Here is a 288,358-nt window from a genome sequence, read left to right as displayed (position 1 = left end):
CCTTCTAAACTCCATCGAGTCCTCAACCGTTCCTCATATGTTAAACCTTTCATTCCTGGGATCATTCTCGTGAACCTCCTCTGGACCCTCTCCAGGGCCAGCACATCCTTCCTGAGATACGGGGCCCAAAATTGCTCACAATATTCTAAATGTGATCTGACCAGAGCCTTATAAAGCCTCAGCAGCACATCCCTGCTTTTATATTCTAGTCCTCTCAAAATAAATGCCAACATTGCATTTGCCTTCCTAACTACCGACTCAACCTGCAAGTTAACCTTAAGAGAATCCTGGACTAGGACTCCCAAGTCCCTTTGCACTCCAGATTTCTGAATTCTCTCCCCATTTAGAAAATAGTCTATGCCTCTATTCTTCCTACCAAAGTGCATGACCTCACACTTCCCCACATTGTATTCCATCTGCCACTTCTTTGCCCATTCTCCTAACCTGTCTAAATCCTTCTGCAGCCTCCCCGCCTCCTGAATACTACCTGTCCCTCCACCTATCTTTGTATCATCTGCAACTTAGCCAGAATACCCTCAGTTCCTTCATCTAGATCATTAATGTATAAAGTGAAAAGTTGAGGTCCCAACACTGACCCCTGCGGAACCCACTAGTCACCGGCCGCCATCCTGAGAAGGACCCCCTTATCCCCACTCCCTGCCTCCTACCAGACAGTCAATCTTCTATCCATGCTAGTACCTTGCCTCTAACACCATGGACTCTTATCTTACTGAGCAGCCTCCTGTGCGGCACCTTGTCAAAGGCCTTCTGGAAGTCCAAGTAGATAACATCCATTGGCTCTCCTTTGTCCAACCTGCTCGTTACCTCCTCAAAGAATTCTAACAGATTTGTCAGGCATGACCTCCCCTTGATGAAACAATGCTGACTTTGCCCTGTTTTACCATGCACTTCCAAGTATTCTGAAATCTCATCCTTAATAATGGACTCTAAAATCTTACCAACGACCGAGGTCAGACTAATCAGCCTGTAATTTCCCATCTTTTGCCTCACTCCCTTCTTAAACTAAGACGTTGGCAGGGTTAGCCAAATGGCTAGAATTGTTAGACCTGCTGGAGTGGAGTACCATGTGTGGTTTTGGGCACTCTATTGTAAGAAAGGCAACAAAACTATAGAGAGCACATGCCGTTGATTCACAAGGATATTATACCAGGGAGGAAAAATAGCTATGAGAATAGACCAGATATTGAGACTACACTGAAGCAGAGAAAGCCAAGAGAAGATTTTAGAATTTTTTTAAAATTATGAAAAGTTTTGATGGAGTGAAGAGGAAAATATTATTCCCTCTAGTTGTGGAGCTAATGGTGATGGGTCATTACTTTAAAGTCACTAAGGGAGTAAGGAGAAAGGTTAGGAGAAATTCCTTTACCTGGAGAATTGATATAGCTCTTTACCATTGTGGGCAGTTGAGACAGAAACTATCAAAATATTTGCTGCTCTCATCCTGAAAGTCGGGTTGCCAACTGTGATTAAATGTAGTCATGGAGGTTTTATCACATGACTTGTCCCCACACTCCAGACATTAGTCGGCCAGGACATCCATCCTTGTGGTGCACTTCCTTCCTACACCAATTGGAAAGCAAAAAGACTCATTGCCCAATTAGATGATGTTTAATAGTCAGCCAAACATTCTTTTTTAAAAATGTTTAATATTTCTATATCCGTTAAAGAGAAACAGTCAAAGGAAATTACAAAATAAAACAATCTTTTTTAACATCCTGATGATTTTTCTCCAGGATTGCACACAGCAGTGTCTTGGAGATTGACCTTCAATTCCCGGAGACTCCAGGCCAGTCCTGGAGGGTTGGCAACCCTGCTTAGAATGAAAGGAAGATACAAGGCTGTGGAGGAGAGCAGAATAGTTGGATTATTTTTGTAATGCTTCAGGACCTCAAACAGCTAGCTCAATGGCTTCTTGTTCTCTATTCTTAATGTCGAGAAAAATAAAGTCGCTGTTTGTTCAGCTGTCTAAATCAAGATTGAAAGAAGTGTTTCACTAAAGTGCAATATCGCTAGACTAACATGACATTGTTCTGATACTCATCAAACTCCAAATTTTGCACCTTAGTGGAATCTCAATCAACTTGGAATTGTTATTAAATGTATAAAATAGATATGCAACCCAAAACCTGAGTAAACACTGTTCAGAATGTAGAGTTGTGGTAATGCAAATAAATTAATGCTAGAAATAAGCAATTTGTGCTAAGAGTAAGCACACAATACATATCGCTCAATGCAATCTACACACATACCAGATGGTCAACTTGGAATCTTTGACTCAAGCCGATCCAGTGCAATTTTATTTAAATGGCTTGTACACAGAAATTCTCCATTAATAACTTCCTTAAATGTATTTTCTGAATTGGATATCAATAATTACAACACTCAAGGATAAGAAAAGCCAAGCAAAAGTGCAAATGAAGAAGGAATTTAAGATAAAATAAGGAACAGACGCACTCCATATGGCAACATAGAAGGAGAAATTGACATACAAGCCTGTAATGATCCAATACCTGAGGCAAGATTCAGGCAGCCAACAGTATTGTTTAAAGATGATATAAAATAAAAGTACAGGAGTGAGGCTGGGAAAAATATGAGAAATCTGTTCAGATGTACTAATGACAGGAATGGTTTGGATCACTACTCTAAGCTGTGCAAAGTACACTGGGAAGCGTCATGGATATGCATCTTAGGGCTCTGAAGTGTAATTACCCTTTTTAATATCATAAAGGCATTTATTACAACTTATACCAGAACTTGATCTTTATGACACAAAGGCTACAAAATATAATGCAGCAAGTAACAATACTGAAACACTGTGTATAGTTAAAGCTGTGTGAGTCTGTAATTTGTACTTCAGGTGTATAATTGCTTAAAATGGTGAGTCCTGGAAAACTAATCTAAAGTATGTTTAGCTAGTCTCTCTATGACACTGAAATGCAATTTCATTTTAATTACAGGTATGTTAATTTTGCTCAGTTTTGAGCAAACCCATGTGGGACAAAGACAAAAGAGGTGACAGTGGAGAACCGTTTTTGTGTTGAGTCATGTTTCAGCATATAATAGACACTCCCCAATCCATTTTCAATTTCTGGGTCCTGGAATAAAATTAAGCAATTTTACATTTGGCCGAGGCTGATTTGGCGCATAAGTGAAATATTTCAAAAGAGTGTGCCTTCATAACTACTATTTAAAGGCTTAATTGTTTTGAGAAGTGTTGCTGACACCGACTTTAAGCCTGAGGTAATATAAGTTCTAAAAGTGCTTTTTGTTTTTTTGCTCAATTTTTTTTTTCTCCTGTTTTTTGACAGACTGAAATGCTTTAAAAGTGGTTGCCCTGGTTCATTTGGCAATTTTCCATAATACCAATTTAAGTTGTGACTAGTTTTGTTTCCAAGAAAATTATTTCTTCCTTAATAGGGAAAGACGGTGATATAACCAAACAGCTGAAAATCTGGAGTTATCAACATTAATATGTTAGGGTAATATCACTTTTCAGTGATCCACAACTTTAAAAGAACAATCCTTGTACCAGAATATGCCTATTACCCGGCAGCTGACATGAAGATCCTTACATTGTCAATTTTACTAGCATTTTACTTGCACTGCACCCCTCTATCAGACATGTTTACTACGCGGCAGTAAGAAAAGTCAAATTTGACATTGTTATGTAAATTGGTGTGAACAACCAAGAATAAGAGAATGCACATTTTTATATGGGAGTAGACAGCCAGATTGTGTTTAATCTGGCCTGCATTTAAAGACACATGGTCCAATTGGTTCAGAACCAAGCAGCTCCTGAGATCAGTTACAGACACATTCTGTGATCACTTGGATCCTAATTTTAATTTTCTTTCTCTTTATTTCCTTTTATAAATAAGAGTATTTAGTTATAATTTGTAGGTGTTTTACACAAGGTGTGATGCCTGAAGAGCGATGTATTTGTTTCAAAACCTTTTTTAATGGATAATTAATTCATATAGTTAATTGATGACTGACCTGTTAGATTTGTAATGATGTATCTTTTTAGCAGAATATATCAGTTATTATATATATCATCCACTATCTATATTTTACATGTACTGAATAATCAGTAGAACCAGTAAGTCCTTATCTTTAATATCCTTATATCCTTCACTAAAGTAAATGGTGACTTGCATGAAAATGTGTTTTCCCACCAGATTTACTGTGCTACATGTACATTTGATCATCTTGTGTTGCACTACACCTTCTGACATTTTTATGATTTTACATATCATTAACACTGGAAGAAAGTTGGATGTGGGAAGTGCATTTCCTCTTGCATCTTTCTCATCCTCCTGCTACTGAGGATGTTTTGATAATTTGGCAGTTTTAAATGCAATCTTTCGCAATAATGCTGAGAATCCAGTAACTTGTTTGGACGCTTGCAGTAAGAAAAGCTGAGATTCTGATGTACAGACCTAGTGGTGACACATTCTGATTGATAGTGATTACATCTTTATGAACTCTGGCTGAAGGTCCTAACTTCCTGATGGGTCAACTATTCCACAGGGCTACTTCCTGAGATTGCCTGCTGGGCTCAGCATATCCATTTAAAGGCTACAGCACTGCCCCTGGATTTTGATCTGGTTTTTTTTTCTAGCACTGTGCGTTAGAACAACAAGTGTTTATCATTTTTTTTTAATTAATGCAAATTATGGTTAAGTATTTACAGTAGCAAAGTAAAATCGTTAACTGTTGAAATTATTTGCATTATCTCCTAATTTTAAAACATTCAGATGAATGCAATGATGAATGTTATCATATTTTCACTCCCTTAGTCCCTAAATATATTTGTTTTGTGCACTGAAAGAATAAAGTGCATCATTTTACATTGTTTTCTTTTTCATTTTCTCCACCGTCTCAGCTGTCAGTAACTCCTTTACAAAGCTGATAGTACAGTTCCTTGCAGGAGTGTGTCGTAAACATGCAAGCCATTGCCTTTTGTTTTCTCACTCCCTCTCTCATGTGGACAACGCTACAACATTGCCATACTAGTTTGCAGTCTTCACAGAATTCCTGTGGTTGCAATTGTTGTCATTTGGCACAATCTCCCAATAGTTGTGAAGTGACAGTCCCTCAGACGCAGATTACTATACCCTCAGGCAAAAAGCGCACAGACCATTCAGTTTCTTGGTGTACTAGCTGCACTAGAGAGGAGTGAAATTGTTTCCAGGAAATTCAGTCCAATGAGCAATACCACATACTGCAACATGACACAAGAACCTACCCTAAACATTGCGGTGTGGACACTTCAACTTCAAAGTAATACTATCTGGCATACGTTGGTAGCCACTGGGATCTTACACTGGGTGAAGCACAGGAGAGATTCGGTTTTCTTTGTTGGGCTTGAGGGAAATAACTGGTGTGGAAGCTATAAATCCTCCTGCTTTTGAAGGAGGTGGGACTTTTGATCTAACATAAGACACTTTGAGTTCCTGCCATCGCTTGGTGCATCAGTGGTGTGACTGGCTGTTGATCAGCCTGCTGGTTCTGTGTGACTAACCATGTTGCCATCCCATGGTCAGACTCCTGGCAATGTTGGTCTTTATTGTTCCTGCTTGGATCCTCCATGTATGGCCCTCTGGTGTGAAGTTGATGTGCCATTCTCAATAACTTTAAGTAAACTGTAACTGTCCTGCAAATAAGCCCCAAAGATTTTTCATAAATGTCCCATTGCTTGGGTCCATGAATAGGGCTCTCTTATCTTGATGAAAAACCCATATCCCATTATTCTGAGTGAACCCATGGATTAAATTTTAAGTGCTTATGTTGACTTGCAGTCAAGTACTCAAAGTTTTATTCTAGAGGCTCCACATGGGAAAACAAACACCAACATGGCCATGAGTTTCACTTGGCAGCATTAGATGTCAAAAGCATTGTTTGCCCAGGCACACTATAGATATTAGCAATGCCACAAAATGTATCAGTAGATTTTCATTTTTACAAAATTTTATTCTTCAAGTTCCAAATATTTGCGTGAAAAAATTAGAGCCTGGTTTAATTAATGCAGCCAGGTTATGCTGTATTCCAGTTGTGTTCTTCGTGCAATCTTAAACATTTTTCCATTTTGATTTTCAGATTTGGACCTGGATTAGTGATCTACTGGTGTGGATTTATTGAGGAGTTGGATTGTCATCGTGATCGTGGAATCTTATTAAAAGATTGTTTCCCTGAAGACATTGTAACCTTGCACTGCACCACGGCCAGCGTGGACATTGGAAAGAAGAGGTGAATCCAGAAGTGATTCTGCCTTTCTGTATTACAGACGACTGGCAAGATCTGTCCTGAACTTTAGTTGAACTCCTGCTGCCCTGGGTCACCATAATACCTCTTTAGAAAAACACATTTAGTGTTTCTGCTTTATTTCAGCAACACACTTCTGCGAGTAGCCAGGAACTACAAACACGTACCACTCATTATCAGTATTCCCGTCTGTGTCAATACTTTGTAGATAGCCTTAATCTTTCCAACTTCCGAATTCTTTTCTCCAAACCTGGGGAAGACCAAAATTCTGAAGCTGGAAGGTACAACTCAAAGTTTTGTTTCACCAGTTGAAAAGATGTTTTTGTTTTTATGACTGTGCTGTGAATGTAGGGGAGAACTGCTTTTATGATATATTGCACAATTTTAAAATGGCCTCAAATTCTTTAATTTCATGTAAATTGATTTACAGAGGGTGCATTTATATCAATGTTACAATGGCAAAATGGCAGTATAGCTTATCAGATCAGCAACCTGAATGGTAATGCCTCAAAATAGAGGGAATTAATTTTCCTAGCAGTTAGATGCTTCAAACGTCTTTTCCAGTTTATAGGCAGCAATACAACTTTGTTTTCTTGAGAGCTCACATGTATGGCAAGCTTTTGGGTGAATGTCAATAACGCAACTGCTCAGCAATAAATATATTAGAAACAGTCTTTTTGTATCTATTTGCTCTGTACATTAAGTGAGAGTTTCTTCAGTTTCACTGCTTGTTTTTTGGTATGTCTGCATGTGTCGATTGTTTTCTATACACATGGATCCACGTTTGGAATTGCTGAAAAATTCATTAAGCCTGATAAGCAGTATAACTCTGGTCTGTGCAACTGCTGTGAGCTGAGAACAAATTGGTCCCTAATCAGTATATAGCTATGGTCGTAACCTTTCTTAATCTTAACGAATACGTTCTTGATTCAATTGTTTTTTGGAAATATGTCCAATTAATTATAACTGCGATCTGATTTTAAATTTATTGATTTTTCTCAGAGCATTATTTTGTAATTTTAGGCTCATATTCTTTCTACTCTTTGTTGCAATTATGAGGTTTATAAGATTCTTATGTTTTGGGACTGTGTCTTTAAATTCAAGGTAAAATGAAATAAGGGCCATGTGACCTCTTCTGAAGTCTGCCTGACAGTATACCTGAGTGGGTTGAGTGTTAAAGATCAAAGGAAGGCTTCAATTGTTTTACTGGGAGGGAGGTGCAACATATTTATACTTGGAGGCAATGGCAGCAGCCTGTGTGTTAACAGTGGCGATTGAGAGTCTTCCCAAAGTCCCAGAAACAATTTGCGAACGTTGGGTTGTAAACAATTGTGGTTAAAACTGTCAATTTAGTTCCAAGATTAGTAAGAGTTGGGTTCTCAAGAAATGCTCATCAGCATTTCTACCTGGATGCAAGACCAATATGTCTCAAGTTGCCATTGGAAAGAGTGCAGAGGAAGCCATTTTTGATATTGCGTTACAGGCTCCCCTACAAACCAATGAATATCATAGACAGCAGTTTCTTTTTGTGGTAAGCAGAAAGAAGAGACTACTTGGCTTTGCGAACTACCACAGCCAGATGTGGAAGGGAGGCAATCTCTAATCGAAGAAACGCATCCCACAGCCAACTAAGAATTCCAGGTGATTCATTAGGGCATGGCCAGAGGGGAAGAATATCATTGGGACAGGCTTTACTGCTGGTCATGGATTTAGGAAACTCCGAAACTAATTGAAGTGCCCGGAGGCACTTAAAATTACTACGCGGTGAAACTGGGAAATGTGAACCCATTGGAAGCCGGAAGCGACTGTGGACTGTAATTCTGTGGAGAGTGTGGTGTATGATAAATATAAAAGAGGAATGTTCCTTTCTGTAATTTAAAGTACAAGTTGCTACAAAAATAGTGTTATTAGTCATTCGTTACAGTAAAAAAAACTTAAAATGTGAAACCTTATTATGTCATCCTTTTCAGATATTAGGTAGAAGTTCAAATCTTTGTTTAAATTATCGGTCTCTCCGGAGATAATAACAATCTACCCTCCCTCTAGTCCCCACTAGGTGCTGATCCTCCTGTAAGGACTTGCTGCCAAGTTTTCACTTATATTTCCAAAGTAGCACAGGAGTTGCACAATGTTGGCATAGTCATCATATTCCCTCTTATTTCACTCTTTCCCCCACCTCCACCCCCCACCAGCCTGCTGTTTCCCCCTCTTCCCACGGTGAGGAAAATATCTTCCACCTTCTCAACAGAACTACAAAACTCAACAAAGTGGAAGAAATTGGACTTTCCTTACTCTACAACATCAAACATAAACATTTGGTGCTCTAATAAATGCCACTGTGCCAGTTGCAGTTGTAAAGTTTAAAGTGACTTTTTGAGGTAAATATCATGAAACCTTTAGTGCTTTTTCGTATTTGATTCAGAAGTTATCTTGCTTAAACTAAACACTCAAGTTCCTTGCCAGCTGGTGATAGTGATGGCCCTTTTTTCCAACACTATAAATGTTTTTATAGATGCTGTGTTCTATTAGGACTAAGTATCACATACTTCCCCAATTGTTGTCTGCTCTGCCTTTTTACTTGTCTATAAAGCTGTTTTATAAATAGAACTAAGTGCAAGTCCTGCACACTACAAATAATGCACTTAAATGTTCTGTACTTTGAGACAAAGCTGAATCCAGACTTCTACTCTGGCAAATTGTTACTATCTTGTGCAGAAGTGATGTTTATTGAGAATTGGGAGCTTATTGTTAGTAAAAACCCCAAGCCTGAAAAAAAAATCCCCTAACTCCTTTGGAGAAACAATTATATAATCATAAAAGAGTTTCTCAGAAAGCCAATGAATTGCCTTTGCCTTAGAGTGTTACATTCAGTCTAATTGTAGTTTATCACCACACCTATGTTATAGGGGATGTGTGGGGACTGCTAAGAAAACACCAATGTGCATAAAACAGAATGCACAGTGCGGTTTTCCATTCTATGCTGACTTGTCCAAACTAAAGAAATGTCTGTCTGTTTAATAAGTAGATCTGATTATTTTGGGCTGCTGCTTCTGAAAATTAGCTCACATAGAGTTGAGGGACTGGTGTTGAATCTCTCCTCCAACCTACGACTATCCATTGTAAAAGAGTAAAGTTTCAGAAGAGCCAGTTTGGATACTGCTGTTTCTTAACCTGACAAATTCTGTCTTTTGAAACTTTCTAGCTTGCTACAACTTTTTAACATGAAGTCACTTTTCTTCCAAAATAGCACTTGCTTTGAAAACTTTTAACTGAATCAAGATAACCCAAGAGGCAATCTGTCATCTCTCTAGGCAATGATTCATTTTAAGCCCAGAATTCAAGGCGATTTAACCCTTTCTGATATATAGTTGTATAGTTCACTCTATTAACTTTACTTAGAGCTGCTGTGAGTATGTCCAGACAATAGGATCATCGTGATGAGAAAGTGTTCTACTCTAATCTTTTAAATAGTAACACTACATGATACTAATTTGTGTCTAAACATCTTTAAGAAGGCAGTTCAATTTGTATGGTCTCTGCCTTTCCTCCTATTGTCTAAAGATGAATTTAATATGAACAGCAGCTCAGATTTTTTTTAATTATTTCATGGGATGTGGACATCGCTGCAGTCCATGAGGTGAAGGAATTGCCCTTAGTAAGGGAGCTCCAGGATTTTGGCCAGTGATAGCGAAGGAACGGTGATATATTTCCAAGTCAGGATGGTGAGTGACTTGGAGGGGAGCTTCCATATGGGTGGTGTTCCCATGCATCTACTGCCCTTGACCTTCTAGATGGTAGTGGTTGTGGGTTTGGAAGGTGCTGCCTAAGGAATCTTGGCGAGTTGCTGCAATGCATCTTGTAGATGGTACACACTGCTGCTACTGTGCGTTGGTGGTGGACGGAGTAAATGTTTGTGGATGTGGTGCCAATCAAGCGGGCTGCTTTGCCCTGGATGGTGTTGAGCTTCTTGTATTGCTGGAGCTGCACTCATCCAGGGCAATTGGAGAATACTCCATCACATTCCTGACTTGTGCTTTGTAGATAGTGAACAGGATTTGGGGAGTCAGGAGGTGAGTTACTCTGCAGAGAATCCCCAGCCTCTGACCTGCTCTTGTAGCCACAATATTTATGTAGCTGGCCCAGTTCAGTTTCTGGTCAATGGTGACCCCCAGGATGCTGATAGTGGTGGATGTGGTAATGCCATTGAGTGTCAAGGGGAGATAGTTAGTTAGATTCTCTTGTTGGAGATGACTATTACCCGGCACTTAATTGGCAAGTAACATTCGTGCCACACATCAGCCCAAGTGTACATGGGTGTATATGGGTACAGATTGCTTCGGTATCTGAGGAGTCGCGAATGGTGCTGAACATTGTGCAATCATCAACAAACATCCCCACTTCTGACCTTACGATGGAAGGAAGGTAATTGATGAAGCAGCTGAATGGTTGGGCTTAGGACACCAGGTAATCATTAATGATCTTTCTTAATGCAGTAATAAATCATCTCTGTTTTGCAATGTTTTCTTTTTGTTCGTCTTCTTCCTTTGCTTCTCTTGAAGGCATTAAATATCATTTCATGGGCACCTCATGCCCTTCAGTGCCTCACCCAAGTGGGCATTCCTTTTGAAGCCTCGACAGTATCTATTCCAGCTGATTGGACCGTGTTAAAGCTGAACCTGAACCTGGCCTGGCTGACCCGCTGTAAAGGGTCGCTTGGATAGTGCCCAGCAGTCCAAACTATGGGTGATTTCACTTACTCCCTACCCAGGAATGCCCCTATCATCTGTTAGCTGTAGGTATAGGTTGGGTATCAAGTGTGGTTGATACAGCTCAGACGCTCGCTAGATAAATACATTGAGTCATTGGAGACTTCTTAAAAAAAAATGAGCCTTGGTGGAAAATAATGAAAATCTGGGAGTGAGAATTGAAAATAAGAATGGGGAGCAGGAAAAACTACCTTATGCGGTGTGTAGAGGACTGGTGCCCAAAATGTACCAAAGCTTTGTGAATTGAAAGCAAATTCCTTGAAAGTACAATCTGTTGCATATCTGAATGAGTTCAAACAGTTCCAATGCAGGCATTTTATTTCCAATCTTCTCTTCTCCTTAAATAATGTAATTGAGAAAACACGAATGTAAACCATGAATTATTTTGAGGGAGATGCAGTGTGTTTTTCCAATAAATGTGTGCATTTCGACCTTCCAGCAGCATACGGACCAAGGCTCCCACAATGAGGCTCTGCCTTTCTCCCATTTCCGTTCTATTGGTTTACATTACACCTGTGCAGAACTTTCCAGTATATTAGTTTGAAATGACACCCTCTGTGGTGAAGTTCCACAAATTTTTATCTATCAGTTGCATGTAAAAGAAATGATTTAGATTGAACTGGTTACCTTCCTGCCTGTTGCATGTTTTTAAAGAATTAATTCAAAAACAAATTAGGCTTTTTTAGAGATAAAATTCTGGAGCAGATGTCATAAATGCATTTATCAAAGAATAACTCAGGAACTGGGTGCCACAGTGGGGCAAACGCCAGCCTTTTACCTCTGGGACTTGAAATATAGGAACAGGACTCGGTCGTTTAGCCCTCCCAGCCTGTTCTGCTGTCCAGTGAGATCATGGCTGGCCTGTGACCTAATTCTATATACTTGCCTTTGCTCTATTTCCCTTGATACCTTGACTACCAAGGTGAGGTGAGAGTGACTGCCCTTGGCATCAAGGCCGAATTTGACCGAGTGTGGCATCAAGGAACCCCTAGCAAAACTGGATTCGATGGGAATCAGGGGGGAAACTCTTCACTGGTTAGAGTCATACCTAGCACAAAGGAAGATGGTTGTGGTTGTTGGAGGTCAGTCATCTCAGCTCCAGGGCATCACTGCAGGAGTTCCTCAGGGTAGTGTCCTCGGCCCAACTATCTTCAGCTGCTTCATCAATGACCTTCCTTCCATCATAAGGTCAGAAGTGGGGATGTTCAAAGATGATTGCACAATGTTCAGCACCATTCGCGACTTCTCAGATACTGAAGCAGTCCATGTCCAAATGCAGCACGACCTGGACAATATCCAGGCTTGGGCTGACAAGTGGCAAGTAACATTTGCGCCATGCAAGTGCCAGGCAATGACCATCTCCAACAAGACAGAATCTAACCATCATCCCTTGACATTCAATGGCATTACCATCACTGAATACCCCAATATCAACATCCTGGGGGCTACCATTGACCAGAACCTGAGCTGGACTGTGGCTCTAAGAGAAGGTCAGAGGCTAGGAATCCTGTGACGAGTAACTAACCTCCTGACTCCCCAAAGCCTGTCCACCATCTACAAGGTACAAGTCAGGAGTGTGATAGAATACACTCCACTTGCCTGGATGAGTGCAGCTCACACAACACTAAAGAAGCTTGACACCGTCCAGGACAAAACAGGCTGGTTAATTGGCATCACATCCATAAACATTCTCTCCATCCACCACCAACACACAGTAGCAGCAGTGTGTACCATCTACAAGATGCACTGCAGGAATTAATAGGCAGGCAAAAAACTGTGGCAAAAGGCTTTGAATGCAGGCAGTGAGGTCATCGAATTTGGACCCAGAAAGGATGGATCTGCGTACTTGCGAAAAGCGAGACACATTGGAGATCCAAAGACATTTTGGGGTCCATGCACAAAGGTCATTAAAGTGTCATGAACAGGTACAGAAAATAATCAAAAAGAGGGAGCGCAGCATAGGTTTATCACAGTAATACGTGGACTCCAAGGATCAAATTACGAGGAGAGATTACACAAACTAGGGCTGCATTACCTAGAATTTAGAAGATTAAGGCATAAATTGGTCAAAGCATTCAGGATATTAAGGGAAACTAGGGGATTAGAGCAAGGTCTTTCAGGAATGATGTTAGTTAACACCTCTACATGCAAAGGGTGGCAGAGGTTTGGAACTCTCTTCGGCAAGTGGAAGTTGATGCGAGGTCAATTGTCAATTAAGTCTGAGATGAATAGATTTTTTTTTTATTCATTCACAGGATGTGGGCTCCGCTGGCTAGGCCAGCATTTATTGTCCATTCCTAATTTCCCTTGAGAAGGTGGTGGTGAGCTGCCTTCTTGAACTGCTGCAGTCCATGTGGTGTAGGTACACCCACAGTGCTGTTAGGGAGGGAGTTCCAGGATTTTGACCCAGTGACAGTGAAGGAACTCAGACAGCACCTTCCAAACCCACGACCACTACCGTCTAGAAGGACAAGGGCAGCAGACACATGGGAACACCACCACCTGGAAGTTCCCCTACAAGCCACACACCATCCTGACTTGGAAATATATCGGCCGTTCCTTCACTGTCGCTGGGTCAAAATTCTGGAACTCCCTCCCTAACAGCACTGTGGGTGTACCTACACCACATAGACTGCAGCGGTTCAAGAAGGCAGCTCACCACCACCTTCTCAAGGGCAACTAGGAATGGACAATAAATGCTGGCCCAGCCAGCGAAGCCCACATCCTGTGAATGAATAAATAAAAAATCTATTCATCTCAGACTTAATTGCCAATTGACCTAGCATCAACTTCCACTTGCCAAAGGGAGTTCCAAACCTCTGCCACCCTTTGCATGTAGAGGTGTTAACTAACATCATTCCTGAAAGACCTTGCTCTGATCCCCTAGTTTCCCTTAATATCCTGAAAGCTTTGATCAATTTATGCCTTAATCTTCTAAATTCTAGATAATGCAGCCCTAGTTTATGTAAGCTCTCCTTGTAATTTGAGCCTTGGAGTCCATGTATTATTGTGATAAACCTATGCTGCGCTCCCTCATAGGCCAATGTATCTTTCCCAAGGTGTAAGTGCCTGGAGCAGACAGCATTCCAGGTGTGGTCTAACCAGAGTTTTGTACAGCTATGGCTTAAATTTCACCCTCTTATATTCTATCCCTCAGTTAAAGGCCAGCATTGTATTGGTCTTTTTGATTATTTTCTGTCCCTGTTCATGACACTTTAATGAGCTTTGTACATGGGCCCCCAAATGTCTTTGTATCTCCAATGTGTCTCGCTTTTCGGAAGTACGCAGATCCATCCTTTCTGGGTCCAAATTGGATGACCTCACTGCCTGCATGCAAAGCCTTTTGCCACCGTTTTTTGCCTGCTTATTAATTTGTTCCTATGTCTTTGTAATTTTATGCTTCTATCTAAAGCGCTCACAATGCCTGGATTCAAAAGAACCTACAGTTTAGAACGTGTGGTGCAAAGATGGACTGACTGGTTTGGGAACAGTGAGAATTCACAAAATAATCCAACTTGACACTGGAAGTCTGAAGGCCATTTACCACACATTTTTCATTAATTAACACCCCCTCCCTATCTTTACTTGATATGGGTTATTTATATGTTTTGGTGGGTGGGTGGTGTAGATGGGAGGCTGGTTGGGTGTCAATGCTGTAAACATTTTTCAGAAAACACATCAATGTTCACATCTTGATTCCACTCTGCCAAGAGTGATGGGATCAAACTCACATTCGTTCACTAGCTGTCAGGGTCCGATACTGGAATGGGTTGACCCAATCTTAGTGCTGTTCCTAATGGACATGTGCCTACAGCACAAGTTGAATGTTAATTTGGCACTAATTGCATATGTTTATACAATGGGAAGGAAAAGGCCACACTAGTGCAATGGGGAGTGCTCTCCCAAGATTAGAGTTGAAATAGATTGGCCTGGATTTTGCTGTCACGATAATGGTGAGTTTAATGTGCACACTGTGAAACCATCCAGCAATTTGTAGCGAGGAAGAGAGAATCCATGAATTGCCAATTGCCACAAATTTACTGGTTAATTTGTGACACTTGGCTGTTAGCATCACAAAAATGATAACTCCACCTCACTGTCATTTCATGAATTTGCTGCACTTACACATTAATTCCACTTAAACTTACTGCAGAAAGTTAGGGCTAGTATTTAAGGAGACGATCATGTGAAATAGTTTGATGACGAGGAGCAGGAGTAGGCCATTCAGCCCCTCGAGCCTGCTCCGCCATTTAATTACATCATGGCTGATCTGATAGTTACCTGAAATCTGCATCCCACCTACCCCCGATAACCTGTCACCCCCTTGCTTACCAAGAATCTATGCACCCCTGCCTTAAAAATATTCAAAGACTCTGTATAAAACGCTGGTTAGGCCACAGCTAGAGTATTGCATGCAGTTCTGGAATCCGCATTATAGGAAGGATGTGATTGCACTAGAGAGAGTGCAGAGGAGATTTACCAGAATGTTGCCTGGACTGGAGAGTTGTAGCTCTGAGGAGAGATTGGATAGACTGGGGTTATTTTCCCTGGAGCAGAGGAGATTGAGGGGGGGACATGATTGAGGTGTATAAAATTATGAGGGGCATAGATAGGGTAGACAGGAAGGAACTTTTCCCCTTGGTGGAGGGATCAATAACCAGGGGGCATAGATTTAAGGTAAGGGCAGGAGGTTTAGAGGGGATGTGAGGAAGAATTTTTTCACCCAGAGGGTGGTGGGAATCTGGAACTCACTGCCTGAAAGGGTGGTAGAGGCAGAAACCCTCATAACATTTAAGAAGTATTTGGATGTGCACTTGCGATGTCATGGCATACAAGGCTATGGGCCTAGTGCTGGAAAATGGGATTAAAATAGGTACTTGTTTGACCAGCGCAGACTCGATAGGCCAAAGGGCCATTTTCTGTGCTGTAGACCTCTATGACTCTGTTTCCACCGTCTTTTCAGGAAGAGAGTTCCAAAGATTCACAAACCCCTGAGTGAAAAAATTTCACCTTATCTCTGTTTTAAATGGGTGACCCATTATTTTTAAACCATGATCCCTAGTTCTAGATTCTTCCACAAGAGGAAACATCCTCTCCACATCCACCCTGTCAAGACCCCTCAGGATCTTATATGTTTTAATCAAGTCGCCTCTTACTCTTCTAAACTCCAGCAGATACAAGCCTGGTCTGTCCAACCTTTCCTTATAAGACAACCCACCCATTCCAGGTATTAGTCTGGTAAACCTTCTCTGAACTGCTTCCAACACATTTACATCCTTTCTTTACATCCAAGTCATTTACCAAATTCTATTTTTCAAATAAACTAAAGTTCCATCTATTGATTTTTCTGTGGTTCCTGTCACCCAATACTTGTTTAAAACCATGATGTACATAACCTTCAAATCAGCTTTGGAAGTGACAAGGTTATCTACATTTTCAATAATGTTTCAGCAAACCCGAAAATTCTGCACATGTACTGCCTCTGCAAAATGAACGACACACAATGATATTCAACATGCCTCAGTTTTGGAAAAGCCAATCAGTAGTTAATCTGCAATTTGGTAGTTTTAAAAGCACCTTTTTAATTAGCACACTTATGTTCCTGCATTGACACTCAACCTCTCCCAACAAGAAAAGGAACAACTGAGACTGTGAAGTCTCATTCTTGCAGGTAGTAAATTGTTGTAAATTTCTTTTTTTTTTTAATTCTAATGTTTCTGTTTCTTTCTCTCTCTTGATCCACATTTTCTTTTCCACTCCTTGTTTTTCTTCCTGTAATTGATTTGATTCCAGTTCATCCCCATTCTCCCTCTGTCGTTACTCTTTTTTTTTCCTTATCCTTAAATCTCATTGGGTAAGAAGATAGACATTTGGTGCCATCATTCACTGATGTTTGAGATGCCTTGTTACCCTTACTGAGCTGATATCAGTTTGTATTTCCAGCAATTTGAGCTGAAGAGTGAGGGGGAAATATCTAACTAATAAAGCACACCACACGGGGCTATGCTTCAGTAAAATGTGCTATTGTGGTAGAGTGGAGTCAATATATTGAAGTTGATGGGGTTTCCATTTCACAGCACAACCCCACACAATAAGATAGTCCAGATCAAGTAATGATGATGCAATGTTTGGAAATGTTACTTCATAACTGATGCAGAGTAAATGGCTTTAAAACTTCATATCATACATTCAATTGTTTTGTGATTATCCACAGTCCCAACTTAATTAGTTTATGTCTATACCATACACATGTTCTGAGAAACTGCGAGTTTCTTTCTCGCTGGTTTCTCGGTTGGGTGGAAGGAGGGGAAATAATCCATACAGGCATGAAAAGATAGGAAACCTCCCTAATTAAAATGATATTACAGGATGACATTGACAAAGGCCTGGAACAGTTGGCTGACTGCCCTCACAGCTGGAGAATGGGATCATGTTGAATTCTTCGATGCATAATTGTGTAACATCACGCAGCTCCAACTATCTCTCTGATCAAGCCTTACTGCTTAGGAGTCTTCACATTTGATGCATCCTTTTTTGTTTTTATGTGTTCATGCAAAGTTCTGACATGATCATCTCAAGTACAAATTGCAGATTAACTACTGATTGGCTTTTCCAAAACTGGGGCATGTTGAATGTCATTGTGTGTCGTTCCTTTTGCAGAGACAGTACGTGTGCAGAATATTTGGGTTTGCTGAAACGTTGTTGAAAATGTAGATAACCTTGTCATTTCCAAAGCTGATTTGAAAGTTACGTACATCATGGTTTTAAACAAGTGTTGGGTGACAGAAACCACCGAAAAATCAATAGATGGAACTTTAGTTTATTTACAAAATGGAATTTGGTTAATGACTTGGCGTTACATAAAGTCATCAAAATATTTCACATGATCATCTCCTTAAAACCTATAAAATGCAACAAAATATTGGATCAAATCAATAACAGTTAAATTGCAACAAACTTTCTAAGTCATTACTAGTTAGAGTATCAAATCAGAATCTTATCCTTTCTTTCATCTGAGAGGTTTTTTAACCTAATTACTTATCCTCTAGATGGGAACAACTGAGATTGCTGCGGAAAATTATGAAGCAAAGTTGTCTTCAGGCAAGTACATTGCAAGCAGAGAATTCCAGTGTGTACCAAACCATATTCCGTACACTCCTATTTAATGTAATTTATGGTCCAGTAATCTGCATTAATGCTCAGCATACTTTGGTTGATATTTGATAGCAATTTGAATATGTCTAGGGTATAGTAGCCTATTTATAGAAGATCTATTCCATGTGAAATATTTTTGGTTGCTATTTTTATTTATATTTTGAAAAATATTGAGAATAACCATATTGTGCGCCTTCACATGCTGTTGCCATTTTGAAATTATCCTATTAATTATTCTACTGAAAGAAATGAAATATTTTAAATCCAGAATCGTTCATTTCTTCTGTGTGTAAAGTTATGACATTTAATATTTCTTTTGAAGGTAAATGATTGGCAAAAACGCAAAGGTAATGATGAACAGGACTAATAATATTTGTAAAAATGTGGATTTTAGAACCTAAAACATATCCAGTATTGTCATAATTCATACACAAACAGTTCAAATGCTAAAGGAACCCAGCAGAGCTCCCAGAGGGAAGGAATTGTCAAAGTTGAATAAGGGGGAGTGCCTTCACTAGAAGGGTGATGCCTACAGCATTAAAATGGGAGAAATTTACTTAGTTTGCTTTCCACAGATAGGCAATGAAAAATGACCCCCCCTTAAAATTACAACATTGAAACAAGTTGTTTGACCCAGCCAATCCATGTTGCTGTTTATCCTCCACAAAAACAGAAGTCTTACTCCCTTGTTGCTCACTCTGTTCCCATATCCCTTTATTCCCTTTCACTTATCTAGCCTATTCTCAAATGTTGACATTGCCCCTACTTCAATCACTAACTCTGGCAGTGCATTCCACAGCCTCACAACCCTCAGTGTATAATAAAAAGTTATCTTGCTCTGTATTCTAAATTTCTTGATTTTAATTTTCTCTCTATGACCCCTTGTTTCAGGCCCATAGCTCACTGAGAACAGATTTTTCTATCCAACCTGTAACATTCCTTAATTGTTTCAAATACTTCTATCAAATTACTCAAAGATGGTCACACAAGTGCCAGGCAATGACCATCTCCAACAAGAGAGAATCTAACAATCTCCCCTTGATGTTCAATGGCATTACCATCATTGAATTCCTCACCATCAACATCCTGGGGTTACCATTGACCAGAAACCGAACTGGACCAGCCATATAAATACTGTGGCTACAAGAGCAGGTCAGAGGCTGGGAATTCTACAGTGAGTAACTCACCTCCTGACTCACAAAAGTCTGTCTACAACCTACAAGACATAAGTCAAGGAATGTGATGGAAGACCTTCCACTTGCCTGGATGAGTGCAGCTCCCACAACACTCAAGAAGCTAACGCCACCCAGGACAAAGCAGCCCACTTGATGGGTGCCATCCACCACCTGAAACATTCACTCCCTCCACCTCCTGCTTGCATTGGCAGCAGTTTGTACCATCTACAAGATGGACTGTAGCAACTCCAAGGCTCCTCTGGCAGCACCTTCCAAACTAGTGACCTCTACTACCTAGAGGGCCAAGGGCAGCAGATGCATGGGAATGTCACCATCTGCAAGTTCCCCTCCAAGTCACTCACAATCCTGACTTGGAAATAAATCGCCCTTTCTTTACTGTCACTGGGGCAAAATCTTGGAACTCCTTTCCTAACAGCACTGTGGATGTACCTACACCACATGGACTGCAGCAGTTTAAGAAGGCAGCTCACCACCATCTTAAGGGCAATTAGGGATGGGTAATAAATGCTGGCCTAGCCAGCAATGCCCACATTACATAAATAAATCATAAAAAACAATCTTCTGCGTTTTAATAAAAATAGTCCAATTTTTCAAGTCTTTCTTCATATCCATATTGTATTATACCAGGCAACACATAATAAATCTGTATTGTGCCCTCACTATTGCCTCAACATCCCCCTAGTGTGGAGCCCAAGATGCGCAGGGTTAGCAACAGTTAGGGTTTTATATCGATTCAAAGGGCAGAATTTTACGACAGTGGGATTTTACATTCCCGCTGCAGTCAATGAGGTTTAGAATGTCTCATCGCATTTTACAGCCCCATCCCCACTGAAACAGGGCTGTAAAATTCTGCCCAAAGTTACATCTTAATTGTTACATGTCAAAAGATGATGCCAGTTTTTCATTTGTTTTTTTTTAATGGCCTCGTGTACCTGAGCTGTTGCTTTTCATATTTCAGCCGCCCTTCCGACCAATCCATTCCTGATGTCTGTCTTCGCCACACTGTGCTTTTGCCCTCTTGTCCTAATGTATCTCAAAGTATGGTTTCAGGTTTGATTTCTCTCATTTTGTTCATTACACCTCCATTAAACAATTTCTAGGAGGTCTCTTTACAAAGATGAGCAGCCCTAGCTTATCAAATTCCACATTCCTTTGACATCAGTGATCAGCACCATTGCCCCCTGTCTTATTTTTATGGCTTCTTTATGCTGCAGCAACCATTGTCTTGTCTCTATGAATGCAGTCACTTTGCATTGGGAGTGTGATCCCAATTCCATTTTTAGAGGTTTCCAGCAAAGGCTCCAGGGTCACCTCCCTCATCATTACTCTCCCACTGCAACCAGCTCCTCTATTACTACCCTCAGCGTTTTTCCCCTTTGACAATTACTAATCTGTTTCCAAATCTTACCCTGAACAAGTACAGGTCTTAATGTGTAAAGGAATCATCATGAGAAGCTTTTGGAAGTTGAGGAACAGTACACTGTGTGTCTTTCTGTCTGTCTAGTCAGGATATAATTTCCATGCTGACTTGCCAACCTTCAACTCCAACTTGCCCAAACTTCAATTACAAATGTTTGTGTCTCTCATTACTTCCACTGCCCCCTTTCTGACCTGCATTGGCTCCTTGTCCCTAAGCACATTCAATTCAAAATCCTTGTCCAGGCCTATAAATCTCTCCATGGCTTCTCCTCACCCTTTTTGCAACAATGCCTGGGATTTTCTGCGCCCACCCGCAGTGGGATTGGCGGGCGGGAGGGAGGGGAAAATATTGCAGGAGCCCAAAAGCCAGTTTCCCGTCGATGGGAAAACAGGTTGTGATCGTTTGCTCCAACCTTCGATGGCGGGTGGCGTTTCCCACCGCGTAATATTGGGAGGCCATTGGAATGCACTAGAATATCATGGACGCTCATTACCAAGGCAGCTCACCGGGATCACACCCCCACACTGGATCAAAAGGCCACACCAGCGTCTCATTAGACTGACATGCAGCACAACCTGATATGAGTGACGTGCACTTGCCAAACTGCACTTTGCTCGTGACTTTGAGGTAAGGTGGCCTCCCTTGCGTTGCACTGCGCTCAGCCTCCTCAGACTCCTTGCCAGTCTGCAGCACATCGACTTCAGGCCAGGTTCCATATACCAGACCAGCGGGAAGGTGCCAGTGGGTTCTAATGTGCTACAGATTAAAGGTTTGACTAGGTCGGGGGGGTGGGGAGGGGGACACAAGACAGAGACAGGACAAAGGCTCGAGTTGGGGAGGGTGGGGTGGAAGACTGGGGAATGTTGAATGCAGTCACATGATTCCAGGGGGTGGGGAGGGGAGACCTGAGGGCAAAGAAATCTCATGGCCGAATAGTAAAGGGAGTCAAGGGCAGAAATCCTAAGTGAGTTCCAGGCAGAATGGCAGGACACACGGCTAAAGAAGCAGTTAAGCAGTGACTTGACCTTGAAAAGACTGTCGTCACCCCAGTCCAGGGAGAGGGAGGGCATGTCAGTCACTGTCAGTAGTGTCCAGTGTGTTGTGTGGAGGGTGTGGTCAGCACCTCACACACAGCAGTCTGAGGTGGGGGTGGGGGGTCCTGGCACAGTCACAGTCAAGGGAGGCATCTGCAGCCCACAGACTGGGAAAAGATAATGTCGGGACAGGCACTCTGATCTCCTGGCTGGGGGATGGTCCTTATATGTCACAGTACAGTAGGCCTCAAACTGGAGAGGGGTCAGGTCTACATGTGGCCTGACCGCCAAGCCCATCTCATCGTGGTCGGTCCACTGAGATGGGGAAGGGGGTGGGGAAGGATACTGTGACACTGAGGGTGTTCATAGCCATGGCCACGATTGCATTGGCTAACAGGTGCCTATACTGTAAGCAAACCTTTAAAGCCACAGTCACTCACTGGTCAGTGACAGAAAAAGAACCTTTGGAGACTGCTGCTAACTCGTTCTTATTTCAATGATCCGACATGGAGGAGAACGTGAAGAAAATGGAGGTTGCATTTCATGTTGGCAGCATCACCACAAGGCAGACAGGAGCGCACACAACCTCTGTTGGCATTTTAGATTGCAGAACTTCAGGGATGACAGCGAATCCTTGGAGATAAAGAAGAGGTTACCCTTCTCCATGTGCATCTACATCTCTCTTTTACACTATACCTTCACCTTCCCACAATGTAGACAATCCAGCGAATGACATGAGCCTCCATCTTACATCGCCAAGAATGAACATCATTTGTACCCACAATGCCTGTCAACAAGATGCCTCACACAAGCACCTTTTACACAAGAGGGTGACACATCACCATCGGAGAAGAATTGAAAAGGGACACACACGGTGATGAGATGGCTGCACACATGGACTAGAGGCACATGACGCGAGTTCAGTGATAAGTGGAGAGGAGGGAATATATTGTGACCCCTGATAGACCACAAAACAACTTAGCATACAGAGAAGTATACACAAGAGATGTGGAATGGCAGCCATTGTATTTACGAAGGTGGAAAGTATATACACGTGGTGAACAACCGCGTCACCGTTGTGCTCCTTCTATTTCTTGATCTTCCTAATCCTGCCACTGTGTCTGGGTGCTTCCTCGACATCCACAGCAGAGGATTTCTACACCCTTGTCCCCATGAACATTCAATTCAAAATCCTTGTCCATGCCTATAAATTTCTCCATGGCTTCACCTCACCCTTTTGCAACAATGGCTGGAATTTTGCCTGTGATGACTTTGGCGGGTACCCTCTGGAGGGCCAAGACTTGGAGGGCCCCGACTGACTTTGGGTCTCCTGCTGTGGGGCACGTGCACCCTTCTCAGTTTGTGGCGTTGGAGGTGATGGGGTCACAGGAAGAGGGGATTGAGATCGGCCGGACAGATCCGGAGTCACCTGGGCAGATGGCCCCAGGGTGCCCAGCTGCTGGTCCTCCTCCCTATGGGTGCCTGAGGGCCCCAGGCTGACTCCTTGAGGAGAAGAGGCAGCTGGAGTGAGATCGAGGTGTCCAGACCCCCTCTTGCTAACCACTGATAGATTCCACTAATGCTTACAGCAATGGAGTGCAGCTCCTGGCACAATGCAGGACCTAAGTCCTGGACCAGGGTCTCCATGGCAGCCACCATCCTACCAGAGTTGACCTTGGTGTGCTGGCATCTCGGCACTGTCCCCTCAGACTGAACGTGGAGGGTCTTCTCCATCGTCCATTGCAATCTATGGATATTCTGAGCCTGCTCTATAACTAAATCTCACTGAGGTGTGTATCTCTGCGGTGGTGGAGGGTGTGGGTGAGCACTGTGACAGGTCTTCCATTGTTGTGTCCTAAGGGTCCTCATCTGAGGAGTCAAGGGGGCTGGAGGGGAGGGGCTGGCTTTCGGTGCCCCTGTGTTGTCTGGCGAAGGTGCCTATGAAAGAGATTCAAGATAATTAGTGCATGGCAGCTGTTATAATCCCAGCTGAGGTTACCCTGGTCAAGCCTGATCCCAGAGTGCAACCCAGCTTGAAAGATACAAACTTTTGTTTATTTAGATACATGGAGAGTGTCTACTGAAGAGGCACAGGAGTCAGCTGATGAACTTTTAACAAAAGAATAAAACATTTATTCAACAAGAAAATGGGGAGTCATTGGCATAGTGGTGTTGTCGCTGGACTGGTATTCCAGAGACCCATGGTAATTCTCTGGGGACCTGGGTTCGAATCCTACAGCAGATGGTGAAATCTGAATTCAATAAAAATCCGGAATTAAAAGCCTGATGACCATGAAACTATTGTCGATTGTTGTAAAAACCCATCTGGTTCACTAATGTCCTTTAGGGAAGGAAATCTGCCCACCTTACCTGGACTCCAGACCCACAGCAATGTGGTTGACTCTTAAAATGCCCTCTGAACAAGGGCAGTTAGGGATGGGCAATAAATGTTGACCTAGCCAGCGATGCCCACAACCCATGAATGAATTTTTTTTAAAAGATGAACTATACTACAATGCTTCTTCACCCACAACTATATTTTTACAGATGTATACAGATTTGTAAGGACAAAAAATTACAAAAACTAAAATTATCTTATATCTCTAATGTACACAGTAAGTACCCAGTCTGTGTAAATCTATTGCACCCTGTGGTCAGACACACTCTGACCTCAAGTAACAGTTGCCACCTCAACCAGATGCTATGGATCTCTCCTCAATTCCCCCCAGGCACTTGTCACACTGTGAGCCAATCAGCCTCACTGAATTCCGTCCTTCACACAAGGGTTTCCAATCTCCACTCTCCAAGATCTCGCCTTGGAATCTTTTCCCAAACCAATGCTTTCACTCAGATGCCTTCTGCAAGGATTCCCCTCCAGGGTTTCGAAATCTCCTTCTGATGTTCCTCTTCCCTGGGTCACCACATGCATTCAAGCTGTCTTCCACACACACTGTCTCTCTCTGACTCAGCCGTCAACAGTATATCATTGCTTCACGTGCCCATAGCAAAGAGTTACAGACCTTTAGTTGTCTCTTTGGACGTTGTTGCCTCTTGCAAACTGTTATCGCTTTAAATCTGCTTTCTGCAGCTTTTGTCTCTTTAAATCTGAAGCTTGGAGCCTTTCCCTCTGCCCCTCACTCTTAACTTCACTACTTCATTTGGACCTTTTCCCAGGTTCCTGTCCTTCCTTTGGCTAGAAGGTCTTCTTTGGACTTTCCCCTCTTCTACTCCTCTGGAATTTTGGCGTTTTTCTTTAGCTTGGGACTGTCTTATCTGTCCCCTTTGCGCCAGTCTCTCCTGGCAGCAACTTTCAGAACCAACTGCACTCAAACAGCTTCCAAGCCAACTGCTGTTTCTCCTCTTGTGCATGTGACTGTGGGAGGTACCTGCATCTCTGGGCCCCTGTTTCTAGGCAACAGTCTAATCCTTCTACCCCTGTATGTTTACCTTCTCTTCATAGGAGTCGTAAAACTCCTCATTAGAAATGCGAGCACCTTTTTAAAGTGAAACTAAAGCTTCATCTGACCTCTCTTAACACACAGATACAGAAATACAAATCAAACTTAAACGTAAAAGCTAAAACTCATTCCTAGCGTCCACAAATACCAACATAACTTATTTAAACTATCTCTATTTCCTAACACAGCAAAGTACAGAACAGTCTCGCTGTCAGAAGGATCCTCACTTGGGTGTTCACCAGCTGTCTCCCTGTCACAACAGGAAATGTCCTGGTCCTCGCTGACTAGGTGGACCGCTCGCTCCCCTGACTTCTGGCATGCCCCCACCAGCCTGAGAGCTCTCCCTTTTATTGTGGACGAGCTTGGCCTGCATAAAGACAGATGGAAAGAGTGTGAGCAGGGAGCACGCAAGGCAGATGATAAGGTTTGCCTGCTTTGTGTGGGTGCTGAGTGGAGCTGTGCACTGTATGAGGACACAAGCAGCACAGGATGTGAGCCTAGATGGAGATGTCACTGTGTGTGTAGCAGAGTGAGTGGTGCTGTCCCATGTGCTAGTAGTTGCGGGTTCTCTGTGAAATGCCATCCTGCGAATTTGTGAGGGGCTTGTGAGAATGTGATGTGAGACGTGATGAGAAGGTTGACTTACCCTGGCCATGCGCATGAGATCATTAACCCATTTGCAGCACTGGATCTCTGTACCCCTCCAGGCAAAGCTGGCACTCACTGCCACAGACACCACCTCCCAGGCCGAGTTGGTGACCTTGGTGGATCTCCTCCGTCCATCGCAAGAGTAGAGAAGGTCATGGGCGGCCCTCAGCGGCATCCAGCAGGTGACCCAGTGACGTGTCACTAAACTTGAGGGCTACATGCTTCTTTGGCTTGGAGGCTATCTCTCACCTGGAACCCCCCTAGGCTGCAGACATTGAGGAAGCTGTGCACAGAAACGCTTTAAATATGGTGCTTGGAGTGAGGTTCCGCTGAGGTCATGGCAAGACAGACAAATCAGAGGCCACCTCCCCCCACCGGCGATACAATGTGTTTCCAGCTGATGCATATTCAATGAGGCGAGAGGCGGACGATTAAGCGCAAAAACCCACCACTGCAGCCAGCAGGGAGAACACTGCTTTTCCTGCCTGGCTCCACTCTTAGTCCACAGAGGGGAAAACCCCGCTCAATGTTTTTACCCTTGTATCCCCTCTTCACCCTTGCCTTTGCTCAATTTTCCTACTGTCTCTCAGTCCGGTATCCACTTCCATTGTGTCTATTCGCAAAATGCTAGGGACTTTCTTAGGTTACAGGCATCATATAACAATGCAAAGTTGTTGCTCTTATTATTATGGTCAAGCTAACAGGTCTCAAGCTGCAAACTATGGCTCCGTCACCACTTTTTTAATATAAGCACTAAATGTCTGAGCAGCTGCTGTGGTGTACAGGGCATTTGTGTTAGCAGACTAAGAATTCACAGTCTCTGCAATGAAATTTGTGAATAGAGATTCAAAATGGTTTCCTAAATTAATGCAAGACTTTTGGACAGCACAAATACATGTTTTGCAGACATTTCTGGCAATTTTAAGGATTTAAGTTGAAATATGTAACTACTGAGCTGTTGGCAGAGCCCTGTATATTAATCATTACGCGTTCTTCAAAGTAATTGCACATCCAGATACAGGAAATTTGATGTATACTGTATACAGTTGACATAGCGACCCTCAGTTGTTTATATGAATCTATAAGCAAAATTCATCATGGATTTTGTTCCAAAAGACATGGTTAAAAATGGCTTTTAGCAAAACATAGGAACATTGGACTTGGGAGCAGGATTAGGCCATTGGGCCCTTCGAGGCTGCTCTGTCATTCGATTAGATCATGGCTGATCAGGTTGTGGTGTCAATTCCACCACCCTGTCTGCCCCCCAAAACCCTTGACTTCCCTGCCTATCAAAAATCTATCTAACTCAGCGTCGAATAAGTTCAATGACCCAGCCTCCACTGCTCTCTGGGAAGGAGAATTCCACAGACCAACAGCCCTTGAGAGAAACAGAAAATCTCCTCATCTCTGTCTTAAAAGGGAGACCTTGTACCTTTAAACTGTGCCCCCTAGTTCTAGTCTCCCCCACAAGAGTTTAAGTTTGAACAAAGTTTAAAACATAAAACTGTTGCACTCAGCATGAGCAGGAGCTAGTCCAACATCCAAAGATTAAAACAAAAAGCTACCGCTGGAAATCCAAAACAAAAACAGAATTACCTGGAAAAACTCAGCAGGTCTGTCAGCATCGGTGGAGAAGAAAAGAGTTGACGTTTCGAGTCCAACATGACCCTTCAAAGATTAAAGCCCTTTTAAACAGGCCACATAAATAAGAAGCCATAACACTAGAGTGAATAATATATCACCCCCAGCACAAATGCTGGCAAACCCCATCCTCCTCTACCCCTTGCACATCACAGAAGCCCATTCAGATTTTACTAGCTGGGATCAGGTTCAGCAGATATTCCCTACAAGGGGCATAACTGCTTTTCCTCAACACCCAGCTCTCTAGCATCCTCAATGAATTATATATGTACACAACAAAGTGAAATCTATTTACATAATTGAGATAACCTTATAGCAGTGCCCCAATTTTAAAGTTCTCATTCTTGTTTTCAAATCCCTCCATGGCCTCGCCCCTCCCTACCTCTGTAATCTCCTCCAGCCCCCAAGATATCTGAGTTCATCTAATTCTGGCCTCTTGAGCATCCCTGATTTTAATTGTTCCATCATTGGTGACCATGCTTTCAGCTGCCTAGGCTCTGGATTCACTTCCTCAATCTCTCCTTCTCTCTGCCTCCCTTTCCTCCTCCAAAATACATCTTACGCACATATGAAATAGGAGAAGAAGTAGGCCATTTGGCCCCTTGAGCCTGCTCCACCATTCAATAACATCATGGCTGATGTGCTCATTTTTCGAATTCCGCATTCCTATCTACCCGTAATAACCTTTGATTCCCTTGCCTAACAAGAATCTACTATCGCCTTGAAAATATTCCACAATTCCACCTCCATCGCCTTCTGAGGCAGAGAATTCCAAAGTTGCTCTGAGAGAAAAAAATTCTCCTCTTCCCTGTCCTAAAATAGCAACCCATAATTTTAAATCAGTGCCCTCTAGTTCTGGAGTCACCCACAAGAGGAAACATCTTTTTCATGCCCACCTTGTCAGAACCATTCAGGATCTTATATACTTCAATAAAGTCAGCTCTCACCCTTCTAAGCTCCAGTGAAAACAAGCCCAGTCTGCCCAATCTATCTGCATAAGACAACCTATGCATTCCAGATATCAATCTAGTCAACTTACTCTGAACCGCCTCCAATGCATTTACATCCTTCCTTAAATAAGGAGACCAAAATTGCGCACACTATTCGAGATGTGGCCTCACCAATGCCCTGTAAAACTGAAGCATAACATCCTTATTTTTATATTCAATTCCTCTAGTATTAAACGACAGAATTCCATTAGCCTTCTTAATTACTTATTATACCTGCATACTAACTTTTTGTGGCTCATGCACTAGAACGCCTGGATCCCTCTGCACCTCGGAAATCTGCAGTCCTTCTCTATTTAAGTAATACCCTGTTTTTTATTCTTCCTGCCAAAGGTGAACAACTTCGCAGTTTCCCATATTATACTCCATCTGCCAGATTTTTGCTCATTCACTCATCTTATCTATATCCGACTGCAACCTCCTTATGTCCCCTTCACGACTTCCCTACCTATCTTTGTGTTATCTGCAAATTTAGCTGCCTTTGTTCCCCTCATCTAAGTCATTGATGTAAATTGTAAAATGTTGAGGCCCCAGCACAACAGACCCCTGTGGGACTCCACTCATCATATCCTGCCAATCAGAAAAATACCCATTTATGCATACTCTCTGCTTTCTGCCAGCCAGCCAATCTTCTATCCATGCTAATATGTTACCCCCTACATCATGAGCTTTTATTTTCTGTAGTAACCTTTGGTGTGGCACCTTATCAAATGTCTTCTGGAAATCTACGTTCAGTATGTCTACAGGCTCCCCTTTATCCTTAAAATCTATCTCTTGACCTAGCCTTTGGCCATATGCCCTAATATCTCATTATGTGGCTCAGTGTCAAATTTTGCTTTGTACCACTCCTGTGAAATGTCTTGGGACATTTGATTACATTAGCAGCTCTTTATAAATACAGGATGGTTGTATTGTTCCTTTGTGTCACGGCACCATTGTCTGTATTTGGTGACATCCACGTAGGTTTAATTATTCAACACAGACAGTTAATTTAAAAAAGTATTCTCTTATTTCAGAGGGAGGAATAAATCTTTAAAGATGAGTCATATCCAAAGACGCACAAACGCATTATCATGGAATCATATAGCATAGAAGGAGACCATTTGGCCCATTGAGCTGTTCAATTAGTGCGCCTCCCCAGCTGTTTACATTTAATTCTACATTGAGCATTTATAGAAGATAAGCAGATGGCAGTGGCAACTAAGCTCAACATAAGCTCAAGGAGCAGCAGCTCATCTTTCAATTAGACACTTTACAGCCTTCCAGACTCAACATTGAGTTCAGCAATTTCAGACCGTAATCTTTGTTCCAATTGTGTTTGTTTTTTTTTTGTCAGTCTGGTTTTCCCTTGCTTCTGGACAGCAGCTGTTCAACATTCTGCCATTCACACCACCTCTGGACACATCTTTTGTTTCTTTACTTGTCTCACTCTCTTTGGCCCTGCACCACCAACCCTCCTTTTATCATTAAATCTCTCCGGCCTTCCACCCTATCACAGATCTTCCCTTTTATTCTTTTTCCACCCTCCCCCTTTCACTTTCTTAAAACTGGTTAGATTTCCGACTTTTCCCAGTTCTGGTGGATAGTCATCGGCCTGAAACGTTAACTCTGTTTCTCTGTCCACAGATGCTGCCTCACCTGCTGAATATTTCCAGCATTTTATGTTCTTATTACACAAACTAGCTAGTTGGATTGAAACTGTCATGATAAAACAGCAAATAGTCATAGACTGCTGCAGCTTTAGCAAGGCTACAATCATTAGTGAAGGTTTTTGAGGTCTTCTGGAGACATGAGAGAGGTTGCTATTCTGGATTAGATGAGGTATCTAATGTAATGTTGATAAATGTACATTGGTACAGAAACTACAATTGGCTGGTGTTTATTTATAAGAGTTAAGTGTGATTATTGAGCAATAGCAATTATTTCACTCAGAATATAAAAGCCAGTACAGAGCTTTTGTCAATAAGTAATAAAATATGTTGTGATGGTTCCCACTTGGTGATTAAAGGATGCTAGTTCTGGGGAATTTAACATTTTGCCTCCTGGGCCTAAACTTTGAGTATGTTCTGGAGGTGAGGGGTTATGCCCATCACCAGTGCTTGAAGCATAATGATTCCTGTGGTCAGCAAACCATTGCCAGTGTGCCCAAGATATTCCAATACATGTTGGCAGCTGCCAAGGTTCCTTGCTGCTGGTGTGTACTAGGGAAATTCAAACCTCAGTTTTAAGATTGGAAGAGAAAATATGTTTGCACTTTATTAGCCTGGAGTGCATTCAGATGTCCCAAAGGTACAAGAATATTGTGCTAATCCATCGCTATACCCAACCCTTGGCTCGTGATGTTTAAATTAATCACAAATCAAAGCAAATTATGTTAACCATGAATTCCTCAATCAGTCAGTTTGTATTTGATTTTTTCTGTATTTGTTTTCTTTCCTCTGGCCAATCACCTTGTGTTCATTTATTGTTCTATAGCACCAGGCAACCTGCAATGCCTTATCCAAAAAGCAATTACTCATGCATCAGCCCTTGCAGTCACTACAACTTGCATTTAAAAGCGCCTTTAATGTAGTCCCAAGGTGCATCAACAAGTTAGTCAAATGCAAGGTAATCACAGTCAAGCTCACTGCTGGTTTCCATCTGGCATCCATCCTTGTGCACACTTCCAGCACGGGCTGCTGGATAGCAATCAGTAGCAGAAACTCTGGCAGATTTCTCCTCTCTAATTCAATTGGTACTGAAGTTATTGTTGCCCTGAAACAAATCTGGCTGAGATCCCTGTGAATTAAACTTAGGCAACTTTCATGATACTCTGTTGCGTGTTCGTCAACATACCTTCAAGGGAATACCCATACTTTTGAGGATGTTCACAGCCAAACAACAAGGGAGTGTCTAGGACTCCGAACTCTGGAAGCTGACAGAATCAAACTTGTTTCTGTAGAAGAAATATTGTTGAGGAGTTGTGATCCAAGATCTTAATCACACTGAAGGACATGGGTAATGCAGATATGAGCAGATGGTTGAATGAAATCATGATAAGGAAACAGAGAAACATGGATGTGAAATTGGTGAGCTCTGGAAAAGACTAGAAATTGGAAGAAATTTATTGAAGATTTAAGGAACAGAGACCCACCAAAAGTAGTTTGTGGATTAATTCTTTGCAACTCCTCAATGAAACTAAATATTTTGGGAAGAATAAATGACAGTTTGAAATATCTGTTGGAAGGAGCAAGCTAAGTAGGCTGACTGATATTGTTCCATAGTTTCTTACTTTGTTGTGACTTAATATGCCTCATGCAACAGTCTCGATTTTTGGTTCCTTTGTGCTCTGTAATGAAATGCAATTACAGCCTAATGAACCATAAGTATGGATGGACAGAGATCATTGCTGCTCAGTGTCAGCGAATGATGAGCGTTTCTGGCTGGTTTTGTGTGAAGTGCAGGAATTTCCCACCAGAATTAGGTGGGAATTTTATTGCATTATGCAAATTATGAAAGTGACATCATTGAGACTTGAGTTCTGTTTTCTGACCCTTACATGAGAAGTGTACTTAATCTTATCAATCTAATTTGGTCTTCCAAAGTTGCTAGGCTGTACCTTTTAATAATTAAAAAGAGAGTTTAATATTTTTTGTCCAGCTGAGTTTTGGTATTCCTTGGTTAATTTGGTTCAGCTCAGTGGCTGAAGAATATTTGTGGGATGGAAGTTAAGTTGACAATTTGTATAACCTCTACAAAATAGGACAACCTCATGGAATCTCTTTATTTGTTAACTATGTAGAGGAGGAACATAAAAATGTCAGCCACATCAAAGTAGCAATCCACCCACCAGTCCCCTCCCTCCCCCCACACCATAGCCTTCCAAACTGCAGCTACGTATACAGGCAGAAGTGGTCTTATCTGGGATAAAAACAGAAAGTGCTAGAAAAACTCAGCAGGTCTAGCAGCATCTGTGGAGAGGGAAACAGAGTTAACATTTCGAGTCCAATATGACTCTTCTTCAGAACTGACTACCTCTCTTCAGTTCCTAAGAAGAGTCACATCGGGCACTCAAAACCTTAACTCTGTTTCTCTCTCCACAGATACTGCCAGACCTGCCGAGTTTTTCTAGCACTTTCTGCTTTTATTTCAGATCTCCAGTATCCGCAGTATTTTGCTTTTATTGACCTTACCTGGGCTTGTACAAGGAACTCTGGAGTAACGGGCTTAGATTCACCCAGGAGGCTGTGACAGAGATGTACCTATGTCACAATCTGAGTGGCGACCAAACTCCAGGACAGACTATCACGTCCACTTCAAGCCTAATTTCTTATGTTGCTGGCTCAACCCAGACTGCCACAAGGGACATCAGTTAATCTGCAGTGCACAGATGTATCAAGCGGGTGAATGATGCATTATTTGCCAGAGGTAGCATTTCACATTCCCTGCAGACAGCATGAGGAGGGGCAGCAGCTTTACAAGGAGCAAGGTTACCCAAGGTCCAGGGTGTTATTGATGGCACCCAAATGGCTCTGTGTGCTTCAATTGTTCATGCATGACTGCAAGGGATTACTCCTCTATTAATGTGTTACCATCTGCACAGGATCATACAGGTAAGTGAGTGCTGCCCACGCAGCAATCCTGATGCCTCTATTTTAAGGTAATCAATCATGCCACCATTATTTGACCCAGAAAGAAGAGTGCTTGGTTCCTAAGGGACTGATTCTACCCTCTGTGGTCCCAGCTGACAGTCATGCGTGGTTTTTTATATGGTGAATGCATCAACCAAAGTTGTCATCAAACATGCTACAGAGGTGTCAAGACCTAGACAGGTTAGATGACTTCCTGCAATACAATCTAGCCAAAGTTTCCTCCTCATCAAGATCTGCTACACCAACTTTGTCATTCAACAAGGTGAGAACCTGAAGCAGCCAGAGGAGGAAGACAATGAACAGCAAAGAATGACCTCAAGGAGATGGAGTATGTTGAAGATGCAGCTGCTGAAGTACATTTGCCAATTTTTGGAGCTGTTTATCATGGTCTCATTGAGGTACTCACATTCTAAGTACTTGCTGGCCCACTGCAAGAGTCCTCTGTATTTGACCATATCCTCATAAATATGTCTTCACCCACACAGTGAACTCTGAGCTACCACAACTGTAAATCCCATCGCCAGTGTTTACAGTCTCCAACATCTGGACACAGTATAACTTCGGTGCAAATAGGCATTATTTCCCTAAATGTGATCTGCGCATCATTATTGTTTTGTTCTCCTGGGTGGCAGTGTGTACTATAGCCCAGTTACATGTCTCTTCTACATGATCCTCTAGTGGCAGATGTATCTGAGCTGCTAAATGTCTATATGGCAGAGCCTGATCTGGCCTGTCTCTGCCCACTTCCTGTCCAATTACTGTTATTGTTGAAGCGATGGAAGAAGCTATCAAGAAAGGCTTGCATTTATATAGCGTCTTTCCCAACAGTGGATGTCCCAAAGCATTTTGCAATTAATGAAGTACTTTTCAAAATGTAGTCAATGTTGTAGGAAGCATAGTGGCCAATTTGTGCAAGCAAATTCCCAGAAACAGCAGTGTGATAATGACCAGATAATTCCGGGGTTTATTTGTATGTTGGTTAAAGCCAGCACACTGAGGATAACCCCTCTGCTTTTCTTTGAAATAGAGTCATTGGGTCTTTTATGTTCTCCTGAGAGGTCAGACACTCGGTTTAATGTCTCATTTGAAAGATGGCACCTCCAACAGTGTAGCACTCCCTCAGTGCTGCTCTGGAATATCAGCCTTGATTTTTGTACTTAAGTTCTGGAGTGGGTCTTGAATCCACAATCTTGTGACTCAGAGAGGAGAGCTCTACAAACTGAGCCAGGACTGACACAGCATCAAGTGGCACCTGTTCACCAATTCACACGCTTGCCCCGTACGATTTTACAGTCTTATTGAATACATTGACAAAACAGCAAGATGCAAGAGAGGGGTGAGTAACAGCTCTTAAAATCAAGACAACATTTGACCAATTGTGACACTAAGGGGCTCAGAAAATTCAAGGTCCATGGGAGGTGAGGAGGGAAACCCTCTAATGGCTGCTCATACCTGAGACAACAACAGCATCCTGCATTTATACAGCACCTTTAATGTAGCAAGACTCCCCAAGGCACTTCACAGGGAGCATTATCAAGCAAAATTTGACACTGAGGCATGTAGGAAGATGATGGGGAAGATGTTAAATGCTTGGTCAAAGCAGTAGGTTTTAAGGAGCATTTTAAAGGAGGTGAGAGAGGGAGACATTAGGGAGGAATTCCTGAAATTACAGCCGTCAGCATGAGAGAGATTGAAATAGGGGATGTACAAAAGGCCAGAATTGGAGAAGCACAGAGAAATCAGAGGATTATATGGCTGGTGGAAGTCAGAAATAGAGAGAAATGAGGACATGGGAGGATTTGAAAACAAGAATGCAAAAATTTAAAATTAAGGTGTTGCTGGACCAATGTAGGTCAATGAGCCCAGAGGTGATGGGTGAACGGAACTTGGTGTGAGTTAGGATGCAAACAGTAAAGTTTTGGATAAGTTTATGGAGGGTGGAAGATGGGAAGTCAGCCAGGTGAGTATTGGGACAACCTAGTCACAGTAAGATTGTTCTGGTTGTTGAATGCCAATTGTCACAACAGCAGAAGACCAGTATTACAAATATTACCTTGATAAGAAATTTTTAGCTGTAGCTAGCAGAATGAGCATCATGGAATCGAGCTTCAGTGGACCCATCGGTGTCATTAAGTGACTAGGTTCAAGGGAAAAAGGGCAATGAGAAATCTAGTGAAAGCTCTGAAAATTTTTAACCATTACCCCTTCAATAGTCTCTCAGCTGAGATACCTTCTCAAAACATTTAATAAGATGAGGGCTAATGGACGTCCTCCTAGTTAGGGTTTCTTATGGAGTGTAACTCTACAGAAGAAGATTTTAAAAAGCGGCAAGGATAGGTCATTCAGCCCTTTAAACCTGTGTTGTTATCCAATAAGATCAGTCACTTGGTCGTACAGAACTTGAATATTGCTGAAAAGAGAGACATGTTGCTGAAGCACTTGCTGAACAATCCTGAGTGTGCTAATAGCTACTCTAGCAACCAAATTAAGAAAATAATTAGAGCTTGTAATGTGGCTCATTTACACCTGCTAGAAGTGACATCAAATCATACATACGGACCCATTCTCTGCAAACAAATGGAATATGCTCAAGCCTTGTGCCTTTTTTGAATTACCCGGGAACTTGGGAAGCCAAGAATTTCCCATTGCTTTCTCCATGGCAATGCCTCGGCCAATCAGAGTTGACTTGCCAACCAATCAGCACCCTTTCCTCCTGTAGAATAAATTGTTGTGATTGTTTGAAACTTGGCATTCTTGCATTTGTCCTGATGAGTGCAAGACAAAAAGCTTCAGCAACATGTCTCTCTTTTCAGCGATAATCAATAAGGTCACGGGCTGACCTTACACCTCAACTTCACCTTCCCACACTATCACCATATTCCTTAATTCCCTTAGTATACAAAAAATGTATCGACCTCAGTTTTGAATATAGTCAACATTGTAGCATTCATAGCTCTCTGGGGTAGAGAATTCCAAAAATGAAATTCTCCTCTCAGTTCTAAATGACCCCTTACTTTGAGTCAGTGACTCCTAATTCTAGATTCCTCAGCAAGGGAAACATCCTCCCAGCATCTACCCTGTCAAGCCCCTTAAAGAGTTTTATATGATTCAGTGAGTTTGTTTCTCATTCTTCTAAATTCTAGGGAATATATGCCTGGCCTACTCAATTTATGCTCATAGTGCAATCCCTGCATCCCAGGAATCAGTCTAGTGAGCCTTTGTTTTAGCCCTCTAAGGTAAGTATATCCTTCCTTAGGTAAGGAGACCAAAACTGTACATAGTACTCCCTGTGTGATCTCACCAAGGTCCTATACAATTGCACTATGCCGCCTTTACTCTTGTACACCAATCACAGTTTAACAAAAGCTAATATGCCATCTATTTTCCTAATTGTTTGCTGACCTGCTTAGTAACTTTGTGCTTTGTGTATTAGAACAATCAAATCCTGATGAATACCAACATTTCCCAGTTTTTCAGCATTCTAAAGAAATTCTGCTTTTCTATTTTCCCTAACAAAGTGGATAATGTCACATTTCTAAACATTATATTCCATCTTACTATTAATATTCCATTCCCTTAACCTTCTCTGTGACTTCCTCACAGCTTACTTTCCCATCCAGCTTTGTATCATCAGGAACTTGAATACATTACACTCAGTCTCCTCATCTCGATCATTGACATGGATAATAAATGGCTGAGGCCCTTGCAGTACCACTGGTTACAAGTACTGACCCAAGAATGAATCATTTATTATTTCTGTATATCATCTATCCATTAACCAATCCTCAATCTGTGTGAATATATTACTTCCAATCCCAGGAACCATAATTTTATATACTAACCTCTGGTGTGGTGCCTTACTGAAGATTTTTGAAAATCCAAATGCGCTACATCCATTAATTTCCCCCTTCCCTACCCTGCTTATTTCAAACTCAAAAGTTCTATCAGGTTTTTCAAACACTGCTCCCCTTTCATAAATCCATTTTGACTTTGCCCAATCATATTATGATTTTCTAAATGTCCTCTTACCATATCCCTAACAACAGATTCTAGCAATTTTTCAACTACTGATGTTAGACTAACTGGCCTATAGTTTCCTGTGTTCTCTCTCATATCTTTCCTCCAATCGCGGTATTATGTTTTGCTTCCTTCTAATCCATAGGAACTGTTCTCGAATCTTGGGAATTCTTGAAGCTCAAAACCAAATCCATCCGCTTATCTTTTTAATACTAGGTTGTGGGCCAGGGGATTTGTTGACTTTTGATCTGTTTTTATGTCTCCTGCTAGTTTACCCTCATATTCTACTTTCTCCTTCTTTATCAGTTCTTGGTAGCCCTTTGCTGAGTTCTAAAATCCTCCTAATCCTTAAATTTACTACTCTTTTTGGCAACGTTATAAGTCTCTTCCTTTAATCCAGCACTATCTTTAAATTCTCTAGTTAGCCACAGTTAGATCACTTTCCACATGGGGTTTCTTATTCCTTATGGGAACGTATATTTGTTGTGAATGTATTAGTTGGCATATATGCTTAATATAAGGTTGCGGTGAGATTCCTGCTAAAAGGCAAACTTCCAATGAGAAGCATTATTGATGCCAAGAGCTTGGCCACAGAATGTAAATTATGCTGACCCTGGAAATAGAGGCAGGGTCAGCATACTAATGGTCAGATGTGTGCTAATGACATACTGCCAGAAAGGAGCCTCATGAAAACCGGAGCTTAACTGAGAACGGGATTTTAAAAAGGGTTCAAATTTCCATTATGCAAACATTGCATATTTATTTGCTTTGAGCATTTGTTAAACCTAAGTTTTCACAAGTATAGATTCTAATTATACAATAAAGTTTTAATGCAATGGTAGGACTAAACCAGACAAATATAAATCTGAAAAAGAAATTGCTTAGCACTTAAGCACCTTCCCATAAAGGGATTTGAATGAGTAAATAATTGCAAATAACTCTGTTAAAATCATATTTAATTATGTTTTGGGGAGGAGGCATAAACTCGTATTTGCAGTATTATTAATTATACTTGTGTTTAGATGACAAGAAAGGCTGGATCAAAGAGGGAAGAGCAGGCAAACAGGAAAGTGATGAGTGACTATGAAGTGATGACAGTGAGCTCAGCTAGAAAATAGAGCAAGGAAACATACCCATACTTCCTGAATACCAGATAGTTCTGCAGTGACCAGATTAAGTTGCAGTGGGCAAGAAACGTCCAGCATGGATCAAGCTGGATTATATTTGCGAAACTAAAGGTCATTTGCAGATTGGCAGGTGACCTTGAGTGAAAAGGTAAGGCCTGAGCTGGTTTTTCAACATTCCTGTTTACATTCTCTGTCCCCTCTCCATGCCTCTGCAAGCATAGTACTCAAAGGGAGCACAGCATTCTTGAGAGATGCGATTAAGTACATGAGTTAGGAAAATGAAATTCAATTGTTGGGCGAGGAATATGCATCTGGGTAAGCAGCGGGTAAAATTTTGATATTACAGGAGCAAATAAATACCTGTAACTTTCTGATTTCAGGACTGGTCTCCCAATGAGAGTCGTATAGACTTTTCATTTTAACTAAAGGGATTAACTTTGCAGCATTTATTGCAAAAAAATATCAAAGGCAGATGTTTTGTAAGTGGTACTGTACAATGAAAGATATGAATGCAAAGGTATCCAGTTTTTTTGATAAACCATTTTGTTTGTTTCTTTCTCCTCCTGCTTGTTTACCAATCCTTCCCCCACCCTGGTTCAATAGGCGGCTCATGTGAACAAATCACAGCCCAACTGTTCAAGCAGTTGGACATTTTACTCCCCAACAGAAAGTCGAGAGTTCAAATCACAGCCAGCCTGTCACTCATAGTGGCTCACCTCAGGAAGTGACTTTGGTCAGTTTTCAGCCTGATAACCAGATGAGGGTTTCTCTGGAGTTTTGTTCTCCCCAACCAGGAGCTAATGAGTGGGCTGGGAGGTGCATGAGATCGAACAAATGGATAGGTTCTGTACTGCCAGCTCTTATTTTTTCTGACCCTACTTTTTTTTTGTTGCAAAATTGTAAGAGATACATAAAGGTTTCCACCTACTGTTTGAGAGAAGACGGTAGAAAGGGAATGGCATCTAAATCCCACTAAATTCATCTTTCCTGTTAGCTGCCAATGCAGTAACCCAGTGGCCATGGGAAATCCGTAGCTCCATCATATCCGCCCCCCCCTTTCCAACTGGAAAGGGGTGATTGTGAAACAAAATTTGGGAGAATAAATATATCCTTAGGATTTTTAAAAATGCTGATGATTTTTCCCCCTAAGGAATATAACTTGATGGACATTTACACACATGCAATGGCAAATTACCTATGGCTTTCAATTAAATATTTCTAGATGTTAGCTTTTGTATGTCCAATGGCAAATCAAAAATATAATTGTCAGCTGGATGTGATCCAGAGCAAGGCCGTTTATAATTTGGATCATAAACAAAGCAGAATGAAAGTGCTGAGCATCGGTGTTCATTTAGCTGATACCCCTAGTAAATGCATTCAAGTACTTCTGTGCCTTTTTTCTCAAATTCTAGTCAGTTATCATATATCCTTATGACATAGTCATTTAAGATTAACTTACTGTAATACCAAAATTAATGGAGCTATGGACAGCATTGCTTTTCATGAACGGTAAACTATACTCTACCACTAACTGTTATTAGAAAAGTATATATTGCTGTCAGCTGCAGTCTTTGAAGCTTAAAAAAGTTCCTGTCACCAGCTATTGCTTTTCAGCACCAATGCTTCCGGCTGCTAACTGGGGCTCCTCATTGCCAAATGTGGCTTCTCTTTTAAAACTCTTCCTTCTAGCATCTATTTCCAGCGTATTAATATCTCTTGTTATTGTTACTGAGGCTATGGTACTTAGCATTGCTACTCAGTCCTGCAATCGTAAAGCATATTTAACGTTGAGCTTTTCTTGCAAAGTGTCATTGACACTTAAACATTTGAGTCGATGCTCAGTGGCTCATCTTCGCTCCTGAATGACACAGACCTGTTTTCGTAATTAAAGAACTTAAGCATTTTTATTTTGTGCATAAAATATCCTGATCTCTCACGCTGTTTAGGGCTTATGTCTTGATAGGTTAGCAGCCAGGTAGATTGGCCTTTTTCTGAAGACGTCAACAAGGCTTACAGTGCATTGTTTAAATTTCTCTTTGCCTGGTATTAACTCCAACGTGTAAATTGCTTACACACAATAAACCTCAAACAGATCAAAGATGACTCTATGGAATTCAGATATGCAAGGCAAATAATATAGTTACTATGCATTACATCTTCCGCTGAAAGATTTTAGGCTCATCCTTATTGGAATGGATTAATTCCAGTGTCTCAGATAACTTACAACATGACTATTTTAATCAACATGTATTCCTAATGATATTATCACCATCCTAGTAAGATTTTGAACATTACGCTTACTTTTTCTCCAAACCATTTCCCTCCCCTAGTAATTTTAGTTCTTCGGCTCTTTTATAATCAAATCTCTGAAACCATTCCTCCCTTTGACTTTCTCCCACGTTTAATTTTTTTTTTCTTCGATTTACCATTTGCGATTTGAGTAACATCCTTTTTGTTTCTGTTCTGGGTTCTATCTCACGATGCGTGACGGATAAGTTAATAATTTTAAAACCATCATCGGCACAAGATTCGATTGTCAACTGCTTCCACCGTATCTGCAAGAGAGAATGATTTAAGTTGGCCCTGGCAAAACATTTCGGGGACAAAGTCAAAGGTTGGCATAATATTTTACAGAACAATGTTGAATACTAATTGAAATGATTGTTTATTTGCCGTGACAGGGAGGGTGGGAGGAGATGCTGGCTGCAAATCAATCGCACAAAACAAACAAATGAATGCAACATGTTTGTGTTGAAATATCCTGCAATGCAGTTACTTCTTGCAATCTACTTAATGGGGATTATTTCTTGTGTTCTCCGTACGTAAACGGTAACAATAGAATTTACTGCCTGTTTAAGAGTACGAGCAGTATTGTGATTCATTCAGCCTTAACCTGAGCGAGGATGGTGTGAAGTGATCAGAACTGTCGCAATGAAGGGCGGGGGGGTTGATATTTAAACGATAAAATTCTGATAATGCCTTTGTTATTTTGCATAATATTCTAAGATTGCTCGATGACTAATTTCGCTATTACACCAGGAAAGGGGCTAACGCCCTTTTCTCATTAGCGAGCACGTACTTTCAGCTCATCATTAGTGTGGTTTAGAATTGGGCGGGTCCTTTGTATTTTTTTCATTAATTTAACTGAACGTGTGAGTTGATCATTCATTTCCCACCCCCCCCCCCGCCCCACCCTTTGGTGTTAGATGAGTAATGGAATTCACGTTTTTTTTTAATATAATGTTTTTAAAGATCTAAATGGGCCTGAGCTGCCGTCCTTTCCGAAACGTCTCTTTTCAGACATTAAACAGCGTGAGCCATCAGATTATGCCTTTTTTTTAAATTTATTGATAAACTATGTTTGGATTAATTGCGGAGGTAAACATGTCGTCCCCAGGGGGGAATCGGGCTGCATTCGAGCTGGGTGATGTTCCAGAATATTAACTTTCGCCTACGATGCCACAGGCTACCTCCATGTACGATGTCAGTAACTTTTGCATTTCTCCGTCTCGGAATCAGCAACCTGATCCTTTCTGGGCGGTACGGTAAATGGGATCATGTTCCACTTTCCAAGCCGGAGTTCTGCTTCCTAGAGGGATCAGCGGATTCCCACTTTTTTTTTAGGACTGTGCTTCCACATTGATAAGGCGCATTCTCATCCTCTGTCATGTAAAATATTTGCAATCGCAATTAACAGTGCGGGGAACCAAACGCTGGAATGGCCATACCTGGCTTCTCAGGTCTGTAAATACGATCAGGTTCTGGGCTGCATTGCCTCCCCGCTTTGTGTGCACATTCCTGGGTGTGTGTGTACATAATTGATGATTAAAACTGTCCTGATTACAAACATTAGGGATGGAGAGATTGTTGATCTCTCAGGCTCGCCCCCACGTGTTGGGGCTGCCGGTCAGTGTCCTAGTGTCCGCACTGTCCGGTTGGGGGCGCTCGGATGTCGCTCCCTCCACTGACCATGAGTGAGGACTCTCTGTAGGTAAATCTCTCCCCATTCGGTTAGTGGGCAAAACCGGGCTCTCAACCCAAGACTCTTATTTACACTTCTCATGAAATCTTGATGCAGTTAATGCCCCACATTAGCTCTTGAACCACCCGCGGGATATTTATAAACCTTTTTGTTTGCAAGAGGGATGAAAAATATTAATGCTTGGTCGAAAATAACCACAATTTGCAACGATAAATTAGCAACATTTTTGCGCCTGTTAGTTCCGCTGGTTCGCGCACGGTTTGCCTGTCCCTGGCTCCACGACTCCCGAAGCGATGATATATTTTCTTTTCGCGGAGTCGGTCAAACGTTGACCACCTTTAAGCCAACCTAACACCCAAGATTAGTGAGGAGAAGCTAATGAGAAAAAAGGGGGTCTTCAGTCGAGCGTCGCGCCTAGGGCTTCTAATTAAATCTTTAGTAGATTTAAAATAGCCAAACTTCCTGAGCCAAAAGCTCCGGGCAAAACTTTATCTCAAGTTTTATACGCTTCTCTTTTAAAAAAAAAAGTCTCTCCTATCATCAAACTTGGTCGCCTTTTAGAGAGACGCTGATTTCCAACCTCATGGTCTAGCCTTCAGCAAATGTGATTTACTAATTAGAATATTTACATCATTAAGTTCGAGGAGAGAGAGAGAGGGGGAAAATATCCGTCACTCATTCTTCTAGAAGATAGACACTCCGGAGAATGTCTCTAATTCAAAAAGCATTCGGGCAGAAAAGGCTGTGAACATTATCCAGCTAGTTATTAATCAGGGCTTCTAATAGCTCGTTGGTTTCCTTGTTACAGCAGGCTTTAATTTTTTTTTGTTGCAGTCGCCCATGTAATATTGATAGTGAGTATTCAGCAGATCAAGCGGCGTACTTTTGTGGATTGGTCATGCGTGTTTATAAATCAAATTGCTAATGGAAAAATGATGCGCGTTTTTAATTTTATTTGCATTTCTTTCTAATAAAATCATTGCCAACAGGGTGGGGGTGAAGAAAAAAACGCTCTAAGACACTTATAAATAACGAGGGAGTTTATCGAGTCGCCCCAACAGGAGGGTTTCATTGACACTCGTTTCTCTCTCTTGTTTCTTGCCTACGTCTGTTTTCACATCGGAGTCTGCACCGACCTGTAATTCTTACATGTAAAGATGGAAAATATTACAAATGATGAATAGATTGATTTCGCTGTTTAACCCCTCCCTGTCCTTGATTTTCAAATGCAGACAGGAGTTGGCAGTTACACATTGGGGATAATTGTGCAAAAAAAATTCGGAGCTTCCTGCGGGGAATAATCTGTTGACGCTTATATTTTTTGTTTAAAAAAAAATATATATTTATAAAATGCTTGTTTCAAATAAGAACTGAGATCCAGTGACCTGATTTGATGAAGCAATGACTGTTTATACTGCGAGGAATACGGATTCCCCTCTTCACCTTCCAACTATTCGTCATCTATCGTGAACCTAAACCTTTCAGTGGTGATAGCGCAATGCACAATCACAATCCCCAACACCCTGCTTCATATTGTATCCATCCGTTTTGCAAGTTAATGTATAATGTCTCCATATATAACCCGTTAGGTAAAAGTCACTCAAGCTTTCTACAGTAGATACAGGAGAGATAACGACATGATTAAAATCAGACCCGCTCTCTACCAGCCTGAAATGAACAATGTCGTTTCCCCTTGAACACTAGTTTTACTTCAGTCTGGTTAGGGTGTTATTATAAACATACCACTCACCTACACAACAAAAAAAACAATGTGACGCCTTTATAAACTAATATAAATTGACGTCGCTTGTATTTATATATTTAATAACAATATTACATCCTACCAGTTCTAACTCGCCCGATTTCCTTTATTATTCACTATACTGTGACTACAGTGTCCCAGACATCCCGATATATATTTCATATCCCGATAGTGAGGCATCCGCTCAGTAAGATTGGAAGGATCCCAGTTGTAAGGATATTGTTGCCGGCTGATTTTTTGAAACCGATACACAATGTGCAGGTTCGGGAAGAAGTGAATCGCAAGGGAAGCAAAACACATAAACCTGGGATAAAAGACGGCCTGACGTTCCCGGAGAACAATCAGAAACTATTAACTAAGCTTCAGTGCACTGGATAAAATAAGAACCAATACATTTTCACCAGCAAGTTGGGTAAATATGAATAATCATTGAATGCATCGACAGATGAGATCAAGACTTTTTTTTAAAAAGAGTAGATTAGCAGGGGAAGCAGAAATTTGGATTTGGGGGGGGGGAAAAATTAATGTAAACGTTCCCAATTCTTCCGTTGCCAATTTTTGATCTAACGGCTTCTGACTGAATGCAATGTACTATTAAATGTGGCCACACAACAGTTGCAAAACTTATCAAAAGATTAATCGTTTCTTCCCCCCCCCACATATTCCATCCATTTCACGGAAGAGAAACTACGAAGGTGGCGTGTAATAGACGCGAGCTCAGCTAACGTGTGGCCTGGTGAGTTCTGTGTACCAGTTTTGCGGGGCGATTTCATTCCACAACCAAAAAGTGTTCCAGAATATAATGGTAAACACATCTTATCTGCCTGGGCTTTAGATCCAGGATTCTAATTGCGAAGCGTTCCGAAGTGTCGGGGTTACAAAATCAAACCAGTCAATCTCTTTAAATTGTTCTGACGAGATTTGCGTTCATTTTCAATCGGTTAATATTTAATGGAAGGTTATAAAGGCTGAAAAATAAACCTTTTAAAAAAAAAATCAAAGGATGTACAAGACCACTGACAAATTAGCAAATCGAAGCTGGCAAATTTTAAGAAGAAACATGGTGTATTTTGGGTATTCGTGTACACACCCAGAGAGGTACAGACAACTGCGGCTCGGCCATTCATTTGCATTGATTTACTCGGGCGATGCACTAAAAGCCAAGAATCTTCAGAAAGCGTTCACAAGTAATTTGTCATAACTTCCGAGAGAGGCACTAACACAATCCGAATTGATTCCTTTTCCCCTGTTCATGTTGGTTATTTGGGGACTTCTCAGGCGTCGGAACAGTAACCTTGTTGGATTTGGAAAATAAAACCTGACCAAGACTAAAAACAGACCTGAATCGACTTTATAAAGCAGGGGGGGGGGTGGGTTTTTTTTTTAAACACTATCTTTTGAAAAGAGCCAAGAAGTTTTTTTTTGTGTTTGGGAGCGTTTCCTGATTATCCCATGCCTGGCTCCCGTTTTCATTGATCATTCCATATGAGATAATGCAATTATAAACATCAATAGGAGGTTGCTGCGGGAATCATTATCTTGTGACAGTGATAAATGATCTTCAAGAAATAGCAGCGTTTTCTCTGACCCACACTGGGCTCTAGGGGTTGGGATATACGCAATCTCCATAGTAACATGTTTACAACTAAAATGGTTGGTTAAAAATTCCAAAATGTATAAATGTAGAAAAACAAGACTATTCAAATGCTACTGCCTTTTCCTCCGCTGGTCTGAGCACATTCTTCAGCGTACAAGAGTTCGCAGTAAAGAAATTAGCCGCCTCGTTATTCATTTCGATAGTAATTTATCTGGGACGAGTTCCAGTAATGAAATCTAAAGAAATGTGATGACTTGTCTTGATTTTCCCCCCCCCCTTATTTATTGCGATATAAAAATATAGTTTTGCATTTGCAGTTGTCAATTATGTAAATGGAATTTTTGTTGGACTCTGATTTTTTAAATAGATTTCCGCCCTTAAATTACTTTAGTGGGATTGTTTGTTTCATTTTAATCAATTTCGCCAAGAATACATTTAACAGGGGAGTCGATACCGAATCTGCACTAAAGTTTCCAGTTTCACAAAGGGCTGCTCTCCAGAACGAAATGTTCTCGCCGTCAGGACAAAAGGGGGTTTCTTAAGACATTTCCCCCCCCACCCGTTAATGTGGCGCTTCTTCCCCCCCACCCCCCCCGTAAATATGAATTTCGCCTTCGCAAGAGTGCAGTCCGCAATCTCACTCTGCACATTCAACTGGAGAAAAAAAAGATCGGGTGAAAAGATTGTAAAACTATACATCATAGGGGGGTTAGAATAGTGATATCTATAAGGATCAGGTTTAGGAGGCTGAAGGGGACACAAAAAAAAGGGAGGTGGGGGGAGGTGGGGGGAGTCTAAACTCGCTAGACTTAATTCATCATTCATTGTGATTTTATTCAAGACCAATGGGTCAAGAAACCTTTTCAGTTTTAAACTGGTTGCTCATTTTGCAACCAGCATCATTCATTTAAAACTAACAAATCCCGCAGCGAGACTTCGAAATGTAACGATTATCAGGAGAATTATTTCCTATCTGCTTTAAAGAATCCACTGGCCAAAAAAATAACAGAGTCTTGTTTTGAATTTAATAACAAGTATTTTAACTGATTTAAAAAAAAATCCAAGATTCAGATCGACTGTTGTAAACGGTAATAAAAATGAGATCATTTCAAATGGATTCCCGTCCCCGAGAAAATGCCAGGTGTTTTTATTTTCCCAAGTTTTCGAGAAGTGTTTTTAAGCGTGCTGAACTTAGGAGAAGACAGGTCACAGGAACCAAGTATGTTGAGGTCTAGGAACTCGCACAGCGGCTGGCGCTTCACTGCACCCAGAAAAGTGACAAAGTTCAACTGAAATTCGAAAAGCCAGTGGAGTGAAATGCTTTGGGAGGAGAGTCAGCAGAGACGAAAAGTTTTGACTATTGGAAGAATCAAAGCCAGAAAATCTCGCAGAAAATGCAGAGAGCAGCTCTATCGCTGTGTTGCAAACAGGCGCCGAAGATTAGGTTAGTTCCTGAAATGCGAAGATAATGCCTCTGTGAATGAAGGGAGAAAGGGACGTGACTGATGTTCATTACAGACGAGCCTCCCAAAAAAAAACGTTACCAGTAAAACGCATCAGATGGTCAGTTTCCAATTCTCACAACGCAAAATACAAACACGTCCCACAGTCAAAACTATGCCACATATCGAAACGTGACTAAAACCTTCAGCCATTCCTCTCTGCACATAACACAGTTTAATGGTATCAACCCAGGCTCTTTTTTTTTAAATAAACTTTTATTAAGAAGCTCTGTAAACAAAAAGGAGAAACCTCCAGGGTTTTAAATACAATATAACTCACTTTAAATGCTGCCCGATCTGATTTTCCACATTTCTATAAATAGGTTTATTCCCCATCCTGCCACCATACTGACTTTGCAAAAACTCTGGAACAGTTCAGGCCCGTTGACTTAAAAGATCAGAAGTAGGGTTTGAAAATCAGCTGGGGTTGTTTTTTTTTGTTTGACAGCTGGTTTTGGTGGGAGCCCTGTAGGATGGGTAGGAGTGGATAGAGCTGTTTTGAGGCTTGGCCTGTTTAAAAATGAACTTCCATCACTTCAATACCAATAAATGCACAATTCTGGGGATTGAGAGGGATGTAAACATCAGGAGACGCCGATTTATAGAAAAGATTTTGTAAAGTTGGATATGGTGGCTTGTATCATTTTTTTCAAATTTGTTTAAACTCAATACCTACTGATAAAGTTGTCCCACTCGAAAGGCCGGATTTCATATTCTCCGGGTGAGTGTTGGTGTTGAAAACACTGTACAACATGTAGATTTTTTTTTTTGTAGAGAAGTTACCCTGTTAAAATACTCCACACGCTTCCTTTCCTTTGAGCTTATAGTTCCCAGTTGCTTTTCTGCTCATTGCTACAGAAAGAAAAATAAAATCCTCCTGCTTTTTTTTTTAAAACAATGCCCACATCTGAAGAAAGGGACAAACAACCACATCTTTCAAATATCACTCGGTGCCTGCGATCAAATATAAAACTTCACATCAATGGATTCAATGTGAACCATACAGGATTGAACGAACCAACAACCAAAACAAAAACTTTAGCTGCAGACACTGCTGGAGGAGTCTGTTGTAAAATCCCAAGAAAGTTGAAGCGATTACAGGTGTGTTATCAAACAGAAAAAAATCTAAAAATGAAATATTTATTACGGCATTTTGTGACTGAACACCTTTCAAACATACGTCACAGTCCTCATACAAGTATTTATGTAATCTGACAAAGCTCGCAAGGGAAACAGCATTTTCTTCTAGTGACAACGTGCTGATAAAAGTAAGGAATTCATTGACATACAATACCAATTCCACAGCAGATTTGATACTAGCAAAACATTCGTTATTTCTCATTGAGGTAAACACATAGATATCTAACATGTAACAATTAATATACTGAACTCTCTGTACCAAGTATGTTACAGGATTTGTTTTGTCGTTGCTTGTTCCAAGCAGTTTGAGTTCATTTAAAAAGGTCTCTGTTTTGGTGCAAGACCAGCAAAAGGAAATTTCATTAAGAAAAGTCTGCCCAAGAGCATTCTGAGTTGTTGGTGTGACAACATTTTCTCAATGCTGTGGCCCACAGGCATAGCAGGAAGCTGCTAATTCATCTTCAGGTTTCCATCAACAAGCTCTCTGGAGAAGAGTCAATCCTGAACATGATCAGACATAGGCCCTTCACTCGGACCAGGTAGGCTTTGTCACTACAGGCCGCGTTTGTTCCAGAAAAATCAGGTATGTTAGTGCATTCTTAAAACCTTTCACCTATGGCCGCATCCAAAAGTGTCTCATGGATCTTCATCTTAGCTTCTTCCTCTATGGCAAGTTGGCTGGACTTGGGCAACCTGGTCTGAAACGTGGCTCCATTTGCTGTACGAGGACAACCATTTTGAGAACAACACACATAGTGTGGAAAAAGGATAACTTTCTTTCTAAAAACTATTGGAAGCAACAGAAATAGAGTGATCAACAGAAATGTACAAGTTAACTTAGTTCCTATATTTATGCTACAGTAGTAATAAATCTTTCAGTCTTTTTCCAGAGGAACTTTACATTGGAGTTAATTTCAGGTGAAGAAAGCTTTTGGCTCCATGTTAGCCTGGCTTTGCCATTGGTCCTCTGCTGGCGTTGAGTGAAAAGAAAAATCACAGCTCATCTGGAATTCCATTAAGTGTCAACATCTGTTCAAATTTTTAAAGTCTTACATTTTTTTCTCATGTTTTTCCCTTATACTATTGGGCGTGGATGTCCATAACCTGTCCCCCCACATTGGGGTCTACAGGATTCAACATTGTGGGGCTTTGTGCCGACATTGGCATTCCAGGGTGAGGCGCGGGTCCTCCATGCATCATCATGGCTGGGTGATGTGGGTGACTCGGGAGATAGGAATGCATTGGGGGTCCGTGTCTTAACTGGGCAGGGTGTGGGGTCATCTGGGGAGGAGTGTAACTTGGCTGTGCCATACTCATACCCATAGGACCACCCTGAGATACATAGTCCCCTGGCATGCCTTGTAAACCTGAAAAGACAAGAGCAAAGCATTACAATGTGTTAATATTTTCCAAAAAAAAAAAGCAGTCTTTAAGAGCTTATCCTTTTGACTCATTAGTGGTTTTCTTATATGGTCGGCACATTCTTCCCTGTGCATATAGAGTTACAGTATTATTGATGTAAATGTGCTATTACATATTTGCAGATATTTTATAATTATAAATCAAAGACACTTGTCACAATGATTAATTCAGTAACCATGCGTTCAATCTTACTCATAGGTCACAGGAGATACATCGGTTCATGAAAGAAAAAAGATCAAGTTTCAGGCAAAAAGAATTAGAGGGACCGATAGAAAAAAAGCTGAAGATTAAGCAGAACCAGAGAAGTTATTGTTAAAAGAAATATGGCAAGGGAGCAAGAGGATATTTATATGCAAGAAATCTGATGCAATGAGGTCTTTCCCTTTCACACAAACAGTTTATCCAAATAAAGAAAAGCACATCAAATTAATAGTCTTTTCAGGTAAGCTGGGAAAATGCTCCTCAAGTCATTTAATGAATGTTTTTACGACTATTGTGGATTGGGCTCTCCTTAATATAAAACTGAAACTTGAAGCAGAAAAGGGAAGGGGGTCATACCTGTTGCTTTGAGAGCGTGGGATATGGGCTTTTATTGGGAAAGATCTGCCAGCATATATTAATTAGATCATTGATTCCATCCATCTAACTAGAGCTAATTTTTATTACAAAATAACTATCGATATAGTTTGCAATGCAGAGCTAAATTAGAGGGAATTAACTTTACCTCCATTCATCCACTAGCATTTACCAACCTAATTGCTGAATAGTTTTTAGTGACACTATAAGCTGGTAATCTAAAGACCTGTAAGCTGTTGTCATTGTTTTAAGTAGATCTGCAGTACATTAGTAACCACAGTGGTAAAACCATACTGAGACAATAATACTGTCTGTGCTGTATAATAAGTCCAACTCAGCTCTGTTTATTCTAGCACAGCAGCATGCTCACTGGATGATGATAATTAAGTACCAAATATACCATATTGTGTGGCTCCATAATCAAATAAAAGGAGGATAATATTATCTGTATTAAGCCATTAATGTAATTGGTTATGAAGCATAAAATATGTTATGTAATTAAATAGGCCAGAAATTATATGGCCTATATTAAGAATTATCCAAGCTGAGAAAATGTTGTCTCAATGGCTGTTTTAGGGAACACTGCTTTTAACATTTTTTTGACTGCATTAGTAAAGAAAGGAAGGCAAGATACTGACTCCATCACTAATGCACTAAGATAACGCCCTCAAAGATCTTGCACAAAACTATAACCATTATTTTAAATAATCTAAAACAACCTAGTGGGCATTAAGCGACTGCCGGGAAAGTCATTTTTTTTGTGGGTAGGGATATACAACTTTGAGTACAAAAGGATTGAAGATGATTTAATAATGAAATAGTCTGCCATTCTTTTTTAAATGTAAGCATTAAGCTCAATGGTAGCAAAGAGTTTCAGTTATTAAATAAAACCTCATGCTCTGATGCCTTAGTGATGTGATGTATTGCTGTTTGATGTATCTGAATTCCTCAAACATCACATACATTGGACACACTCCAACTGATGGATTATTTAGACTGCAGCCAATCAGCTTCTCTGCTGGTTCCATTCCTTCACTTGCAGTCATCTCTTAATGTCTGTTACTGTTTAGTTTTACATTTTCCTTTCTCTTTATTTTAATCTCGCACAGGAGACGGTGGATATACTTTCAAGCCTGGGATAGGGGGGTGGGGGGGGGGTGGCGTTGGTGGGGGGGGCTCCCAGTGAGGAATGTGTTGTATCACCATATATCGCCATATATCCAGACTGCAGATTGCGAACTGCAACATTTCATTTTTGCATATAAGATAATTCATGCATCAATCGTTTCCTGACAGATTTATGTCACTCAAAGGACAGTCTCACTTCTCGTTTTTATCGCTTTGTGAAGCCTGGTTAATTTCTCTCAAGTCAATTGGTGGCCTGAAGATGTTTCTTTTCCCTTAAATGTCCCAATTGTTCATTCGCTGCTTGAGTTTGATTCTCTGGGCTTCATAATTAAACAGAATTACTCCAGACCTAATTTGCTCTGTATACTGTAAATTAGTTAGCTGACCTTTTGCAGCTTGCGAAATGGTGTCAAATGTCATGAGATAAATCATTACAACTGGCCCTTTATTGGAATAGCATGCAAATACGGGCAAGGAGAAAAAAAATTGGAGTGGGGGGGGTGGGTGGGTGGGAATTAAAAAAAAATTGCACTACAGTAATAGACAGAATAAACAGCCCGATCGTACTTACTTCCCCCGTGCTTTGCGATTGGTTAACTAGATGAAGGTTACATGTAGTGCCATTGCCCATCCATGCCCATATTCATGCCCATTCCACTCATAGGTCCTAGAAGGGAGATAAAATCCAAGAAGATGCCAGAAAATCAGCAAGGTCGACTACTCGATAGTGAAAAAGATCCCTTATAATTTTTTTTTGTGTGTATTTTAGGATCCGTGGGGTGGATAAATTCCTCACAAATCTCTTGTCTGAAGGATTTGTTTCCCCATGGGTGCAAAGAAGACAGGCAAGGCAGGCAGCAGGCAGAAAGGAAAACCCTGTGATGGTGGGGCATGACAGGTGAAGTGGATGGGAGGGATAGAGAAAGTAATGACGCTACATTTAGGGCATGGAAGGACTGGACTTAGCTTACCAGCAGGTCGAATTCCCATATGTTGCTGACCATCCAATACAAAACTTCCCATTGGTTGGCCCTCTGGACTGTACGCTGCTCCTTGGCTTACTGAAGGATCAAGAAGAAAACCTGATTGTAGTCAAACGTGGACACAGAGGAGAAAGAAAAGACATACCAAACAATCAGCAGTTACTCCTGAAACAGCAAACACAATACGTTGTCAAACACCAGAAACTTACATGGCAAGTACCATTAAAGAAATAAGTTTTAGCACCCGATACATTCACACCCCATCAAAAGTTCCCCATATTGAAAAACCCTGACAGGTAGAAACATACCAAAGCTGCAGTGTTTTATTGCAAAAGCACAAACAGTGTAAAATGTAATGTTTCAAAGCAAAGCTCCCCTCCCAACACCTATAAGATTTGGAAACTTATTTTATACAAGAATAAAGCATTTCTTATGCTTGGAGAGTCCATATCTTTTAAGCCAAAGGTTACAAAGCTGGGCATTGTGCCCAGACTTTTCTTAATAAATTAACGTGACTAATTTCAAGACTTTCTTTAATTGCATCCTGAGTATGAAGACATTCAGCTTAACTTTTAATGTATTTATTCAAATATCAAGTTACACAAACCTGTGTTACACAATGCCTATCAGTATTGTGCAACAATTTAACATTATGGTGATCAAAAATAAATCATACAGGCAGTTCCTCAACTCTTTCACTTATTAAGTGCATTCTCCAGGATGGGACTGAACTTGATAGAGTTGAAGGTCCCTGGATCATAGAATCGTGAATTTACAGGATAGTGAGAGGCTGTTTGGCCTATTATGCATGCGCCAGCTCTCTGTCCCTATCCGATATCCATTTATTTTTTCCTTTTTAAATATATTTAAACACCTTCCCTTCTGATGTCTGTTGAGGATTCAACCAATGGTCTGTGCTGAGGTAGGTGATCTGAGCCAAGTAAGAGGTACTTCAAATGGCTTCAGTATTCCTGAGCTAGGGTGAAGGGGAGTTGTTTTTAAAGATCAGCCAAGCCTCACAGTCCTAGTTTCTTTGCAATAATATGTTCTTGGATGTATATGTGGATTTTGGGTAATGAAAGCATTAGGTTTGGCTGCGATATCTCACAAGCCTGAACAGCCTTCCAACACTCTCTGTATAGACTCATATGTGAAGAAAGTCACTTGGGCACGGTAATCCGAAATCACCTGTGGATCTAAACCCCAGTGAAAGTCAGTGCTGTCAGCAGAGGGAGCACAGAAAATGTTCTTACGCTATTTAGAGTTCACTGATCTTTATTGTACATCAGTGAGATTAATTTTTAGCCTGCCAAATAAAATCCAAACTCTCTCTGACTATCACAGCACTTTAAGGCAAGTGCCCTGGTCTTCCTGCTCTATTTCACACTATAGTACTGTCCTTGATCCTGACAGAGAAGCATGTTCAGCAAACTGCACACAATTCCCATGAACAAATAACATTTTATAAATTGAAGGAAAGCAACGGGTGCAAATCAACATCAAATCAAAGCAGTGTGAGTGAGAATCAAAACTTCAATAAAGCTTTTCCCAAACCAATGCAGAAGGACACAACTCCATGGTCAGCACAACATGCTTTTTGATTAAACATTGCGAATAAGCCAAATCAAAAAAAAAAATCAAATTGATTTTCAGCATTATTACAATAGGGATTAACTTGAAATATATAATGTCAAACCAGTTTTAATTTTCAATAAACCAAATGTAACAAGAAACTAGGGACAATCTTCCTCCATTGATCAACTTTGGGAAAAGTATAAGAAGATGTGGAAGTACTGTAGTGAATGCTGCTTTATACTGATGTCTACTTTTTCTGGGAGAATTATTGAGTGCAGCAAAATATGTTTCTTGATGTTTCATCCAACCAGCTGGTAAACAGCGAATGCATTTCTGTGAATTTTAACTTTTTTTAAGCAATCCGCAGCTATCAGTATTGGTGATAAGCAGCAGCTTTGGTGGAATAAGCAAGTGCATTCGCCAAGGGGTTGTGAGCAGTAAGGAAAGCAATAGTGGCTGAGAAACACAACCAGGCAGTCAGCAGCAGTACCCACTCAGCAAGCTCTTTGTGGTGGAAGGGTATTTGGCCAATTACCATTACTAACAGAAATAAAAAGCAGCTTCTGGAAAGTGAGAGTGAGAAAATCTGCTCGGCGCCAATTTAGCGAGATTGCTCCCTGCATTTGGGATTCTGGAATGAAACCCCTTCCAGAATGCCGGGCTGTCACGTTTATTTACCAGGCGAAGGAATTCCTGAAGAATAGCTTGATGATGATTTGTGCCTGTGGGACTATAATATAGTTACTACTTAGGACTTGCCTGCTCGATTTGATTGGTCGATCATGGGTTGTACTATTCTTCTCCTGGCATTAATGAACCTGAAACAAACATGAAAAGGATAGGTTTTAATTTCTTAGATTTAATTGCTCTCTTAAGCTCAATTTTAGAACTCACATTCTCGCATCATTTTAATTTGCGGAAGGTGTAAAAAAAGACACCTGTACACGAGCACACTTGTCACCCATTGATTTAAAGGCTTCTTACGTTCGCGATTTTAAATGCTAGTGTTTAAGGCTGAATGTCTGCCTCTGCAAGAGTCACAAACATGGTATAAGTTCATTGCTTCAAATAGGTTGCTTTCTGCTCATAGGGGGTGCAACTCCCCTTCCAGCCGTCCATAAATGAAGACCAGGCGTTTGCCACTCTCTGCTTTCACAAGGTATTGTTATGTCAGCAAGCCCATCAATTAGGCTGTCTGAAGTTTTATCACCACAGCAGCAAATAAGTGCTGGTACAGAAAGGCTCCTGCTCCTTCGCAGCTCCTGCAGTTTTAGACTGTAAAGTCAAGGGGTCATTTAGAGGTTAGCGACTGGCAACAGTGACCTTTTCAACCAAGATTTCTACATCCAGGGCAGAAAAAAAAAATGACAAATGCCCATCAGGAATGCGGGTACTAAAAGACATTTGAAAATAGATGACTTCTTTCTACAGGTCGAAACGGACACTTTTTGTTTTAGATTAAAGATACGTTTGCACTCGTGTTTTGCCATTTTGGAAAACAAATAATGGGGAAAAATCAAAACTGGTGACGGTGGGGGGGGGTCACCAGTCCATTACGGTCTTTAAAATGAACGCTTTTCTGGGAAACCTAAAAGTGCAAACTTCTTATATCAAAAAAGTTTGTCCTTCCAGAACACGGCCAAAGTGCTGCAGTTGTAAGAAAATGATTTGGCAACCTTGGATTTCAGTTTGGGTTCGTCATATTATGACACACCTTGACCGTCCTTCACTGTTGTAAAAAATTGCCACTCTCCTGTTCTCCCCAAACAACCCAGTTAGTATCACTTCATAAAAGCTGTGAAATTAATCATCGTGAGCCTGTCTTTAATTTATCTGCACTGCCTGCCCAGCCAAACCCAAACCCTTCATCCAAAAAAAAAAACCCCTCGCATTTTTTACTATCTGAAATGTTAGCAATCTCTATGCGGAGGCCAAATGTTTGCATTTGAAATGGAGCCAAGCTACTCCACTGTCTTTTATGTCCAAGTAAGTGCAAGAAATACAACTCATGCGAATGGCATGTAACAAATGTCTCATGGCTGTGACATTGGGGGATGGTGGAGGGTGGGGGAAAGAAAGTGAACCAGGGGCCCAAAAAAACTGCCTCGTGACAAATCTGATGCAAAATAACCAGAGTCAAATTGCTTATTATTCCAAAGTAAGCATTCTTATTTCAGAATGTACCTTCTAAGAGGGCTGTAATAATTTTGCCGATGCTTTAGTAAATGCATTATGAATTCTTTTCTATCTATATACAGATTATTGAAGGGAAATCCTCCAAAGATTTGCATTCTATCTTTGTTGTCAAAAAAAATGTCACCCAACACAATTACTTGTCTTGCCTAAGCTTCAGTTGAAAAGCTGCTTCAGGCATTAAAACTAGCTAAGCAACCGGAGAAAAGAAATGTTCTTCAGGGAAATGGTGAGACTTCTTTATAACAAGCAGTGCAGATATCATTAAATCAAATGGGCGGTAAACAAATGTCTGTTCCACAGTCAGAATACACAGAGTGACCCTGTTCGGAATGAGAACCAGTTCAGTTATGATTACAGCATCCAAACCGATTTCAATTTATCCCATGTTCAGGCTTGCCACCACACACTGAATTGCAGCGAGGCTCCATGTGCTATTAAGTTATACATGTGACATGAGTTTCTGCAGATATATTTTTGATTTCATTCACTGGACTCTGAAGTCAAATCTGAATGAAGGCCATGTGACAGGATGGTCATCATGCACACCCACTTCAGTTTTTAGAGACTTCATGGGTAGTTTTGAAACTGTAATTTTCAAATAGAAGCTTTTACATGATTTTTTTTTTCAATATGAGGCATGTCATTCTAGCTAGCAGTTTGACTGGACTTCTAATCCGAGGTCCCAAGCCTGAAACCTGTCTTTAAATGATACTTAAGTGGTTGTCAATTCCTAGACAGGCCAGTAGATGGGGTACTTTGCAAGAGCAGGGTTTATTCACCCACGTGGAAGAACAAACTAGCCGGACAGGTCCTGCCCACTAAATTGTGTCTTCCATTGTCCAATCACAGATCAACATTCATGGCCACAGTGGATAGCTCTGCATTTCAGTGCTCTGAGCTCTTGGCTAATGGAGGAAAGTGTCGCACAGGTGCAACCAGTACCAAACTAAAAGGGGAAAGATAGGCAGACACTAATGTTCAACGTCTTGCAAAAGATTAACTGTAGGTTTAAGCCTCACTTCGGGAAGAAGGACAGACAGCCCCCTCGGTCCAGTTAAAGCAGAGAGCCTTTTAAAGGGGAATTTGATAGATACATGAAGGGGAACAATTTGCAGGGTTATGAGGGGGTGGGATAATTGGATAGCTCTTTAAAAGGTCCGGCAGTCATGATGGGCTGAATGGCCTCCTGTGCTGCATGATTCTATGATTTTTAGCAGAAAAAATTTTTAGGAATAGCTTTTAATATTAAATCCCAGTAAGTTTCTTTGATTTTTTTTTAAGGAGATGTATTTGTTCATGGCAGTACTTTACCCTTTATTCTCTTTCCAATTTTTCTCTTTGCAAGTAGCGCCAGACTATGTGTCTATTGTGCCCAAGAGGGAAGGGTGCGTCACTTGCTCAGTGACCATTGCTGATGTCAGTTTTGGCAGAATGACAGAGAAACAGGGGATTAAATCTGTCCCACTAATACTCACTAGCACCAGATACTGCTTGTCTAACATGTTATACACTGTAGCATGATTGGAGCTCCCTTTGATTTTACTCAGGTCTTACGGTGGTAATGCTAACTTCTCAGACTGATCTAACCTGTTATCAATATAATGCTACTTACTCCCCACCCTCCCTACAAACTGAGCTTAAAGTGACATTAGAAGGTGCGTATTTGTACTCTGATCTAACACTGCAGTACATTCACTCGCACTGTGTGTACTTCTCGTTTTGCTTTGAAACAACAGTAATGGGAAAACACATCCAAATATAACTGGTTGAAGTCAGGAACAAGTGGTGTAAAATGCAGTAGGATTGTGGCATCTAAAGCACTGTCCTTTCATTTCCTTCCGTTTTTAAGATTATACTTTAACATTTAAAATTTTTGGGTTACTTTTTCAGATGTCAAGTGGGAAAAGGATGTGCTAGGTGTAGTGTAAATTATGCTTCAGATCTTTCGGTGTCCATACCTGCTCATTTTGAACACAGTAACCTTCTCCATACTAGACTCACTGGCAGACTAATGTGTTATGTCCCTTTGGGAGTTGATTCAAAGCTCTGTAGCTACACTCCCTTTTATCAATCAGAATACGGCCAATTGAGATTATCAGACCAAGCAGATAAGACTGTTTTCTCTCCTCCCAAGAGCCGCTAATGGTGTGTGCACATGACACACAACAAAAAAACTCCAGAGATGAGAAGGAGACTTCATGCGCTCCTGTATCACATCACAGAGTAATGCACCCTCCTCTTTCCCTTCCCCCATTCATTTCACCCTGCCGCCCTCCAAGTAATGGGCTGGACTAAATTACTAGGTTTTTCTTTTTACCCCCAACCATTTTTATTATTTACATCTGGTAGTCTCCTTATTATAAAGTCTCTCTTGCTCCTCTCGTACACACTTGCACATAGAGCTGCACAGAGCTGCAAACCATTATAGTCCCTCTCAGCATGAGAACTTCATACTGTCTCCAAACAAATAATTACAGGCAAGGTTAAGGGGTCACATAGAGGTCATATCTTTGGATACTCATCAGAATGTTTACATTAGTACGGACAGTGGTTCACTTAACATGCAGAGATTTTAAAAATGTTTCCAAGGATTTAAAAAACGAGAAATGGGCACTTTAAAATGCTACCCAAAAACAGTAACATAAACTTACAAATAAATAATCCTGAACGCTGAAACACTGAACACTAACTGATCCCAACAATACCAGGAGTAATTCCTCTGCAGTTACCTTTAAGAAAGACACATGACTTTGTGTGGTGCCTGTGTAGAGTTAACATTCTCCTGGGTCTGTGTTCAAGTTTTATGGAACTTAGTTCTCCTTTATGCATACCACCCTGTTTTCTGCTTCATTGGTTCAAAAACCACACCTGGCAATGTACTCCTATTTTTAGCATTCTTGCCATGAGAAATCTTAACGCCAAATCCTATTTATCTGGAACACAGCCCAATTTAGATCATCATTTCTACTTAAGCAAACTATCCTCTAAAACTAGTTGCTTAACCGGTTTGTGAAACCTTGTAGCTGATAACTGGGATCTAGCCTATAGGCTGAATAGCATGCCTATTAGGTCCTGTCGCAGATAGAAAGGCTTACTAAGAACACGCTGATGAACTTTAACATTTTAAAACAGTGAAATGTGTTTTACTTCCTTTGGCAGGCTAGGATGCAGTGTGATTTGATATCTCCCTATACAGAAATATAAATGTTTGAAGCTTAAGTAAGCAGCAAGGATTAATAACCTCTGTTGAATCTTCTATTGAATAGGTCGTAACAAATGCAGTTCAAACTGATATGAGGTGTAATTAATTGTTTATCCTTGGGAAAACCAGTTCAGCTACTAGAGCGACAAGCTCCTGTAAACTTATTGGCCTGATTTCCCTGTTTCTGCCACCAGGACTATTGGATCACCTGGACACTAATATTGATTAGGAAGAAGTGCTGCATGCAAAGAAACCTCTCTGTAAATTAATGAATGGAAATTTGGACAACTCTATTCGGAAAGGGTGCTCCTGACCTCTGTTTTTCCTGGATTTGCTGCATTCCAGATAAACCAATGGCCCCACAGCTTGCTATCGCTAAATCCCATCATAACCCTTTCCAGTGTACCCTTGTTGTTTAGAAAGGCTGCTGAACTAATTACCTTAGTTATCAAGATGGACTAAAAGAGTTAGGACTCTCCACTTTAGACTAGCATAGATTTAGGTTAAAGATGATCTGATTGGGGTTAATAAGATGATGAAGAGAATAGATTCTACCCTAGTTGGTAGCTTGGTGTAATCTTTTCCGACACCTGCAGATAATCCAATGGGGAGACCACAAGGGATGTCTGTCCCTTTAAGAGTTTTTTTGTCCTGTGCCATATAACTTCCTTTTCCCAGGCCCTAGCACCCTCATGTGGTCTCTCCTTAGTTATTCTGACCTAGGTAGCATAAGGTTATGTGAAGAAATTTAAAGTATGGATTTGATTTTTCCTGTTTGCTAAAAAAGAAAACAATTTGCTGAACACTTACATTAACAAAATTCAGAAAAGTAGTACTTTGCACATCCAATTTGTTAATATAATAAATATTAATAAATAATGTAATAACCCATTCTCTGCAGACCTTGGTCTGGAGAACATTCGGCAATTAGAAGATAATTTCATTGTACTTCTTTTCAAAGTGTTATGATTATGGTGTTTATAAGTTTATTTTATTCTGGGACTGTGTCTTTAAATTTAAGTTAAAATAAAGGGGGTCAGGTGGCCTGTACTGAGGTTTGCCTGACAACAGGTCTTGTTGATGGCTGCTGAAGACTAAAGGAAGGACTAGGTTGTTTTACCTGGAGGAAAGTGCAAAGTGTTAACACTCGGAGATAACAGCAGCAGCCTGTGTGCTATCAGTGGACAAGCCTAGTCTCCAACATCCCAGAAAAGTGTTGGGAATGTCAGGTTGTGAGCGGTTGTACTTTAAGCTGTCCATTTAGTTCCAAGATGAAAGAGAGTTGGGCTCTCAAGAATAGCTAATCAGCATTTCTACCTGGATACAAGGCCCATGTGATTCACAATGCCATGGAAATTGGCTTTGAGAGGGGAAGAATTTCTAAGATATCCCTCAAAAAACACAGGCAGTCTTCCAGGGTCTGGGAGAGAGAGAGAGAGCACCAAAAGGCCACTGTGCCGGAATGTGGGTCCAAGCTCACGATCAGACTGAAAAGACCAAATTTATGAGAAGGTAAAACAAGGCTGGAAGATTCACCTAGCTTGCACTAGAGGGATTATCTCCAGGAACATTCTCACTGTGAAGGGCAGTTCTGGGGTTAGAAGTTACCAGGCTGAGAAAGAAAAAGAACAGAAGTTAACCCTCAGCAGCCAGGAATCATTTTGGGCTGATTTTAGGAGAACGGAATGTCCACTTAAAGGATAGTGTAACATATACCTGCGAAGTTTGTTTTTTTGGTTGTACTAAAGATAAAAAGGGCGGTATTCTATTCTGTGATTTAAAGTGTAAGTTGCCTACAAAGGTAGTGTTTAGTCAATACTGCTTTTAGTCTTTTGTTACAGTAAACGTCTTAAAACATGAAATCTTGTCATGTCATGCTTTCAGCTATTAACTAGAAGTTCAAATTTCTTTTCAAAAGTTATCAGGAATTAATTACAAAAAGTGAATGATCTACTTTCTTGTTAATTTTCTCACATATCATATGCCATTTATCAAAGTAATATCATTTTATGAAAAGAGAAGATCTGCCTAGTTGGGATCTGTGGCTGTCAGAATTGCATGCCTTTATTTCCTTCAGAGCACAAGAACATAAAATGTAGTATGAGTGAAGTCCATGCAATCCAACAAGCCTATTCCCTTCACAGAGCATGTAGAATTTTACCTGAATTTAACCAGCCATTTTGTGAAACTTTTCCCTATAATCCAAGATGTAATTTTGCTAAATTGCAGAATATTAATCCAACCTTAAAGAAAACACTGGTTGCATTCTAATGCTATTGAAATCAGCACTTATTCACTACAGTCTCAGAGAATGGACCTTACTGCAGTTGTGACTGAAAAATTAGGATGAATCCTATCCTCACGTTCACTGAGGTAAAGTTGGAGTGATTAATATACTTCTTCACATCCTTCTATCTGATAGTGAAGACATAATGAGGTTGAAAATTCTGGGGCCAAAGGGGTGAATCACTATCATAATCTGGGCAGTAATGGAATTCGGGCAGGACTTGGTTACACTGGGCTCTTATGGCATTCGTATTAATTCTACTACAAGTGGGAATGATTGCATTTTGTGTCTGGCCTTTTTGCTATGCAGACCTCACAATAATGCTTTGAACCAATGGGACAATGACATCTTCATGTGTTAGGGTTCTGCTATCTTTACCCCCCAGCAAGGTAAATTTATTCAGTCAAACTTATTGTCAGTTCAAATTCTCAAAAATAAAGGGATTTTAAATCATCATAAGAGCTTAAGTCAACTATGGACTTGGTCTTAAGATAAAATGCTCTCTCTCCCAGGAGAATTTAGACTGAACAAAGATATCTCAGAACAAAATAAACAGGTATATTATAGCAGAAATGAACTCACTGAAGAGTTTACCTTTCTCAGAACCTTAGAATCCCATAAGGAAGAATTCTAGAAGAGTTGGGTCCATGAGATTTACAGAGTGAGTTTACAAGTTTTTATAATTGTTACTTAATAATTCTTTATTATAAGCTTATTCTAATAATATTATAAATATTACAGAGTGTAAATGCAAGGTAAACTGATTCATCTATGTATAAATACATAATCCAAATTTACTTAAAAGTAATTGAAAGGTTCAAATCCACTTGGAAAACAAATGTAGGATACTCAATCAAATAACAACTTTTTTTATATACTCACAGTCAAAAGTATAAAGTGTAGTTTTCTGCTGTCTTTGTCTCAGCTTGATAGCTCTCTGATGGCTGCGCAAAGCTGACCGACTTGTTTACCTAAGTTTCTCATTTAAAGAAAATGTGTTGCCTTTAGAATAACCTAACCGCTGTCTACCTTACTGTTAGACCTCTTTGAGTAATTCTTGAGAAGCAAAACATGATTTTCCCTAAAAAAGCAAGTGCAGCACTATCTGTCTCCCTGTCTGGAAAAGCGTCTCGTCAAGGCCTTTGTGTCTGTATGGGCGTGTGAAATTAATGTTGTCTCACTCTGCTCTTTTGCAAAGGGTTTCTATCTGTGCTTTTAGCTGAGTTAAATTTTTAACACTTTCATAGAGTCAAATAGGTTAAATCCTTAACACTGGCTCTCTTATCATTTCTGTCTCTGTTATCTCAATACAATACCTGAAGCAGATGTGCTAGGAAGCCAGAGCCTCCACTTGGTGAAAGTGTGGTCTACTGATTCCCCAACGTCAACTGCTGACAGAGTGACTTACTGCCATTGGGAAAATACAATTAGCTCTGGCAATGTGTTGCAATAATATCACTCCCTCTCACCCCCATTCCACCAGATGTGACACAGGTACCTGCCTAAAGTATATTCACTTGAAATAGGTTGAGGGTGCATCAATGGAGCAGACATAAATTTCCTCTTCCTCCAGCCACAGGAACATCTAGGCTTATCTTTTATGTTATATTAAGCTTTACGTTCAAACTATTTGCAACCTTGGTGTCACATTGGACACTGAGATGAGCTTCTGACCATATATCCCCTCCATCGCCAACACTGCCCACTTCCACCTAGAAACACAGACTGAAAGGAGGCCATTTGATCCATTGCGTCTGTGTCGGCACTTTGCAAGAACACCTCAGTTAGTCCGAAACCCCCTCACTTTCTCTGTAGCCCTGCAATTTATTTCTCTTCAGATAATTATCCAATTCCCCTTTGAAAGCTGTAGTATAAGGGTCCGAACATAATGTGCGACTGAGTACAGTACCACCCACACAGTGATGTAAGAGAACATATGACCTGCACCTAGGGGTCAATATAGTGCTGGACAGAGCCGTGTGTAGAAGCAAGCACGGAAACAGCTCCTAGCTTGGACCTTTACTGTACCTATGTATATAGTTTCTAGTAGTTAATAAATACTCACTGTTGAACTAACTAAGACTACGAATACCTTAATAAGACCTATAAAACTATACCCAATACCTTATAACATGGTGGCAGCGAATGGAACAACTCCAAACCTTGCAGAGACTGCAGAAGAAAATCAAAATCCTGGAAAACTGAAGGAAAGACCAAAGAGGCATTCTGACCTGAATAAAAGCTCAAGAAATGAAGGCGCAGAAGTAACTCGCCAGAGAAAAGCTCCAAAGAAAAGCTCGGAAGCTGAAGGCAGAGATTAAATTCCTCATTGCAGCAGCAGACTCCAATGAATTCCATGGAAGTCCAGCTTCAATACCCAGAGTGTGCAGACCCAGCAGCGCTGAGCTAAAAAAATTAAAATTCCTGGACAACTCAAGTCCTGAGAAAAGTTAAATACGGCAGTGGTCAGAAATTGCCATTTAAATGGCACTCTGAGAAATCAGAATCCCGAGTCGCTGCCCTGATGGTCAAGCTCGCTCCGAACAAAGAACAAAATTAACAATTATAAATTAATCGCGACTGAGTCGGCAGCTTTAAACACCCAGCAAAAGCTGGAATTCAAGGTCTCCGAGACTCAAAAACTTTGCAACAAAGTGGGGAAGATTCTAACCAGCTGACCCAGGCAGCCATTGTTGAAAAAGGTTAAACGCTGGGATCGCAACTGTCATTACTGCGGAGGTCCACCCAAACCGGTAATTGTAGAAATTCTCTTAGTACAGAAGCGTACGGTGGTGCCTTCTTGGAATTTTGGAAAACCTCTTAAAGCTGAACCTGTATTTAAAAATTTTTAACCCATGGATCAGAAATCCACTCTTCCAGATCAGTTTGGACTTATCCAAGGCCCAGATCAATCACAAAATCGGGGACTTTGGAGAAAGAGCTTCCTTAGATTCATGATTGCTTCAGGTCTGAATAAAAAGACAGAAGCTGAACAAGTTAACACACTGCTTTATTCAGTAGGCCCAATAGCCGACGATATAACAGCTAGACAAGGAATCAACTAATCACCTGCAAAATCTGATGAAGTTTTAAAATCATTTGATGCTTATTTTAAATTTAGAATTGGCAAAATCCTTGAAAGAGCTAGATTTAATAAATGTGTCCAGCAGCCGGGAAAACTTGTCGACTCCTTCATTACTGAACTGTACAGAATGGCTGAAGGCTGTGATTACGGTGACCTGAAATCTGAACTAATCAGGGATAGAATAGTTGTAGGAATGGCAGACGACGCACTCTCGGACATGCTTCAGCAGAAGGAAAATCTAACCCTTGAGAAAGCCATCCAGATTGTCAGGCGATCTGAAATCCGTTTGCAGCATAGGTCCATATGAAGGGGAGAAAGCAAACTGTGGTACAAAGGAAACACCACTGCCCCGCTGGTGAAGCAGCACAGAGAGAGGGACATTCTAGGCTAACCGAAGCAACATCTTAACCAACCAGTAGAGCGACCACCCCAGCACTGTGGAGCAAAGCGTCCCCACAATTGTGATCAATATCTGGCAATTTCAGCTCAATGCTTTCAATGTAACTGAATAAGACACTTCGGGAAGCTGTGCAGAGCCAAAATATCAAAAAGCACAGAAGATCCCAAGAGGATCCACGAGGTTGAGACTGCACACCAAGAGGGCACACAACCATGATTCTTGGATGAGGTCAAAGATCCTGGATTTTTGTTTTGGAATGCGGACATCTTGGTTAATGGCCACCTCACAAACTTTAAATTTGACACGGGAGTCAGCGGTAGGGTCCTATCAGACAAAGAACTGTGGCTGAGAGACCTTTGGTTACGAACAACAGACACATCACTTTATGGTAAAATAAAAGCAAAATACTGCAGATGCTGGAAATCTGAAACAAAAACAGAAAATGCTGGAAAAACATAGCAGGTCCAACAGCATCTGTGAAGTGAAAAACAGCATTAACGTTTGAATCCGTATGACTCTTCTTCAGAGGAAGAGTTATATGGACTCGAAACATCACTTTATGGGCCTGGAGGAATCTGACTTCTGGTCATAGACATGATTCTGGAACCACTAAGGTATTGCAGTAAACAAATCATCCTTAACCAGTCTTTTTCTCTCTTGAGCAGAGATACCTGTGTAGCCCTGAATCTCCTCAAAATGGCAGATGATGTCAAGACAACCACTGTCATCAATTATACAGAACTGCAAGTTCCTGACAGTTCCAACAAGAAAGATTCTCTCAACTGGGATTTCAGCTCTGAACTGTCTTCTCTCTTTGCAGAGCAGGTTTGTCCCCTTTCATTACAGGTGCCAGAAGCCCCTCATTGGTCAGACCAGCCAACCACTCAGGTGGTTACCACAACATCTCGAGTAGATGACAGTCAAGAGAGGAACCAGCAATGAGAAGAGCCTCAACCTCTGGCTCCAACACCAGTTGGAGAGAAAAACCCCGAGGCCACAGAGCAGGTGCTGCAATCCCCAGCCAGCAAGACCGTGCCACAAACGATGCTGGAACTGAGTAGCAGCCATCCATTGATGACAACACACCACACAGAAAAATGTGAGGGCGAGCTTACTGCCAAGTCACATCCTCACAACCGGAGGAGCCATCTTCCATCCCAGCATGCATCACGGCGAGCTGCACAAAAAGGAGGAAGAGAAAATAAGACTATAGAGACGAGCCCAGAGTTCATCCACCCCGGAAAGACAGGGATAAACCAACCGTCATCTATCAATACAATTGGGGAATCAACAAATAACGATTCAAGGCCAAAGAATGGAAAAAGAGGATGAAAAGACACAGATGTCCGAACACGCTCCAATTTAACCAATTGTTTACCTGCAGTGACAGAGCCTACCGCTCCTCCAACAGTAATGAGAACACAATATGGAAGGGTTATAAGACCTCCAGACCACCAGAACCTATAAATTCAGAGGCTTGAGGGGGCAGATGGGGTAAAAGTAATGATGGAATACATGGGGTAAACTGGGATAACTTGTAAATATGTTGGATAATGACTTAGGGAGAGGTATAGTATAAGGGTCTGGCATGTTGATGTGGGACTGAGTACAGTACCGGCCACACAGTGGTGTAAGAGAACACATGACTCACATCTAGGGGTCAGTGTGTGTAAAAGCAAGCATGGAGACACCTCCTAGCTCGGACCTTTACTGTACCTATGTATATAGTTTCTAGTAGTTAATAAATACTTACTGTTGGACGACCTAAGACTATGAATATCTTAATAAGACCTACCGAACTATGCCCAACACCTTTCAACAAAAGCTGTGATTAAACCTATCTCCTCTACAGTCTCAGGCAGTGCATTCCAGATCCTAACCATTCACTGTTTTTCTTCATGTTGCCTTTGATTCTTTTGCCATCCACCTTAAATCAGAGTCCTCTGGTTCTTGACCCTTCCACCAATGGGAACAGTTTCTCCCCATCTGCTCTGTCAAATCTGCTCTCATCCTTCTCTTCTCCAAGGATAACAGATCCAGCTTCTCCAATCTATCTACATAACTGAAGTCTCTCACCCCTGGAACCATTCTTGTGAATCTTTTCTGCACCTCCTCTAATGCCTTCACATCCTTTGTAAAGGGTTCACTGTGACTTCCTTTTTTACTCTATGCCTCTATTGTTAAAGCCCAGAATCATATATGCCTTATTAACTGTCTCTCAGCCTGCCTTTGCCACCTTCAATGATTTGGGCACATTCACACCCAGGTCCCTCTGCTCTTGTGTTCCCTTTAAAATCATATCCTTTATTTTATATTGTCTCACCATTTTTCTTCCTACCAAATGTATCACTTCACACTTTTCTGCATTAAATTTAATCTGCCACAAGTTGCCCATTCCAAAAACCTGTTTACTTCCTCTTGAAGTCTATCACTTCACACTTCACAATAATTCCAAGTTTTGCGACAGCACAAATTTTGAAACTGTGCCCTGCACACCCAAGTCTAGGTCATTAATGTAGATCAAGAAAAGTAATGGTCTTAATAACGCCCCCTGGGAATCCCACTATATACTGTCCCCCAGTCAGAAAAACAACTGTTCACCATTACTCTCTGTTTCCTGTCACTCAGCCAATTTCATATCCATGCTGCAACTGTGCCTTTTATACCGTGGGCTTTAACTCTGCTGACAAGCCTGTTATGTGGCAGTTTATCAATTGCCTGGAGGACCATGTACACCACATCAGCTGCATTACCCTCATCAACCCTCTCTGCTACCCCAGCAAAAAACTCAAATCAAGTTAGTTGAACATGATTTATCTTTAACAATCATATTAGCTTTCCTTAATTAATCTACATCAGTCCAAGTGACTGTTAATTTTATCCCAGATTATTGTTTCTAAAAGCATTCCTGCCACTGAGGTTAAACTTTGCAGCCTTTAGTTGCTGGGTTTATCCTTACAGCCTTCAGGAACAAGTGTGTAACATTTGCAATTCTCCAGTTCTCTGACACCATCCCTGTATCTAAGGAGGATTGAAAGATTATGGCCAGTCCCTTTGCAATTTCTACTCTCACTTCCCTCAGTACCCTCAGATGCATCTCATTCAGTCCAGGTACAGCCAGCCAGCCTTTCTAATACCTTCATTAATTTTCAGCTCATTCAGTGTCTCAACTACCTCCTTTTTCACTATAAAGTTGGCAGCACCTTCTTCCTTGGTAAAGACAGAAGGAAAGCATTCATTTAGTACCTCAGCCATGCCCTCTAGCTCCATACATAAGTAGCCTTTTTGGTCCATAATCGGCCCCGCTCTTCCTTTTACCACCCTTTTATTATTTATTTACCGAGAGAAGCCCATTGTTGTGTTACAGCTTTGCCTGCCAATCTTTGAGTCCAATTTTCCTGGGCTAGTTCCATTCTCACCCGACTGAAATTGACCTGCCCCGAATTAATTATTTTTACTCTTGATTTCCCATGTCCTTTTCCTTAGCCAAACTCAACCTTTTGATACAATGATCACTGTCCCCTAAGTATCCCCTATTGACATCTGACCTGATTCACCCACCTCATTTCCCAGGACCAGATCCAGTAATGAATCTCCATGCCATTGCCCGACTCCAGCCCTGCATTAGTTCATCCGTTACCAAAACCCTCATTGGTGCCTGTTTTACCTCTAGACTTCTACTGTTCCTATGCTCTCCCGCCAACCTCCCATCTTCCAACTCTTTATAAACTTCAGATCACCCAAAACTCTGCTACCTGTATCTTAATTTACACTGAGTAACATTCAACCCACAGCCCCTGTGCTCACTGATCTTCACTGTTATGCAACCCAGTGAGGCCTCACTTTTAATTTTCTCATCCTTGTTTTCAAATCCCTCCATGTCCTTGACCCGCTGTATCTCTGTAATCTTCTCTAGCCATACAAGCATTTGAGATCTCCGTACCCCAGCAATTCTGGCCTTTTGCGAATCTTCTGATTTTAATCATTCCATCATTAGTGGCTGCACCTTTAGTTGCCAAGGCCTTAGCATCTGGAACTACTTGCTTAAACCTCTCTGCCTGTCTACCCTCCTCTCCTCCTTTAAGATCTGCCTTAAAATGTACCTCTTTGACCAAGCTTTTGGTCACCTGTCCTGATATCTCCTTATGTGATTTGTCAAATTTTATTTGACCTCTTCCTGAGAAGCTCCTTGGCACATTTTACTGTGTTAAAGGTGCTACATAAATGCAAGGTGTTGTTGTACACGCGATTAAGCAAAAGGTGACTTAGATATAGCATGTTTTTGCAGAATGCCAAATGAACCTTTAAACAACTGCAACTTAACTGGCTGAAACATTTTATGCCCAATTGCCAAGGCGGAATGTCCACCCAGACAGCAGAAATCCCAGCATTCATTTCTCTGGCTAAAGTGGTTTTGGAAAATGACTTTATGTTGTCAATAGTGAAAGCAGTCGCACGTTGTAATAATAGTGGTGGTGCTTCCTCGTTAATGTATGTACGTGTGGTCTCTTTCACATGGCTTAACACTATGCTAACCACGTCCACATCTTATGCAAGAGTTTTGCATCATTCCCAATGGACACTGGAACACCACTATAAAGTGCCAAAGACCTTGACCCTATGGCAGTGTTTGCTCACAGAACTAACCATATCATGCATGATATTAAATACTGCAGGGCAACCAGCAATGGGCAATGATGCTGGTCTTGCCAGCAAAACCCACATTCCAGGAATGAATTAAAAAGCGCCAAAATCTCCTCCCATGGTTGGGACCACATCATACTCGTCTTCAGCAGGTTCATGGAACGGCAAAATCTGATCTCTGCTCTACTCATTCTTGGTGCAAGAACCTGACCCCTGGGATAGTGGATATTGTTCTGCTCCTGCGACTGTATCATGACTCATCTCCCTTGATAAGTGTAATGTCTGTGCGACCCTTTGTTAAAAGTGGCAATCTTCAAGTTTCCCTTTAGAATGCTGTGATGTACTAATACCATCTCATAGAATCCCCTCAGGCACCAGGTTGACAGAATTACAGCCATGGGCTACTATCCATCATGCAGTTGCTTGCAGTAATCATTTTCATAATGCAAGTTGCTTTAAAAGATCACCACAGATTCATGGGCGTACCATGAGGAGTGCCGTTTTATCTAATGGAAATACAAGAGAATGACACCATATCTACTTTGTGAGGGCATTATGTGTACAGTGCAATAATCAGACTCTGTCAATGGTCCAAATGTTCCCAACGATTTCTGCTGCATTTACCAGCACAGTAACAAGTGACTGTGCTTCAGAGTAATCCATTATGGGTACAGCACTTTGGGACAACCCAGGAGATGTGAAAAGGTGTTATATAAATGCAAGTTCTTTCTTCGTATGCCCACGTTATATGTTGAGCCAGAAATGAAGATGGCTAGCACATTTTGATCAGGTCCCAACTTGTTTGTGATTCGTGCTGGTAAAGTCATTCCTGTTTTGTGCAAATCTACAACTAAGAAGTGTTTTTGTCTGTCCTACACGTGGTATGTAATGTGAATCTACTATATTTCAACAACTTACAAACAGATTTGTAATAATGGTACTTGACTTTTAATAGTAAATCTATATTTAGTGATCACAGTATGAAAACAGTTAAAAGTTACCCCAAACATGAGATATTTCCAACTAAATATTTAAAGCATTTAAACTTCATCAGGAAGTTGGAAAAGTCAGCACAACACATTGTGCAGTAGGATAGCTATCCTGCCCTTACATTATGACATGTTTTCATAATCTATCCTCACAATTTATGTTACAGATATAAACATTAAATAAAATTGAATCAAGGAAATTATATTTATTCAACACCTCAACGACTTATCAACATTCCTACATCAAGAATATTATGAAGCTTCTGCATAATACAAATTTTGTTTGAAAAAGTGATGTTAGCTGGTTAGCATGTGGATATGATATTGGTGATTGATTAAAGGTCACTTTATCATTTCACAGATGTAAATTCAATATTCCATTTGAAATTGAGAAAAAGAGTCCTAGGCAGTAGGAGCAATCTGAATGAACAAATAATACTAATGTTGAGTAGGACTGATATGAGAGTACACATAACACTAAATGTTAGTGGTAAGATCAGTGAGTATACACGTACTAACGTCAAAACACAGTTTGATTATGTCACATTTTGAACATATTGCAAAATCATATTGCACTAAGAAAAATCCCTGTCTACCTGATGGCTCAGTGGTGATCTAATTGCATCTTGTGATACTAAGGTATTTAATCAGCAAGATAGCCAGGGGTTCCACTTCTAACTGTTATCCAGTGATCTCCGCTGGAAAGTACATACAAAGATACCGGCTGAGGACAGGATTAGGTTTGGCAATGTTACTCTTCATGTTAGTTAAGCCCATTCATGAATAATGGTCACTTGGATGAGGTACCAGAGTGAACTCAACACCCATATAGATCATGGGGCAATGGCTTCAACTTTCAATGCAATTCTGTCAGAGATCAGAAAATGGGTTGAACCTGAATCCATTGGGGTTTACGCTTCCTTTATAGAAAAAAAGCCAATCGCACTGGCGGTGCTGAGGACAGGGGGATGGGGAGTGTAGGGTGAGACATGCACTTCTTCTGCCTGCCCTGGTTAAGTCCTGCCAGCACTTCAGGGGGCATGTCTGGGTGTGTTCTCTGGCTACCTTGGGAATCCTATCCCATATGCCTCTCATTGTCCCAACCTACACCTGCTGAGAGCTAGTGCTGTTTTTTTTTCTGAATTTATTGGAGGCCCCCACAGAACAGAATTTAATGCCAGTGCAAGGGGGCTCTAATGCAGTTCCCAAAAAACTTAATTTTCGGGCCACGGGGTACTGCACCACACAGCAGGTGCCTCTGTTACACCACAACAGGCAAGGGTGCCTCTTGTTATTTTTCAAACAACTACAATCCCTGGGATTTGGGGCGTGATCAAGTGACAGCTGTGGCAAGTGGGAGGAAGTTCTGCCCGTTGTATTTCTAGTGGTGAGGTGCCACCACTGAATTTGTTGGTCGGACAAGTTTAACTTGTAAAATGTCAGAATTTTCACAGTTTTGATGTAAAGACAGTATTTGTAAGCAACAGCTATAGTGATGTATATGAACAGAAATTTGGGAATAAACATGTTTAATTTTATAAATTGGGCAATTTATCAACTGAGGCTCACTTACAGGGAAGCGATATTCTTTCATCTTCATATTCAAGTATATCAATTTATTCATAAAATAATTTTCAACCTCCCAGAAGTAATATTCATAAATTAAATTAATCAACTAAATACACCTTGCTTTATGAAAGTTCATTCATTTCTTTAAAAAGTGTTATTTCATTGATCTTTTAATTAATTGTGTTAATTACTTTTTTTGTCTTTTGAAATTTGCCATTACTTAGATTTTTAATGTAGTTGCATTTTAATTTGTAGATGATTACAGTTCTAATGTATTAATCAGACTTATATTTAATAAACATTTTGTGCTCCAAAAATTACTTGGATTAATGTCATGAAAATAACATCATGTACAACTCTACTTCAATACAGTTAATTAAATTGTTGCCGCAGTTTTTTGTGTTAATTATTTATAGGTTTTCAAGATAAACAATTTATTCCAAAACTGCAAATACAGCATTTAAAGCAAATTGTGATTTGATCCAGCAAACCTTACCCGTAGTTTGATAAGAATCGTTGCAGAATAGTGTGTCTTGGCTTATTAGTATTTAAAGATAACCATTTGTGTGGGAAAGCATATATTTTTAAAACCTTACCGTAGATACGGAAGGATGGGACATAGTAATTACAGTTAAGGAATACAACAAATTAAATGATGCCTTGATTGGGAAAGTGTGGGAGTCCTTTGAGAAGTGAACAAAAGTAAAATAATTTAAACCATAACACCTGAACACGTTTGTTTGCTCCAGAGGCAAATTTGACATGACAACATTGATATCTTGGCTTAATAACACAAGTAGCACAAATGAGCGGATAAAGTTCTGATGTAGTTTGGTAATAATTAGCGAGAAGAGGAAAATTAGTTCCTCCAAGGTTTGGCCTTAAAGTAATGGTGTTAACATAATTTAATACTTTCACTTTTCCTTTAACTTTTTCCATTTCAATCATGATAAATTTCCTTATTAATTCCACAAAAGAAAACATGGCTCAGTTATCATCAACAGTAGGCCAGCTGCTAGCTGTCTATCAACCACCTGAAGTGGACATGCAGACCAGGAGCGAGAATGTCACTCCTTTGATCTGGCAAAGAGCAGCTGCTGATTTATGTACCAGGACTTTGTTCTTCTGTTCTATTTTACTTTCTTTCCTAAGGCAGAACCACAAAATCTGGTGCAAAACTGCTCTGTTCACTGCAACATCAACAAGCTCTGACAACTGCAACAGGCTTTCGTTGGCTCGGAGACAGCTCTCAGGCATCTCGTCTAATGCTCACCTTTCGAGATTCAGTTGTTATTGTTCAATTTAACTTCTGTACATTGAATGGACTGTGGCCAACATGCCTGGGGCATAAACACACCTGTATGAAAGGAGCCTTATTGTGGCAACCATCTTGTCCAAGCTGCATACACACTACCCATTTCCAAACCAAGAAAGAATGCTCCATCCTCCCCAATGGCAAATTTTGCCTGAAGTATACTTCATTTTTCTGTTGACCTCTAAAGCCTTATTCGCAGTCAAGAACATTTTTCCTTTTTTATTTATTAAGGCTATAAGACCTAAAGAATGCGGATTAAAGAGGTTACTTTATATTTGTCTGTCTGTCAGTCAGAAAAAAAACATCTCTCAGGATCTATAGAACAAATAGAATGAAGATCCCTTTCTAGGGGAAGCTCCATTAACCCAAGTCCAAAAACGTTGACACTTGATATCTTGACATGTATATTGCTGAAGTAAAATCACCTCTTCACCATTACCATATGTCACCATGCACATCTCTCACTTTAGCTTGTAGTTCACGGAGTACAGCACAGATAGATGTTTCCATGAAAGAATTTTGGATGACTCAATGGATATCTTTCCTTTACAGATAAACTTGATGTGGTTAAGATACTTTGCTATTAATCATCCATGATAATAAACGCCAAATATAATCAATACCCTACTTTCATTCAGTCGTGTTAAATTACTTGATTGGATTAGAGATTATATTAATGGATTTAAATACAATAAATCCTGAACTCAAAATTTTTGGGATGGGTCTCAAGTTTTAAATTTAATTCAATATAATGTTGAGATATGCAGGATTTAACGTTGTGCATAATAGCAGTACAGGAGATGGTTTCTTTTTTAATACAGTATTTCATATTTTGCAAAATTAAATAATATATTTGCTAATCTTTTATACTCAGCTGCTTGCCCTACCTTACAAATCTTTGAAACCACCAGTTCAGGTCAATAAACTGAAGTGCCTGACCTCCAAGTACTCCTGCAAGTGTCATTTAAAATAAGAGCTCTGAATCAGGAGCAGAGTGGAAAATATCTCAATTATGGGACTGATTGGCTCCACAGAGAGTTGTTGCTCTGTCATTACAGTGGGCAGCAAGCAGCCTGCTCTGTGCATCAGCAGAGTTTAAAATTATTATTTGCTGAGCAACGGCAGCAGGCAATTCTATACAAGTCAAGGGTAAAGTGATAATTGTTTGATCAATAACACCCAACATCATTCCCATGCCCAACAGTCCCTACTCAAACTTCATTCTGAACAGCCATTTCAATTTGCCTGAGCCTCTGTAAGTGTCATCTACATAAGGACGTGTCTGCATGGCTAACAAGCTACGATCTTCAACAATCAAACCAAAAGGTGCAGCTGTAGAAGCAAAATTGGGGTGCGTCAAAATTAATGCTCACACTCGTGCTATAAAATGTATTTTAGGAGCCGAACACAGAATTCAATACAAACATTCGACATGAAAGTGGGATCAGAGCTATATTTGTACCTGCTGGTAGAGCACTGGTTTGAAACAACAGGCCAGTCAGACTGCTCACAAATCCCAAGGCAAAAGCCACAAAGCCTAACTGTCAAGAAAGTGCGAATGAAAGAAGATACTGGTTGTAGAGCTGGTGTGTCAGCTTCATCCCTAAGGCCACTGAATCAAGTTTTCAGAGTCTTACAACCTCGGTGGTGTACAGTACTTTCTCTATTTTGCACTCCTGTTATATCTCAAATGTGTGAAACCTACTCCTCTCCAAGCCCTAACTTGTTTCAATTCATCTAAATGAAAAGAATTAGCAGCAGCTACACTTTAAAAAGAACACTGCAGAAAGCATTTTTTATAAAATATGTTCTAATGATGAGTCACTTCTCACAAACAGGAAGCACCCATACTCCTGGAGCTGGTGTTGGTATATATCACACATAGTTTGCCCAAAATGACTTCCTCTCACCTCTCACTCTCCAATCTCTGTTACTAAAACCTAGGTTTTGCAATTGACAGAAAAAGCTTCCTTGTTGCTAGTCTGAAGTGACCTGCCCAACCATCCTGGTTTTAGAGCAGAAGAATAAACATGATGTAATGAGCCATCGCTGACTCACTAACATCTTCATGACTGATGGGTACCATTCAAATTGGCCTCTTCTCCACTTGCTAAAGTCACATACAGTGGGTTTACACAACACCACCAGATATCAAGATAATAATGTGCGCACATGCATCTCGGTGTCATCAAATTATGTCAATACATCAGCTTTTTTTAAAAAGGAAAAATCCATGGATAATTTGTGCAAGTTTAGATGGGGTTAAAGTGATAATATCTGAAATATCCTAAAGGGGGCGATATTTTAGATATCAACCCCCCCCTTTGTCAGTCTCACCATGAATCTTTCTACAAGCTTCATCAGCACTGTAGCTGGACTATCAATCAAATGACTTATCTTTCAGCATTTATAGAGAAAGTGAAGAAGTTGACTTACTTTGATAAACTCTCATATCCAAGCAAAAGATAAAAGATAATAAAGTACCGAAGTTCTAAATTTCTCCATATCTCGTGAAGTTGGGCTCTGGGTATAGTGACAGTACTGGCTAGTACTTTTTTAAACAAATTCTCAACTGTAGCTAAACATCAGGAGAGCAACTAAATCAGATTATAATTTGAATGGTTTCCACATTTTTCCTTGCACTGGACAAACAGTTTTTAATTTTGAATATTAAGCTGTTTCTTTCCCCTTTGTAGACTATTGGTACAATATTAGCAGAGACCAAAGTTTCACACACAAGGGATCAGAAACTGATGTCTAGACCTAACCACTTAAGACAGGTGACTATTAGTCCTAGTCCCCATGGTGGCAGCCTGTTAACTAACAATCCAGTGATTCATCATTAATTTTTGCACATCTTCTCCTAAACACTGGCTCAACCAACAATACAGGCCAGCTTACTTTTTGTGAGAATAGGTGAAACAAAAACCTTAATGCAGTAACTTTGTAACCGTAAGCAAAAAAAAAATAAATAAAAGCCCCCTTAACCAAAACTGAGCTGATCTTGTCAATGGACACATTTTTCTTACCTGACTGATAGAAACCTATAGGCAGCACTCAACCTCTGGAAGAGTTTAATTAACACATTTACAAACCACAGCCTCTATCAGAGTGTCTGATCAGGTTTGATAACATCAGACCTTTTGTGGAATCCTCTTTAATTCAATTTATCTTCACCTTTTACCAAACACGGTGTTCCAGCTTAAATGCCTGTATGCTACAAGCTGACTATCATTAGCTTTACCAATTACTTTGAAATATGCTCTCACTTGTGAAACGGCAGGTACTCTGGTAAACAAATGCAAGCAAATTCCTTAAAGACTCTGTACTCCCTTTCCTTTCTAACACCAACAGGGTGGATTATTTTCCTTCTAAAATACACCATTTTATGCAATTGCTATACAGTATTATCTTAAGAGTAGTGAAAATATATAATGGCAGGAATCTAAAAGTGAATTGATCTGTCTGGCAATTCTATCCAATTGTACCCCGGCAGGAAGATATGCTTGAAAAGTTGCCAACTAGAACAGGTCAGCCAGTTGTTTCTGGCCTGCCAGGCATAAAAAAGTCTCGCTGAACTCCCAGGATCCTGAAAATGAGCACTGGCTCACGAGAGATTTTAATCACATGGGCACATTAACCCAGAAAATCATATTCTTTCAACGCCCTACACTCATGATACCAGCAATAAGGTTTTATCTCAATTCTGGTGTGATTCGGAATAGGAGCATTAAGAACAGGAGTAGGACTATTTACTGCCTCCAGCCTGCTCCACTATTCAATTAGATCACGGCCGACCTGTCCCTCAATTCTCTTTACCCAGTGCAGTTCCATATCCTTTGATACCTTAACTTCAATCTCTACTTTCAAAGCACCAACTGAGCTAGAATCCACAGTCTTTGGAGGGTTGGGTGAGTTGCGGGGGTGGAGGGGAAGAATTCCAGATTTCTATTACTCTTTATGTAATCAATCACTTCATCACTGCTAAATGTCCTTATTCTAATTTTATATCCTTGTGTTCTTGATACCCACAGAGCGAATAGTTTCTCCACATCTAGTCGCCCAAATCCTTTTAACATTTCAATCAGATCAGCCCTCAATCTTCTATATTCAAGGAAATACAAGCCAAGCATATGTAACCTATCCCCATTTTGAGGATGTCTAAGCATATTTTAAAAATAAGAGTTTCCCTGAAGATAATTCACAACCATTCAATATAAATTTGACTTTTAAAGTTAAAGTCCTTCTTTACACAAGTCTGAGGATCAGAGTTGAATATATTCAGTACAATATTTCACTTAGCATACTCTGCAGAAAGTACCATCTTAGACTGCAGTTATACTGCCTAAGCAATGTGAGCTTGCCCTCTAGAGGTCAGTGCACGTTACTGAGTAGGTGTATTTTGGTGACACACCAGTTGCAATTTATGTTGATGCAAATCTGCCTCTTTGTGCTGAAGCAAACTTCATAGTTTGAACCACAAATCTCAGAGGATGGGAAAGTGTTGCAGTAGAGACATCTATACTCTATATCCTACAAAGAAAAGATAGCAGCTAGTGAGAGTAAGGCTATTTGTTTATTCAGTAAGGCATTTTCCAAACTCATGTGCTATATTCCACAAAGACTTCTGGTAATGCAAGTGTCATTAAGCAAAACAATATGTTAGTTTACAAAATGTAACAGATAACATAGGCAAGTTGAACAGATGCTCTTTCCCCTCACTTAACAGCAGTGTAAAAGCACAACTTGCTCTGCTGTTCTCTGTATCTGCTTTAGCAAGTTTTATTTTGACATTATTCCTACAGCTGTTAGCTCAAAAATATCAGACTGACTGCCTTTCCCCCCCCCCTAAATTGTTCCTTTTTATAGCCTTCGATGGCCTTTTCATCTGAGTGATGCAGTCCTTGGTCACAAATCTCACTGCTATTCCACTATGTGACATCTTCACTCGTTTGCTGCTGCTCATTAACAAACAATACTGCTGTGAAATTGGTTTAATGACAAAGTAATAAAATTGCTATTCAACTCACAGATTGCCTGAGGCTCTTTGAGCTCCTACAAGGCTTACACTGTGTGCCAAGATGCATTAAGCGGCTTATTTGTGTACACTGCATCCTTCACTCTGTTTTAGTCTATTTTTCTCTGTCTATATTCAATACTGTTTCCTTGCTGCCACCCACCTTAAAATTAAAGTTGATTTATGCATACAACCTGTTCCATATTGACTCAGTGTGCTATATCACACAACTGCTGCTACTAGATATTAATAAGAAAAAAACTTGGTACCTCAAACAAGGGAAAAAATTCTAGCTTTAATATACAATTCCCTGTTCAGATATAATAATATTGCAACATTAGCCCATAATTTTGACCTGCCTCTAAGCAACTGAATAATTTTTCTAGGTTCACTAATTTTTTAATATCATGATATCTTGCTCACAAGTATTAAAGGGCCCATGTACTGAGATATCCTAGGTTTGCAAGGCATCAGTTTTTGTGTACAGAACACTGATATTGTCACATCGACAATGCTTCTACTGTTCTACGGGAAATAGCGTGGTTACATCGAATAAATCTACAATAACTAGAAGCCGTGTGGCTTCCAGTAAGGAAATTCTGGCAATTTTCTTTTGAAGAGTGACTTCAGACCAAAGCAGTAAGACTGTTGCCCCAACGATAGTGTCGCACAATCCTTATGGTTGGGGGGAGACGGGAGAACCTGATATAAGCTGCCCCTGGCATCGTATGCACCTCTTTCCACAAGGCAATACTGCCCCTTTAAATATCAGTTTGCCTTTTTCGCTTGGGCTATTTGAACATTTTATTAATACAAGATGCACACATACCTACAAAGCTGCTTTGCTGCCACCTGTTTTTCATAATGAGTGCCCATGTCTAAAAGTACTTGGTAACCATTTCTGGAGGCCACAGCTCCCCCCTGATTTACTGTTGTTGGACACCAGTGAAATAACAAAACAGCAATGTAACAGGTGGGTAATTCCTGCTAATTATAAGCAGTCAACATTTTTATTGCTGTGTGATGTAAAGATCACTGTGAGTACTTTGGGTCCTTTTTTTGTTCCACAGAGCAAGATTTTTTTTTTGCCTTTCTTATAGCAGTACCGTGCACTTGTAACAGCGTTCACCATGGACAGGGAGAATGTTGTCCAAGTGCCTTACAGCAGAGTGGGACACGACAGGCACTGAGCAAGAGGGGGACTGGTCTGGGCGGGTGGGGGAAGTGGAGTTGGCGGAGCGGGCTGGGACTAGCCACATGGCTGAAGAGTCTTTTAGCAGCCTTTTTAAAAGCAAAACTGGAGACGGCAAAGTGGAGTGACATGGGGAGGGGGTTCCAAACAGCATGGATATGGGCATTGAAAAAGTGGCTACTAATAATTGGGATGAGAGAATGGAGTTGCAGAACACATGGCTGGAGGGGGTAGCTGAGACTGGCGGGATCATTTCATGTTGTTTGCCAGAAAGGATCAGGATTTTGCTTTCAATTCTCTTGGGCGGAGCCAACCAATGGAGTTTGGTACAGATGAGCAATGGGAATGTGGAATTTTATGCAGGTTAAAGGCAGGAGTTGAGCCATTCTGAAAGAGTAGTCATTTTTGGGGAAGGGGATTTGTTGCCACCCTCACCTCTGAGTCAATAGATTGCAGGTTCAATCCCCACTCCAGAGATTTGCGCCCATATCCAGTTCTGAGGGAGTGCTGCACTGTCAGAGGTGCCATCATTTCAATGGGATGTTAAATCAAAGGCCCCTTCCTGCCCTTTCAGGTGAATATAAAAGATCCAAAGGCATTATAACATGGAATTCTCTCTGGTGTCCTGGCCAATATTCATCACTCAACTGACTCCACTAAATAAATTGATTAGCTGGTCATTGTCAAGTTGCTGTATGTGGGAGCTTGCTGTGCGCAGATTGTCTGCCATGTTTCCTATGTTGCAATAGTGCCAAAAAATACTTCATTGGCTGTAAATTGCTTTGGGACATCCCGAGGTTGTGAAAGATGCTAAATAAATGCAAGTCTTTATTGGGCATCTAGATGAGGGGGTCGGGGGGTGGGGGGGGGGAGCGTTAAAGAAATTGTGATTAAAGGTGTGAATTAGATAGGGTTTTTACAACAGCAGAGCTCCATGGAGGTGGAACGAGGGATATTTGTGGTTAAGGGAGCTCAGTTACGATTTGAACAGTGACCCAAGTTCCACAGCTCACCACCACCTTCTCAAGGGCAATTAGGGATGGGCAATAAATGTTAGCCGAGTTAGCGATGCCCACATCCCCCGGGTCTGGGGTGGGGTGGGGGGAAGGGGGGGAGCGCGGAATGAAAGCCCCCGAAGGCAGAGAGCTGCCTCAGGGAGCTGAAGAATTGAAGTACAAAAAAAATGGAGATGTTAAAAACCAGGAAAATATGGCCACACATCAGAAGCAGTCACCTCGACTTACACAGCATAAAAGTTCTGTCCAAACGTTTTTTATTTATTTTTATTTAATGACAGAAACCGCATCCCGTCCTCAGATGAGGTTTCCTGAAAAACGCAAAGGCCGGCTGGCCGATTCACCCGGCCTGCCAACCGTAAGGTCGGACGGGCAGTGAAAAATCTCATTTAAATGCGCCACTAATGGGCTCAATCAGCCCTCTTAATTGTTGGCGGGCGCGTGTCCGGGTTTAGTGCGTGCCCGCCGACCAAAATATTGTGCGAGTGCGCGATGATGTCGGCACGCTCGTCTGACATCATCAGGTGCTATTTTACACTCGAGCGCGCTGGGCGTGCACCCGCGGCCCAGTGAAAAATTCTGCCCTATGAATTCGGTTTTTCTGATACCACGCTAAACCGGAAAAAAAGTTTGTCTCACCTAAGTCCTAATGTCAGGCGGGTAGTTGAAGCAACAGCTACAGGTTTGAGTGCTCTTCATGTGCCTGACCCTATGTTTCTGGGTGATGGCACTGGGGGTTATAATACATTAGCAAATGCAGAAATAAACCATAAGAAAGGCAAAAGATTAACCAATTCCTTATTGGTTGTCAGGCCAGAAGACTGTGGGTTCATGCCCCATTCCAGCAATTTGAGCACACAATCCACTCAGTTAGGCTTTAAAAGATCCCATGGCCATTCAGAGATGACAAGGGGAGTTCTTCCGTTAAAACTGGCCAAGGTTTATCCCTCAATCAATGTCAGTCGAATAGATTATCCGGCCATTTATCTCATTGCCACTTTGCCCAAATTGACTTCCACAATTTCCTGCCATCATAAAGCGTCAGAAGTAATTAATTGACTGAAAAATCTATAGGGTGTCTTGAGGAAGTGAAATGCAAGCTCTTTATTGCTTATACCACTGAAGCACCCTGAAACATTTTTCCACGTTAAAGATGCTAAATAAATGCAAGCTGCTGCGACCCAGAAATGTATTAGGTTTAGCGGAACTCTCTTGCTTTTTTTTTCAGTGCGTTTTGCTGCTTCTGGATTGGAGGCACAATGGACACTTCCAGCATCTCTAGAGGGCAAAGGATATTGAGAATTTCTGTCTTTTCCCACTTGAATGATGCCTCTCGCTTGTTCACCCTGATTTATCATCAGAAAAGGCACAGGGCTGGAGTTTACGGTTTCCAGCAGGGTGAAGAAAGCAGAACAGAAAGTGAGTGGCCCGCTCACCCCCACCATCTCAGCTTGGCGAATCGAGTATGGGATGGCCAATTAGCGGCTGCCTAGTGGGAAGGTGGCCAATCAACTGCTGCCTAGTGGGAAGGTGGCCAATTAGCGGTTGCCTAGTGGGAAGGTGGCCAATCAGCGGCTGCCTAGTGGGAAGGTGGCCAATCAGCGGTTGCCTAGTGGGAAGGTGGCCAATTAGCGGCTGCCTAGTGGGAAGGTGGCCAATTAGCGGCTGCCTAGTGGGAAGGTGGCCAATCAGCTGCTGCCTAGTGGGAAGGTGGCCAATTAGCAGTTGCCTAGTGGAAAGGTGACCAATCAGCTGCTGCCTAGTGGGAAGGTGGCCAATCAGCGGCTGCCTAGTGGGAAGGTGGTCAATCAGCTGCTGCCTAGTGGGAAGGTGGCCAATTAGCAGTTGCCTAGTGGGAAGGTGGCCAATCAGCGGCTGCCTAGTGGGAAGGTGGCCAATCAGCGGTTGCCTAGTGGGAAGGTGGCCAATTAGAGGCTGCCTAGTGGGAAGGTGGCCAATTAGCGGCTGCCTAGTGGGAAGGTGGCCAATCAGCTGCTGCCTAGTGGGAAGGTGGCCAATTAGCAGTTGCCTAGTGGAAAGGTGACCAATCAGCTGCTGCCTAGTGGGAAGGTGGCCAATCAGCAGCTGCCTAGTGGGAAGGTGGCCAATTAGCGGTGCCTAGTGGGAAGGTGGCCAATTAGCGGCTGCTTAGTGGGAAGGTGGCCAATCAGCGGTGCCAAGGGGGGGGCTTTGTCCCCGATCGCGCATCAAGGGCGGATGTCTTGCGGAAGAGGGGTTAAGCCGTGAACCGAACGTGGGTCGCAGCCGCCAATTTAAAGACCCCTTGCCCTCTCAATCGCTCCTTATTCCGTGTGGCAGGCACAAAACATGAACTCAAAGATAAATGAAGTCAAAAAACATCCAAATGCTGCTACCTTCACCCCCAATTCTCTGCAGCTGTGCTCCAGTTAGAAGGCCTTTTCTCCCACCCTGGTGCCACCTCCTCAAATTTGCCGTAAAACACTCCAAACATTTTTTCCCCGTCCAACGCCCAGAAAGCGCAGTGGGCAGCGAAAAATTGCGTCCAATTAGCTCTTTAACGAGCTCAATAGCTTGTGAATCGGTTATTTCAAAATGGCGGACAGGCTTTTGATTTTCGCACCCGCTTGCCTTCTGTAATTTCGGATTGCTGACCCGACATCATCGCATCATATTTTATGGACGGGCCAGGGCCGGGGAAGGGGGTGGCGGGGGCTGGACCACCCGATTTGCAGCCATGAAACCCAGCCCATGGAGAAATCCAATGTCAACACCGTCCGTTTCCCCAATTTGAGTGAGCCCTTTGTGTGGACTAGGAAGCGAGGGAAGCTGGGTGCAAGTATTGTGTGAATGCCAGGACAAAATGGTAGCGATGTGGATGATTCAACATTCAGTTCAGACTGACCTGTTCAAAAATAACTTTGTATATGGCATAAGGTGGTACTTAACTTCTGATTCTTGTGCTGATGTATTTACACGCGTGTGCGTGTGTGTGTGTGAGAGTGAGAGAGTGTGTGTGAGAGTGCGTGAAAGATGTGAGTTTTATGGATGGAAAGCTAAAGTCTTGGTGAGGAAGCTTTAACATGGATGGCAAGTGGATCAAATTACAGAGTAGGTGATGGAGCTTGGGCTGTCAGTTGTCAGGATACAGCAAAGATTTTGGAACCAACAATTGTGGACAAGGGGTGCAGAGGAACGTGCTAAGTTACTAATCACCTGGCCTGGCTAAGATGAGGCGTGTCAGGTTCTGAATAATGGCACTTTAATTACATCAATTCAGGTGGAAATTATAAGAGTAATTGGCGGCTATTTTTGGACTTTTTTTTGTAATTTACTGTTAAGATTCCATTTTTCAAAGTAATGACTACTGCAATACTGGAAGCGGTGTTTGTAACTGTGCTACAGTTTTGTAGCAAAAGGATTGGGTTAACCCGAGGACTCAGCACAATGACCTAACAACAACGCAATCCCCTAATTAGCTGTCAATTAGCATTATTAAAATGAGGCCGATCATTTCATCTGCACAATGTTTCAATTTCACTGAGTGCCTTTGGGTCACTAAGTCACTAGTGTAGAGTTAAGACAGTTATTATAACCTTTTCTAGCGTGTCTCTCTCTCTCTCTCTCTCTCTCTATTTATATATATAGGCTTCCAACTTGGATAATTCTTTAGTTACTGTTAAGAAGTCAGTAAATGGAATCCATGTGCTGTTTGCACCTTCGCAAGTTGGAGATGTAGCAGATTGCAGTATAAACACACTGGGGTATAAGTCACTGAACTCTAGTGTTCCCCTTATGGCAAATTGATAGAATAATTTTATTATGCTCTGAACAATGACTACAGGGAATGTGCAAGATCTGCACAGCTCTACATATAATCCATTTGACTAAATGTAACACTTCCATTAGATGAGTGTATAATGAAAGCAGTACTAGATGCCAGCAAGGACTATAACATTTCAGTTTTCAGATCTTGTCAAAAGGGCACACAATAAATCATACATATAGCTTATTAAATGTCATAGGCAGGTGATCCAACAGGGAGCACAAGGAGGGTGCTTATATTGCAAGATGACTTCTCTGTCATGTGATATGTATTCTTCAGAGTGATAAGGTCAGAAATTCTTTCCATGGATTTTAATAAGCTACTTATTACCGTCTTTCAATGCTAATTATTTGATATATCCTTTTGGTAACAATCTATTAATATTGAAGTGGGAGCCATATTTTAATAATGATTGGGTAATAACAATCATTGTTCATTTTTATATAATTGATAATGTAATTCCAGTGAAAAAAATGGGAAGATTCTGTTTTCGGGAAAGAATAAAAAAATCTAGCAAAAAATGGTTATTAATTTTTACCCCCTATTGTAATATGTTGTGGGATAAAATGGGACTTTTTACATTTATGATGATATTAAGTGCTTTCTAATAACCAGTGTGATAACAGGCCTTTAATATATTAAATCTCAAAAGAAAACTGTTGATTAATTACCATATTAAATCTTAAAGTGGAGGTTTATTACAGACATCTAAGCTCCTTCACTGTCATCTTGTGTAGAGTTTGAAAAAGATCGAATATTAGATAATTAAAAGGCATATACTGCTGGCAGGTAAACTCGTCAGATAAACTATCATAATGCGCATAAGCAAGAACGACCAATCTCTTTGTACCACATGGAGCAATGCTGCACAGCCCAATTTAGAGCATTAGCAGTTCTGTTAACATTAACAAAGGCGAATTAAATTACCAGCTTTTCTTATTCAATTGCACGGCTTGCAGTTTAGACTATATACTAACTACTGCCTAACCCAGAAAGATAAACTGAATCTGTACAGGCATGCAAAATTTGGTATCTGTCATCATTCATCATAAATTAGGATAAGATAAATTTCACACCATGTACCATTATACACTGATTCTTGCCAAAAGCCTGACTGTAGCCACTGCAGTATTTTCCCATGAGTCACAATTGAATCTAAAGATGTTTTCACAACAATCAGATAAACTCAAAATGAAACAGTAATTTGACACTATAGAGCAAAACCTCAGTTTTCAGGTATCATGTGATTTAAGATCCCGTATAGCACTAAAATTCCCTGAAGTGAGCGCACCCCACAGAATTAAGTAAATCTTTCTTTCTAAGTTGAGAACTGAAACAGAAGATAAATAAGGCAAAACTGCATCTCGTTATACATAAAATGCAATCTTTTACCTCTCTCTTTATTTTTGCACAGAAGCCTTCACAACATTGTTAACTTCATTTTATGCAGCACAGTCTAAACATTGCTTGCTATCTTTTTTTGCCTCTAACAACTGAACATTAGGTAAACTCCGAGGGATCCTGAACCCAGTGTTTCAGCTGTATGAGAATGATGCGCCACTTGCTAATATCAAAACAGAGCATCCTTGTGGCTCCTCCAAGCCTTGATTGTGCTGTGGAAACAAAGGAATGATTCAGCACCTCCTTTCATGTGGCTGCTGGAAACTAGAAATGACTGCTTCAGTCCACTGTCACTGGCCATTAATTTGCTGATATCAAATAAGGAAGCTGTTCAACTTGATTACAGCACTTTGCAAAACACCCTTCAGCTTGGTAAACATGAATTTAATTCACATGTATTTTTCTAGTTATTTAATAGCCTTTCTCATTTTTGAAAGGTACTGTGTGATCCCTATACTTCTGGGGTGTCTATTCGGAATATGGTCAAGTACATGAAATAACTTGCCCAATGTCTACAGTGCAGACCTTGCATCACCTTTGACCTTCAGCTTGCCAACACATACAAACTGCTGTATGTCCAAGTTTTTTGTGCAGAAATGACAATGTCAGCTGATAAACAGGGAACCTTTAATGTTTGAGCAGCTGAGCTCTGAACATTGTCAGTTCTTTAGGATATAATAAATTATTAATTTGATACAAAATGCATCATATCTAACATAATGTAAACTGGCAAAAAATTAAAATTCTAAATGGAGCCAACAGCTTTAACAGCCCTTGAACTCAGTGCATTCACAAAACCATTTCAAACACAAACATAATGATTGGGTTTTACGAAAGGTGATTTTTTTTTTTAAATGTAAAACAATTCAGTAATTTTTTTTTGATCTTCAGTACAGCAGTTTATTTCTGCATAAGTCACCCTGACAGAAGCTAAGCAACTCAATTTTCTGCTCTGTAGCTAGGCACATTGCCTTCTACATAGCACTAGCATGAAAAGGCCGTAGCTAAGCTTTGGTTACTAGTGTAATTGAAATGCTATCCACACTATAGGGTGCATTAAAGTCAGATAACAGCAGTTCCTGTGGCCAATTTAAGTAGCTTGACTTCCCTAGGAAAAAAAAAAATTGCCTGACAGATAAGGCAGACAAACTGGCTAATTCTCCAGGCATGTCTCTCATTGTGATCCTAGAAAAATGAGAAAAAAATGAATCACAGAACCACAAAATCAATTGACCCTCAGGTTGCTCATCAGGCACGGAGTCCGATAAACCTAAAAGCTTCGTTAATGTCTGCCTGCCTGTGTCCCACAGATAGAGCACTTTGTAAATGAACCTGCTTTGATAAATATATTAAGGAAAGCTGCGAATAAAAGGAAAGTCTTCTCATTTGTAAATACAACCTCTGCTACATGGAATTATAATGATAAAATGGGGTTCCATGTAATTAAGTTTGTATAAGACCTGAAATCCGTGCAAATACCTTCCCTGAATTTTGAAAGAAAACTGTCAGTTCAATTAATCTGAACATCACCCGAGAATGTACTGAACAAAATTAAGCTGCAGATAAAGCTCGGGCCAGTATTTTGATAAGTAATTCCTGTATCATTTCTTTGGTACTGTGATCATTTTATTTAATCCAACCTCCACATTCCCCTTGCTACCAGCCCTCCCCCCACACCCACCCCAGCCCCTCCGTCATTCAAAGTTATGTGCTAAGCCATCTACAAAGGGACAACTAGTATGACTGTGGTGGCAGTAATCCATCATACTACACGTGTAAAATGGAAAAAAAAAATATTAAAAAAAAAATCAAAAAATAGAATATCAATATCCTATTCTAAATACCACTGCGTTTTGAACTGAGACAATGGACTCGTGCCCAGCACAGAGCTGAAGTTGCGCGTGTGTGCGCGGAGTAGTTTTTCATCTCAAAAAAGACGGGGTTAGTTACAAATCAAAGAGTGCCACTAGAGTAATAAAAGGCAGAGATAATTCACTCACCAGTTGTTCACTTGTAGGATTGTGAGCCCCGTGTCTTGAGCTAACTGTTTCTTCTGCTCCTCTGATGGGTACGGATGCTGCACGAAAACATAAATATCAGTCAAGAGATGTTGAGAGCCATGAAACAAGGGTTGACAGTGATTAAATTCAGTCTAACTATAGAAGACTGCTGGCTTCATTTTAAAAATATCCAGTGCATGGAAAAGAAGTAACGCACACCTAATATGGATTTTTTTTTGAAAAACAAAATAAGTTATTTTGATTGCTGGGTTTTGACACTTTTTTGGAATGGCCTCTAGCCCTTTGAAAGCCATGTAATTGCAGAAGGCTTTCCTCATCTTATCCTGTCCATTTTAGTAATGACCCCTTGCTACTACTAAACCGCTAATAGTTTTCAGCAGAGGCGAAAGAAATGAATAGGATGAATCTAAATTCACAGTTGGTAATTTACATTGTATAAGGCTGCCTTATCCAGTTGGACTACCCTTGGTCATCAATCGTCCGCTGTCAGGTGCTGCACTATACCACTGTGATAAATACGCTTCCTAACACCAGAACTCATCCAAACAATGTAATTGTCCTTTATTTTCTACTCAGTAATGAAGATAATTAATGGTTTAGACAAACAAAAAGGATGTTTCATCAGGAAGAGCAGTGGGTGAAATCAAAATGCTTAAATGATCATTTTAAATGGCTGAAATATATGTTGTAGAATAATTTCTCAATACATCTCAAGTGGCTCAGCACTGGAGCCCCAAACATATTATTTGCCATACATCACCAAGATATGTATTTACTTTTTTCTACATTGTCTGTCAATATTAGCTCCATCTGCATTGAAGCCAGTATTCCAGTACAGATGACAATAAGATGTCCATATAAAACCAAGACTAACTATTGTAGGAAAAGAAGCAACACACCTTCAGGTGATGAAGTTAGGCTATGCGTATGGCCATTTGAAATCTCTAACTCATTCATTTTCTGGTACAGCCATCCTGTAGCAATTGAGGTTCCCCAGTGGAATACACGCTAGAATATAGTAACAATGATGATGGATCACTTCATCACTGTGGAACCAGACTGTGGTGAATTAAGGACACAGGTCATAGGTTTGGCTGTCCTGAAACCACTCTGCACTGATGAAGCTCTCAGAGGTGTGAAATGGTAGCTACACAATATGTACATTTTAACTGGATATTAATTTTGATCTCCTCTGTTACAAACTTAATACTCTGCCTTAGCATCGTGGCCAATAATAACTGCCAGTGATCTAACACCCAATACATTTCACAGTACAGGCTTAATTATTTTAACTCTCAACTGGCATAGTCAATTTATGCTGCACTGTATGTAGATCTAAGTGTTACCACTTCCTGACAACAGCCAAAACAGGCAGGAATGCTGCATGACTCACTTGGCCTCACAGGCTTGTACTACTAAACATGGACAGTGAGTACAGGCATTCAAATTGCAGCAAATGGCTTCACTTGCTTGCCGCCTCAACAGTGCTTACAGGCTACAGAATAACAATTATGGAAACTCCAGTGAAAGGCCTTCATGATTGTGTCTAGAGAAATAAAACAGTTATCATTTCATGCACTTCAAAGGCCATGCTCAAAACCCAGTAGCTATGTAGTGCTATTGTGAACAGGGCTCCCCCATAGAATACAGTGCTGCCCCCTCAACAATAGTTGGCATCTCTCCTGTTCTTGCCTGGCTCCCAGCCAGACGCCTGTTTGCTACACCATTAATTTATGTTCACTGAATTGGTGCAAGGTTCTAGAGCAACGTTATCATCAAGCTGCCTTCCAAGTGGAGCCTGTAGCCTGCCATATTTTGAGATGATATGTCTGAGGCCTCATACCGAAATCTATCAATACTGATGTGTGAGGTTGAGGTGAAGTTTTGTCATTTCCTAGTGTGTTCATGCATGTATAATATGGGGAGGTTCAAGTGTCCGATTATCGTCCTAATATATAGCTTTAACGCAAGTGAAATTTTCACTGAATCTAGGTAACATTCTCTAAATTACTTGTACTACCCTGTCATAAATTTGTAGAAATTGCATAGTGCACTCAATCAGCCAGTCCTCTGAATAAACATCAACATCAATTTAATGGCTTGTGCACACATTGTAAACCAGAGAATTTCAACAGAGGCAAATCAGATAAATCAAACAAACCCTACCTCACATCGGAAAGGGGCTCTATCTGGGCTCTTGCACTAAGGTTTCCTTATTTGACAGAATAGTTGAAACTTTTTACTGTAAGGACTTGAAAAGTGTACGCAAAGCGCAAAATAAATGTCGGAATTTTTTGATTTTGGAGGTTTAGAGAATGCAGGAGCTTTTCAGTTAAATTTTAACAGATAGTACTCGAAATGTATTTTATTGTACATGACGACATGTTTTATTTTAGCAGTACATTCAGACATAAACATAGTTGGAGATTATATTACCATCTACATAAATGATTACAACCACATACCTTGTGTCCCAGTTATTCTGCATGCTTGATGTTCATGTACACCAATACCAAATGTGTGGTGGAACTCTGCCAATTTTGCAGAAACTGCCAATTCAGCATAAGTAGCAAATACACCAGGGCAACAGCAGTACAAGTGGAGGGTGTAACCGTAACTGTCCACTACAATCACGGTTAAAATGCTGCACCATTTTGTGCACTTTTTATGTGGCTCCCCAAAAACCCTGTGTTAAAACTGCCTCTCACCAATAAGGAAAAAAAAAAGTTGCTACGGTGAATAATTTCCACAGGAGCAAAGAGAAGTTTAAACCACCTACTGCTCCTCACTTTAAACAAAACCGATATAAAAAAAAAACTCAACAGAAAAGAACCAGCATCATAGATCCCAAGCACTGATGACTAGAGATGACATCTCCATCCTGCACCCTAAATTACTGGATCAGTGTAGTCAGAATTTATGAGAGTCAGACAGTGGACCTCACATAGCTCACATATTAGACCATTAGGCATCTAACTACCTCTGAACAATTTCAATGCATTATCTCTCCTTCTCCCTGGGGCACAAACTTCACTCTTCCATACTTTTAATATATTTTGTCTGCACAAAGCAGATCGCGTTATTACATGCCAGCAGAACACAGCAAACACTAGTCCCTGGCTGTGAATGCAGGAGATGTGATTTCAGCATGCCCGCTGCACAGGCAGTAAAACAGGATAAACACTGACACAGCAAACTTTATCTAGAGAAGGCCATTTTGCTCCTGTGTTATAGCTTGATTTGTTTTCATACTCACTGTAGATCAAACCTTTTCCTAGAAAGAGTGTTCAGTATTTTTGTTTACAAGTCATGCACACAAGGAATCCACTTATCTTAATTTCATAGAAAAGCCTGCAGTAACCACAAATAGAGGAGTGGTTTCCACATGAATTATCTCAAGTCAGCGGTTACAAGGCGTTTCATCAGAAACCTCTGCTTACAGCGCATCAAATAAAGAGCACGATCACACAACAGAACAATGGATTGTCAACATAAAGGATCAAAATCATTATGCATCATTATGACGGCATCTTGGGTGAAAAATGTCAGACTCTGCACAACAGAACCTCTCCCAGTGAAGCTGGGCTCAACTTTCTTTCAACTTATTGAAATAATACAACATGTTCCTTCTAAAAACATCTACTGGACACAAATATAATGTTCCAGCTAGTCAACTGCTTGACTAATTATGGAAACTATTTGAAGTAGTAGAACAGGATGACTGCAGGATTATATCCCAATATTTGGCTGCAACTTGCAAAGTTTGGATTTATTTTTTTAATCAGGTATTCACCTGGGGCATAGATGGAGCCTTCAACTTCACGGGAATCCTGCACTCCTGGTCTTTTCCTTTACAAGGTTAGTCCTCTAACATGAGGGCATACCAGGACTTTATAAATTGTCCATCCTTCTGAGTAAAGAATTACCTCACAAAATCACAGGATTTTAACGGCAGAGAAGGAGGCCATTTGGCCCATCATGTCTGCACCGGCTCTCCAAGTGAGCATTATGATCTAGTGCCATTGCCCTGCCTTTTCCCCGTACCCCTGCACATTGTTTCTATCCAAAAACTCATTTAATGCCCTCTTGAATGTCCCAATTGAACCTGCCTCCACCACACTTCCAGGCAGTGCATTCCAGACCCAAACCACTCGTTGTGTGAAAAAGAGCAAGTGATTAAATCATTGGTGGGGTCGTGGGGGTTGCAGCGGGGTTGGAGGGGTGGGGGGGGGTGTTGGTGTGCGAAACCCAAGACTATCAACAGGATTTTAAACCTCTGATGTACTTTGGATCCTTTTTCTACATTAAAGGTGCTATATTAATGCAAATTGTTGATGGTTATGGCAACAACAATGTAACACGTGGAGCATAAACGCTGAATGTAATACTTGGGCTGAATGTTCAGTTTTTATTTGATGTGATTTAGAGTCTAACTGGAATCTCTAGTTCATGAAATAAGCGTGTTAGTATGTGTACCGTTGGGCTGAACGATGGTAACAAAACCCACTTTGGTACTATTTACATGAATATTTCCAAGCCAATCAACAAGGAACAATTTGCTCAGTATTTAAACTTAATTTGTAGCATGTGGCCTCGTTTAAATAAAGGATGGGGATCAGTGTTCAACCCAATTTGAGCTAGAACAAAATATTAAATTTAGCCAAATACGGACCATGCCAAATTTTGAAATATTTCGGTCCCTTTGAAATAAGTGAAATCCAGCATGCATTCGCAAATAAGCAAATTATTTCTTGACAGTATGATTTGCAATCCATCTGTCTAGAACCCTGGAATGTACAGTCTGAAAATCCTGCAATTTCAGAAGTGGCAATGAGGTAAAAATGATGTTTACCCAATTGCTGGGAATAGTGCTGACTCAATAAAATGTGTTTATTAGTTGGTTGAGGAGTAGGTGGATCAGATAGGGACCAGAAGGAGAGAGGTGTGGGTGAGTGCAAAAGGTGATAAAGAGGAGAACTGGGGTAAGAGATAGAAAGAGAAAGAGGGGGAGAGAGACCAGCTTTGTAGAGATATTGTGAGACAAGCCTGGATGCAATATTAAATCCTCTGCAGACAGAACTGTTGGTGAGTGTGGGAAATATAATGGAGAGGCCAGAATTTGAAAGCTTTGTAGTCACTGGTGAGTGTGAGCAGGAGCAAGGGCAGTATTATGCCCATTTTAAGCTTCAGGAATACAAGAGGAAAATTATTACAGCAACTGTTTTAATTACTTGTCAGAGTATACTAGTTGGATACTATGAGCTGTGGCACCTCTCTCTGTCAATGAACCCAAAGCTTTTTGACGTTAGAGTAGTAGTAGTCAAAAAGCAGCATCAAAACAATGATCAGTAACAATTCCAGTCACTATACATTTGCAAAATTTAGTCCCAAATTCCTATCATCACAATAGGAACCTGGGATTCAAACCATGCATGATGTCATTGTCAGTGTTCCACAATTACTTTACTGCTATGATATTATGGCAGCTTTGTGGAATGGGAAGAGGGAAGTGGACCCCATTCTTAGTGTGATACATTTTTACAAAACCTCATTTTTAAGTCTGATACCAGTTGGTCTACTGGAAGGGCAGTATTTGTTCTTGTGGTAGGTAGGGGCCTGATTGCTATTGTGTCACTGGAGGGTTAGTCGGTGGAGAGTGAGGGAGTTATGTGGTATTGCGGAATGCAAGTCTGTAGTCTTGTGCTGTGTACATCTGATCCTTGGGAGACTCATGAAGGGGATGCACATGTGCCATAGTCCTTGAACACAGAAGGCTAGTCCAAGACTTAAATTTCAGAAGATTAAATTGGGAATTCCAAGATTTAAAAGCCTTGACTGAACCAAGCACACATCACTGCTGTAGCAAAAACTTCCACCTCACTCCCAGCTCTTTCTCGCTATGAAGCAGAAGATCCATATCACACATCCTCCTCTATTGCTGATTGCAGCTGGAAGTGAAAAATCAGCAACTATACTGGGCAAAATACTTAACACCCCTCTTCACTACCGTGAATTGACTTAGGGAAATGGATTTGCTTTGGGTGAAGCAAACTTACTGCAGTCTCTATGGGTCTATGAATGTGAATGGGGATCATGTGTAGCTAAAACAAATGTAATGTTGTATAAGGCTCATTTCTGTATCATGCAATTTAATATTTAAAAACGAAAGCTCACACATTATCATGCCAGCCACAATAAAAATAGGGCATTAAGGGAGCTATCAGCATCAAGGAATCTTTTGGCATACATGCATGGCAAATATCTGAGTTCTTACCAATTACCTTTCGCCTGAGCTACCAGCATTTGCTTGTTTTCTTTCATGAACTGTTTTCCCAGTCTGGTCTAACAGGAAGTCTAAAGTGATCCTGACTCCTCCCTGGAGGCTGCTCATCAGTTAGTTCAGTTTACAGCAATGAAAAATATAGTAACACACAAGAGCTCTGACCCTTTGGTTTCTATCAAATTATCCTTTATTACAAAAGATAATAAAAGAGCAACAGTCCTACCATATCCTAGCTAAAGCTGCTGGTCTTTTATGTTTCTTTGTTATTAGCATAACAATACTGATGTTCAACCATTGTGATCATTACCAACCCCAGTAACGCTGACTAAATTGTTGAGCACACCAGCAGGTCATTAGCCTTTGAGCTGGATATATAATAGGTCTGAAACAGATTTGATAAACCTCAAGTTCTTTCCTGTTGACAAGTGTCTCAATTCTTTTCAACAACTTTCAGAATCATATAGGAAGAAAGGAACAAAACCAGCAACAGAAGAAGCCCAAATAGCTTCGACAGCATATGCGGAATTGCAGTTGACTAAAAGTAGAAGACAGCTGTTGGTTTTTACTTGACATCGGAATAATTAATGAAGTAATCAAGCTATCAACTGCAGACTATGGCCAGCAGGCACTAGCTTAACTAATGCCTTCAAACCAGGCACCAGTTGTAATGGACCCTCAGGATAATAACCCTTTTTTGACGTAAGAGAGTAGGTGTGCATGAAGGAAACTCAATTGTCTCAAACTGTTATTCCTGTTTCCCTTACTGGCTGCCTGTTGTGCTGAACCACATTTATTGGACTTATAACTGTGAACAGTTACTGTATAGTATAATATTCTGAGGTTACCAGACAGGATTTGCAGCATTTTGATTTCTACTCATCTTGGTCTGAGTCATATTCTGACCTGGCTGTGTTTAATAGTCATGTCTAGTTCTCCCAGAAAGCATCTTCGTTCTCCCTAATTAACATAAAGGTGCTTGTTATTCAAATCTCCACATCCATCAAAAGCTATTTCAAAAGTATAGTGAATTGGAAACTCACTGCAATAGGTACTGGCATCATTCATTTTAAGGTTTTAAATTTGTATGCAAAATATATCTTCTAATGCATACTTTCATACTATTAAGAATGATTCCTAAGCATATATTGTCAAAGTTCAATGCTAATCTGATTTACAAGTCTTCGGAAGTGATGATGCTATGCAAGGAATACTTAAATTTCCTTTCTGCAAGAGAGTGCTGTTAACTGTTGTGGTCAGTAAGAGTCTTTATGTGAACCAAGGCAAAAGCTGAGCTAAGGTGGCTGGTACCTATCGAGGAAAATCTTTGGGTAGTCTCGGAATGGGGCAAGGCGGCTACCATGCCACAACGTTGGAATATCGAGCAGGAAATCTGCGTTTGACTCTCAGTTATGTTTGACATTTGAACTTGGGGCTTCCCTAAGGGGCAAGTTTGCCATGCCTTGGTCACTAGTCTATGAAAGGAATGTAAGACTGCTTGGGCAGGGAGTTCCTTCTCACTTTGCACCATGTGTCTGCTGGTAAATCAACCAAGGAGAGGTACTGACAGTGTGGGCACCATTTCAACCTCCTGACAGTGTGTGTGGGGTGGGGAGGGGGCGGTGCAGACAGGGGAAGAGTGCCCTTCTTTGTGTTTTTGAAAAAAATAAGTTGAAAAATTACTTCCTGCACACACAAACAAAAAAGGCTACATGGTTTGCACAAATCATACAATGATGTGTGTTACAGAGCAGGGGGCAGATTCATCTGAAGGAATTCCAGGCAGAAAGGTTTCCAAAGGGCCCCGTGACATTAGGGGAAGCTGGGTGGCGCAAATTGTCAGATTTGTACTGGAGAAAAAGGAGCACCTGGGCCCTGATCAAACCCAGATCTGTCTCTTTTTCCTTTTCTCTTTGTCGCGTTCTTTTGTGTGACCCTGGTCACTTGCTGTTGTAATAGGATCTCACAGAGATTCTCCCCTGGAATGCTCAATCACCACCTGAAAGGCAATGCCGTAGACAGCGCTCAGTATCTCTGTAGCTGCGGGAAGCTAAGCTAAGGGCACGCACGCCGTGTTCAGTTAGTGCCCATCAACCAAAGTGCTCGGTGTGTCACTCGATTACTGTGCGGCTAAACACAGCGAGTAAACCAGGAGCTAAAAGTATAAATTACAATTGCTTAATGGGTTTACCTGCATGCGAGTGATAGCTGCGATTTCCACCCTCCCCACCCCCCAAAACAAACTGAATAGGGTACGCGCCAGGATACTGGAGGATCGAGAATTGCTCAACCCTACCTCACAGGCCACGGCTTTCTGTCTTCATGTAAATCAGTGCCTGTCACTGCATGCATGATTCACTGCTCAGAGTGTACTGTTCTGTGACGAATGAGTCCTGCTTAATTTGGCAGTGATTATGCAGGTTGCTAGCCTCCTAAACCCCTTTGAACTTGTAATTGCTGCTGGTTTAAATAATGAACATTAAGGGGGGGATTCAGAAAAGTGTGGATAATTACAGGCTTTTTTTTTCCTCTTCCCTGGCAAAGGGTTGCTGAGGTGGCTGTGAACGGTGTCATAACAGCCTGCGCAAGCTTGCTTTTGACATCAGGGAATCTCAAGAGCCCCTAAGAAAGGAGGGGTTGGCACCATGAATATTCATAAGGTAGCCACCTCTGTAGTTGCCTTGCTTCCCATTTTATTGGTAAAGCAAACCTGCTCACAATTATGGACATACAAAGGAGTGGTTTAGCAGTTGCATGCTTAGATATCAAAAATTATATTACTGTGGAAAAGCAAAACTAATTCAAAGTCTGCGGCCATGTTCGTTTAGATAGCCAGAACGATATTACCACAAGAGATACGGAATGCATCCTAATCGAAAATTGCATCAATACAATAGCGTAGAGTTTAATTTTGAAGTCGAAGGTTAAAGATTTATAGCAGCCCTGCCAAACCAAACTTAAGGGTCCCGGTGTCTGTTTTTGATTTTACTACTTTCCTCCCCTCCACAGCCGCCAACCACCACCCCCCCAACCCCCCACTCAACACCCACCCCCCCCCCGCTTCCCACACCCCCCCACCTCCCCCTGCCCCACTGCCTCTCTACGACCCTTCCTAGTTCTTTGTCTATTTGCACTTTTGCTCTGGATTTTCTTTACCCTGGTGTGAGCCGAATATCAAAGACCTGGGCTGTTTGTAGGCCTCCAGCACATAACAACATCTCAATGGTACATTTTTAGAACCTGCATCACAACCTGGCAGCCTATGATTAATGGCAACTACATTGAAAGCAGCAGCTCGTCAACAACGCCCTCCAGCAGCGATTGCAAAAAAAAAAGTACGCAATCCTGCTTTGCGAAGGTTGGCGCTGCTACAGAAACTGGATCGTGTGGAATACTGATATAAAACACCCTATCAAACCGTTCCCTATACAAGTACATTTTACAATCTCCTTGGGATTGCATCACTTTTATCCGTGCATTATATTGCAAATAAGCAAGTTTGATAGGAAGCACGTGACTGAGAAAATGAGCATAGACTTAACAGTCCGGATTTTCAATGATGATAAATGGAGGGCCTTCATGGTCAGGTAATTTCCTGGCCATTTGTGGGAGGGCAGGTGAGTTCACTTTTTTTAATCCATTAAATTTTGATCTCGCAGTGTAGGAATATTATATGGCAGGTTGCTAGCAGGGAGATGGTGAGGGGCTTGCAAAAAAAAACAAATCACATTCGGGCACGAAGTGAAAATCGAATCTTGGGAAAACACTCAACGCGGTTAAAGTTTACAGAGCTCTTCTCAAAATATTTTTAAGAACATTTTTAGCTGGGATTAAAGTGGTACCGCCAGGAACTGTGATTAATTCAAATAGGTGGTTAAAAATATTAAGCATGTGAAAAACTGTGATTAAAATAATCTGCACCCTACATTTCCAGACGCTTGTCTGTTTGTTTGAAGGACATGTAGCGCCAATACAAAAAGTGCAGATTACTGTTTTCACTTTTTAAGCACTCTACAGTAGTAAAGGAAACGGCAAGCTTTAGTTTCAAAAATCTTTCTGAAGAGAAACCAATTGCTTGCACTATTCCAGTCACCCTTTGTGTTTTACAGATAAAGTCATCAATAAGCACTGTGTTTGACTTCTGCTAGTTCAAAAATATTTATGCCCTTTGAAGTGTAGCTAAGCTGGATTTGGGATTTACCTACGGTAGCACTTTATAAAGAAGGTGATCTGTAAGGCATGAAAACATCTTAACATCTTACTATTAGATGAGAAAGAAGTGTTCAAGACATGCTAATGTTGCCAGTTGTTTTATAATTCAAGCTTCTGCCAATCTTTTCCACCAGTCACTGTCCAAATGAATCATACACTGTATTCTGTGCATTCAAAATCAGGCTAAAGCTTTAGCTGTTTCAAATACGTCTCTAAATCTGCAGCAAACCAGCCTTTCCTCCAAGAGTGCATATTTATACTCATATTGTAGTCCACTGCCGAACACCAGGATTAGAATTTGAAGTAAATGTAAGACACGGCCATTTTTTTTTTGTGTTTAGGCTAAACATCCTCTATGTCAATTAAAGAGGCAAGAGGTGCTTTCTACAGTGTCATAAACATGTGACTGGACACTGGGAAAAGCAAAATGAAAATAATGTCAAGATATAATAAGTGCCCAGTGACAAACCAAAACCCTTTGATGCATCGGTCTTGGAAAACCTACAGTAATGTTATCTTCCTGACAACATTAGCCCAGGGTGCCACTCATTTGTTTTCAGGCAAACTTAACCTGATGGTTAAGCAGGAAAATATTGGGGAGTGGGGATGGGGGTGGGGCTCTGTGGAGCGGGGGATGGCTGTGATCATTCTCACTTGCCATCTCTCTAGGTGAATAAGTCCTTTGAGTATTACTGTGAGAAAACCATTAATAGCACCGGCATGACAATTTGGCGGAAATGGTGTTCTATCGTCACCTAAATATTCACAGGGCACAAAACAATTGGCAAAAAACCGTTTTCAGTGATGCAGGGTGGGGAGGGTCTAAAAGTCACATGAATGCTGGTCCTATTCGTCCTTAAAAAAAACATAGCCTTAAGTCCCTTATATAACAGAGGCTGATCTGGAGCATTACAAACAAATGTAACTGGATTCAAACCTGTAACTTAGAGAACATCTTTGCCTTCCTGTAAGGAAAAGTTTTGTTTTATGCCTGACTTAAAAAAATTGTGAGTTATTGCAATCCTGGAGGGGTTAATATCCCCATCTCATAGCTTCATTACTTCATGTGAGAACGCAGGACAAAGACAACAGATGGCAGACAGTATTGACTTCTGTCCTTTCCATTGTAGAAAAAAGGCTGCAGAGAACCTTGTTTGATAAAAGCAGAGGCTTTGGTGGCCTTTGCCATAATTATCTGATAGCTCTGTGACTGATGAGCTCTGGAACATTTAGTTTTCTATAGGCACGGTCTGTGACAAGTGAACTGTCCCTAGGTTGCTATGGGTGACCAAAGTGCTGACATCGAGTCCCTACAGCAAACAAGCACATGACAAATGAGACTAGCAGCCTCAATCAGTCTTGAATCTCGGTGAGCCCCCACCATCCACACACCCCCCCACCCTCCCCACACACCACCCCCCGTCATACCAGTCCCACTAGACAAAAAAAATAAAGACTGTCCAAAGGACAAGAATGGGTTAAACTGAGACTGTAAATGCAATCCAAAATTTAAAAGAATATTGGAATTTGTACCAAAAAACATGCATTAAGAATAACTCAAAATACTCCTGCCTTTACCATCAGGTAAAGTTTTTATATATTATTTTCCTTCACTGAAAGACTGATGACAGTGCAAAACGTAACTTTGGCAATTATTAATACAAACAATGAGCAGTTATGTCCTGGCTATCGGGACCATTGAAACTCAGCCGGTTGAGCTGCAGTGCATTCTACTGCAACAAGACAGAACATAAAAGGGGCCCTGCTGAACTACTGCTGGGATAAGGACAGTCTCTCAAACAGGGTGCGCTCATGTCTATGTCCACACTATAATGGGTGAACTAGTCTTTGTGTCAAGCAAACATCCCCTCCTAGGATAAGATTGCCTGTAGCCATGTGTAACATGGTTAACTGTTAGCCTAACAGCTTAAAGGCCATGTGTGTTGTATCAAACTTAATGATAATTTTCATCACCAGGGTGTTGCCATGGTGACAGAAATGAAATTGTGCCAATGACCAAAATTTGTCATAATTTAAGTTCAAAAACATCAATTATCTTTTTCTTTCAGAATTATATATTGCATCCCAGTGATCTCCCGACTAACCCCCACGCCTTTAATTTTATTCTACTCGCGCAGGTAAATGAAATGAGCAATTGTATCGTGACCTTAAATATAAACTTGTGGCTCTGCAGAAGAGATTGTGGTATTTCATTTGAGGAGGGTCTTTTTTTTTAAATCTGGAAAAAGTAACGTTTTTTATTCCATCAAAGTCTGTCACATTCTAATGAAGGCCTGAAAGCCTCTACAGCGAAATAAAAGCCACCTCAATGTGTTTGTTGTGGCAAAGATAAGGACATCTCTCTGAAAATTGATGGGAACATTTATAGGGGGAGGTCTTTGTGCCTGAGCACTTCCTGTTTTCATTCTGTGATCAAATATATTCTTTGCAGAGCATACAGGAGAGTCCTTGAGAGGACAGGCAAAGGAAGCCAAGGGGCTAATTGAGTGATCTGAGGGCTTCTCAATATATCTAGTTTAAGGATCCTTCCTTTCCAGTCAATGAAAATCATTCTTAGGTCAGTCTCAGCAAGATACCTTTACTGCTTGGCTTTGAGTATTTTTAAAAACTAATTCAAATCAATAGGAGTTTTTGTTTAACTCAATGGTAATGTTGCTGGGCAAAATTGAAAAAGAATGCAAAAGCTTCAATGATGTTTAATTCTGCTTTCATTTGCATAGGACAACTACAAGGGAATGTTAGTGTAAAATTCCAGCGTCTCCAAGTGCCCTGCATCTAGCGTTAAGCATTGCTACATGATCCACTCTATTCACACAATAGGGGCAAAACTCAAAAGTCTTTCGCATTTCAGTGTTCAAAGCTCAGAAAGTAGAATTGTTAAATACCCGTTAAATACCCGCATGTTAAAAAAACACACCTTCCGCATATTGTTACCCCCTCCCCCACTATAAGCTGCAACACTAAAAATTTTCTGCACAGCAACAACAAAAAAAACACTATAAAAATGAACACAAACCAGTAACGAGTGGAAACTATACTTTACTTTTCCCCCCCCCCCACCCTCCTTTTGCTGCATTAAACTAACTGCTGGGAATTACTGTGACTAGCCTTTGTTGTTTTTGTCCCTCAGAGTTGTTCAGAGGAGGTGACAATGGCTCAGAGTTGAGAACATATGTAGAGAGACCCCTGCGGTCGATGGAAAAGTTGCTCCATGCTGCTTGGTTGTTTAAAAAAAAACAACCAATGCTCCTTTCTTCCGACAAAGCTAATGAATGCATGAATGCTAGAGTGCAGCATTGACCCATTCAGAAGCAAAATCTTAGGACCCTCCCTGCAAGAGCACATCCTGCGATGGTGAAATACATTTGCTTAACAAATTAAATTAATGAGATAATTCAATTAGTCTTTTTGATGTGAAAAAACAATACTGCTTAAGGAAGGGATTACTGTAGTACAAGAACAGTTTGGCCTTCACAAAGAGGGAAGCAAAAAAAAAACCGCTTTAAAACAATGTTATTAAAAAATGGAAGGACAATGAAGAGAACTTGCATTGAATTCTACAGTGGTTTTAGTTGTATACTTGTTTGCATTAGCATAGCCAGATGGGAAAATTCTCACATTACTTCAGTGGTGGGGAAATGTACTCATTCGTCAATAAACTGGGAAAATGTCAAGGCTGAGTAACAACCAAGCAAAGTGAAACTTTTGACTTGCGTCTGGAAGGAGAGCTTTGGGTGGGTGCTTCTGCCAAGGCTTTTACACTAAAACACAGCCTTGCTCAACAGGACAGGGAAAATAAAACCTCCCAACCGCTTCTCCAGCAATATTCACTCGACTCCAAATTAAAAACATTTTACAGGTTACTAAATCTCCAGCTGAGGTGATGTAGCAAAGAACAGCTGTGAAGTAATTTTGATAATGATGAGAATAATAAGCACATGGCAAGGTTCAGGGCTTTGCTGTTGCAGCTTCAGTGCTCCTGAATAGATAAAAGTGATTAAATACTCCTGATTATCCCTGACCAATATGTAATGGATTTACAGCCCTTTCAATTAGTCAGTATTTGCTTAGGACTCATTATTTTGTCTTTGGTTAAGTAATCAGCCTACAGACGCATGTTCTGTCTAATTCCTCTGTGCTAACGGGCACAGGGCACCTGACCTCCAAAAAGGCCATAGCTGCAAGGCAGAATACCCAACTGCTTCAACAGAGCAGTGACCATTCTGGTTAATCCTGACCCTGGAGCCACAATCAATATACCTTCATTTACTAATAATGTCTTTACATCAAAGTGACAGTCAGAAATGGGGATCCAATATTCACCTTCCTTTCTCTATTTTCCTGACTTGAGGTTTAGAAGTTTCAAGCAATGGTGAGACTTTTAAAGGGCCTGGATCATATTGTAGCCATCGCAGAAACCGGAAAGCATTTTTACCCTTTTAAAGAGTTGCGGCTCAGTCTTGGTCAGTAGGTGTGTTGAAAGGTTACTGCTGAAAGGGGTTGGGGTGGGGTGGGGTGGGGTGGGGTGGGGGGTTGGTAAACAAATCCTATGAGTTACTTGTTCTCTCCTTTCAAAATGCCTCCTGAAAGAACAAACATTCGTAAAGGGGAAGGGCACTGTGATGAGCTCTCACATAGTCCAGTGTTAAATAAAGGAAATATCTGTAGGCCCATGAGCATCTCTCCATTACTCTATAGCCCCCTTTTGAATTGTTGATTAGAGGCAGCTCAGCTAGTGTGTGTCTGTCCCTCATGTGATGTCATGACTATTCACCCTAGTGACATTATGAATGGATAATACTATTAATAATCTAATCTACTGAAATCCATGATGCCACTGAATTGTTTCTTCGTGTGGCGAGAGCGTCGAGTTCCACAGTCTGTTCCCAGACCCTTTAACCAGCAGTGTTAAAGTATAAAACAGGATAAGAGGTGAATGCAACATAGTTACCTCCCTTTTGGTCACTTAGGATTACGGGGAAATTAGCACAAAATACAATTGATTAAGATTTGCATGCAAGACAATTATTAAGGATATAAATGTTTCAGAAGAAATTTAATTCAACAATGATGTGCATCGGTGCATCTACATACCCAGTACATGGTTCTCTTGCACAGTGAAATCACTGCCTCTTTGAAGTCATTGTGAAATAAGCAGGTGGATGAAGTGCGTACCAAAGAGATAGTGGTTACAATGTTTAGCTGGAAGTGGAGTGCAGGCAAAGGAAATCAGTGGGGTGTGTGACTAGGCAGAGTACACAGAGGTAGACAGATTTTTGATTGACAAGAGGGTCAAGAATTGTGGAGGACAGGCAGGAAAGTGGCATTAAGGCCACAATCAGATCCACCATGATCTTATTGAATGGTGGAGCAGGCTCGAGGGGCTGAATGGCCTCCTCCTACTTCCATTTCTTATGATCTTATTCTGACAAATTTAACAGCAGGACCCCATTCCAAATTCTCTCTTCTTTTTCCCACCTAGCAACTGGTTGAATAGATAGGCTGGTTGGGCTGGAAGGTCAGTGACAGAAGGATGTAGCCGGGAATATCAGGGACAGCTCCCAGCACTTGGGAGAGAGACAGGCCTGATTGGGGGGTGGAAGAGAGGGGCAGTTGGGAAAGGAAACTTCTAGAGATCAGGGCCAGGGAGGGGGAGGGAGGGTTGGGTGGAGGGGGGCAGGTAAGGGGAGAAAGGCAATTGAGTAAGGAGAGAGCCAGTCACCCATGCCTGAGGTCAGGGAAAGTGGGAAGAGAGAGGCATTCAGGATAGGGGAATGCTGGAGATCTAAACCTGGTGGAGGAGGTGGCAGGGGAGAAGAGAAGCCACTTGGAGAGGGGAAAGATCAGGGATCCTGACCAGGAGGGTGAGGGGGTTGGGGCGTGGATGCAGCATGGCGTGGATGTCAATGTTTACGGGAAGAGTGGGGAGTTGGGAGCTCTGTGGTTGTGGCATGGTGGGGAGATGGAGGCCATGTTTGGCAGAGGCCAAAGGCTTCCTAGAGGGGCTGATGGAACCATTCCTGCTGCTCCTGGATCACAAGGAACGCTGGAAAAGATACCTACCTTCACAAGCCAACAGCTCCCACCTCCATTTCACTGCTGCATTTTCCAAGCCATGGGAAATCCATGCAACAACTGTTACATTTAAATCAGCCAATTGTACCATGGGAGACTGATTTAAATATGTTAATATTATGGGCTTCAAAACCAATCACTGTAAAGATGGCAGCTGGGGACATGCTATTGGATGTGGGCATGATCCCCATTTTAACAATTTTTTAATCCCCCCAACACTCTCTTGCACATCTTGGCGACTGATATCGAAGACAATACCACTATAATAAAATATTTACGTGTGATACTGGCATTCTCAGAAATTGCTCCACCAATTTGTTAATTTTCTTCCACTTTCCTCGCATTTCACACCAATTCAGGTGTTGCTCAGGTGAGCTGTTCGCTGGTCTCTACCACTCTAACATCAAACCACACACAATATGTGTGTACAAGGGGCAAGGTGGTGGGGGGGGGAGAAATAAAAGCAGTTGGATCTTGCTGTGCCAGTAAATTTTGGGGACCAAGGTCCCATGTCTGGAGGGTGTCTGAAAGATGTTTAATCTGATACTGGGTTGGGCCATATTTCAGGTGGCCGTTGGGGTCAGGGGGTCATTCATTCCCTTGCAGAACAATAGGCTTGCAATTATGTAGCGCCTTTTATAACTTTAGGATTTTCCAAAGAACTTTAAAACCAATGAAGTTATTTTGAATTGTAATTACTGTTGTACTTCAGGAAATGTGGTAGTCAATTTGCGCACAGCAAGCTCCCACAAGCAACAATCAGTAATGGCCAGAGAATCTGGTTTTTTTGTGATGTTGATTGAGGGTTAAATATTGGACAGGACACAAATATAACTCTGCTGCTCTTCTTCCACTTAGTGTCATGAGGTCTTTTACATCCACCTGAGAGGGTGATGGGGCCTCACTTTAATGCCTCATCCAGGAAACACCGCTTGCAAGACTGCAACACACCCTCCGTACCTCCCTGAGGCAGTCTGAGGGACCATTGGAGCTGGAGGCTCTATGCCCCAAAGAGCGGACATGGGCAGGGAAGGTTCCCCCCTTCACCCATCCAGATCAGCCTGCCCGCTCGGCCCCTCTGTTCTGAAATATCTTTATTTACCCCTCCAAAGGAGGACTCCATGCTGAGATGCCCTCTCATGATCCCTGACCTGCCTCAGCGGTGCCCACCTCTCCAGGTGCCGAGGCTACAGAACTGCCAGTTAGAAGGATCTACAATTCCTCTGATTGGATTGGCAGGATCTACAATTCCTCTGATTGGATTGGCAGGATCTACAATTCCTCTGATTGGATTGGCAGGGTCTGCAATCCCCCTGATTGGATTGGCAGGGTCTACAATTCCTCTGATTGGATTGGCAGGATCTACAATTCCTCTGATTGGATTGGCAGGATCTACAATTCCTCTGATTGGATTGGCAGGATCTACAATTCCTCTGATGGATTGGCAGGGTCTACAATTCCTCTGATTGGATTGGCAGGATCTACAATTCCTCTGATTGGATTGGCAGGGTCTGCAATTCCTCTGATTGGGTTGGCAGGGTCTACAATTCCTCTGATTGGAATGGCAGGATCTACAATTCCTCTGATGGATTGGCAGGGTCTACAATTCCTCTGATTGGATTGGCAGGATCTACAATTCCTCTGATTGGATTGGCAGGATCTACAATTCCTCTGATTGGATTGGCAGGATCTACAATTCCTCTGATTGGATTGGCAGGGTCTACAATCCTTCTAATTGGATTGGCAGGATCTGCAATTCCTCTGATTGGATTGGCAGGGTCTACAATCCTTCTAATTGGATTGGCAGGATCTGCAATTCCTCTGATTGGATTGGCAGGATCTACAATTCCTCTGATTGGATTGGCAGGTTCTACAATTCCTCTGATTGGATTGGCAGGATCTGCAATCCCTCTGATTGGATTGGCAGGGTCTGCAATCCCTCTGATTGGATTGGCAGGGTCTGCAATTCCTCTGATGACCCTTAACATGATGGTGGTCCTGGTGACGACCATTTAGGAAAACAACGCTGATAAAATTGCTGAGCCAGTCCTGCTGCTAGCAAGTGCTCGGGACCCCCAACTGGTCCTCACCGAGACCACAGGAAAACCTTGCCCATTGACTTCAGTGTAGAACGGGCTTCTCTCTCCCACCCAATCTAGGTTAGTGCAAAATGTCATGATCCACCCCGACCTGTCTGCTGGTCTTTTTGCCTCCCATTAAAGTCACACCTACATCTTGCATTAACACCCATAATACAAAATAAAGACACACAGAATATTGCTATAAAATCTGTTTCCGCATCCTGCCCTCAGGATTGATTTGTTTTTCATTTCCAATCTTGAAGCTTCTTACTGTAAATCTAGAAACTCTCCCACACAAAATACTGACAAATTGCAGCTGGTATTTAAAACGAAGGGCTGCAATCTGAACAGTTACGTTCGTTGCTAAAACAAGTGCAAGTTTCTGCCTTAATAGGGGGAAAGTACAGTGCTATGTCTACACGACACCGTCATTAGTGCATGTGCAAACTGTGCCTGGAGACCATTTCAATGAAAGCATTTTACTTCACACCAACTGTGTAACAGTAAAATCTTGTCGGAATAGGTTGATGTGGATTTTTATTGCCGTACAGGCATCATGTGATTGTACTAATTGTATGCATGCCGACACTTAAAACACAGATTCTGAAAGTTAACACAACTGTATTCTAGACTGACTGATGCACTAAAATATTCCTCGCTTTCTCTACTCTCTGCTGAAGATGTGATTCATTGCTAGAATTTGGCATCAACAACTGGCGGTCCCCCCAGTACCTCATCGAAGCTGGCTGTTCTTCACGTATGGGAAGTGACTATTGTACTAGGGTTTAGGATGGGGGAGGGGAGCTGGGTGGAGTGGGGGGGGTTGCTGGGGGTGGTGCGGGGGGGTGGGGTGGTGGTGGTGGTGGGGGCAGGAGGGAAATTGCAGCTGATTCTGTCCTTACTGAATGTCTCCACATGTGCTCTATCCAGCAGAGGTTACTGGATCAGTAATCAGGAGAGGAATCCCTGGCATGTTTCTCCCTCCTCATGAAAGCCTGAGGACGCTGAAGTCAATTGAAGTGCCCTGAACAGCAGCCTGCCTGCGATAAAACAAACTCGGTACAGCCCGCAGGTTAAATCTGGGACCTTCTTGGTCATTGCAGCTCAGTGTCACAAGCACACGGTGCATTAACCCACTCTGCTCTTAGGGTTCCCTGATTTATCATCCTTTAACAATTCCACAAATATTTGTACATTGACCATGAATTATTCAATGTAGTTGTTTGAATGCAAAGACACACTGAATGTCATTTTGTGGGAAGGCCAGATCTTGCATTTTCAGGAGTTTGACTTTAACAATTCACAGATAAGTAACGTTTATGTACATTTCATTTAACCTTCCACAGAACTGGAGAAACTTTTTTTATTAACTCAGATCCTCAAGTTACTGATCTTATTCGTAGTGGTGCATTAGAATTTGCTTATGTAACTGCAGCTTTGCCCAATGGTTTATCTCCCGAACTAAGACAATTTAATTTTGCAGGTGGAAAATACTTCTGGCAAAGTTTGGTCGCTGTAGGAACGAAATAATTTTTTTTGATTAAAGGTAGTCAGGTGATGACAGGGGCTGCACACTTCAGTGCATAATGCTGTTACAAAGGAAGCAGCTGCCTCCCAGCTGTAGTACTGGACTCACATACTGTACGAAGCATCTCCCAGCTTAAAGTGCACACAAAGACGTTGCAGCAGCTTAACAAATGCCTCTCAGTTTACTTTTAAACCCACCTTTGTGGCTAAACAAATGCATTGAAACAGGAGGGGGGCGGTGGTGGAGGGGGGGGAGAGAACGTTATCTGACGGGAACAATTTTTAAAAATATATAAATGTTAAGTCTGCTGTGATTTCAGCAGGTAAGTTTTTTTTTTGGTTAACTCTTTAAGAGCCAGCCATAAATACATTCAGCAAAATGAATTTGCAGTTTCTGAACCGCATCTTATAAATCTTTAGAAATGCACATGTTTTGAATGTATTAAAACTAAATAGCAAAAATTAAAACCTAGAATAAATACTAATGCCATTCCTGGCTAATTGGGAACAGTGGCGTTCTGCAGAAGGCACATCTTTCAGTAAAGATATCTGCAACCTAGGTAAAGACATTTTGCACAGTATCCCCTTATACCAATTAATTCTTTCACATGCAGAACATTCTAAATAATTTCAATTCACGTTCTGCTCCCATTTAATGTATTTTTCCCTTTTAAAAAGTGATTTGCTCCCCCCTTTTGAACTGGGCAAGTGGAATGAACATTGTCTTTCGATGAATCAATCAAGGAGAGCATTTCTATAACTGTCCAGCAAGAGATCTAAATTAATCAGGGAATGTTGTATTAAGTCAGTTTGTTCCTCCCCCACCTACTTAATACTACCCCTGCATTTAATCTGTCGTGAGACCAAACGAAGGATTGATGGAACTCAAATCACTGAGGCAACTGCATCTTTGATACAGGTGCTGCTTTCATTTGTGACATAGGCCAAAATTTTGCAGCCCGCAGTGAAGCCATGGCACTCGAAGCTGACCTCAAAGAAAACTACCCAAAAAGATCTAGCAATCTCTGTGGCGTGAATTTCACCTTTCCAACATTAATTTGAGCCTGGTGCCAAGTCAAGGGGACCTCCAGCAACAGTGATGTCACCACATAGCTAAGAAGCCAGAATTCTCACCGACAGCAAACTGGGAAGTAAAATGCCCTGGTTATCCTTCAGATTTTAAAAATTTTATAGCAAGTGAAATAAAGATTTGGTTGCACAGTTTAGAAGTTGGAATATCAAATACGCTTAATTTTTTGTTAAACTGTAGAATTATGATATTGGAAACATTTTGACGTTACACGGATATAAAATTAGTTTTTCAGGGCCAGAGATGTTGTTCAGAAGTAGTTATAACAGTACGTCATTAAAAACCCAGTTACATTTTATTAACAAAGCATGACTATTCAGAGGGTTTCAACAGTGATATTACACGTAAAAGGGAAGTTCTTGTCAGTTCAGTGATTTCCAAAGAGTGCTGACTGTGGGATGCTCAGCAGTTCACTCTTTGGATGAGCTGCGAATCCTTGCCAGCAACTTCTGGTTCCTGAGTTTGACTGCACATGTGTGGATGTCAGGTGCTGCCATCGGTTTCACAGGGCAATGACAAAGAATGCTGACAGGTTCACCATCATTACAACTGCAAAATTGCTGTAAAGTGAGCGCCATGAAAACATAGAGGGCGAAACCCAACATGTCAGAGTGTGAACCACTGATGCTGACTACATCGGAGCATGTGGAGTAAGGTTGAGACCCTGAATTAAAGTATCAACAGCTGGTACCCATGACACTAGGGCACACTGCACGCAACCACCACACCCACTGCCTCATCTCCATCCCACCCAATCCTGGCCTCCTCCTCCAAAATTGATGGCCTTGTTTGGCGCAGGAGCTGGTGGGCAAGGCCCCGGGGCCTGACACATTCCGATTCTGGTTAGTTTACAGCTGGTTGGCTGCACTGCTGTTGGATTTACCAACATATTGCTTTAATATCCTTTGAATTCATCAAAAAAAAATTCCTTTGCTTTCTACAATAAAAAAAAGCAAAAGCCTTAAAAATGATCTTGCTTATACTTTAGAGCCTTGGTACTTGGAAAGCACCTTCTGTGAAACACAACCTAAAACATGGGCCGGGGTTTTCCAGTCCCACCCACTGCCGGGATCATCCGGTCTCACCCAAAGACAATGGACTTCTGGCTGGCCTGCTGCATTTCCCCATGGTGGGTCCCGCCATAGCTAGGCCGGAAAATCCCAGCCATAGTCTCTCACTGTCTCTAACCTAGGATAAAAATTAAGTCTGGCCTGGTAGGTAATATCTTCACTTCCCTATTGGTTGAATGACTTAACCCAGTTTAACATCTGAGATTCTCCTGTCACAATGGCACAGTTAGTAACCCTGTAAATATATAATGAAATCACCAAAAGGCCAGTTTTTGTCAGCTAACAAAACTGAAGCAGAAGTTAGCGTTGTTCACATTTAAACTGTATATCAATAGCCAGTATTAACAGCAGTGATTTGAAGACCAATATATACACATACACACATAATGTGGTCAGAGAGTGCACTTCTGGCCCTTTTATTCAGAAACATGGGGCAGGATTTTCCGCTTTGGGAGCAGGACCTCAAGGTCGAGGTCAAATGTGAGTCCCGACCCAGCATCATGTCGGGAGCAATAACCTGTCATCAATTTTCACTGAACTGACCAATTAGTGGCCTGAGGGCACACCCATCGTCCAATTAAGGATGGTGGACATTTTCCCGAGGTTGGAGGCCCAATCGGAGGCCCTCCAGTGATGACTCATCAGCAGCCTCACTGTCCAAGGCGGCAGCTGCCAATTCAGGCAGAGAGACAGAGAGAGAGAGGCCGCCTCACAATGGAGGTGGCTTCTGAAGAAAAGGAAAGGAATTTAATGCAAAAAAGGCCTAGGCTACCTGGCCGTGATGGTGGAGGGGCAATTCTTTCACTGGATGGCCAGTGGCCACAGCTATGGCCCATCCACCCTGATGGGCATGGGCGTGGCCCCTTGCACAATGAAATGTGTTCCCTTCCCCCCACCTCCTCTTCTCCAGGAGACCATCTTGTTTAACTGGCTGTGTTTCAGCCACTGCGTGGGGCCTGCCTACTGACTAGGAAATGCCAGTTGGCATGGGAGGGAGGGCTTAACTGGCCCTTAATTACCTCAACTGGCTAACCAATACTTTTTAAAATTTATTTTTTATGGGATGTGGACATCGCTGGCAGGGCTGGCATTTGTTGCCCAGCCCTAATTGGCCTTGAATTGAGTGGGCTGGCTTGGCCATTTCAGGGGGCAGTTAAGAGTCAACCATCTGGAGTCATATATAAGCCAGACCAGGTAAAGGCATCAGATTTCCTTCTCTAAAGGACATTATCAAACCAAATGGGTTTTTAACACCAATCAATGATAGTTGTCGTGGTGACCGTGACATTCCAGATTTTTCTTTTATTAATTGAATCAAAATTCTACCAGCTGTTATAGTGGGATTTGAACACATGTTCCTTGAGCATCAGCCGGGGATTCTGGATCACTAACTCAGTAACATTACCATTAGAGACCACCATCTTCCCCCAACTGGGCAGGTAGCCATTCCGCCCCAGAGCCAGCCTTCCTGAAAATTGCTCCAGGGTGGGATGGTGCTGCCAAGCTGGTTGCCTGCCTGCTTCAGCTCCTGCCCCTCTCTGCTTCCGAAATTCCTGCCCACGTTCTCTCATGAAGTGGTTCATTAAAAGTATTTCCTCAAAATACCAGAGCAGGAACAATGCCAAACAATCCAAAATGTGTTTCACATTCTTCTTCTGTTCCTGTTAACTTTATCGTCTACATGAGAATGTTTGAAACATATAAGACCCTGAGGGGACTTGATAGGGTGGATACCTGGAGGGTGTCCCCTCTTGCAGGGGAGGCTAAAGCTAGGGGGACACAGTTTAACAATAAAAAGGACTCCCTTTTAAGAAAGAGATGAGGAGAATTTTACCATCCAAAGAATCGTTGGTGTGTGCAATTCTCTTCCCTAGAAAGCAGTGGAGGCCAGGTCATTGAATTTAGTCAAGGCAGAGTTAGACAGATTTTTGTTAGGCAAGGGAGTCAAGGGTTATGCGAGGCAGACAGGAAAGTGGAGCTGGGGCCACAAGCAGATCATGATCTTATTGAATGGTGGGGCAGGCTCCAAGGGCCAAATGTTCCACTCCTGTTCCTATACCCTAACTTTATCAAGATGATTCATATATATATATTGTCGAGCTCATCAAAATAAGTTGAATATCTAAACAAAATGGAGTACACAGCTTACAAATTAAAGAAACGCATTCTTAGGGGGGCAGGATTTTTAGGTCAATGTGCGGGCACGCGCTTGACCCCATTGGACGTGAAATCTTGCGCGATGACATCGGGCGAGCATCCCGACATCATCCCGCGCTCACGCGATGTTTCGGTCGGTGGGCGCGCGCAAAGGTCAGGAGTGCACCCGCCGACAATTAAGAGGCCAATTAGTACAATTAAAGTTGCAATTGTCTCCGATTCTTTGCGGTCCATCCAACCATACGGTCGAGGGACGGGCAAATCGGCCGGGCGGACTTCACATTTTTCATGAAACCTCTTCCAAGATGAGGGATGAGTTATTAAATGAGTTATTCTGTTATTAAATTTAAAAAAATAAAAATGCACGGACAGAATTTTTATCATGAATGTGTTCAGGCGACCGTGACGCGTGGACATTTTTTTCCCCCGGATTTTATAAACTTTATTTATTGGTTTTAAAAGTTTTCAGCTCCCTGAGGCAGCCCTCTGCCTTCAGGGGGCTTTCATTCGGCGCTCGCCTGTGCCCACGCTTGCATCAGCACCCGCCCTGCTCCTGCCTGCACCCCAGCAGCGCTGAGCATTTAATTGGTCAGCCAGAGCGAAACCGCGGTCAGGGGGCCGATTGCGGGCGATGGTTTATTCCCTGGGCACGCCAACCTAAAAATCCTGCCCACGAATTTTAAGACATCATTTAAATCAACATCAAGGAAGCAATGCTAACCAACGTAGTAGGATCGCTTTCCACTGTACCTACCGTGAGGTGCTGAAAGAGCCATGCCCTCATGATATTTGTAGCTACTTTGGGGAAAATGCCTCTCTTTTTCTGACGCTTTTTATCCTTGTCTGGATCATCATCGTCACCTGTGCCTGGTGAAGCAACGCTGTTGTCTAACCCATCACCTGAATTCACAGAACAAAGGAAAGCAAAAGGTTACACATTTTGAGCACTCTGCAAATAACAAGCAAAAGCAATCAAATTTGATTCACAGCGATTTGGGATAATGCAAACTGATAACATTTCTCATTAAAATACTGGATTGTTATGTGAATAATATTCAACTCAAGGCACCATGTCTCCCAATCCTGTTTTGATAAACTTCACATGAACACACATGTATCATTAATTCAATTATTGCTATGTTTTTGACAGAGAGAAGTAGCCTTCTGTCAACTAAATTTATATTCGGTTTAAAAGCTGCAATGATAATTTTGTTTTGATCTCATTTCGCTCTCTAAATATATGGGATGGCTTAGGAGATTTTCTAACTAAACATTGAAGACTGCTTCAAAAATCTGAACATTACAGGGATTTTGCATAAGGTGTAAGTAACTATGTCAAGGCTCGTTGCACAGAGCAGACCACAGTTCATCATTGCACCCTTCCCCCAATGCATTTGCATGGGATGACACCCTCTGTCTCCCTGCATCACTGCTTCCGACTCTCATATTTACGGGAATTAGGTACATATCAAGGCAAGGTGCCTTCTTTAAATCAGGAGTTACCTCCATCCACTCTCGCTGCTATTCTGTCTTTCCTTGCATTAATTGTGCATTAGCAAAAATCATTTACTTTTAACAGTCATAGTTATTTTTCTTTACCCTCAGGCAAAAATGCCTTGAAAGCCTGCCTAGAGGGCATCTAAATTATGTATCTAAAAAAACTCTGCGCCAAGGCAATCCTGGACTCTTACTTTCTTAAAATTCATACGTGCTTGTCCTCCTGTTTTTGAAAGGCATCAATCAGAGCACCTATATATACCATATTTCCCCATTAATATTTGAACCAATAACATTAAAAAGAAAGAAGAAAGAAAGCACCCAAAGTATAATCAAATGCAAAATAAATGAAGGATACTGAAACAGCATCAGGCTCTTTTTTTTATTCAACGGCTATGTTTTTCTCTTGCACATCATTAGCCTAAAGCCACACGAAAGAAGAAAACAGAGAAGTGTAGAGTTTATGCTCCCTGCTGATGTTTAAGAAGCCGAGGTCCTGGAAGAACATCTGGAAATTGCGCTGAGACTGTGGGTTTTGTAATTTAAGAATAGACATTCATTAGCAGAAAATGCCATAAATCCCATGCTAAGTAAAAACCTTGTTCAGGAAACCCTAAAACAATAAACTTAGGACTCAGCGTAGCCAGAGCTGCATAGCTTCCTGAGGAATGCTACAAACGCAGAAGCTAATTCTACTACTGTCTTCTAGTTATATGATTACCAGGAGGTTGGTGGCACTGAACAATTATGTTAAACAAGGGCCCTCGCCTTGGCAACTTCTACGTAAGTTTAAATTTTTTTACCTCTCTTGGCCACAGAAGCTGAAAAACCCACAGCAAAGAGTTGGCAGATTAATTTTATTGACGTTTCCATTTTCACTGCAATGTGATACCCTCCATCACGTCGAAGAGGCGACCCCAGTATTTACAGACTGACAAGCCACTTCATTACAGCCTCCCAGCCCCAAGGCAGTGCAGCTCGCCTCCATCTGCACAGCCCTTCATCTACCACTAACTTTTGCTACCTCTCCTCGAACGTGAATCATGACGGGGGAGCCAAAAAGGTGGAAATAATCATAAAAATGATGCTGGACCAGAAACATTTCACACAGCCTCATTACAATTGCCGAGCACAGAGTGCTGGTGATTTACACCCTGCTTCCATGATGCCAGGAAGAAATGCTGCAGGGCAAATTTTCCCAAATGCTAATGGCTTCTGACTGTTCCTTGGCAACTATGGCATTTCAACCTGTGCGGATGTACACTCCAAAACAGAAACTGGAAGTGTCTTATCATCTATCCATGTGACACAGATGGAGAGTGGCTATTAGGAGCCAGGCTCTGGGCCTTGGGGATCTGAGGTGCTGTGCTATAGCCTACGGCAGTTTTGGAAAGCTGTGCCTGGGGAGAGGAAAATCTACGCCTAAAAAAAAAGCTGGCATCAGAAGTATGTGTGCGTATTAGAAAATAAGACGGGGAGGGGGGTGGGTGGGGGAAGAAAGGAAAATCAGCTAATAAAGTGATTAGAAAAAAAAAGCGTTGTTAGGCTTTAGTATTTGCCAAAATTGTTAGCTATCTGAACCTTTATCTCAATGAAATCTTTGTAATGAGGCATTAATTGGAAATATATCAAATCTTAAATTTAGTATAGGGTCTTTTAATTGTGTGGTAAATGTAAGATATGGCCACTTTACTGCTGCATTTGGTAACATGATATTTTTGCCTATAAGATAATGTTATTTTTTTTGACGTGCTTCATTTGCAGCACTTGGGTTAAAATTAATTGAAGTGTTGTTGCATAAAATGTATTACTATTTTCTTAATTTGCCTGAAATAACCAGTACCTGAGCCTCTAATTACTGGGCTCTCTTTCTATCCTGCTGTGCTGCATGCTCTTGTATGTTAAAATTGAATTTTTGTAAGATTTATTTTTAAGTGACCAGATCTTCAGCAGGGCATGGCCTACCACGCTGGAGTTCGGTGTAACAGCTGCACTTTCTTTTGTAGCATGCAACATTTACGAACTGTGTGGGTTTTCCTACATTAAAGAGGAGACAGTGACCCATACCACCTTCTTTACACTCAAAGGAGCACTAAAAAACACTCCTCATAGGCTTACCTCAGGCTTCTCTGGCCCAGAACAACCTCCCTCTCCCTGCACCCCTTCCTCCCTCCGGGCAAAAGCAGAGAGAGAGAGAGAGAGAAAAGGGATTTTATGCTCCTTTCTCCTCAACTTTTCAGGCGGTATAAGCAGCATTTAGCACATTCAACCCCCAAATGGCTCCAAATGCTCTGAGCTGCAGGGGCTCATCTTTTGTTAGGCTCCTTCTATTTACTCAGGATTTACACAGGGCTCTCCAGTGAAGAGACCACATGTTACTGACAGAAAGCGGATTCATTCACAACACATCAGACAACAGGGTTGTAGCCATTGCTGCTTCGTGCTTAGGCAGGATTAAGACTCCAGTAACACTGAGCCTAAAGACTCTTGCTAAATGGTAAACAAAATGTACCGGCTACTACTTAAACCAAATTAGGCAGACATAGATCATAATATAAACAGGCAAGCGCTAAAAAAAGTAGATTAAGGTTTTACATCCGTCTTTAAGCTTCACCTTCAGCTTCCAATGAAGCAATGCAGCACACCTCACCTACTTATTTATGCAAATTTCTTTCTCACCGTCTTCCCATGGCTTATTTATATCTAGCCAGAGTCAGAATTGTGGCCTCAATGACACAAAAATCTGCTATATTAGAGCTGTCCTTGAAATACAGCAAATGTTCTCGAAGAAAACAAGACAAGTAACAGATATAACCAATATTATCATCCACTGACTCCCACAGCTACCTCGACTACATTCCCCCCACCCCACCACACCACACCACTTCACCCCCCCCTCCCCGATCCCGCTCCCTGGAAAGACTCCATTCCGTTCTCCCAGTTTCTCCATCTCGGTCGCATCTGTTCTGACGATGCCATCTTCCAAACTAATGCCTCCTAGGTAGCGACAGTGCGTAGAGGCAATGTTGCTGGATTAGTATTCCAGTGGCTGAGGCTAATGCTCTGGGGGCAGAGGTTCAAGTCCCACCATGGCAGCTGGTGGAATTCAGTTAATAAATCTGGAATTGAAAGCTAGTCTCTGACCATGAAACTATCATTGATTAGGGATGGGCCCTGATTCTGCTCCTTGATGGGGTCCTCAACTCTTCCATCTCCATCAGCTCTGCTTCCACCCCTTCCCCTCACTCCAAAAAAACTATGATGGACTCACCTTTCTCTCCACCATTTCTGCCACTTCCAGTGAGATGCCACCACAAAAAGGATATCTTCCCCCTTACCTCCTCCTATCCAAAGAAACTATTCCCTTTGCGACTCCTCAATCACCCTCAACGGCCCCTCCCCCTCCGCACAGCACCTTTCCATGCAAGTGCAGAGGATGCAACACCTGTCCTTTTACCTCCTCTCCTCTCACTGTCCAAGGCCCCAAACACTCCTTTTCCAGGTGAAACAGTGATTTACTTGTACATATTTCAATTTTGTATACTTTATTCGCTGCTCATGATATGACTTCCTTTACAGTGGGAGACAAAACGCAGGCTGGGCAATCGCTTTGCAGGACACCTGTGTTCAGTATGTGACCCTGAGCTCCTGGTCGCCTGTCATTTTAATTCTGTGCCCCACTCCCACTCTGACCTCTCTGTCCTTCACCTCCGACACTACTCCAATCGAGCTCAACACAAGCTCGAGGAACAGAATAGCATTTTTCACCTGGGTACTTCATAGGCTTCTAAACCCAGCATTAAGTTCAACAATTTCAGATCCTAAGCTCTGGTACCGTTTCTTTCCAACAGAAGCTACAGGTGATGATTCCATTATTCCCATTTATACCTCCTCTGGACACACCTTTTGTTCCTTTATTTGTCCCATTACCATCTCCTTTTGCCTTGCATCATCATCCCTTTTGTCAGTTAATCACTCCTGCCTTCTACCCTATCATACGCCTTCCCTTTCTGTCCTCTCCTCCTTAAAACCTGTTCCATTTCTAACTTTTTCCAGGTCATTCACCTGAAATGTTGAGATTTCTTTCTCTCTCCACACAGACTGGCTGATCTGCTGGGTATTCCCGTGTTTTCTGTTTCTATTCCAGGTTTCCAGACTCTGCAATATTTTGCTGTTGTGTTATTGAGTTGCGCTCGCTTGTTCAATTGCTGAATATTTTTTCGTACTCAATGCTTCCCCCACACATTAATATTTAGGTTGTCAATACAGGTAACTTCAAATCGGTTTTCCCATTTCACTTTTACAGTGTTGTTGTGTTAATGCTCGATTCCACAGAAGTGCAAGAGCACTCAATGGTGCTAGGTGAAAAATTGGACTTGGGGCAGTTCTCAGATGCCATGGTAATTACTATGAGTAAGAAGACATGCATTTCAATGGGAAGAATAAGCCTATTTGTAAAATCCAAGGATAAGAAAAGTTTCTGTTTTCAATATAAACTGAAAGCCAGCACTCAGTGGGGCTGTGGTCACTCTCCATACATAATGCTGACAACACCTCCTCCAATTGTTCCACCACCTCACTTGACCTCTTGACCAACTCTGTAATGTCAGGAGGTAAGTATTCCATCACGCCGTGCATGGTCACAACTTCTGCCAAATGAATATCAGGGAAATCAAAGCCATTGTTTTCAGCCTTGCCACTGTCTCCATCCTACTCCCTGGCCACTTCGGTCTGAACCTGACCGAGCAAAATCCTGTCCTGCTTCAGTTAAAGCTGAGCTTTAATCTCTAATGACAAGTCAACCTCTGCAACACTGACCATGCCTGTCTGTATCTCAGCCCCTCCGTTGCTGAAACCCTTATCAAGGCTTTGGTCACTTTTCTCCAAAGTCATCTTTACTGACTTCCCATACTATACTATCCAAAATCTCCAACTTATCCAAAGCATAGTGGCCCATATCCCATTCCACACTTGCCCATCATTCCTCCTTCCTGAGCTTCACTGACTCCCTGATCCTCAATGCATTAAGTTTAAAATACATGTCCTCATCTATGAATTGCTGCACAGTTTTTCCCACCCCCCTCTGTGCAACCTCCTCTGGCTTTATATCCCTTTCTTGTAATATATTTTACTTTGCTTTATTAGCGGAGGCGTGGAGTGTAAGAACAGGGAGGTTATGCTGGAACTGTACAAAACAGCTGGCCAGGATTTTTTGAATGGCGGGGTTTCCCTTCCCACCATCCGAGGAGTTGGCAGAAAACACATCCCCGCCGATACGCCCAGCAGCCAGTTAACGCTCTAACAAGTGTCAATTGGCTGGAGGTGGGACTTCCACCCCTCGCTGGGCAGCAAGTCCCGTCTCAGAGAGCTGCCGGCCAATCAGGTCCCGCGGACAGGACTGGGACTACAAGCAGTCCCGACCGGCGAAGGGCAGATTTGCACCAAGTGCAGTCGTGGGCGAGTGAAAGGACGTTTTACCCGCCGGCCGCACTGGCAGGTTTTGGCGCTGTTTCGCCCCATTCCCGGCACGTCTCAGCCTCATTAATAATGCATTGGCGGGAAACACTCCGGACCGCTGGCGGATGGACTCCGATTTTCCCGCCATACTGTAACCTCAGCGCTTCCTCACTCCGGGCGCCATATTTAAAGCACACCAGAGCACAGACTGCTTCACGTCTTCAGACCGGGACCGCTCCAGGCGATAGATGGCCCCGAAAGCAAAGAAGACGGCAGCCCCCAAATTTAGTGATGCCTCTCCGGGGTGCCTGCTGGATATAGTGGAAGGGCACTGTGATATCCCCTATCCCCTGCTCTGGCCACAGGAGGTCCACCAGAGCCACCAATCTGGCCTGGGAGGCAGTGGCAGTCAGAGCCACCAGAGCACAGAGGAGCTCAGCCATCCAGTGCAGGGAAGAGGATGAATGCTCTCATCTGTTCCGCCAGAGTAAGTCAACCACTTCATCGCTCTCAACTCACACACTCACAAACCCATCACACATCCACAGGGATCTCACACCTCAAGGGACAACACCACTAACTCTCACACACACCCTCACATCTCAATCAGACTCATACCTTCTTGAACTCGCAGCCTCACCCTGTCCATGTCTCCGATCACCACACAAACATTCCATGCAGTGCCATGTGTCCTGCTGGCAATCTCTCCATCATGCAGGAGAAGCTGGCTCACATCAGCAGGGAGAGGTCCCAGACCTGAAGGAGTGGGGGTTGCCCACATTAGGCACATTGCGCTGACTGATGGGGACGTGGACCGTGCCTGCAGTGATGGTGAGGTCAGCAACGATCACCCACGTGAGGTTCCTGCACCACATCATCCCCCTCTCAACGCAACTGTGAGTGCTCTCTCCTGCTTTTGACTCTACTTGACTGCCATTCACTACTTGTCTCTACTTTGGTTCACAGGGAGCTCTACCAAGCGGCCAATGCCCTCAGCCAACCAGTCCCTCAGCTCCATCCAGGCCCTCACCTCCAGCCAAGAGGACACCTCCTCCATTGAAGAGTTGGAAATAAGCAGCCTGGAAGACCCATCACAGCGCTTACCCACACCCTCCACCAGTGCAGAGACACACACCTCGGTGGGACCTAGATCTAGAGCAGGCTCGGGTTCACAATCTGGTGGTCACCACACAGACACGTGTCCACAGCAGGAGGAGGCAGGTTCAGCCGAGCTTCCCAGTACTCGGAGGGCTGCTGGGGAAGAGGCATCTGTGAGGCCCGAGCCAGATGACGAGCCTCTGGATTCGGCCTTCCAACTCATCCTGGAGAGTCAGCAGGAGGTGGGGGAACATCACGCAGAGCTGTTGGTAGCCCTCAACAGAGCGGCACACGAGTTGGAGGAGTGTGTCTGCCTGCTCTCTGATGAAGTGGTGCCCACATGTAGGCATATGGAAGTCTCCATGGGAAGGATGGTGGACACGATGGAGACTCTGGTCTAGCAGAACGTGGAGATGCACGCGACCTGCACTCCGTCGCGGTAGCCACGGGTCAGTTCCTGCAGTGGCAATGTGAGAGGGAAACAGGACACCTTGATGTCCCTCCATGTGCTCTTTCCCCTCAAGGAGTCAGGCTGGGGCCCTTGGGGAGGAGCAGCAGCCGGACACCCCTGAGTCATCGACTCAGGAATCTCAGAGGCTGTCTTCTTCCTCCGAGTCCTCTTTGCCTGTGACCCCCTTAACCTCACCATCTCTCACTGTAGAGGGAGCAGCTGGCCCACAGGAGGACGGCCAAAGCAAGCTGGGCCCTCAAGGCCTTGGCTTGCCAGAGGACGCACATTGAATTCATCAGTGGCAACAGGACCAAACATTCCACAGGCTGTCCTCACCCCTCCTGCGGATGTCAGGGCAGCACCTAGGAGTGTAGGCCTAGAAAAATTAGGAAATTCTGATCACAAGTGGTTGCACAGGTGAACACATTTTGTCAATTTATAATCTGAAAATATATTCACTTTCACTGAACAATGTGTAATGTTTTCTTTCAGCCTCATTGACAGGCTTCATGAGTCCTCCCCCTGCATTCACCCCACTAGCAGTTCAGCTGCACACAGCTGGACCACAAATGATTCTGGAGGGAGAAATGTGGGTGAGGCAGGGCCTATCGGAGCCTCGTGCAAGAACTTTCCCACACACATGGAGCCTTCATCCATCACACTCATCTCACTGTCCTGAGCATTTTCAATGCTGCCTGCTGGAGCTCTGTTTCAGTTGTCCATCTGAGCCAATCTGCATCTCCGCCCAGCCACTGACCTCACTCCCAGGCAGCACCTGTGCCCGTCCAACATGAGGCTCCGCTCACTTTCAATTTGAAAAACATGGTCGTTGTCAAGTTTTTTGTAGCTCCCCCATCCTTTCCCCTCCCCCAAACACCCATGTCCTTTCCCCCATGACTGTTGACCCCCCCCCCAGCATCACCTTCCACCTCCCCACTCTCACTTGCCAACAAGAACCCTTTCTTTCCGGGATGTCCAGGTGAGTGTGCACATTCCCACCTTCCTGAGAATCCCACCCTCATCCACATTGACCTCCCCGACCTCCTCCTTCCCACCCCCAGGGTCCGTGTCTGCCTCCGAGTCCCCAACAACCACCCTCGCTGTTCCTTCTACTGCTACTGTCGTACCCTCACCCTCCCACCCTTTCAGTTCACTCTGCCCCCTCTCATACTCACCATCCCCTCCTCCCACACCCACCCTCAGTTTGTTCCCCAGGAGGCAGACATTGACTCTACAAACTCCCTGCACATCCCCCATCCCCTTACTCCCTCCCCAACCCCCCAGACTCCTTCCCTGTCCAACTCCTTCCCCCCTCCGAACTCCTTCCTCCCTCCGAACTCCTTCCTCCCTCCGAACTCCTTCCTCCCTCCGAACTCCTTCCTCCCTCTGAACTCCTTCCTCCCTCCAAACTCCTTCCCCCCTCCGAACTCCTTCCTCCCTCCGAACTCCTTCCTCCCTCCGAACTCCTTCCTCCCTCCGAACTCCTTCCCTTACAGCTTCCTCCCCCCCTTACACCTACCTCTGTACTTGCTGCATTCTCCCCTGTTATACCCTCCCCCCCCTCCCACACTCCCTCCTCCCCCCTCCCAACTTTACCCCCGATACCTTCATTCCTCCCCCGACAAAAATCCCCCATCGGTACACTTTCCTCTCCCAGTCAAACCTACACTTTCCTTTCCCTCCCACCACTCCCCTGGTACCCCTTCCTCTCCCACTCACAGCTGGACCTTTCTCCCCTCCCCCCTTGCTGATCATTCGTAGCAGCCCCTGGCCAAGGCCGTGATGTTCCGAAGCAGGCCCGAGACACAAACAGAGACCTAGCACCTCCCGTAAGCTGCTTTGCGGCAGAGCCGTGTCCGTGAGGATCCACCCAGCAGGCGATGCACGTGTTTCTCCAGGGCCCGGTAGCTGTCGGGCTCCAGCATCTTCTGCTCCTCGGATGTCCGCGATCTCAGCAAGACCCTAACAGGAAGGCCCGACTTCTGCACGTCCCACTTGTCCAGATGTGTTCAGACCGGCATGGCTTTCCCGCTGGCATATTGGTCGACCTGGCATGGGGGGGACGATTCCGGTCGGGCCTTTCCCATAGTGGGCCCACGCCGGCCTCCAGCGGGATTGGCGTTCCACCATGCCGGACGCGACAGGTTGATCCCGCTGTGCTTTCCCCGGCCTTCTCGCCATACTTTCCCCACCGGCCCACCATGACTCCAACAGGGCTGTAAAATTCTGACCTAACTCCTGGGGTGTCCAGGGCCAGGTATGGTGTGGGGGGGTCTCAGGGTGGAGTGGGGCGATGAGGCCTGGTGGGGGGTTGGTAGAGGAGGAGGGGGGCCAGTGAGCAGAGGGTCCTGGTGGAGAAGCCAGGGAGAGGAGAACCTTTGGGAGGGGTGGGGGGTGTGCCCAATGTTAAAAGGGGGCTGTTGTTGATTGCACCCTTCTCGTTCGAGGCCTGAGCAGGGTTAAAACACGATTAATTTTCGGGCTCCCCCCACCCCCCCCCCAGCCTCTGAATTCTCCTCTTGCCAGCCTGAAAATTGAGGCTGAGTGGGAAACGGCCCTTAAGTGGTCAACAGTTGGCCATTTAAGACCCTCAACTGGGGCAAGGGTGGGTGGGCCGACTGAGGCCTCACCTGTCCCAGTGTAAAATGGTGGAGAGGTCAGGGTGGGCGGGGGCCTGGCGGGAAGGCCGCCAGAAAAATCTAACAGCCAAAACTACTCCCCGCGCCCCCAACCCACCCACCCCCGCCTCCAAACCCGCTGGCGGGGGAACCTGAAATCCTGGCCACGAGTTAGACCGCAGCTCGGGCACTGTGTACAGTTCTGCTCACCATGTTACAGGAAGGATGTGGTCATTTTCGAGAGGGTGCAGAAGAGATTTGCCAGGACTGGGGAATTTTATTCCGAGGAATGATTGGATCAGCTGGACTTACTTTCCTTCCAACAGAGGAGAGTGAAAGGTGATATAATTGAGGAATAATTGAATGAATAGGAAGAACGTATTTCCGTTAGCAGAGAGGCCAATAACCAGGAGGAACTGATTTAAAGTAATTGGTGGAAGGATTAAGAGGGTTTTGAGTGGAATTTTTTCACTTAGGGGCTGGTGGGCGTCTGGAATTTAAGTGAAAGGTTGGTAAAGGCAGAAACCCTCATTGCATTTAAAAAATAACACTTGGATATGATCTTACCTGTAACCTACATAATTATGGATCAGGAGCTGGAAGATGGGATAGGCTGGATGGCTCTTTTTCAGCCAGCAATGGATCAAATGGCCTCCGTCTGTGTTCTAAACATTTCTATGGGCAGAATATTACATCCCCACCCCACAACCGCTGGCGGGTTTGTGGAGTGGGGGTGCGGCTGTAAAATTTTTCAGATGGCCTTCCCTCCAGGCTCCACCCGCCCTGACCTCTCTACAATTTTGCACTGGGACAGGTGAGGCCTAGACCAGCTGGCCGGACAGCCCTTAACCCAGTTGAGGCCCTTAAATGGCCAACTGTTCACCACTTGAGGGCCATTTCCCACTCAGCCCAATTTTGAGGCTGGAGTGGGGAGTTTAAGGTCGGGGGAAGCCCGATAAGTAACCTTGCTTAGGCCTCGGGTGGGAAGGGGTGGGGCACCTCCATCAGCAGCCTCCTCTTAACATTGGGCCCCTCCCCCTCCTCTGGCCTCTCCACCAACACCCCCCCCTCTGCCCACACCCCCTGGGCCTCACATCCCCACCCCACCCTAAGACCCCCACACTTACATGGTCCTGGACTCCCGGGACTTAGACCTTGGGCCAGCCCTGTCCACTGCAGCTTCTGGCACAGCAGGAACTAGAGAGCTACCGGTCAATCAGATTGGCCAGCAGCTCTCAGAGGCGGGTCTCCCTCCCGAGTTAGGGGTGGAAGTCCCGCCTTCAGCCAATTAACGCATGAACTGGCCGCAGGGCAGGCAGTAATGGGCGGGGATGTGATCTCCGCCAATTCCTTGGATGGCGGGAAAGGAAACCCCGCTATCCTAAAATCCTGGCTTATGTTTCTCCACCCATCATCCTTTGGGCTCTGGTGCTTTGTGTGTCCACCCACACCCCACCTTTAATGCCAAGTAGGGTCACTCTGTCTTGAACTATTTCCTAAACCCTGCTTCTCTGCATCTTTCCCATCTCTTTTAAATAACCTCTCAAAGCCCACCTTTCCAACAAGCCTCGGGTGATCTATCATTCTCAGTTTTGAAATTTTCAGGTGACCTCACCTCACCAGCTTTTTGGAGGAAAGAGTTTCAGATTTGTGCTACCTTTTAATTGAAGACATGTTTCCTGAATAGCCTAACTTTAATTTTAAGTCCCGTTGTTCAGGACTCCCAACTTGTCTGTAATGGAAATGACATTTTCCCGCTGTGGCGTGCATATATTTTTTCTCTTTTAAAAAAAAACTTGGATTCTTGTATTGCCCTCTCGAAAGGTTAAACTTAAATAGCTAATTCCACTAAGCAGCCATTTTGATTCAGATTTCCAACTTCCTGTTTTATTTAAGAGCTGACTTTAACTCAAGGTGGAGAAGGTTTGGAGCAGGAGAAAAACACCAGCAGAAACTTCAGCACAAGTTTTTTTTTAAACCCCCCCCACCCCCCCCACCCCGCCAACACACATCCTTTGCCTCCCTGGGGCCTCAATTAAATCCTGCAATGCCTCTTCCTGTCCCTTTATGTGTGATGTCAGGAGTAGAAATTGGGACTGAGTTCCTGAGGATACCAGGCTTCCTAGGGAACAGTTTCTGGCATCAGGCTAGTGCCTGGGGGTGAATGGGTGGTGTGTCCTGAGGTGACGCTGGTGCTGAGAGCGCGTGGCCAGGCTAGGACCAGGAGGGCCTTTCTTGCTCCGCCTGCCCCACATGAAAGCACAGAAAAGGTGCATTCAAATACTTACCTTTTCAGGTGTCTCTACGAGCTGCCACCAGACCCTAGCGTCAGGCTTGCTCCCATGTGTGGGTCATCCATAAATTTGAGTTAAAATCATGTTGCGGTGCCGACTACATCGTCAGTCTGCAACTTTCACACATTAATTAAGATCCCGCTTGCCAGTGATGGTGTGCAGCCACCATGATGCCAGAATCCTGGCAGTAAAACAGCAGGGAGGACCCAGGAGGGGGTTGTGGCGGGAGCATTGCGGGGAATGCAATGGCTTCTGTCCAGCCACCATTTTAACCCTGCCCTACCTGCCCCGTTCCCACCAACTGGGGTGGGTTAAAAGTAGGGCTTTGGATTCCAGCATAACACCCACGTTGAAATACCATAAATGCGGCTCCACACTCTCAGTACAGAGTAATCAGCATTGTATTATTTCTTCTGAATCATAAGATAGAACACTGCAGAAGATATTTTCTAATATTGTGATAGTGACAATTGATACAGGTCAGAGTTACCAGCCTGACTAACCAGAGTGAATTGAATGGTGGCCCCTTAAACTCTTGACGTTTACTGAAATGGAATTTTGTGACCATCCATTTGTAGACCCCATACAAATACACAGTGCCTGGTATAATGACGTTCAGCGTGTATATATGGCAGCACAGCCACAGTGCTCTGGGATACGGAGAAGAAGGCAACATCAGTTGGTGGCACAAGTGAGGCACATCATTAATCCTGGAACTGCAACTAAAGCATAGAGAAATGGGGACATTAACAATATTCAATCCTTGGTCGCAGGAGTTTAAATAAATTCTACACTGCGACACGTCTAAGTGGCTTGATGCCATTTGCACAGCTTTCCGTGTACACTGCAATAGGTTTCCCTCATTTTGCGGCAGCTGCCGCTGAATGGAAGAGTTGATAGATAATACTGCGTGTGTGTCGTGCCAGTTCAGAGTTACAGGGGAGGGGTTTCTCCACAGTAATAGCCCCTGATGTGTAAAATTCTCCTTCGGACGTAGACCTGTACCTAATCAGCACCTCGGTCCAAAACAGGGATTTTTTGCAGTTTGTGATTCTTTAACAACTCCACCCCATTCCATTCTGAGAGAGAGGATTGAACAATCCTGCCAATTCTACAGAAATTACACTAATTGGCCCCAGAGGTTATCTAGGTGCCATGTCTCAAAGATAGCCATTGTTTCTATTGCAATCAGCTGGAAACTCCAATATTCCGAATCTGGCCAACGGCCTTTAGAAGCAGGTACTCTCCTGAGTACATACTTGTGGCATCAAGTACTACTGTCTAATATTGGTTTTGTCACTTGATACCCAGCTTTAGTTCATAGCCCACTTAGATCTACATTTCTCCAGTGTTTTCTTTAAATATGGCTGATCCTAGGTGTTACTCTCCTAATTAGTCAGACTGAGCTCAAGGAAGGAAATCTGGGTCATGTTAAATTAATTGAAATGAGCATGAAAATTAGCAGAGCAAAATGCCTCAATTTTCTGGAACGCACTCTTGGTTCCTGCAAGCCACACGCAAAAAAAAAAATGGGCATTCTGAGAAATATTAAAAAAGACGACACATTTTTCAGCTCAAATTGGTCTCTATCTATGGTGCCAGCTATGAATCAGCATGCGGTTTTAACCGTAACAGGCCAGTTAAATGCCAATCAGTTCTGCAAATTATGAAGTACTGTTTTGTTTTTAAAATGGTTAATAATCGGTCCTCTCCCAGGTTTCTTTGAGCAAGTTTATCACTTCCAAATAACTGAAATCACTCCAGAGTAGATTTATAGGCCACTGGTGTAAGTAGATATGAAGGCTTATTAATCGTGTAATTTCCTTGAAGAAATAAGGGATTAAAGTGGAGAAATAATGAATTAAGGGTTTACAAATCAACAAGTCAACCATCAGATTCCAGATTCCAGCCTCTCTCAGCATATTCTCATCAGTCCCTGCCATGAAGTTTTTAAAAATGTCCTGAAGGCAGGGAACAAAGCGAGCAGAACTGATTACAGCTATGTTCACTGCCTTGCTGTCTAAACTCTGTTTGGCTTCCTAATGAGCTCACTAAAAACCTAATTCATCTCCCATAACCCCCTCAACCCGCCTTGAAATTCACCATTATGGAAATTACAGATGAAACGTTTACAGACTGTGTTCAAATTACTGTTTCTTTAACAGGCAGGTCCCTGACCCTAGAATTGTACAATAGAGGTTTGTCCGGCTTGAAACCAATCAGTCCTAAACCCAGTGAAAAGGGAGTGGAAGGAGGTTAAGACTTTTTCTCATGGCGCTGACGATTGTAGCGTTCATTCTTTCGCCTGCAGTGAATGCAGGAATTTTGTAGAAATGGCACAGCTTTGATAATTTATCAGATAAAACTGGTGAATGCGGAAAGGTTAAAACCACTCACAGTGATGATAAACAGATTGAAACAGACTAATGCAAATTCCCAAACCATTCACGAGGAGACTCCCTCAGTTCCTCATTATGTGAAGCCAAAATGATCCTCACAGTACCTAAGCTGTAACTGAAAGATTACTGAATTGACGGCTCCTTGGTTTAAAATGCAGCTGTTTTATTCTGCTTTAGTAATTAATTCTTTTTCCAATACAGTATTGATTAAGCGTAGACCCTGATAAAGTTCAAACTGCGAAGTATCTCCAGTGGCTTCCCTAGTTGCTCGAGAGAGTCAATGAAAACTTCCTCCCATTCCACCTGCCTCCTTAGAGTGCTGATCGAGTGAACAGCACAGTTTTTTTCTCATAAATTAGTCAGGCTGTGCGGAGCTGTGTTAGCTGATCACTGCTTTTGTCTCTCTGCTTTGCCTACTTGCTTTTCTGTATCACTGTCCTTTGTGCTGTGAAAGATACAAAGTCAGGGGTGCAGCTGCTTCTATAAATCAGAACCAACATGAAGAAGGCTTCATACAAACTACACTTTATATTTTATATAGCTGCTTTCTCCAAACAACATCCCCCCCACCCCCCGCCCCTCAACCACCGCCACACCACTACTACTTCCCCACCCCCGATCAACTCAGAGCTCAACAGGGTCTCAGGGGGACTCAACTAGGGCCGGAATCAATGCTCAAGCAAAGCAAGGGCACTCGCAGCGCCGCAAAAGAGTTGCCTCTGCCTTGTTAAGGCGCTTCACCTCCGCCGTGGGAACGAGTACCCTGGTGCCCTGCTTCTTCTCGTGTCCTGCTTTTAACTTAAAAAAATACCATTTAGGAAGAGTGGCTTTCTGCTCTCTACGTCACCATTTGATGGCAGCATCAAACAGCAGGGCCAGTCAGTGCCATGCAACCCCGTCTGACAGCCAACTATTTTCTCTTAATGCTTCCAGTCTGTGTCAAAGGACATTGCCCACAAGGGTTCACAAAGTAATACTCCCAGCAGCGACAAGAAAATAACCTTGAGCCCGGTTGGTAATGACTTAAGTAATGCTCGGTAGGAATGTAAATTCCCTAAAGAACAGGAACTATTTAGTGTAAATGTGTGCATGTTTTAACTTGCATGTGTTTTATAATAATAACTGAAAAGACTGCACATTTGACTGAAAGGGTTAGAACATTTCAGACTGAAAAGCAGGTGCCCAAATTTGCAGTAATCCTCATGACGTGGTTCACCTCTCACCCTAGCCATCTTCTGAACTTTAACCTTTCAGTTAACGAAGACTTTCCATTCATACAGACAAGATTAACTTGGAAATAGCCTCAGCACCAGGTACAGACATACCTCACTTTTTCAAAAAAAAAAATTGTGCTTGATTTATTCAGTATTTAGCTGTTTGAGAGTTTTAGTGGTTTCCTCCTGTATATTTTTCAATCTCCTCTAGGCCATAAAAAGTACTTAAATTCCCCCACCTCCAGAGCATTCTTTGCAGGTCAAAAGGTCAACATTCACAGATGTCTCCAGCAGGCACCCAATTGTCTACAGACTGTACCCCAGGATAAGTGCAGCTACTCTAACCCACAGAGTATCGGTCCGCACAGGCGTCGCTGTGAATACCCTGATCTAAACATGTAAAGTCTCACAATGTTTTTTTAAAAAATTAACATTCTGCAAACCTCACTTCATTTCTAAAAGGACAGTTGAACTTACCCTAATTATTGTAATCACCTAAATTTGACCAGGTGTAAGTGTTTAAGAGCTTAATCTGTACATTTTGCTGTCAGTTAATCACTTAGTTATAGAAACAAATATTTCCATTTTTGATTCTCGGTTGATTTTCTTGTGGGATTTTACGTGCTTTAAGCTTTTGAGAAAGTTAAGCTCCGACCTTTGTAAATGTAAACCAAACTCAACAGGATTTGTGATTCTTTTATACCTTTTCAACGTCAAATGGTTAACCACAAAGACTGAATGACTGGAATTTTGCCCCAGTACATCATGAATAAAGAGAAAATTCCATTCATAGTTCTCCTGTGCACACTATTGAGTAGAATATTTCATAGCTTCTATAAGCAAAATGCAAGCAGTTGGTACTCATAAATGTTGTACCATTATTAATTAGGTCTTCCAAATATCTTTTGTTAGAATTTCTAGAGATTTGCATGCCACTGTTTCATAGTTGATACGAGAGAGTGGTAGTGTCTTTTTAAAAAAAAGTAAATGAATATATCAATTAAACCTCGATAATCTGAAATGTAACACTATCAAATGTTTTCTTTTACAAAATCTGAACCTGGTCGACATCACTAGTCTTCTGAACACACAAAGATATAACTTATTGCAGAGATAAATTCCTTGTTTCAAAAACACTATTCCTACATTGTTATAAAAATGTGGAGGTTTAATTCAAAATACTTGTAAGCTTACAGATAACTAGGTATTGATTTATTGATAGTGCTTCTTAATATGCAACTAATGCTGGAGGGTTATTTTACTTGTGTAATGGGTGATTCTCAGTAAATCATAATCAAAAAGTTTGTATTAAGTTATATATGAGCCATTGTTAACATAAAAATTTATGCCAATATGAAGTAATTTCTAGATTTAGGCTTAAAAGACTTGTCTGTGTAGTGATGTGAGAGGTATTTCAACCTCAGGCTTAACTTTTGCCAACAGAGACTAGAAATTTGTAGCTAGTTGTGGTTACCCACATATCTCATTGTTTTACTAATTCATTGAAAAAAATCTTCATTTTCAAGTTTTCAACTGAATAATTTTATGAGCACCAAGTAGATCGGCTTATTTTCCTTCCATTAAAATTGTATCATTTTTCATTTTCCATACAGAGAAATATAAAATCGCTTGCTTCACTAGGTAAAACAAAGAGCACACACTATTCCAGGCAGCATAAACTGGGCCTAAATAATCACAGAGTCATAGAATGTTGCGGCAGCGCAGAAGGAGGCCATTCTGCCCCTTGTGCTGTCTCGTTGGTAGAGTTATCCAATTAGCCCCAAACCACTGCTCTCTCCCACAGCCCTGAAAATGATCCCGCCTTTAGGTATTTATCGAATTCTCTTTGCAAAGTTACTACGGAATCTGCTTCCACCACTTTTCCAGGCAGCGCATTCCAGATCACAACTCACTGTGTAAACAAATGGTTCCTTGTGTTGCTCCCGGTTCTTTTGCTGATCACCTTAAATCTGTGTCCTCTGGTTACTGACCCTTTTGCCAGTGGAAACAATTTCTCCTTATTTACTCTATCAAAACCCTTTGTGAATTTGAATACTTCTAACAATCCAAAGATTTGGGGGTAAAACAAGCAAGCACACAACTTGTTTTGTTTTATTCGCTTACGCACTGTAATGGTTAACATCACCAACATCTAAACTGAATAACACCAATTCCAGCACACTTCGTTTTGAAACTTGTCTTGCGACACAGGAAAGTTTAGGCTCATTTTCTTTGTATTAAATGCATTTTGCTTAAAAAGAATGGACGGTGATTTTTGAAAAAAATAAATATAGTTTCTTTGAGAAAGACAACTCCTCGGCTGTGATGCTGCCATTTGTTTACATATCACTGCAGAGGTGGTGATCATACAAAAATGAGGTGAGTCAGGGCTGTTAGCACACACTAGTTAATTTTGCAATCAATACAAGTGTCTCGCTCACATACGTCACCAATCCAAACTGCATTCAGCAAAATTTCATAGACTGACTGGTAACAGTGACAAAGTAGAAATTCTAAATTTGCAAGAATTACAAAACTTTATCAGTCCCATGTAATTAAGTTTAGTTTCTCTTCAGAATGCCAATTGTACTCTTACTGATCTGAATAAATGACCACTAAATGTACCAGTCTTGTTTTCATTTGAAGTTACCAACCAGTGAATTAATTAAACATTTTCCTTCAGGTTAAAGCATTATCCCACTGCAATATTTCTCCTGTGCAGATAATACCATTATATTACTGTTACTCTGCTTGGCAATTATAGCCGTGCACATTTAGAATTCCTCCTTACAATCTAGAAGAATGCCTATCCTTTGAATAGTTTGCAAGGTTAGACAGAAGAAAAAGTGGGTGTGTGATCTTTCAGACTGTTGAAATACTTGCATCACATAGTCATAAAAATTACTGAACCAGAAATTGTTTAGGCATAATAACTGGACTGAAGTCAAATGTGTTTACATTTGGCTGTGCCAAAGGGATGGATCCACATCAGCTCAGCAGTGTGTTCTCAATGAGAGAAGGGGAGGCGACAGCAGTTGGGTAAAATAAGCAGTGAGGCTGCCTCATTTTAGGGTTGTTTTCGGCTGCTAGCTGGGAATCAGAAACATCTACCTGCCCAGGTAAGAATCAGGCTCTAATAACTGTAACCTCAAGCAGGAAAGCCAAGCTTTCATGTCATTCATCAAGTTGCAGTGAAACGGAGTCCATGAAAAGAGATAACTTGAAAGTGAAAAGAAAAATACACAATTTATATTATAGCTGAAGACTATGTAAGAGGTTATAAAGTATTGCAGGAAGAAACTCTTGTTGTAAGAAGGGATCAAGACAGACATGAGAAAATAAAACAGAGTTCACATCTTAAGTCTTTGTTTTTGGTCTAAAGCACTGTCTCTCATTTTGCCCATTTGTGAACATTTGATACATCAGAACTCAGAACTGTAGCCAAGGTAAACGTATACCTCCATAAATTTAAAAGCGGTTCAGACATTACAAAGCTTTAAATTGGTAAATTTGGGGCCATTAATTGCTTTTATCGTGGCCCTGATTCACCTCTCTGATTGATGCATGCAATTTCTTCACTATGAACACATGCAAACACAATTCTACACAAGACTAAGCACATTTTGAAATCAATATATTATTATTTAGACTTTTGAAGAAAAGTATAGCTAAAAGCCAAATGAAAAAGATCATCAGGAAGAGCATGCAGCAGACATTTGTTTTACTTAAAAATAGCAATCAACTTTTTCACAGATATATATATTTATATGTATATATATCTTTAATAACTAGAAATATGCTACACATTTATTTTGGATTGTTACATGCATTATTATCACATTGTTGGGTATAAAACAACTGACCTAGTAGAAGATGGCAAAGATGGCTTTTCCTTTGCAGAAGGCCGAATTTATCTATCAAGCAACCAAAAAAAAACATTGTATTGGAACTCATCCTATTTGTTAATATTCTAGCAATAAAAATAATTAGCCTGATCACTTTTATTGTTAAATGACCTCAGTTTATTTCCTCAAAAATTGCATTATGTGCTGACTAACTGCCACTTTGCATTATTCTGTACAATAAGACTAAAAAGGCACAGTGGGCTTTGTTGCCAGTGATAATTCCCAAAAACACACTCCACAAAGACTGTTGTGGAATGGGCAGGCCAGGCTTAACATCAGCCTGCAGGTGTTTCCTTGAATAAATTGAGTTTCTCACCCTTAACAAGGGTTAATAGTGCCCCATCAAGACATTCGAAGGCAGGTTGCCCAAGATTAAAGTGTAAGGAAAGTCTAATTATGAAGTAGGTTCTGTTTGCTCAACTTTTATCTAAAGGGACACAAGTTGCATGTTGTACTAAATTTACTTGTATCACACTGTGGTATCAAGCCTACTTCCTAATTACTGGCTCTACTGCAAGATATTGTTTTCCAAGCAGCCAGAACCTTTTTCATTTTACTTTCAGCAACACTCATACTCAGCTAAAATACTTCCAAAAATATATATTTGAATATATTATCAAACGTTTCCATTAAGCGTTCTTCCATTAAACTAAGCCAAATACTTAATTTAGTTTGCCTTTCACAATATATATATATATATAAATAAATATGACCAAGGCTTCCTATGTTTTATCACCATGAGTCTTCTGGCAAATTAATTTCTGTCTGCATATTAAATCTATCTCCTGCACCCAAATCATTTCCTTTTCAGCTTCTAGAACAAATTCTAGCCACGCCCCTTACAGTCTAGATTCCCCACACCTGTTGTAAGAATACTTCTGATATTTTTCCCTCTGTCTAATGGAGCACAGGGCTGACCTAGTTAATATGAACTGCACTGTTCTATGGGAACAGACACTGCTACTGAGAGGCCATTTACACAACCTGTTCATGATTACAGACCATACGGATACAAAGATGGCACAGACGCTTTTGGGCCATCTGAATAGTGCAAAAAGGATGACGTTAGCGCCTTGGCCCCAAGTCAAATGTGTTTTTCTTTTAATCCAGAGTTTTGGACATGTGACACGGCAACTAATGCTGATCAATTTGTTTAATCACCTTTTGGAACTCGTCCAGATGGTCTCTGTTGAGAGCTGCACTAGCGAGATGAATCTCAAGTGTTCACAGCACCACTGGTTCCTAACATACCACTGGAGCTTTCAGTAAACGGCTGAGTACTGAATGCAGCAGGAGTTCATTCTCACAGCAGAGAGGAAGAGAGTTAAAAACTATATGCATTAACTTTACTTCTCCCCATAGGATCACATCATGAATAATTTAACTTCTCTTATGCTAATGGGATCATGAAAGTATCCTTCTCTTCAGAGTCACCACTCCCGGTATTCACCAGAAACGCCCCCCCCCACCCCCTGCCCCACCCCCCAAACATTTTTCTTACCAGAAAGGCCAGCTCCTTGACACAAAGTGGAACTCTTGTTTTACGTAAAATGCATTTCTTAAGATACTGGCTTGCATGTTAGGAAATACCAGTGGTGCAGTGTCACTGATCAGAGGTACTCTGGATTTGGATTTCAACTGGTAGAACTCAGCAGTCTCACAGCCTGTTTATTCTGAACATGGACTTTTTGTTTGGTACATTCCCAGCACAATTACAGCTACAGGGGTAGTATGAATAGTGAGCAATTATTTACTCTGATCAAATTTCAGAGCAGAAGTCGTCCAGCTCTGCCCTTTTCTTTTGGACTCCAAGGCAGCTAACCTGGAGCAGGGAGGTAGTAAGGATGCTTAATGCAAATCTCCTTTGAATGTAAAACGGAAACTTAAAAAGAAAAGAGCAACAGAACTTGCATTTGTCTAGCACCTTTTATAGCTTCTGGGTGTCCCAACGTGCTTTGCAGCCAAATAAAGTTTTACAGTGTAGTCACTGTCGTGAGGGAAGAAGCATGGAAGCCAATTTGTGCACAGCAAGCTCCCACAAACAGCAATGTGATAATGGCCAGATAATATTTTACTGACGTTGGTTGATGGATAAAAATGTTAGTGGAGAAGTGGACTTTGAGTGAGGGCAGCACTAGGCTTGGTCATGGTGGCATCCATGATGGAATTACTGGTTGTAACTGACAGCGTAACTTTACACATGAAGAACGCTCACCTGGGCGAGACAGCAGAGGTCTACCATACCCAATGGGAATCAATGGCGACTGGAGGGAAGGGAATGAAATTGGCATAAAACAACTTGCTGCAATACTGAGCAGGAGAAACAGTCTATGTTATATTGTTATATTATTCGTAAAGAGTTGGGAACTAACTATTATGTGAATATGTATCCCGGGGTGCCACATTCAATGTTGCATTGCAGTCATGGGCTGAGTAACAATGTGTCAGTAACAATGTATCACATGGAGAGCAGCAAGAAATACACTCGGCGAGCCTCAGCATTTTGAATCTAAAGTGTGATTATTTCTAACTTATGGGAGAAGGCATAACATGGTGGCAGCGGCTATCTGTGAGTAAAATCCAAACATTTTAAACAAATTTAATACTGAAGTAGGTTGAGAAATCAACCAGAATTAGTGCTAGAGAGACAGAGAAAAACCGAGTGTATCTTGCAAAAAACGAAATAGCTACGATCAAAACAATAAACACACAGCTCCAGCCCTTAATGAATTAGGAGGCTAATGATGTCATAGAGGCATTTGAGAAGTCTAAACAAAAGTGCAGGCTGGCATTCAGTAGTTTTCTAAAAGGCACCAGTGAAGAGGAAAGCGTCAGTTACATTTTTTCGTGAGCAGGAAAGGGTTAATTTTTTTTAATAGCTGGGAGCTGAGTGAGGATAATGGCAGAACCTCAGAAAAAAATTTTGAAAAAGTTCAGCACACATCTCCAGCAAAAGTCAAATCACTGGATCTACCAATGTGAGTTTCAAGGCCTGAGGCAGGAATCGGGTGAGCCTGTTGACAATTTCATAACAGGATTGAAAAATGCAGCCAGAAAATGTAAATTTAAGGACACAGATGAAAAGCTGCTAGTCAACTCATTTGGGGCTCTGCACACCCTTAAGTACAAAATGGATTAATTGGAAAAGACAAGTTCACAATATTGCAAGCTGTAGACACGGCCAGAGGACATGAAGCCACGAATAGACAGATGAAGGTGCTGATTACAGAAATAGCTAATTTTCGGTTAAGTCAAGAGAAATACAGCAGGGTTGACGCAGTGCAACAGCAACAAAAGAACGTACAGAGAGATGGATGTGCAAGAGCTGTTGATGATCACATGAGTTCCCAGACAAAAGAAAATGATGCACATATGGATCAGACTGCAGGGCTTGGAAAACCAAATCACTCAGAAAAGATGTGCAGAACAAAGAAAGGAGATAGTAAAGGAGTTACCAGAGACAGAGCAACAGGGAGAATGAGAGGGAAAGGAAACCAAAATATCCATACTCTGGAAGATGACGATGAGTTTGAGGAAACAATCAGCATAGGAACCAGACAGCTGCATGAAATGACTGGATGTGAGTTCCCAGAGAAAGGAAATTTACACAATCATTCAGATCAGGAAGAGGGTGAGAAATAAGCCTGCAATCATTAATCTGAAGCTGAAGCACAGAGTAACATCATCCCACTCAGACTATACCAAAAGGTTTTTCCTGAAAATGTGAAAGAAAATCGTTACACAAGGAGAGATGGTCTGAAGCCGAGCAGCGTCATGATAACAGTATATGAGGGAACTGAGATTCGACAGCTAGGAACAACTCAAATCAGGGGGACACACAAAGGAAAAGATGTTAACTGTATGTTCTACAGCACTGAAACAGATGGTTCCGCTATCCTGGGGCTGAGCAGTTGAAAAGAGCTGCAGCTTACCTCATTAAACCATGGGATGAAGGAGGGTTGAAGGTAGTATGGCCATTGAAAAGCACCCTCCAATCAGAAGCAAGGAAGAGTCTTGATGAGACGGTCAGGTGCTTTGAAGATTTTGAGTCTCACATCACTATTGGTTCAACAGTGAAACCCCCATGTAAAGTACCACAGGATCTAAAAGGAAAGTTTGAAGGAGAACTTCAGGGGATGGAAGAAAAGAAAGTGATCACCAAAGTCACAGAGCCTACGGATTGGGGAAATTCCATCATGGTGAGAGAGAAGCCAAAGAACGGCTAAGAATTAGCCTCTTAATCGAGTCATAAAGAGGGAACGCTGCCCCATTCCAGCACTGGAAGACATCACGCCAATGCTGGCAGGGGCAAAAGTTGTCAGCAAAATTGATGCCAAAAATGTATGAAGCCTGACGAGGAATCTTTGCTGTCGACAACATTGATACCTTAGTTCAGTATAAATTCCTGCATCTGCCCTTTGACCTTAAAGTGAGCCAGGAGGTGTTCCAGCAGAAAGTAGATGAGACATGCCGGAGACGTAAAGGAGCAGTTGGCATAGCTGGTGATATCCAGATCCATGGTATTGATGGAAAAGATCATCACCATCATCTACATGAAGCCATGGAGACACTCAGGAAAGCTGGGATCAAGCTAAACACAGACAATGAAGTGTGAAGGTGACAGAATGCCAGCTCTTTGGAATGGTGGAGTCAAGCTGAGTCCTGGAAGAGTCACAGCCATCTCTGAGATGGAGGCTCCAAGAGACAAGGAGGAGTTGAGAAGTTTCCTTGGTTTGATTCAGTACATGAGTTCTTTCATACTTCACATGTCAGAACACACAGCAAATCTACACGCGATGAAAGAAGATGTTGTGTACCAGTGGTCAGAGCCACATGAGAGCAAACTGAAAGCAGTAGTATGCAAGGAGACAAGTGTGTCATACTACGTCAGAAAGAAACCTGTCAACAGGCGACATCAGATACACCAACACAGAAAGAGAGCTTTTGGCAGTCGGATATGGATGTGAGGAATTCCGTACATATCTCTGGGAGAAAGTTCATAGTAGAGAGTGATCATCTGGAGCAGATCTACAAAAAGAAATCTGTGCAGTGATCCAGCAAGACTGCAGAGCTTAAGGATTCAGAGCTATGCATTCACTCTGAAATACAACCCGGGGAGGAAAATGGTGCCAGCGGATGTCCTAACTTGGGTGTCGTCACAGGAGAAACATGAGATAAAAGAATTAGGTATAAAGATCCATCACCGAGTGAATGTAACACCACCGCAAACGAGTCAGATTTTGGAAGGGACCAGCAAAGATGAAGAGATACAGATGCTCTCTCAGCAAGCGATGGCCTGATAAGATACAGCAAACACAGCCAGCGATATGGAAGTACTGGTCTTTCGGAGATGACACCTCATTGGAAGATGGTGTTCTGCTAGCTGAATCCAGAATAATCAGACCCAAAATGATGCAGGAAGAACTTTCCCCAAAAATGCATGAAGGCCACATGGGAATGGAGAAATGTAAACTCAGCACAGGATCAGCTGTCTACTGGATAGACATCCACACTGACATCAAAAGAATGGTGTCTACATGCAATGTATGCCAAAAGTACAGAAATACACAACAGGGAAAGGAGATGATAGCTGCTGAAATACCACCCAGACCATGGTATACTGTGGGAGCCGATTTATTCACCCACAATCGAGAGTAGCAACTCTAGTTCTCTCTACTCAAAGTTCTCTTTCATCCGAAAGGTGAAAGATTTGAGAGCTACAACAGTCACCTCAACAGTACAAGTTCTGTTTGCTGAGCAAGGAATTTCTGAAAGAATAATATAAGACAATGGGACCCAATTCACCTCCAGAGAATTTAAGGAATTCACTTAACAGAATGGGTTTAACATCATCACCTCATCAACACATTACCCAGGGGGACATGGGTTTATAGAAAGACATGTCCAGGAGTCAAGAGAGCCCTCATGAAATGCCGAGAGACAAAGGAAGATCCAAACCTTGCCGTATAGCCACTCTGATCTTCACCTCAAGGCTGACATGAAATCACCTGCAGAACTGTTCAATGAAAGAAAGTATAAGACAACTCTGCCAAGCAAGTTGCTCCCTCTAAGTTACCAGGAGGAAGTGAGACAACAACTCACTGATGTACAGGTAGAAATAGGTCTCAACATTTCAACAAGCATGCCAAATCCCTGCCTGAGCTGTCGAAAGGACAAACTGTGCATGTACAGGATCCTATCATGTAAACCTGGAAGCCAGCACAGCTTCTTGGTGAATCAGAGGCTCCCAGGTCATACATCATTGAGACTGAAACCAGTAAGCAAATGAGAAGGAACAGAGTCCACATTTGACCTACACCCGAGCTGGAAAAGCAGAAAAGATCATCAACACCACCAGCAACATCACTAACCAGCGGTAAAACATCACTAACCAGTGGTACAACATCACTAACCAGTGAGACAACATCACTGACCAGCGAGACAACATCACTAACCAGCGAGACGACGTCACTGACCAGCGAGACAACATCACTGACCAGCGAGACAACATCACTAACCAGTGAGACAACATCACTAACCAGTGAGACAACATCACTAACCAGTGAGACAACATCACTGACCAGTGAGACAACATCACTAACCAGCGAGACAACATCACTGACCAGCGAGATAACATCACTAACCAGTGGTACAACATCACTAACCAGCGAGACAACATCACTGACCAGCGAGACATCACTAGCGAGGAAGACAACATCACTATTTGCGAGACAACGTCACTAACCAGCGAGACAACATCACTAATCGTGAGACAACATCACTAACCAGCGAGACAACATCACTAACCAGCAAGACAACATTAACAACATCACCAACAAGTGGTGAAACATCAACCATGTCACCAGCAAGTGATACAACATTAGCAACATTGAGCACAACTCCTACAAGACCAGGAGCAACACGCACAACATCACCTGTACAGGCAGAGGCACAACATCCTACCACCTAAGCGATATCATGAATAACATTTTGAGTAAAGAAAACAAGCTATAACAGACTGTTGAGGGGTCCAGTCTATTTATAAAGGTTGATTGTTAATCTTTTTTAGTTTAGAAAAAAAGTTAATGATTGAAACTATCTTGATAGAGAGGCACTTTATTTTTTTAAAGAAAGAGGGATGTTAAATTGTTTTATTATTTGCAAAGAGCTAGAAGCTAATTATTATATGAAAATATATCTACTGGTGCCACTTTCAATGTCGCACTGCAGTCAGGTGCTGAAGAACAATGTATCTGTCCACCAGTCAGAAATACACTCAATGAAGCTCCAGTATTTTGAGTCTGAAGTGTGATTATTTCCAACTTACGGGAACAAGAAGACATAACACTCTATATGTGCAAAGATTGGACTCATTTCATATTATCCTGACCCAAAGTGAATGTGGCTTAAGAATTTCAAAAAATATGTGTGGCTTTCAATATTTAGAACAATTATAGAAGAGTTATCATTACAAATGTGAAATGTACTTCAGTGCACCTCAACATAAGAACTCAGTTTTCCTATTTGTGGATTAATGCAAATCGTTTGCACTTGTAACCTAGCAAAGTGCATTATCTAATATGTCAGGTGTTGCATGTATGATCACTGGTCCACTGGTCAGAGTCACCTGAACATGTGGTTATGATTGTACTCCAGGTCAGGATAGGGGCACAAGAGCTCTGTCCTGTTGTATTCTGAGGGGGTCCCCAGGCAGGGCAGCAGAGGAAGTTTTGATCCTGTGCAGGTGAAGAATGCTAACCGTCCGCACAAAACACTGCTCGTTGATCTGTGCCAATTGCTCCCTCCCTCTGACAGTGTGGTGGAACCTGGGAATTTATGATTTTCAATCCCAGAGGCATGGAATCCACATCTTACCAATTGCCAATGGCGGGTATAACATCACAGCACATAACCAGTTACAAGTTAATTTTACAGTGGCCATGATTATTTGCTGTTTGCAAATATGGTGGTGAAAATGATTAGCACATCGTAGGACTTGAATGTTTAAAAGTCATTCTTCTTAAAGGGGCATACTGCCGCACTAGGTGGCATGAAGAATCATAGCGTACGGGCTCAGAGCTGTGAACCCCTCCCCACAAACTAGTTCCCAATCTCAGTTAAGCACTTAAGGTAATGCTATGCCCAGGTCAATGGTGTCCTCACAGGATGTGAGCGGAAACGTAAAAGGACGTCACCAGCAGACCTAATACAAAAGCGAGGTACTGCAGATACCAGAAATCTGAAACAGAAGCAGAAAATGCTGGGAATACTCAGCAGTTTAGGCAGCATCTGGGGAGAGAGAGTCAGATATTTCAGGTTGATGATATTTCATTAGAGCTGGCCAAACTCCTGAAACATTAACTCTGTTTCCCTCTCCACGAATGCTGCCTGACCTGCTGAGTATTTCCAGCAATTTCTGTTTTTTATTTCATCAATAGACTTGCTCTGATACACTACAGAATGATTTTGGCCAGAGAGCAGGTCCCTTGGCAGTCTAATTGGTTAATATTAGCAAATGGGCAGCGATAGGAGGACAAAGAACTTCAGAAAACTGAGCTTTTGTCTTTAAAGAAGAAAGTCCTTCTATTTGTAACTTCCAACATTAACACGCATTCAAAAATTAATCGCCAATAAAATTAACATATTAATCGCAAATGTTATCTGTGATTGATTGACAACCCTAAGAAATATATGTATTAAAAAGCTTATGTCTATGCGTACTTTCTATTTATAACACCTTAATTTCTGCCAGTATATTTTTGGCGCACTATTGTGTAAGTTTTTCCATTATTTAGCGGGCTGAATTTTGCCGTCAGCAAGCAAGGGGCGGGGCCCACTCGCTGACGTGCAAAATGGAACCCCCGATGTCACTGAGCCCCATTTAAATCTTCAGGAAGGCGGGCGGACTGCGAAATCAGCTGTGGGCCTGCCGACCTGTCAATGGCCAATTGAGGCCATTGACAGGATCATTGAAACAATTAAAGGCCCTGCCCGTCCAACCTTAAGGTTGTCGGGCAGGCCAGGAACCCTTGTGGGGAATAGAAAAAACATGAAACCTCATCCACCGGCGGGATGAGGCTTCATGTAGGGTTTAAAAAACTTTAATAAAGTTTTAGTGAAATTTATTAACATGTCCCATCTTGTGTGACATTGTCACATGAGAGGGACATGTTAAGGATTTTTCTATTTTTATTGTTTATACAGCTTTCAGCGATCTCCCTGAGGCTGCACTTAGCCTCAGGGAGATGTGCGCTCTTTCGTGTGCATGTGGGAAAGAGCGCACTCTTGCTTTTGGGGAACTCCCCCCCCCACCGCCTGCACAGGGAACGCATAGTGCTTCCCGCCAGACGTCACGCTGGGCGGGCCTTAATTGGCCCGCCCGCGTAAAATGGCGGTGGGGCCCACTTCTCCGGCGGGGATCAGCTCCCCGCCCGCCGGAGATTGGATCGGGCCCGCCCGCCCGACAAGCAGAAAATTCTGCCCAGCAAGTTGAATTCTGTGGAGGATGGAAGGCCAGGAGGCCATTGGAATAATTCAGTTTAGGGATGATAAAAGCATCAATCGGGCTTTCAGCAGCAGGGAAGTTGAGGTGGAGTGTCAGCGTATCATGCTGCACAAGAGGCAACAGCGTGCTTGCTGATGGGCAGAGTGTGGGGTTTGAAGCTGAGTTCAGGGAGAGTAGGCTGACTAAATTTCAAAACAGCACCACTTCTCCATCAGAGAGTGTAACCCCTTCTCTGGCAAAGCAGTGCAAAATGCACCAGAGTTTATGGCAGGGGCTGAGAACGATCACTTAGCTATTCCGAGATTTAGCCGACGAAAGTGTGGCCCACCCCAGACATTATTACAGACTGATGGAGCTGGTTATGAGGTTGAGAAAAACAGGGCCTAGGTAGAGGCGGGTAACACATTGTTAATTGTTCCCATGTCTGCTAATGGCGTCACTGACTGGTACCATGTAGAGGAGAAACAGGAGGGGAACCACCAAGAGAACCTTTGAGGCTTTAAAAGAGAAATTATCACTGGAGATGCACTAACTGCTTTTGTATAGGTGGGATGGAATCTGTAACAGCAGTTCCACAGAGCTTGACAACAGAGGAGAAGTAATGGAGAAGGATGGCATGGTCCATCATACCATTGCTGTAAAGGGCGCAAGGAGGGCAAGGAGGACCATGGTGATAGTCACTGAGGAAATCAATTGCAACTTTGTCCAAGGTCATCTTGGTGCTGATAACAGGGTGATGCAGGACTGGAGAGGCTCAGACAGAGAACTTTGAGAGAGTTGGACGTGAAGTTGAGAGGCAATGATGTTTTTGAGAACCTGAGAATGAGAATGGAAGTGACAGATGGGCTGAACGTTAGAGAAAATGGTGAGCTAGAGGTTGAGGGTGGGGCGAATTACAGTAATCTTCCTTTCTCCAAGCATTTATGACATCTGGTGGGAGTTGGAGTGTGAATGGGAAGGGCAGCAAGGAGATAGCAGGCACATCTCATGGGAGAATTGAATGATGAAACAACATGGGAAAGACAACGGTGTGATGGGATTTAGGACTTGAGTAAGTGGAAGGCTGAGGAATGGTTAGGAGGTGGAGAAGAGGGGAAGTGGAAAAGGATACAGCAGTAGAGGTAACTATATGGATGGTCTCAATCTAATTCATTATCCTGGTACAACTCTTGATGTTATCAAGAGAAATACCATCTCATTGACTTGTAGGTTTGATTAATAAAACATGAATGAGGCAGGAACTTATAAAATAGTAGCAAATTTAAAATATTTTTGTTCCCCTGTGGAGGCAACATTTAGGATTAATGATAGCTCTGCTAGAACTATAGAAAATCTTATTGCCTGATAATTAGTGCATCTAAAATGAATCTTCAGCAGGACAGGTCATTTTAATGTGTGATAGTTGATAAACTGGATTATCGTCTCTTCGCATGACAGACTCTGCCTTACACCAATTTCTGCCAATTCTCAGTATGAGGATTACTCAATTGCTGCAAAGAGTACAAAATGGCCTAACAAAAATGAATTGTAAAAATGTCCCTTTACAACAATCCTACACCATTCCTGTCAACATCAATTGTTCTCCCATGCATAGCTAATGATTAACTAGTTCTTTTTATTTTTACATTTTGGCTAGGCATCTTGATTCCAAATTGGCGTACTGAACTTGGTATGCAAGGGCAACATCTAACCAGACTCCAGTATAACTATTTAACCTTTTACTCTCACTGTAGTGCATTCACCCACTAAAATAAAGCATGAGAGGATTTCACTAAACCAGGCTGCAGTTAAAATATCTGTGCTGTGCATCTCTGGGGCTCTATTTAAGTCTGAGGTGTTTACATATAAATGTATACACACAGTGGGGTTTGCGTAAATGTAAAGCATTACTGTTCATAAATACTCAACTTAAAAAGGAATCATTTTTAATTTTTTTTTTCAAGAACCCTGTTCTCAACAAAAGAACTTGACTTAAACCAATTTTAACTTTAGTAGCCAGATTTCCTCATTTTATGACTTAAATATTAATTTATTTAAACAACTTTAGTAGATCCACATGAAAATAGTGAGCATTACGGTGCAATATGAATCTGTTATGGACTAAAAGGAAATCAAGCTATCAGAATGCATCTGTAATGATCCTTTTTAACATTTCTCAAGAATCTATACTGGAATTTGAGCTAGTATAAATGACAAATAATTTGTTTGTCCAATTGTGCAATGTGAGAAATTTTCACTGAAGAGTTTCACGAAAATGTAAAAAATGCTGATTTACCCACAAGGCTCAGTGTTATAAAAAGGACATTTCTGATTCTCGCAGTTTATAAAGAAGCTGTTCCTTGGACAGCACTTGTCAATCACGAAAAACTCGACGGCCCAGTGGTGTCCATGTTATAGTCGTTTAATAACTTCAAATGTACAGCGGCAAATGTCATGAGTTTACCATTATCTGATCAATGGCATTGGGATCCTTAAGCTTTTAAGGTGAAGGTAATCTCAGGAGACCGATTAGAAGGGTAAGATTACATATAGAAAGGTGATGTTCATTTTTAAAATTCAAAGTAAATCAGATCGAGCCACAGCTTGAGCCTCTTATGGCATTGTAATAATTGCAAATATTACATTTTACTGTCATTCTATATGTTTATAAAAAATGTTGTTATTTGCACCAGCCTTCAACACATTTATAACTGAGCAAGTACAACCACTAGAACCACAAATGGTACACACAACATTGCAGTTATAGTGAGCTTGTCTATTCTCCATTTCGCTAGTACTGACTATAGGGAATCAATGGGATCTGATGTATTTAAAAAGTCCTCATTGTGTTAAAATAGCATGTAAAATTGATGTTTGAAAATATGCAGTTGAGTGTTGTAGTTATTTAATAAGTTACCTGGATAATGTTAATAGTGGAAAAATATTCATGCCACTGTTTTTTTAAAAGACTAACATCACCCGTAGCATTGTTCAAATTAAGTTGAATAATGGAAATGTTTTAATGCTCAGGGCTATTATAGCATGAAATTCAGAATGTAATATTCTGCTTGCTAAAGTGGATCTGTGTTGAAGGTGGCTTTTTATGAATAAACACAGTTCAACTGCTATTTGGTCATAAAATTTTCCAGACTATGCTTGTCAGTTTTCGGTTGGCGTTCAGAAGTGTCCAACATTTTAGGATTGTTTTGTAATGATGTATGACATGTGTTTATGTTCAAACACCATTGTTAATATTTCTCAAGAAATTTTCCTTCAGTCTTAATAACTTATTGCTCTTAGTAGATCACGCAATAATCAAAAGATAGTTGTGGATTACACCAGCTCCTGGGAAATAATTTTTACTTAGAGATAAGTACTTAAAGATGTTTTTCCTGAAGATTAATATAGATTCAGAATGCATGCATATCTGATCATCTACACCTGCCCATATTTAGAAAAAGGAATTTATAATGAAATGAGATCATGAATGACTTTTTAATCCCTGGTAGATATTTCTCTGTCTATATAGGATTTGACTTTAGTGCAAAGCTATGATTATATCCCCAGGTACAACCAACCTGTTACACATAGTTATAGCCTTGAATGGAAGGTGAGCAACTGAACTGCAGGAACTCATCAAGGCTCCTTAGACAGCACTTTCCAAACCCACAACCACTACCATCGAGAAGGACAAGGGCAGTAGACACATGGGAACATCACCACCTGGAGGTTCGTCTCCAAGCCACTCACCATCCTGACTTGGAACTATATTGCTGTTCCTTCACTATCGCTGGGTCAAAATCCTGGAACTCCCTCCCTAACAGCGCTGTGGGTTTACCTACAACACAGGGACTGCAGCGGTTCAAGAAGGCAGCTCACCACCTTCTCAAGGTCAATCAGGGAATGGCAATAAATGTTGGCCTAACCAGTGACACCCACATCCCGTGAACAAATCAGAAAAAAATGCACAGGACATGAATCTGTGCGAATAGAGAGTCACCTATTTGCAAAGAACAACGGTTACCACATTTCAAAGGACAATTAACCTCTCACATAATGGACCTATTACACAGATGTTATTGGGAATCTCTTGCTATCAGGTGTGGCAAGCAATCCTACAGGAAATTGGTTTTTGTTTGGAGTTACCCTTACTTATTTTACATGAATGTCTTGATGGGAACAGACTGTTTATCACAAGAAACTGAAACAGAGATACATGTCAGGTGTTATAATGCACCTGAAATCACTGCTATGTTAAAGGCACTGGCGGTGTTCCATTCAGTCGATTTCAGATAACTATTTATTGACTATTTGTATGTCATTGATGGTTGCATCAATGTAGTTATCAATATTCATTTGCAGCACTTGAAAAGAGAACTACAGTTATTAAAGTATATCCAACACTATCAATGGGATATTCACCATTTTGGTGGAGTGGGGGTGGGGGGGGTGGAAGAGTACTGTTCTGTTCCAATATTTAATGAGTTTTCAAGGTAATTCATTCCAATGTTTACAACATTTTGGTCTAGTAATTTGCAGAAAGATGGAACATGCAGAATTGGATGTGGCAAGGCTGGTGGTCTTAAAGAAAGTGTGTTCTCTTCCTTCTCCCTTTATACTTGATTCTCTTGCCCACTCAGTCAGCATATGAACCTGGTGGTGCACGGCACCGTCACTCCTCTGCTACTGCTTACATTTTTCATCGTTCCATATCCCCTTTCACAAAGTCCATTAGACACCTCGGGCCTTGCAGCAGATGAGGTGGGGAACCCTCGAGGAGGCAAAGTCACTTGCTCACAAAGCATCAGCACAGAAATCATCACCCTATTTTCTACAGATACTGAATTAGAGGGAGCTGCGAGGCTGACTGCCTTAATCGAGGGCCACCAAACATTTAGGCAGGTGGATCTCCAGTGGTGTTTTGGGCCGTGTTGTTCTAAAAAAAAAGTCACAATGTTGCTACCCTGTTGACACCTAAAAGCAGAGTGAGGCAGAAATCCAATAAATCTATTTTTTGCTTCTTTTCTCCCCTCCCAGCACCATGTACTTCAGTAGCTTCTCACAACGTGCCTTTAATGAGAATTTAAGCATACACTTCCACTAATTTGTGTAGAATGCCTGATGGGGGTTGGGGGCCAGACTCCAAGTGGAGGTAAAAGCAGAAGACAACTTGGAACTTGTTTCCTACCAGTTGGTGGGATAGACAAGTATATGTACTGCATGCAAATCTGCGCACTCTTCATCTGCTTCACCAGCTGCAATAACTGATCCATGAAACCTAACTGAGAGATTGTTGCAACCCAGCTTCCTGATGCTCTTCTCACTGCTAGCTCTCATCTCAACTCACATATGACTTTGCTCCAGCAGAAAACTCTGTAGCACATGCCGTAGGCAAGAAATCTTGACTTTAGCAATCATTTTTGTTGATCCTGCAGCCGGTCTGGGATTTCCATACCCCACAGCCAGTGTCACAAGGGAACAGCAACCCGTCTTGTGCAGGGCCAGGATCTGGGAATGAGAGTGAGAAGAATGTGGGAATGGGGGTGGGGTGGGGAGGAGGAGAGAGTGCCTATGTCCACTGGAAAGGCAAAACGTGACTGAATTGAGGGGCGAGGGTGAGAGTGGAAGAATGCATTTGTGAACTTGGCAGGGGAAGGATTGGCTGGAAGAAAACAGCGATCGAGCTGTTGAAAACATTTAAGGAAAAACATCATTCTTTACTCCCCGATATTTTTACATTAAAAGTTTATGAATCGTGGAGTAAAAAGTGTACCTAAATTAAGTAGGATGTATAATTTTTAATGGAAATAGTCAAGTTTACCTGATGGGTGCAGGAGGGGTAGGGGATAGCATGTGAAAAAAGCATGTACAATTCAATTTTTTTTTGCCTAGATCTTTGATATCAGGCTTGCTCTCCTGTTCATTACTACCTTTATCATTAAACTTTATACAGAGAGCGTTTAATGTCTCAGGGAAGAGAAATGATAGAGTAAACAGATGTGAATCATGTACACAGAAGCCATGTCATTGTTTTATAATGCCAAAATGTAATGCACGTTCAATACTTTTGTGGGTTTCATGAATTTATCTAACTTTGAATGAAGGTGCACTATGCAGGAGCCCCATGATACTGCAAACGCCTTGTGGGAATAATGTGATTTATGCGTTGCATTAAAAAAATGTTTTGAAAATAATATGAAACGGTAGCCCATGTATTATTCCACACATCTCTGTACAGAAACCCCCACGTGTAGAGGAGTATAAAGCCAACACTAAATGTATAACTTTTTTAGATTTCAAATTGGTTCCTTTTGACTTCTTTTTAAGCCTCCCATCTTGAACTTGATAACTGTTTGTCACTCAATCTGTGTGCTGCTTTTTGCCTTCAAGCTCATAATATGCAAACTGCATTCTGCGGAATAAAAGTCACGGGAATCCAAGTGATTACTACAAACTTTGACAAGCTTTCATAAGACTTGTTTACATTTGAATCCAGTATGGTTAGAGTGATTCACAATAAATTCGTAACAATTGACTCAACGTTGGTCCAAAACTTTTGTTTTTGCTTTGACACTCAAAGTACACATGCAATACTTTTGAAAGCTATTCTTGCTTTTAAGCTGCCGTAAATTCTTTTATCTCTGAAGCCCATTGATAATAGGAGTGTTCCATGTTTAAGGTATTCTTCAAATAGGCATTAAACTCTGATGTTGACTTTGCCTCACAAAATAAACTTTGTAAAAGAAATGTTGTTTATTTAAGAGGAGAGTTGTGAGGAAATATCATGATTTTTAAAGCTGTACACCTCCGAACATGAGCAATTGAATACACATACACACGCACACAGACATAGACACATGTACACACGTAAACTACCATTTCCACACACCACCACCCCCCGCCTCCCCAATCCTGCACCCTGCCATGGGCTATCTCCACTATGGTCCAGCCTGTATGTTGCTGCCATAACTCAACAAACCCACTGCAACCAGACAGTTTTGAATTTCAGCTGGGACCCAAGCGACCTGTTAATGAAACTGCATAAGGGTAAAAACTCACAGTGTTGAGTTATGCCTAGTGTTGCGAGCACTCGGAGTCAAAATGCTTCAAGCGTTAACGTAATTGCAAGAATGTGAAAAATGAAGCATCAGGCTCCTGAGTAAAGCAGAAGGTCAAACCCGAGCCTTGCACAAAACAGCTCTGTGGAGGATGGCCTCCTTTCACTATTTAATCAGCCCCACTCTCTGTTGTCGCCATCATTTTTTAACCTATTAAAAAAACTGCAATTAACTTTAAAAAAAATACACTCTGTCTTCGATAAGTGACATTCACTAGCTTTCCATGTTAAAATATGATCTGTGGCATCTATGAAAAGCACTGCACTCAGCCCAGAAGACAGTCAATAAGTGCTCAGCAGATTGCAGGTCACTTGAACTTATGCATGTAAAATAATCAATACTTCTCAAAGATTAGGTTTTCAGGATCTTCAGAAATGACAGAGAAAACAGATGTATAGCACCCATAAATACCAACACAATGGGAATTGTTTTTAGCCCGGCTTTCAAACTGAATTCAATTAAAACCGTGGTTTTACTTTATAATGGTGTACAGTATTCTCATTAGTTTCAGCATCACAATGGTATTATCCCAACACCACAGTAATTCATGTAACAAGCTGTAATCACTACTCGCAGAGCAAAAGCAAACTGGACTGCTCTGCAAAATGGATAAATGTCACAAAATATATAATACACTGTGACTTCTGTCACCCAAGTGTACTGGGTCTATGGTTCAGAAAAAACATTATTCACGTTAAAAGGCAAAAGTCTGTAGCACCACTTGTTACGTAACCAGTTGCTGCTGCATTCATATTAAATACTATAACGTTTTCCTCGTGCAACTTAACATCACTGGCTTTTTTAAGGAGTTGTTTTCACTGACAGCTTTTCTGTGATTACACGCCCACTCCCTGAAACTGGTGCTTGCTTTATGACGCATGCAGTCAGATCGGGGCAAAGTGGGGTCTGTACAGTCGTTGCCTACTCTTGAGTGAGGAAAGAATTAACCTCTTACCTTGCTCGCTGCTGTTGTCCCCACTTTGGGAGGCATGGCCCCCGCTGGAGGGTCCTGGTGTGCCGGCAGAGTGCGTTGATGTCGCATCATCATGGTCTCTGTTCCAAGATGATGGATTCTGATATGAAGATTGGTGCCCCCGAGGATTTTTTTTCCAGTTAGTATTTCCAAACCGAATGAAGAACACAGAAAACACAGAAAAGGAAATAAATTAATAACACAAACATATAGGGAAGCAACTAGTTCCCAAATGGCATTTGTTTCCTCAATATCTTCCCAGATGCTTAGCAACAGTTGTTTCAACAATATTATAAAGAGTCCTGTGCTGAAAGTTAGACCAGCCTTTAAGGCCCAGTCTCTACGTGACAATCTTTTGTTATAAAAATTAACCGTACTGCTAAATTAAAAGATGTGAGCAGTATTAGGGTCTCCGGTGAAGGCACATACATATTTGCTTTTCCTTGTTTTACTGCAGTTCTTTTCTCCTTTGAGAAAGGAAGTTATAAAGTTTGTTATCAAACGGATAAATGCATAGGACTGAAAGTTACAGCTAATGGCTGCAGTGCAGAATGTTTTCTCCTCCTGGTTTCCCTCCCCTTTCCTGATTGTTCCCAATACTCTGCTGCTACTTAAAGGAAAACAGGATTTCTACTGTACAGGAAAGGCTTTATCAGCACCACATGAAGGCAGGGAAGAGATGGAATTTCCTCTCACAGAGCAAAAAAAGAGAAAAGGGACACGTGAAACAGATCAGCCTTTGGGCTAGATTTGTAATTCTCGACACCTGCACGCTATCACCACTGCCAAACAGACAGTTTGGCTTGTGAGGCACCCAAATGTGCAGAACTGTGTCAGCTAATAACAATATTGGGTTGGAAAATTAAAATAAAATCAGCAAAACAATTCAAACTATAAAAAAAACAAACATTTTTAACTTTTCAAAAAAAAGCAAGACACTGTTAGAGGTATTAAGAACACCAAACCAAGTACAGGAACAGAACAGATAAATTTACACAAATCAACAGTTTTACCATTGTGCAGTCGATTGTAGAAATATAAACCAGATGAGTTTGCTAAGGATGAATGTTGACTAGACACAGAACACCTCTACCACAGCAACAAATTAGTGCAGACTTTAAAATAATAGCAGAGCCAGCACAATTCAGAGATGCAGCAATCTCTGCCTGGGTTCTGGGTTGCAGCAATCTCTGCCTGGGTTCTGGGTTGCTGCCTACGAATGTCCCTTTTTATCTCTGAGCTGGGAAACCACTCAAATAGCTTCAAGCTGAAGGCAAACAGTAAGCAGAGGCTCTTCAGCCCACTGCAGCCTCTTAGCGTCAGCTGTTTGCCGGATGGTAATCAGATAAAGAGCTAAAAGAATTAAATGAAAAAGAGGAGAAACAATAGCTCAGCGTGAAATTTGTCCAGTAACCACACAGAGCTAGAACCTTCCTATAGAAACAAGACAAATGCAACACGTTTACCTAGATGATGGTTTAAAGGACACACCAAGTGTAGTTAATTTTATGCACTGCAAGCTCTTTTAAGTTATCCATTGCTATAGGTCCTCTCTGCAGATATAAAATTTACATTAATTACCTAGTAACACCTCTTCTGTGTTTCATGGCAAATGTCAGCAAATCATTTTTTTTTTGTCATTAATATAGTTCTTTTCCTTGATTAGGTTACTGGATGCAAGGGAAGAAAAAAGAGTTCTACTTTTTCTTATAATGGGAAATTCTCATTTCAGAATAGGTAACTCCACACATCAGTTTGAGCTGTGCTCTTACCATCAATCAGTACTCGTTCCTTTTTGCTTCAATACACGGTAGTTGCCTTGATACTATGTACAACATATAATCTAAGGGTGTACAGTTCACATGTAGTAATTCGCAGCATTAACAAACAGCAGACAAGAATTGCACCCCCAACTCATCCCTAATTGAGTTAAAAAGCAGAGTTAAGGAGAGAAAGCCTTGCCAAAGAGTGAATGCAGCACAATAATAGGAGCACAAAAATAGATACAAGAAGCTAGGTCTCCAGAGGCAGTATTTTCTATTTGCTGGTCTACAGACTCACAGCTGATAATGCAAGTTGTAATTAATATAAAAGCAGGAGACAATATGGACAAAGCTTGTACTAGCTGGGCCACAGGAGAACACTTTGCCACTATACAGTCTCTCTCATTTACACAAGCTATCTTCCATGGCAAATACAATTTTGCCACTGCTTTTTCTCTTCAAAACCAGAAATTGGTTTAGCACTGTCACTGAATTTTGCTGAAGGAAAATGAGAAAGAAAGGGGAGGATAAATGAGAGAGGGAAAGAGAGAGGAGGCAAGGCAGAGAGGGGGAGGGAGAGAGAGAGAGAGAAAGAGAGAGGGAGAGAGAGAGAGAGCGGAGGGATAAAGTCTCAGGGCAAATTAAAAAAAAAACTCTTCTGTTGGGCTTTTGTCAGTGCCGTGTATCCGTCTCAGTGAGAATCATAAAGACTTAAACCTGCTGCACTTTCAGAAAAAAATAACTATTTCTGTCAATATACGATGTCGACATCATTTGCCAATTTTTCTAACGGGGCAGAACCAGACTCATCCACATTTTATCAGACTGTTTCCTTTACTGTGGTATTTGAGCCTACACTTTCCAATATATCTTTCCTTTCTAATACTGATATAGTACAATCAGGAATTCTGTCTGACAATTTAAGCTACAGATTTGATAAATTCTTATTTGGCATTATGTTTGGAAAGCACACTGCTCTTATCAAGCAACTGAGCAATTCAAAGTAATAAGCTACATTAGAAAAATATTAATCTCATGTTTAACCGTACAATGTAACATATTCATGTACAACCTGCAGAAAGCAGCCAGTGATTTCTTTTACTCACTGCTGGCAATCCTTCCAAAATAATATCAAGTTCAAAATGCAAATAAAAAGAAATGAGTTCCTAAACCATAAAGCAAGACTATGCAGTGCATAGTGTTTTCCTTCAAATATTTAACTGTGAAGCAACAGTAGATGTGCAGAAACTGGCAAAAGAAAAAACATCAGTCTCTAAATCATTTCCAATCTCATGCGAATTATTTGACAGTGAATCAGTATAATGCACATAGTGCATATTAGCAACTTGCCCCTAACTATAATCTCCAGCCAATAAAATATTGGTAGCACAGTGCAAAAGTACAATCACATATGGCATATACATTCAAGCTTATGAGTATTATCTATGTTGCCTTTTTACTTAAAACACAATGCAGTGCTTAATAAAACTATTAATAATGGTAAGGAAGGTTAAAAGTGAACTTAGATATGCACAATATATTACAAAGAACGATTAGCTGGCAATGACTTTAAGACAGTAATTCAATCTTGGGCTTCTCCTAATACTCATGAACTGTTCAAACTTTGCTCTGGCGTTTATGACATCATCATAACTATGCGATAGAATTACTACCTTATGTCACTGTGCCAGCTATTTATTATCCTGTCTTTATTTTATTTTGGGGGATGGGTAGGGCTGTTATTAGTAAGTAACAATTCTTTCCTCAGCTGCTTTCATTATTTAAAATGCTATCAAAATAGTTTGGCAAAAATCAACAGTAGTTCAAATTCAAGTCTACTGATCTGTATTCCTCTGTTCAACTACTTTATCCTAATTTAACCTTCTAACAGTTCAAGAGCCAGGCAGGTAAAAGTTTTACTGTATAAATCCGTTCTGATTGAAACAATGTGCAACAATAAGTAGCAATACTCTCTCTGCCCAATAAGCATTTTACTTTTGCCATTGTTAGTATCAGCGGTTTAAAGAATGTTTAAAAAGCTATGAATAAATCTAACTTGCAGCGTTTTAAATGATAAGAAATTCATGGGATTATTTCTTTTTTTGACAAAGCCCTTATATCATACACAACACCAACCCCCAATAAAGTATAAAATGGGGAATTTTACTTAAAAATTGTACTTAAAAATAGTCTCCAGAACATGTAGTTTCCCTCCTACAGAGCACTACCTGCTGACTGTTAAATATTTCTGCTTCAGCCCTTGAATGCAAACCTGTTTTACCTGACTCAAAACTATAGCAACAAAACTGAACTACAACCGGATTGGCTTGGACCTATGCGTTAGAAAAGTTAAACCACGTTATTACAAATTCTGCTTTGGACTATTCATTCCATTCACTTGCACTGCATTCACCCTGAACTATTTGACATTAGTATCCTTTAACAAGCACAGGAATTGAAATAGAGATACAAAATTATTTATATGTCTTTTTTTTTCACAAGTAACACTGTCCATATCTATGCCGTAAAACTCCCCTTACAAGTGATTAATTATTTGTCACCTATTTATCAGTGCTATAATAAGTATTCATGAGGTGAATTGTGTGGAACTCATGATCAAGCTAGGCAGAGAAAACTATTACTTTCACAGTTAAAAAGCTCAGGGAGCTTCACTTCTGTCTACAGTGTGGAGCAGCAGCAATGGTTTCAGCATAGCCCAATCTGAACTCCCACTGCTTAAAACTAGAGCTAGCTCCAATTCCAACACAATATAGGCAGCTGCTGCCATAGGACATTAATAGCCAAAGCAACATGGTTTCCCTAAACGTGGCTCGGCAAGTATTTTTCTTCCATTCTGTCATTTCACAATCAGCAGAACAGCCGAACAAGTTTGCTATTTCTATCTATACTAATGGTATCTCTGTCAAGAGAGTAAGTAACTTGGGAAGAATATGCACTGGCAAACTTTCAAAGGAATGCTACCCATGCAACAGATGATTTCATGCAAAACAAATTAAGTGTGTCAACATGTGAATGATCATCATTTATATCTCACAGAGATTTCCATCGGTTTTTCACTGTTTACAACAGTTTTAGTACTGACAATTAGCAATTTTCCCTGAAGGATAAAGTTATTGAAACAGGGTTTTTCAAAACTCTACTTATAGTGAAAAACAAATTTCTGATTAGATTACATAAAGATTTCATGTTATTTGAGTATGCACATAAAGGATGTCAACAAATTGCAATTTTACTCATTTTTCCTTGTTCTGATAATTGCAAAGTGACAAGCAAGATACCTGATAGATTACCCAAATTAGATTAAGACCTACTTTTTTCTCTCCACAGGTAGAGGTTGCATTTCCAGAAAAAGTTTAAGAATTAATTTTATTTAGCAGTTCTCCAGTATTTAAAATATGTTGCGGTGCCTAGGTTCACTTTGTATATTGTTTTAAACTACATTGTGACCCTATGCAACTGAATATAAATTGGTGTTTCAATAACAGCACCACCCAATAAGTATTTGATGTCCAATCAAAAGGTTATAAGTTCATATCAGGGCTCACTACTATTTGAACTCTACCTCTGTTGGGTGATTCTGTTACTCTTTAGGCAGACCACTAGATGGGGCGCTACATAAATCAGTAATTTATTTAATCAAAGGGAAAACATTGCTTCGTTCTTGGCGCAGTCCACCTGAATCGCAGAACCTGCCAGCTATTCATGGTGTAGCACTGAGAACGGTAATGGCTGAGTCAGTATCCCACAAAACATCTCATCTTCCTAATGGAGGATACATGGTGCAGAACAGAGCGCAAAAGTAATTAACGCTTCACTAAATATTGAAGATTTTGTTCCCCCAATGGCTCAGCTGGTTAAGGCAGTTACGAACTGAGCCACCCAGTTCTGGAAGAACCCCAGATTTTGTCCCTGGCCAGTGATAATTAGCCACCCTTACTGCAAAAATGTGTGTGTTAGGTGAGGAAAGAAGAAGAGTCACCTAGGGTCCGAGTGCCTGATCTCCAACGAGCGACCTTGGTTGGCAATGCCTAAAAATGGACTTTGAGGATGACGGGAATGGTCTCAGCTCTGATGCCCCCACCATTATGCAGTACCTGGGCATGCATATGAAGAAGTACTATTTAGGTGAGGTGCCAGAGGGTTTCTAGTGTCAATGGAACCATAACCCTGCAAGGATTCAATGACTTCAGTAGAGGAGGGGAGCAGAGATAATTGGCAGAAAAAGAGAAACAAATGTACAGATATTGCATGAATAGTGGATTTATACTCTGACAGTTGTAAGTAAATCCATGTGTGGTTAAAATTGCAGGTGAGTGTAATATCAAGAAATCACATTGATGTATAATTGGCATGCTGCAGCTACAGACTAAAAATCTGGAGATTTTAAAATGCCAAGTTTACTAAATAAATTGTTAAAAAATTATTCAATATATACATAACATTGTGTCAGTGCATGCAGTATACGCACATTTAAAGATAAGTAAAATTAATTTACACAATGTCAGTGTGTACAGTTATTGAACATTTTGTGTGATCTATTTTAGCACCAATACTATCCTGGTGCTTTCACCATTCAACTGAGTTCCACAGAATTTCCCACATGTGAAACAGAGGCTGGTTAAAGATAAATGGTGATTGGAAAATGCAAAGCAAGTTTATGTTTAAAGGGGCAGTAAGCAAAAACGATTTTCAGAATGAAAGAAATGGCACTGAAAGGTATTTTGGATTTAGACGCACATTACTTTGATGGGAAACTGCAGAAAGGATACTTGTAAAAAGCCCTGCTTAGCTTAGAAAGACAGAGAAGTGCCCAATTCTGTGCCTTTTATCAGGAAGTTCATGGATGAATGTACGCACAATGTGGGAGCAGGGAATTAGAATTACAAGCAGCTAATTTAGGAATGCATTTCCAAAATACTGGGTTGCTCATGTCTTACCCACGGTGCACAGAATCATGCTTATACACATCTGTGCTGAGGGTAATACAGCTAATACCTTCCAGCAGTTGTAGTTTGCATGTACACTTTATTCTTGATTGTAAAAGGCAAAAACACAGTAATTTAGGAGTTGGTGTATAACGGGAATTTGTCAATAATATATTTGAACCTGCTTCTCAAGAACGGATTGATTATGAACTGATTTAAATCAATCTGTAAACATGTGGTTAAAGGTCAATACTTTTACCTAAAAAGTGAAAATCAAAGCTCAATTTAAATAAAATCAAATAAAATAGAACAAAATGGAAATTACAGCCGCCACATTAAAAGTCTGCCTGAGCTGCTACAAGTCTTTTCGAAAATATCTTTATCACCTAAGATATCAAACAAAGGCAGACAAGGATATTAAAGTTGGAATGAGTGAATAGCAAATTGAAAAGTTTATACTTTCAGACCTGGGAAAAAGTAACAAAAATGATACTGAAATCTTGACACTTGAAACTGAGGATGAATGCTAAATACAATTTTACAGATTCTGAAGGGCATGATCGCACAACCCAATCCTTCACAACTGTGCAATAATACTGTATGTATATGCTCGCTTGTAGCTATCCCTATCCCCCACAAAATATCTTCATAGGATTTAGTAGTCATCAAGCAGTTATATCTTTCTCCCCATGTGGCAGATTGACACCACTGAATAGGCAAGGAGAGGTGTGTGCTTTCGGGGTGTCAAGCAGCTGTCACAGATCTGTCACTTCTATAATGAAGGCAATCCTGGCTCACAACAAATTAAAACACATTTCCTTTCAATCGGCGCTATTCAAGACCTAAATCAGTTCAAACACTCCAGCCATTTCATATGCAAATAAAACAATATAGTACATGCATGGATAAGAATGGCTACACCCCAGGTAAACAGGGAAGACTACAAACTGCCTCAAATCCTTTGAAATACTTCATCACCATCAATGCACCAACTTTCACCAATTGAGATCTAGCCTTGGGTTATGTAGTGAAAATCCATATCAAAGCAAAAAAAAAGAGTCAAACAAAATAAATTAGCATCTTCAACTATTTGCTTAGAACATGCAATGCCCCTTCCTGTGACTGAGAAGACACACGAATTAGTAACAAAGGGGCGGCGAGATTTCTATTCTTTATTTGCCTTTATCTCTATCTTCTTTGTTGGTTTCTCTTTTCTCTCTCTTCCCTCGTCTCCCCTGATCTATCAAGAGGGCTCCAGAAATTAACGTGAAGCACGCTATTAGCAGAAATGTAAAAACAATTTACGGAGAAGTGGCGCGATCATCACCTTGACACTAGGTTATATAAAAAAAGTCGAAATACAAATACTCAAACATACAAGAACGCGTCAACAGAACTTTAATGGTATAGAGTCAAATGAGCAATGCACAAGAAATGCATTTCACCAAAGCGAGTTGTGAATAATTTTTCATAAAGCTCTTCATCTCCCTGCTGGTGTTCTAGTTGCTCAAATTAGTGCCCCTTTGAAAACAAATGGCAGGGGGTTTGATGTAAAAATTTTCATAGTTGAAATCACCAGGAAATAAAGGCTCTAAATTATAATACTTAATGAAGTGGTAAACCCTAACGGGTGCAAGATAAATGGGTTGTTATATTTGGTCTATTTTGTGTTCAGAATGTTGCACTACTGTAACTAAAACTACAGTTATCATATTATCAAAATGTTAACCTCCCAACCTCATCCCATTATAGTGTGTAAATTAGAATTTTTTAATGGAACACAGTAAATTGACTATAGCATCTGCCATCTGCCAGTAACTTAAACAGGCTAGTTTATCTAATCTCTTCAATATAAACACTAGTGTGTTTCATTTCTACACATCAACATGAAATGAAGTACATTCCCATTTAAGACACAGCTAATTCCATTTTGGAAAGTCAAATATGACTTCCTCCTCAATCATTCTGGATAGGGAAAATAATAAGAATTTCCCATTAACATTAAACCACAATTGTGATCGAAATGCAAGATAAAGTGTTCAATAGTCTGATCAAGTTTTGTAAAATACGTCCTGACAAAAGAATATAAACCGTTTTTAAAATTTCGCCTCATTGCTTCTCAGACTTTCGTACGAGTTTCCGTCTCGCCCCCGCTTCAAAAATCTATTGTTGTTATTAGAATGAAAAATACCTACTGCGGTTATTTAAAATATCACCACAATGCTTTGCTCTGTTACAAGATACTGGTGAGCATGTGAAGCAGAACCTAGACTGCGGTGTCCCCTGTGACCAAAGAGGTTTTCTAAGCACAATAATGCGATTTCCACACCTATAGCCTTTCCCCAGGTAGTCTTTCAAATGCAGCTTGGAGACAGTGAGATTTCGGAAAATTGCTGCACTTTCCGATTCTCTGGGGAGTGTGCCTCTGTTTTAGTACGTCGGATGTACCTATCAGTAGTGTCCCTGTGTGTGTCCAGTTGTCAATCTCACGCGAGATATTCGACATACATATTTGCTTACACCTCTCTAGCATGCCAAACGCGCTCTGTAATTTTGACTGCTTAAAAAACCAGCGGCCTTTTCTTCCCCCAACCCCTTGACCGTGAATCCTGCAAACTCCTCACCCACTCACTCCGACACCAAAGTCCGGCACAAAAGCCCCCAGCACGTCGCCGGCTTGTTCAAACAACAAAAACCAAGTCAAACCAAGTCTCTTGCTACAGTTAACTTCACAGCATCGTTAAAGCGAATCGCTGTCAAAGCCCTTATACGGTGACTGTGTCAATTTAATCACAACATCCTAAAGACATTGGCCAGGTATCGATCGGTTTGAATAAATGAACACGGGGAGCATTTCAATACAAGTGTAAATGCTTCAAAAAAACACTCCTCGCTCTAACCACAGTCTGAACCAACAATACAGCAAGTGATTTAACGCCTCCATAATAACAGATATTATGCCACACCGCCCGTGTCAAACTGAGGCTTCCCCACACACCCCACCCCCCCACCCCAACCTCGTAAAGTCGCTGCTTTCCTAACCGTACGAAATGAACACAGTCCCTCAAATCAGTGGCACCAGTTTTAAGCTGTGGGTGCCCCCGACAGGAATCTTGGACAGTGATAAACACGCAAATCACTACATCTGGAAGACCTCGGGAATGTAGAAGTTAAAGGCGGCTCTCCCTTCAAGAGGCTTTAAGACATTTTACATATAGTTCTAAAAAACGCTAACCTCCAAACAGGACCACTTGCCACAGTATCTAATGCACAGGGACGGGGCAGAACACAGATAGGGTCCGACACAGGTACACACGGCCGCGACACACAAAACCAAACCAAACAGCCCGGACAAATGAAAAACTTCACTCACATGTTCTGCTAGATTTGTCGACGATCCGGACAGCTCTTCGTGGTCAGATTTTGAACTTCCATCCCGTTCGTCGATGACTAAATCTATTGGCATTTTTCCTTTTAAACAACTAATGTACCGGTGGCAGAAGTTATCGCACAGTTCGTGGACCTGAAAACAAAGATACTAAATAAAAAACCCCCATCAGATGGTCAGATTTCAGACAGCAGTAAAGACGGGCTGTGTGTGCGTGTGAAGAGACTTGCTTTGCAGGCATTATAAAGACAAGGAAACAATAGTGAAATTGTTCGTGCACTTATTATTCTCCAGAGACTGCAGCAACAAGTATTTGAAACAGGACAAAAATATGCAGTTAACATTAGCAAATAACTCTCCGGATGAAACGACCCATATCATCTTCCCCACCATCATATCCCCGCTCTAAATGAAACCTTACATATATCTGGGAGTGTTGTATTAAAACGAGGCACCTATCTTTATATTATCGCGGCTACTGTAACGGCCTAAAACGATGTGTGTTTGTTCACAGTGATTGCTTTCAAAATAATGTACGTTCCCCCTGATAAAAGATTTATTTCTGAAGCATAAACAATAACAGTTGCAAAGTATTTGCGCTCAGAGCCGGCTCTGTTCGCTACACCCAAGTCAGTACAATACTTCAGCTCCGACTATGGAAATGACTTCGCAACGCTAGAAAATGAATGTTACCTCCAAAACTCAAAGCCACATCAAAGAAAATGCAGCGACCTGCGACTTGAAGCCAAGCACTTATAAACCAAAGGCCTTTTTTTTAAAAAAAATATATATATTAAGAAGGCAAGTTGTGTGCAAGTAGGAAGCAGCCCTGTGTATTGAGGCTGTCCGTACTCTCGTTCGGTTTTCCTTAAATTAGCCGCGTCCAGAAAAAAAAGAGACAGGCCATGTTTTAACAACACTGTCACTTTGTATCCTTGCAACATATCTTCCAACAGTTCAACACACAGACTTTTGGTTTATAAGGTCTGATCTGCAAGGAAGTATATTTTGTACAGCACTTTAAAGCGTAAATAGGTTTCGGGACGGAGCGGGATTGATAAGAGGGCAACAGTAAACTTTGTTTTACCTTTTCTAACTCCAAGAGGTGGAACCTTAATACTTGTATAGCTTGAATCATCTGCAAATTTATTACATGTGTTAGACATGCCAAAGAGAATTCCCAACCACCTTTCCCCAATTCTTTAGTTAAAAACTCACAACAGATAACACGGCGAATGACAAACTTTAAAGCTCGCGAAACGCTTAATAATAAGGCCAACTTCAACTGTTCATTCGCATCTTTCTTTAAAGTGACGTTATAACATTTGGCGCTATTGTAAAGTGTTTTAGCCGTCCGCGGTGTTACAGTCTTGGCCGGGGCTTTAAAAATAAAAGTTCAGCGGATTTTGCAAAATGCACTTTTGGGGAAAAGTGGAGCTGGGATCAGCCGATCTTTCAACCCGCGTTTGAGGGGCGGCTTTCGGATCTTTTTAAGACCCCAAATCACTGGGAGTTTGCAAAACGATCGTGTCGAAAGTGCGGGGATTGCTGAAGTGGCTCTTTCTTGCTAAGCAGTTATTTCCTGACCCCCCCCTCTCCCCACCCCCACCACCACCACCACCCCCTCCTCCTGCGGCTGAGGAGAGGGTTTGAAATGTAAGTCTTTCACCGGGCCAGTATTTAACCTCGCGTGAAAGCCGCAGAAATAAAAGGCAGTTATTTTAAGAGCAACACTGATTAAAATGCAACAACAAAAAAAGGTCGCCCTGGTTCTAATAGTTTCAATGGGCAGTGTTTTCTGGACAGGCAGCAAACCACGTGTAACGTACGTGAAATCTAAATTGTGCTATAAAGATCACAAAATATTGAACTGCTTACCAAGTTATCCAGTTCTGGATTTGAAGAGAATAGTGGCTTTTCTGCGCGCACCTAAACAGTATGCGAAAGAAATTAGCTCATCGCAATGCAGTAAGAGTTTGAAAACTATCTTTAAACACTCGAAAAAGCCTTGCTGCCTCAATAGGCAAGGTATGCTTACTAAATAAACAGCATGTGGAACACAATTAGCACATAAATTATATGTAATTACATGTAATTTGACACATTTATTAAAATGCTTGTGCGTTTCACGGATGTGCACCTTAAAGACGGTTTACTGATTACATTTAAGAAAATACAACTGCTGCACGACTGTTATCACAAGTGCTAGTCTGTCTTTTTTCTCTCCCCCCCCCCGCCCCACCACCACCACCACCACCACCCAGCATATTGTGTCTCAGTTTGTAGAGAAGAAGATGAATTGTAGGACCTGCTTCGCGAATACTGCTATGTCCTCGTTAAAGGAGTCAGACGAGCAAACGTCACCGCCTGCTACGCCGGGTTCTCGTGGAGTGCAGGTCGCTAACTCACATTTCTCAAAAACCAGCGCTAACAGAGGAAATAAAGGATGCCTGCAAGACAAGGAGGATTTCGGTCAATTACTTGTAGCCCTGAAGCACACGAAACCCTTAAAACTATGTATGATTTCTCGTAGAAATGAAGACAGTCAGTCTGCTTCTCTCTCTCTCTTTCTCTTTCTCTTTATATATATATATATGCACAGATATACAAGACTACTTCATTCTGGTAAATTGTCTCAGCAATTGACAAATTAATGCTGCAGAACTGGACCTGTTACTCACAAATCCCCAGGTAGTGACTAAAATTGGGATTTATATTTTTTTTTACCAATTCCACAGACTTATTCACCCCACTAAGTTGAGCAGCAAGGCAGCAGCCATTTTGAAGTAAAACATAACTTTTTAACAGGGACAGAAACAGTGGAGAGAAAACTTGCTGCTTCCGGTCAGTTCAGAAAGCGATAATCATTTAACGTTTGTGGATGGCCCCAAAAAAAAAAATAAAGGAGTCTTTACACTCAGGCAAAAAGAAACAATATTCTAGACTTCGCTACGTGTGCACAAGAGAGTGACACAAAGTTCAGAGCCCTGTACGTGCAGACTAAACTTTGCAAAACACGAGATACTTGCTTTCTCCCCCCTCTCCCTCTGAACTTGCCAGTTTTATTTGGCTTTCTATTGAGTTGATTATGAACTGTTTTTTTTTTACTCTCTGTCCGCGGAGCGTGTCAGTTGTTCTTTTAGATTTTATTACCTACCCATAAATTGCATCTTTATCTCTCTTTAGGGCATCGTTGACAGCAGAGCCCATGCTTGTGGGCATGACATTAGGATGAGGTGTATGTGGCCCGTAATGTTGGCTGTGCAGCGGCGGTCCGTGGTTCAGGTGGTGGACTGGAGGGATCGGCCGGGGGGCGTGAGGGTCTCCGTACATGGACGCCGGTACCCCGACTCCATCCATCCCACCGTAATGAGGAAGTTCATCGTACTGCATCGAAAAGATCAATAGAGGGTATGGGGAGGAGGTGGTGGGGTGGGATGGGATTGAGGGGATGGGGGGAGAGAGAGAGGTGAGGAGGAGGTGGGGGGTGGGAATGGGATGGGGTTGAGGGGATGGGGGGAGAGAGAGAGGAGGCGAGGAGGAGGAGGTGGGGGGGGTGGGAATGGGATGGGGTTGAGGGGATGGGGGAAGAGAGAGAGAGAGAGGAGGTGGAAAATGGTAACAATCGCGTTAAAAAAAGAGCAGCAGGATCGCCGAGAAAGCACAACACATGCTCGTGCATATTATAGTTTGCTATTAAACAGATCTTTTTTTTTTCTGTTGTTGAAGACGGGGGCCGCCATCATCAGTAGATGAGGGGAGTCAAGACAGGCCCCGGCACCGATACAGGATAATCCGATAGGTGAGTGTGCAGATTGGAACCTACCCTTTGCGCCATCAGGCTACGCTCCCACACTGCTGGACGTGCCGTCTCTGTCTCCCCCAAGTCCGCTCTAGTTGTGATTCTCAACGAGATCCCTTTTTTTTTCCCCCAATCCAGTTTCCGACTTCTGCTTTATCCTCCACTATCGCAGTTTAAAGCGGCCCAAGGAGGGAGGGAGGGAGGGAGGGGGGGAGTAGGGGAGGAGGTGGGGGGGGGGTGGGTGAACTTTGCCTTTCTCTCTCTCTCTCTCTCTCCCTCTTTTTTCTTTCCAGAAGAAGAAGCGAAAAAAAAATTGTCAAGCCAAAAGAGACCCCAAAAAAAAAATGGTACTGAAGGTTACTATCGGCCCGTCAACAGCCCGCTTGTAACAAAACTGTCGCCTCTCATGGCTTTTTGCCACTCCAGCTGTCAATCAAAGCAGGGTTGTCAAGGTATTGAATGAATGATGATCCTCCGTCTGGCCTGCGACCGCTATCTTACTGTGAAAAAAAAAAGCGATGAAAACGTTCACGAGGAGTTAACAACACCTACACCAGAGAGAGAGAGAGAGAGAGAAAAAAGACCCCCCCCTCCAAAAAAATAAAAAAATAATTCAGAGGGAGAAGGGGCTTGAAATGCAGCTCCGGCTTCTTTCGTAGCTTTTTTTTTTGTTGTTTGTTTGAATAAGTGGCTGTCAGTAAGTATTGAGGAGGTGGCAGGTTTGGAGGTTGCTTGCTTACACAGTGAATGTGCTGTCAGTAATAATGCGCTGGTAAAGCTGAGCGGCGGCGGCGGGAGAATGACGGAACCCGGAAGTAGTGGTGACCATAGCCAGTCGTACGCCAAGCAGTCTCTGATATGTAGAGTATGCAATCTGGACTGCTGCAAGTCATGGGGGGAGCCAAAGAGAGAGAGAGAGAGAGAGAAATCACTCAATCCTCCCCCCACCCCCCCCCCTCTCTCTCTCTCTCCTCCCCCCCCATGTCCCCCCCAAAAATAAGGTTATAAAACAGATCTCTAAATCAATCAGCATTATGTTATCCTAGTTAAGGTTCCCTCTCTATTTCTATGTCTGTTTAAATCCAGATTAGGGAATCTATTTTCTTCTCTCTCTCTCTTGTTTTCTGTCACCACAGCACAAAAAAAAGTTATTGGTGTGGTTAAGATGTTTCAGAACTTCCCAAAGTAAGGTAAGGACCAGGACGCTGTAACTTCCCCTGCTTGAATCAACCTTCTTGTAATCCTCAGAAACCATAGGGGTCAAGCGGCTGAAGAATTTCTAGCTGCTACACGTAACTAATAGATAAAGTAGGGAACTCGTTAACTAGTTGCATTTACGACTGACCTCTCTCTCTCTCTCTCTCTCTCCCCCTCCCTGTGTGTGTGTGTGTTGGAGAGAATTTCTTCAGAAAAGCACCATCGGTTTTATTTGTGTATGTGGTTACGAAGTTCAACAGGCTCTGAATTATTTTCTTTCCAGCCGTTCAGTGTATGAGCTTGTGACCCCCACCCCGGTTTACACGTCCCCGAGCTTGGCTGTGGTCTGCAAGGTAACGCTAAGATATTTATTGGAGTGATTCCTGATAACGGTGTTCCTAATTGCATGGCGTTATTTAGAAAATTAAGCGTGGTCCCCGCCACCCCCTTGAGCACAAATGAACTTTTCCAACGAAAAAAAAACCTTTGCAGGGAAAATAATTTTATGCATCTCGTCCAATCCTTTTGCTGGAACCAAATTCATGCACCCAGCCGTACATCATGGCAGTCAATTATCATAGCTTCATCTGATCATCAATCACAGGGGGATGCGAGAAGTTAAGGGGCGGAGCATTGGTCGACCCATCGATTGCAGTAGTTTTGTCTTTTTCCCCCCTCGTTCACGGTCCCCTGCGCACAAAGGCCAAAACGGACTATTCCGTTTAATATTTGGCTTCATCAATAGACATGCAGGCTTTTGTACATGTGACATCACATATCGATGGTTCCACCAAAATGGCAAAATACATTGTCTACGGGGTATTTGATTTCCAAAATTAAACATGAATCACGACTTTGTCAAGGCAGACAGAATGTGTACACTTTATTTGTGCGGACACAGGGACATAATAACAATGCAACTACAGAGGTCAATAAAGCAAAAAAAAAAGTATGATTAAGAGGATGATGATGATAGTGATAACCACTGCAATTAAACAGTTTGATTAAACGAGGCATCATAACAACAATGATGTTGGGAAAACACCCCTCACATAAAAAGTAAGATAGTGCAGCGGTTGACAAACGCCAGTGGGCATTCCAACATTCTCCAGCCTGTATGCCAAGGACTGCCGACAATGTGGGACAGCATCGAAAATTCGCTCTCAAAATACTTTTACGTATTGTTTACCCCTCTTTTTTTTTAAAAAAAACCTGAGATGTACTGAAGATCCAGCAGCCTCTTCCGAGACGGTCTTCAAATAAGTATTCTTCTGGTACACTCCACTGACGACTTGTCCTGCACAGAATAAGTACGGCCGAGTCCTTCGTACCAAGTAAGTGTGTTTCACTAATAGGCATTTATTCCCGAACAGTATACAAACGGCAGCGTTGCCATGGTTTTTGCCTAACCGTGTAACCCACACATTTTATGACTGCTCGGTTTTAATTTGTGTAGAATGTCACAAGTCAACAAGGCAATAGGCGGTGGCTGGAATCTGTGCTGCGCGAATCGGCCCGCGTTTTAATTCTAGCCGGCCGCCAATCTTCCACCTCGTAGATAACCGCAATAAGCGGCTCTGTTCGGAGGAGCCCGGTATTGGAAACAGGGCGTTTTGTAACCTTTCCGAAGCACTAAAAGCGGCGAGTTGGCAGCAGCGATGAGTAGAGAATTTCTCAAGTGATAAATAAAAGTAAATGTTGTGTGACAGTCATCGGTGACTATTGAAAATGCATTTGTTCCGACTCATTTTTTGTAAATGGGTTTGACTGCGGTATTGTGCCGTAACCATTTCTGTGATCTGGTATTGTAAAGTGTGTGTGTGTGTGTGTCGGAATATGCTGCATCCCGCAGTATCGCGCAGATTAAATATTCCAACTATATAATAGGCATTTTACTTTGAATATTGCATATTCTATTGATAATCCCCCAAACAATAAGCAACGCGTGTTATATTTGTCGAGTACATTGTATTTTGTTTTATAATATAAAGCGAAGGGCCCATTCGGATTTTGCGTGTGATCAAAAAAAGTTTTTAAATGATCTGCTACATTTTCTCGCCAGTATTATGAGAAAGCAAATGACAACCCTTAAAGTGCCATTTACACTGGGCGGCCATCAGCAAGGAACGGATAGTTCCATGTCACAAATGGTCGCCACCTAGCATTTTATCGATAGAAATCTATTTAATAGAACAGTTAAAATTCTTATTTTGTGCAGAACGGAAGCACTTTAATGTAAACCACCGCCTCCCGTTCAATAAAGACTTAGAGCGGTTGAGTACAGGATAAGAGAATACAGACTATCAGATCCTAAAGAACAATTCTCCCTGGCTTTCACTAATCCAGGAATAAAGTTGGTATCTATCTTTTCTTTGTTACATAACAACCTTATCCGTGTGTGCCTTCTCCCTCCCTCCCTCACCCCCATAAAAAAAAGCTTTTGATTTAATTTCGGTTCAAGAGAACGACTGATTTATCTAATGTAATGTGTTAAGTGTGGTTTTTTGAAGTTTACAGTTTTTAGTTACCAAGATAACTATAGACGAGATACCCCGCCCCAACTAACTCCAAGAGATTTGAGCACTGAAATGCAGCCTTTTATATAGGAATCAAGTGGCCGCCGTTCTAATAATGCAAATCTGTGTCCGGTTATGGAGTGCATCTCCATCAGCAGCAGATAGTCGAGGATAGCCGAAGATTGCTTTAACAGCTGGTAAAATTTCATCTTCTGGTGTCAAATTGGGGTCAACTTGGGGTTAGAGCTATCACTGTTCAGACTGAGTAGTCCAGCTGTGTTGAGATTCATTAAGAGTTCAGTATCTGTTTCAAGAAAAACAGCACTAAGACAATCCGAGAGCGAAGGATCCCGTTGTTGTTGGAACTACACAAGTGCACCGAAATGGTAAATGTATCAAAACTTCCTCAGCTTCACCCCGAGAACCGGCAGAAGCGCGCCTTGTCCCCTTTCACTGTGTGTGTGTGTGTGTGTGTGTGTGTGTTTTATCCGACAGTAAAATTTAAAACATTTGATGAGATTACCTCCTGATTTACTGATGCAAAATCATTTTGTTGAGCGAAACACGTTCACGGCGTGTGATTACTGTGTGATTACTGTGAGGTTTGCTTGTGACCCAAAAAGGCGGATTTTCGATTTCATCACCAGAAGGTGAATAAAAGTGAAATAAACTCCTAGACTAACTTTTGTCCGCGCGTTTAGTTTATTGCTTAAAATTCCACTCGTCAATACAGAAAATACATAAATGTATCCCGAACTATTTCTACACCAACCAATAAAAGCCCACTGGTCTAAGCTTGCTTACAGTTATGAACAAACATGTAAACTATTAACGTTATAATTTGTTTTAAATTAGGGTGTCGGTTCACCTATAGAGTGATGGGAAGTACAATATATGATACAAAGTCATAACAAGGAAGGCGATAACACTGGAGACTTGCAGTTATTTTCGTGATCTGGTTGTTAAAAGGGAAAGCGTTTGAATGTTCTCAGCTCTGGTCACAGTTAACGCTGTTTTTTTTTGTTGTTGTTTAATTTTGATTGCCCGACAATCTTAAGTTTGTCTGTCTGTCTGTTTGCTTTTATTCTTGTTTCGGATCCTGCGTCCACCCCCAAACCCCAGGATTGTGTAAATGTATTTCATTTCTTCGCTGCCAAAGTTTTTTTTTTGAGAGTGTGTCTACTTGTTGTGCGATTGAGGTAAGGCGCGGGTTTGGAACGAACAGTTTGCAATGTATGATTCTTTCCAAGAATTCAATTTTCACCAGCGACTCAGTATTAAATTTACAGGTTGGTTTATTTGCTTTGGATATCGTGATTCCCACCCCCCCCCCCCGCCCCCCCCCACCTTCCCCAAAAAAGGGAGTGGGAGGAAGATTTGGGGCGATTAGGCTGAACTTTCGCTGACCCCAATGTAAAGCCCACCTTGAGGGAGTTTTCTGCGTGAGGTTGTCTATCCGTTTTACCTGTGAACCGTCGCCCGGTCACCTCGCCGGTTTCTCCTCAATGTCCACCCCAATCCCGCCGCAACCCTGGGGAAGCAAACGGCATGAACTTTTCGGTAGATGTTTCTACCGTGGCCCGGGCGACAAGTTCATTCGGAAGCGCTTCTCTTAGACAGCCCTTTAGCGCTATCTGGCGGGACTCGCTGGAGCAATCCAATTGCTGATTAAAAAACTCCCTCCTGCCCCCAAACAGATCAGGAAACCTCGCTGCCTTGCAAAGTTTATCTACCAGCAGGACTGGCTCAGTGACCTGGTTTTTTAAATGAACAGATTAAGTGGCACCAATAGAATGTATCTCACACAAAAGCCCAATTTGATAACCCCCTTGCCCAACACGCCAAAGATCCTCATTTCCCTACCCCCAAAGAGCAAACTTTCCAATAGCCGTTCCGCCAACCCCCATCTAAAATGGTGAACTATCTGGACTTTGCCATTGCCTATCCCATTCGTTAATTCCAAGTCCTTTTGTACCTTTGTTTCCGATGGAACTGATTTCACAACTTAATACATTTTGGTTCTGGGAGCTCAGGGCGAATATGGGTTAAAATTGTCACAACCGATCGCCGATATTTCCCTTCTTTCTGAGGGACGCCGTTTTTTTGTTGTTGTTGGTTAAAGCCATCAGCTGAATAATGCCTGTTATTGGGAGCGCACCCCCTGGCCCACTGGCATGGGGAGAGGGGGGGTTCATCCACAGGGCCCAGAATTTGAAGGTCACCAACCCAGAACTTGGTAATCGCCAGCGCTGTTGTAGAAATGATAATACCACAAGAACATCTCCCGCACGCGGATTACACATAAAAAGCATTTGGAAGAATTGTTACCTATTCGGAGATGCGTGCTAATTTTAGGAATCCGCCTTTCTTTGACACATTTAGCATGATTTTTTTTTTATTATTAACTTGGCACGTAAATCAGTAACATTTAAAGCAGTTTTCCGTCTAGGAGTCATTTTAATTTATCCTATTCGGAGAAAGCTGGGAATTTGTTTTTTTCTATTAAAAAAAAGCTACATTTATTTACATTAACTGAATAACGACCAAAGGAAAAAAACAAATCAAGCCGATTTAGGCGGTTATTTTAGATGTTAATAGACTCTGCTTCTCTGCTTCTTAAACACAAGCTGATCGTGTTTATACGTAGGAGAGTCATTTAATGAGTGTCATTAAAGCGTATTTCCATTGCAATTATCCCTGGATTAGAACTACCAAACCAGGTTAATTTGAAAAAAAGCAATTAGTGGGTACTGTAACAAAGCAACGGGTTTATAGACTTCTGTCACCGCATTGCGATAAATTCCGCCCGTTCGATATCTTATACGTGTGGCCCTTTTAATCGCAGGCAAAAAAAAACATTAAAATGTTCTTTCTTATAAAGGTAACATCAAAACAGTCCAACAGCTGGTTTGTGATTTCCACACCCCACCCCCCCCTCCTTTTTGCCGGATGTGTACATATTCTGATCTCTAACAAAGCATCGTTGAGCGATTTTGTTCTGCTTGGCTTGACGTAATTAAATGTAACTTTTTATACCAGAGCTTTCTTGGGTTTACGCTGAAATTTGGTTGCTAAATGGTGGTTCCCTAAAAAAAAAATCGAATGGCTCCCTGGTTTTTCTCCCCTCCCCGTAGCCACCCAGGAGGCCAGACTTTAATTAATGATGCAGTTTTTGAAAGGATTTTGTTTTATTAAGACCAGCAAACAATTAACCGTGTTAGGCATCGGAGAAAAAAACCCCCATTGTCCAGCTAGGAATATTGCCGGAATATTCTGGGGGGGGGGGGAAGCAAATTCGCTACATTTTCTAACGCTGTCTCGCCAGGATCTGGGCATCTTCATTACGAGCAGCAACTTTCTGGCACATTTTGGATCACCCAGCGTTTATATTATTTAAACTTAAAAGGATGACTTCAATTGCAAGTGCTTGATCTTTTGAAGCACTGATGAAAATTAATTTTGCATTAATGATAATTATTCACTTGTTAACTTCCATTTAGCGGTTAATGTGACTTTGAGCAATGGAATATCAGAACTGAATTATTATACACAAAACATGGGGAAATTACTCTCAGAAGCCGAATGGCGTTGTTGACCCAAACGGGAGTGAATGTTGGACATTAATTTGCACACTTTGATAATTTTGTTTCTTCCAACGTTTTCATATAGTCTGATATGATTTAAATAAATTTAATTAGCCACGGTATTCAGACAATAAAATCAATCACAACTTTCACAAGAAGGACAAATGTGCCATTGGGAAAAGAAAAAACTATAATTCTTTCCACAGCGTCGAACTTGCAATTTTTTTGTGTGTGCGCGCGTATTCATACATGATCTCTTTAAAACTGATTCCCAACTTCTCCTTAGGTGATCCGAAAGGGGATAATGACTATAACTCCCACGTTTGAACGAAGCACTCGACAGCAGCGACAGACCTAGAGTCTCGAAAAGTCGTCACTGTCAAGCGAAACACGGCCCATGGCTTTCTCTGACAGAGGAAACTCAAACATCGTTGAAAGAAATAATGTAGAGGAATGCCTGGTTGTTGAGGAAGCTGTACGCCAGTGGATGAACTGTTGTTTTGTGAAGGTCAGGTCACGGGCGAGTTTTTTCTCTCGCAGATCGTTAGGTGTAATTGGGTACGTTTAAGTGGACTTGGGATGCCTGTACTTAAGTTAATAACAATGACCTTCTTGTGGTTGTCCTGTCTTAACATTATTCATCTCTGCCAGGCCGATTTGAAAGCGATTCCCACTCCAGTTTACCAGAGATATTACAGAAGACAAACCCAATAATAATATCCCGGAAAGTCTGATCACATTTTTGTTTGTTCTTTAATATTGTGTAAGCAAAGCAGATAACATTTCATCTGTGTCTCCGTGTGAATCAATCAGATTAAACCCATGCTTCAGCGGTTAATATATTGATTCCTCCAATTGCTGTGCATGTTTTCAAAGTGCATTGTGCCTCATTGCAGCAGACACTGTGAGTTAAAATATTTAAAAATAAAAACATTGCCGAGTAAAATGTTTGCTGTTCGAATTCTGTTTGCGTTCTTTGAGCCATCTAGATTGAGGGTCATTTTTTCAGATGCAGATTGACATTCAGTATTGATTTAATTACTAAATGAATAAAAATAACTTAACCAATCAATCGCTCCCTGTGCTGCACATCCCCAAACTTGTGTGAGTCCCATCTCGTTAATTGAACGAAATAAAGGCGCAATAAATGCGGGAAACGGAACGGAGCAAATTTGCTAACATTTTCGTAAAAGACGATCCCTTGAACGTGTAATTCGTTACAAAAGGAACCTGGCTGTACTTTGCAATTTCCCTTTTTGTTTTAAAGGTCCCTTTTCCATATCGCAGCGCAGATTGTAAAGATAGCCCAATGTTAGTGAATGTTTCCGATATTGTGCTTGGGTACGAACGGATAAACACAAAGGGGTTAAAGTCCCCTGCACTAAGTTCAATCGGCTTCATTAGGTTTTAAAGATTTAAGGGAACTATTTTCATCGATTGGCGCCCACTGCACATAATTGAAAAAAAAAACATAACGCATTATTAAACACGCGGTTGTGTCATTTTATTCTACACTTAAGAAGTTGGATATATTGCCCAGCATGAGATGTGGAACGGGAACTTTAAATGATAAGGTAAAGCTGCTCATATCATTTTCCAATGGCGTGTTGGAAGGAGAGTGAGATTGTTTGGATTTTATGAGTTAATGGGAGGTTTGGAACATTTTTTTTCTGACTCGTCAGCCATCTTATAAATCCGATATTAAACCCATCCTGGAGCTTGTGCGGCCACTGTGAGACTTGCTTCAAAGTCCAGTTTCCAGTCGAACCAGATGTGCAGTGAGTACAAGACGGGCTGATGTTACCCGGCGCTCCAGAGTAACTGACCTGTCCCGTCTCATTGCAAATAATCGCCTTCCTTCCGACCTCCTCCCACACACCACGATGTTCCTGACCCAGGTCCTGGCTGTTTCCAGGTGCCTTTGCCCTGCGAGTCGATGCTCCCTCAACCACCTGTTTCTGTCTATAGTGTAGCCCATAACTATGGTCAGAAATTGAGGAGGGCAATTTAAAACAAGACAAAAAAAATCAAGTCGGGCAAGGTCACCTTGGCTCAGGAGTAAAACTAAGTGGGAATTTTGAATGTGTTCAATTCGGGTAAGGAGTTTGGTAGCAAAAACAGCGGAACTGTCTAAACCATCCAGAGATATTTCTAACTGAACAAAACCACCTGACACCAAGGGCGAGTCACCCACTGACAACATCTTTCAGCCATATTTATATAAGTTAGCGGTGCAACTTCCCTCTGAAGCTGTCACCATTTATTATTTATTGCTGTGTTGCCATTGCTCCGATGTGCCCCTACTTTACAGTGCATTTTCCTCAGTTGCCCCCCACCCCCTAGTTGTGAGGGGACATGGAGGCTGCACCTCACCCACCCAAATCTGATCCAAACAAATGCACCCCGGGCCCCTGACCCTGCGGGTTTCCTGTAGCTCAGTGTCAGGGCCCACAGGCCGGGGCCACTTCGCCGAGTTGCGACTTCGCTGAGCAGAGATCCAGGTGAATGGATCGCAGGCTCGTGCACGCCATCGGGCACGCGCGCCGCGCCACCGCGGCAACTCTTGGGCGCCGCGCACTCGATTCGCCCAAATGGGAGAAAGCAGCGGGAGAGCGCGCGAGGGAGCCGGCCACCCACTCGTGTGAAAATCGGGTGTGAGTGTGAATGTGTGTGAGTGTCAATGTGAGTGTGTGTGTGTCAATGTGAGTGTGTGTATGTGTATGTGAGAGTGTGTGTGTGTGTCAATGTGAGTGTGTGTATGTGTGAGTGTGTGTGTGTCAATGTGAGTGTGTGTATGTGTGAGTGTGTGTGTGTCAATGTGAGTGTGTGTATGTGTGAGTGTGGGTGTGTCAATGTGAGTGTGTGTATGTGTATGTGAGAGTGTGTGTGTGTGTCAATGTGAGTGTGTGTATGTGTATGTGAGAGTGTGTGTGTATGTCAATGTGAGTGTGTGTATGTGTGAGTGTGGGTGTGTCAATGTGAGTGTGTGTATGTGTGAGTGTGTGTGTGTCAATGTGAGTGAGTGTATGTGTGAGTGTGGGTGTGTCAATGTGAGTGAGTGTATGTGTGAGTGTGGGTGTGTCAATGTGAGTGTGTGTATGTGTATGTGAGAGTGTGTGTGTGTCAATGTGAGTGTGTGTATGTGTATGTGAGAGTGTGTGTGTGTGTCAATGTGAGTGTGTGTATGTGTGTGTGTGTGTGAGTGTGGGTGTGTCAATGTGTGTGTGTATGTGTGTGTGAGAGTGTGTGTGTGTCAATGTGAGTGTGTGTGTGTGTGTGTGTGTGTGTCAATGTGAGTGTGTGTATGTGTGTGTGTCTGTGTCTGTGTATGTGTGTCTGTGTGTGTGTGTGTGTGTCTGTGTATGTGTGTCTGTGTGTGTATTTGTGCAACAGGAGCTGGCAATGGTTGTTACCCACACTTGTACCTGCAGCAGTGTGGGCAGGTGAATAAGATGCCAGATATTTAAGGGATCAGACAGATCTGGCATGGGGATTGTAGGCATTGCTATACATGTGGTTTATGTTTAAAAGATTAGATTTAGGAATTGGTTCATAATGAAATTTTAACATATCTCCTGGTCTGGTAATGTGTTACTTCTGGGTGTTGGCACCAACTTATTTATGGTAAGTATTTTGTGTGTTCCTTCAACCTGCCTTCATACCTGACTTTGTCACTACTTGTCTTTTGCTGCATTAATGGGTTGCAGCTAGGTATTAGCATGTTCACACTGCCTGACTCGCACTTGGACAGAGCTCTACATGTGAATGGTTACATACATACATACATGAAGCTGCTTCCCTAGTGGAGAGTGTGGACAGAAGCATCTGGACTTCCAGACCATTTAATTGAATTCCAGGTGGATTTTATAAAATCCCCAATAGGATCCAGGGATTTGACATTGTACTGCGGTTATACCTGATGTGTCAAACCCCAGCAGAATGCTTCCTCTGCGCAGCCTCACCCTTCTTAAATTCACACCCAGGTTAGGCCAATTCCAGACTCATACTGCAACTTATGCCTTCACAAATCAGCTTTTGTGCATTAGCAAAGAGTTTTCTACTGGAATACCAAAGTTGATATGCAAGTATATATTTTTGCCATTGGTCTCAGTACATCACACTGGATCTGCTCAAATAAGATCCAGGAACAGTGGAGTTTCATAAGTAAAATAAAGAATCCCGATCACAACCTAGGGCCAAAATGCAAGGGTACAACACCAACTTATCCAACACCGTTAAAGAATAGAAACTTAATGAAATATCTTTGGCCAGTTGATTGTCACTTCTTCAGAAAATAGAAAATAAGTTTATTGCTCACAATTGTAACTGAATATGCATATAAGTTGTGATGTCATTCCACACATGTGGTAATGCAATAACACCAATAGTCTGTACAGCCATTTAAACCCAGGAATTAAGATTAAATTTTGGTGGAGGTAGTATAAATAAACTGTCTCAGTTCAAAGTAAATTTTGAAGAGGTTTGCTTCCTATAATCTAAATGCTTTTAATCTATCTGTCCTTTTACTGTGTTTTTACCGCAAACTTCTAAGCAAAAATCATGCTGTAAGTTTGTGTATAATTTTAGTTTGTTAAACATCCAAATTGTTGGTAAGCATTGGGATGGAGTTACTGCTACAATAAAAAGAGGGAATTTTCAGTTATCGAATGACATTAGCTTGCTTTTCTGTGTTTTAAGATTTCATTTTGTATCTTTTATTTATAATTTTTACTGTTAGATGTGAAGAAAACATTTCTTCCAACTTAATAGATCATGCTGTACTTTTCACATTTTCTTAATGATCTCTGTAAGCAAAATCTGCTCGCAGGAAGGTGGCACTGTTCCAATCAATGTTCCCAGAAAGTTTCAGACTAAGGTATTGTATTGTCAGGAACCTGTAGGCGAATGCAGATCAAAACCAATGTTTGATAAGAGTGTGAAAAGACTTAGATTTACTGAGATAATTTGCAGGGATAGTCACTAAAACAAGTGAAACATCAATTGTTCTTTCACAAGTCAAATAAAGTACCTTGCACAAATTTAGCTTAACGTCCCTTTTGTTTCAAAGAAAACTTAAGGTTGTGTTGTTGATATCAAAAAGGGATGCTGCATGATATCACTGTTTAGTTGCTTGAATATCATGGCCTAATGCCTGACTGCGTTGCTTCCCTGATCTGTTTGCTGTGCCAATATTGCTTCATTTTTATAAATTAGCAGTGGATGGGCGGGATACCCAATTATTGCAGGAGTGAAATGGAAGGAGAGACCATTGAAAAGATTGGAAGACTTATTTGCATTCACTTGTTGGCACATTTGTGGAGCAAGATATTGGAAATGATAGAAAATCTAGTGGCTAAAATGCCACCATCATATGGTCGAGAACAATGGCTGAAATAAATTTGGTCTCACAGTCAGAATGGGATGGATTGAATTGGTTCGTTAAAATACCATTTCAAAATAATAATTTGTGTCCCTGTAATAAAGGATATCAATGCCGGGGGATGGACTAGTTTCTTAATTTTCACCAGTACGCAGAACTGTTGAGTTCAAGTTTCTCTCAAGCTACACGCAGTAAAGCTGCAGTAATCTCCAGTAATCTGCTGCAACTTTGCCTCAGAAGGATGTTCGCAACTGAACCAGTGTGCTTTCTTTGATTTTTGCACCAGTTATCCATATGGCCTCTTGAGAGGGAGATTCTCAATTACATACTGAATTATGAGTCATTTTTGACACATTTCCATTTCCATTATGAGCTAGGTATATTTCACCGAGAAGAGAAGACTTGTACCTGGCACAGTCGAGGGAGAGGGAGGAACCTTTAATCCCATCAGTTTTGACTGGCTATTGAGCTAAATCCCAGCGGTGAAAGGACACAAGCTGGTTTTCCACATTGGTTCCTTCTTAATTTTGACAGTCCAATCCACTAAAATTTGTGCAATAAATAACTGAGATATGCAATTAAGGAAATAAAATTGCAGCCAGTTCTCTTTTTGCATTGTACGGATCAATAAAGACCGGGATCGGTAGCTGGAGAATAACTGTAAATGTGAGAGTGTAGCCACTCTACATATATTAATATTCAAATTAGATTATTGCTCGCAAACAACAATGGGAATTGTACAATAAATTGCCAGGATATATTAACTGCAGCACCACAAAAATAGTCTCATTTCCTGTCATAACTAGGATTATTGAAGTGCGCAATTGTTTGTTAATTTTGAGCTAGAATTTTATAAGTTGGATATGTGAGTTAGCACTATTCAGATATTCACTCGTATGTACATAATTATGCATTAAGAAGTCTCACTGCAAAACCTTATATGCCATCAAATTTATGAAGATAATTGCAATTCTCTGTATGGTTTTCTGTGCAAACTGTATTCAGCCACGGCATGTCTTTAGTTGTAAGTACAATACAACAATCTTTGGAGGTAATGAATACATATTTAAAGGCACACAAACATTTGGTCATCATTTTTGGCATTGACAAAAGGAGTTAAGAAAAAGCCTGTATCATATTCTGGCAAGGCTGGTACTAGATTTGGAATCAGTCTTGGTTTACAACGTGAGGTCTCTAAGTGTTGACAACCTATCTACCCTGTTACCCTTTCAAAATATTGGATTTAGTAATAAAAACCATGCATGGACAAACATTAAAAGTAGTCCATTTGGGAGCTATATCTCTTGGTGTTTATTTTAATGATCACAATATATAATGGGAATATAATACTGAAAGTAATGATTACATTTTCATGTGACATAGCCTAGCCATGATTGGTTAGTGCATGTTGACTAAAACCAGCTAACCAAATTATTAAGGCAGTTTTTTTTGCAGGGATATACCTGTGTATTATAAACATCATGTGAAGCAAGGTTTATACCTCTTTGTGATTCTGCTGATATTTTGTTGCATTGCCTCATATATTTTCTGCTAAATATCAATTTGTTATAAACCACACAGCTATAAAGATTAATTGTCATTCAGTACAATGGATATTCCATCACTGTAAGCGATGTAAAATTTTCAAGCTGCTTTTTCTAAACCCATTACATATTGTATTTGATTGGACGCACATGTAGTTGTACTTTACGCAGCATTCATAAATTAGTTTATAGGCTTGGCCTAGTTAGTGATGCTCTCACTTCTGAATCAGAAGATTTCATGAGAGTTGGGAAAGGGTAGTGGCACTGGTCAAAACTTCACTTTAGGACTTGGGATAATCTAGGCTGATCTTAAACTCCAGTGCAGTAGTGAGACATGGCAGAGGTGCCAGCATTCAGTGAAATGTTAAAAACTGACGCCCCACTTGTTGGTTCAGGTGAGTGTAAACGGTTCTTTGGGGCTACTTGAAGTTGGGTTGGGAGTTTCCCTGTTCTGAGCCAAAAATAGTCCCCTAACCAACATCACCAAATCAGGTTAATCAGTTATTTATTTTGTAAATGAATCCTTCAGGTGGGGACATTTGCAGCAACAGTGATCTTATAACTTTGCGGTCAAACTAATATTCAATGGTGATGCTTAAGATGTTATTGGGAAGCTATTCTCCCATGCCCCCTCACATTTCACCAAGCCACCCCATGCCACCTCATTCTCCCATGCCATCCCGTGCTACCTCTATGCTCCCCATGTATCCTGAAAAGCCAATCACCCACTATGCACTACGTACAGTTCTTAGGAGCCATCTAATATCAGTGGGTGGAAAATCTTTAACCTCTAATGATCTAAGAAAACCCTGAATTCAAATTTACTATCATTGATTCTGGACCAAAAAAACCCAAGGGGAAAGAAGTTGTGAGCCCTTAAGTGCCTACGAGGTTTGTAAACTAACAAGAAACCATATCAAATACATTATCTGTTATTATAGGCTTGTAAAAGTTTCAATAGTTCTTGGATCACCTGTTGAGCTGAAGCTTTTGAAACTCAGCCAAGCATTCACAATGGAACTGCTGTTATAAGAAAAGCTTTCAGCTCCACTGACAGAACAGATATTATTTTCATTTCAAAGCAGAGTGTCTTTCCAGCCATGGAGGGGGAGCAGGTGCAGATCATTTTTCCTACCTTCAGAAGCAGGTTTTTTTTTTTAAAAAACAGCCAGATCTGCCAGTTCAATGAAATCAGAGCACAAAAATATGACAGCAGAGAGACTTTTTAATTTACATTTTTAATATGTTATGGTACTTTCTCCATTGGAAAATTACTGTAATGTATATGACAATTACACAATGCTGGTCAATGTAAGGGTCATTTCACCTTTAAAGGACAAATCCCTATGATGAATCTCACTGCATTAAAAACACAACACTGCAACTAATAGTGGCATTTAGTCAACACATTTTACGCTTATCTTTCAGAATGTTCCAGATTCCTCAGCAGGCTTTCCATTTTCTCCTCAAATGCTTGGGCCAGGTGTGCTTTAAATGGGCTTCCATAACCCGGCAACACCGAGTGAAAACAGTATGTGGGCGGAAATCCGATTTGTGTCATCCATTTAAAATGGGGACCCTGGCATCAGTCGTGGCGGGGGGGGGGTGGGGGGGCGGTGTGCGTTTTGCACACTAGGGCCAGGATTTTTAGGAAGGTGAGGTTTCCCTCCCCGCCATCCGAATAGTCGGTGGGGAACACATCCCCACCAACACTGCCTGCCCCGCAGTGATTTCATGCTGCAACGAGCGTTAATTGGCTGGAAGTGGGGCTTCTGCCCATCAGAAAGGGAGGAAGTCCTGCAATACAGAGCTTCAGGCTAATCTGATTGGCTGGTAGCTCTCTAATCCCTGCAGCGCCAGAAGCTGCAGTGGACAGGACTGGGGCTGCCAAGCAGTCCCTGGAGCCTGAGGCCAGAGTTTCTCGCTCGTTGGGCGGGCGTGTGCCCGACACGCTCGAGCGTAAAATGACGCACGATGATGTCGGGCGAGTGCCCAGACGTCGTTGCGCACTTGCACAATATTTCGGTCGACAGCGCGCCCACTGACAATTAAATGGCCTTTTAAGGCCCTAAAGCAACTAATTGACTCAAACATTTCCCTGTCTGTCCAACCGTTTGGTTAGCGGGGCAGGCGAAAAGGCCAAGCAGCCTTTGCATTTTTGGCAAAACCTCATCCACAGGTGGGATGAGGTTTCAACCAGTGATTTAAAAAAAAAAACATCTTACACTCACATTTAACATGTTACTGCTTATCTGACGGAGTCACATGAGGGGCATGTTTTCATTATTTAAAAAATCTTTATACTTAATGCTAAAAATCTTCAGCTCCCTGAGGCAGCGCTGTGCCTCAGGGGGTTTTTATGGCGAACACTCGCGTGCATGCACGCACTTCAATGATCGCGATCCTCCCACTCTCACCCTGGCCGCGCTGAGCGCTGCAGCACGCGTTTCACGCTGGATTGGCCTTTAATCGCGGTCAGGGCCTGATTACGGACGGTGGTCAATCTCTCAGTCACTCCGGGCTCACCCATCACGCCCGCCCGACAAGGGCAAAATTCTGCCCTACGTCCCAGGATTCCAGGAAGAGATAACTTTTGGGGGTCTCAGGGTGGAGAGGGTAGGGGAGGCTTGGAGGCTGAACAGGGAGGGACAGGGATGTCAGTGGAGAGGCTGGGGTGGGGGAGGGAGGACCTGTGGTTAGGAACATAGGATCAGGAGAAGACTATTCAGCCCATCAAGCCTGCTCCGCCATTCAATACGATCATGGCTGATTGATCATTTCAATGCCTTTTACCCACACTATCCCCATAACCCTTTATGCTATTGTTAATCGGAAATCTATCAATCTCTACCTTAAACATACTCAATGACTGAGTTTCCACGGCCCCCTGGGGTAGAGAATTCCAAAGGTTCACAACCCTCAGAGTAAAGAAATTTCTCCTCATCTCAGTCCTAAGTGGCTTCCCCCTTATTTTGAAATTGTCTCCCCTGGTTCTAGACTCCCAATGTGGGGAAACATCTTACCTGCATCTACCCTGTCTATTCCTTTAAGTATTTTGTAGGTTTCAATGAGATCACCTCTCATTCGTCAAAACTCTAGAGAATACAGGCCCAGTTTCCCCATTCTCTCTTCATAAGACAGTACCTCCATCCCCAGAACAAGTCTGGTCAACCTTCGTTGCACTCCCTCTATGGCAATAATATCCTGAGGTAAGGGGACCAAAACTTCACACAGTACTCCAGTTGCGGTCTAACCAAGCTTCTATACAGCTGAAGCAAGACTTCACTACTCCTGCACTTAAATCCTCTTGCGATAAAGGCTAACATTCCATTAGCTTCCTAATTGCCTGCTGCACCTACATGTTAGCTTTCAGTGACTTATTGACAAGGACAACCAGGTCCCTTTGTACATCTATACTTTCTAATCTCTTACCATTTAAGAAATACTCTACACATCTGATCCTTCTACCAAAGTGGATAACCTCACATTTTTCCACATTATATTACATCTGCCATGTTCTTGCCCACTCACTAAGTCTGTCCAAATCCTCCTGTGGCCACTTTACATCTTCCTCACAACACACATTCCCGTCTAGCTTTGTATCATCCACAAACTTGGAAATATTACATTTGGTCCCCACATCCAAATCATTGATATATATTGTTAACAGCTGGGGCCCAAGTCCTTGCGGTGCCCCACTAGTCACAGCCTGCCAACATGAGAATGACATGTTTATTCCTGCTTCCTGCCTGTTAGCCAATCCTTAATGCTTTCCAGTATATTGCCTCCCATCCCATGTGCTTTTATTTTGCTAATCAACCTCCTGTGGGGGACTTTATCAAAAGCCTTCTGAAAATCCAAGTATGCTACGTCCATTGACTCTCCTTTATCAATTTTGTTAGTAACATTCTCAAAAAACTCCAACAAGTTTGTCAAACATGATTTCCCATTCACAAATCCATGCTGACTATGCCCAATCAGGTCATGACTTTAAGGAGGGGCTGCCTGAAGTGAAAAGGAGACTGCTGATGAAGGTGCGCCCCCTCCTGGCAGGCGGGCAGAGAGGCAGAAAATTGCAGGGAGGCCGGGGCAGGCGGGACCCCAGCGGGAAGCCCAGCTGAGGAATTTTACACTCAGCCCGCACCGCCTACATGATGCCGGTTGTGGGGGGGGGGCGTCAACTCCTACCCCTGGGCATTCCAAACCCATGAAAAGGCCAGAGGAAAATGACACAGAGTTGGGAATGTGGAGGAAAATCAGATTTCATCCAAAAAAAAAATCAGTGGGGCCATTCATGTACCAAAACGCACCTCCACACCCAGATGAAAATTCGGTCCCAGGACTTAAATTATGAAGCCAGGTAGTATTCCCTTGAGTGCTTAAGGTTGAAAATGAGATGTTGAAAATGATAAAGGGATTCGATAGGGTAGAGATGGATGAACTATATGATCTCGTGAGGGAATCCAGAACAATTGGCATATTCTTGAAATTAGAAGCACTCTTGCCTGCAAAGGGTGGTGTAAATCTGGAACTCACTCCCTAAAAGCTGTGAATGCTTGGCCAACTGAAATTGTAAGACTGATATCGATAGGCAACAATATCAAGAGATATGAAGGAAAGGCAGATAAATGGAATTGAAGTGTAGATAAGCCAGGATCTGATTAAATTGCAGAGTGGTGCTCAGGGCCAATATGGCCTTTTCTTGTTTCAATGTAATCTGTGGGGTAGCATCATAAAAATAATAATGAAAGCCCTGGATTGTTCCAGAAACGTAAATGGTTCACTAATGTCCTTCAGGCCAGCGAACCTGTTGCCCCAAAATTGTTTGGCCTACTTAATTCCTGCCTCACATTACAGTTGACTCTCATTGCCTTCTGAAGTAGTCTGGCAAACCACCCAGTTGTAAACAATTGCTGCAAAGTTCAATAATCTAATTTGCTGTTTATGGGACATTGCTGCATATAAATATTGGCAATTTGCCTACATAACAGCCACTGCATTAATTAGGCAACTCTTAGTATCTTCCTATTGATCTAATTACAAAAGGCTATCTTGCCTAGAGATACTGCTGGCTGAAGCCAGTTTTTAAAACAAATTTACCTTGTTTATCTGAAATGGTACAAGGATATAATATTTAAGAACCCTGCCGTTTTGTCTTGCTGTTTCCAAATTGATTAGTGACTTCACTTCATCTTACCTCCACATTTCTTTTAATATACGTCTGCATTTTTTTATATCCTCCACTTAGGGTTGCCAACTATGATTAAATATATTTCTGGAGGTTTCATCACATGACTTGCCCCCACGCTCCAGCCATTAATCGGCCAACACATCCATCCTTGTGACGCATTGCCTTCCTATGCCAATTGGAAAGCAAAAGTCTAATTACCAAATTGGATGATGCTTGACTGTCAGCCAAACATCCAACATTTTCATAACTGGTAAAGAGAAATGTTCAAAGAAAATGGCAAATAGGATCATTTTTTAATGTCCCTTTGATATTTCTCCAGAGTTGCACAAAGAGATTGCCCTGGAGATTGGTTATCAGTTTCTGGAGGCTCCAGACCAATCCCGGAAGGTTGGCAACCCTACCTCCACTTTTATATCCTGCACTTCCACTCTTCCATCTGTGACCGATAACAGGTCTCCCCTTCCTCCAGTCAGCCATTGTTAGCCGTGCTCCGGCTGTCACACCCATGCATTCTTCAATCCTCTTACTAAACCCTAAGCTTCGTCACTTTTCACCCCATCTTCAAACTCTGTCTCTTCCAGCATGCCTTCACAATTGCCGTCGGCCGTGCTTTGGTCTAATGTCCGAATTGTCTTGGCTGTAAGTTCTGTGAAAGAAACTATTTTAAATACATGTTTCGTTTCCTGGTTATGTTCTGCTCTACAGACGTTGGATTTTTTACTTTGCAATATTCCATTCCAGCCTTTTCTTCCGAATTTTGGAATTCACCTTTCTGCATGTTTGCCAAAGATTTGAGCTCAGGGGGAGATAGAATATTATATATTTCTTGCAATGCTCTATGTAAAGTGATATTGATACTAATGGCATGTACACTTGCCTATATGAAGGTTGTGGCAATAGAAAGGGAAGGAAATAGAATGATTTAATAGCGGTTAATAGAAAACAATTTAAATTCAGTGACTGAGGACTCTGGACATAGGGGACATGGATATAAACGGTTAAACATTTTTACACAGAGGATTGTAGGGCTGTGGAATACACTAAGGAGATCATGGGCTAAAATGTCTATGGTGGTTCCCAAATTGCCCACTATAATTTTGGTGGAAAATGGCTGCAGAACCAGGGACTGGAGTTTTTGCCAATCGTCTACTGAAGTCACATTGGGATATCAGGAAAATCCCTGCAGGTTAAAGAAGAAGAAGAAAAACATGCATTATATAGTACATTCCATTTAACAACATCCCAATGAAATGTAAGTACAATCACTGTTGCAACTTGGGAAAGATAACAGCCAGATTGTGCACAGCAAGAACCCACAAACAAGAATACAATAAATGACCAGTTACCCTGTTTATGGTTGTGTTGGTTGAGAGGAATAAATGCTGGTCAGGACAAAGGGAGGTATCTGATTCTCTTTTTCAATTTGGGCTGTGTTTTTATTCCCCATGATGGTGAAGGCTGTGACTTTTAGTTTCACATCTCATCCGAAAAGCAGTACCTCAGATATTGTAGTGCTTCCTCAGTACTGCACTGAGGTGTAAATCTAGATTAGGTGTTTTTCACTGGGGATTGAATGCACAACTTTCTGATTCAGAGGTGATATTACTGATCCTAGGTGGTTAAAGGACAAGGAAATGAAGAAATATGCAAATAGAGTGGGCATCTTCCATTAGGAAATATTTTATGCTTTAATCCAATGAACCTTCAGCTAGCACACCCCAGATGGATCACCAGGACAAGCCTGGGCTGCCGCCTCGATACTCGACACCTAAGTGCAAAATCTGCCAGGTCAGCAGCACTAATTAAGGGCCTTGTACATAGAGCTGAATGTCCAACAAATCACTCATTACACTTTTATTAAACATACACATGCAGAAGGAACGAAGCACTCTCAGCCATGGTCACACATCTGCATTTAATGTGTGAAGCAAAAGAAGTTACCACAAAAAGAAAACAATAGTGTTAACAATCAAAAAGAAATCATAAGGACCTCATCTTGGGCCAACACAGAAGCACCAGTGAGAAGCCCGTGGTGTACCTAAGGTGCCTTATGCTTTTGTTTCCGGGTGCTAAGTCTTGGTGCTGCCCCATTGCTCGGAGTGGCATCTGAGCCAGCCTGCTGACTCTGCTGTCCTGTTGGTCTCGATGACCTTGGCGGTCGTCCTCTGGCCCCTGGAGCCTGTGCTGGCCCCGCCTGGGAGGGAGCTGCCAGTTCAGCAGCTGGCATCTCCCCAGTCGCCGCAGCCTCACCAGATGATACGGTCACTGGGAGAGGGGAGGAGGAGCTGCCACCCTCATCCGGAGCACCCTGAGAGGTGCCCGCAGAGACGCCAGGCAGCTGCTGTGCCGACGTGAGGTCACTTCGGACTTCCCTGCTCACCGTGGATGGAACGGTACCGAGCTGGGAAGTTTGATGCCCGGACCATCTTCCACACTGGCACTGATCAGCTGATGTCAATGCCGATGTGAGGGCTTGCTGGTCAGAGCGCATCCCCAGGAAGCCCTGATGGGTCTCCTGGAGGAGCCTCTCCACAAGAGTCGCCACTCTCTCCATGGGGGACACATGGCGCTCGGACATGTGGCTCATTGCTTTGGCGAGCATCCGTGTAGACTCCTCCACCACGGGGACCAAGCCAAGCGTAGCCTCATGTATCTCCCCCAGATGCTCCCGCACACCTGGCCCCATTTCCTGCACCTGCTGCCCACCCACGCTCACTCCCACTCTGCACCCCCGCCAAATGGAAAATTCTGCCCCATGTTTCAGTTTGATGACATTTCATCAGCACCGGGAAAAGCTAGAAATGATTTTAAGTAGGTCAAATGTGGGAGGGTGGCAAAAGAACAGAAGGGAATCTCTGTGATAGGGTGGAAGATGGGAGACATTAAATGTCAATAGAGCTGGCGGGGTACAGTCAAAGGGAACAATAGTGGGACAAGTAAAGAGACAAAAGGTGTGTCCAGAGCAGGTACGAATGGCAGAATGATGGACAGCTGGTGTCCAGAAACAAAACAAGAGAAAATAAGATTAAAACCGAAGCCTGCAAAGATAAACAAAATTGGGCAAAGATTATGGTATGAAATTGTTGAACTCAATATTAAGTCCAGAAGGCTATAAACTGCCCTATCGAAAGATCAGATGCTGTTCCTTGTGCTTGTGTTGAGCTTTATTGGAACAGTGCAACAGGCTGAAGACAGGAATGACAGTGTGAGAGCAAAGCCAAGAACTATAATGGCAGAGCACCTAGAGTCATGCTTCTGGACTGAACAGAGGTGATTGGTCACCCAATCTGCATTTGGTTTCCCCAATGTGGAGGAGACCATATTGTGAGCAGTGAATACAGCGGATTAACAGAAGAAAGAAGTGTATGTAAATTGTTTCTTCACCTGGAAGGAGTGTTTGCAGCCCTGGATGGTGAGGAGAGAGGAGGCAAAAGGGTAGTCATTGCATCTCCTATGCTTGCATGGACAAGTGCTTTAGGAAGGAGAAGGGTTTTGGGGTGAATGTGGAGTGCCCCTTCAGAATGTTGAAAGAGGAGGGGAGGGGAAGATATGCCATGATGCCACCATCAAATGGATGTACATGAAGGCTGGTAGGGTGGAAGGTGAGGGCAAAGAGAATCCTGTCATGGTCCTGGGAGGGAGGGGTAGGGCTGAGAGCAGAAGTGGGAAAGGGGTTAGACATAGCTGAGAGCCCTGTCAAGCATGTTGACGGTGGAGGGGGAATCCTTGGTTGAGGAAGAAGGAAGACATTTCAGAAGGATTGATATGAAAGATTGCATCATCGAACAGATGAGACAGAGATGAAGAAGAAAGTATGAGAAAGAAATGTAGCTATCATTGTTTTAGCTCGTGCACAAAATAATATTTCCTTTAACTCATCATTGGGCACCATCTGTTAACACACCATGTTGGTATGTAGAAAATAATGGTTTTATCATAGCTTGTGCATGTTTACTATAAAAAAAGGCCTTAATTCATTCATGCAGGGCAATGTCCTCCCAGGTTCCACTTGGTGGCTTTTCGAGAGATGAGTGAATTTAACAACAATAAATGATGAAATGATCTGAATTTTCTTTCCAGCATGTTAGGTTTCTTCCATAACCTGTTATATTTAAAAATAGTAATTTTTAATACTCCAGTATAAAATATTTGCATTCACATTGTGAATTGCCTGAAGAAACCAAAAATACTTATTTAAAAAAAAATTACATTCAAGGTACTAAAACAACATTTCCATAATCTATGTTAACAAAATTATAGCATAGCACAAGAAACTATGTTCATAAGGCTTCTTGTTCTTATAGACTTATTTGGGTACTTGCATTTCTTTTCCTTTGGTGTAATTAAGATTAATGAATAAATTCACTATGAATTGAAGACATTCAAGGCTAGAAATATTAACAGATCATTATGTTCTCGTTCTTTGGTATGTGCTGCATGCATGGAGAAAGAAACAGAGTTTGTAAAAAAGGAACTAAAATGTTGGTGCCAGAGCTTTAGTACTAAAATATTGATTGGAGGGCATAAAGGTACTATATCGCTTCAGTATTTCATGTTTATGTGTGTCCAAAATCACAGTTTTGTTTTCAATTGCGGAATTGCAGGCAGCCATGTAGTGCCATGGTTGCAAGAGATACTTTTGGGAATCAAGGCGCATAAATTCAGAAGTGGTAATGTAGGCGAAATCACTCCATAGATCTTTAAAGAGCAGTTTCAGCCAACTTGAAGAGCTTGGGTAAGAATTACTACGCTACCGGGGATAAAAAAAGGACTGATCAATACAAGAGATGAAAGAAAAAATAAAAAGAGATAAAACAATTATATTTCTACATTTATCGCAACAGGATATTGTGCAATGGAAAATTATGGCACAGGACCACTGATCTGTTGTTGAATTGATTTTGACTGATGAAAAGTGATACAGTTTTGCATTAGCCAGTAACTACAGCATCTAGACCAGCTGAAAATTAAGCTTCCACTCATTGAGCTAGCCCTTATTCCTTGTATTATTTCATCTTCCCACCCTGACACGTGAACAAGGTAACTTACGTAAGTTAGCAATTTTTAAGTGCAAATTCCAGAATTATTGAACTGAGGTGATTGGGAATTGTTTGTGCTTGGTTTAATTGGAGCTCACGTGTAACCTGACTCAACGTGCTGATCGTTAACCAGCATGCTTTGCTGTGAGTGACAGTATGACTAATGCACTAAATATATTGCAAATTTGTTGTTGGCATGGTCAAAATATTTGCACCAACACTGCACAAACATTTGAAATCTGTAGTTTCTCAGGAGCAAGCGGACTTGAAAAAAGTGATCAGTTTTGTGTATTGGGCATTATAACTTCTAAGTGCCAGTCTTTTTGCCCATTACAATGTGACCAGAAGTTGGATGCTTGTGAGCTGTAGTCAATGTGGATCTCAATCTTTGCCTTCCACCACTTAATAGCAACGAGGCAGGCATTGTATCAGTAGTTTTTTTTTTAACACATATTTATGTTCCGATGGTGCAGCACCTGGTGCAATGTAACAGTGGGCTTAAGAAGTTTCAATTGGTGTTCGGGAATAACAGAGGAAATAGGAAGATTTAATTTCAACAGTCAGAGGCTGTTAATTGTTTTGAAGCAAATGATCGATCAAGCTTACCTGTGACTTGTCTCCATTCCTCTGCCCTGGTAGCATTGCTGTACATATATAGTTTTGTTCTTTCAAAAGGGTTTAACCTTAATGAATGTCAATTTTAGTTAGGGCCAATGAAATTAGATAGGTGGCTAGCATGAAAAAAATAAAAGAAGAGTGAAAACATGGGACTACGTGCTCGTACTTAGATGGGGAATGAAGAAGGTGATAAGGAGATAAGATATTGTAATTCAGCCGAGGATTACCTGATATGTTCCTTTTACAATATTGCACAAAATCTAAGCTCCATTTTTCTGGTGCTTGGAGTTCCAGAGGCTGACAGGTTAAGCCGTATAAAATAATTTGGAAGGGTACCACCTGGGACAGGTGCAAAAAGGCAATCACTTGATGCAATTAAATTCTATCTGCCGAAAATGTAACCAAAATGACTTCAGATACAAAGACATATGGAATGCTTTCACAACAGACAAAATTTTTGCCTTCTCAAATCACAGTTGAGTCAAACTTTGTTACAGTAATCTTTATCGCTTTCTTTGTCGTATGATCATAAATTGAATAATAAGGATCTGACATATGTGCCTGGGGGACAGGTAATAATAAATCTGTGTCTGCTGCAGCATATTTTTGCCTGTCCAGGACAAGTGAGTGGGTGTTTATTTCTCTCACCGATGGTGTTCACTGTACCTTTATTGTCAGGAGTCCATGAGGGTGTCATAACATTAGACGGTGTCTTGTTTGACATGACAAAACATTAAGCTTTGGCTATGAGATTTAGTTGGAGTAGTTAATACTTGTGGAATTGCTGAATCATACTATATGGTATTAATGATTAATTTTCCAAGGAATATAAAAGGATTGCAACTAGAGTAATAAAACCTGAAACACAGACAGTATGTTGGGAAGTGGGCATCATAGTTTTCATATCATTAACAATTTTTTAAAATGGCATGCCTCTTTTTTATCTGTTCCATTTGTATTTTTCTCCCCCTCTATTGATGCTGTTTACCGCTGTGTTTTTAAAATATGTAAACAAGACGTAGCATAATCTGAATAGCCGGCATCATTCAAACATTCCAAATCTTTCCTTCCCAAGGTAGAATCTATATGGAACATTGATCTAGAGAAAACCTGGTATAAGTACACCTGGAACTTACTGTAAAAGGTTGGCGCCATTGACCCGAATTTTTCAGCCCCTCACGCCAGTGGGATCTTCCAGTCCCGCCGATCTGGACGGAGATTTCATTGGCTCCCTGGCCCTGCTGCGGGGGCGCTGTTTACATTGGAAAATACAAGTTTTAAGAATAAGTGCTAGCAACATGGGAGGTCTTGTGGTGCAGTGGGTAGTGTCCCTGCCTCCGAGCCTAGGAGCACTGGGTTCAAGCCCTGCCCCAGGACTCAATGGCCAAGGAAGGTGTTTTCATAATGCAGCCAAACAGGTTGAGTACAACCTGTAAATCCTTCCCATTCACCTCTATCAGAGTGGGAGGGGTCTCCTAGGCAGCCTGCTTCATTTAGAGTGGTGCCCTCAAGCTATAGCCTCTGGTGACAGGCTAGTGACCTGTTCCAGGAAAATGTAAGCTATAAAAACAGAGGTGAGCATGTGCTTTGTCTACCATGGGAAGAGGAAAAAGAGATAACCAGTAACATGACTGACAGAATTGGTTTGCAAGGAGGAATTGGCCATCCCTTGAATTGAGTGTGGGAAAGTTGGCATGGAGGAGGGGTAAGGGCTAGAGGGCCTAAAATTTCCAGAGAATCAAGGTGAGCCTGACCCCATCCTGCATTCTTTCCCACATCCACCTCCTGCAACCCCCCCTCCCACAGTGGAGTGAAGGTCGTGACATTTTGGGGCCTTCTTTCCGAGCTGGGTCCAGCGTGTCGGGAAACTTCACCACTTGAGATACGCGCTGTGCTAGTAAAAATCTGGCCCTTAGAGAAGGAAATCTACCATCCTTCCCCAGTCTGAGCTACCTGTGGCTCCAGACCTACAGTAACCTGGCTGACTCTTAACTACTTATGTTCATAGAGAGCCTCAGTCCTTTATGCCACAGTGTACCGCAAACTGAGATGTTGCTTATACCTTTGGCAACAACCTGGAAGGAGCCAGATGAATAAAAATTAAGCAGCATGGCAACCACAGGCAATGTGGTCCTCCCCCTGCCTTGAGATTATCATTGTGGCTGCAGCAGTCAGCAGATTTCAGTCACAGCCTTTTTAGTGAAGCAAAGGCCTCTCGAGCATTGGTCCTCGCTGAAGTTGGGTGAGGGAATTGCTCCCTCAGGACTTTCAGCAGATATGACCTGCTGCTGAGGGCACCCGCCCCGCCACCCCAGCCCAATAACAGCTTGTCCTGCTCTGCTCTGCACGCTCCATCTTCATTCTCCCAGTCATGCTGAATTCCAAGAGGAAGGCCAACCAGGCCAGGACAAGCTTTTAAATGATCGAAAGGTACTCCAACATCAGCCAAACCACTCCTCGTACACTGCAAGTAATGGAAAGCTCCAAAAATACTTTCAATTATACGAGCACCAGTAGAAACAATCCAGCAACTCAACTGTAGACTCCGATAGTGTCACTGGGGATGGGATTCCTCATGCGATTTGAGGTTGTGCTCAGCTGTGCAAGGTTAAGACATCGGATGAAGGAAAAGTGGCATTTGAAAATGGCAGGGCTGGCATCAAATCGGCATTGTACTTTGATTGATGTTATCTACCTGCTGTGCGTGCTGCTGGTGGTGATTGGCTGCTCGTGCACAAACTCCTTTACCAAGGTGACATCCAATGCATTTCCTGTCAGCAGCAAGCACGTGCTTCTCAGGATCCATTTTTGAGCATTAGGCTGGGTAACGCGTAAGAAATTGGATACGACAGGGCCAAATTCTCCCCCACCACGTCTAGCAATACAAGACAGATTAATGAAAATGCACAGATGAACATGGTTAATATCCATATTATTCCTGATTTTTTTTTTATGTGGCTCCCTCAGATCCATGTAACTGTGAAAACGTTGTACCTGTTGTATGTCTGATCTGCCTGGAGAGTCAAAGCAGGATGTGCTTCACTGCTTTTGAAGAGTGTCAAAGTAATTGAAAACACCCCAACCACCTCAAAAACACACAACACACCTCACTCTGTCTCAGAAACTCTTGCTCCCAAAATTAAAACCCATCTCATTCCCCCCAAATTTTTAAAAAATCTTTAAGCTTCATGAAAATCTTCATTTTACCCACTTTTACCATTTTTTAATTCCCTTGTTATTGCAATCTTTCAGGAACTTTGGCATGCAAATGTTGATTACCTGACTTGCCAAAGTCCCTTCCCAAAAGTGACCATATATCCTCAAGACCCCTTGCTGGTCCGGATGTATCTCTCCCTCTCACCTGATACAAGTCTCCCTTTCTTACCAGCTTGGTCACACATTTTGCTTCCTTTTCAGAGCTCACCTTGTTCACTTAGGTTTTATGTTGTACTTGGGCCATTGTTGATGCATACTTGTGAGATTTTCCAGGGCCATAGTAAGCTATAGATAGCCCAGTGTTGGCTTTTGCTAACTATTGACCTGTTGTTGAGCTTGAGGATGCAGGAGATGAGAAGGTAATCAGATCTTGGTGAAAATAAACCATAGAATTTACATGACTGAAGTGAGTGAAGAATGACAAAAAGGTGCAGGGCAAAGCATTTAATGGAAGTAAAACAGACAGAGTTCAGAAAATAAGCTCAAAGATTTAAAAAGGATTGTTGGACAATACAATGAGAAAGTATTGGGAATAAAGGCCCAAAAATAAGCAAAGTAGGAAATTAAAGAAAAATAAAAATAAAGGCCAGTGAGAGTAAGTGGTACTCGAACAAGGAGATGAGTAGAAGCTACATTTTTAAATATAGTTGTATATAGTTTTGAGTTTACAATATCTCAAATGTGCCAGTACAACTCCAGGGTTAGGTCTTAATCTGATCCTGAGAATTAATTAGAAAAAAAACAGAACTACAAAAACACTAAAGTGAATCATATTTTTTCATAACTGATTCTCAAAGAAGAGGAGCTTTGAGGAAGAAACTTGCTGTACTTAGAGACCATTAAATAGAACATGTGTATTGAACCCACATGCCATATGATGATCCATTCACTCATATACATGAACAAAAGTAAACTGCTTGTCTTATTGACCTTTCTTCATTATTTTTGTTATCTCTAGTTGTCTATCTTTATAATCCCAACATTCTGTTTTTACTCAACAAAAACAGAAACAGAAATACATGGAAAAACTCAGCAGGTCTGGCAGCATCGGCGGAGAAGAAAAGAGTTGACGTTTCGAGCCCTCGTGACCCTTCAACAGACCCTTCTGTTGAAGGGTCATGAGGACTCGAAACGTCAACTGTCAATATACAACTATATTTAAAAATGCAGCTTCTACTCATCTCCTTGTTTGAGGTTGCCGAGGGCGTCACCGCGGGTGCTGGTGAGCGTTTCCACTGAGCTCCCTGAAGACAGACAGATACCTCCGGGAGCTGCAGCCCTCCAAATGATAAAAGAAAGCACAAAAATGCTGCAAGACATGCCCATGCAGCACAATCAAGCACCTGAAAGCATACCTCATAAAAAAAAACAGTCCACAGATATTTCTTTTTATTTTAAATCCTCACGGAGAGCTCATCCCGCCCTTGGATGAGGTTTCATCAAAAATGTAAAGCCCACCTGGCCGATTGGCCTGTCCGCCAACCGGAAGGTTGGACAGGCCAGGAAAAATCGCTTACAATTGGGCCATTAATGAACTTAATTGCCCGCTTAATTGTCAGTGGGTGCTCTTCTGACTTTTGCGCGTGCCCGCCGAGCGAAATATCGCGCGAGTGCGCGATGAAGTCGGAACGCTCGCCCGACGTCATCTCGCGCGATTTTACATTCATTCGGGTCGGGCGTGCACCTGCCCACGGGACATAAAATTCTGGCCCAGAAATATTCCCTGAATTTCCTTGGCACAAATTATGGCGAGATATCCCCTTATTCTGACAACCCTTACTAGAGAGAAGAATCTTCCCATATTCACCCTTTCAATTCCTTTTATTTTACTTTTCAAAAAATTGTTAATCTTGCTTGTTAATCTCCTCACTTTGGAGAATCCATTTTTACCCAGTGTCTCAGCTCAGTTCATTCATTTCAGGTTTCGTACTAGTGAATTGTTGCTGAACTTCCTTCAAAGTCAGTATTCCTAAAATTGGGCACCAAAATTGAACACTTCCAAACAAAGGGATAATCAGTGTTCTATATATTTATAGCAACTTTTATACTTTTTCATGCTTTTATATTCGAAACTACTGTCCTCTGCTTCACATTATCCTTATTGATCACCTTTTTGCACCTTAAAGCTAACTTTAACTTGTTGTGCACCTGCACCCCAATCCTTTTTTCTCATCTGCTCCCTATAGTGCTTGGAAAGTTAGATCATACAGCCATCTGTTATCCTTATGTACACCTTATCTTACTTAATTGCATCTACCATTGATCTCCCTACTCATCTTATATAAGTCCACTTACAACTTTCTACCCAATTGACCATTCACTATAACTTCTAACTTAGTATCTGCAAACTTCAATATTCTTCTCTTCTTTTCCAAGTCTACTTGAAAAGCTGGGGAACCAGCACTGGCTTTGGTGAACACTTGTCATAGTGCAAAAATCAAAAATGGTCCCCTTTATCCCAACTCTGTGCATTATGCCGCTCGGCCAGTTTTCTATCCAAGCTCCAAGGCAATCTCTATTCCACACACTTTAGAGTTACCTCACCATCTATTTTTCAGAGCTATATCTGAACATACATTGATCCTCCTCAATCCGCCATTTCAGAGACATGTTCAGTTACTTCATTTTAGTTGTTTTGAGATGCATAAACGCTTTGGATGTTGGTTTATGTTATGAACTTGATTTTCCAGACAGGTTTCACATCAGAAACATCAAGCTTTATTTACAGACTGCTACAGCAGTTACATGCATCCATCAAGCTCTACAATTCAAGACGAACTCCCACTCTAAGGTTCCCCATGCTTAGAGCTGATTCATTCACACTGTCAAGTGATACTATACAACACAATAAATCTTAAAGCTACAGTCACTACTTTCCTTAAAACTACAATTACTACAGCTATGATCACAATTAATAATTTTTTTGGTAATGGACTAAATGTGACATTGTAAGGAAGCTTGTACTGGTTATTTTACACGCTGTAACTGTGTTGCAGTTGGATTGTATTGCTCAAAACTCCTCAATGCTATTTCCAAACAGAAGTATGTAGTCTATGTATATTAAGTATGTTATTTAGTGGTGAACCAAATTGGTACCATCTACAGTTGCAAAAATAATGTACTAAGTGAATAACTAAAAATAAAACAACAAAAACATTCTGGGTGTATCATGGATCCAGCTTTTGTTTCCATATTTTCCTATTTACCTTGCACCATCATCCCCTTTTTGTCATTCAATCTCTCCTGCCTTCACTGACCTACCCTTTAATTTTACTTCCCCAACCCCCATTCTCTGCCTCTGTTTTAAACACGTTACATCTCTAACTTTTTCCCAGTTCAGATAAAAGGTAATCAACCTGAAATGTTAAATTTGTTTCTCTCTCCACAGATGCTCTCTCTCACCCACAAGTATTTCCAGCATTTTGTTTTATTTCAGATTTCCAACAGCTGTGGTATTTTGCTTTGTATAAAGTAAAAATAAATGCTGAAGCAAATACTTGATCAAGAAAGTGGAATCGCAAAAGATGTATGGAAGGAAATAAATTGCAACGGTTACAGATATTGACAACATGGGTAATTGTTGGGCCTGAAGTTTGGTTTAGGGAATCAGAAAAATGCAAGGTTCGAAGGGAAAGGCTATTTTGTGCTACACCCAGAAAATAGCACTAAGCTGGAAAATGTTAATAAAAAAAGTCAAAAACAATTGCAACTTTGTTCAACATGTTTGGTGGATCTGTAAGATTCGATCCAAATTTTGGCAGCTAAAGATAATTTAGGAGAGTAAATTGCAGAGTGTGATTTGGTCGACGGGAACCTATCCAAAATACACAGAAGAAATCATACTTTGCTGTTTCACTGCAGAATCAAGTTACAGATCTTAAGGATGTGTACCAGCAATCACTGATGCTTTAACTTGTTTTATATTAACACAGTATTCGTGAACATACAACTATTCCATGAATTAATGATCTTAAATCAAGCCCTTACAAGTAATAAAATGCATTTTTCATTTCATTTCAAGTGCACTTCAATGTCAGTCTTCCAAGATAAAATATTGCGCATTCATTTGGATTTTGTTCCTCTACGAAGCAATTTGTGAATGGTTGTTTCCCAGCCAGATGGTGGTGGTGGTAGAATTCTAGAATTGTCTGGCAGCCCAGTATGTCTGTCTCTGCTGGAGGTAATTTCATCAGCTCTCAGCTGAGATGCTGGGTGGAGCATGCAGTAACTGAATGGCCCATCTAACTGGGATGGGGATTTATAGGCATCTTTTCTGTTAAAAGTGGCCCTTTAGATGGCTGAGCAGTAGTTATGCTACCTGAAGAGCACTCCTCAGCAGAGACTGTCCTGTTTGACTTTTTTGAATGACTTTGTGTGGTGGCAGCAAATGGCTGGAGAAACATGAAAAGGGGAAAGTTCCGTGATTAAAATTAATTCAAGTGAACCACAATGTCACTTTCAAACTTGGGCTTCACATCATTTCCTGATCTACACTGGCTCCTGGTCCAGCAGTGCCTCTAATTTAAAATTCTCAGCCGTATGTTCAGTTTCCTCCATGGCCTCATCGTCTCTATTTCTGTAACCGTGGGGAAGAATTTTCCCGTCGGCATGCGGGAGGGGTGGGGCCCACTCGCCGACGCGGGATGATGTTGGGTGGAACCCCCGATGTCACCCCGTGTCATTTGCATTTTCAGGTCGGCGGGGCCTCAGCTGAGTCAGCTGTGCACCCGCCAACCTGTCAACGGCCAATTGAGGCCATTGAAAAATCAATTAAAGCAATTAGCGGACCTGCCCGTCCAGCCTTAAGGTTGGCGGGCAGGTCGGGAGTGCTGGCGGCCGCCTGAAAAAGCATCAAAACCTCATCCATGGGTGGGATGAGGCTTCATGACTGAATTAAAAAATTAAGATTTGCTTTTACTTAAAGTTATGTCCATGCCCCAACTCATGTGACATTGTTACATGAGGGGACATGGATAGTGAATGAAATTTTCCAAAGATTAATTTTTTCCCTCTGGGAGCCAATCTCCCTGAGGCTGCACTTAGTCTCAGGGAGATCAGAGCACTCCTACACGCGCATGTGCAAAGGACCACACTTCCACATTTGCCATTCCACCTCCCCCACCGGGAATGCACAGTGCTTCTGTGTGGACGTCATGCTGGGCGGGCCTTAATTGGCCCGCCCACGAAAAATGGCGGTGCGCCCCCATTTGGGGGTGCCGATCGGAGGGCCACCTGCCCACGCTCGCTCCTGCACTTCCCCCCCAATGGGGTGGAAGATTTTGCCCCATCTCTATTTCTGTAACCCCCTCCAGCCCTAAACCCCCCAAGAACTCTGAGTTCTGTCCTATTGTGTAGCCCAGTTGTTCCTTTTGCCCCACCATTTGTGGCTATGCCATCAATTGTTTAAACTCCAGGCTCCAGAACTCTCTCCCAAAACCTCCGTCCCTTTGTCTCCTTTTTATATGCTCCTTAAAACCTACCTCTTTGACTAACTTTTAGGTCAACCTGCCTTACTATCTCCCAATGTGACTCGGTGTCAAAGTTTGTCTGATAACTCTCCTTTGAAGTTCCTTGGGGTGTTTTACGATATTAAAATCCCTATATAAATGCAAGTTGTTGTTGCAGTCTGCCATTTAAACCTCTTTTGGCTAGTGTTACAATCTCAGTTTAAAGAGAAATTTGAACACCCAGTGATTGACGGAAAGAAACTACGCCATAAGGTTTCATGTTTCTAAACCACAAACAAATTTGACTGTATATAACAAAAAAAATTAAACTAAGCAAGTACTACTAACACTATAGTTTGTCAAGAATTAGAGTATAAACCCAGTTTCCCTTTTGCTTCTGAATTCCACCCAACAGTTCTCTTAAACATTACAAGATCTTGATGGTCCATTAATTTCTTTTTCTGGAATACAAACCAAGTATGCCACAGCTCTCCGGAATTCATTTTGATTTCTCGTCAGTGTTCCAGCTGTTCTCCGAGGCATGATGTTTCATGGAGATCCTTCCATTAGCTTTTGGCTAAGTGACCCTCCAACTTTCCTTCCAAAGCCTCACGTCTGTGGACTTCTCAGCCCAAGCTTGGGTCTCTCTGTATCCCTGCCTAGTGATTTAAAAATCAAGAACACCCCAGCTCCTAATGGCTGCTACAGTCCTTGTCCTGGCTTTGGACAAGCACCGGCTGTTTTATCCCAGTCTGCCCTCATAGGTCCTGTACAGCTCTTGTTTCCACAGCTGCTTTTCAGCCCCTGGAAGACTCCATCTCTCTGCTTGTTCCCAAGCTGAACTGCTTGTTTTGGTGAGGAAATTTGCAGGAAAAAAACCAACACAAAAGGGTACCTCCCATTTATGGCTTATCTGCATAGGAATGTGGCATAACTGGGATGTTCCCAAACAGAAATGTAAATTGATTATCTTTTACCTTCAAAATAACCCTTTGATTCTGGGACCCACATGGATAATTTTTATCTCTAATGGAGTTCACGGCCCTCTTTCCAGAATTGCTGGTTCCGCCCAGAAACCGCTTTGTTTACAAATGTGCTTTTAGCTTCTTTGATGTGGGAACAACATGAAAAATTCACATGTTTTACTGAAATAACTGTAAACGGCCTGTCCCCACCAAAAACTCAAAGATGGTTCATCCAATGTTAAAGTTGCCTCATTTCTAACTCTAACCTTATTAAATAAACACAGGTTCCCCGTTGAACTGTAATTACCGCCCCCCCCAACCCCGGTTTGTTTTAATTGCACTGACTTCAGGGTTGATTACTGGTTTCCCTGTCAGATGTTTTCATTTATCTACATTTCCTAAATTTTCTAAGGACATATGAATTTTGAAATCAAATAACCGCAACACTAAGATGATGGACAATTTGGACCTTAGCACCAAGTGAATATTTGCCTTTGTAAATTTCACTGTAGTTTTCAACATAATGTGGCTTTCTAACAGAAAATGGTGACACATTTTTTTCAAACCTCCGTGATTGACTGATAGGAGATGCAGTTGAAGTGATCAAAATGCAATCTGGTCGCAAAGCTTTTAAAGAGCATTTTGGTTGAATTTATCTTGTGGAGAAAAGTCCTGCAAAAATTTGTCCATTTTCAGATACAGAAGAGCAGTTTATTTTAAATGGATCTGTGATAGGTTTTATTGCTATGAGATGGAGCTTTCCTGTCCAGGAAAAAAGCCATCTTGGAGTCAGGTTGAATGCTTTTAAGCCAAAGACGTATCAGTGAAGCCCATGGCCTCAGTTTTTTGGATGGCGGGGTCTGCCTTCTCACCATCTGAAGAGCCGACTCCAACGCATTCCCGCCGACTCCAACCGCCCCGCCGCCATTTTAAGCTCTAACGAGCACTGAACGGCATTAGGCCGGACTCCCGACCCTCACTCAGGAGGAACTCCCGCCTTAGAGGCTGGATTGAAGAACTGCACCAGGAGACCCGAGACCAAGTCCGGCAACCTGAGGGAAAAATGTCAAGGATTCCGAGGGCGAGGAGGGGGTTGGGAAGGCCTTGTGGTTGAAGGGGTGATCGGGGTTCCGGCGAGGAGGCCTGGGGGGCGGGGGCAAGGGAGATCCGGAGGTCAACAGGCCTTCGGGGGGGGGATGCCCCCAATCAGAAAGGGGCTCCTGACAGAGACGCCTCCCTCCCCCACCCCCCATTTCGGGCTTCCCCCACGGAACTTCAATCTGTTCGCCAACCTAAAAATTGAAGTTGGTCAGGAAATGGCCATTAGTTGGCCATTAAGTGGTCACTTAAGTACCTGAATTGTGGCAAGTGCGGGCTTCTCAGCCAAGGCCCTGCCTGCCCCACTGTAAAATCACTGTGCCATCGAGGCGGCTGAGAACCCAGAGGGAATCCCCTCCCTGCAATCACGCTCCCCCCACCAAAAAAACCTACTGTAGGGGGTGGGGGGGTGGGGAGAGGTGGGGGGGTGGGGGGCGGGAACAGGGGCGAGTGTAAAATTCAGGCCCATGTGTTTTGACAATTGTGGGACTTGCAAACAACGTAGCTCTGGTATGAGGCAGATACATGGCTGCCTGTGCCATTAAACCATCCATTGGTCTTTTTTCCTCTTTTGCCAGTTTTCCCTCACTCCTTTCCCAAAAGCACTGGTTTCGCACTGTAGCATCATTCAGCTCTGGGACGATGCCCACACAAGCAGAATTCATATATTAGGCTACATTTTGAGTGTTGGCAATTGACTAAGAGAAGCATCTCAATTGATCCAGATCATATCTTCAGTATCTTACTCTCTTTCTCTAATCCTCTCTCTCTCTCCCTCTCTCTCTCTGACATACATATTCATACTTTTAGATTGAGCCATTGGATAATGATCTGGATACAGCTCTAGCCTGTTTTTCCACTTGCTGGACTGCAGACACTGAGGCCCACTGTAGCAACCTTTTGCGTAGTACATACATTATGCTCAGTTCGTTTAGGAGTATTATCTTTGCTATTGAATACAGCGTTTAGGATTCCGGTAAGATACAGGACAGCCAAATGAAAAAAGAGAAATCTCCCTCTCTCCTGCTCCAACAATGTGACTTAACCACAAATCTGGTCCAGGAGCACTTATTAGACCAGTTCCCTCTCACCTTGCACAGGAAAATTGCCTAATTAATGCCAATTCCTGCAGTATCGGTCAGTTTGTGGTTGTACCTGTTAGGTTGAGACAAAAGGTTTATTTTCTTGGGTCACTATGAATACCTGTTTCAAATATTTTCCAGTTTGTTTTTTGTTATAGGCAGAAATGACAGTAAAACACACCAATCTAATTTCATGCTGTTTTAATTAGTTCTATTTAACTGTGGCGTGCCACAGTTGTACTTGATAATTTTATGGCAATGTAGGTAAAAAATACCAGAGAGACATGCAACGCCTAGGAGTTATAAACTGTCACTTGACAAGTAATGTCTAAAGTCTTTGCTTACAAAAGGAATTTTAACAAAAAATTCTATAAATATTTGGCAAGGTTGAAATATAATATAAATTGCAATGAGTATGATCGTCACTGAATATAGTGGTATTTCACTAGAGACCTGATGTTGAAACAGACAATTCCTTTGGGGGGGGCCCATGCACCTACTTGACATGGCACACAACATGCATGTGACATTGGTATGAGAATCTAATTCAGAAATCTTTTGAGCTTTACTGCAGATCAAAACAAACCAAAGCACTGAAGGGTATCAAGAGACATAATTGGATGTAAACAGATGAAAGGAATACTGTTATTCAATTTACAAGCCACATTTGCCATTGTCTCATTTCTAAAGCTCCCCAGGTTTTACTCTCTCTGATGAGTGTAGGCTGGTCCCTACTGTACAGGATTATTTTATAACGTGAGATTGTCTTCTCTGTGGACTCTTCTGTCCATGAGCACACACAAAAATAATTACTCTTTCATCAAAGTTTAATTACGTGAGGCTATTAAAACCTGACAAAAGGCTGAATATTCATCTTTAGCAGGCACAAGCTGTGTAGCAACCTACACAGCAGCCAACAACTCGGGATGTACATTTGAAAATCTCTGAATTTACACAATTCCTACCTATTTTACTGAGATGCTTATTCTCAATCTTATTTTATAAATATACGTCAACCCATTGCGCAGCAAAAATAGTAAAGGGGAAATACCCAAAACAGTAAAAATATTATGCCGTTTCTCAGAGGACAGCAACTATATTAAATAACATAAATATGTTTGATTAAACTTAATAAACAGATTTAAATGCTATTTCCTAGTAAAATTATGATCTCCGTGCTCTCAGTTAAATAAACAGAAGATTTATAGGTAGATCGTTTTTTAAGTGGGATTTTAATTCTTTAATTCCATTTACTAGCATCCATATATGAAAATCAAAAGATATAAGATGTGGGATTGGAAGGTGCAATGTGTAGGAAAGTAGCCCATACTGACATGAAGACGTTTCCACTTTCAGATTCAGAGGGGATGTGAAAAAGCAAATATGAGAAGCAAAGAGGGATTATGAGAAAAGACTGGCAGCTAACATGAAAGGAAATCCCAAAGTATTCTTTTAGAACATCAGTAGTAAAAGGGTGGTAAAAGGAGGAGTAGGGCTAATTAGGGACCAAAAAGGGGATTTACACTTAGAGGCCAGAGGCATGGCTGACATGTTAAATGAATACTTTGCATCTGTCTTTACGAGGTAGATGCTGCCCAGGCCCTGGTGACAGAGGAGGAAACTCCGTCACTAGAAGGGTTTAAAATTGATAAGGAGGAGGTATTGGATAAGCTGTCGGTACTTAAAGTTGATAAGGCACCGGGACCGGATGAGATGCATCCAAGAATATTGAAGGAAGTGAGAGTGGAAATTGCAGAGGCACTGGCAATAATCTTTCAACATTCCCTGGATTTGTGGGAGGTGCCTGGAGGACTGGAGAATTGCAAACATTACGCCCTTGTTCAAAAAAGGTTGTAAAGATCTGCCCTGCAATTACAGACCAGTCAGTTTAACTTCAGGGGCGGGGAAACTTCGAGAATTAATTATTCGGGATAGTCACATGGAAAATGTGAATTGATTTGGAGGAGTCACATTGATTTGTTAAAGGAAAATCGTGTCTAACTAACTTGCTGGAGTTTTTTGAAGAGGTAACAGAGATGGTCTGAGATGAGAGCAAGGCCGTTGATGTGATGTATATGGACCTCCAAAAGGCGTTCGATACAGTGTCACACAACATACTTATGAGGAAAGTTATAGGTCATGGAATAAAAGGGACAGTAGCAATGTGGATACAAAATTGGCTGAGGAATAGGAAACAGAGAGTAATGGTTAATGGGTATTTTTCAGGCTGGAAGAAGGTTTGTAGTGGAGTTCCCCAGGGTTCAGTATTGGGACCCTTGCTTTTCCTGATATATATATATAAGTGATCTAGATCTTGGTGTGCAGGGGACAATTTCAAAGTTTGCGGATGACACAAAACTTGGGAGAATTGTAAACTGTGAGGAGGAAGTGTAGAGCTTCAAAAGGACATTGACACATTGGTGGAGTAGGCAGATAGGTGGCAGATGAAGTGCAATGCAGAGAAGTGTGAGGTGCAAAGAACATGGAAAGAAAGTATAAAATAAAATATACTATTCTAAAGGGCGTGCAGGAGCAGAGAGACCTGGGTGTATATATACATAAGTCATTAAAGGTGGCAGGACAGGTAGAGAGAGCTGTTTCTAAACCATACAGTATTCTAGACTTCATTAATAGGGGCATAGAATACAGGAGCAGGGAGGTTTTGATGAATTTATATAAGACACTAGTTAGACCTCAGCTGGAGTATTGTGTACAGTTCTGGGCACCACACTATAGGAAGGATGTGAACGCATTGGAGAGAGTGATGAAGAGTTTTACGAGAATGATTCCAAGGATGAGACACTTCAGTTATGAGGAAAGATTGGAGAAGTTGGGACTGTTTTCCTTGGAGAGCAGAAGGCTAAGAGGAGATTTGATAGAAGTTTTCAAAATAATGAAGGGTCTGGACAGAGTAGATAGGGAGAAACTGTTCCCGCTCGTAAACAAATCGAGAACCAGAGGGCACAGTTTTAAACTGTTTTGCAAAAGAAGCAAATGTGAGGTGAGGAAAAGCGTTTTCACACAGCGAGTGGTTAGGGATTGGAATGCACTGTCTGGAAGTGTGGTGGAGGCAGGTTCAACTGAGGCGTTCAAGAGGACGTATTATGATGATTATTTAAATAGAAACAATGTGCAGGGTTACAGGGAAAAGGCAGGAGATTGGCACTAAATTAAAATGCTCAGAGAGCTGGTGCAGACACGCTGGGCTGAATGGCCTCCTTCTACACTGTAACAATTCTGTGATCACTTTCAGCTGAATGTAACTTTTGAAAAACAATAAGCTTAGACATTCAAAATGTTATTGTTGGGCATGAGTCTGCAACACACAAAACTACCTGTGGTTCAGAAAGAACTTATTGATAACTCAAACTACTTAAAAGGAAAAAAAATTAACATACCACACTAGTGAGACAGAGACTGCTTCTGAAGTTGGTGTGAATGTATAATCTAAGGGGAGATTTGAATGGTCTACATCATCAGCAACTAAAGTACCGTATGCTGATATCAGGTGGAAAATCCGTCCACCAGCACTAGATCTATTATACATTTAAAAAAGTGTGTGATGTTTAACCATGGATTTGTTCCCATGGCTCTTCACATGGTGAGTTCTTGTCAGACAGGAAAGTCACAGCACAGGCTAAACACACCTCTTTTATGCCAGTTCCAACACAGAAGTGCTAGAGAAATAGAATAATATACACACTTTTTGTTTAGGGTATAATACTGGTGCAAGAATGACAGTACTCAGGCAGAATCGATGTTTAAGTAAAATGATTACTATGTCATTTTATGTTTAATTTAACTTTGTAACATTCAGCATTATAAATTATATTTATAAAGGCACTAGAGGTGATGGCGTAGTGGCATTGTCACTGGACTAGTAATCCAGTAGACCCAGGGTAATTCTCTGGGGACCTGGGTTCAAATCCTGCCATGGCAGATGGTGGAATTTGAGTTCAATCAGGAAAAAACTCTGGAATTAAAAGTCTAACAATGACCATGAAACTATCACTTTGCAGAACACCTTCAGTCTGTCTACAAACATGACCCAGACCTCCCTGTCACTTGCCATTTCAACACACCACCCTGCCCACACATCTGTCCTTGGCTTGCTGTAATGTTCCAGTGAAGCTCAATGCAAACTGGAAGAACAGGACTTCATCTTCCGACTAGGCACTTTACATCCTTAACATTGAGTTCAACAACTTCAGATCATGAACTCTCTCCTCCATCCCCTCCCCCTTTTTTCTAATAATTTATATATTTTTAAAATATATTTTTATTTTCCCACCTATTTCTATTATTATTTTTAAATTTATTTCTAACCATTGTTTTATCTCCACCTATTAGCCTATTTCGATCCCTTCCCCCTACCCCCACCCCGCCCTCACTAGGGCTATCTGTCACTTGCTCGTCCTGCTTTCTACCCTTAATGTCACCATTAACTGTATTCCTTAGCTAATATCACCACCGTCAACACCCCTTTGTCCTTTTGTCTATGACATCTTTGGCAATCTCTTCTTTGCCTCCACCTATCACTGGCCCTCTATCCAGCTCTACCTGTCCCGCCCCCCTCAAACAGCTTATATTTCACCTCATTTCTATTTTTCTTTAGTTCAGATGAAGAGTCATGTGGACTCGAAACATTAACTGTCTTCCTCTCCGCAGATGCTGTCAGACCTGCTGAGTTTTTCCAGCTATTTTTGTTTTTGTTTATGGAACTATTGATGATAGTTGTAAAAACCCATCTGGTTCACTAATGTCCTACATGTGACTCCAGACCCACAGCAATGTGGTTGACTCTTAAATGCCCCCTGAAAAAGGACAAGGGCAACAAGGGCAATTAGGGATGGGCAATAAATGCTGGCCTAGCCAGTGATGCCCACATCCCATGAATGATTTAAGAAAAAAATGAGGTTAAAATATGCATTTTGTTAACATAGAGAAGGGTTTTAAAAAAAGCAACATAGTCTAACATTAAACATAATTTCTAATGCATTCATTTCTTGCTACCAGTGTAACCAAAAACTCGTAAGGAATTACAAAGTTATCGGCAGGTTCTTTAATATGTAATACTTCCTTAACGTATAGCACTTGGTAACTGGCAACAGCCACACCAGTCACACCAAAATGAGATTGTACAAGTCTTTTTGCAAGTCATTGGGAAGATCAGTTATGACATGAGCTGTTTTATTTTGTTTTTCATTTCTGGTTTTATAAACTTTGGGGGAGGGGTATGTGTTATCTAATTTTGCCCGTCTATCTAAAATAAGTCATCAAAAGCTGTTTTCGCACCACAATCCGGTAAATATATGTGACAAAATTTAACAAATACAACTGTGTCACTATGAAAGCTTTTGTAATCCTCGCTACATCCCTATTAATGCCATTGACCCTTTTTAATTTATGTGCATATTTTTGACAGATGAGCAGTCTTTTCATGGGTACTTTTGAAGTCATTAAAAATATTTCAGCGTTCGCTGGGGTTTTGTCGTTTGTAGGGGAAATTAACCCTATAGCTGCCAGTGCTCATCATGCCTGTTGATGGTAATATGGCACATGGGTGAGGGGCATTTAATTAGGCAGGGGGTGAGGGATAGGGAGCCCGCTGCCTTCTACTATGCCCAATGAAGTCCAGGTTGGCAAGGTTTGAGGATGACCTTCATGCCCTGACACCAATTAAGCCCCTAATGTGGGCAATTAATGCCTATTTAAGGGCCTTGTCCTGCCAACGCTGGTGTTCAAAAAGCAGCAGGCGGGACATTGCCTAAGGGGGAGCCTGAAAATCAAACCTGGGGTGGGGTGGGGCTTGGTGGGAGGTGGGAGTGGGGGAGTGGGGGGGCTTGGGGGTTGGGGGGCCTTCCTCAACAGGCATACAGTCCCAGATTTTCTCGACCAAGGCAGGTAGCTCAGGTTGGGAAAATCTCCTGACTCGGCAGACCTGCCTTGGCAGAGAGTGCCCATCAAACCCAATCTTCACTCTGGGGAGGTGGGGACACAGGATAGAGTTGGACCCGCTGTCCTCAGGAGCAGTTGGAGGTGGCCACAGAGATGAAGCGGGTCGGTTAAAAGACACGTCTCAGTTCCCTGGGACTTCGTCCCCGTTGTTTACCTTACATTTTAGGCCCTCTAGCCCTCACTGCCCACACACAATTACCCCCATACCCACTCACCATGCCCCTCCATGCCCCTCATACCCTCCATGCCAGTGCATGGCACTTTTATGCCCACTCATCTAGTGTGCATAATTGCGGAGAAGTGAAAACATGTCTTGACTGACAGCTTTATGATGTTATAATAAGCTATTTTTGTGATCCCTTTTGGCTCAACATTTATTTTATCAGGAAAAAACAATAATTTTCATAATGTTATTGGGATTTATTGTAGAGTAATAGTGGGGTCTGTGTCTATGGGTCTGTGTGTGTGTGTGTGGGACTTAACTGAATTAAAGGCAGCTGGTCTGAAGGCTTTGATGTAACAGAAGATAAGCTCGGTTTGAAATGTTTAAGCAGGTAAACGTAGGGGAAGTTTTAGAATGTGAGGCATAAAGGGAACATTTGCATTTTTAAATAAACCAGGCTAGCTTAAATTCAAAAGAAGGGGTGAAATGTTACAACTAGCCAGGAGAAGTTGAGAAACAGTAGGGGGAATTTTCCCCTTGTCGGGTGGACCCAGTGGGCAGGCCCAGGAGTGGCTGGGCAATGGCCCACCTCCCGCAATCGGGCCAGCGTGAATCGCAAGTTGAAACGCTTAGCGCTGCCTGGGTCGAGGGCGGGGTAGGAGGGTGAGCGCGGAAGTCAGCGCATGCACAGGGGGTGCGCTTACAGAAAGCTCCTTGAAGGCACAAAGTTGCCTCGGGGAGCTGAAGATTTTTAACTTTAAAAATAAAGATGGTAAAATGAAAGAAAACATGTCCCTGCTCATGAGACTCCGTCACATGAGCAGGGACATGTTAGAAATAAGATTTAAACATTTTTATTTTATTTTTGATTTACATCGTAAACGTCATCCTGCCCGTGGATGAGGTTTCCTCAAAACTCCAAAGGCCGCCTGGCCCTTTCGCCTGCCCCGCCCGCCAACTGTAAGGCTGGATGGGTGGGAAAAATTCCATTTAATGAATGAATTAACGGGTTTAACAGCCCTCCTAATTGTCGGTGGGCGCGCTGCAACGCCTGCTGTCCGAAATATCACGCGAGTGCATGATGATGTCGGGATGCCAGCCTGGCATCATTGCGCGTTATTTCATGCTTGTGCATGTTGGTCACGCACCCGCACGTCAGGTGAATATTCAGCCCAGAGTGTTTGTTTTTCCTAGGGGAGAATTTTCTGCATGTCGGGCGGGCTGGTCAGGAGTGGGTACAGGCGGGCACAGAGCCAATTGCCAGTAGCGCTTAGCGCTGCCTGTGTGGGCCAGGGGTTGGGGGGGGTGGAGGAGGGAGAGTCGGGGCCTGTGCTCTTTCACGCATGCGCAAGAAAGAGCGCAGGAATCTCCCCGAGGCACGGAGTTGTCCCAGGGAGATTAAGCACATAACAAACATTTTTATATAATAAAGTTAAAAATGATTTAAACGTGTCCCCTCATGTGACAGTGTCACATGAGCTGGGACATATTTGTGAATTGTGCAAAAATTAATTGATACTTTTATAAAACCTTCAGGAAACCTCATCCCGCCGGTGGATGAGTTTTCCTGAAAAACGCGAAGGCCGTTTGGGCTCTTCACCTGCCCGACAGCCTTAAGGTTAGACGGGCAGCATTGGTAACTACTTTAATTCCTTTTTTAATGGCCTTAGTAGGCCTTTGACAGTTCGGTGAGCGCACAGCTGCCTTCGGTGCGTTCCCGCCGAACGTAATATCTAAATTATGCACGCTGGCGTCAGGATGCACGCCCGACATCACCACGCATCATTTTACGTGTTGGCATGTCAGGCCCACCCCCGCACACCGACGTCAAAATTCTGACCCTAAAGATTACTGGTAAAATTGGTCCTATGATAGATTTTCTATTATTAGTGAGGTAACGTGCAAAGACATAGTGAAGCAATGGGAATTTGCATTCAAAGTGGAAAATATGTATAAAGGAGAGAAGGCTGTGTGTAAAGCCAAGCATTCTAAGATATAACACAAGTGTGAAAAGTCTCCAGCATCTAAGCCTCAAGCTGTTGTCTATAAGGAACTGAAGCTGAGAAAAACTCACTTTGAATGCGACTGTTCAGGGTATTGTGTGTAACTTTGCCTGGATCTTTTAAAATCTACGTGTCTCACTGTTGCCTTAACAGAGGTGTAACTGGGGTTTAGATTAATTAGGGGATTTAGAAATCATCATAGTAGTAATTTGTAGATCTATGTATGTGCTTAAAAGAATTTCTTTTCTTAATAAAGGTTTAATTTAGTTTTGTAAGAAACCTATAAGAATTGGTGGCCTTCATTTTACAGAATTCAAAGCCCACATCTCGAAGTAAATACAAATTGCAAATAGATGTGGCAGCTGCTTCAATCTTCCCTCTGGCATTTGGGCAGCTTGGCATTTACCATCCGCCTGCCATAACAATTTGCACAAGACAATGAGGCATTAAGTGCTTATTGATTCTGATATTGATACTCTAAAGATCTGATTGAGTGACACTCGTATAGGGTTGTAGCAACAACAGTTTTTTTTCTAAAGAAAATTATGAATGGGTGTGCGGCTTTTTAAATAGTTCCACACATGCCACTGTCACCAAAGTATTCATTGGTTCTATACAGAGTGTATACTGGGTGAGTGGGCAGGGAAGTGTCATGAATTGACATGGAGGTTATGAGGTGGGTGAAGGGGCATGAGTTGGCATTAAGTTGGAATGGAGGGACATGGGTAAGATCTCTTGAACGTGTCTTTCAGCAGGTTCCCAAATCCAGACTGTGGGTTACAGCTCCTCGGAGGAGCTGTGAACCATGAGCCCTGGAGAAGCTGACCCGACTCTATGAAAAATAAAGGGGACTAGGAGATGCCTAACCCTGCAAAGGAGTTGGCCAGGTCAGCGGTGCACAAGGATCCTGCGTCACCAAAAATTGGGCCAACGGGAATGAGGGCGGGAACCCCAGAATTGGGTTCTACCTGCCATTTTTAAATGTCGCTGAAATCCTTATGACTCTGTGAAAGCCCAGCCCTCTGTGCCTGTTCTAGTGACCCAGCATCAGGTTGATGGGGGTGGGGGTTGTGGGGAACCTGCTGAGAGCCACTCTGCTCCCCTGCTCCAACCTAGCACGCAACCCCTTCCTGCCCTTCTCACCTGTGGCCCGAATCCCCCACTGATCCTGGGCCTCTGGTGGAAGTATTGCTGGCAGATCCCACCGCTTCTAGTGGTGATGCCTGCAATGGAGAACTGCCAGCCTCTGATTGGCCAGCAGCTCCCAGGAAGGGTGGGATTTCTGCCTCCTGGGGTCCTTGATCTAGACCCCTCCTTGGTCCTGACGCTGACCACTTAAGTGCCTAATTTCCCCAAAGGCGGTGATGTAGGGCTCTCACCAGCTCGGACGAGATCCCGGTTGCTTGGATAAAATTCCGCCCACAGAGTTGATCTTTTTTTTAATGACAGATGCAGGATGATTCTGTGATTTGCATATAACCTCTTATCTAATACAATATGCTGGCCCAAATGTGCCTAGTTACTCAGTATAATAATTGACTAATACTCAAGAAAAGGTGTAGCATCTTTGTCATGAACAACAGATCTTGGATGTTCCTTAGATGTGTAAAATGGTTGATCAAGAGATTCTGATTTTAAACAACCTGTGTGTATTTTCCCACACAAAAAGCATTGAGAATTTCAGTGTCCACATTTTGTTTCAGCTGCTATAGTTGGAAAAGGAATTGAAATGAAAAGCTATGGACTTTAGTGGATTTGATGCTCACTGTGTCCCATCACTATGGAAATGCAAGCAACAAAGCACATCGAATGCTGAACTATACCTCAAAAACTTTAGCATACAAGACAGCATACCATAATTGAATGGACTAATAGTCTGGTTAGATCATAACTTGAGTATAAATTATGATCGCTTCTTTACTTTTACCTCAGTTTATAAAAACTAAAACGCCGTGGGCCAGTTTTATCACTTTATTTACCTGCATTTGCATCTTTGATGGAATTCCATGTTTGAATTCCAAGATCTCTCCGTTCATCCATACTGTTCAGTATCTTTACATTAGGTGTATGTTTCCATTTATTGGGTAGGAGAGGATATAACGAGAGGTAAGGAGGCAGTGGAAACATTATGGGCAGAATTTTACGGCAGTGGGATTTTACGTTCCTGCTGAAGTCAACGGGGTTGCCATTGGACCCGGCGGCAGACAGGACCCCCACCCTTGCCCGCCCCTTCCTGGCCACCAGGAAGACACATTTAACGCTGGGCGAGCCTTAATTGGCCAGCCAGTATGAGATTGCGGTGGGGGTGCTGGTTGTGGATGGCGGCCTGTTTCCCAACTGGTCGGGGGTCCACTGATTGTGCCCACCAAGGGTAAAATTTAGACCCATGTCTCCTCAGATTGCACCTTCCAACCCACGGCCACTACCATCTTGAAGGACAAGGGCAGCAGACACATGGGGAACACCACCACCTGGAAGTTCCCCTCCGAGTCACTCACCATCCTGACTTGGAAATATATCATCGTTCCTTCACTGTTACTGGGTCAAAATCCTGGGACTCCATCCCTAACAGCACTGTGGGTGTACCTACACCACAGGGACTGCAGCGGTTCAAGAAGGCAGCTCACCACCACCTTCTCAAGGGCAACTAGGGATGGGCAATAAATTCTGGCCCAGCCAGCGACGTCCACATCCCATGAACAAATAAAAAAAAGTGTATGAATATTTGGCTAATAGCAATCTGAAAACGATCGAGTTTAACGTAGTGTCTGAAAGGTAGGAATGTAACACAGCCACCAAGGGCTGTATTTAATGGAGGTGACAGGCTGCCAGCTGGAGAGCCGGTGAGAGCCCTGTATCACCATTTTTTGGGAAGGCCCACTATATTAGGCACCAATCGGGTACTTAACTGGGTAGCGGCAGGCCTTCCCTAGGATCGAGGACCCCAGGGGGGATGGAAGTGCCACCCACGGAGAGCTGCCAGTCAGTCAGAGGCTAGCCGCTCTTCATTACTTGGCAGCACCACTGGGATGGCAGTGGCTGCTGCCGGTACTGCACCCGCCCGAGGCCTGGGATCACCATGGACCCAGGCACTGGTGAGTGATGGCAGGGGGGGGTGTCGCGAGGCAGTGGTTGTAGGGGTGTGTCAGCAGCAAGGGCAGGTCAGTGGCTCTCAGTGCGCCCCTCCTCCCCCTCACAATGTCAACTTGTTTTACCCACCCGCTACCGCACTTAGTGCAAATTTGAGACGATCCCACCCTCAGTCTCTCACTCGATCCTTTGACTTGGCCGCACAAAATACCCGCATAACCTAATGACAGGAATTCTGTGGCAGTAATGATGGTGATACTGTCAGCATTGACCACCGTCGCTTCTCTAAAACTGACAGCACCTTCTGGGCATGGATTATATAGTCCCCCACCGGTGGGTTTGAAGATGGGGGAGGGGGACACCCAAAATCTAGCAGGTGGCCATCCTGTCATCCACTCACCCATCTGCCCACGACTTGTCTGAAATTTTATGGGGAATGGGGGAGGCGTTGGGTGGCCTGCCCACAACTGGACCTACTGAGGCCCTTAAGTGGCCAATTAATGGCTTAAGGGCTTCACCCCAGTGCTTCCAGCATTTTACTTGCAGCAGAGTGAGGCCCTCACCACATGGGAAGCCCGACAGCTTTAGCTGGTGTTGGGCAAGGAGGTGCCTAGGGTCCCCTAGGCCCATTGGAGACACCTTGCCTCAAGGTCAGCCCCTCTCTAACCCTCTTCTCTAGAGTCTTGAACCTGCCTTCCCCCCACTTCCAGGGAGACCCCTGGACTTACTTGAGCTCCTCACTGTGGTGGGACCGCTTGTAATCCCAGCAGTGGCCACTGCTCCTGGCTGGCGCTGCTGGGACTGCAGAGGCTGCTGGCAGCTCTCTAAGGTGGGACTTCATCCTGAGATAGGGGCAGAAGTTTTGCCCTTAAGTAATTATCACTGCTCCTAGTGTTAAACTGCTGATGGGCAACCATTGGAATCCTGGGCAGACTCCCCCTGCAGGGGCAGGGACTGCGGTGCCCACAGGAATCCAGCCCCTGGAGTTTGCAGATTTGCAGTTAAACACAGAATTTCAGAATTTACTGTCACTGATTCTCCAGGTCTCCATAGGGGGTCCTGTTGAATTCCTCGTCGACAGTAATCAATTAGAAATCATTGAACTGACGAGAACTTGCTCTTTTCCCTATCAGTCTCACTTTAAAAAGTTACGCCTGTGTGAATTCATCAATGTACTAAGTTCAGAATTACTGCTGAACAACCTCTTTGGCCTTGAAAAACTAATTTTGCAGAATGTTGCAGAATGTCAGATTCCTCCATCATGATAACTTCTACTTTTTAATTTTTTTTTTAAAGACCATGATATTTCAGTTTCTATCTTAATTTACCTAAATTTCTATATCCCAATCTTTCTTTTGCCCTCTGTAAATTGATATTGGAAAGTGAAAGACAGGCAGTGCCCCTAAGCTTCGGGTTTGCTGCCTCTGAGAGTTGTTCAACATGGTTGACTGCTTACTCTGCTTGATTAAAATTGGGAAAGGTGGAATCCACATCATAGAAATGACTACATCTTTGTGGGCAGCTTTCTTTGAGGTTAGCAGCGAGTGCTACCCCTTTGGCGCTGACTGAAAATCCAGGCCAACAATTCTTTCAGTTTCATTCGCAAGTTCAATCTGCAGCAGGGCAAACTTTCTAACTGCAACTTAAAACTAGGACCATTGTTGTGGTAGAATGAACAAACTTCTATTTGCCTCATGCATTATGCCCACAGGACAGGCCAAAGTAGTCTATTAATTCCTTTTGAAATGTAGTTGCTGTAATGCGGGTAAATAAGGTAGTGAATTTGTGTACTATAAAGGTCTCACACACAGCAAACGAATAAATGGTCAGATAATCTTTTGTTAGCTGAAGGAGAAATATCAACCAGCACACAGAGAAAATTCACCTGTCCTTTTTGACTAGTATTATGGAATTATTTATGCATAGCTGACAGGGCCTCAATTTAATGTCTCGTTCGTGTAACATCTCCGACAATGATGAACTAGAGTGTCAGCATACATCATGGAGTGGGGCTTGAACCCACAGCCTCTGTCTCAAAAATGAGTATGCTAGAAATGAGCCAAACTGACACTATTAGCATCTTTAAAAGTAAGTCCACAAGCTTGAAACAAACCTAGCTGCAGGGCTCATGTTCATTCATCCACACCCTGGAATGCAGGATGGGGCATGTACATGTCACTGTTTTGTGTTTCAGTGTACGTGCTCTTCAAATACCCAGTACCTCAATGTTTATTGCAGGACAGCCAGCACACAATGGGAGCCCTCTCCTGATCTTTGTACACTTTTGTAGAAATCACTCTGCAAACCCCGAATGAGAGAACATTTTGCTGTGTGAAGCCTGAAGGTTTCCCCTAATATCATTGCTTTCCCTTTTACTCACTCTTTCTCTCTCTCCCTCTCTCTCCCACATGCAGGTGTTCCAACCACAACCCCTTCACACGCCATATATAGCCACGTAACCTTACACATCTGGGTACTTTGCAGCCTGCATTCTAATGTATGTTTATCTTCTGTTTCTTTAGGCATCCTGAAGAACCAGTTGTAGGTTCCAGTTCTACACACAAAGCAAGGTCCCTGTGCTAATTGCTGCACCCATTACAATCTGCCTCACATGCTCTTTTCTTCCTATTTCTCACGCACAGCCTCTTTTTCTGCATCCGAAAATAAAAAGCAAGAGAATTCTCATTCTAATTGTTGTCAGAAACAATCCTGCAACCAAGATTCAGCAACCAGGCATCCATCCATCAGAAATTAATCGATGAAAAGGATCTAGAGAAAACAATATGATGAAAAATCTGACTATCAGAAATCACCAGTTCAATCTTTTACCCCCCCTCCTCCTCCTCCTCCTATTGTTATCTTTCAGGAAGGGATCCAATGTTATGGATTTCCACTGATGATCTGCCTCACTTGCAATCCTGTGACTGGTCCAGCCGACTGGAAAATGTATCTTAATGTGTTTTCATGCCCAACCTCAGAAACACAACAAAAGCTTTGGCCTTTGGATTTTAATAACTGTTTATAGCTTCAAAATACTTATTTTTAAAATGAGAGCATATTTCCCCAATAAATTCTCAAGCTAGGGTTACTGTCAGATGTTTCCTAAAATAATCTGCTGAACCTAATAAAACAAAGACAAGATCAAGAAGTGAGAATTGTGCTATTCCCTCAGTACAGCAGAAGCAGTGTGAAAATAGCTGTAACTTTTACTGATGCATCGTTCTCGGAGATAAACGTGGACCAGAATTTTCCGGCCTTGTAGCCATCGGGCAAGTGCGAGGGGAAAATATGGCGAGAAGGCCAAAAATCGGTTTTAAGCTGCCATGAAACCAGTTTGCGATTGTCTGCTCCACCTGCCAATGGCGGGTTGCGTTTCCCGTTGCTGCAGATCGGGAATGTCATTTTAATATATTTGCATTTAATTATAAGCCCTGCTCGCCGGAATCACCCCCCTGTCCCCCACATCAAATTTATCACTCACGCCGGTGTGACTTCAGAGCAGTGAGCTACACGACTGCCTTTAAAAGGCGCGCACCCGGCAACTTGAATTTCGAGGGGAACTCGGAGGTGAGTGCACACAACCTTGTGCAGCGCTCGCGATCATCACCCGTAGGACATCAAGGATGAGGCGCTGAGCATTTGAGGGTGGTTCACATCGGCAAGTTGCTGGCTGGCTGGCTTTCAGTGCTGTGCCAGGGCAAGGGCTCCAGTGCAGGTCAGACTGGAGGTGGTGGTGGGTGGTGGGGTGCAAGGCAGCACAGACTAAAGGAAATACTCAAGCACATGCTGGGGGTGTTGGAGTGTGGGGTGGGGGTGTGGGGTCAGGGTGGGGATGAGGGAAATGGCCACGCACTTGGAGAAACTTGTCAAAAATGAGCATTCTTCCACAGCTGAGGCCATTAGCCATAGATGGTGCATCCTCCTTGTAGTGTCTTCCATCCTCAATGGAATATATCTTTGTTGAGAGTCATGAAATATCGCCTTAAATTTCTGCCACTGCTTCTCTACCATCTTACCTTTTAACTTATTTTCCCAGTCCACTTTAGCCAACTCCACCTTCATTCCCTTGTTATTGCCTTTATTTATGTTTTTGACTCAAGTTTCAAACCCACATCCTCAACTGAATATGAAATTCTATCATGTTACTTATGATCCCTCTTACCTAGAACATCCTTTACTATGAGGTCATTAATTAATCCTGTCTCATTATACATTACCAGGTCTAAAATAACCTGTTGACTTGTTGGTTCCAAAATATATTGCTCGAAGAAACTGGTCTGAAAATACTCTAACTCATCCTCCAGGCTATTTTTGCCATTTTGATTCATCCGGTCTATAGGAAGCTTAAAATCTCCAGCAATTATTGCAATGCCTTTCTTACAAACCTCCATTATCACTTATTTATACACTGTCCTACAGTGTAGTTATTGACAGGGGGCCTATAAACCACTCCTACCAGTGACTACTTTCCTTTGCTATTATCTCCACACAAATTGATTCCACACTTTGATCTTCTGAACCAAGGTAATTTCTCACCACTGTACTGATCTCACCCTTTATTATCAGAGCCACCCCAGCTCCTTTTCCTTCACTCCTGTCCTTCTGAAATGTCAAATACCCTTGAATATTCAGGTCCCAGTTGTGGTCATTTTGTAACCATGTCTCTGTAATGGCCATCTTACCATACTTATTTATTTCTATTTGCGTTATCATTTCATCCATCTTGTTATGAATCTTGTGTATATTCAGATAAAGAGCCTTTAATTCTGCCTTTTAATCATTTTTCCCTACTTATTTGCTGGTCCACTCATGTTTGTGTGCTCTGCCCTTTCCTATCACACTCTGGTTATCATTACCTGCATTCGCTGTCCTGCCTTGTCCTTTCCCTTTATTTTTCCAAATCTCCCCTCACGTGAACCCTCCCCCTCACTATTTAGTTTAAAGCCATTTCTACAGCCCTAGTTATGTGACTTGTCAGGATACTGGTCAAAGAGCAGTTCAGGTGAAGGCCATCCAATGGTACAGCTCCCTCTTTCCCCAGTACTGCTGCCAATGCCCCATGAATTGAAACTCATTCCTCCCACACTAATATTTGAGCCATGCATTCAACTTTCTAATCTTATTTACCCTCCACCAGTTTGCTTGTGGCACAGGTAGCAATCCAGCGATTATTACCTTTGTGGTTCTGATTTTTAATTTCATCCCTAGCTGCTCATACACCCTCTTTTTTAGTCCTACCTATGTGGTTGGTACCTACGTGGACAATGACAACTGGATTCTCTCCCTCCCACTCCAAGTTCCTCTCCAGCCCTGAGGAGATGTCCTTAACCCTGGCATCAAGCAGGCAACACGGCCTTTGGGACTCATGCTGTTGGCTGCAGAGAATAGCATCTATCCCACTAACTATACTGTCCCTTACTACAACTATATTCCTCTTCACTCCTGCTGCTTGAATGGTTCCCTTCACCATAGTCAGTTTGGTCATCCTCCTTGCAGTCCCTGGTCTCGTCTACACAAGTTTCAAGAACTTCGAACAAGGTGCTGAGGTTCCTCCATTGGTGTGTTCGGGATCCCCATACCTGCCTCACTCACAGTCACACTCTTGTCCTTGACCACAGACTAAATCAGAAGTACCTAGCCTAAGGGGTGTGCCTGCCTCCTGGCAAAAGTGTCCAGTCTCCCCCTTCCTGATGCATTGCAGTGTCTGAAGCTCGGACTCCAGCTCATCAGCTCTGAGCTGAAGTCCCTCAAGCTACAGACACTTACTACAGGTGTGGTTGCTGTGGATCACACTGGTGTCCACCAGCGCCTACATGCTACTGCTGCAACACATCACCTGCCCTGCCATTTTTATTGTGTTTAATTTAACTAATTGGGTTTCAAGGTTAGAAATGGCACTCAACTCTTGTCTGTAGTTATACCAAGTAGTTTAACAAGTTGAGCTATAAATTTAACACAATACTTATATCGCTCTGGTTTAAACTACTGCCCGTATTTGGAGGGATAAAATCTTAAAAACTTGCCAAACCATCGCCTACCTGCTAACCTAATTAAAACTTTGCTCACTCACCAGCTTCCGGAGGCTGAAAAATAATATAAAAAGCAGCACCTTCTTCCCCCCGCTCCAAATTCCCAAATTATCACTTGTACCTTGTTTCATTTGGGGTCTGGCCACGCTGAGTACTCCCACATTCCTTGTTATTCTATGTAGAAACCAGAATTCAAAACCATTCACAGGAATGAAACTTAGGTGGGAGTGCCACTCACACTAGCCACTCCCTACCGTTATTTGTGATTGCTGACCCCCAAGTACAAGTTCCATGTGGTTCTAGTTCCCAATATCAGTACAAGTCCTTTATACTTAAACTCCTCCTTGTTCCCTTTCCATATATAGCAGTTTATTTCTGTGACTTACACCCTGAAGCAGTGACCAAACTGATTGAATTTCTGAAAACATCCTTGACTCCTTTTACATCTTTGAAACTCGTTGGATATCATTCTACCAACTGCGCTAATAAATACCTGAAACAAATTCAAAGAAAGCTTCAGAACTATGATTATACAAGTATAAAATCCCTTGGGGCTCAGTTGAATATTTAAAATATTTAACTTGTGACCTTTGAAATCCATTCTGACTTTAGCTCTTAACAGTTGTGAGATCAGATCACTCGTTAGCATAGTTTTCTTATTCAACAGGTTCCCAAAGGAGTTCTCTTGTTTATTCAATAGACATTATGTCTAGAATCACTTGGGATATCGTGTTAATTGTCAGACTAAGTGATAATTCACTCTTGTGGGTTGTGTTCACTTTGGCTATTTTCGTTTGGGGCAACTTTAGTAAAAAATTTATTGTAGGCTTATATTTACTTTTACCAAAAAGTAAATTCAATAAGAAACATTACAAAACATGTTTAACTAAACTCTTATCCATTTAATTCATTATGGAAGTTTTGGATGAGATGCCTGCCTGTCCTGATGGCTCGGGTGGATATAATGGCCCAATCCTCCGATCAGAATTGGAACCATGGCGCCTGACGCTGATCAGACAGAGAATTACCCACTTACCTGGACACGTTTAAAAAGGCCAGACTGTGTTCTCACATCACTAATGTACTTATACACTTTGGGAAATCACTTGTTTTTCATTTTTTTTTTGTGTCAACAAACAACCATATTGAAAATTGACTACACGTCATGCTTTGTATGTGAAAGGGGGACTAAGGGTTTGGAGGCCGTGATCAGAGTGTGGGAAGCATTGTAGGTTTTGTGATCATAGGTCTCCAGCATTTATTTATCAAAGGTGAAGGGAATTTATGGATGTTTTCTGGGATATGACACATTTGACAGAAGGACTTCAGTCGATTTGCTTGTACTCCACTGAACATGTGGTAGGAGGCACCTGATCATTTCTTGTAGTTGGTAATCTGCGTCTCCCCTGTTGTATGTCTGTTCAGTAGGTCTCACAAAGAGGCTCTGAGTCTTGTGTGGTTTAACATTAAGTGTTTATTGAGACCACATAACTATGTACATATATACAGGGTATAGCCCAAGCTATAAGCTAACTCCATACTTGCTTCTACACATGTCTCTGTCCAGTCCACAATTCCCACTAGTCTCAGGTCATGTGTCTATTTACATCACACTGCGGGCTGTACTGTTTCCCAGTCCCACACCCACCCTTGCTATGCCAGATTCCCTTATACTACATCTCCCAGATTTGCTCTACAATAACAAAAGTTCTAAAGGTGCCAATAGCATAAAATGTGGAGATAGGCTCATAGAAGATTTTGGTAGCACCTGTCTAGTTGTAGGTGAGTAAACTCACTGGAGTTTAGGTAGTACAGCTGGTAACAACTGATTTGAAATTTCATTTGTTTCACACCATTGCTTATATCTCCTAGTTAAGCTTTGATATACCACCCAACAGGATATTTTCTAGTCTATGTTGGGTAAATCACACTAGTTCAAATGTTAAGGCTTCAGTAAGACTGTGCCAGCATGCAGTGTTTGTGTGTTTTCAGACATCCTGTGCAATTTACTTTGAAATAATGGAAAATCAAAGTTAGAGCCATATTGGACTCGAAACGTTAACTCGATTTCTCTCTACACAGATGCTGCCAGAGCTGCTGAGCTTTGCCAACATTTTCTGTTTTTATTTCATATATTTACCAGTTATTTTGTTGACTGTTAAACTCTTCCCCCTGTAGCCAGGCACAAAAAAGTGCTTGTCCAAAGACTCAGTGTGTAAATACATCAAGTAGTGTGAGACTGAGCAACACAGGTCACAGGATAACCATTACACTTGATGAATATACAGATGATTTGTGAAAAAGCAACCGATGGAAACCTTATGAAATTCTTTTAATATCTCTAATTATTAATACATTACCTTTTCCTGTCAAACGTCTCAAAGTGGAATACCTTTGAAATGTATTAATTGTTATTTAGCTAAACATGACAACCACTCTGAGAAACACCTCAAAAACAAGATGGCCTGTCACGCAAAAACATGCAACAGTTACTTTTTTATATGGTTTCTCTGTAAAAGGAGACTGGACAGAGAAATCATTTTTTTTTTTACATCAGACGTGTGATACATCAGAGAGTGCCATAGTAAGGAGCTAATGTAAGTAAACAGTAGCATAGTGGTTCTGTTGCTGAATTAATAATCTTGAGGCCTGGACTAATGATTCAGAGTATTGAGTTCAAATCCCACCACAGCAGCTGTGGAATTTAAATTCAATTAATTAAATAAATATGGAATAAAAAGCTAGTATCACTGAAAGTGACTATGAAATTATTGGCTTGTTGTTTTAAAGAAAAGTATCTGGTTGTCAATGTCCTTTTGGGAATGAAATCTGCCATCCCTATCTGGTCTGGCCTGCACATGGCTCTGGACCCACAGCAATGTGGTTAATTCTTAACTGCCCTCTATCATGCACTAGCACCTCACTCAGTTGTATCAAAGCACTACAAAAAATGACAAATAAAATTAAAGCCTGATGGAGCACTCGGCATCGACCCAACAAAATCCTCCTCAATAACAGCTGGGGACTTGTGCCAAAATTGGGAGAGCTGTCCCACAGAATAGTCAACCAAGAACATTGACACAGTCATATTCACCTAGCCATACATTTCAACCAATGTCACAGATTCCTCCATTGCCATCCCTGGGCATGCCCTGCTGAGGTGGCAGCAAAGAGGTATATGCTCATGAGGGAGTGGCTGTGGGAGTCCTCAACATTGACTGGACTCCATGAAGGCTCATGGCATCAGTCCAAGCATGGGCAAGGAATCCTTTTGCTGATTACTGCCCTCCCTCAGCTGATGAATCAGTGCTCCTCCATGTTGAACACCCCTTGGAAGAAGCACCGAGGATGACAAGGGCACAGAATGTAGTCTGATTGGAAACTTCGACGTCTATCACCAAGAGTGGCTCGGTAGCACTATAGCCGGTTGAGCCCTGAAGGACATATTTCCAGACTGGGTTTGCAGCAATTTGTGAGAGAACCTATAAGAGGGAAAAACCTAGATGACCTCTTGCTTGTCAATCCTTCCATCACAGATCCATCTACCCATGTCAGGATTGGTCGGAGTGATCACCACATGATCCTTGTAGAGACAAAGTCCTATCTTCACACTTCCAACGTGTTGTGTGGCATTGCCACAGCGCTAAATGAGATATATTTGTTACAGGTCTAGCACCTCAAAACTGGGTATCCATGAGGCACTTTGGATGATCAACAGCGTCAGAATTGTATTGTACCACAATCTGTAATCTCGTGGTCTAGCATATACCTCGCTCTGCCATCACCAATAAGCCAGGGGACCAATTCTGATTCAGTGAGGAGCTTAGCAGAGCCGAGCAGCACCAGGCAGCCTGGTGAAACTACAATACAAGGTTACATGAATACTAAACAGGGGAAGCAGCATGCTGTAGACAGTGTGAAATGATTCCACTGGATCAGATCAAAGCTTTGCCACATCCAGCCATGAATGGTGGTGGACAATCAAACTACTAACAGAGGAGGAGGCTTCCTGAATATCCCCATCCTCGATGATAGTGGAACCCAGCACGAGTGCCAAAGACAAGCTGAAGCATTTGCAACCATTTTTAGCCAGAAGTGCTGGTCCACCCGAGCCTCCTCCTGAAATTGCCATGATCACGGATGATAGACTCCAGCCAATTAGATTTACTCCACGTGATATCAAGAAATGGCTGAGTACATTGGAGACAGCAAAGGCTATGGACCCCGACAATATCCCAACTATAGTGCTGCAGACTTGTGCTCCAGAATGAAATGTATCCCTAGGCAAGCTGTTCTGGTATGGCTACAACACTCGCATCTACCCGACAATTTGTAAATTGCCCAGGTCCACAAAAAACAGGACAAATCTAATCTGGTCAATTACCTACCCAGCAGACTCTTCTCATTCAACAGCAAAGTGATGGAAGATGTCATTGAATGTGCTATCAAGCGACACTTATTCAGCAAAACCCGCTTATCAGTGTTTTGTGTTCTGCCAGTACCACATGGCTCCAAACTTAATTACAGCCTTAGTCCAAACGTGGACAAAAGGGCTACATTCCAGAGGTGAGGTGAAAGTTGTTATGGACAGGAGGGGGATTAATTTATTTAATTCCTGTTATGGACAGGAGGGGAATTAATTTAATTAATTCCTGTTATGGACAGGAGGGGGATTAATTTAAATAGCCCTGACTGCTCCTCTCATCACCTGTCCGTAAACAGAAAAGTGTTTTTGATTTCTGATTTCCCCCTTTATAAGTGGTGGAGTGTTTTCCCCAACCCTCGGTTTGGAGTGATTCAATCCTCTGTTAATAACCCCACAGCAAACTCGACATAATGTGAAATAAGAGGGTTGCTTTATTTTACACACACACAAAACACAGGAAGGGGATTTCACAATGCCTGTCCCTTTTTGTACTCATACAATAAAAGAGGGATAAGGTAAAGAAAGGGGTACAGGGCAAGATCATGATAAAATTAAGAGTTATGGTTTCACGTGAGTTCAGAGTCCAGAATCAAAAGTCCAATGGTGTATTCCTTCAGAGGGTAGCAGACTGACTGTTGCAGGGTGATTCATCTTTCCAGAAGTGAGGACTTCCATGACGGGAGAAGGCACATAGAGATGAATTAGTCTTGAAGGCACAGACACAGAAGTTCCAATGTTCCAATAATTCACGATGTAAATGAGGGCCAGGCAACTTACCTGGACAGAACTCTTTCTGATGTTACCTGTTAGATGGTGAAATGGTAGACTGCCTGGGTTCAGTTCTACCCAGCAATATTATAGGTTCTAGCAGATTGGGGGAGGTCATGTGACATACCTTCCACTTCTTCTCCTCGGTGTTGGTCAAATGATGTATTTTCCCAGGTCTGGAATCTAGAGGAGTCAGGGTTCCTTTTGTCCTTGCAGACATAACCATCTCCGTTGGTCAATTCTGTCTTAGAAATGTGAAGGTGTGTTGGTGCATTTCTTTGGAATTTGATTTTCTGCAGTCACAGGGGTATTAGCACCACTTTAATGATAACGAGGTCCCTGTTGGCTTCTGAAGGTTAGAAATTCCTCTGGTATGAGTCATGGCTAGTCAGGGCAAAGCCTTTGTCCATTCAAGAAAAATAATAATTTTATAGAGTAGCCAGGTTGACGTAGATATATATATATATTTTCCTTCCTGTCTTCTGGATGGGACAGAGTGGTTCCCCTTTATATCAAGGCAGCATTTGACAAAGTGTGGCATGAAGGAGTCCAAATAAAATTGAAGTAATTAGGAATGAGTTGGGAAACTCCCCACTGGTTGGAGTCATACCTAACACAAAGGAAAATGGTTGTGGTTCTTGGAGGCCAATCATCTCAGCCCCAGGACATTGCCCCAGGAGTCCCTCAGGGTAGTGTCCTATGCTCAACCATCTTCAGCTGCTTCATCAATGACCTTACTTCCATCATAAGGTCAGAAATGGGGCTGTTCACTGATGATTGTACAATGTCCGTTTTGATTCGGAACTCCTCAGATAATGAAGCGGTCTGTTCCTGTATCCTGAGATTTGGACAACATTCAGGCTTGGGCTGATAAGTGGCAAGTAACACCTGTGTCACATAAGGGCCAAGTAATGACCATTTCCAATGAGAGAATCTAAGCACATCCCCTGAACATTTAATGGGATTACCATCACTGAATTCTGCACCATCAGCATGCTGGGGGTCACCATTGCCAAGAAACTTAACAGTAGCGATAAGAGATGGGTATTCTATGGGGAGTAACTCACCCCCTGACTCCCAAAAGCCTTTTCCACCATCTCCAAGGTGTAAGATAGGAGTGTGATGGAATATTCCCCATGCCTGGATAAATGCAGCCCCAATAATACTCAAGAAGCTCGACACCATCCAGCAGGCTGCTTGATCAACACCCCATCCACCACCCTAAATATTCACTCCCTGCGCCACTGCTGCAGGGTATCAGCAGAATGAACCATCTACAGGATGCAGTGCTGCAGCTTGTCAATCTTCCTGTGATAGCACCTTCCAAAACAGTGACTTCTTCCCCACCAAAGAAGAATAAGAGCAGTAGGTGCATGGAAACTGCACCGCCTGCAAGTTTCTCTTCAAGCCATACACCTTCTTGACTTGGGAATATATCACTGTTCCTTCATCGTCAATATCACGGAACTCCCCACCTAACAGACTGTGCGGTATACAAGGATTGCAGGAGTTAAAGAACTTGGCTCATCATCACTTTCTTGACCAATTAGAGATGGGGAATAAATATCGGGCATTCTAGTGATGCCCACATCCCATGAATGATTAAAAAAAAACTCACTTTTTGTGTGACTGCTGTGTAGCTGAGGCTGATATTTCAGATATAAACACCACATCAGGCTGGGTTCTAGAAGTGAATTTATAGTTGTGAAGAGAACTAATCTTATGGTTGGATGAATTTTGTCAGTTCTCAGCAAGGCCACTGGATGAAGCACAGGGCTTGAAATTAAAAGGAACTAATTGCTCTCAGCACAGGAGCAATAGGTCTTATAACCTCGCTTTTGGAGGACTAAATTTAGATCAACAGCAGGCATTAAAAATACTTTGATATACATATCTTTTTGCGGAAGTTTCCAATACTAACCATGTATTAGTTTCATTGGCAGCTTTTTGTAAATTAATCCTGGCGATCGGGTTTATTTCACATCCAAGCTAATCTTCAGATATAATGAAGGAATAAGCACAAGCAAAAGGGGGAAAAATATCTACAAAACTCAGCCTATTTTCACCTCCACTACCCCAATCGAAACACATCTCTTCTCTTAAGATGGTAAAATGACTTTAAAGGGCCACAGAATAATTCTGTAAAACAGGTTTTTCTGCTGAACACACTTCCATTGAGATAAATATCATGGGTGTAAGAAAAATGAGGATGTGCAAATAAATTTCCATAATTCTCCTTTAACTATTATGTACCTGGAATATTATGATACTTGCCGTAAAATCTAAGGTCAAGCTTCATAGGATTGTTGATATATAATGGACCATCCTCATAGTTTTGCATTTTATGTCCATCATTTGAAAGCACAGTGGCTTGTTTTAATTTATTTCAACATTGGGTATGCTACAAAAATTAGGTATAAAAATGCATAAGAAATGAACTATGATAGTTAAATTGCTTGATTAATTGGTTGAGGATGTCAGGTATTCTTTTCGATGTTTTATGATCATTTCAAAAATAGGAAATGGAAAGCATTCAGATACTACAAAATAAAGGAGCATTTCATCCTGGAAATGATGAATTTGACACATAACGTAGCTGAAATAATAAGCTGATCTTCTGCATCAAAGGACTGTCACTCAAGAAAAAAAACCCTGCACCTCCTTCACCACCCTTCTTTTTAGCAGATGGCAGTCAGGTTTCATCTCATCCTTTTTGCTCTTTGCACTGAGGTAATCTAAAGTCACAAGGACTGACACGATGTCTGTTTGCATTACCGCAGATATAACATAACAAACAATTACAAAAGTAGCTAATCTGAGAAGAGAAGTAGTGGTCATCAAGTTTGTGACTGTGACCCAACTCAAATAGCAAATTTACTCATTACGGGTTGTACAAACATAAACATTTATTATCTACAGTTTCCTAAAATTTAACTCCTGCTCAATTCTGCACTTTCTCCTTCTCAGCAGAGGTCCAGACAATAGAAAGATGTAGATCCATGCACGTGAACACTATGAGCATTACAAAGTCATGGTGCTCTTTACAGGAGGTGCATGCATCTTACCAGATACATCAAGTGCTGATCAATCCCCTTTTTTTATACTGAATATACTGAGTAAGATTCCCAATGATGACTCGCTTTCCTAACTCATCGTTGAATCAGTTGCGAGCATTTTGTGCATCAGCATGAGGTGAGGTCTGGGAGTGTGCACTCCGCGCCGCGTCTGGGCGTGTGGGCTCTGCACCGCGTCTGGGCGTGTGCGCTCCGCGCCGCGTCTGGGCGTGTGCGCTCCGCGCCGCGTCTGGGCGTGTGCGCTCCGCGCCACGTCTGGGCGTGTGCGCTCCGCGCCGCATCTGGGCGTGTGGGCTCCGCGCCGTGTCTGGGCATGTGGGCTCTGCGCCGCGTCTGGGCGTGTGGGCTCCGCGCAGCGTCTGGGAGTTGGCACTGTCTACTGTGTCTGGGAGTGTGGACAGACTAAGGTTGTTGCAAGGGCTGTTCCCTCATGATGGCGAGTGTTCTGGGAGTATTCTCTTGCCTATGTCTCAGATGGTGAGAATTGTATACTTGGGAAAAGGAACTAGGTGCAATAACAGTTGCAAGATTACTTTCCTGGTTAAAAAAAATCCCTCATTCCAAGGCACATTTTTATCTGATTTAAATCCTTACTTGCTCTCAACAAAGAAATGTATTATTAAGAAAATTTACATTTTGTTTTAGTTACTGAGCCTGGTTAAAAAGTGTTTGAGAAGAATGAATTGTGCACATTCAGCAAAAATGGAGAACTGTTGTCCAATTGTTGACCACTTCCCTCAAAACTGTTTTTCAAAAGTAAAGTTGAAAGTGATTGCAGGGCTCCTTGCAAGAGCCAGTGGTTAAATGTACCACATGGTGTGGTACTGAGCCATAAATAACAGGAAGACCTATGGTTCACTCTCTGCTCCGTGCTGAGTAGGTTGGTCTCAGGTGGCCTGGTTGTGGAGCTGCTATAATTGGCTTCAGCATTTCTGGGCTCAGAAAGAAAATGTTAGCCAGGTTTCCCATTCCTGATCATTATGTAACGACCTTACAAGAAAGTGCATGTCTATGGATGTGGGATAGGGAGAAGTTTGAGCTACCCTATAAATATGCTGTTTCCTGAAAATGTTCCAACTCTAATAGTCCAAATGATCATATAACCTTGAATGGAGTTATTTGGATCTGTAAGGATCAGTTAACTATAATGATGGTTACTTGCACACTATGGTCATTCTGTTGAGGTGCATATTCAATATTTTTATTGCAAAAGGAGGGGAGAAAAGGGATTTTCAAAAACTTTTTTCAATTGGTGCCTGTTCACTCAATTCTTTCTGGCTGGGATTTAAGACCTGTCTTTTTCAAGCTTGGGTCACAGACTGCAAAAAAATACCCCTAATATTTTCAGCATAGAAAATGAGGCATGCAGTAAAGTGTTTGATACCTGCCATATGGAAAAGTCTTACAAGGAGATTCATATTACCTTGAATTTTTTCATTCCATCATTACCGATACCCTTTGAACTAGACTCATGTCTTTGTGTAAGGATGACCCTTGTTGGACTGCCGGAATAACTCTGGTGAATAACATTTCGGTTTTCTGAAAATGTAACCTTCATTATCTCGGAGATAGATTTATCTATAGTTACCTTAATTATTTTGTTATTATAGAGGAAAACAGAAAAATTGTGATTATTATTGGTTTTATGGAGGATTGCTCCGGTTCAGACCCTTAAATTAAGCTGTGCTTCTCAATTATCTGATACAATCTGCAGCCAATATTCAACTCTTAACTTAAAACTGAGTCTGGAATTAACCTCAAGTTTTGAAATGTCCAACATACATTTTAGCACTCACGTGAACCCCAAGGTTTTAAGGTTATTTTTGCCTAAGGAAATATGTAAAAGTTAAATTATAACTCTGTTGGATTGCTAAATTAATCTCTTATTTGTGTACGTAGTGAGCTTTCATTGTGAATGCAAGGCAGAGCAGATTCCTACTGCCGCAGTGATCTTCCTCGTCAGAGACTTTTAAAAAATCATGCAATACAAAGGTGGTTTCTGACTGGAGAAAAATTAAAGTAGCCATTCATGTACAATTTTGCAATAAGATTTTTTTTGTCAATTTTTTTCCCCAGAACATTTGCTGCTTGTGTCCTCTCCATATCCTTCTCTATTTATATCTTAACAGTAGACATTTTGACTGCAGTGTGCCTGAATATCAGTGCATAATCTTCTGAACATTTTGTTTTTAATATTCTGTGGTAGTTAATTATTAAAACTAGGTATTTGAATTATAAATATACTAGTTATGCAGTAGTAGGAAAAGCAGCCACATAGCCTCAGGCAAAATTCTTCCAGTATCCATTATCCTCCTGCCTTCATTATGCTGCCTCCCATCTTTATGTCTTTTCTAAAAACACAGAGACATTCCTTCAAACCAACCTCCCACTCCCCCTGCCCCCCACCCAAAAGCACAAAACCCTCCCCAATATGTATGGAGGCCATTTCCTTGAAGTGGGGTGTCACACTTGTCCTAAATATAATAAATTGCTGTCTTCAAGGCATTTCTGCATCTAATGTACTCCCCCAGAAACCTGCCTGGTCCTTTTGAATCTGCTGGGCTGGATGTCAGAAATCATACTGCAGAAAGCGATATACAAGGAATTATTAACATTGTCAGGAATGAGCCAAATAGAAAAAAAAAACACGCAACAAGGAAAGAAAATGCTGTTGATGTAGCAGAAACAAGGAGCAGTAAGTGAATAGTAACCTGAGCCTAGTTTGCTTTATCAGACTTCCATCTCAAATCTAAAGAGGCAGCACAAAAAAAAAAGAATCGTGGAAAAGATGTCAGGTGGTAAAAGATAGAGAAATGATAAATTCACTCCCTTAAGTAGCTTGTATTGAATACACACTGGGCAGAATTTTGAGGCCGTTGGGTGGGTGGGTGGGCGCAAGAACGGCCGGGAAACAGCCCTCTGCCCGTGATCGGCCCCCCCCACCCCCCCAGACCACCATTTGATGCTGGCCGGCCAACTAACGGTCAGCCAGCGTGAAAGGCGCGTCGGAAGACTCAGCGCTGCCGGCGTGGGGGGGGGCGGGAGAAGTCAGCGCAGGCACTGGGGAGCGCGCAATGCAAGCTCCCTGAAGGCAGAGAGAGAACTGCCTCCGGGAGCTGAAGATTTTAAAACCACCAAATAAAGATTTTAAAACGCAGATGAAAAAAAATGCCCCGCACATCGGACTCACTCACCTAAACGTATAGATCATAAAAATTCTACCCAAGCACTTTTATTTCTTTTTAAAATTAATATCGGAAGCCTCATCCCGCCCTTGGACGAGGTTTCCTCAAAAATTCAAAGGCCGCCTGGCTGATTCGCCCACCTGCCAACCGTAACGATGGACGGGCAGTGAAAAATCCAGGTTAATTGATACATTAATGGCCTTAATAGGCCTTTTAATTGTTGGTGGGCACACCGCCAACTCTTGCACGCGCCCGCCAACTGAAATATCGCGCGAGTGCACGATGGTGTCGGGACACTCACCCGACGTCCTACCGTGTGCTATTTTACGCTCGGGCATTTCGGGCGTGCACTCGCACGCCAAGCGAAAAATCCTGCCTACTGTAATTTTTGGAAATCAAGATGGGAATTTTGGAGATACCGGATACGGAAAGTGCTACATAATCAAACTATGACAGAGCATTATGGCATATCAATCTTTAGAAGAGTTTCCATCTCTCTCCTTGATTATGAAGTTCTTCAGACTATAACAATAGTAACTTGAGTGAAGTTGCACAATTCTGTATTGTACAACATCTTTTCTTTTTGTTGAAAATCTGTTGAAACATTTACATAGGCCTTAAAATACAGGAAAATATGCAAGTTGTCACCTTTTTCCCAGTTGTAGTATGTTGTATATTTCTTTAAAATATACCACTGAACTCATTACATTGTTTCCAAGGACTATGTGGTTTTAGACATAGAAATAGAAATTGTAACATTTTGCAGTTTCTTGAAAATGATGCAAGATCACTTCTGTGCTAGTTATACGATGTTTTATAAGGTGTGGCTTTCATGAGCATTGTAAAGGCTGAAAGTGCCTTCCATGCTTAGAATTGTATTTTTTACTCCTTTTTACCTTCATTAAGTGAAAGGGAAGGAGACATCTGTGCACTTGATTGGAGCTACATTAGGCTCTGTAGTGGCTAGGTTTTTGGTGTTATGTACTAACTAACACTTGGAAATGGGGTGTGAGATGTGTGTGCACATTTCCAATGGGGATCCAGCTAAAGAAGTTTGCATGCACACATGGTCAGCAATTGAGAGCAGGCAGATTAGGGTGCCAGTCAGTGTGAAACGCTGATTTGATACCAGCAATGCCATTTTCAAACTCCACTGTCCAGCGAATGCTGTACCTTAACCTCTCCCAGCTATTTGGAGGGATCATGAAGTACTTACAGATTAGTTGTTGGATTATTGCTTCTGGCTGCTGGTGCAATTGTATGTATTTTTGGAGCTTTTCTATTTTGGCTGTTGTTTGAGTACTCTATACAAAGTGATCTGGCCAGTGCTGAAGTATTTTTCTGCTCATTTCACAGTTTGTGATGAAATAGGTTGCTTCCAGACATGGGTGGCTTGGTATGTCTGCTTCTGGAAAATAAGCACGATGAAGAGATTGAAGAGGGAACGAAGAACAAAAGGGAAAATCTTGCTTGACCAACATTAATGAATTTTTTGAAGACGTAATAGAGAGAGTAGACAAGGGTAATAAAGTAGATGCAATTTATCTGGATTTTCAAAAGGCCTTTAAGAAAAAGGCCTTTAAGGCCTTTAAAAGGCCACAATAGACAAATGAAAATAAGATCAGAGCATATGGAGTCAGGGGACAATTGGCCAAATGGATTGCTAACTGACTTCAAGACAGAAAGCAGAGATTGGAAATAAAGGATGGTTATAAATAGGGAAGCTATGCTACACCTCGATTGAACTTTGGTTAGGGCACACTTAATAAGTATTGCATACAGTTCTAGTCGTCATATTATAAAAAGGGTTTAGAGACATTCGGGAGGGTGTAATGAAGATTTACAAGGATGATACCAGAAATGCATGGGTATACATATCAGGAAAGAATTGACAGGCTGGGTCTGTTTTGTCTTGAAACCAGAAGGCTGAGGGGTGATCTAGTGGAAGTCTTTAAAATTTGTTACAAATACAAAGTTTATAAGTTTGTTATGTTTTGGGACTGTCTGTTTAATTTAAGGGCAAATGGGGTAGTGAATGGGTTCAGGTGACCAGTCCTGAATCCTGCTTGACAGCAAGTCTCAGTGGCTTGGTTGGTATGGGGACAATGAGGCCTAGATTCATTTATTGGAAAGCAGATGCAGGATATTCACACTTGTCAACAATGATCAGACCAGCTGTACTGGTGGTGGATAGAATTTTGGTCTCCAAGTCTCGGTGTTAGGAATGTCAGGCCTTATAAATGGTTACACTTTAAACCGACTATATAATTTCAAGATAGAATGGAGTGGGGGATCTAAAAGATGGATAATCAGTATTTCTACCTGGATACAAGGTCCATGTGATTCACGTTGCCATGGAGATGGGCTTTGAGAGGGGAATGGTCCATAAGAAGCCAATGTAGGATCTTGTTGCAGATTTTCTGAAGGTATTCCTGAACCTCACAGAACAGTATAAATAGAGAACATCAATATAAGATAGTCACCAAGAAATCCAATAGGGAATTTAAAAGAAATTTCTTCACCCAAAGAGTGGTGAGAATGTGGAACTTGTCACTACAGGGAGTGGTTGAATCAAAAATTATCAATATTTTTAAGGGGAATTTAGATAAACATTTGAGGGAAAAGGGGATAGAGGGTTATGATGATAGATTGCAATGAGAAAATATGGGAGGAAGCTCAAGTGGAGCATAAACACCAGCATGGACTTGTTGGGCTGAATGGCTTGTTTCTTTGCTACATATCCTATATAACCCTCTGTATGTAAGAAGGACAAGCTGCTAGAAGACAGAGCAGGATGAGGGGGTGAAGAGTTCTCAGCAGGGGGTGATATCTATGGAAGATCTTTGGGAGAAATTTTTATATTTCAGTTTCAGCGATGACCAGTGCATGAGATAACTTTGCTTCACAAAAGAGGTCATATGAACGTACAAACTACAATATATGAATTAGGAGCAGGAGTAGGCCACTCAGTCCCTCGAGCCTGCTCTGCCATTCAATAAGATCATGGCTGATCTGACTGTAACCTCGACTCCACACTCCCATTCGCAACCTGCCAACTACTGCAGCCATAACTGCAACTCAAAGTAGGGCAAGGAGCTCACTGCCTCTGACTGTCAAGGTGACCATGGATCTTAGCTTTTATGTGTCTGTCTCCTTTCAGAATATTGCTGGAGTTACAAGCAACATTTCTTAGTTTGCAGTACGGTGGTACATTAGGATGTCAGTGAGACTTTCTATACACAGAAAGACAGTTTAATCTCATTCCCACTTGACAGGCGCACCGAGCATCAGTATTTGCATGGATTGCAGGTCTCCTCATTGTGCGTGGTGCCATTGACTGCAGCACATTGCCTTGTGTGTGTCAATCCTGCTGTTTTCACAAATCTGAAGGATTCTCACTCAATGTGCAGCTGCTGGGTGATCACGGATGCATCGTACAGGTGAATGCCCATCATCTTGATAACAGTCACAATTCCTTCAGGCTGTGGCAGCCCACTGTGCCCACCTATATTTGACCCGCCATGGCAAGTCAAAGGCTGGCTACTGGGTGATGAGGGTTATCCATTTGTGTCATGGCCTCATGGCTCTGGTTGGAAATACATGCACATGTGCACAACATGGCTGAACTGTGAGTCATGCTGCCATAAGGTACATTATAGAGCAAATCTTTGGCATCCTCAAAAAACACTTCCACTGCCTAGACCATTCTCTACGGTACTCCGCTGAGCAGGTTTTAAGATTTGTGATAGTTTGCTTCATGTTGCACAGTCTCACCATCATGAGGGAACAGCGTTTGCTACAACCTTTCAGGTGTGAAGCCAAGGAACAGGGGCATGAGGAGGAGGAAGTGCATGAAGAAGTGGGTAATGGTTAAAAGGAGGGAAGCTTAAATTTCAGCTTTCTACTTGGGCTCTAAATGATCAAATAATGAATGAGTGACATCAATACCCTCAAACACACCTCCCCATTACCAACAATCTCCTTACCTTTCCTCTGTCATTGAGCACCACACTGTTCCCTTTCTAACAGCACAAAATAAAAACTGCCAAATGCAAATTCCAATCTAACTTGATGAATTCAATCATTACATAATGCAAATGAAAATAAATTAATCACCTTGCACGTTCACTTAGCGCATACCTTCCATGTGCCTTTGCCTGTACCAGTGCTCCTACAAAGTATTTCCTCAGTGGCTGCTGCATATCTGCTGGAAGACGGCCAATCTTCAATTGAGGAGACTGCAGGTGGCCTTGGAGGGCAGGCTTGAGGAGCTGTGGGCCTAGAAGGCCAGTGTCACACTGCACCATTTCAGCCTGGGCTACCAGGCTAGCAGGCAACAGCAAAGGCAGTGGCAGGATGGGGGGGGGAAGAGGAATGCTGTCATCCTGAGGAAGGGAAGCAGGTTTGTCTTCCATGAAGCCATTACCAGTTCCCATGAGCGGTGCCTCAACCATCCTGCTGCTGTGTTGGAGCAGAGATTGATGAATTGTTGTAGTGCCCTGGCAGCAGCTTTGAACTTGCTATCCAGAGGAACTATGGCAGCAGTCAAAGATTACAAGGCAGCAGACTGAAACTCTGCTCCAGCACGTGCGTCCCGGTGGGTTTCAGGGGTGGGCTGAGGGAGATGAGCACTTGTTCTGTGTTAGAAAAGATAGGTTGCAAAGCTCTGCGCAAAGCCTTGTGCTAAGATGGTGCTGGATTCTCCATGCTCCTTGGTTTGGGACAAAGGTTTTCTGGCAGGTTTTCCAGGGCTATAAACAGTTGCTTATGTTTGCGCACAGCTTGTTTCTGTAGCATCATCATCATCATCATCTCCTCAATCATCAATCTGACTCTCCTGTAACAGATCTAGTGTGTGTGACCTCACCCTGGCTCCTGCACACTTGTGCCCAGTGTCTCACCGCATGCAGATCCGGCTTCCATCCAAGCCTGTAAAATACATGCACCTTCAGTGCCTGAGATGGGGGCTGGGACTTTAAGCTCGAGTGTCAGTGTTTCTTCACTGTCTTCTACCACTTCTTTCCCTGACAGGGAAGGTTCCAGTTCTTGGATATCTGAAATGAAAAGAGACAAGGGTTGAGTTGTGAAGGGAGAGAGGGGAAAGTAAAAAGTGCACATTGTAGCTTGTGAGTCAGGAGAGATCGAGTGGGATGATTGAAGGAAGATTAGGCATAGGGATAACATCATTATTGATTCCTCCAGTCCTTCCAGTGGCCATGGAATCAGCAATGGCCCTTCCCATGATGGTCAGCACTGTCTCCTCTATGAGGGTTGAAACATGCTGGCAGGTTTGACCTCCTCCAGTTCTTTCCCATTGCCTTCAGTTGTGCACCATCTTTTCTTGCAAGAAAAGAGTGAAATATGTCATTAACTCTCCTGCAAAACATTTAGATGACATGAATACCAAGAACACAAAATATAGGAACAGGGGTAGACTACAAGGCCCATCAAGCCTGCTCCGCCATTCAGTACAATCATGGCTGATCTTGGGCTTCAACTCCACTTTCCCACCCACTCCTCATATCTCTTAATTCCAAGAGCCCAAAATTCTATCTATCTCAGCCTTAAATGTATTCAATGATGGAGCATCCACAACACTCTGGGGTAGAGAGTTCCAAAGATTTACAACCTTTTGAATGAAGAAATCTCTCCTCATCTCAGCCCTAAGTGATCGGCCCCTTATCCTGAGACTGTGCCCCTGTGTTTTAGACTCATGTCATGGTTGAATAGCTGCGGGTCTGTGTGATCTGTAAGCCTTGGGTGTGAGGCTTACAACAGTGCTAAATATGTGAGTATGAGGTAAAGCACATGGATTGAAGGGCTGAGTACTGATTGTTAGAGATTGTTGGTAGGTGTGTGATGAGGGTGTAGTGATTGAGCGGTGGATGTGGCTAGTAGTGCAGGTTATAGTATGTGCCATTTGAGCTCACTCATCTTGACAACTTGTGCCAGATTATTGTATGTCTTCCTCCATTGCATCCATGCTTTTGGAGTAACACTCCCTTGTATTGACCTCCATGACTATTAATTCTCACAGCCCCGTGAGTGTATGTCAAGGGATCCTCCTCCACTGTGGAGAAATGACGTCTCTGTTTATTGTGTCTCCAGTGCATAGTCAGGAAACCATTTAAATAGTGCAGGATACGGGTGAAATCAAGGCCCACTGCTAATGCATGCAGCCATTGAGCAGCATGGGTAGTTCTGGCTGAATGTGGAAATCATTTATGGTGGTATGTAGCACCGATTTACCCAGCTGCCTGTAACACATTGGGCAGAATCATGTCCTTATCGGGCGGGCTTGGCGGGGGTGGGTGGGGGCGGTTGGGAAGCCAATCGCTGCCTGTGATTGAGGCCAGAAGGCGATTACATGCTGGTGGGCCAGCGTGAAACGTGAGTGGCAGTGCTCAGCGCTGCCTGGGTGGGGACGGGGGTAGGTGTGAGCGGGGCGAGTGTGAACTTCCTGCATGTGTGCAAGTGTGTGTTTCAGAATCTCCCTGAGGCACAGAGCTGCTTCAGGGAGATGAAGCGTTGTGGGGGAAAAAAAAATAAAGAATTGAAAAATGTTATAAAACATGTCCCCTCATGTGACATGAGCAGGGACATGTTATTAATTAAATTTTAAAATTTTAATTTTATTTTTACTTGCTTTAGGAAACCTCATCCCGCCCGTGGATGAGGTTTCCTAAAAAGTTCAAAGGCTGCTTGGCCTTTTTGCCTGCCTGCCAACCGTAAGGTTGGATGGGCAGTGAAAAATGTCAGTCGATTGATACTTTAATGGCCTTAACAGGCCTTTTAATTGTCAGCGGGCGCGCTGCCGATTCTTGCCCATGCCTGCTGACCGAAATTTCATGCGACTGCGTGTTGACGTCAGCATGCTCGCCCGATGTCAACGTGTGTCATTTTATGCTCAAGCGGGTTGGGCGCGCACCAGCCCACTGAGCTAAAAATTTTGCCCATTGACTGGTACAGATTAATCATGAACCGCTATCTACATTGACTGGTATAGGTTAATCACAAACCGCTATCTACATTGACTGGTACAGGTTAATCACAAACCGCTATCTACATTGACTGGTACAGGTTAATCACAAACCGCTATCTACATTGACTGGTACAGGTTAATCACAAACCACTATCTCCATTGACTGGTACAGGTTAATCACAAACCACTATCTCCATTGACTGGTACAAGTTAATCACAAACCGTTATCTACATTGACTGGTACAGGTTAATCACAAACCACTATCTCCATTGACTGGTACAGGTTAATCACAAACCGTTATCTACATGGCCATTTCTGGGGTTTAACTAATTTTATACCAAAGTGTCTTTAATCTTGGATATCACAATGGAAACATTATTCCCATAGAGATTTGATATTTACAAGTAGGATGCCAGGAGTAAATTTGTTAACTATTCCTCTTTATGTTAGCAAACTAAATTTTTGAAAGAAACAAAGTGTTCTCTTTCTTTAATGGGTTTCTTTTAAAAATAAGTGACAAATACAACAATTTTAAAATGCATGAATACATGTTAGAATTCTTTAAGTAGGTTAGACAAAGGAGAGCCAATGGATGTTATCTACTTGGACTTCCAGAAGGCCTTTGACAAGGTGCCGCACAGGAGGCTGCTCAGTAAGATAAGAGCCCATGGCGTTAGAGGCAAGGTATTAGCATGGATAGAAGATTGGCTGTCTGGCAGGAGGCAGAGAGTGAGGATAAGGGGGTCCTTCTCAGGATGGCGGCCGGTGACTAATGGAGTTCCGCAGGGGTCAGTGTTGGGACCACAGCTTTTCACTTTATACATTAATGATCTAGATGAAGGAACTGAGGGCATCCTGGTTAAGTTTGCAGGTGATACAAAGATAGGTGGAGGGACAGGTAGTATTGAGGAGGCGGGGAGGCTGCAGAAGGATTTGGACAGGTTAGGAGAATGGGCAAAGAAGTGGCAGATGGAATACAATGTGGGGAAGTGTGAGGTCATGCACTTTGGTAGGAAGAATAGAGGCATAGACTATTTTCTAAATGGGGAGAGAATTCAGAAATCTGGAGTGCAAAGGGACTTGGGAGTCCTAGTCCAGGATTCTCTTAAGGTTAACTTGCAGGTTGAGTGGGTAGTTAGGAAGGCAAATGCAATGTTGGCATTTATTTTGAGAGGACTAGAATATAAAAGCAGGGATGTGCTGCTGAGGCTTTATAAGGCCCTGGTCAGACCACATTTAGAATATTGTGAGCAATTTTGGGCCCCGTATCTCAGGAAGGATGTGTTGGCCCTGGAGATGGTCCAGATGAGGTTCACGAGAATGATCCCAGGAATGAAAGGCTTAACATATGAGGAATATTTGAGGACTCTGGGTTTATACATGATGGAGTTTAGAAGGTTGAGGGTGGATCTGATTGAAACTTACAGAATACTGAAAGGCCTGGATAGAGTGGGCGTGGGGAAGATGTTTCCTTTAGTAGGAGAGACTAGGACCCGAGGGCACAGCCTCAGAGTAAAGGGAAGACCTTTTGGAACAGAGATGAGGAGAAACTTCTTTAGCCAGAGAGTGGTGAATCTATGGAATTCATTGCCACAGAAGGCTGTGGAGGCCAGGTCATTGAGTGTATTTAAGACCGAGATAGATAGGTTCTTGATTGGTTAGGGGATCAAAGGTTATGGGGAGAAGGCGGGAGAATGGGGTTGAGAAACCTATCAGCCATGATTGAATGGCGGAGCAGACTCGATGGGCCAATTGGCCTAATTTCTGCTCCTATGTCTTATGGTCTTATGGGCTTATGTATTTGCTACAGAAATATAGGGCGGACAGAAGCGGAAAATATCGAGAGATTGCAAAAATTGGTTCCACGTCATCATAAAACCAGTTTGTGATCGTCCGCTCTACCCATCAATGGCGGGCCATGTTCCCCACGTCCACTCTATCCAGGCCTTTCAGTATTCTGTAAGTTTCAATCAGATCCCCCCTCATCCTTCTAAACTCCATCGAGTATAGACCCAGCGTCCTCAAACGTTCCTCATATGTTAAGCCTTTCATACCTGGGACCATTCTCGTGAACCTCCTCTGGACCCTCTCCAGGGCCAGCACATCCTTCCTGAGATACGGAGCCCAAAATTGCTCACAATATTCTATATGTGATCTGACCAGAGCCTTATAAAGCCTCAGCAGCACATCCCTGCTTTTATATTCTAGTCCTCTCGAAATAAATGCCAACATTGCATTTGCCTTCCTAACTACCCACTCAACCTGCAAGTTAACCTTAAGAAAATCCTGGACTAGGACTCCCAAGTCCCTTTGCACTCCAGATTTCTGAATTCTCTCCCCATTTAGAAAATAGTCTATGCCTCTATTCTTCTTACCAAAGTGCATGACCTCACACTTCCCCACGTTGTATTCCATCTGCCACTTCTTTGCCCATTCTCCTAACCTGTCTAAATCCTTCTGCAGCCTCCCTGCCTCCTCAATACTACCTGTACCTCCATCTATCTTTGTATCATCTGCAAACTTAGCCAGGATGCCCTCAGTTCCTTCATCTAGATCATTAATGTATAAAGTGAAAAGTTGTGGTCCCAACACTGACCCCTGCGGAACTCCACTAGTCACTGGCCACCATCCTGAGAAGGACCCCCTTATCCCCACTCTCTGCCTCCTGCCAGATATCATCCGGTATATGTATATATATATAAATATCATCTGGGTATGTCGGTGTGATAGCACACCAACGTGTTTCACAATTGCACATAAGCGACGTGCACCTGGTGAGCTGCCCTTTGCTCAGGACCTTGAGGTTTGTTTGCCTGCCTTGCTTCGGGCAGCACTCACCGGTGATTTGCAGGCAGCACCACATCACTTTTAGAGGGGTTCACAGGCAGGTCTCTACCTACCAGACAAGCCATAAGGCTTTTCAATGGCTGCAGAGCGAGGGCTGTACTGGGGAAGTGGGGTATCTCAGGGTGTGTATGGGGGCATGTGTTGACCTGTGCAAGTGGCCTCAAGATGGTGAGGGCTGAGGAGATGAGGCCAGATGGAGATGTGAGGGTGTGTGTGAGAGAGTGAGTGGTGATGTCCCTTGAGCTGGCAGTGAGTGAGATGCCAGTGAATGTGTGTTGGACTTGTGAGTGTGTGAGTGAGTTTAGAGTGACGAGATGGTTGCCTTACCCTGGTGGCACGGATAAGATTATTCATCCTCTTTCTGTGCTGGATGGCCAACCTCTTCTGTGCAGCATTGGCACTGATCACCGCAACCATCGCCTCCCAAGCTGGAATGATGAGATTGCTGGACATCCTGCAGCTAGATCGGGTGTGGAAGACATCACAGTGGGGCCTTCGAAAGGCCTTCCAGTGATTGGCCACTGAAGTCTGCTTAGGTTTTTGGGCCATGTCTTCACTGGAGCAGTCCTGGGCTGCAAGCATTGAGAACTGTGTGCGCGGCTGCAGTTTAGATATGGCACCTGGAGTGAGGTAATGGTGTGGCGGGCGATTCAGAGGCTGCCTGCCTGAGATGGCGCGTTTCCTGTGGCTGCATATTATTGAGGTGGGAAGGGGACAATAGGGCACGAAAACCCGCCATTGCGGCTGACGGTTAAAGCGTCATTTTTCACGCCAGATCCCGCACTTAGTGCAATTCTGGGACAATTGTGCCCATAGTTGAAAATGAACAAAAAGAACTAATATAATATCGAAAATAAAACAGAAAATGCTGGTAAAACTCAGCAGGTCTGGGAGCATCTGTGGAGAGAGAAACAGAATTAACGTTTTGAGTTCATATGACTCTTCCTCAGGCCTAAAGAAAGAAAGAACTGATGGTTGGTGTATTATTGTGTTGTTGGGTCGGAGTAGTTTCAATAACTCCTGCACACTGCCAGTTGCAAACACCAACTTTGTTGTAATGTACAGTACTTACAGTTGCGAGAACACTCCCTTTCACTGGTTTCTTTCCATGTTGCTTTCTCCTGGACTCTCAGATCACATGAGTATATGCCACTTCCTTCTATGACATCACAGGTTATTACAGTTAACCCTTTGTGAGACTTAGCTTAACATACTCCATTATACTACATCTCCCCCCAAGTCTCTGTTTGGACTTCAGTGTTCTCTGATATTCTTGGAAACCCCTTGCTTCAGTCATTCTGAACATTTCAGTGTTTTGAATTAAATTTTAAAAATGTAGCCCCTTTTTGCTCTCGTAGGTAAATGTTATTTCTCTTTCTCTCTCCAGTGTTCTCTCTATTCTCTACTTCCTGTGGGTTTTTGAGATTCTCACCGTCCCTTGTACTGATAAGCATTCCGCTGCCTTCGCTAGTCTACCATAATTCGCTCTCCTCTCATTTTAGGGGATAAGGCATTCTCATTCTGCTATATTATTGCTGAATTATTCTGGCAATCCCAGAATGTTCACCAGGTGTGTAATACAACCGAGTTACTACCACTGCTTCAAAAATAATTTATAAAAAAATATTTGTTCATGGGATGTGGGCGTTGCTGGCTCGGCCAGCATTTATTGCCCATCCCTCATTGCCCTTGAGAAGGTGGTGGCGAGCTGCCTTGTTGAACCGTGCTGCCCACATCCCATCAACAAATATAAAAAAAACTTACCTCCGACATACGAAGCTGACCTCTTTCTCTCAGGAACTTACTGACCTGTGTGAAAAACTGGCTGAATTCTAAAAGAAGATGGCAAGGACAAATCAGGAAATGTTGCATTGTGGGTCTTTCCCCAGTTTTCTCCCCCTCTCTCTTTACGATACTATCTCTTGTAAGGGTAAAGTTCCATGGACACATCGAGCCCAGCACTATCGTAACCCAAACAGCCTTTCTATATGCATGAGCTGGGAACGTGTCAATCAGGAGGCTCCTTATCATGGAGGCCATCACAGTCCACACATGTACAAAACCCAGCAGAGCTCACATAGAAGTCAAGAGTCAAAAATGTTTCAAGTTATTCCCCATCCTGACTCAGTGGTGATCAATATCACTGCAGCATCCCTACTGCCCTGACTGAGGTTGGTCGTCACATTGAACCTGGAACCTTGGTAATTTGCATAGTTTCGTTTTTTTAGGCGGAGTGTGGAGTTGAGGCCCCAATCAGATCAGCCAAGATCTTATAGAATGGTGGGGCAGGCTCAATGGGCCGAATGGCCTACTTCTGCTCCTAATTCATATGTTCATAGCGCTATAGCAGTGCTCCTTTCATTACGGTTTTAAAGCTAATTTCTATGTATCCGTTGCAAGGGAAACAAATTAGATGGTTGGATTCATCCAACAGGAAAATATGGTCTCAAGTGGTGTGAGCAAGTTAAAGTAAAGGCAGGACATTGACTACATCCTTAGAAAAATGAACATAAAGTTTACATTAAAATTTAAACATGATTCTGTTGCACAGTATAAAGCAAAATAACCATTGATGTTTTAGGAGTGAACATTCCTAATGATTTTTTAAATTGGCTTTTAAATAAATAATTTTGCTGGAATTTCCCTCATCATGAGAAAAAAACAAATCCCCTTTTTCCTAATTAAGGTAGTACGTGGTTGTTAACTCTCTTTGGCTTGATATTCCCTACTGTATATCTGTCTATGTTCTGCGATGTATGATTGTCTTCAAACATTATCTATCAGTTGCCCCTAGCTAGTACTGGTCTCTAAGATGATAGGAAATGTAGTTTGCCATCAGGATTTATTGCAAAGAAATGCTGGCAGTTGCTCCCTTGATAGTACAACAGGGAAATCAACTGAGTGGTGCGTTACTTAGCCATACGGACCAAGAAAGTCTCAATTGCAACTTTGGACCTTTGCTGAGTTAGTCACTCACAGCCAGGTAGACGGTGGAGACACTTTGACCTCGAAGTTCAACTGCGCCCATTTTGGCAGGATGCGCACCACTTGCGTGATCACATCGGCACGGGGACCACACGAAGTTCGTGCTGGAACCTCTTTACCAAGCGCACCTGCTCGGAAGGGCAGGGAATCAGGCATCTTTGAACCCAGCCAACAGGCAGGGGAGATGCACTCTGGCTGCAGAGATGTTAAAAGATGCAAAACTGATGTAAGGAAGTGAAAGATGACTGGCATGATTTTTAATTTGGAACACCAGTGGAGCAGCCCAGTCTAATATTGTGGGCCACCCGCCATATCAGATCCTTAGGTGCCTGTTCTAAACCTGAAAAATGGGTGCATTCAATTTCTAGGCCTATGGTTATTTTCAGCAACCCCACAACTTGGAAAGGGTAAACCTCTGGCCAATTTCCACTTAATTGTTCCTCAAAGCTACCACAGGGGAGGCGGTGGTGTAGTGGTATTATCACTGGACTAGTACTCAGGATACCCAGGGTAATTCTCTGGGGACGTGGGTTTGAATTGCACCATGGCAGATGGTGAAATTTGAATTTGATTAAAAGTCTAATGATGACCATGAAACCATTGTTGTAAAACCCCATCTAGTTCACTAATGGAAGGAAATCTGCCATCCTTACCTGGTCTGGCCTACATGTGACTTCAGACCCACAATAATATGTTTGACTCTGAAATGGCCTAGTAAGCCATTCAATTCTCAAGGGCAATTAGGGATGGGCAATAAATGCTGGTCTAGCCAGTGAAGCCCACATCCCATGAATGAATTTTAAAAATGCATTTAAAAATTGAAAAGCTAAGATTTCCTTACTGCAGTTGACTGTGTGATTAATTGCAGCAGCTAAACTGACTGCTCAAAGATAATCTTTTTCATCGTTTTTTTTGGTCACAGGGCTTACCTTAAAGCTGCCCAGGTAAGCCCTGTGACAAATCCTGAGTTGGGCATGTCAGATGCTCACTTGATCTATGCCAATATCCTTGACCCTGGAAAGTGAGATGGGTTTATGAATAAGGCTTGAGGCATTGATACTTTGCAGATGAACATACCTCCCCAGCCCAGATCTATCCCCAAGAGGCCAAAGAGGGAATTTGGGGCTTCTTTCACAACAGTAGTCACCTACTGAGTCCACCAGAAAAGTCTTACAAAACCGGATAAAGTTACCATCACCTAGAAGTGGTCTTCTATAGTGAGAATGCAAAAACATTTTAAAACCATTGTGATCGCTATACGTAGATTTAACTGGAGCCCAGGTTGCAGTGCCAATCTTTGGCATCTGTTTTTGTCGTTTGCTGGGTGATGAGAATCAGGGATAAGAAATAGGAGCAGGAGTAGACATTATGGCCCCTCGAGCTTGCGCTGCTATTTAATGCGATTATCACTGATCTCCTGCCTCAACACCACTTTCCGCCTGCTCCCTTTCTCACCTTGGCCAGAATATAACGCACGTTGGGTTGAGGTTTGCCCGACCCAGGCCGAGCGTGAAATGATGCGCGATAACGCCAACGAGCACCCGGACGTCACCGTGCACTCAGGCGATATTTCGGTCAGCGGGCGCGGGCGGGAGTTGGCAACACGCCCGCCGACAATTAAAAGGCCCATTGAGGCCATTGAAAAGGCAGTTGAATTAAATTTTTCGCTGCCCGTCCAACTTTACAGTTGGCAGAGTCACATGAGGGGACACGTTTGATAACATTTTGGAAATCTTTATCTTTAATGGTCTAAAATCTTCATCTCCCTGAGGTGGCGCTGAGCGTCGCAGCATGCGTTTCTCGTTGGACAGGCCTCAATTGGCCCGTCAGTGTGAAATTGCTGTCTGGCCCCGATTGCAGGCAGCGGTCAGGAAGCCGACTGCCCCCCGCTCACCCCCCCGCCGAAACCCCCCCGACAAGGGAAAAATCCTCCCCCCTTAACTCCCCAATATTTCCAATAATCTGAAGCTTGAAAATGACTTTGCTTAGGCTTTGTATGAAATTTTGTTTACAAGACTTTTTTGCACAGCATTTAATCCAGGCCTCCCACAATTTAATAAACAAAATACACAAACGATGAGATGTGGTTTAAAAATACAGTCCTTTATTTTCAACAGGTACATCATTTGGTTGAATTTGTGTTGCCACTATACTGCAGGAGAGTAGTTAGGAAAGATATTGATTGGCATAATTCTTTTTGTCTAAACAATTCAACACTTCTCTCCTTTATTGCTGTGAGTCTAGCTGTCAGTAGCACAATGGTGCATCAATTAAAGCGGTGTAAAATCCAGAGAAACAGAACGAAGAGTAAAAATTCCCTTAGTGGCATATTTCTTCTGTCCCTGAATTAAGACAAATTTTAATCCTGGCAAATAAGCCCCAAATGGACAAATTTATGATCACTGAAGGTTTCAGATTCAATTTAGGATCACTGAAGGTTTCAGAATCAATTTGATATTCGTCCCTACTGATTATTTCGTAATTGGATAAGTTATTAATTATTATAATAGTTTAATACTTCAGTTTATCAAACCTATTCTAAAAATGTTGCGACTCACTCATCAAGCAATAGTTTTATGCGAGAATATGCTAAGCTTACACTGGATGAATGCCAGATCTTTCGTACTCATGTGAAACCTCGCTTTTAAATTCTAATCCAAATCGGCATTCATTGTTTTGTTTTGAGAACAATGTCAGGAGACTTATGCAGAATAATATCTGAATATGTGACACAATATATTTGGATTTCTAAAAAGGCTTTGATAAGTAACCATGTAGTGGAATGATGGCTAAGGCAGAGGATGTGGCGTTGGGGAATAAGCAACAGACTAGATAGCAAACTGAGGGCTCCAAAACAGAAAAGTGTAGGGGTTACTTGGATTTACAAATATTGGGAAGTGGTGGTTCATAAAAATTGTTACTGGGACCACTGTTGTCCCTCATTCATCTAAACGATTTGGACTTGGGAATCGGAATTATGATACCAAGCTGGGATGATGTGTGACTTGGAGGGGAATTTGTGGCAGGATTGTAAGATGTTGAAGAAGCTTTGGTGAGTTGATATAGCGCATCTTGTAGATGATGCACACTGTAGCCACAGTGTGCTGGTGGTGTATGGGGTGCCGCTCAAGCAGGCTGCTTTCCCTTTGATGGTGTCAAGCTCCTTGCCTGTCATTGGAGCTGCACTCATCCAGGCAGGAGGGGAATATTCCATCACGCTCCTGACTTGTGCCTTGTAGATGGTGGACAGGCTTTGGGGAGTTGGAGATGAGTCACTTGCCACACCTGCTCCTATACCCATTGTACTTATGGGACTGGACCAGTTAAGTTTCAGGTCAGTGGTGACCCTCCCAGGATATTGGTGATGGGAGATTCAGCAATAGTAATGTGGTTGAATGTCAGAGATATTTAAATTCTCTGTTGCTGGAGACGGTCATTGCCTGGCGTTTATGTGGCATGAATGTTCCTTGTCACTTATTTGCCCAAGGTTGAGTTCATGTCTTGTTGCATGTAGGCATAGGATGTTTGATTATCTGAGGAATTGTGAAGAGTCCTGAACACTATGCGATCTTCAGCAAACATCCCCACTCCTGACCTCATGGATGGAGTGATGGAGGAAAGATCAGTGATGAAGTAGCTGAAGATAGTTAGGACAAGGGCACTGCCCTGAGCAACTCCTGCAGCGATATCACTGGACTGAGATGATTGACCTCAAACAACTATAATCATCTTCCTTTGTGGTAGGTATGACTTCAAACATTGGAGAGTTTTCCCCTTAATTCCTATTAACTTCAATTTGGTAGGACTTCCTGATGCCATACTCAGTCAAACAATGGCTTGATGGCAAGGGCAGTTACCGTTGCCTAACCTCTAGAATTCAGCTCTTTTCTCCTGGTGGCACCTAGGGGCATCAGCAAGTAGGTTATTGATGAGTAAGTGCCGCTTGAGATCCTAATTGATGACACTTTCCACCACTAGTTGAGGGTAGACTGATGGGGCAGTAATTATCCAGCTTGGATTGACCTGCTTTGTGTGGACATCACACACCAGAGCAATTTTCCACATTGTTGGGTAGATGCTAGTGTTGTAGCTGCACTGGAACAGCTTGGCTAGAGAGGTGCATATTTCTGGTGCACAAGCCATCAGGACTACTGCCAGGACATTGTTGGGCCCCATAGCCTTTGCTGTACAGGGTATCCATTGAGCTCAGCTGTTTCTTCATATCAGGTGGGGTGAAGTGAATTAGTTGACTTTGCTGGGGATCTCTGGAGGGGGCAAACAATAAACAAAAATTTTGCTTCTCAAACATATTTAAAAGTCAATATTAAACGTTCAGGTGACAAGATTAGATATATAGTGCTCGTATTTAACTAGAAATGTAGCATGTCATGATTTTTAAAAAAAGCTTAATTGGAGAACCCAATTTAATAAGTGTAAAAATAGTTAGCTCTTTAAAGACTAAATTTATGTGAATCACGTCCTTGATTAGAGTTATTGCAATCTGATTTCAGGACAGCACAGCGATCATTTGTAAAGCATTAGAATTTTTATTTAATAGGTTCACTCTTATAGAACAACTTTAAACTGGTATATTTTTATTTCGCTTTTGTAATTACATCAAATTATCTGCATAAATTTCCCCCAATTTAATTTGCTAACGAAAGATAAATTGTACTCAGACTTAGCAACAACTTGCACTTATCGAGTTCCTTTGACACAGGTAGGACGTCCCACGATGCTTCACAGAGGCAGAATGGGGGAAAGAAAATAGATGTCGAGTCCATGAGGAATGAGGAGGAGGTGGTTTTTAAACAAGATTTTAAAGGTGAAGAAGGTAATTGGAGATACAGGGAGCGTCAGGAAAGGAATTTCAGAGCACGTGGCCAGGGTGAAATAGGCATGGGGAAGGGAATGATAGGCAAGAAGCTGTAAAGTTCAGAGGGGAGAGGTTGTAGTTCAGAGGGGAGAGGTTGTAGTACAGCAGAAGGATAGGGATGATGGGTTTGGGGGACGGCATAAACTTATTCACCGTTAAACTAAAGAATAACTAAAACATAATTAATCCAAATCAGCATATGCAAATTATCTTACATATAAAATTATTCCTGCCTCTAGTAATTGAAAAGGGTAAAACTTGCCTGTGCAAAGCATGGTGAATATATTATTTGCATTATTGTGCATGACATATCAGAAAATTATATTTCAACCAGAATTTGCTTCTAAACTTAAGTTGATTGCAAAATAAACTTTGTTTTCTCATAACTCAGATAGTTTAATTGCCTGCAACAGCAGAAACGTGTTTACTTTGGCAAAAGTTTGTTATGTTCATATGAAGTCCCTTACAGTTGAACTGTTGCAATTGCTTTGGTTGTTAACATTTCCAATTCTGATAAGGAAGCACACATGTTATATTTTTCATAGGCTACATGATGCTATATATCAATTATAAATCACTGTAGATCAGTAAAGTAATACCCCTCTTCTGTGACAACATAAAAATAGAGAAGAGCTTTTAAAATAAAGGGTTGATCTATGGCAAAGTCCAATTACAAAGTGATATTACAAAATTAAAAATTCAGTTATGAAGATAATGCCTCTAAGAATTCGCTGAGGCAAAAGCAAACCATGCAAATGGATGTACCTTAATATTTGTTCCAATTTTACAGTGGAAATTAGGCCATAAGGCCATAATACATAGGAGCAGAAGTAGGCCATTCGGCCCATTGACTGTGCTCCACCATTCAATGAGATCATGGCTGATCTGATAATCCTCAACTCCACTTTCCTGCCTTGTCCCCATAACCCTTGATTCCCTTACTGATTAAAAATCTGCCTATCTCAGCCTTGAATATACTAAACAGCTCAGCCTCTACAGCCCTCTGCGATCAAGAATTCCACAGATTGACTACCCTCTGAGAAAAGAAATTCCTCCTCATCTCTGTTTTAAATGGGTGCCCCCTTACTCTTATGTCCTCTGGTCTTAGACTCTCCCACAAGGGGAAACAACCTCTCAGCACCTACCCTGTCAAGCCCCCTAAAAATCTTATATGTTTTAATAAGGTCACCTCTTACTCTTCTAAGCTCCAATGAGTACAGGCCCAGCCTATTCAACCTCTCCTCATAATAAAATCCCTCCATCCCCGGGATCAACCAAGCGAACCTTCTCTGGACTGCCTGCAATGCCAGTATATCTTTCCTTAGATAAGGGGACCAAAATTGTTCACAGTATTCTCGGTGTGGTCTAACTAGTGGCTTGTATAGTTTTAGCAAGACTTTCCTATTTTTATACACCATTCCCTTTGAAATAAAGGCCAACATTCCATTTTCCTTCCCTATTACCTATTGAACTTGTATGTTAGCTTATTGGGATTCATGCACAAGGACTCCCAAATCCCTCTGTGCTGCAGCCTTCTGCAGTCTTTCTCCATTTAAATAATATTCAGCTCCTCTATTCTTCCTGCCAAAGTGCATAATCTCACACTTTCCCACATTATATTCCATCTGCCAAGTTTTTGCCCACTCACTTAGCCTGTCTATATCCCTCTGTAGACTGCTTGTGTCATCCTCACCACTTGCCTTCCCACCTATTTTTGTGTGATCTGCAAACTTGGCGATAGTACATTCATTTTCCTCATCTAAGTCATTGTTATATATTGTGAATATTTGAGGCCCCAGCACTGATCCCTGTGGCACTCCACTAGTTACAGGTTGCCATCCCAAAAATGCCCATCTTATACCAACTCTCTGTCTTCTATTAGTTAGCCAAATCGTCCATCCATTCAAATATAGCACCCCCAACACCATGGGCTCTTATCTTATTAAGTAGCCTTATGTGTCATACCTTATTGAACGCCTTTTGGAAATCCAAATATATTACATCTACTGGTTCCCCTGCTTGTTACCTCCTCAAAGAATTCTAATAAATTTGTTAGGCATGATTTCCCTTTCATGAAGTCATGCTGACTCTGCTTGATTAGATTATGTATTTCTAAATGCTCAGCCATTATATCCTGTATAATAGACTCCAACATTTTCCCAATGACATGTTAAGCTAACTGGCCTAATGCTACCTGTTTTTTGTCTCCCTCCCTTTTTGAATAAGGGTGTTACATTGGCCAGTCTCCAATCCTCTGGGACTTTTCTAGAATCTAAGGATTCTTGGAAGATTACTACCAGTGCATCCACTATCTCTGTCTCTACTTCCTTTGATATCCGCGAATGCAACCCATAAGGGCCGGGGGACTTATTGGCCTTTAGTCCCATTAGTTTCCCTGGTACCTTTTCTCTAGTGATAGTTATTGTATTTATTTCATTCTCCCCATTTGCCATTTGATTATTTAGTATTTTGGAATGCTATTAGTGTCTTCTACCGTGAAGACTGAAGCAAAGTATTTATTCAATTCCTCTGCCATTTCCTGGTTCCCCATTATTATTTCCCCAGCCTCATTCTCTAAGGGGTAATGCTCACTTTGGCCTCTCTCTTTATTTTTATATATTTAAAGTAGCTCTTACTGTCCATTTTTATATGACTCTCTAGTTTACTCTCAAAGTTTATTTTCTCCCTCTTTATTATTTTTTTGGTCATCTTTTGTTGGCTTTTAAAACTTTCCCAATCCTTTGGCTTAGCACTAATCTTTGCCACATTGTATGTTTCTTTTTTCAATTTGGTACTATCCTTAACTTTCTTGGTTAACCATGGTTGGTTTATCCCCTTCCTTGAATCCAATCCATCTTCCTCATTGGGATATATCTTTGTTGAGAGTCATGAACTATTTTCTTAAATGCCTGCCATTGTTCATCAACTGTCTTTTCTGCTAAACTCCTTTCCCAGTCCACTCCAGCCAACTCTGCCCACATTCCATTGTAATTACCCTTATTTAAGTTTAGCACAGTTGTTTCTGACCCAAGTTTCTCACTCTCAAACTGAATGCTAAATTCTATCATATTATGGTCACTGTTTCCTAGGGGATCCTTTACTCTGAGATCATTTATGAAACCTGCCTCATTACACATTACCAGATCCAAAATAGCCTGATCCCTGGTTGGATTCATAATATTTTGTTCTAAGAAACTATCCCGAATACACCCTATGAATTCTTGCTCGTGTCTACCTCTGCCAATTTGATTTTCCCAATCTACATGAAGATTAAAGTCACCCATGATTAATATATGCCTTTTTTACATGCCCTCATTATCTCCTGATTTAGGTTCTGTCCTACAGTATAGCTACTGTCAGGGGGCCTATAGACTACTCCCACCAGTGTCTTCTTCCCCTTGTTATTTCTTAGCCCCATCCATATGGATTCTACACCTTCCGATCCAAGATCCTTTCTTGCTATCGTACTTATTCCATTTCATTAACAAGGCTACCCCACCACCCTTTCCTTCCTGCCGGTCCTTTCAAAAAGTCACATACCCCTGAATATTTAGTTCCCAGCTTTGATCTCCTTGTAACCCTGTCTTCATAATAGCTATAAGATCATACCCATTAACCTCTATTTGTGCTGTTAATTCATTTAATTTGTTCTGAATAGTACATGCCTTTAAGTAAAGGGCCATTAATTTTCCCTTTTTACCATTTTCCCCCCTTTGACCCAATTATTGTCAGTCATATTTTGAAAATGCATTGATTAGAATCATCAAATATAATTTTATGGAGAATATGTTTTCCTTATCCAGGTAATTGTATCACATGAAAAAAATGGTCAATTATGGACACATGCCTCACGTTAGAAGCAAGTCAGACCTCTGACGCTCTTGATTTATAGTTTATCCCATTCACTTTAAAACTTCCTAGGCAGAAATTTCCCGTCAGTGAGTTGGGGGCGGGGCCCGCTCGCCGACATGTAAACTGATGCGGGATGACATTGGGCGGAACCCCCGACGTCATCCCGCCCCATTTAAATTTTCAGGAAGGCGGGGGCGCAGCTAAATCAGCTGTGGACCCGCCGACCTGTCAATGGCCAATCTCCCTGAGGCTGCACTTAGCCTCAGGGGGATGTGCGCTCCTTCGTGCGCATGGGGGAAAGAGCGCACTCTTGCTTTTGGGGAATCCCCCTCGCATAGCACTTCCTGCCGGACGTCACGCTGGGCGGGCCTTAATTGGCCGGCCCGCATAAAATGGCGGCGTGGCCCGCTTCTCCAGCGGGGATTGGCTCCCTGCCCGCTGGAAATTGGGTCGGGCCCGCCCGCCCAACAGGCAGAAAATTCTGCCCCTTTTTGCAAGTATTTTCACCCTTCCCTCCTGAGTCTACATAGCTTTGCCTAGTTGAGAGGGTGGTTAGTGATCTGCTGCAAAGCCTTCGCTGAAGCTGGTTTTCAACTTGCCATTGATATGTAGAGAAACTTGGGGCAGTTTGATCTTCCCTCCATTCCTGCCAAGAAATGCTCAGTCTTTGCATCTCCCTCTAACAGAGAAGACGTAAGACATTTGCCCTTAAATGCTATTATGAAAAATGGTTCTTTGCATTAATCTTTCATCTCTTGATATATTCACATGATAGCCTGATCAATAATTATCAAGTAATCATGAAATAATTCTTGTGCAGCTTGAAACCTCAGCATATATTTTTTTGACGATGTCAGGTGTTGATAAGGTGTTGTATCCAAGTACACAAACACAAAGCTGCTCAGTTGTACAAGGTTTTGAAAGCATGATTGCAATGCAACACACCCAGTATTGGTTACTTTAAAATTAAATGTATTTTTGTCAGGCATTCATTTCAGTCACAAATGACTTTGCAATGATCATGTTGTCATGCCCAGTAAAGGCACAACTTAACACATGGACTGAGCGCGTATGGAAGTTTCTGGGCCCATCTTTTATTCATTAAAATGGATACTCATGAACTGTTAAGATGGCTGTCAAGGGGTCAGGTGACCTTTGCATATTCAACACAGTCTTCAAGCTTCCACCATAGGTGAGAGCCTACCCCTGGACTGGACATACCAAGATGAATGTTATCTGTGGAATTCATGCTTGCCATTGTTCGAAGCTTACTCAAAACACAAAAGTCAATGGACTACTAGATTCTATGGCTTGAAGTTTCCAGCCCTGCACTGTGGCGGGTTCCCCTGTGGTGGGGCCAGTGAGCCAGTGATACCTCCATTCACATCGGCGGGACCAGATGATCTCGCCAGCATGAGGGGCTGGAAAATTCTGGCCTATGTCTCCAGGTTTGCAATTCAACAAAGGAACGTTGTCAAGATTAGTTATTTACAAGTTAAGTGTGAAAGACCACCGTCTACCTCCTAAAGTATACGGATGGCCTTTTAGCTTTAAGCCATGCTGGGTGGACAATGGCCATTGACCATGTGACTAAAACTGGCTTCTGATACTGAGACCCTTTATTATCCCAAGACACACAAGAGACCTTGGCAGATTGCAGAAGAACACCAACAAGGCAACAGCAGAAAGGTTGTGCCATCTTTGCCTTTCAGAACCATCAGTCATCAACAGTCCGAGAACCAGGCTCTGAAACTAGCTGCAAGTCTGCAAGTCATCGATCAGCCAAAGTACTTAACCTGTTCCAGTTTCAAAGTTCACCTGAGAACCAACCATTTAGATACTTGACTACAAGAAACACCGCAACTTGTTCTGAACCCTTCGCTTTACAAGACCCTCACTTCAACTTTAACTCATCAAATCCATTCATGGAACCACAGGCCTGCCACATGGGAGGCCAGGAATTATAAATCAGAGACTGAATTAGCTGTAATATGTAAAAGTGGATTTCCTTTATCTGTATCCACTCTTTATATGCATGTATGCATTCGTGAGACCAAGTGTGTGATGTTGCGTTGTGTATGATATTGCGTAAGTGTGTGAGAATAAATAACTTTCCTTATTTTAAACTTATGAAAGCTTGCTGCTGAACTAATAGTTGGAATACACAATCCAAGAGTAAGAAAAGACACACCTCTTTCCATGAAAAATGTACTGATTGCAGTCAGCAAAAAAATACATTCTGTCCGTGACAATATTATTAATCATCCAATACTATAATAAACATAAATTTCTTAAATGTGAAGAATAATGAAAATTTTCATTATGTTTTCATTTATAAGTACTTGTCCTATCTGTGTAAACAGAAAAGTAGTGTAGAAATCTGCTCTGTAGTATTTGGCACCATTTATTTGTGGCGTTAGCCTAGCCCATCTCAGCTGGGAGGACCTGGCAAAAAAGGAAGACCTAGAATGATGGACTCCAAGGATCAAAGCACAACGATAAAACTATTGATGAGAGAAGCACTTTGTATTTACAGTACTCATCGTGATGCTATTAATTTTCAAGTAGCGTTTGCTCCATCACAAATTGTTGTCGATACCTAATTCATCAGATTCGTTAAGGCATCCAATCCAGAACTTTGTCCTTGGTGTTTTGAACAATTTAACTTGTTCTGAAAAAGAAATACACTAAATCAGCTCTGAGGGACTTGTTGAAGCTCTCAAGTTTGTTTATCACCCTTTCTAACAATCTCAATCCAGGCTGTGCTATATCTAGGAAGAAACTTTGGTCTGATGTCTGGACAATTCATCTTATTCCCCATGGTTGTATTCACACAAAAAACATCTGTTAAATCACATTATATAAGTCATGACCGATAAACTAATATGCCCCGGGGGCCTTTAATGTAGGCAATGTTAAAAAAATATATATATATTGAGCCTACCACATGGTCTTAAGACATGCATTGGCAGTACTGGATTTGCTGAAAGGATATTCTGACTCCCGATGTTTGAATTGCACAAAAATGCCTTTTGAATTATGTTACATAAAATCCTGATGGGTAAACTGATATGACCCGAGAGATTTTACTTTAGGCATCAGTAAAAGAAGAGATTGACCCCCACCACATGATGACACATGTATATGTTGCATGTTGCTGTCAGAAAAAAGAAAAGGAAAAGTCAGGGATTGGGAATAAGCCGGCCGTGTGGATATCATGGTCTTCTGTGTCAGGAATACTCATCAAAGACTGCACTGCAGTCAGAAAAAATGGCTCCATACCTACCACTCGAAAAATAAATTTGTGTACATTAGAGTTGGCCAGGAGGAGAGATGCCATTGTCTGCAGGGGTGCAAGGGGGGTGCAGAGGCACCTGAGGTTGGGGTGATTGGCAGAGAGGGCCTCAAAGATCACCCTCAAGAGATTGGGAGCAAACTGCCAAGCATGTCCGATTTCCTGGCCTCTAGATCTGAGAGCCTGTCAATGTTGCCACAAAAAGTCTAATGACCATACGCAGGTGACCAAGGTCAGTGAATCCACCTTCACATGACATCTCCTACCCCACTGCCCCACCAACCTCTCATGCTTCTTAGTGCAGCCCACCCCCATCACCCACCCAGGACCACTCTCTGGCACCCAGGGCTCACCAAATAACACCCCAACACTCTACCTGACCCTCACACAGATACCAATGCTGCCAGTCTCACACCCTCTCGCTGCCCCCACATACTTCCAGCTGTTCAGCTATGGCAGGCACATCACCCACACACAATCACTGGCCTCCTCCCCCCTCTCTGGCAGGACAAGGTGATACACAAAGAGAGTAGACCAGAGCTGACAGTGGACAAGGCTGCCTGCATTCCCCGGCCCAAGGGAGGAGATTGTTTTCTGTACCATGGGGTTGGCTGTGACAGAGCCCATGGCACTCAGCATCAGTGATAACATTCTGAATGATGGTATGTTCCTGCCTTATGCCCGTTATCAGCTCCCATCCTGCTATCTGACATGAGATGGTGTGACCATGGGTCTCTTGCTTTCCACTCCACTCACCTTCCCTCACCCCAACCTTCCTCTTCTGATCTTCTGCATTCAGACACTCGAGAACTGCTGTCTGTCCAGCCACAGCACCCCCGGGACGAGGAACGAGAGTGACAGCACTGCACTGATGAGGGCCCTGTCACTTTGATGACTTGCCAGCCACCAGCTCAGCTATTGGCACTGAAAATACCTTAAAGGCTAGTATAGATTTGGGATCAGCATGTGGTAAGTCATTGAATGTGAGTGGACAGCCAGGCCAGGGGTGAGGCTGCTTCATGAGCCAGCTCACGAGAGGGAGAAGCCACAGACGAGTTCTGCTACGTGGGACTCCGATGAGGACTTCGATGGGGTGGCACACAGGAGATCGCCGATGGGCGTGCACACTGCAATGCGGGATGCACTGGCTGGTATGCCAAATAACCTCCTGCCACTGTCAAGGAATGTGTAGGATTCCGCCTCCAAGTTGGAACTGGTCATCATGCAGATCTCGCCCTCTCTGCAGCCTCCATGAGCCTGGGCTGCCTACGGCTCCCTGTTGCTTTCTCCATGGTAACGCCTCAGCCAATCAGAGTTGATTTGCCAACCAATGAGCACTCTTTTCTCCTGTGGTATAAATTGTTGTGATCGTTTGAAATTTAGCATTCTTGCATTTGTCCTGATGGGTGCAGGACGAAAAGCTTCAGCAACATTGTCTCTCTTTATAGCAATATTCAAAAAAAGTTACATTGTTAAACAATTGGAGTCAATATTGAGTGGTATGTATGTAAATGCAAAATATTCAAAACAAAATTGTACGGTTGGAAGTTATACCTGTGGAGTACGATACAATAGCTGTAACAGAGGACTGGCTTAGGGTTGAAAAGAAGTGGCCATGAATGTTTGTGCTGTAAATTTTCAATAGCGCTAGAGAAGGAGTAAAGAAAGGTGGGACAACAGTATTAGTAAAGAATTCTGACACAACACTAAAAAAACATAATGGTGCTGCATTAATATAGAATCAATGTGGATGAATTTTAGGAATAGGAAGAGAGACAGTACAGTTTTCAGTGCCACCAAACAGATGTGATGGGGATCGATAGACAGTTAAGAGATATATGAGAATGACAGGGCAATATGGATGACTCATTATCTCAAGATAGACTGGCATAAAATTAATGTACGCTGACAAAGTGTAGAATATTTTTAGAATGATTCCACAACTGTTTCCTGAATCAGCGGGGCCAGAATTCCTTTGCATTTCACTGAGCTTTTGAATCCAAAATCCTCGTTCCACTTCCCCATTTTCCAATGAAATTTCGCAAGCCAGAAATGCACACGAGAAGTGACCAATGCCATTTGTTTTTGGCGCATATTAGGCGCCCCTGGCAGTTACTTGAAATGAATAGAGGCCTTATTAAAATACATAAATTGGCATGCTACAGTTGAATTCAGAGCTGTCTTGGGAAATGTCTGTCTTTGAGCATTTCGTCAGCAAGGTGATGGAAGCAGACCTTCAACAGCACCTTCCAAACCCTCAATCTCTGCCACCTAGAGATATAAGGGCAGCAGACGCATGGGAACGCCATCACCTGCAAACTTCCCTGCAAGCCACACACCATCCTGACTTGGAACTCGCTCTCCATTCTTTCACTGTAGCAGGGGCATGCGCCAGATGGATTGCAACAGTTCAAGAAGGCAGCTCACCACCACCTTCTCAAGGGCAATTAGGGATAGACAATAAATGCTGGCCCTGCCAGCGATGCCCACATCCCATGAAAGAATAGGAAAAGTAATTGCGCCTGCCCAGAAAAACCTGCTGCCAACATTCGGGCCTGAAGCAGAGGCATTTAACATGGTTTCCTCCTCCATTAAAGTAATCCTCTCAATTGTCGCTTTCTGCTACTGGTAATTTCTCAGACCCTTTTTTTGGTTAGGTTTAGGAGCTTTTGCAAGCGCACAGCATTTAGTTTAGAGCTGCCTTTGGCTGCAGCTGCAATGCTTCACTTCATTGGATGCAGGAACACCAGAAAAGAGGAGGATGTTGCTGGGTTTATCACCGAGTGATAGACCTGTGGATGATGGCAAAAGAGGTAAGGAGATATTACAACATGCGGGTGTCCTAGGACAGGATGACTGATCTTAACATGACAGAGGGGCAACATGTGAGGAGCCTACCCTTTAGCAGGGAGGTTGTGACTGACCTATGCAAGTGTTTCAGTAGGAAAATGGAGCCAAATACCAGAGTGTGCACAACATTTACTGCCTGTGGTTGTGAAGTTAATGGTATTGCATGGTATTTACGGCATTAAAAACAGGTCCATGCCAGTATTTATGCTCCACACAGCCTTTCTCACCCTACTTCAACCCATCAATATATCCTTCTATTTCTCTCTTCTTTGCCCTCATCGGCAGGGGTATTGAGTATAAAAGCTGGGAAGTCATGCTGCAGCTGTATAGAACCTTGGTTAGGCCTCACTTGGAATATTGCGTGCAATTCTGGTCGCCACATTACCAGAAGGATATGGAGGCGTTGGAGAGGGTGCAGAGGAGGTTTACCAGGATGCTGCCTGGTCTGGAGATTATTAGCTATGAGGAGAGGTTGGAGAAACTCGGATTGTTCTCACTAGAGCGACGGAAATTGAGGGGTGACTTGATAGAAGTTTACAAAATTATGAGTGGCATGGACAGAGCAGATAGTCAGAAGCTTTTTCCCAGGGTGGAAGAGTCAATTACTAGGGGACATAGATTTAAGGTGAGAGGAGAAAACTATAGAGGAGATGTGCGGGGCAAGTTTTTTACGCAGAGGGTAGTGAGTGTCTGGAATTCGCTGCCAGAGGAGGCGGTGGAAGCAGGTACGATAGTGGTGTTTAAGAGGCAGCTTGACAAATACATGAATAGGATGGGAATAGAGGGATACGGACCCCGGAAGTGCAAAATGTTTTAGTTGACAGGCAATATGATCGGCGCAGGCTTGGAGGGCCGAAGGGCCTGTTCCTGTGCTGTACTTTTCTTTGTTCTTTATTCTTTGTTTTATGTATTTAGCTAGCTTCCCCTTCAATGCATCTTTGCCACATCTCAAGTACTTCTTGTGGTAGTGAGTTCCACATTCTACCCACTCTCTGGGCAAAGGATTTTCTCCTGAATTCGTTACTGGGTTTCTTAGGGACTATCTTACATTTATGGTCCCTGGTACAGGTTTCGTCTGTAAGTGGGGACATCTGCTCTATCCTATCAAATCCTTTCAGAATTGTAACCTCTCAGTTGACCTCTCAGTCTTCTTTTTTCTACAGAAAAGAGCCCCGGTCTGTTTAAACTTTCCTGCTAGGCATAACACCTCAGGTTTGGTATCATTCTAGCAACTCACCAAGGTTCTTTGACAGCAGCTTCCAAACTCGTGACCTCTGCCACCTAGAGAGACGGGGGCAGCAGATAGGAACACCACCACCTGCAAGTTCCCCTCTGTCCCACGCATCATCGTGATTTGGAAATATATCGCCGTTTCTTCTCTGTCACTGGATCAAAATCCTGAAACTCCTTCCCTAACAGCACTCTAGGTGTACCTGCACCACACAGATTGCATCGGTTCAAGAAGGCAGCTCACTACGACCTTCTCAAGGGCATTTAGGGATGGGCAATAAATGTTGCCCTAGCCAACAAGAACCACATCCTGTGAAAGAACAAATTTAAAAAAAAACTTTTGCACCTTCTCCAGTACCTCTGCACCCTTTTTATAGTATGGAGACTAAAGCCGTTCCTAGTATTCCAGGGGTAAAACTTTTAGCTCGGTGGGCAGGTGCGTGCCTGACCCGACCGAGTGTAAAATGACGCACGATGATGTCGGGCGAGCGTCCCGACACCATCGCTCACTCGCGCGATATTTCGTTTGGTGGGTGCCTGCCGACAATTAAAAGGCCTATTAAGGCCATTAAAAAGTTAATTCAAAGAAATTTTTCGCTGCCCGACTAACCTTACGGTTGGTGGGCAGGAGAAAAGGCCAAGCGGCCTTTACCATTTTTTGGAAACCTCATCCACGGGCAGGATGAGGTTTCCAGAAGCAAATAAAAATAAAGTAAAAACTTTATTTTTTCATTAATAACATGTCCCTGCTCATGTGACAGAGTCACATGAGGGGACATGTTTTATAACATTTATAAAATCTTTATTAATCTTTTTGAAATCTGCACCGCAGGGAGATTTGCAAATGGCCCTCGCGTGTGTGCATGAAGTTCGCGCTGCTGCTCGTATTTCACACTGGGCCGGCCTTCATTGGCCCCCCCAGCGTGAACTCGCACCCCCCCCACTCCCCTGGCCCCGATCGCGGGCGGCGGCCAGCTTCCCGACTGCCCCCGCCCGCCCCCACCGAGCCCATCTGACGTGGGTGAAATTCTGCCCCAAGTGCCAATCTAATCAAGGTTCTGTACAAGATTAACATAACTTCTCTGCTTCTCAATTCTATGCTTCGAGTAATTAAAGCCAGTAGTTGGTGAGGGTTTCTTTTTAATGACTTTATTAACCTGCATTTTAGTGATCAAGGTATGTAGACCTCAGTCCCTCTAGACTTATTTTCCAAGGAGTATACATCCTTATTCTTCCAACCAAAATGTACCACTTTACACTCATCTGTATTGAAGTTCATTTGCCAATTACACACCCATTCTGTGGGTTGATTAATGTCTTCCTGTGATTTGTCATAGTCCTCCTTTGTATTAACTACAGCCATCAATTTGGTGTCATCCACAAATTTTGAAATTGTAGCAATGGCTCTTTAAATCCAGAGGCTTACTTCAGGTGCCAACAGCTAACAACGCGCATTTATATAGCGCCTTTACTGTAATAAAACATCCCGAGGCACTTGACATATATCAGAAAGCAATATTCAACACTCAGCCACATAAGGAGAGATGAGGGTAGATGATCAAAGGTTTGGTCAAAGAACCAGGTTTTAAGGGGCATCTTGAAGGAAGAAAGGAGGGTAGAGACTCAGAGAGGCTCAGGGAGGGAATTCCAGAACTTAGAGTGTAGGCAGCTTAGGGCATGGCCACCACTGGTGGATCAATTATAATTGGGAGCACAAGAGGCCAGAATTAGAGGAACTCAAAATTCTTGGTGGGCTGTGAGGCTGGAGGAGATTGTATAGAGAGAGAGGGGTAAGGCCATGGAGGATCTTAAAACAAGGATGAGAATTTTAAGGTCGTACCGTGGCTTGAGTGGGAGCCATTGTAGCTCAGCGAGTACAGGAGTGATGGGTAAATGTGGAACTTGACATGGATAGGGGCACGAGGTGCAGAGTTTTGCATGTCCCTAAGGTTACAAAGGGTAGAATATGGAAGGTTGGCTAGGGGAGCGTTGCAATAGTCAAGTCTAGAGATTACAAAGTCATGGATGAGGGTTTCAGCATCAGATTAGTGAAGGCGGGTAATGTTAAGGAATTGGAAATAGGCAGTCTTGGTGATGACACAGGTATGTGGTTGGTAGCTCATCTCGGGGTCAAATGTGACTCTGCAAGTGTAAGAGATTGAAAACGAATAGCTGTACTATTTAAACACTTGTAGCTTTTGTTTTCTGAGAAGGTCATAAGATATTAAAGCAAAACACCGGGAAGGCTGGAAATCTGAAATAAAAACCAAAAATGCTGGAAATACTCAGCAGGTCTGGCAGCGTCTGTGGAGACAGAAACAGAGTTAATGGGTAGGATTTTCCCCCCGTCGGGGGAGATGTTGAAGGGCGGGCGCGCACAGACGTGCTTCTGATTGGTGCCCCCAATTGGGGACGCGCCGCCATTTTACGTGGGCGGGCCAATTAAGGGCTGTGCGCTCCCTGTGCAGGCGGGCGGGGGGAGTCCCAAACTCGAGAGTGCGCTCTTTCAAGCATGTGCACAGAAGATCACACTCATCTCCCTGAGGCTAAGTGCAGCCTCAGGGAGATCGGCTGTTCTGTAACAGAAATTAAAATTAGAAATGAAGAAATTCCTGACATGTCCTCTCATGTGACACTGTCACATGATTTGGGACATGTCCATAATTTTAACAAAAACTTCATTAAATTTTTAAAAACCCTACATGAAACCTCCTCCCACCAGTGGATGAGGTTTCATTGCTTTTTCTAATTCCCGCCAGGGCTCCCGGCCTTCCCGCCAACCTTAAGGTTGGACGGACAGGTCCATTAATTAGATTAATGACTCTGTCAATGGCCTCAATTGGCCATTGACAGGTCGGCGGGCGCACAGCTGATTTCGCTGCATCCCCGCCTACCGGAAAATTTAAATGGGGCGCGGTGACGTCGGGAGTTCCGCCTGACGTCACCGTGCGTCATTTTACACGTCGGCGAGCGGGCCCCGCCCCCCCCTGCTCGCTAACGGGAAAATCCTGCCCAATGTTTCTGATCTGTGACCATTCATCAGAAACACTGAACCAGAAAAAAATTCTATTTTTATTTTATATAAAATGTATTGACTTGTCAGAGAGTGGGGTGGGGGGTGGGGGTGGAGTGGGGTGGGGGCTGTTGTGGGGGGGATGGGGTGAGGGGGGAGGTGAGCAAGAAGGTAAGTGCGAAATAAAAGAATTTTTTTTCATGATAATCAATTTTCAAGCTAAACACTTTGAATTTTGAAGCTAACCAATTATTCCAACCGATTTTTTAGTGATGTTTAGCAAAGGTGAGTGGTGATATCTTATACCTATGAGGTACAGGTTGTCACATATGAGATGGTGGAGGGAGGAATTGGGAAGAGAGAGGGATCGAAAGGCAGACAGACATTTACATTCTTCATTCAAATTTGATTTTATTTATTAATTGTGGTGAATTTCATTTTGTTAAGTTTTGAACAGACCAAAGCCTCTTTGAGGTAAACAAATAGGAAGGCTGGTGGGAGGAAGAGGAGGAGAGTGTTGATTGAGAAGGAAGGGGATTGAAATTGGAAGGAGTGGTCAAGGTAGAGGTCACAGACTTGAGATGGGAGGATGAGAGAGGTTGGCTTCAGTAAAAGAGGTAGCGAGTGAGGGGTTTGAAAGAGCAGGGTGAGATTCAAAGAGAAGACATTTGTTGATAAGGAAAGCAAGGGCTGGTGATCGAGTGAGAAGGAGTTGGTTGGAGAAGGAGGGCTGAGGGAAAAGGTTGGGTGAGAGGAGAGAGATGAGAGTGAGATGACAGGGGTTGAGTGAGAAATGGAGATGCGCGATGGGGATTTTGAGAGGTGGTTATAAGGGGATGACCATTGAGAGTGAAAGTGGAGTTAGAAAGTAGAGGATGAAAAAGTGGGGTTGAGAGAAACAGAGACAAGGGTGAGAGACAGACAGAGGAGTTGGGGGGCCAGTGGGGATTGAGTGGGAGTGCGACGAGTTTACGTCGGTGACTTCTATTATAAATTTGGACATCGGAATTTCTATAATCATAATAGAATGATATCGTATAGAAGGAGGCTGCTCAGGTCTTTGTGCCTGTGCCACCTCTCTGAAAGAGCTACTCACTTAGTCTCACTCCCTGGCTCTTTGCCCATAGTCCAGCAATTGTTTTTCTCCTTTTCAAATTTATACTCATTTTGTTTTTAAACGTTACTATTGAACCTGTTTTCATGCAGTGAATTCTAGATCATAACTTGCTGCATCCAAAAAAAATCTCCTGCTCTTTCCTCTATGCCCTTTGCTGATTATCTTAAATCTGTGTTCTCTGGTTACCAACCTGCCTGTCAGTGGATATATTTATATAAAAAGGACAGAATTGATGACTGCTAATCCATTTTCAAACAGTTTACAAGCTGCACGTCATGCTTTCCTCACTCTGCGCAGAATAATCTGACCCTTGTGCTTTGCTCCTCTCAGATACCGAAGAACTGCAAACTGGCCAGAGCAGTGAAAATACAAGAAGGAAATGGTGCTGCTGAGGGTGTTGTGTCACCCGATTTCGAATTAGCAGCCACCAGCTCAGATTGTGCGCAGTTCAGAGGATGTCATCGAGCTGAGGTCCGGATGTGACGAGAAACTGGCAATGATTGACCTAGAGCCAGGGCAGGGGACAAGGATAGTGGAGGTACCAGCTCACCAGAGGGCAAGGCCGCACATGAGCTCTGCTGCAGCGAACTTAGATGAGCACTTTAACGGGGGGGCAGCGTACAGAGCAGTACTGGGTATGCAGAACAAAACGCTTGGTGCATTGGGAAACCTGCCCGAAAGCCTGTGGTCAGTGCCAAGGAGTTTGGCGGAGTCCAGCATGTACTTGGCGCAGGTTTTGCACAGAGCTTGGAACCTATCCATTCCAGCAAGGAAATGGTGGTCAACTCCAACGACACACTTGATGATTGATGCTGCAGCTTCCATTGTAGCACAAACAGAAGCCACTTAACACCTGAATGCTGGAGTGGGGTAGTTCAAACTATAGTCGAGAGGGATTACGGACATCTGACATCTGGTGCCTTAAAATATAGGAATGTTATGTGTCTTTGCCCTCAGTTGTCCTATTAAATCTAAACATGATAATTAATTAATGTTCTCCTTAAGGATGGCAACAATTGACGTTCACCAAAATTAGCTTCTGCGTCAGTTCCGTCCAGAATATTTTAGCTCCATTTTGTCTGCAATTTTGAAACCGGATTTAAAAACTGACCAATCAGACCTATCGAAAACTCTAGCTCTTTATTGATCAGATCGCACACCTCACCTCCTTCCCTTGGATCCAGTGGGGATTACTTAAAACTGGTAAAGATTTAAGATTAAATTGTACAGCAAGGCTAAGTTCTAAAACATAATCAAGCATTATCCAATTTTAAATCAAATGTGTACTTTTGCCCTCCTCCCATTTTTTAGAATTTTTTTTTGTTTATGCTGTGTTTTGTTTGGCTTTGGACAACTGTCTGGCTGTCGGTGTGGGCAGGCCATCTGCTCCCAAGCCTTTAGCATTCACTCCTAGGGAACAAATAACTTTGGCTAGTGTTAGCTTGCTCTTGCTTCTTATTTCTTTCTTTGTGTTGGAGGCTCCTGACCTCTGCTTGGTAATTCAACCCATGAACTAATCGCCAAAAATCACGTACATGTTAACGCCTATGCACTGTGCGTCTGCACAAAGCACATTGGAGCACTAATGTAATACACCACTCTGCTGGCATCAGCCTCTATCGTTATAGCTATGGGCATTTATATGTCTAGACATCCACTCTGTCTCAATAACCCAACCAAAGTAGCTAAATTTGGTTTGTGCATTGACACTGTGCTTTCTGCGAGCAGATTGTCAGAAACTGAGCCTGTGAAATAATTCTGTCCATGGTCTAATTTTGAAGGGCAATAACACTTTGCTGAGACAATGTTGATGTATTAGCAGAGTTGCTTCAAAATTTTAAAGTAAATGTTCTGTAACGATTGGGAAAAAAAACCTCCTACAAAATTCTGTGTAGACCAATTTTCCATGAATATCTGTGTACAGAAACTAACTTCTCTTTACACCCAGCTTGTGATTGCTGTCCCTTTTCATTGTTCTCATTCACATTTCACTGGCTTGTGTCTGTAGTCAACAAATCTCATGGGAAGCTTTTTAAAATCTCTAAGAGTGTATCATTTGCCTTTCCTATTCTACATCCTGCATCGCCTACAATGCCAGCACTTAAAAGTTCTTATACCCCCAGGCATCGGAATTAATCACAAATTTTAAGTGAAAGAAAGGCTAACCCCTGGTCCTGGTGGCCATATTAAAGTTGGAGATTTTGGGACTGCAGGATCTGGATATTAACAGGGTGGGTTATGAAATGAGGATGGCGGAGGTTGGGATGGGAAACCACAAGGCGGTGTTGTTATGGAGCTACAGCATCTCTCTTTTTGTCATGGACGGGTGCCCACCTGGAGGTCAGCTTGACCGACAGGTTTGATTTCCTGTTGAATGGGGAATGCTCTGGAGCAGACTGCAGTGGGCCAGGTCGCTCGGAGGTTCAATCCCCAACCCTGGGGTGGGGGTGGGTGGGGGGGAGTTGTGAAAGTGGTGGTTGTGTTTTGGTCCCATGGTTCTTTGTATGAGGCTGGGGTTCAGATATGTGTAGGATTCTGATGGAGGAGACCTTGGGGTAAAGGGGAGAGACCCTTTCCTCCTTCACCTGGCCCCCAGTAAAGTAATGTAAAGTCATATCCCCTTTCCCTGGAGATGTATGACATTCCTACACTTGAAGGCCTGGGAAACACAGGCTGCCAGCTGCAAAACCAGCAAAGCAGCTGAATCAGGAGCTGCAAACCTCATTAAAATACTTCCATTGCCGACCTGTCTCCTAGGAGCAGCTTCCACTGGTTCTGCCTCCGTTAAACCTGGAAGTGGATGGAATGCAGATTGGGTCAGCTTATTAACATTTTAACCTCTGTCCCCACTCCAACACACCTGTTCTGGCTGTTAAAGTTCATCCCCAAGCCTTTCACAAGCTCCTCTTTATTACACTCCTGACTCTCTCTTGGTGCTTTTTATGAGTGTTTTGAGGTATTGAAATATCGCGATAAGGTTGTGTTGCAAAGGTAGATACCGAACCGCTTGCCGTGGGGTGAACCAGGTAGAGAAATCATGAGCCCAGGTGTTTCTCCTGTGTTTGGACGCTCAGGCGTGTCTGTGCAACAGAACTTTTAAGAGGCCAGAGAACCAAGACCGAATGGTTCACCATTGTATCTGTTTCATTACCAGCAAGCCTGACTGCTGCTTCTCACTATAATACGTTTTCAATATCTACCATGTAACACAACTTTATCACGATGTTTCAATACCTCAAAAAACTTCATAAAAAGCACCAATATGGAAATGGGATAATAGGTAAGAAGACAAAAGAACAAGACTGAAGTCAATGGAAAAGATCCATGAGAGCCATGTGCAGTGTTAAACAGGTTACTGATTCACTGTGAGCCCATTGCACACACTCCTGTTCTGGCAATTTCACCCCACAAATCCCACTCACAGTAAACTTCCATTAGCAACAAAATAGACAGAGCTCCAGCCATGATCCCAGCCTCGATTCACAAGATAATTACGGATGACAAAGGCCATCTAGCCCTGCTCATCTGATCCATCCCAGAATGAAATAAGAACATACGTATTATGAGCAGGAGTAGGCCATTCAGCCCCTCGAGCCTGCTGTGCCATTTGATAATACTGCCTCATTTTACCAGTGACTACAACTCAAAGGTACTTAATTGGCTGTAAAGCGATTTGGGACATTGCGAAAGGTGCTGTATAAATGTTAAAACCTACATTCATTACACCTGCAGGCAGAGTGACTGTAGTAACGGTGAAATTGGAGGACCAATGCTGATTCTTTAAGAATAATTAATCCCAAAGCAACCAACTGATGTTAGGAAAATCGCTATGAAATCACTACATTTACAAAAACAATTCAAATCTGTAGCTGATGTCCCCCCACCGCCATGCTCTAACCACCCCCCAACCTCACCCCCAACCTCTCCCCAACACCCTTTCAACCTTACCATCAAACTCTCTCCAACCTCACCACCAACCCCCCTAACCTCCCTCCATAAACACCCCTCCAACTTTACCCACCAAACACCTTCAATCTTACCCCCAACCCCCTTCAACCATCCCCCCAGCATCCCCAACCACTGTCTAACCCGTACTCCAACCTCCCCCCAATCCCCCGTCCATATTCCCTCCAACTCCTCTTCAACATCACTCCCAACCCCCACAACCCTCTTTCCAACCTTCCCCCCCAACCGCCCCATCTAACCTCCCTCCAACCCCAAGCCCAACCTCTCCCCAACTATCCCCCTCAACCTTCCTCCCAACCTCCCCACCTAACCTTCTTCCAGCCCCAGCTCCAACTTTCCCCAACTCTCTCCCAATACCCCCTCCAACCTTCCCCCAAACCCTGCACCAATTTTCCTTCCAACCTTCCCCCCAACTCCTCCCACATCCCCAGCACCCCCGACACAGCGTCCAATTAGTTGTAAAATTACTGGGATTTGACTTACCATTTGTCAAGCAGGAACACTCTCAGTTGCTGCTGCAGCTTCTCAACTTTAGGCAGGTTCGTAGTTTTCTGATGGGCTTTTAAAAAAAAAGAAATTGGAATTACGAAGCTGCCTGAAGGCTGGAAGCAACAGCAGCAGCAGCAACAACTGGTGAAACTGACCTGACACTGACAGCCCGGCTTAAAAAATATCAGAACTCTCAGACCTGACAGATCTGCAGCTCTGGCTGCTTGGCTTGGATGTCAAGAAGCCCGAGCACCCACCAATCACATCCCCCCCCACCCCCGACCAACCCACTGCCCGGGCCCTGGTGTTTGGCGCCATCTGCACCCCCCTTCTCCTGGGTCCTGCCTCAGAGACCAACCAGAATGGCAGTCGAGGTCAGAAGCAGGAGTGTGGTGCCTCACTCCTGAATACAGTGCTACAAGATGTTCAATGACCTCATTAAAGAAGGAAAGGTGAGTGGTAGACCACATTCAAGTGCGAACTCCGTCACTCTGATTCCCCCAAAACTTCTCCTGCATGACAGTCTTCAAGCCAACGCACCTTGTAGGTGCAACCATTCCTCTCTTTAGAGTCACCTCCTCACATCCCTATCTGATCTGCCAGCACTGACACCACTCGCCCTCATCTTATTGGCATGTCACACTCATCCCTCCCAGTTACCCTCCACAAATGATGCCCTTTTATCATTTCAACACATTCCCTTTCTCACAATCGTATTTCTCCTCTTCTCCTGTCAAGAAAGGAGGAAAGCATAGAACTCCAGGGCGATAGGGAATGGCCCCTTCAATAATCACCCCCCTGACCACAATGGCGATCACCAGGATAGCGGAGTTCATGACCATTGGCAGTGGAAAGATGGGAGTCCTCTAGCTGATAACAGGATGAGATATCACTTAGCCACATGCCACACTTGTTCATGTTGACTTGATGCCAAGAAGCAATGAAAAATGATGATCTGCATAATGATTGCTGAGACCCCTCTCACCTTATCAGTTATACTTCATATCTTTCATCACCCACAGGGCCAGCAAGTGGCCATCAGGAGTAAGTGCTAGAGGAGGATGAAGAGCCCTTGGAGGATGCCACACATTTTGAAGAAGCATTGTCACACAGCTCACGTGCAACCCCCAGCAGCTCAGATACACACACCCAAACCCACCTGGCTGGCTTGTCACAATGTGAGTCACAAATCACAAGTCAGAAGGAACAGGTGATGGGAACAGGAAGAACAGGGCGTAGGGCCCTGTCAGAGGGTGAAAGACACTCCAAACTCTATTCAACTAGATTCAGATGCCGATATCAATGAAGAGGACAATTCTGGAGGGCAACAGGAAATGTGTGAGGTGCTGTCAGCATTTCCAGAGGCAATGCATATGATTGGAGGGAGAATAGAGGACTCCATCTCCACCTGGGAGCGTGCAAATCGACATACTAGAAAATCAGCCATGATCTTATTGAATGGCGGAGCAGGCTCGAGGGGCCGAGTGGACTTCTCCTGTTCCTATTTCTTATGTTCTTACGTTCTTATATTCTACTATTTGTTCCATAATGCCTCAGATATTTGGGCTGATGCTGTGTGGAAGTTCAGACACTGCAGATAACTGATTGCTTGCTGCCCCTGACCAATGGCCTACCACCTTTAGGAGGATAGAGAAAGGCCTGATATTGGCTATTCAGCATTTCACTGAAGTTCAACAAAGTGCTCTCTTGCCCTTAGCTATCAGGGAAGCACATGTGAACACTGAGAGGGAAGGTGGGGAAGGGGGGGCATGGAAGTTGGGACCCTCCTCAAAACACTCCCACTCCTCCAGCTGTGTGCCTCCACCCCGCCCCACCCCCCCAACCCCCCACTCCCACCTTATTCAGAAGCCCCACATGCTCCCTCCTGTCCAGTTGGCTGTGTGTCCTTGTCCAGGTGCATTGGCAGGGCCTCACGGCTTCCAAAACCTAGTGGACATTGGCCGCAAGCATCTGGGCAGTCAGAACAGGAGAACAAGCAGCCAGTCTGTAGCTCTGCTGAAACCACAGGGGTAGCAACGTGTCGGGGTAATAGGAAAAGGAAGAGAAAGGGAAAAATGACATTTTACCTGCCAGCTGCAATGGTGGCTTTTCACACCGTATTGTCCCATTCCCCATGCTTCCCGCTTCAGTAATAATGCATTCCCGGGAAACACACCTCTGATTCGCCTGCCCCGTCACCTCGAGCCTTGAGTTATCCTGGGGGGGGGGGGCATATTTAAAGGACGCCCCTGCACAGAACTAGCTCTCTCTACAGGATCGGAAGCTGCTGCAAAGTCATAGCTGCCAAAGGGAGGAAACATGCTGTCCCCCCAAATTTAACATCTCCTCCCTCAGGTGCCTACTGGACGCAGTGGAGGCCAGCTGTGGTTCTCAACCTAGTGAGGATCCAGCAGTGCAACATCCATCAGACAACTATACGGGGAGTGAGTTCCCCTATTCCGCAGTCATCTGCCAAGCACTAATTATCTCTCCTGGCTTTCGCAGGCACATCTGGGAAGCAGCCGAGAGAGTCCATGACCCAGGTCCTTGACTCAAGCCCTGACGACACCTTGGAAGAAGAATCTGATGTTACCCTAACTGAAGACCCATCACAGCGCTCACCTACAGCCTCCACCAGCGCAGAGACACACGCCTCGGTGGGGCCTAGTTCTGGAGTAACCACGGGGTCACAATCTGATCCACAGCAGGTGGAGGCAGGGGTTTCCCAGGTCCCCAGCACTCAGAGGACTGCTGGAGGGCAGAACATGGTTGAGTCCGAGTCAGATGAGGAATCTCTGGACTCGGTCATGTCACAGTTGCTGGAGCTGCAAAGGCAAGCTCGGGAACATCAGGAAGGGATGTCCGCTGCACTCCTCAGACTGCAAGGCACGATGGAAGAGTTCGTCCGCCTTCAGTCTGAGGTGACAGCATCGGCATGCCAACGCACTGAGGTCAACACTGATGGGATGGCGGCTGCCATGGAGACCTTGGCCTAGGACATCGGTCCAGCACTGCTGCACAGGCTTAACTCCATCGCTGATGCCGTAGTTGTCAATGCGAGAGGGCTGCAGGACAGCTCGATCTCACTCAGCTACCCCTTCTCCTCAAGGAGTCAGCCAGTGGCCCTCAAGCACCCATAGGGAGGAGGAGGATCAGCAGGTTCATACCCCAGAGCCATCCATCCAGGTGACTCCGGGAGTGCCCGGCCATTCCAAATCCCCTCTTCCTGTGACCCCAGCAGCTACAGCTCCACAGGCCAAGGAGGGTGTCACTGCCACACAGCAGGACCCCCACAGCAGGCCGGGGCCCTCCAGGTCTCAGCCCTCCAGAGGACTCCCGCCAAGGTCATCACAGACAGGGCGTAGCAGTCAGCAGGCTGCCTCCATCTCCACTGTGGATGTCGGCGGTTAGGGTTAGGGAGATTAAGGAGATGTAGTTGCACAGCCTGGGCAGGTGTGTTTATCACTTGTACATAATGCTCACTATTGTAAATAAACTCCCAAGAATGTCACCTTGCCTATGGCTCCTTGTTCTGATGAGCAGTGTTCTTGTCAGTCAGATGTGAAACCCTGGCTCCTGCACAAGATAAAGGCAGGTGTCTCAGTCCAGGGCCTCTTCCCTGTGTTTAACCTTCAGATCAAAGCTTCACACTCACTGGACACATTACTGATGCCTACACCGCGATGGTGCTTGTCATTGCTGCCAGAATGTTGTGGGCAGGTGTCACAGAGTTCCCTCATTCTCTCTGTGTGCCCTCAGCACCTTTAAGGTGGGGCTGGCCCCCCATCTGTTCAGCATCTGTGACCAGTGACGCTGTGCTCCAGCTCCTGAAGGGGTCAGCTGCTGAAGGCAAGGATCAGGTGCATTTAAAGTTTCACAGCTGCATCTCCCTGATATGACCCTGATCAGAGAGCGCAAGTGAGCTGCCCTTGGGGCTTGAGTCGAGGACCTGGCTCATGGACCCCCTCGGCTGTTCCCAGCTGTGCCTGCGAAAGCCAGGAGAGATAATTAGTGCCTGGCAGGGGACTGCGGAACAGGGGAACTCACTCACAGCCTGGTCGTCTGATGGATGTTGCACTGCTGGATCCTCACTTGGCTGAGCACCACCAACCTCACGGTCAGCACAGGAATGGTCCATACCATCCCCAGCCAGCTGGATGGCTCTATTTTCAAAGTCTTTGAGGACCTTGATTTCAGGCATTCCTCCACCAGTCTGCGACCTCTCCCTTTTGTTGTGTGTCTGCTTGTTCTGCATGAAGACAGATCAATAGAGTTTAAGGAGGATGCTTGCCAGATGACAGGAGTTAGACATTCACAGAGGCTATGTGAAGATCTGTAGAGCGCCCTCACTGCATGTCGTCATCATCCTCCTGGAATCTAGCGACTATCAGGGCCTCCGCTGCGTCTCCATGACATGAACCTGAGCACTGAGGGTATGTGCGCTGCCATCAGCCACACAGGAGTCAAACATTCACAGATGCAAGGTGAGGATGTCAGGACTGTCCTCAATGCATCTCATCATCATCCTCCACGAATCTTGCAGCTATGAGGACCTCCCGAGTGTGCCTGCCTCATCTGGCCAGTGCAATGGCCTCGTTGCCGGCATCCTTGCCCTGGAGAATCTCATCATTGTCATCCCCTTTGACGCCCTTCTCATTGGAGGAGACGTGCAGCTCTTCCATCTCCTCCTCAGCCAGCTCCTCCCCCCATTGCAGCGTAAGGTTGTGTAGCGTGCAGCAAGCGACGATGATGCGCGACACCCCCTGGGAACAGTATTGCAGTGCCTCACCGGACCTTTCGAGGCACTGGGACCTCATTTTCAAAATGCCTATCATTTTCTCCACCACAGTCCGAGTCGCACCATGAGCTCCGTTATACCATCGCTCTACTGCAGTCTGAGGCCGCCGCACGGGTATCATCAGCCACGCCCTCTGTGTCCTTGTCCTCGTGGAGCCAACCCTGCAGCCTCTGTGGACCCTGGTAGATGTCAGGGGTCTGAGACCTGCTAAGGATGTAGGATTTGTGGACGCTACCTGGGAATTGGGTGCTGACCTGTAGGATGCGTTTGTGGTGGTCGCATAGCAGCTGAACATTGAACGAGTGGAAACCCTTGCAGTTGAAATTGTTGACTGCTTGTTGCCATGGAGATCGAAGCATCAGGTGAGTGCAGTCGATCGCATCCTGCACCTGTGCAAAACCAGATATCTGCGCAAATCCCAGCGTTCTTGCATCCTGGCTTTCCTGATCCCAGGCGAAATACACAAAGTTCTGTGTCTTCATGAAGATGACGTCTGTGGTCTCCTGGATACACTTGTGCTTGGTGGCTTGTGAGATCCCACACAGGTCACCTATGGACCCTGGAAGGAGCCACTGGTGTAAAAATTGCCCATGCAGTCACTTTCACAGCCACTGGCACGGATGCCCTCCATATCCCTGTGGCACCAAATCCTGCAGCAGGCGGCATATGTGACTGAACAGTTCCCTAGACATGCCCAGTCTTTGGTGACACTGGTTCTCGGTCATCTGCAGGACTGACAGGCAGCGACTATAGACCCTGGGTCTAACAAGGCGCCCACGAGTGACAAAACTCTGTAGATTGTCAGCTGCGTGCGCACCAGGCCCTTGTGCCCCTTCATCTTGAGGTAGGTGCTTCTCCCTTTGCCAAGCCAGGTGCCTCCACCACTCTCTTCTTCCTCTCTGCTCCCTGTAAGCCATGAGGCATTCACTAAATCAGCAGGCTCCATGACCCTGATGTTCTCCTCCTGCAGGATCAAAGACAGAGGCACGTGAATTACTATTTGTATCCTAAGAGCCTCTCTTGTTTGAGCCTGAAGGGCCTTTCACATGTGCCGAAGAGTGCTGGCCACCACTTGGATGGCCAGTGTGCTGTGTGCTCATTGGCTGTCCGAAACCCCACCCACCTCCGCCCCACTCCACCTGACCGATTGGTGGCAGCTTTGCCCACTGGACTGCATGCTGTGCTCTCAGCTCAGGCACAGGCATCTCCTAACCCGCACTGCAGGGCTGCTCTGTTAGCTTGAACCATAATGGACAATGGTCCAAACCTTAATAAAGACATTGCAAGGGGCTGTGAGCACCTCCACCAGTGACTGCACCATGGCCCCTTTCACAAGGGGATTCTACAACTTGCCCAGTCGGCTTATTGTTCTGCTGCTCCCTAAAACGCACATTAATTTGCAGTCTGTGCCCGAGGGTGAAAGGTTCTGGAGCATTTGGTGGCACATTCATGCTTTTGTGTTGTTCGAGTGGGCAGAAAAGTTTCAGAGGCCTGACTCCCAGCAATGTCAATGGAGCTGCAGCTGAATGGTCTCAGCTGTGGAAGAATGTTCACTTTTGACCAGCTTTTCCAAATGTGTGGCTGCTTCCCTCACCTCCCCCCCTTCCCCATCTCCTCCGGCATGTACTTGTGTACTTCCTTCAGTCTGAGCTGCCTTGTCCCTCCCCCCATCACCTGGCCCAACCCGCACAGGAGCCCTTGTCCCGGCACTGCACTGAAAGCCAGCCGGGAAAAAGTGACTTGCCTGGTGTTGCCGATGCTCCTGCTGGTGTTGCCGATGCTCCTGCTGGTGTTGCCGATGCTCCTGTTGGTGTTGCCGATGCTCCTGCTGGTGTTGCCGATGCTCCTGCTGGTGTTGCCGATGCTCCTGCTGGTGTTGCCGATGCTCCTGTTGGTGTTGCCGATGCTCCTGCTGGTGTTGCTGATGCTCCTGCTGGTGTTGCCGATGCTCCTGCTGGCGTTGCCAATGCTCCTGCTGGTGTTGCCGATGCTCCTGCTGGTGTTGCTGCTGCTCCTGCTGGTGTTGCCGATGCTCCTGCTGGTGTTGCTGCTGCTCCTGCTGGTGTTGCCGATGCTCCTGCTGGCATTGCCAATGCTCCTGCTGGCGTTGCCGATGCTCCTGCTGGTGTTGTTCATGCTGCTCCCCTTGTTTCTTATCAGAGGCCCAAGATCGAGTTGCATAAGCAGCTGCCATGCTGTTGTGATGGTTGACAGCTGGGCAGTGCAGAGAAGGTAAAAAACTCCAAGGCAGTAGAACTGACCTCAAGTCTTGGAAATCACCTCCAAAACATTGAAAGGACCCTCTCAGAACACACCCTGTGAGGAAAAGCCTTAGACTTAGGCATAGAAGCAGCTGCCATATCTCACTGTTTAAAGCCTTACCAGCCTGTCAATGATTCAGTCCTGGACATCCCGTTCACCCCTTGCCTTGCTCAACCTGGTGTGTTCCAAGAAACCAGGGAAACCCATGCATTGACAATTGAAGGTAGAATTAAAGTCCATTTAATTGCCTTTTGGTAGACATAAATTCCAGACCTCCTGTTCCACCTGCTGCCAAACCTGTGCAAATTAAATAGGGAAACTGGTGGGTTCCAGCTGGCTTCCCAAAACACCGGCAACTTTTGCTTTTTTAAGCAGTCACTCATATCCACCTCCTCCACCTTGGCAAGTTAACATTCCTCCCAATGTTATCATGGACATAGGATCAATACAAAGGGGTGGATGCCTTTGGGAGGTCTTCCACTGCACACCCCTAACTGTGCCACATCGAGTGGGAGAGGCCCCATGGAAATTCCAGTCAGTGGCTTCTGAAATAAGGTGCTTTGGAGGTAACAAGGTCATTCAACTCGAGAGTTTCCTACATCAGACCTCATAGTCCTTGTGGGTTCTGAGCTTCTGCCTGGACTGACAGCCAAGCTCTGAACCAGCAGTCCATTATCATGATTCATGAACGCAATTTCAATTTAATCTGAATGTAGTGGTTCACCACCTTTTCTTCCTTACTTTGGATTCTGTTGTGCAATTCATCTGTAAATGGACTGCGAGATAATTGCTCTTCCAGTGATGGACTAAAACTTTGGCAACAATACAGACCTGAGCTCGGAAGGAGAAAAATCTGTATTTGCGCAGTATTTTATCATGTTGCACGGAAACATCTCAGAGACCTCTGTCTGCAATAAATTATTCTGTTATGGAGGTAATATGGCTGCCGTTTTGTGCACACATAGGAGCAAAATGGATTAATCTGCATTGGTAGAACTGATTAAATTTTGAATATTAACCCAGGCACTGAGACAGCTCTTTGCTCTTTAACCAATGGTGCCATGAATCTTTAATGTTCACCTGAACACAAAGAGACCTCAGCGAAAAGTCTTCCCCAAAGGATGATACATCTAACAGTGAAACACTTCCTCAGTACTGCACTGACGCGTTGCCGTGGATTATGTTTGCAAGTCTTGGAGTGAGGACTGTACACACACGTTATGGTCAGCAACAAGAGTACTACCAAATGAGACAGGCCTACCATTACAAATCTACACGCGGCATGATTCGGGCCTCGAGTCATTTCATATATAGATACGGTGACTCAGGGATAGGCTTCTAAATGACGAGAAATGAAAAACCTTATTCAAATTCCTGGTTGTTTTCTAGAGTGGAAACTTTCCTTTTGGCTTTTCTCCTTCACCTGCCGATCAGCATATCTTGGAAGTTAGGAAAGAGAAGGTAAGGATCATTCTGCTAGTATCTCATTGATCATTCACACTTTGAAACCGTGGCCTACTAATGTTACTAACCTGCAAACTGGTTATTAAGTAGAAAAGACTAACTATGCAGATTTTGCCAAATGAGATAATTGAAAACTGTCCTTTGGTTGGACAGAACTTGAATCTTGCTGAAAAGAGAGACATGCTGCTGAAGCTTTTCATCTTGCACCCATCAGGACAAACACAAGAATGCCAAATTTCAAATGATCACAACAATTAATACTACAGGAGAAAAGAGTGCTGACTGTTTGGCAGGTCGACTGATTGGCTGTGGCATTGCCATGGAGAAAGCAATGGGGAACTATAGGTTCTCCAAGCTCCCGGATAATTCAACAAAGATACAAGACTTGAACATATTCTTGCTAGAATTGACACATATTCATACACAGGGATGTGTATCTCTGCAAATAAAAAGAATATGTTCAAGCCTTGCACCTGTTTTTGGATTACCCAGGAGCTCGGGGCTTTCTCTACTGCAACATCTCAACCTATCAAATTCGACTTGCCAACCAATCAGGACCCTTTTCTCCTACAGCATAAGATGTTGTGATCGCTTGAAATTTGACATTCTCGCATTTGTCCTGATGAGAGCAAGATGAGAAGTTTCAGCAACATGTCTCTCTTTTCAAAAACATAGTTGAGAACATTATAGCATCCGGCTACTAGGTTGTACAGTCGGCAAAGTTTAAAAAACTTGCCAAAATGAAGAGGAAGCCCCATTGTTGATGCTGCCCCATCGGTTTTTCATACTTACAGAAATTGATGGATTATAACTTAAAGCTTTGTTCCATTGGTATTCATGGTGCAAATATGTGTGTGTGTGTGTATATATATATATATATATAGATATATATATATGCACATATATATTTATACTAAGTGTACTCCAGCAGAAAGTAACTCAGTGGGGGAGCACCCTCTGGTGTTAAGACAAAACCATATCAAGAAACCATAACTCCAGTTTGGAGTTGAACATTGTTCGGCGTGAGCTCATATATTCCAACTTTTCTTCTTCTTAAACCCCCCCTCCCGCTCCACAATGATTCAGACAAAAAATATGTTTCCCAGAGGAAACGACAAATAAATAGGAGTGGAGACCAGGGTCCAAATCAAGGATCTTTATTGCCTTGGGTGCTCAGCTGCTGGGATGTATCTTACAAAGTTACGGGGCTACTGGAATACTTTCAGAATCTTTTAGGAAAGACACATTCTGTTAACATTGCTGTTTCTTAAGTTCTAAAATTATTTTGCATCAGTTTGGTAGTTTATAAATGTATTGTAATTGTTTATCTAATAATATTATAAGCCTAATCATTTCACATTTTATTTTAGATTTTTCATTTTTGGACAAGAATCAGTATGAAGTTAATATTAAGAAGTGTTTTTTTTATTCATTCACTGGATGTGGGCTTCAGTGGCTGGGCCAACATTTATTGCCCATCCCTACTTTCATCAGCAAACATCCCCACTTCTGACCTTATGATGGGAGGAAGAAGTCATTGATGAAGCAACTGAAGATGGTTGGGCCGAGGACACTACCCTGAGGAATTCTTGCAGTGATGTCCTGGAGCTGAGATGATTGACAACCACAACAATCTTCCTTTGTGCTAGGTATGACTCCAACCAGTGGAGAGTTTTCCTCCTGATTCCCATTGACTCCAGTTTTGCTAGGGGCTCCTTGATGCCACACTCGGTCAAATGCAGCCTTGATGTCAAGGGCAGTCACTCTCACCTCACCTCGGGAGTTCTGCTCTTTTGTCCATGTTTGAACCAAGGCTGTAATGAGGTCAGAGCTGAGTGGCTCTGGTGGAACCCAAACTGGGCGTCAGTGAGCAGGTTATTGCTAAGCAAGTGCTGCTTGATAGCACTGTTGATGACCCCTTCCATTACTTTACTGGTCGATGTAATGTTTGAGAGTAGACTGATGGGGCGGTAATTGGCCGGGTTGGACTTGTCCTGCTTTTTGTGTACAGGACATACCTGGGCAATTTTCCACATAGCCAGGTAGATGCCAGTGTTGTAGCTGTACTGGAACAGCTTGGCTAGGAGTGTGGCTAGTTCTGGAGCACAAGTCTTCAGTACTATTACCAGAATATTGTCAGGGCCTTTGCAGTGTCCAGTGCCTTCAGCTGTTTCTTGATATCATGTGGAGTGAATCAAATTGGTTGAAGACTGGCATCTGTGATGCTGGGGACCTCCAAGGAGGTGGGCAGCTGATTGGCGTAACTAAATGCCCAATTAAAGGCAATTTTTCAGCTTTCCAGTGTTTTGCTGATGGCTGGTAGCCCCCCCCCAGCACTTGAGGAGGCCGACCAATTAATGGAGATGGCCTTCAACAGTAGTTCGGGGTTGGGGAATGGGGGGGTGAGGCATTGGAGCTGGAGGAAAAGCAGCCCCTGTGATCTCAACATTCCCCCGGGGCGGGGTTGCCCCGCCAACCCATGGCCCCAGAATTTTTTTTGTTATTAATCTACTTCCCTGTAGGCACCCCCGAGGTCACCTAGCTGCCTGAGCAGCACCCAACTCTCTAGGTGGCTGTACTGAGGCTACAAAGCCTGCCATCCCTCTGATTGGGCTGGCAGCAACAGGAGCCTGCCCACCTGCTACCCTCAAGTGGATGGCAGGCTCATCAGCAGCAACGGGGTAAAATGGCCAGGCTAGTCCTGTTACGACAAGTGTGGGCTTGGGACACGCTTTTTGTCCTGAAGTCAGGTCCCAAAGCCCAAGGTAAAATTCAGCTCCTTGTTACATAATCTACTTAGATTACACGACACTTTATGTAAAAGGGTAACTTCACTCATTACATCCTCTCAGCAAGATGCACAGTTTAAAGGGAACGTGTATTGGAAAATCAGCATAGCAGCATTGTCGCCCTGCTTCTAACCTGGAAGCCCTTCACGTTGTGGCTCATCCGGAGATCGTGTAGCCAGTGTACCTGTATTATAAAATCGTGCTCCTCTCATCTTTTGGTTTCTCAGCTTCAAGTTGTGTGTTTTTTTTCCACTAAACCTTTACACTTCCATGTGTTCTTGTGGAAGCATCAATAGGAATGTACATTTCTATATTGACTCGAATATAATATGATATAAAACAAAAACAAAAACTGCTGGAAAAACTCAGAAGGTCTGACAGCATCTGTGGAGAGAAAGACAGAGTTAATGTTTCCAGTCCGTATGACTCTTCTTCAGAAGAGTCGGTATTATAGCCTTTCACATTAGATCATGTCACTCTATACCCGTTCAAAGCAAAGCTAACAATTTTCTCAGAAGTTGCTGTCCATCTCCAGTTACTTTCCCAGCGAAATGATTGAATACAGTCTTTTTCCTGGTGGTTTTCTGGATGCTATTGAACCATTTATGGACACCCTGGGCGGGGTTTTGGGCTTTAGGCCGGGGCTCTGATGTCAAGGTCAAATCAGGGTGCCGACCTCGCACAGTGTCATGAGCACTCACCCGGAAGTGATTTTTCCCGAATCAGACAATTAGTGACCAGAGAGTGTGCTCATTATCCAAATAAGGGCGACGTGTATGTTCTAGAAGCTGGACATCCAATAGCAGGCCCTCCAAACCTGTTGAAGCTGTAGGCTATTGTTGCAATTTGAAGAGGGGAGAGAGAATTTGCCTTCATCTTGAGGTGCTGCCTTGCCATCTTAGTGACGCTAAAAACGTTTGAAATTTTTTTTAAAAATGGCCACCATTTTGGAGGAGGAACCCCCTTGACAGCAGAAGGAAAAATCACTTCAAAATGTTCAAATCTCAGTAAAAATCAGTAACACTGGCACAGTAATACTGGAGCGTCAATTTTAAGCTACACAGGACCAGTTCAGATAGGTTACACTGGTACCCTTCATTTCCTGGTTCTCTGTTTAGGAGGCTGTAGATGCAGTTGTGTCCAGTCGGTCAAGTGGGGAAGGCCTCAAAGCCTACCTGGGGCACTGGCTCCTGGTTTGCCGTCAGGAAGCAGCTAATCGGTTCCCAGCCCCACTGAAAAATTCCAGTCGGCCTCTGATAATTGGCTGTAGACTCAGTGTAATCGGTTACCCGCTGCTTGCAAAATTACCCACCTGCCACTGGTGCTCTTGTCCCCCATATTGGAATGAAAATTCTACCCCTTGTCAGGTTTCCCTGCCCATGCGCATGACATTTACCGCGATGCAACTTCTTCTCAGACCTTTCACCCCAGTGTGTGAGTTGAGGGGAGTTCTAAGCATTGCCGATCCAGGGATATCAGCCACATAAGGACTAGGATCAGAACGAGGAATAAGAATGGGTTTCCTGTTTCTTGGCATTTTGTGAACAGCTCTGCTGGTATAGATCCAGATCAATGACATAATTATCAAACGCTTGATTTTCTCCTCTTTTAGGTGCTAACCTTTGGCGACTTAGTGACCGTATATCTTAACTTATTAACAGCATTAACTTAAGACATGTGTGGTATTTTCCAGTGTTCTCACCAGGTAGTAAGCTCCTCCATTTATCCCAGCCCTGACAGCTGCCGACATTTCCATAATACTCACATTGTGCCTCCCATGTTGCTGATGAATACACACATCCCCCTTCAGAGTGTAATCTGTTTGGAAATTTTTCAACAAGGAATGAGTCAGTCGATAGGGTTTGTTTTATATTTTATCACTTTTTAAAATAATTGTGAGAGGAAAATAGGCTTGGATGAAAAACTGCAAATGACCAGTTTAAAGGATCTTTCAGACCATAAACACAGTGTCTGGATTTAATATCTGAATAGTTAATATAATCATGGTTCACAGACCAGTATATTGGCACTTTGTATATGCAGTTATAACTAATCCTGAGAAGTCTTTGATTAAAAGCTGTAACACATTTACTGATAGCGTGTAGATAAATGGCTCTATCTTTGGGGTTGCTTTTCCCAGTTAAGTCAGATCATTAATCTTGTCCTATGACAGCAGTAGTAAAAAGATACAGGAGAAAGTATCCCTTCATAAAATGACAAAAGAACTCATTCAGAGACACCTGCGAAAGGAGGACAATTGCTGATATTAGCAACAAAACCAAACAATTTAGGTCAATTGATCAAAAAAAAAAATCAGTTAATATACCCTTAATCTGGGAGTGCTTATTAAAGATTTGGAAGATTCCACTGAATCTAAATGAAAGTAATAGTCAAAGTCATTGAGAGTTTTGCATAATTCACAAAGCACTGTTAGAATCCTTGCTGCAAATGTCTGGATGTGAAAAGCATGAACAATATTGCTCGTGGGATTCATCAGGGCAATCACATCACACACACTATAACGGTGTGTGAGATTCTTTTAATTCCCGATTTTGAAAATAAATAACTTAAAAGATAAGCTTTTGCTTTCCATTTGCGATGTTTACCACTTGCTTAATCGTATAATTTACAATCACCTTTTCCATTTCGTGCGTAGTTCCAAACAATAGGGCTCGTTAGAATGTCCTTTACTTTTAATAGCTCCAGGGTGGATATAAAAATCATTTTCTTCGAACCATTATTAAACAGTAAGGTATTTCTGAGAGCAGCAAAGTTACCGCAAAATCCTTATCACAATAAATCCAAAATGAAAAATGTACTGGCTTTACTCTGTAGCTTTAAATGGACCAAACACACTCATATTTCTCTTGGTTTCATTCACTGCTAAAGCATTATCATTGATATGATAAATAAACCATAAATCACCCCTGTAAAAATAAACCCACTGCAACTGTGAAAGTTCACATGGTCAGTGAAGAAGATAACAGCCATTATCCAAGCAAAACCAAAACGTTTCCAATCTATATACCTTCCCAGCTCACACGGCCACATTCCTTATATCAAAAAAAGAAATTTCAGGAAAGCAACAAAAACATAAATAAACGGTTGATTTTAATTTAACCCAGGCTGGATTTTGACCAGGTAGGCGCTCGTGGGAAACGCAAGATGCACTTGCTGCCCTAAGTTTCAGACCAGGGGTACTTTAACTTCCGCGCCTCATCTAAATGCTGCAGCATCACTTCACTTCCTGCCTGGAGTGGTCGGGAAGAGGGTGCCAGATGGCTGCCGCTAAGTGGGGGATTGGGTGGCTAATGGCCAAGGTGGGGTGGGTGGGTGCGGGGGAGTGTCGGGGATGAAGATTTCATTAGCGTGAGGGAAGGATCTGGAGTCCGGTGAGAGGTGGTTGGGATTTTACTGGTGGGGGCCACAGGTCAACTCCTGCTCCATTCGGCCCAACAGGATATACTTTCATTTACGTGGAAGGCATTGTCATTTTGTCTGCTGACTGAGGTTGTGAAAGGTACAACACAAATGTAAGTCTTTCTCTCTGGCAGCCTGGTGCTAAAGCTGGACACCTTCACTGCTAAGGCACCAATTAAAATGCCTGCAAGCCTTTTCTTTTCGTTATTCTCAGGATGTCAGCATCACTGGCAAGACTAACCTGTATTTCTGTAGTAATTATGGTTTTACTTTAGTGTGTAATGTACCTTTTAGAATAATACTTGTTAAGGAAGATCACATGATCTGTAATAACCAATAGGAGAGTAGCACGGGCTACCTGAGCAGACAGTGTAGAGATAGAGTTTGAGTTGAAAGCACACATGTAGTTGCTGCTGAGTATATTGTAAATAAACTTAAAGTTTCCACCCAGGACATGTCTACAGATCAACTCTATCACTAATAGCACAACTTGGTCACTCTACAACAAACTGGCAATGAGGATAAAACAGGACTGAACAGAAGAAATCAAGTTAAAAAGAAATCGGCACTGTTCCTCACCCAGTGATTGTAAGTAGTAAGCTCTGTTTGAATTGGAGAAGTTATACCCACTCAAAGTGCCACATTTTGGAGAATTGATCCTTTTGAACCTGCTACGGACGATTGGTCTCATTACATAGAATGCCTCACGTTCTTTTTTACAAGTGAACAAGATTGCAGGTGAAGAGAAGAGGCAAGTGATCCTCTTGAGTGCTTTTGGGAGCAAAACCTACAGTTTGATACGAAGTTTGACAGCACCCAGTGCCCCAGGTTCGAAACATTTTGATGAATTGGTGGCCCTCATGAAGGGTCACTTTCAACCCAATCTCTCAGTCATGTGCAGATGTTCAGGTTTAATTCACGAAACAGAGCCCTGGGTGAGACAATTGCAGGCTACATGGCAAACTTGAAGCAGCTAATGGAACATTGTGAACTCAGTACGACTCTGAACGACATGCTCAGTGTTTGTTTAGTATGTGGTGTGAAAGAGGATTCTATTCAGGGAAGATTATTATTGAAGTGAATTTGGATTTCAAGAATGCGCTAGACATAGCGCTGGCCATGGATAGCGCAGTAAGAGATTCAAAAGTAATCCAGGGCGCGCAAAATGGTGCCGTCCTCCACATCGGGCGGGAAACCCCAGCCGAAAGTGGTGTGAAAAAAACAAGACTGCCGAGAAGCGGGAAACAGCCGCCACTAGCTGAAGAATAAAGAAAAATAACTTAGCAGCGAAATCAAAGGATATTTTTAATAAAGGCTGTCTTTTAGCGTTTGGCAGTTTAAAAAAATGAATGCTACTATTATCATAGAAATGGACATATAATAAGGCAGTGCAAGGAAAGATTCAAGCAGACTTGTAAACAAAAGAAGAAGCCCAATGATATCTACAAAGAGCCTGAAACAACAAATTCAGGCATTTACTCGCTGTTTAATCTGAAAGTTGGAAAGGCAGAACCAATATTTGTCACAGCGAAAGTAAATGGCAAACCTGTTAGAATGGAAGTGGACATGGAAGTTTCCACTACAGTAATTGGGGAACATACCTGCAGATATTTGAATAATGGTGAGCATCAATTAAGTTTGGAATAAACAGATGCCAAGCTAAAAACATATACGGGTGAAGACATTCAAGTGAAAGGCATAAGCAGAGTAACTGTCCATTATGGAAGCCAATCGGCAAAGCTCCCAGTGTTGGTATTGAGAGGCAGAAGATCAAGCCTTCTAGGGCGAAATTGGCTAAGGGGAATCAACCTTGATTGGCCACTGAGATTCCAAAGGAAGCTGGAAGTGTTCCTGTTTTGAAAAAGGAGTGCGTAAGGACTCAACAACCTGAAGAAATGCAGGCTGTCTTAAGCCAAAACCTGGAAGAAAAGCAGAAGGAACTCAAAGAGACCCTGCTTGATGACAGAGTTTGAGACGAGGTGCGCAACCTTCGAAGGGAAAAAGAAAACCTGTTGAAAGACCTTCACACACTATCAGATTCCCTCAGGTCAAAGTTTGTCCCTCTGGAGAAGTATGAAGAGAAACAGAAAGAATTCAGCACCTCTCTGAACAACTGAAGGATGAGTTGGCAGAGAAGACACAACAATGTTCCATTTTCCAGGAGGCAGCAAACAAATACAAAAAAGGGATGGAAGAACTGAAGAATCAGCTACATGAAGCCAAAGAGACTTTGGAAGCAAAAGTCGCAGAATTTTCCAAGAAGCAGACAAATAATGAGATTTTGGGAGACTCAGCCACTGAGCTCAGACAAGTTAAGCTTGCATTTGAGAGAAGTTTGGCCAACAGTGAAGTCAAAAAGAAGACTGAGATTAAAATCTGCACTAAAAAGAAAAGTGCACATTCCAAGCGAGGGAGGTAATCTATTTGGGTCACCGGGTAGATTCACAGAGCCTCCACCTGGTTGAGGAGAAAGTGAGAGCCATAAGAGAGGCACCTCCGCCAAAGAGCTCCTCAAAACTCAAATCGTTCCTAGGAATGATCAACTATTATGGGCGGTTCTTACCCAATTTGTCTACAGTGCTGGCTCCCTTGCATTCTCTACTCAAAAAGAACCAATGTTGGTCTTGGGAGGCGGCCCAGAAAGAAGCTTTCATAAAGATTAAACAATTGTTGCACTCGTCCAATCTATGAGTTCATAATGACCAGACGAAAGAGTTGGCACTGACATGTGACGCATCTCCCTACGGAATGGGAGCGGTGCTCTCTCATCGGATGGATGATGGACTGGAACGGCCAATGGGCTACATATCAAGAACGCTCACCACAGTGGAAAAGGGATACACACAGATGGACAAAGGCCTGTCCATCATCTTTGGTGTCAAGAAAAATTACCAGTACGTACACGGCCGCCAGTTTACAATTGTTTCAGACCACAAACCATTACCAGGATTGTTTAGTGAGGACAAGGCTACACCACCCATAACTACAGCATGACTACAACTATGGGCTTTAATTCTGGCAGCATACGAATAAACTTTTGTATATAGGCCTGGCAATCAAATCGCAAACGCCGATGCCCTTAGTCATTCGCCTTTACAAGAAAATAATGAGCATGTCCCAATTCCACAGAAACTTGTTTTACTGTTAAATTTCTTAGATTCCTTGCCAGTGTGTGCTCGACAGATCAGAGACTGGACAAGTCAGGAACCAGTCCGATCTCAACTACGAGAACAAGTGCTACATAGTTAGTCACAGGAGCTGGTATCTGAAATTAGACTTCAACAGAAGACATGAAATGTCTTCAGCCAGGATGGCATCTTGTTGTGGGGAGCACGAGTGATAGTTCTTCCAAAGGGAAGGGAGCCACTTTTAATTGAACTACACAGTGCTCATCCAGGAATTTCCCGAATGAAGACCATAGCACGCTGCTACCCATGGTGGCCTGAGATGGATGGCGGGATAGAGAGTTTAGTAAAGCACTGTGTGCAATGTCAGCAACTGCAAAAGTTGCCAGTGACAGCTCTGTTACACCCATGGGAGTGGCCAGGTAGACTCTGGCTGCGGATACACATTGACTATTTTGAACCTTTCCTGGGAACAATGGGCAGAATTTTCTGCCTACGGAGTGGATGGGCCCGGAGAAGCGAGCGCCGCCGCCATTTTAAGTGGGCGGGTCAATTAAGGCCCGCCCAGTGTGATGCCTGGCGGGAAGCGCTATGCGCTTCCTGTGCGGGCAGTGGGGGGGTGATTCCCCAAATGTGAGAGTACGCTCTTTCACGCATGCGCACATCTCCCTGAGGCTAAGTGCTGCCTGAGGGAGATCGCTGACAGTTGTATAAACATCAAAAATAGAAAAAAAAAATCCTTAACGGGACATGTTAATAATTTACACTAAAACTTTATTAAACTTTTTAAATCCCTACATGAAACCTCATCCCGCCGGTGGATGAGGTTTCATGTTTTTTCTATTCCCCGCCAGGGCTCCTGGCCTGTCCGCCAGCCTTAAGGTTGGACGGGCAGGTCCTTTAATTGTTTTAATGATCCTGCCAATGGCCTTAATTGGCTATTGACAGGTCGGCAGGCCTGCAGCTGATTTTGCTGCGCCCCCGCCTTCCTGAAGATTTAAATGGGGCGCCGTATCACCCTTCCTCAAAAGGACTGGCCGAAAGGGCAGTTCAAACATTCAAGGCAGGCACGAGAAAGCTAACTGGCGATTCGTTGGCAACCAAGCTAGCACGTTTTCTTATTCATTACAGGACTACCCCTCACACAACAACAGGTGTCACACCTGTGGAGCTTTGTTGAAATGCTGCCTCAGGAGGAGATTGAGCTTCATGATGCCGAATTTACAGGGGAAGGTGGAAAGGAGTCAGGGAAGCCAGAAAACTTGACACGACTGGCATAGTCGCAACTGGAAATTACCACGACTTGGCTCCACCAGTGACCATGACCGGGTCTGCCTTTCCTGTTGAGGATACTCGACCTAGATCTGACATGCCTGATGTTCCTGTAAGAGTTGAGAATATAGAACTGCAAGTGCCCACTGAAGCACCTAATGTTCAGGCAACTCTGGTAAAGGAGATTCCTGAAAATGAATCTGAAGTTATGAAGCTGCGATGTTCCACACGTACCAGGAAACCACCTGAAAGACTGAACTTGTAAATTCCTAAATATTATGTAAATATTATGTTGTCTTGAAAAATATGTGCTTGTAAATATACATATAGCCAAGTTAAAGGGGAGGAATGTAGTAATTATGGTTTTATTTAGCGTGAAATGTACCTTTAGAATAACACTTGTTTAGGAAGATCGCATGATCTGTAGTAACCAATAGGAGAGTAGCATGGGTTGCCTTGGTGGGCAGTGTAGAGATAGAGTTGGAGTTTAAAGCACACGTGTAGTTCCTGCTGAGTATATTGTAAATAAACTTAAAGTTTCCACCCTAGAAGTGTCTACAGATCAACTCTATCACTAATAGCACAACTTGGCCACCCTACAACTATTGCCCATCCCTAATTGCCCTTGAGAAGGTGGTGGTGAGCTGCCAACTTGAACTGCTGCAGCCCATGTAGTGTAGGTACATAGTACTGTTAGGGGAAGAAGTTCCAGGATTTTGACCCAGCGTCAATGAAGGTACGACAATATAGCTCCAAGTCAGGATGGCTGCGATTTGGAGGGAAACTTGCAGGTGGTGGTGCTCCCATGCACCTGTTGCTCTTGCTCTTCTGGGTGGTAGAGGTCAAGGGTTTGAAAGGCGCTGTCGAAGGAGCCTTGGGGAGTTGCTGGAGTGCATCTTGTAGATAGTATATGCTGCTGCCACAAAGCACTGGTGTTGGAAGGAGTGAATGTTTAAGGTGCAGATAGGATGCCAATCAAGTGGACAACTTTGCCCTGGATGATGTCAAGCTTCTTGAGTGTTGTTGGAGTTGCACTCATCC

The 288,358-nt window shown here is 42.6% G+C and overlaps 2 protein-coding genes across 13 annotated transcripts in view; one reads left to right on the top strand and one right to left on the bottom strand.

Moving 5' to 3' along the window:
* Positions 1–6,956, top strand: part of cdin1 (CDAN1 interacting nuclease 1) — a 137,766-nt gene extending 130,810 nt beyond the window's left edge. For all 4 annotated transcript variants that reach the window (XM_078563266.1, XM_078563267.1, XM_078563269.1 and 1 more), the window contains one exon: positions 6,121–6,956. In XM_078563266.1, the coding sequence (XP_078419392.1) occupies positions 6,121–6,274 (154 nt within the window). In that variant the 3' untranslated portion in view covers positions 6,275–6,956. The remainder of the gene's footprint in view (positions 1–6,120) is intronic.
* A 41,398-nt stretch (positions 6,957–48,354) lies between these two features.
* Positions 48,355–165,658, bottom strand: meis2a (Meis homeobox 2a). Of its 9 annotated transcripts, none has more exons than XM_078563262.1 (14): positions 165,136–165,315; positions 164,467–164,696; positions 163,618–163,759; positions 163,188–163,238; positions 162,397–162,447; positions 161,295–161,444; positions 151,195–151,312; positions 133,596–133,646; positions 113,459–113,604; positions 88,171–88,247; positions 54,812–54,870; positions 52,466–52,576; positions 52,066–52,161; positions 49,448–49,735 (listed from the first exon to the last, which is right to left on the bottom strand). In XM_078563262.1, the coding sequence occupies exons 1-13, from the start codon at positions 165,145–165,147 to the stop codon at positions 52,103–52,105; spliced, it is 1,257 nt and encodes a 418-aa protein (XP_078419388.1). In that variant the 5' UTR covers positions 165,148–165,315; the 3' UTR covers positions 49,448–49,735; positions 52,066–52,102. The 9 variants fall into 9 exon arrangements, with proteins under 9 accessions (XP_078419383.1, XP_078419382.1, XP_078419387.1 ...); XM_078563263.1 differs by having other exon boundaries at positions 49,594–49,735; positions 52,466–52,551; positions 54,808–54,870; XM_078563257.1 differs by lacking the exon at positions 52,066–52,161 and having other exon boundaries at positions 48,355–49,735; positions 52,466–52,551; positions 54,808–54,870.
* Between the last annotated feature and the right edge of the window lie 122,700 nt (positions 165,659–288,358).

Source organism: Cetorhinus maximus, chromosome 18, assembly GCF_964194155.1.
Source record: "Cetorhinus maximus chromosome 18, sCetMax3.hap1.1, whole genome shotgun sequence".
Taxonomy (NCBI): domain Eukaryota; kingdom Metazoa; phylum Chordata; class Chondrichthyes; order Lamniformes; family Cetorhinidae; genus Cetorhinus; species Cetorhinus maximus.
Note: the sequence above shows the minus strand (reverse complement) of the source record. Positions and strands in the feature narration are given on the sequence as shown.

Bases quoted from the DNA above. Each gene is read 5' to 3' on its own strand.
- meis2a (XM_078563256.1), bottom strand. The intron at 163,239-163,617 runs GTCCTACAATTC...CATACTGTTTAG, and splicing joins TAGCAGTATTCGCGAAGCAG to GTGCGCGCAGAAAAGCCACT. The intron at 54,871-88,170 runs GTGAGTGAATTA...TGTTTGTTTCAG, and splicing joins ATCCTACAAGTGAACAACTG to GTTCATTAATGCCAGGAGAA.